The sequence below is a fragment of the Diabrotica virgifera genome, chromosome 7 (assembly GCF_917563875.1).
Source record: "Diabrotica virgifera virgifera chromosome 7, PGI_DIABVI_V3a".
Lineage (NCBI taxonomy): Eukaryota > Metazoa > Arthropoda > Insecta > Coleoptera > Chrysomelidae > Diabrotica > Diabrotica virgifera.
The window spans coordinates 93308865-93521285 of record NC_065449.1 but is presented as its reverse complement, the minus strand read 5'-3'; the positions used below and the strand labels follow the sequence as shown (position 1 = coordinate 93521285).

At 33.0% G+C, this 212421-nt stretch overlaps 2 protein-coding genes across 3 annotated transcripts; one reads left to right on the top strand and one right to left on the bottom strand.

Moving 5' to 3' along the window:
* Positions 1 to 790: 790 nt before the first annotated feature.
* LOC114340166 (transcription elongation factor SPT6) lies at positions 791 to 169339 on the top strand. Of its 2 annotated transcripts, XM_050655711.1 has the most exons (28): positions 791 to 1033; positions 25886 to 25964; positions 26021 to 26107; positions 33434 to 33540; positions 33597 to 33704; positions 40184 to 40207; positions 44561 to 44868; positions 48635 to 48850; positions 69314 to 69542; positions 70988 to 71274; positions 74044 to 74186; positions 78830 to 78959; positions 80607 to 80786; positions 87519 to 87684; positions 87741 to 87917; positions 95916 to 96131; positions 116494 to 116844; positions 120154 to 120449; positions 124557 to 124768; positions 126405 to 126572; positions 126731 to 126931; positions 129823 to 129991; positions 130771 to 131072; positions 141783 to 141997; positions 143342 to 143579; positions 145155 to 145288; positions 153940 to 154450; positions 165983 to 169339. In XM_050655711.1, exons 1-28 carry the CDS (start codon positions 992 to 994, stop codon positions 166180 to 166182), a joined length of 5496 nt encoding a protein of 1831 aa, XP_050511668.1. In that variant the 5' UTR covers positions 791 to 991; the 3' UTR covers positions 166183 to 169339. The 2 variants fall into 2 exon arrangements, with proteins under 2 accessions (XP_050511668.1, XP_050511669.1); XM_050655712.1 differs by lacking the exon at positions 40184 to 40207.
* Positions 169340 to 185284: 15945 nt separating this feature from the next.
* Positions 185285 to 185872, bottom strand: LOC114340169 (zinc finger protein 492-like). The gene has a single exon (XM_028290890.2). It carries the CDS (start codon positions 185870 to 185872, stop codon positions 185285 to 185287), a length of 588 nt encoding a protein of 195 aa, XP_028146691.1.
* Between the last annotated feature and the right edge of the window lie 26549 nt (positions 185873 to 212421).

The window sequence follows — 212421 nt, the reverse complement described above, 5'->3', positions numbered from 1 at the left end:
TAGATAGTAGCTTTACTAATTGATATTGCAAGTTGAAATCCATTAACTTATTAACAATAAAAGATGGGAAGAAGTATTTTTGCAAAACTGGCAAACTTGGCTTTTATTTCTGCTACAGATATATCCACACCTAGTTTGGCTAATTCTGCCTTTATTTCTTCCAAAACTTTAATTCCTGCGTTCCTAGAGAGGGTGCTTTGGCACATACAAACATTGATCATTGATTCGATTTGTAAAACTCTATTAATGTTTCAATCTGCCTTTGGCTCCACATGTTGAAAGTTGAAATCACTATTATTATTATGTACCTATAAACAAAACAAAAGTACCTAATATACAATACAACCTCACTTTTTAATATTGTGTCAATTTCAGTACAAGAAATTAGAACATGTTTTAATTTTTAGTACTAAATCGGCGCGCGCATCTAATTTGTAGATACAATATTTTTAGTACTAATTTCAGTACTAAATTTAGCATAGTGGCAAGCGGACCTTATGCATACAAATCCCATTTAACTTTAACAAGAATTCAAATTTAACTTCCGGTCTCCAGTTACGTCATGAATGCGCGAACTCGGGCGTACTTGCGCTACGGGAAAATACTGTCTTTATTTATAGTATCATGGTTTCAATGTAAATTACAGTCCACCGACACCGCTGCCGGTGTCGTGTCGCTGTCGTGTCGGCTAATGTGAAAACGCCCTATGTAGTGGAATAAACCTTTTTTTGTTCTGTGATGGAACCATGGAATAAAAAATCTCATGATGTCACTGTCACCTTTGGTTGTCACTGTCACTTGTCAATTGTCAACCTGGAAAACGACTTGTCGAAGTCGCATAGTTTTTATAAGTTTAAATAAACTAAATTAAATATAAATACTTCGAGAATGCAATAATTATTATTCTTTAACTAGACCCACAGCTTATTAATTAGCAGAAGTAGTAGCAGACTTATACTAACTAGCATAAGGAGAAACATATTAACATAACATGGCAGACTTCATAGATTCTGAAGCAGAAGAAAGTAGTGAGGTAATGTGCAATTCTTTTATCGATGATAATTTTCTTATTGTAAATAATAGTAGATTAAATCTGCACGTATAGCAGGCTTTTACATTAATCTTCTTCATTACTCCATGTCGTATGCTTCCTTGTTAATGTTTACTATATTTAGATCTATTCCTCAGTATTGTTCAATCTAATTGTAGATTATCATAGCTTTTTATTATTTACTGTTATGCTCTCGTTTGCGTTTATCCTAATACCATTGCAGTTTTTGTGCTTGTGATTGTATACTGCAGAATATTCATTCTTCAATACAGTTTCTAAATTTATTCATCCTCCACCCCTTAACTATATATCCTATATGTTTCTCAATACCTCTTTTATCCTACTTCGTTGCTAGTTTATGATAGAAAGCATAGAAAACCACAAACTTTGATATGTCTTGTATTGGCTCATCTGCACATAGTTTTACCAAAGAATATATAGCTCCTAGAATAAGCTTTTATATGAAACAGATGGTCACGTTTATAAGCAGGCTTGTTGACGAGGGATGTTGCGGCCGCAGTGTGGGTGGTGGTAGTCCATAGTCGCTGTCAGCTCTATGCACCTCCATGGCACCTACTCAGTTGGAACGCAAAATCCTATGCTAAAACGTTACAGGGCCGCACCTTTCTATCAGAGTATGTATTCGATGGTTTTACTTGTAAACTTTATGATTGTACCAGCAAAGATTCAGAGAATCCACAACTACAGATGCGATCCACATAATTACACAAACAATTCAATTGTTTATTTCAGAAACCCGTCAAGTGCAAAGATATTTAAATGTCAGTTGACGGGTTTCTGAAATAAACTATTCAATTGAGAAATGCCATGAACACAACATACAACTCCACACCCTTTTCGTAGATTTCAGACAAGCCTCAGTCTGTATTGGAAGATATACATTATTTATTGAAATGAAAAATCAAGATATACAGTAGAACCCTGATTATCCGTGTGCGGATTATCCGGGCTGTGGATTATCCGTTGTATGATTTTGTATTACTTAAATTGCATTTTTGAGGTTTTATCAAAATAGCGTCACTGTAAACCACTAGACGGAAACTCTATATGCGGAGAGGGAGACTCATAATGAAAGATTTATTTGTTTTGTTATCTTTTTATATTAGGTATATATGTATGGATATACGTACATATGTATTATAATAAGAAATACATGTTCGGATTATCCGTGCTTTTCAATTATCTGTGCCAATGTCCGGTCCCGGGGAGCACGGATAATCGGGGTTCTACTGTACTGGCAAAGCTAATCATATTAACAAAAATGAATATGGATGGATCTCGAGCTAAAGTAACAACAGAAGAAGGTAGCACAAAATCAATTGCAATAGAAACAGGAGTGTGACAAGGTGATTCCCTGTCAACCACACTATTCAACATAGCAGTAGAAGCAACAGTAAAGGCCAGCGAAATTAAAGAAACTATAGTCCACTTCTTCTTACAAATAGTAGCATATGCAGATGACATGGTTCTTATTGGAAGACACAAGAAAATATTGAAAGAAGCAGTAACAACCCTGACATCCTGACAAACCTGAAAAGAGGTCTAAAAATTAATTAAGGAAAAACAAAATATCTGCTCTAGAAGAGAAGATAATATGACAAGAGATATCAAGATAGAAAACTACACTTTTGAAAGAGTTCAACAATTTAAATAATTGGGTGTAATAATTGTAAATGCCAAAAATAAGAGAAGTGAAGTAGTAATGGAATGGAGCAAATACTAACAGGCAACAAAACATACTGGAGATATCATAGGCTAATAAAGGACAAGAGCTTATCCAGAAATAGAAAACTGAAAATATACAGAGTTGCAATCAGACCAGTAGTTACATACGCAGCTGAGACAATGTGCCTCACAGAAAAAGAAGAAATATTAAAAATATTTGAAAGCAAAGTCCTCAGACAGATTATGGGCCCGATAAGAATAGCAATGAAAAGAAGAATGAACCATGAACTAAGAGACATAATGAAGGGAGAAGATATAGTTAAATTTATTAAAGCGCAGAGACTGAGTTGGCTGGAACACATAGAGAGAAGGAAAAACAACCGACTACTGATTAAGAAGATCATCAGATGGAAGCCAACAAATGACACATGCCCTTTCTGATCACACCGATTCAATTTTTTTGTAACAAGCCTGTTTTATTTTTATCTCCAACTCTTGGCCTTGAGTGTTTCTATTTTGTCCATTACAGTGAAACCTTGATTATCTGTCTCTCCATTAACCGTCACCTCTGTTAACCGTTAGGGCACATCAGACGTTGTATTGACTACATAAGCAAAAATTTTAATGTAAAAAAATAAAAAAAGTTAATTTGATTTGTGATGAGGACACAAACAGCTATCGATGGCTGACAGATAAAAAAATCGTTGAAATGGCAATAAAGGCGGACCAAACAGATTCAGAAGCTGACACAGACTTGGAATTTGACTGTAGATATGTTGATGAAGCTATGACAAATATTTGCGTAAATAATCTAAAGAAGCTGCATCGCACATGCAATAATTCATCGAGTGGTATTCTTAACAAGAAGAAGCCAATAAAGTAGGTTGCATGATCTTATGCCGATTAAGAAATTCAGCTGTCACAAAATATGAAGCAACAGTAAAACAAACAAAGATTTCAGAATATTTTAAATTGGTTCGATTGTAACACAAATCCCTCTTATATTGTCAAACAAAACATACAAATGAAATTTGAGAGTTGTACTATGAATTTTTAATTTTTTTAATGTTCTGTTAACCGTCTTTTCGATTATCTGTCATACCCTTGGTCCGGTGCCCTGACAGATAATCGAGGTTCTACTGTATATGAATTTAGGGTTTTTTCGTTTAAAAAAATATCTTCCTGGTAATTCTGTAATCATTTTTATTTTAACTCTTTATAATATTTCTCTTCTTCATGCAGGCATTATAATATTGTCTAGCTCTAATGTGTGTCCCACCTTGACTTTACAGTACACAAACATACGGCAATGCAAACAATAAATTTTCTCTCTCTCTCAATCCTTATGGGAGTTTTTAGCGCGGCGATGCTGATTTTCTTCAAAAGGAGTAGAGCATCATGTACCTAGTACTAATCTGTTGGCATCCAATGTAAGCCAAATTGTTTAACAAATTTTACCATGTAGTTAAAACATACATCTTGACCAGTGTTTGGCATTGTGGCTATTTAGCAAGGACAGAGAGTAAGTAATCGTAACCACACTTTTCAATTTTTAACATTCAAAATTTCACCCTTTTCAATTTTACTAAGTGAGATTACTTACTTTTAGGTTCACTGATGATGGACTGATAAGTCCGAAAACGTTTTGAACGTAATCCGTTGGATTTTTAAAAGTTTTTAGAATTTTTATTAAATATACCAACTACACTAGGGAGTTTTACTTCATGTTAATTTTATTCTTCAAAAGAATTTTCAATCGAACGTTACCAGGGTCCTAAAAATGTAAGGCCCTAAAAATGTTAAATTAAAACTAACTCGTTACAGTCAATAGCATTGTAGTAAAACAATTTTTTTCATTGTGTTTTTTGAGTGATAGTCATTTTCGAAAAGTAATCAGCAATTTTATAATCGGAGATATATGTAATATTTAACTTTTTTTGGTTAAGTATGTTAGAACATCCAACATTAAAAGTGGATGTTGTTCTATGGTTGTTAATTTATGTATTGACAGTATAGACAGTTCTATAAAAAGTAATGTCAAGCAAAATATAAAATAGATTGTCAGTCAAGTTTAAAGTTTTATATTGTCCTACAGTTGAGAATAAATAAATAAATTATAATTGTTGATGGTCAGTTCACCTAAATTAAATTATAACAAATAATATCCAATAAGCTTATAATTATTACTGATAACATTGTATTGAGTAACTCATTGCTTATTTGGAAAATTTGGATCCTAATTGCACTTTATTGTTATTCTTAACGACTGATTTCCAACCTGAAATTAATGTCATTTTAATGTGTTTACACCCTCATAATTTAGTATAAATTCTAAACTTGAAATTAATTTTAGTTATTTCATTTGATTCGTTGCAGTTCATATTGACTGTAGTTATTATTGTGGTATTTTTGTGTTATATAACAATAATTGCATTTATTAATGAAGAACAGTACTCTGAAACATCCCGAGGGGATAAGTATTTATTCGCTTAAATACATTATTATATAAATGTTTTATACAAAATTATTTTTTAATTTATTCACATAAAGGTATTTTTTGAAAAAAAATGTTTTAGAACCCCTGACAGCCACAAAATATCAATAATATTAATTCCCAAGTTATTTACATACAGTTATACTATAGAAAAAAGTATATTTGCTTAAAACTTGTTTCTGCTAAAATTTGGCATCAATGTTGGTCATAAGAACCTGTACTGTAAAGTCAAGGTGGGACACACTTTAGTAAAGTCAATGGGCTATATACATCCTAAAGAGAATTTGCAGTAAACTTAATTCCTATTACAATATTCAAACATTTAAATGTACAGTAGAACCCCGATTATCCGTGCTCCTCGGGATCGGAAGTGGCACGGATAATTGAAAAGCACGGATAAACCGAACATGTATCTCTTATGTATAATATGTACCTACCGTAAAAAGATAACAGAAAAAATAAATCTTTCATTATGAGTTTCTCTTTCGTCATATAGAATTTCCGTCAAGTGATTTATAATGATGCTATTTTGATAAAACCTCAAAAATGCAATTTGAGTAATAGAACATCATAGCACGGATAATCCTCAGCATGGATAATCTGCACCCGGATAATCGGGGTTCTACTGTATACTGTAATATTTATTTATTTATTTATTTACGGGATTACCCCCATTACAACACATACAGTATAAAATCAATCTCTGTAATATCTACTAAACTAGAGTAAAATAAATCTTAATTACATACTTATTAAACAAAAACGAAATATTAATAGTTATCCATTACACATATTACATCTATTACACAAATCAGTTCAAATAAACAAAAAGTACCTGTCAAGCTCTTTTAATCCGATTCTTAAAACCAGCCAAGGAGACACCAAACATTTCCAAGTTATTCTCGTTTATAATTTTTAGTGTTCGCTCAATGGGCGAATGCATACCATAGTTTGTCCGATGAAAAGGTATATAAAACAAATCAACATGTCTGAGACTTCTGGAGGGAACATATAAATTAATAGATTGGAGAAGTTCAGAACAACAAATTAAACCATTTATTAATTTAAACACAAATACCAAATCAGAGTTATCTCGTCGAGTTTTTAATAAATTCAGGTTGAGTGTTTTTAAAATATAGGTATAATCATGATTAGTAATGCGTATGTTTAATTTGTATGCACAATATCTCAAAAATTTATTCTGCAATCTCTCCAACGTAGTAGAATGAGCTTGGTATTGTGGAGACCATACAATAGATGCATATTCCACTTTAGATACAACCAAAGCATAATATACCGTTCTTAAAGCCCCTACAGATAGTCTCAGACAGTTGCGAATGATAAAGCCCAAAGATTTTGATGCATTTTTTCGCCTTTATTTTGTCTGTCTTTTAATTCTTTCCAAGCTTTACTGAACATATCCCTTTGCATATTTGTTTGATCACTATTTATTTTGATTGTTGAGTTCTGTAGTCTTTTCTTACTCCTTAAAATGTCCTTAACAACACCATTATTGGAAAAAATAGCTCTAAGTGGACAAGACTTACCACCCGTGTTCTTTCCTACTCGAACAACCTTCACTAAATCCTCCAACGCTTCATCTTTTCCCATTTGTTTCATAATTTCCTCGACTTTGGCTTTGTCTTGTTTTATCCTATCTTCAATATTCTCAGAATTCAATTCGGGAACATTGAATAACATAATATTGTTAGATTTTACAATTCTATCATTTATTTCTATGAACATTTCCTCAAATGGCAAACCTGGCGCATTGGAGTTGCATTTCAGTTCATCAATAGTCTTCCTTAGATCACAAATCTGATTATCCTTTTCGTGTAAGGATTTTTCATTGGCACACTTAAGTTTCTCTACCTCAACCTTTAGATCTTCAACCATAGACTTCAAAATTGGTACTAACAGTAAACCTTGCTCACAGTCCTCACAAAGATATTTTAATTTCCTAGTATCTGCTGCCAATTGAAGACATCTTACTTCTGTAGCTGTTATACTGGCACAATTAATATGTATAGCCCTCTTACATCCATCACACTTGAAAGAAGTCTTATCCTCTGCAGCATCTTTCTTGCATAACAAGCATTTGCCCATATTTGAATATTCAACAAAATGTCAAAAATAAACCCTTTAATAAAGATAGTAAGTCACTTCACTGGTATATGGTAATTACTTATCTATCACTATCAATTTGTCCTAATTGCTTCAAGTTTTTGTTTAAAAAAGAAAAACTAAAGGTACAAACTTTGCATTGCAATTATTGCAATTTACAGACAAACAAATTGTTTTTCCAAAAAAGAAAGATGATCTTCAAATTCCTTGTACTATCAGCTTATTTGATATAACTTTAATAATTAATTGTTGATATTTACTTGTAAAACAACAGTTTTTTAGGAGCAATTGCTAATTACATCCATCGAGGTTGATTTCTAATTTTAAACTATTTGATCTTATATAGTTATAATATACTAATTTTTTAGTACATTATTTTTCTTAGTATTGAATAATTTTTATGATAAATATAATCCTTACATTTGAATAATTTATTTCAAGATTCTCTATACTATATAAATATAAAGAGGTTCAAAATTGTGGAATACATTCATTTTTTCGAGAATAGGCCACTTTGGAAAAAAATCCTGAGACAGGTCGACTTTTATTTTTAAATTACGATGTTTTGTCATAATAGTGACATCATCCACTTAAGTGCAATGACGTAATCAATGATTTTTTTAAATAAAAATAGGGGTCGTGTGGTACCTTATTTGAAAGGTTATTCAATTCTCTATTCAGTAATATAAACATTAACATCATTATTTATACAGGGTGGCCAAAAAAATAATTTTTGGATTAAATTAATTGACACAAAAAGAAGACTGTATGTAATTTATTTAACTCAAAATATATTTTACTGCTATCAGAAAATACAGTACAACCTGCAACATCCGGACCTGTCATATCCGGACCTCCCCATATCCGGAATGTATGAATGACAAAACGTTTCCGAGACTATAAAAGAAGTGGTCTTGATATCATGCCTCTTGGCAGTTTGAACATTTAATTTAAGCGATAAGCAATGTTTATTTTTCAAATAAACATTTTTTTTTCTGTTTTCTGACAGCAGTGAAATGTATTTTGAGTTAAATAAATTACATACATTCTTCTTTTTGTGTCAATTAATTTATTTCAAATATAATTATATTACTGAATTGCGAATTAAATTACCTTTCAAATGAGCTACCACACAACCCCTATTCCTATTTAACACTTTGGGTGCGGATGCAGTGAGTTAAGACTTATACTCTGAATTAAAATTAATTTTCATCTTAGAAGTTCATATATTCAATGGCATACATGCGAGCCGTCCGCACATTGGTGGATGCACCATATGGCTCACATGTATGCCATCTGCACGTAAAGTGTTAAAAAAATCATTGATTACGTCATCACACCCAAATAGATGACATCATCACACCCAAATGGATGATGTCAGCATTATGGTTATATAGTTCAAAGAATCATAATTTAAAAAGAAAAATCGACTTGTCTCGGAATTTTTCTCTAAAGTGGCTTATTCTCAAAAAAAAAAAATGAATTTATTCCATAATTTTGAACCTCTCTGTATAGTAGTGAACAAACTTAGTAAATCCAGAAAAAGAAGAGGATGTTATTTATGAAGTGATGGATCGACAAAATAGGACATCTAATATTATTGTCTTTAACATAAATGAATCGAATAAACCGATTCAAGCAGATTGTACTAAAGAAGACAGTAAAACAATAACAAACATTTTGAAGGACTTCCCAGTGGACTCAAATAATTTAAGATTGTTTAGGTTGGGTAAGTTTGACAACAAAAAAACTCGTCCCCTCAAAGTTATCCTCCAATCAAGTGAAGATGCCCTAAAGGTCCTAAAAAATAAAGCATCAATAAACATTCCTGGAATCAAGATTTTTGCTGATCAAACCAAAAGACAAAGAGATTATTATTTTACTGTAAAGAATCAACTTGATGAATTGATTAGAGCAGGTGACTCAACAAAAACTATTAAATATATTAACAATAGGCCTACCATTGTCCCTAAATTTATAAATAATAAACCAAATACTGTTAGCAATTCAACTTCAATTGATGAAAAAAAACTAAATGCAGACTCTAATTTACTTTTTAATACCGATATTATATATTTAAATGCACAAAGCGTTTTAAAAAATATCGATTAAATAAGAACAAGCATTGCAAATTATAACCCAAAATTAATTTTGTTAAGTGAAGCAAGAACCACGCAAGATATATATGATAAAGAGATCATGATAGAAAATTATAAATGTATTAGATGTGATTTAAATAGTAGGTACACTGGTGATGTATTGTTATATATTCAGAATAATTATGAATTTTCTTATGTTAAGTCATTTGTCTTATATGGTAATTACTGGTGTAGATTTATAAGGATAAATTTAATTTCTTTAACTTGGATTGTTGGATGTCTTTACCACTCGCCACAAGTTCAGATGCGAAATTTTTTTGAAGATTTTGAAGAAATATGCGATAGTGTATTGTCTAGGAATAATAAGTGTGTATTAGTAGGTGATTTTAATCTTGATTTTCTTAGTGATAGTTTTTATACTATAAAGTTTAAAAATCTAGTTTCAATATATGGCTTAAATCAGCTTGTAACAAAACCAACTCGCATTACCGAAACCAGGAAAACATTAGTCGACTTTGTTTTAACAAACCAAAATAATATTTCAGTAAATGTGCATGATTGTCCAAAAGTAACTGACCATTCTATTATTTCTCTCAATTTATTTAATACAACAGCTACTGACAGTATCATAAAAAAATATAGAAATATAAATGAAAACAATTTAAACACTATTAAAACTAACTTAATGATGTTTAATTGGAACTTAAATACAACAAATATTGACACTATCTTTCATGAAATTATAACTAATTGCGAAAAAGAAATTAATAATAATGCGCCTATTCAATCGTGTAAATATAAATCCAATATACCATGGTTTGATAATGAGGTGTTTAATCAAATTAGAATTCGTGATAAAACATATAAGGAGTTCAAAAATTGCCGGGAAAATGAGAAACAAAATAAATGGTCATTGTTTAAAACTCATAGAAACCATGTCGTTAATTTATTAAAAGCTAAAAAAGATAAGTATTATCTGGAGAAAATTGATAGGTTTAAAAATAATCCAAACAAAATGTGGAAAACATTAAAAAATTTAATTAATGTTAAAAACTTTGATATTCCTATGTTTTGATATAGATGCGGAGCATAATGTATTAAGCGATCGTTTGGAGATTGCAGAAAATTTTAACAAATATTTTGTCAGGAGTATAACAAATATTGTCGAAAATATTGATTCTATAGATTCCTGGACCAATACCAATAATAATTTATATTTAAATTTGAGTGAATTTAAACCACTGTCAATGTTAGATTTACGTAAAATATTTTATAGTATGGACAACAAGTTCTCCATACATGAAATATTAAATTCAAGGATGGTGAGGGAAATTTTTGAATCAATTTGTCACGTTATACTGAATTTTATAAACACTTCTCTAATGACAGGTAGATTTCCTACACTTTTGAAAGTGAGTACAATTGTTCCTATTCAGAAGATTTTGAATACAAATAAAGCTAGTGAATTTAGGCCCATTAACACATTACCCCCAATTGAAAAAATATTAGAGATAGCAGTTTATGACCAACTACTAGAACACGTGGGAAAAAATTCAATTTTAATTCGACAGAAACATTCATGTGAGTCAGCTTTACAGTTGACTCTCTGTAAACTTAAAAACGATATTGATAAAAACCGATACGTAGTAGGTGTTTTTCTTGATTTTAAAAGAGCCTTTGAAACCATTGATCGCCAAATACTCCTAACAAAACTACAAAATTATGTAGTTTTAGTGATAGGAAGCAGATCGTACGTTTTGATGGGGCATTATCCTCTGAACATTATATCAATGTTGGGGTACCACAAGGCAGCGTATTTATGTATATATATATATATTAATGTGATATTCAAAGATCGGTGTGCTCAAAGCACTTGATTAGATAATTAACTAATTAATTAAATTTAATTTTAATGATGCACTTATGATTTAATCACACTATTTAATGCTCTAATCTCAGGGTTTTATATTCTCGTGCTTCAATATCTCCTTTGCTTTACATATGATAAATAAGGTCAAAGATTAACGGAATAAAACACATATATGGTACAAAAGCATCTATTGAAATAAATTCACCCTCAAAATATCCTCTAAAAATAATATCTCCTATTCTGATTATTGAAATAACCCTACCACTATCTAAAGTACTTATTGAAATTTGCGTTATGAATAATTCTACAAAAAAATAAAACTGTCTCTCGGATGATGAGTTGTCCAAATCCTTGTCTCTGGTCGCCTACAATTTACTCTTAGCAGCCCCCTATGTAGTCAGCAATCTCGCAACAAATTATTGCAAGCCTATTGTCATTAATGACCCCCTACAGATGCACGTATCTTTCAAAAAACAATGCTAGCCTTTTCTCCTCTCGATAAACTGAATCTATTTCTCGTTCCGGCATGCAACGGTGACTCTTGGAATATAAGTAGAACAATATAACTTACAATGCTTTACGTGATGAGCTTCCGTCAGGACACTTATTTCAACAAACTCACAACTATTCACTTATCTGCCTTACTACTTCAGGAGACTCTTAGAGATCACCACTAGTCGACTTAACGATCATTTAACAACTGACTCTTCTTCCACCCTCTAACATTTCGCTAAACTCCCATTCTTCATACCTAGCCCCTCCTTTTTCCTTCTTCACCAATCCGAGTTCCTCAATTTTATCCCCATCTACCTTTCAGATAACAAACACCAATTTTCCCTACCATTAGAAATTTCCTAAAACTAATTACATGCCAATCGGTTTTTTTTTCCTTTCTTAATATCTAAACAAAGATTACATTCATTTAAATTTCTAAATACAATTATTCCCTCGCCGCAAAAGTCCATTTGGGAAACCCGGTCTCATTGTCCAAACACATAACCACTTTCTTATCATACTAACTGTACAAAGAAAATACTTAATCCCTATTTAAATTTTGTTTACCTACGGCCATCCAAAGATAATTGACTTTCATTTCTTCGAAATGAATTTTGGTATATTTTTATTATATGTTTTAACTTTTCTAAAATATTAAGATCGAAACCATATTAATTCAAATTTTACATATCTTAACAACTCCCCGCCATTTGATTTGCCGAAAAAATTCTGTTATTTATTTAAATGACACAAGTTTTTTTTTAGGATCAAATTATTCCATTATGTTACCAAACTCTACTCATGATACTTATAAATGTCGTGAATGTTAAAAATACCCCGTATCTTGCCTGTCTCTATATGCGCTAATTCATAACTATTTACCCCATTTTCCGTATTGACCCTATATGGACCTTCAAATACCGGCATCAATTTAGCACAAATGCCATTTTGTAAATTGGACACCCTCAGTGCCCTCACTAAAACTTTATCCCCTTTCTGGAATGTAACCGGCCTTCTTCTTCGGGTCCTCTCTTGCCTTTGGAGATATTTCTCTCCACTTCGTCTCAATCTTCGTTGAACCACCTCGATCACTTCTTCGTATTGTCTGGGGGCGGTGTCTTCCCACGGTCTCGTAGGCATTGTTCCTTTCATTACATATAAAGGCGTCTCCTTGGTAACCGTATTTGGTGCACAGTTCAAATACGTCTCTATTTCAAACACTTTTCTGTCCCAATGTCGATGATGTTCTTCCGCAGCAATTCTTAGAAATTTTGTGACTTCTTGTATAAAACGCTCTGATGGGTTGCTCTGTGGATGTCGGATGCTTACAAATTTTGTATTTATGCCTCTCTCTCTTAATTCCCCTTTAAAACGGTCATTCCTAAAGTATGTCGCATTGTCCAACAAAATATTGTCTGGTCTTCCCACTGTTTCGATAAAATCGTCTATCTTCCGAAGTATTTCAGCTCCTTTCGTGGTTCTACATGGGTACAGTTTTAAATACTTTGAGAAAACATCCACCATAACTAATATGTGTTTATTCCTCTGTGTTGTTGTTATTAAATCGCTCAACATATCAATGGCGACAATATCCAGTTTCTTCCGAGCTATGACGTTTTTTGTGATGTTTTCGTTTTTGAAATTCTTACTTTTACACTTTTGGCATGTCTCGCAATTTCGAGTCATCTCTTTGGCTATTGTATAGTCCTGTCGACAAATGTAGTTCTCCCTGAACATAAGCCACACCTTCCTGCTTCCAATGTGTCCGTTGTCACAGTGTAATTTTGCTAAAACTTCTTTTGCCATCTGTTCCGTGATTACATATAGTTCTTTACCATCGACCCTCTTAAAATATAAGTTATCTTCTTGTTCGGCCCTTTGCTTTTCTCTTTCATCCAGTTGTTCCTGATTTTCCCTGATCTGAGCCAAAGAAAATAAGCCTGCTTCTTCTCTCATTATGTTCATGCCAACGTGGAGAGTTTTGTGGTCCTCTTTGCGGAATTGTTCATCTCTCGTCAACGCATCAGCCAAGATATTGTCAGTTCCTTTGATATATTTAAATTCAAAATCATACTCTTGAAGTAAAAGAATGCCCCTATGAATTCTATTATTTACCAGCCTATTTTTCATTATATGTACCAAAGCTGCATGGTCTGTTTCAACGGTGAATTTTGCCCCTAGTAGGTAAAACCGTAATTTATTTACACAAAATAACACACTGGCGAACTCTAATTCAGTAACGCTGTACTTTCTCTCATATGTTTTGGTTACACGGGAGACAAAACAGATTGGCACCTCTACATCGTCTTGGATCTGTGATAACACCCCTGCGAATTTTGTTATGGAAGCATCGGTCCGGAGAATGAAAGGTTGATCATATCTTGGGTGGTGTACTCTTACAGCTGTGGAGAAAGCTCCTTTTAAATTTTTGAAAGCCATTTCTTGTTCCGTTCCCCATTTCCACCTAACATTTTTCTTAAGTAATGCTATCAACGGTATTTCTTTTGTGCTGATGTCTGGTATTAGTTTTTTGAAATAGTTTACCATTCCCAAAAATCCCCGCAATGTTTTTAAATTGGTTGGCCTAGCGTAGTTATTTATAATTTCGATTCTATCTTCTGCAAGACTAATCCCTTTTGTGTCTAATTTGAATCCTAAATACAGTATTTCCTTTTGGAAAAACTGACACTTTTGAATATTTAATTTCAATCCCGCTTGATCCAGTTCTTCTAGCACAGTGTGAATATGTCGTAGATGGCTTGTTATATCCGGTGAGAAAATTAATAAATCATCTATGTAATGTACAACAAATTCTTCATGCCTATTTAAGATTGTGTTCAATGCGCGAACCAAAGCAGCGCATGCACTCTGTAGGCCAAATGGTACCACCCTAAATCGGTATACCACTCCGTCGATCGAAAAAGCGGTATAATTTCGACATTTCTCTGCCAAAGGTATTAACCAAAAACTATGTTTCAAATCGATTTTGGAAAAAATGTGTGACCCTGTGATTCGTCCAAATATGGCTTCGATGTTCAAAGGCGCTTCGTATTGCGCGATTGTGTGTGAATTAATGTTTCTTGCATCTAAACATAATCGCAAATCACCACTCGATTTTTTAACGCATACTATCGGGTTGATATATGGAGAGTCACATCTTTCTATCACCTTGTCTTCGATCATTTTTTTAATTTCCTGTCCGACGCTTTGCCTGTATTTATACGGGATTGGATATGTCTTGGATTTAAAATTTTCTAAGTTTTTAACTTTAAAAGAATGTTCATAATTTTTAGCCACTCGGCTTTCTTCATTAATCAAATCTCCATAATTTTCTAGAATCTTCTCTACTTCCTTTTCCATGTTTTCTCCACATTTTAATTTTCTTTCATCCTCATTTTGTTCGCATGTGTTCACTGTCCATAATATTTCTTCATAAAATTCTGGATTCTCGTCCATTATTGCCATTTCTTCTCTGTCCTCATCCTTTATTTCTTCTTCTGTTTTTTTTTATCTTCAATTTCCATTTGGTATCCCGAGCACCATGTTTCTACTGCTTTCATTTCTCTTATGAGAACTTCCTTTTCTTCCTGCTTCCTTTCTGTTTTATCGTCGATTGCCGACAATTCTTCCGTATCTTCGATTTCCTGTCTTTCTCTTGTATCCACCGTGTTTTCCTTCTTTCTTTTTGAACTCTTCTTCTTTTTCTTCCTTCTTTTTTTTTCTGGTTGATTTTTTTCTTGTACTTTCGGTTTTTCCTCTACAGTCATATTGATTTCTTTATGTTTTTCCTGTTCATTTATCTTTTCAACAATTATTTTCCTCTCTATTTCCGTTTCTTCTTCTATGTTGTCTGGTTCTGCTCTGATTTCCAGTTTATTCTCCGAAAAATTTATGGTGATGTGTTTTTCACTCAATTCATCAATTCCCGCTATCATATCATGGTTTAAATCTTCGATCACCACACATTGCATAATATAGTATTTGTCTCCCACTCTGATCCGCACTCCCAAACCTTCATTTACTGTCGTCAATTTTTTGTTGTTTGCACCCACTAAAACAACCCTAGGAATTTTGTACACAAATCTGTCCAAATTTAATTCTTTTACTAGTTTCTTATTGATTAACGATATCTCCGATCCAGAATCAATCAAAATTTTAATCGCTTTATGTTTTATAAATGCATCTAAGAATATTAAATTGGAATTAGAACTTTGTCTTTCATTTCCCGCCAACTGTATAAACTCTCTCGGATGACAAAATATACCGGAGAGTTGTTTATGTTTGTTCAGTGGATGCTTTATTGAAAATCCTGTCTGGATTCATTGCATATATCTTCTTCCTCGTTTTCTATTGTTACATGATTCATCTCCCTTCTATTTTGTCGTTGGAAATTCTGATTGTTTCTACCGTCCCTTTGTTCGTTCGTATTCCTAGTCGGAGGATTTTGTGCATCTCTGTTTCTGTTGTGATTTTCATATGTTCTATTTTTTGCGTGATTCCTGTTATCATAATTTTGTTGTCTATTGTAATTTTGGTATTCTCTCGGCCTATCTTCGTTTGTTGATTGGGCATGTCGGTTTCTCTGGTCATAATTTGATTGATACCTTCTTGCCGGTCCATTATATTGTTCATGTTGTCTTCTGTTTCGCATTTCTCTTCGTTTTGCTTCCCTTACTTGAAGGAATTGGCACAAACTATCAATATCTTGATAGTTTCTCAAAATCACGTGGTCCTCCAGCGTTTCTTCGAAATGTCTGCTTATCATTTCTACCAGTTGTTCGGTAGAGTATTTGTAGTCTAGATATTTGGAATTGTTATATATCTGCAAAGCATATCTTTCCTCCGATATTCCCATTTTCTCGTGATATCTTCCATTCTGTAGCTCTTGGTTGATTTCCCTCTGTTTAACTTTCCCCCAGAAATAGTTGAGAAATTTATTTTCGAAATCTGTCCAATTTTCAAACTCATCTTCTTTACTTTCATACCATAACGCTGCTCCTTCTTTCAGATGGTTTCTAATTGTTTCTTTGCAGTCGTCAAAATATCTAATATGTTGCAATTTGGTTCTCAAATTTTTAACAAATGGTACTGGGTGTGTTTTTCTAATATCCCCGCCAAATTTTATTTTCGCGTCGCTTGTACCATGGATAATCATTTCCCTTCTTTCTCCACAATTCTGTTGATTCTTGAGTTCCGCAATTTGTTTTTCGTTTTGCTTAAATTTTTCTTCTATTTCTCGCCTGTCTTCTTGTATTGCATTTTCAAATTTGCTTTCTAACTGTTCTAATTCCATCTTCTGCACATTCTTAATATCCTTCATTTTAGTTTCTATTTCTTCTCGTTGCATCTCCAGTTTCCTTTCTGTTTCTTCTCTAACTTTTTCTAAACAGGCTTTCATTTCATTTTCATATTTTTCCAAACGCTTTTTCAATTTGCCATCATTCTCTTCCAATTTCTGTTCTATTCTCTGTGATATTTCTCTTTGTGTTTCTTCCATGGCTCGTTTTGATTCCTGTTGATTTTCTTGCATTGTCCTTTTTGTTTCCTGTTGATTTCTATCCATTTGTTGTGACTGGAGTTGCATCAGTTGCAATAGTTTCTCTATTCCTGTTAATTCCTGTTCTTTTCTCTCCATAATCGTTGTATCTCCTTCATTATCCAATCCTTCTTCAACAATTTTTTCCTCTTCTCTGTTTTCTTGCATTTTGCTTTGCCTCCTTGTGGTCGACATGTTGTTTCTTTTCGTTACTGTTTTCTTTGTCCCCGCCAAATGTGAAATTTTACAACACTCTATAAGTTGCAGAACACGACAAATATTTCTCCCCAAATTTAATAAATTTTCGCCACAAATATCAAATATGCAATCAGTAAATTTCAAAATAAATATCAAATGTACGATTGGTAAAAAAAAATCAAATAATTCAATGGCAGTAAATATCCAATACCTACGATCAATCCATAAATCAAAATTATTTTTACACCTGGAAAAATTGTCAAATTATCTCTGGATCACCTGTAGTTATTCCTTATCTCTTTCCCTACCATCAAATGCAAAGCTGCGATATTTTTAAGCCACCACGTTCTGGGCTCCAGTTAATGTGATATTCAAAGATCGGTGTGCTCAAAGCACTTGATTAGATAATTAACTAATTAATTAAATTTAATTTTAATGATGCACTTATGATTTAATCACACTATTTAATGCTCTAATCTCAGGGTTTTATATTCTCGTGCTTCAATATCTCCTTTGCTTTACATATGATAAATAAGGTCAAAGATTAACGGAATAAAACACATATATGGTACAAAAGCATCTATTGAAATAAATTCACCCTCAAAATATCCTCTAAAAATAATATCTCCTATTCTGATTATTGAAATAACCCTACCACTATCTAAAGTACTTATTGAAATTTGCGTTATGAATAATTCTACAAAAAAAATAAAACTGTCTCTCGGATGATGAGTTGTCCAAATTCTTGTCTCTGGTCGCCTACAATTTACTCTTAGCAGCCCCCTATGTAGTCAGCAATCTCGCAACAAATTATTGCAAGCCTATTGTCATTAATGACCCCCTACAGATGCACGTATCTTTCAAAAAACAATGCTAGCCTTTTCTCCTCTCGATAAACTGAATCTATTTCTCGTTCCGGCATGCAACGGTGACTCTTGGAATATAAGTAGAACAATATAACTTACAATGCTTTACGTGATGAGCTTCCGTCAGGACACTTATTTCAACAAACTCACAACTATTCACTTATCTGCCTTACTACTTCAGGAGACTCTTAGAGATCACCACTAGTCGACTTAACGATCATTTAACAACTGACTCTTCGTCCACCCTCTAACATTTCGCTAAACTCCCATTCTTCATACCTAGCCCCTCCTTTTTCCTTCTTCACCAATCCGAGTTCCTCAATTTTATCCCCATCTACCTTTCAGATAACAAACACCAATTTTCCCTACCATTAGAAATTTCCTAAAACTAATTACATGCCAATCGGTTTTTTTTTCCTTTCTTAATATCTAAACAAAGATTACATTCATTTAAATTTCTAAATACAATTATTCCCTCGCCGCAAAAGTCCATTTGGGAAACCCGGTCTCATTGTCCAAACACATAACCACTTTCTTATCATACTAACTGTACAAAGAAAATACTTAATCCCTATTTAAATTTTGTTTACCTACGGCCATCCAAAGATAATTGACTTTCATTTCTTCGAAATGAATTTTGGTATATTTTTATTATATGTTTTAACTTTTCTAAAATATTAAGATCGAAACCATATTAATTCAAATTTTACATATCTTAACAATATATATATATATATATATATATATATATATATATATATATATATATATATATATATATATATATATTTAAAAACATAAGATGTAGATCTTTGAAACACACTCAGTGAACCAAAGATCCAAGGTTATTGGTTTAACGACCACTCGTACGAAATCAAATAGATGAAATAGAGAATGTGGAAAAATCCCCTTACGAACAATTCACACATCCACCATTTCGGGCTGGGAAAAATTTTTCGAATAGAATCAAAGATCCAAACACCAGTTCTTAGAAATGTGTTTCGCCCTCTTCAACCTCTCTGGGCTCGTCGGTAAAGACAAGAGGTTGAATATCTTTAGACACATTCTAATCAAAAAACAACATTCGAGACCTAGACATAGAAGGTGCGTAAGTCTACGGCAAATCCGACAATGACAGTCTCAAGTTTTAATTCCCTAATTACTTAAAGTAAGTAAAATATATGTTTAAAAACATAAGATGTAGATCTTTGAAACACACTCAGTGAACCAAAGATCCAAGGTTATTGGTTTAACGACCACTCATACGAAATCAAATAGATGAAATAGAGAATGTGGAAAAATCCCCTTACGAACAATTCACACATCCACCATTTCGGGCTGGGAAAAATTTTTCGAATAGAATCAAAGATCCAAACACCAGTTCTTAGAAATGTGTTTCGCCCTCTTCAACCTCTCTGGGCTCGTCGGTAAAGACAAGAGGTTGAATATCTTTAGACACATTCTAATCAAAAAACAACATTCGAGACCTAGACATAGAAGGTGCGTAAGTCTACGGCAAATCCGACAATGACAGTCTCAAGTTTTAATTCCCTAATTACTTAAAGTAAGTAAAATATATGTTTAAAAACATAAGATGTAGATCTTTGAAACACACTCAGTGAACCAAAGATCCAAGGTTATTGGTTTAACGACCACTCATACGAAATCAAATAGATGAAATAGAGAATGTGGAAAAATCCCCTTACGAACAATTCACACATCCACCATTTCGGGCTGGGAAAAATTTTTCGAATAGAATCAAAGATCCAAACACCAGTTCTTAGAAATGTGTTTCGCCCTCTTCAACCTCTCTGGGCTCGTCGGTAAAGACAAGAGGTTGAATATCTTTAGACACATTCTAATCAAAAAACAACATTCGAGACCTAGACATAGAAGGTGCGTAAGTCTACGGCAAATCCGACAATGACAGTCTCAAGTTTTAATTCCCTAATTACTTAAAGTAAGTAAAATATATGTTTAAAAACATAAGATGTAGATCTTTGAAACACACTCAGTGAACCAAAGATCCAAGGTTATTGGTTTAACGACCACTCGTACGAAATCAAATAGATGAAATAGAGAATGTGGAAAAATCCCCTTACGAACAATTCACACATCCACCATTTCGGGCTGGGAAAAATTTTTCGAATAGAATCAAAGATCCAAACACCAGTTCTTAGAAATGTGTTTCGCCCTCTTCAACCTCTCTGGGCTCGTCGGTAAAGACAAGAGGTTGAATATCTTTAGACACATTCTAATCAAAAAACAACATTCGAGACCTAGACATAGAAGGTGCGTAAGTCTACGATTTGATTCTATTCAAAAAATTTTTCCCAGCCCGAAATGGTGGATGTGTGAATTGTTCGTAAGGGGATTTTTCCACATTCTCTATTTCATCTATTTGATTTCGTACGAGTGGTCGTTAAACCAATAACCTTGGATCTTTGGTTCACTGAGTGTGTTTCAAAGATCTACATCTTATGTTTTTAAACATATATTTTACTTACTTTAAGTAATTAGGGAATTAAAACTTGAGACTGTCATTGTCGGATTTGCCGTAGACTTACGCACCTTCTATGTCTAGGTCTCGAATGTTGTTTTTTGATTAGAATGTGTCTAAAGATATTCAACCTCTTGTCTTTACCGACGAGCCCAGAGAGGTTGAAGAGGGCGAAACACATTTCTAAGAACTGGTGTTTGGATCTTTGATTCTATTCGAAAAATTTTTCCCAGCCCGAAATGGTGGATGTGTGAATTGTTCGTAAGGGGATTTTTCCACATTCTCTATTTCATCTATTTGATTTCGTACGAGTGGTCGTTAAACCAATAACCTTGGATCTTTGGTTCACTGAGTGTGTTTCAAAGATCTACATCTTATGTTTTTAAACATATATTTTACTTACTTTAAGTAATTAGGGAATTAAAACTTGAGACTGTCATTGTCGGATTTGCCGTAGACTTACGCACCTTCTATGTCTAGGTCTCGAATGTTGTTTTTTGATTAGAATGTGTCTAAAGATATTCAACCTCTTGTCTTTACCGACGAGCCCAGAGAGGTTGAAGAGGGCGAAACACATTTCTAAGAACTGGTGTTTGGATCTTTGATTCTATTCGAAAAATTTTTCCCAGCCCGAAATGGTGGATGTGTGAATTGTTCGTAAGGGGATTTTTCCACATTCTCTATTTCATCTATTTGATTTCGTACGAGTGGTCGTTAAACCAATAACCTTGGATCTTTGGTTCACTGAGTGTGTTTCAAAGATCTACATCTTATGTTTTTAAACATATATTTTACTTACTTTAAGTAATTAGGGAATTAAAACTTGAGACTGTCATTGTCGGATTTGCCGTAGACTTACGCACCTTCTATGTCTAGGTCTCGAATGTTGTTTTTTGATTAGAATGTGTCTAAAGATATTCAACCTCTTGTCTTTACCGACGAGCCCAGAGAGGTTGAAGAGGGCGAAACACATTTCTAAGAACTGGTGTTTGGATCTTTGATTCTATTCGAAAAATTTTTCCCAGCCCGAAATGGTGGATGTGTGAATTGTTCGTAAGGGGATTTTTCCACATTCTCTATTTCATCTATTATATATATATATATATATATATATATATATATATATATATATATATATATATATATATATATATATATATAAATATATTGGGCCTCTCTTATTTATATTGTATCTAAATGACATAGACCTATATGTAGAAAGTGAATTTATTAATCTTTTTGCGGATGATACTTTTGTAGCTTGTAGTGATACTAACCTTGAAGTAGCGATTCAAAAAATGAATAATACAATAAAAAGATGGCTAAATATTTGGCATCAAATAAATTAAAATTAAATATTTCCAAAACTAAAGCAATGATCTTTACAACAAAACACAAATATAGCCAATTAAATACCGATAACATTCTGCTACAAGTAAAAAATGAAAAGATTGGTATTGTAAGATGTGTTAAATATTTGGGGTTTCAAATTGATAGTTGTTTGAATTTTGATCATCATTTTGATTATATTGTCCGGAAAATAACGAAAAAACTATATTTTTTTAGCCGAATATCACAAAATATATCGACTCAAGCTAAAATTACAGTTTTTAATTCAATTATTCAGCCACATTTTGAGTACTGCGCAACTATATTGTATATGTTTAATTTAAATAAACTCAATCAACTACAAAAACTACAAAATCGTGGCATGAGAATTATATTGAAAAGAAATCGACTTACACCTGTATCATATATGCTACAGGTTTTAAGTTGGTTCACAATTGAAGAGAAACTGTACTATTATACAATGATTTTGGTTTATAAAATACTTAATAATGTAGCTCCAGATTACTTTAAGCAGTTTATCGTGTACAATAAAAATGTGCATGATTATTCTACAAGAAATGTGGGGAATATTTACATAGCAAAAACAAATTATAGAATGACGATGACCTCATTAGTATTCAGGGGTTTTAATGAGTTTAACGCTCTACCGGGTGAATTAAAAAATACGATGTCACTAAAATCTTTTAAAACCAAACTTAACCTGTATATTAGAAACAAGTGATGTAATACTTTATTACGTTAATTTTATGGGTGGGTATTGTATGGAATTATATGTTGTAAAATTTATTTAAAGTTTGTTTCAATTTCATTTGATGTTGCTTAGTTATATTCGATTTTGTAAATTATTTGTAATATCTATTCTCTACATTGATTGTATATTAGGGTAACCTATTTAAATGAATAAATATCTATCTATCTAGAACTAGTATGCACTGTACACTAATTCTCTATTTTACTTTTATTTTTAATTATAATTAGTGAACATGTTGCCTGATATGATACAGTGGAGTCCCGGTAATCCGAAATAATTGGGACCGAACCCATTTCGGATTACCGAATTTTTCGGATTAAACAGATTTTCTTAAAACACTCGTTTAACAAAAAAATAACACAAATAATATCGTCGCCTTAGTACTATAACTTGATAACTCCAAAATTGACGTTTTTGAGATAACTAGTTCACAAGATGTATTTTATTTGCCTTCATATTGTGTAAAATCTTGACAACTCGCTCCAAACGGGTTAAGTATTTATTTATGATTGACGGAAGTTGATAAAACTCAAATGCCCCTAATATTCGTTGCCAAAACTTGAGAAGAATAGTTGTCAAGTTATTGTTTAATCGAAATAATCATGAATACTACATAAACTGAATGCTACAACTAGCTAACTCTAGTTATCTAGTTGTAGCACGTGTTTTTATGAAACCATTGAGCTTACCACGTAATTGCTATCTGTTTATTCGGTTCATGTTAATGTAAAAATTCGAGAATTGTTAGCAGATCTGGCAACCCTCATGGCAGAGGGCTGATTTTCACCAAAATAATGCTTAAAATATTAGTTAAAAGTTCACTTAGATGCAACTTGGCACTACATGCGACATTGCCAAATGTTAACATTATGACAGTGCTAAAAGTTGATAACTTTAATTTTTCATGTTATTTTCGATATTGGAAAACAAATTTGCACCGTATTCCTAAATAGATCAGTAGCCAAAAAGTTAAGCTGCAGAGTGAATTCCGTAGTTACCAACATCATGGTAGCAGCACAAATATCTTTAAAATCTTTAAACCCGTTTATCTCAGAACTACTAAGTTGGAGTTATCAAGTTATATTATTAAGGCGACGATATGCCTATCATTAAATAGTCTTTTCGTTTTGAACGCAATAAGAGCCTATGATAATAGGAAGGAAGTGATGAACCCTTTAATAGAAGAAACCATTCATCTGAGATGTATGATAAAACACCCTTTTTTAAGATTAAGCTTCAAAAGAAACTCCTGGAAAAAATTTGGCCAAGCCTTACTTATGAAGAAATGCAAGATCTAGAGGCTGAAGAAACCAATTTGTTAAGGGACCTTGTGCAAAATATTCCTGACTGTAAAGGGGCGAATAGCAATACATGAGGAATATGATGATCAGCAAATCATTGAAATGGTTACAGAAGAACCTTCAAAACCCTCTGATGAAAGTCATGGAAAAGAAGATGTCAACACAGCACAGCGTGTAACCCACACAGACGCTGCGGCTGCAATTATTGATCTAGCGCTACGCTACATAGAGCAACACCCCTCCGCCAGGCCAGTAGATACCATGGCGTCGAGGTATAGGAATTCTTCATTAAAGAAAGGAAATTTAACTGATTTTTTCAAAAAAATAGCAAAATTTGAAAGGTTTATTACAGTTAACTAGTTGAAGTAATATTTTACTGTCATTTTTAGATATGATTCTTGGAGTACCTAACTGCATATTTATTTTCACCATATTTATTGCCAAATTCTGTTTCAGATTAAGTGGATTTTCGGATTACCGAAGTTCGGATTAGCGGGACTCTACTGTATATGTTTTTCAAATTTTTGTATATTACAGTTATTTTGTATATTAGTTTTATATGTTATTTATGTGGTTATCACGAATTCATTGAGTTTGGGAATATTTTGATAGTCACTATCAAAAAACATACAACATAAAAATCCCACAATTCATTAATAGCTGTAGCAGACGTATTTTTTTAAAAGAATAATCATTAACCCTCAATCGGACGTGCCAAATAAAATTATATTGTACTGTTTCGGAATTTATTTCCAAAATTGCCCATTCACGAAAAAATGAATTTATTCCAACCTTTACATGCTCACTGTATATTATTTCATGTAGCTAATATGTCATCCCTGTCCGTACCTATTGTCGTATTGTTTGTTATACGCTGCGAGCTCGTACGTAGAAGGGATATTTACAAATTCGCGAGCGCCAGTAGTGACAAGTCTGTAAACGATTACTGGAAATTTGACATAAATGTCAAAGTGATTAATTTAAAATTAAAATTAAAAACATTAATTATAAAAAGTATTAGTTTGTCAAAGCTGTGTTATATATTTTTACCTTAAATATACAATACGTTTTAAATACTGAATTTAAGTTTTTTTAATGTTCCGTAATATCTAATTATAAATTAATATATTAATCTTACCGCCATCTATACGATAATTGTGAAAGTATCCGAAGTAAGAAATTCATATTTTATCAATAGAACGTCAATATGATTAGCAAAATCTTTAAAAAATCGATTATAATTTAATTACTTTTTTGCGTTGTAAATATTAAGCGATAACAGTTAAATAATAAATTTAAAAATTACCAGTGAAAGTTGATTAGTAATCCGCCAGGAGCGACACCAGCGAAGCTCACAGCGTATAGCAATTCAATTTAAGCTATTCCCTAAATATTCTTTGGCATGTGGCATGTTATATTTTTGTACTTTCTACAATAAGTTATGAACTTTTATAAAATTGCATGACAAGCATTATATTATCAATAAAATTATTCAAGTTTATCCATATACCAGAACAGCAAAATGATAATACTCTTAAAAAAATATATTTTTATAAATTTCTAGGAGGAGGAATTAGATCATAGGGATCGTAAAAAAGCCCAAAAAGCCAAAGTTGTAGATAGTTCAGATGAAGATGATGAAGGTACTAATCATGTCACCGTAATAATGTACTTGGTTTTATAATATTTTAATTTTTAGATGATGACGAAAGACTGAGAGAGGAATTAAAGGATTTGATTGATGATAATCCTATTGAAGAAAGTGATGCTGAGTCTGATGCTTCAGGTAACAAATATATACAATATTATAACAGATCTATGTAAAAAAGTAATAGTTAATTGAGCAAGGCAACTATAAGGGAATTGAAAGTCAATCAAAAAATAGGTCAAGATAGGTTAATTTGAATCAAATAGAAACAACTTCCACCAAAAAGGGAGTTCAAGGAGAACAGGAAGCATTTGACCATTGTGCTGCTCTATGTATATACACCATATCCTATTATACAGACATAGAAGAGAAACCTAGTTATTATTTTTCAGTACATATATCTAATTTTTTCCTTTTTGTAGTATACTTTGGCTTTAGGCTATAGACTTGTAAATATTATAACATAACCCAAAAGAGGGTGACATTTATATAACATGAAAAGGGAATAGAATTTTGACAAGATGTTGAATGTCATATAAGGGGATGTTACACAATGAAGAACATGGCCTCAGTAGCTCAGAATCGGAAGAGATGCGGGAAGGATTCTTAAGGGATGTTGTTAGTATACTCTTATTAGCTTGGAAATGAAAAAACATAGAAAAATTAAAATAAGGATGTCAAATTAAAAAATAAAATATTGGGCGCCACTGGTTACCTTAAGGGAACCAAAAATTATACAAAAAATAGAAATAAAGGAAAGATAGATAAATCAAAATAAAACAAAGAAAAACATAGTCAAATAAAAAATATATAAAATACTTTAAATTTACAGCAAATATGGCGTGACTTACCTTGTCCACTCTATACTATGCTCAGCTAATTCTTTACTGTTCTTACGATTCAAGAGAGAAGGAAAAGAGAAATAATAAGACGGTAATTAGCAAATAAAACATTATTTATTAAAACAAAAAATGAATTTACGAATCTGTGATCTCATGGTGTTACAAATTGAGATCGAGATTACCAAACAAAAAAAAAATGAAAGAAAAGTTCTACATAACAAAAAATTATACCTTGTGTCACAATCATTGTCCTGGTTCTTTCTTGGTAGTTGTTGAGTCCAAGGCGCGATTTCACTTCACTTTAAAGTCACTTTATAAATGATTGATACAGCAACAGTACATAATTGATGAAACCATAGTTCATAGAAAAATTCAACATTCTGCATTCTCAAAAACAAATTAGTTCTACTCGAACAAAAATATTAAAAGTGATTTGTTTTATAGTTCATTAAACGGAATCAAAAAATATTAGAATGGAAGCAAACTTCATGCTTTAACTAGGGTGTTGAATCTAGTAACACAAAACGAAAACTTCTTCTGCATAATTCCTGGATCTGACTGCATGTAAAAAAATGATACCAAAAGTGGTAAACAAATATCGACAATAGCCTAACAACAGCTAAAATTGCCGGAGTTCACGTCTCTGTCCGCCATGTGTCGCCGGGCTGAGTTCTATCAGCCGACCGAAGAACTTATAACTACATTTTACTTCACTGGAAATTAACTGGAACTTCACTTCATGACGAGTATAACAGAACTGAACTTGAAGACGGACCTAACAGAACTAAACTTGAAGACGGCTCAGATGGAACTGCCTCTACCGATCTCCACAAACTCTAACCAAAACGCCCTGTCCAAAATCATCACATGATATTTGCCATCGACAATCCAACGACCAATTTACAGATTCAAAACACTCAATCAATTAAATCTTTGCCAATCCATCCAATGGCACTACAGCCCAAATCGAGCCTTGGCCTCCTTCAATAAGCTTCTCCAATCATTTCGATTTACCGCTGTTCTTTTCCATGAACGCGTTCCCAGGAAGTTCCTGGCATCCTCATCGACTTCGTCTTCCCATCTCTTTTTAGGTCTTCCAACCGGTCTTCTTCCCTGCATTCTTGCATTCAGCAATTTTCTGGGGATTCTATTCTCATGCATGCGGACCACGTGCCCTGCCCACCGTAATCTCTGTAGTTTAGTGTGTTGTGCTAGAGTTGGTTCGCTATATTGCTCGTATATTTCTCTATTATACCTAATTCGCCAGTTGTTATTTTCCCTTATTGGGCCCAGTATCCTACGTAATACTTTTCTTTCAAACACATCTAATGCATTGGCAGATTTCTGTGTCACCACCCATGTTTCGCAGCCATAACTTACTATGGGCCTGATTATTGTTTTATATACCCGGAGTTTTGTTTTCCGGTGTACGTCTCGCGATTTGAATATGTGGCCCATCGCGAAATATGCTTTATTTGCCAGCACAAGCCTTCTATTTATTTCCGGTTCTTCTTCACTGCTTGCAACCAGATCCATTCCTAGGTACGTGAATCTATTCACATGTTCTATATCGTCAATAAAGTGTTGTTGCGCCGGTCTATTTGATCTGGTTTGTATGAGTAGTTTTGTTTTATTTGTGTTTATTGCTAGCCCTACTGCTTCTGCACTCTGTTTCAACTCAACGTAGGTTTCTTCCGCTGCATTCATTGTTCTGCTCATTATGTTTATATCATCCGCGTATGCTGCTAATTGGGTAGATTTGTTTGTAAGTATGTTATTTCCGCTTACCGTCAACCGTCTAATTACATATTCAAGAACAAGATTAAAAAGCGTTGGAGCCAGTCCGTCGCCTTGTTTCAGTCCTTGCGTTATCGTAAACGCATCAGTGATCTGTCCTTGAATACATACTTGTGCTTCTGTTTCTGTCATTGTCATTTGCACTAGTCGTATTAATTTTGATGGTATGCCAAATTCTTAAAATATATTAGGTAGAATTGTTCTATCTATTGAATCATAGGCTTGTTTAAAATCTACAAAGAGATTGTAAACGTCCATGTCATATTCCCATGCTTTGGCTAGTATTTGTTTAACTGTAAATAGTTGGTCAATGGTAGATCTATTTTGCCTAAACCCTGCTTGATATTCCCCTATGATTTTTTCCGTGAGAGGTTGGAAGTCTTCGATTAAGGATGTTTGTGAATATTTTGTATCCCGAACAAAGTAAAGAGATGCCTCTATAATTCTGACACAACAGTTTGTCTCCTTTTTTATGAATAGGGCAGATTATACTTTTCTTCCATTGTTGGGGGATTTCTTCTTCTATCCATATCTCTCGTATTAGCTGATACATCTGTTGTGTCAAATTCCTTCCTCCTTGCTTGAGTAGTTCTGCCGGTATTTTATCTATTCCCGGTGCTTTATGGCTTTTTTGTATGTGGATTGCCGTTTGGACCTCCTCTAGCGTTGGGGGTCTAGTTAATTCATTTTCTTCTCCATCTTCCCCCAGCTCTTGTTGTTGTACCTCCTGCCGTGCCTGCTGCTGTCTCTGTTGTTGTAATGGTGGTTGTGCCCCTTTGTTTAATACTTCCTTAAAATACGTCATCCAGGTTATCTTAATTTCGTCCATATCGCTAATGATTTCACCCTTCTTATTTTTGCAGAGGCTAGTCTTCGGTTTGTATCCCTGTCTTAAATGTTTAATAAGTTGGTATGCACTACGTGTTTCGTTTTCCTTAAACTCCCTCTCTATGTTTAGTATCCGTTGGTTTTCGTACTTTCTCTTTTTCTGCCTGCACAGTTTATCTGCTCTTCGTCTTTTGTTCTCAAATTCTGTTTTTCTCTCTCTAGTACGTCTGAGTATGTAATTCTTATGTGCTTCATTTCTTTCCTGTATAGCTTGTTTGCATTCTTCATCGAACCATGTTTCTTCTCTCCGTTGTGTCTTTGTTCCTATGACTTCTTTCGCTGTGTTTAGTATGATACTGCTTATGGTGTTCCATTGATTTTCTATTGTGGAGTCTGCTCTGTTTTCTTCTAGTAATTTTTCATCCACTGTTCTCTCAAATCTTTCTTGTACCTCAGGGACTTTTAGGTTATCTAAGTTTAGTTTTTCTTGTTTTGGATATTTTTCCTTTACCTGTCGACTGATTTTGCATCTAAAATCTTTGCCAATAAGAAGTTACAATTTACGCTTCAAGTTGAACCCTCTGGCGTATACCAAAAAACGCTCATCCAATCAATTAAAAGAATACATTCTTCCCATGGAAAGTGTCATATCAGCTGCATTCACAACTCAGGCCTGTTCCCATCAAAAACGCTTAAGTCAGCTCTAAGAACACTTGTTGGATTACATAAACACACTCAGAGCCTATGGAATTTATTATATCAACATTCTAGCTGTAACATAAATAAAACCCCGACTTTAAGACTACTTACCAAAGAATTATGACAAAAATCCCTTTGTCGGTTGTTAGATAAATTAAAAAAATAGAGATACGAACACGCATGAGAATCTAGGAAATCAGAATTTATCGATTCAATACCGTGAAAAACAAACTACGTCATACCTACACACTCCAAAGCGATATACCTGCGTGACTCAACAATATTTGAAAACAAATATGAATTCAACGATTCTAACATATAGGGTGTACCGAAAGTGTTACAAATGTAAACTAGATCGAAATTTCAAATAACTTTGGTACCGTTACAATATGAGGCAAAATAGTAACATTGGTACTTTAACCCTTTCCATGCAAATGACGTAGAAAGGCGTTGATTGCTTCTTAAGTCACAGGCGCATGACGTCTTCGACGCCATCAGCACGGGCACATAAATTACTGTAGCATATTGTCAGCATCAAGGTATGTCAACTTGGTATCTGTAATTTTGAGGGAGTGCACCATGAAGATAATATGGGAAGGTATAAACCAAAGAACAATGTTAAAACAAAAGTTATTATGGAATTAATTAACAAATTAGAACCATTGCATGACAAGAAAAACAAAGATAATTGAGGACAATGAACCTTTATACTCAATTATCTTTTTAGAGAACATTTATACTCCCCAGTCCTAATGTATGGATCTGAGGCATGGGTGATTTCTAATACAGATGAAAACCGACTCTTAATATTTCAAGAAAAAAATATTCAGAAAAATAAATCATAAACGTTATAAAAAAATTCTCAATAAATGATAATGGAATTTGGAATTATCGGGTATAATATCACAAGAGAGTGAGAATAAAAAAAAAATAATGCGACAGTTTTTCGAAAATTTGTTGTCTGGCAATAGACACGAGAGCCCGCAGGGATCGAGTGGCTATTGTCCAATGACAACAAATTTGAGTAAAAATGAAGCATTATTTTCTTATTTATTCTTACTGTCGTGTGATATTCGTAAGATTATTTTTTAATACGTATATTATGGATATTTTCTTAAATGTGACAGTTGTCAAAACTAGGAAACTGGTTGCCATTTTTGCCAATTTTGGGGCTCATCTCCATACATGAATAGAGCTTTTATATCTCAAAAAAAATACTACGAACTATGTTTAAAGTATCACCAACTACATCATGTAAACCACTATTTATAAAAGCCTAACATCTTGACTCTTCCTAGCCTATATATTTTACAACTAATAATGTATATAAAAAAACATGAGCAAACATTCCTTAGGAACGCTGATCTACATTCACATAACACACGCCTCAAGGATAACATACACCAGCCTTTTTCCCGCCTGGGAGTGGCACAGCATACCTACATTGGGATCAAATGTTTTAATAAGTTCAGTGACATGTCGGTGACACATAAGATGCATCTTGGCACTATTAAAAGCTTTGAACAAAATCTAAAAACATTTCTAGTTAGCTATGCCTTTTACAGTATTGAAGAATTTTTAATCTGTTTCTTGTAATGTATTTTTTTTTGTAAATTTTAATGTACTAATTTTTTAATGTGTTTACATTTGTATAACATATAATATTTTTTTTGACTAGTCAGATAAATTTGTGTAATGTTGTATACATTGTATAAATTTCTAGGCGAACAAATTCTATCTATCTATCTATCTATCTATCTATCTATCTATCTATCTATTAAACAGAAACAATCTACAGTAGATAATTCTCAGTATAATTTTAATCTGATTGGACAGAATTAAACACGTGATCAAATATCTTACTATAGGATTGGAAGTTAAAATCATCAAAAAATAATCTATATAATTTTGACCTAGTCAAGAAAAAAATAGCTGAAATACTTTTTGTCTTTGATAATGTTTAGGCCCAGAGCTTTGTTGTTCTTTTCTATAGTTTCTGTTAATTGTCAACTTCTTCCAGTCTGTTATTCCATTTTCTTTTAGGTTGTCTACTACCCCCTCTCTCCATCACTTTCGTGATCTTCCTCTCTTTGTTTTATAATCTGGTACTCTCCATGATATTTTCTTGACCACTCTGTCATCGTTCATTCTTTCTATATGGTCCAGCCACTGCAACCTTTTTGATTTTATTACGCTATCTATTTGTGGTTATTTGTAAATATAAACTTTCTCATTTGTCCTTATATACCCTTTCTCTGTTCTCTTCCCTCCTAATATTCTTCTGAGTGTTTTCCTTTCCCATCTTCTTACTGTTTCTTTTGTTGTTTGGTTGAGTATCCCTGTCTCACATCCGTATGTTGCTGTTGGTCTTATTATAATCTTGTAAATCCTGAATTTCGTATTCCATGGAAGCTGTTTTGATCTTAGTAAATAATTCATAGCTCCCGCAGATCGATTGGCTTTATTTAATCTGGCATCAATTTCTTTCATTTCTTCACACGTTTGTTATCCTTGCTCCTAGATATACAAATTCGTCTATTTCCTCAAACTTAAACTCTCCTAATTGTGTGTTTACATTGAACTTTGTCCCATCTCCCCTTTCTCTTCATACTTTCATAACCTTGCTTTTATTTGTTTCAGTTCTGTTATCTCTTTCAGTATCTTTTCACTCATCGCTACAATTGCCACATCATCTGCATATTCCACTAATTGATGACTCTTGTACAATATGTACCCATTTCTATTTAAGTTGATATTCCTAATGATTTTTTCTAGTATCATGTTAAATATTAGCGTTGATAGCGGGTCTCCTTGCCTAAGTCCTGATCTGACTGCAAAATCTTCTGAGGTTCCCTCTTTTACTCTTACGTTGCAGGTCGTATGCTTTAATGTCATCGTCACTAGTTTCTTTAGCCTCGTAGGTATTTCAAATTCTTCCATAACTTTCGCAATTTTTTCTCTCTTGACAGAATCATACGCCTTTTTAAAATCTATACCCTCAGTACCTCTTTCATTATGAATATCTGATCGGTTGTTCCTTTGCCTTTCCTAAATCCTGCTGAATGTCAAGCAAAACATAGGATGTTTGAAAAGACTGTAGATCAGAAGATCTACACTGTAAAACTGTACTAAAAACAAAAAAATAAACACGAAGAAGAATGTCAAGTCAGTAGAGAAATTGTTTCTCTTGGGCTGAAAAAGGCGAGAAGGAGAACAACACAATTTTGACCTATATAATTTACTTATGTTGTCTTGTTAATAGTGTACAAACTATTTTTGTATCATTTTTATATTGCAGGAAGGGAAAAACGTAAGAAATCTGACGACGAGGATTTGGATGATCGACTGGAAGATGAAGATTATGATTTGCTTGAAGAAAATTTGGGTGTTAAAGTTGAAAGAAGGGTATGTAATCGTAAAGGACTAGATAATATAATATAAAAATATGTTTTTGTAAACAGAAATTCAAGCGACTGCGGCGTTTTGAAGATGAAGAAAGTGAAGGAGAAGAAGAACATGATCCTGAACAAGATAGGGAACAAATTGCTATGGATATATTTTCAGATGATGTAAGTGAAATTCTTGTCTCAGTTAAAACTACTAAGTTTTCTGTTGTTACATACAGGGTACAACAATAATATTTATTGCTATTATAAGAGAATCTTATAAGTCTAGACTTAGTCAATATGATGTAGAAAGAGAAATAAATTTGACCTTCTCTTTCGCACAAATTTGGGTACTACTGGTTCTCAAATGGTTTATAGAATGTGCATCAAAATGTAAATCTGAATAGAAGAGTAATTGCGACTAGGTTGTTTAATAACTTTTGTTTGATAAGATATGACACTATCAGATCTTCTTCTTTTTTTTATTTTTCTAAAGAGGGTACTAGTGTTTAATGAATACATGTAAAGACATTTCATTTAGATCAACAGGAGACCCAGCTCCTAATGTAACATTATTTGGAATTTTGGGTAAATATATTTTGATTGAATATGAACTGGGAACCAAATAATACCAAACAAATTGATTGTGGTATCAAAAGAAACATTACTATATTTAATTCTTCAGTACAAAGGACACCGCACACATCTTATTGAAAATATAAATTTACACGATCATATTGGGTCTCGAAATTACAATCATTTGTGAAGTACCTAAAACTGCCATTTATAAATACTATTTTTGCACGATTGATCATTTTTGACTGTTTACCGTGACAGATTTTACGTCAGTAGGTGACATTTACTAGCAACTCGACGGTAAGTAATCCAACTCGACGGTAAGTACTCCAACTCGACGGTAAGTAATTCACTTACCGTCGAGTTAAAAAATCTCTTAATTTTAATTTATTTTTTGAAAGAATGAAGAAAACTAACGAATTATTTATTAATATTGAAACTTATGGTACAATTTGTTAAATTATTTAATGAAATCCCACTTGTTTGGGCTGTGGTTTCACTTCTAACAGAAACTCCTGCAGAATCGCATACATTAGTAGTATTACTAGTATTGCACAATATTTTTTCGGCAAAATCTATTTTATTTTGAAGAGAATCTTCTACATAGCTTTCTGCCACTGTCGATGAACGCCAACCTCCATGACGCTTTAATCCGAGGACATCAACACCTTTATTAGCCAAAAGCGTTGCTGATGTCCTCCTGAACGAATGGCCAGTATAGTTCTCGGGATTAGGCAAATTTAAGAATTTGGCAATTTGAGAAGGCCAGCCATCGATTGTCCCTTTCCCTATTACTTGAGCACAACATTTTCCTTTGGCGTATCTTAAGAACAAATGATTTGATTTTACTTGTAATGGACGAAGTTTTATATACTTTTGCAGAATTTCTAAATATGGAATTTTATCGTCTGGTTTATTAACGACTGTAAAAGTACGCTGGATGTTCGTTTTTGTATTGGGTACTTTTACAATCATTAAACCATCGGTTTGTTGGATGTCATTCATAGTAATATTATATAATTCTTCTCTTCTACAGGCACCAGATATTCCCAATATCATTGCGACCTACAAATTATGAAAAAATCTTCATTAGAGTATTTCTTTTACCTAAACTAGCTTATATTACCTTGTGAGCTAGAAATTCTTCATCCGGTGCTTCCATCAGAAATTTTTCAAATTGCTCCCGTGTAAAAATTCTCGCTTTCTTAGGCCTATAGCCAACATTTTTTCTCTTCAAATACGCGATCAAAGTTGAAAACTTGGAAATATCAATGCCATCATAAAGAAAAACGGTGGATTTAATCATTGAATATTCTGCCCAGAGGCTTCCAGGAGCTTTCAACTGCATATGTCTTTGAACGAAATATGCCAATAGAGTCTTCTTCGATTCTTAAATTCTTGCCTTCGCACCATTTTTTAAAACTTTGGTAGGTATTTTGATAACGGATTTTGGATTTTTCGGGAATAATTGCGGAACACCCTTCTTCCCAAGCCCGTTCAATTTCTTCAAATTCACTTTCGCTCATATTTTAATTTATAATAATCAAAATTGTACTTAAAATTATTGACAACTAAATAAAAACTCAATTCTCCATTGTTGTTATGCACCCTAGTTACTACCTAACAACCAAAGTATCTATCTTGATAAAATGAATGAAACTAGTCAATATGACGAAAATGTTTAATTTTATAATTTATAATGGTATCAATCGTGCAAAAAACGTTATAAGCATGTCGAACGTTAAGGGTAACCGATCTCAGACAATAATTGGAGTCGTCGCTCCGCTTCTCCTCCAAACAATTGTCTTCGATCGGTATAAAACCCTTACCGTTCTCCATACTTAATATACTATAACATATTAGTCTAGTGGCTATTGAAAAGAACTTACCCAGTGTGAGCTAAGCGGATTAGAGGAACTACAGTCAGAAAATGAAAGATTACCCATGCGTCATCGATGATATGCATACGAATCAAATCAAAAATTTCTAGTCTAAACTAAGTTAATATGTACTAAAAATAAACGGATGTGACTACTACCCCATCGTACGACTTCTCGCTACGTAAGAATTTACCAAACAATTTTTGTGATGTTATTCTTGTTCTGATAATATATATTTATTGGTGATAAATGTTACTATTACTACCGTGATTAATTATTTGATATACACTGTGGTACAGAAAAATCGATATACTAAAAATTTGGTCATTTTTTATGTTTCGAATTTCCTAAACCTGTTGTCCGATTTAAGTGATTTTTTACCACGTTATAGCCTTATTCGTTGACAATATCTCTGTAATAATATTGCTGCTAGACAGTCAAACTATCATTGTATACCGGGTGTACGAATCAAACTGTGTTTTTTTTCTCAAAGTTCGCATCACCCTGTGGACTATTCTGGCATTTATAAAATACTGAAATTAAAACCCAACTATAGCCTCAGGTTTTCTTAACATTTTGTCTTTCGATTCATTCGCTTATGTTGGATAATAAAAAAGTTAGGTACTTTAACAACTGGCCATGTTCGTCATCAGTACAGGGTGTTTCTAAAATATTTGCACAAAACTTTAAGGAGTTATTGTACATAAGAAAATAATGACAATTTGCTTTATAATCATATGTCCGCAAACGCTTCGTTTCCGAGATACGGGATGTTCAATTTTTTTTACAAACTGATGATTTACTTATTGCTTTAAAACCAGTTGAGATGTGCAAATCAAATTTGGTGGGTTTTAAGAAGTAGTTATTGCACATTTTTTGACATACAATTAAGAATTTAATATTCACCAGTGGCGCGCAAACGGGTATTATGACCGATAATATTACCCGTACGCACGCCAATGGTGAATATAAAATTCTTAATTGTATGTCAAAAAATGTGCAATAACCACGTTTTAAAACCCACCGAATTTGATCTGCATATCTCAACTGGTTTTAAAGCAATAAATAAATCGTCAGTTTGTAAAAAAGAAATTGAACATCCCGTATCTCGAAACGAAGCGTTTGCGAACATATGATTATAAAACAAATTGTCATTATTTTCTCATGTAAAATGATCCCTTAAAGTTTGTCGCACTTATTTAGAAACACCCTGTACTTATGACGAACATGGCCAGTTGTTAAAGTACCTAATTTTTTTATTATTCAACATAAGCGAATGAATCGAAATACAAAATGTTAAGAAAACCTGAGGCTATAGTTGGGTTTTAATTTCAGTTTGTTATAAGTGCTAAAATAGTCCACAGGGTGATGCGAACTTTGAGAAAAAAACACAGTTTGATTCGTACACCCGGTATACAATGACAGTTTAACTGTCTAGCAACAATATTATTGCATCGATATTGTCAATGGATAAGGCTATACGCTGTGACCTCGTACGTAGAGGGGATATTTACAAATTCGCGAGCGCCAGTAGTGACAAGTCTGTAAACCTTTACCGGAAATTTGACATAAATGTCAAAGTGATTAATTTTAAATTAAAAACATTAATTATAAAAAATATTAGTTGGTCAAAGCTGGTGTATATATTTTTACCTTAAATATACTTACGTTTTAAATACTGAATTTAAGTTTTTTTAATGTTCCGTAATATGTAATTATAAATTAATCTATTATTCTTAGCGCCATCTACACGATAATTGTGAAAGTATCCGAAGTAAGAAATTCATATTTTATCAATAGAACGTCAAAATGATTAGCAAAATCTTAAAAAAACCAATTACAATTTAATTACTTTTTTTGCGTTGTAAATATTAAGCGATAACAATTAAATAATAAATTTAAAAATTACCGGTGAAAGTTGAATTAGTAGTCCGCTAGGAGCGACGCCAGCGAAGCTCAGAGCGTATAACGTGGTAAAAAAATCACTTAAATCGGACAACAGGTTTAGGAAATTCAGAACATCAAAAATTACCAAATTTTTAGTGGATCGATTTTTTTGCACCGCAGTGTAGATTAATAATACAAAAATAATGAGTAAGCAAATATAGTATGCATTCTGAATTTCTCCATTTTAAAGTTGTCAGTGGACGTAAATAGTAACAGGAATTTAAAAAATGTCGTTTACGTCAGCTGCATTAAATGATTTAAAATGAAAGTAAACTTAACGAATTCAGATCATTTTCCAGACATTATCTGCAAATAAATATACATTGCTAAAAAAATATTAATCTGTAATTTCACACACTATGATTGAAAAGTCAGAGTAATATGTACACGTTTGGCGAACTCATAGGCAGAAGTTACCATATTGATAGGTGATAACTTACAAATTTTATTGACGTATTTTAATTAAATACATACTTAAGAAACCAAAAATACAATATAATATCAAAATAGCTCTTAAAAGAACTGAGTTTATTCAAGTAAATACGACTGATTATTAAAATTTATAGACTCTACCTAACCTAACCCAGTTTCACTGTCAAAGTGACAGAAATCGAATCTCTTAGATTATAGTTGACCAGTACGATTACTCGAATAGTAGTTTATACTACAATCATTATCTCTACTCATGTTGAATGTTTTTATAAGAATAACATTAGAAGTACAGAAATAGTCAAGTGTGAGTTTAAATGTTCTACTAAATTAATTTAACTACGTTGAACAATTGTATCGCCGTCTCACTCTGTCAATTATAAATGTGTAACTGCGTATGTCTTGGATAACGTTTTTTGCTTAGTAGACAACACTTAATAATCTATCTCACTCGTTTGTTATTTATAGAAAAAGACAGCAAATCCAAAATATGTGCTTGATATGATCGTTCATTTTTCCGACTGTATGTACCTTTGTACGACTGGCCAAATTATACCTACTTTATTATCTATAAGATAATCCCTCAGAACGATTTATGGATTACAGAATTACAAAATATGTTTTCTCTCTTTGACATACATACATTCCCATTTGATTTTAGATTTATTTATATCAATTTACGCCGTTTATTATTTAAAATTCAGAGTTGGCGCAATGATATGAAATTATTGTAATTTCCAGACCAATCTATTTATGTAAATTTTATTTCATTTGAGTGACTTAATCTGTAATTTCATACACTGTGATTGAAAAGTCAGAGTAATATGTACACGTTTGGCGAACTCATAGACAGAAGTTAACCATATTGACAGGTGATTACTTACAAATTTTATTGACGTATTTTAATTAAATAAATACTTACCAAACCAAAAATACAATATAATATCTATCAAAATAGCTCTTAAAAGAACTGAGTTTATTCAAGTAAATACGACTGATTATTAAAATTTATAGACTCTACCTAACCTAACCTAGTATCACTGTCAAAGTGATAGAAATCGAATCTCTTAGATTATAGTTGACCAGTACGATTACTCGAATAGTAGTTTATACTACAATCATTATCTCTACTCATGTTGAATGTTTTTATAAGAATGACATTAGAAGCACACAAATAGTCAAGTATGAGTTTAAATGTTCTACTACTACTAAATTAATGTAACTACGTTGAACAATTGTATCGCCCTCTCACTCTGTCAATTATAAATATGTAGCCTCGTATGTCTCGGATAACGTTTTTTGCTTAGTAGATATGTAGATAACACTTAATAATATATCTCTCTCGTTTGTTATTTATAGAAAAAGATAGCAAATCCAAAATATGTGCTTGATATGATCGTTAATTTTTCCGACTGTATATACTTTTGTACGACTGGCCAAATTATACCTACTTCATTATCTATAAGATAATCCCTCAGAAGGATTTATGGATTACATAATTACAAAATCTTTTTTCTCTCTTTAATTTCATTCTCATTTAGATTTATTTATATAAAATTCAGAGTTAGCGCAATGATATGAAATTATTGTAATTTCCAGACCAATCTATTCATGTAAATTTTATTTCATTTGAGTGACATTATATTTTCCATAAGAAGTGTGCGGTGTCATTTATAGTTATTTTTATGTATGTATACAAGGCGTATTTTAATCTCTATTGTTAGTACTTTTTAACATGATATTTAAATATAGGTAAAATATGCCTGTTCATACAAAAAATATTTTGAGTTTAATATTAGTTAAGTAATATATTACTTTGTGCAAACAAAGGATAGAGATGACCAACAAAAAAAGGTAATTTTGATATTATTGATGTATGCAATGTGTAAGGAACTATTAATATAACATGATTCGTGGTTAAATATGTTTCTGTTTCTTTCTGTTTGCATGTTTATATACTTCTTCTTCTTTCTCATAATCCTTAGTGCCCTTCAGGGTGTCAGATATGTTTATGTACATTATATTAAATATTTAAACAGCATGACTTATTATCCTAGCTTACTCAAATCAAATGATCGACAGGCTATCTCTACGTCCGCTACCGCATTGCACTTGATCGGGTTCGCCGCAGTTGCAGACAGAGGCGGCTTTACCTATTGTGCAGGGTGTGCGGTGCACACGGGCGCCGGGATGTTGGGGGCGCCGAGCGCCAAAGAGCGGTTCCTTTACTTTGTTTCAACAGGAAAAATATACTTTAAAACGATTAATGGAAAATTACATTTCCACTTAACGATTTGTAGACTGACGCCCTTCAGACTGTCCGTACAACGGGCGGGCGGCAATCTTTTGATTCGTTTGAAGACGTACCGACAATGATTCCGAAATCGGTTGTGGAACCTATAAAGGTCAACTTGCTTGGGACTTGCCGAGCATTTTCAAAGGCGTTTGTACACGTGTTGCGGGGTAATTTTGCAAAATAAGCTTTGACGGAATGGATTAAATAGTATTATTTAAGTTAACATGTAAATATAAAGCAAAGCGGCGTTTCTTTTGATTAAAATTATTTAAAAAAAAAACTTTCTTTTATTACTACCACAATTATTGCGACTTTCAGCGGAGTCAGAGCTCCTCAAAAAGTATCTATATCCATATGTCAATTTCTTTTCAGTTGTACAAGAAATTTATGTTTTTTCTTTCTGCGTCAATAGCACGCTGGCAAATACTTGCTAAAGAAGTGCCAGTTAAGTAAAACCACTCTCAAATACTCGATGGGAGAGCAGGGTTGAAGCAGTAAAAGCTGTCCGTTTTAATCTGAGAAAAGTGTATGATGCCTTGTTTAGCATATTCCGATAACACCAAAGACGCAGAGTCAAGAAATATGGAAAATTCAATATTGGTAAAAATTAAATCAGTTAAATTCATTTGCTCTTTGCTTATTTGGTTTCAAATTTTAAGCAAGATAAATATAGATAGCAAGGCTCTTCAAAAGTCAGATGTCGTATTGTCCGAAGCCGTAAAAATGACTGATCATGCAAAAATAAGTTTGTCTGAATTACGCAATGAGTATGCTTTTGAGGAGTTCATTAATACTGCGAAAACTGTAGCAGAAGTCGAGGCAATAGCAGAATTTTTCACACCTGCCCGCCCTCGTGCTCGTAGAAAATTTTTTAATTATGAGGCGGAAGATGAACCAGTAAGTGATGCGAAAATACATTTTCAAGTAAACTTTTAGTATTACCTATTAGATACCGCAATTACTAAGTTACGGACGCTTCGAACTTTTAAAGCAAAATAATGACACTTTTCCGTTCCTTCAAAAATTAAAACACTGGAATGATTTAGAGTTAGATACAAAAAGAGTATCTTGTTCTAATTTAGACAATAAATTGTGTCATGTTGGCTCTTAAGACGTAGATAGGTTTGAGATCTTTAATGAAATATAATTATTACCAATGTTTATGGATGATTCTACTACACCTTTGGATGTTTTAAATTACTTGTATACAAATAAATTACTTTCAGTGTTCCCAAATTTGTTCACTAGTCTTAGAATTTACCTCACATTGCCAGTGACAGAGCGCACAGTGAAAGATCATTTCCTATGTACTCTATGTACTAGTACTAGGTAGGTACCTATTCGACTATTCCATTTTGACTGTGCGTCTACCAAAGGGCGCCAGGGCATCGACTGCACACGGGCGCTACATGGGCTAGAGCCGCCTCTGGTTGCAGACTAAACAGTTCCAGACCACGGTGTAAAAACTCCGAATGCGATGTACCTACCATTATAAAACAACGGTCGCGAATGTCTTCTTCTTCCATTCTTCATACTTCCAATTTGTTCCGGAAATTTTTCTGATGCCATCTACCCATCTCATCTGTGGTCTTTCTCTTGGTCTTCTACCTTTGTAGGATCCGCAATATTGTATTGTGGCGTTTCAACGTTAGTCTTGTTGCCTAGTAGTGTTGCCTGCGAAGCTCCATTTGAGTTTGGCAGTTGTTGTTGTGATTTCTTTGACTTTTTTTGATCTTACCTAGTCGTTCTTCTTTCTGAGAAAAAGAATTGTAAGTTTTTTTCATTTTCACCTTTTAAGATCGTAGGCGCAAAATTTCGGACCAATGCGTTTTAAATGCATTAATTTTTTTTAATCATAAAAAAATTAATAAATATTTTTAAAAAATCTAAACGCAGAATGAAATATTACATTATTACCGAGAGCCGGAAGTCCCTTAGAATAAACAAAAAGTGTCTTTTGAATAAGATATTTGAAATTAAAAATCACACTCAATTTTCTCTTCTTTTTCATCCCTGTAACTTATTAAAATAAACATTATAGAAGTTTTCAGGGACTTTATGCTCTCGGTAATAATGTAATCTTTCATTCTGCGTTTAAATTTTTAAAAAATACTTATTAGTTTTCTCAGGATTCGAAAAAAATGAATGCATTTAAAAAGCATTGTACCTAAATTTTGCTCCTACGGTCTTAATAATAATGCTGCCAGCCAACTCACATATTGGAAAACCCTTTTAACAGACTCACATTTCTAATCAATAATACTTTTTTCTTTTTTCATTTTAATAACGTATGGTCCTAAAGTTATGGGAAAAATTTCAAAAGCATATAACTCTGACCACAATAATCTTATATTTTTATTAAATTATTCAACAATTTAACTTAACTATCCTTATTATAAATCAAAATTCAAATGTCAGACAAGGGACCATTATTTTCGATTTGCCTAATAATTCCCCTGACATGTTGCATCATCCTTTGGACGACCTCGGCGTCAATTTCTCTAATTTTTGTATATATGCGGCGTCTTAACTGTTCCTGATTTTGTGCTTCCCATCCGTTATTATAGACTTTCCGACTTAATATTGCCCAGAACTCTTCAATTGGACGAGCCTGAGGTAGGTTGGGGGGATTGTCTGCTTTCGGTACAAAGGTAATGTTGTTAGTTTCGTACCAGTCCCTTGTGATCCTCGCGTAATGACATGAAGCAAGATCTGGCCAAAAGACTATTTGATCATTTGCATGATGTGTGTTCACAAACTGAAGCAATTTAGAGAGACATCTTTGAATATAAATATTTGCGTTTAAAGCTTCGCCTCGAACAACACCAATGTAGGGCTGTGAGATAAAGCCAGCCTCAGAAATTGCACACCATACCAAAATTTTGTCCTCAAATTTTTTCTTACTTTTGAATTTTATTTCATCAGGTACATTTTCGTAATCGTTCGTGTAAAACCCATCGTTACCCTTCATCTCAGAGTTGGACAAAGTAAAATATTTTTCATCGTCCATCACGATCAACTTGTTGATGAAATGCACTCGCCTTAACGCGCGGCAACATCTCGGAATTCTCTCTAATTGATCCTCTGTGTATTTTGGAGCTTTCCTTCTTTTCCGGTAGATAATATTGTTACTCGATAGGGTCCTGTATACTGTAGTCTTTCCAACATGAAATCTTCTGGCCAGTTTTCGCTGTGAGACCTCAATTTTGTTCTTAGCTGCTTCAATCAGTCTTGCCTCTCTTATATGGTTCAAAATCCGCGGTCGGCCACTTTTACGCAAGTTAACACATGGTATCCCTTCTTCACATTCTCTGATTGTGCGATAAATTGTCGATTTGCTTATGTTTTGATCTCGATAAATATTAACAATATCTCGTTTCGACATTCGCCCAACCATATTATAAACACCTCGACGAATATCAATTTTATAAGACATTTTGCAGAGCACAAACCAAAATATTCTGCTTTGTTTATTAAATGTCAATAACTAATGACATTTCAATTCCATGGCTTTCTTTGTTAAATGCATTTTGCTTCTCAATCAGACCAGGTGAAATTTTTCCCAAAACTTTAGGACCATACGTTACTCTGTACCTACTCACATTTCAAAGCTAATTGACTAAAACGTATCCGATCGTGTCTATATCGTGTATAATCGTATACTCCTTTGGGATAACATAAATATACCTTTATTCGGTGAAGAAAATTAAATTCTTCTTGTAACAACTCTCATGTAGTAGATTAGAAATAATCAACCTTGATCGTATTGATGGCTGATCAAAATAGTTTATTTGTGATGCACCAAAATCACTCTCTCAAGTGATCAAAAGGTATAATTTGCATGATATTTGACTTGGTTGTCGTGTATTTACTGTACTTGTAAACAATATTCTATTACGTATTGTATCTAGGACGATGAAAGACGATCAGAACGAAGTCACAGACCTGCCGTCGAACAAGAAACTTATGGTGTAGGCGAGGAAGAAGAGGAAGGGGAGTACTCGGATGCCGATGATTTTATAGTTGACGATGACGGTAGACCGATAGCTGAAAAGAAGAAGAAGAAAAAACCAATATTTACTGATGCCGCTCTCCAAGAGGCTCAAGAAACCTTCGGTGTCGATTTTGATTATGATGAATTTAGTAAATACGATGAAGATGATTACGAAGATGAAGAGGAGGAGGATGACGAATACGAGGAAGATGATGTAGAGAAAAGGTAAGTTCTTGTTTGTATTAACTGTTTAACATGCGAAGTTTAGGAAATTTTAATTGAATTTGAAAATTGAGTGGTAATAAGTTAGTGATTGTAATCAAACAAAGAAGAATTCTATGGACCAAGAGCTAGCAATGTCGGAAAAAAATTATTTTAAGACGGCTGATTCTTTCATATATTGTTCCCTATGCTTCCTCGAACACCGTACCGGCCATCTGGCTACTGATACAGGTTGCGTTCATTACTGCGCAGCACACTTGTACAGGTAAACATATCGAATTTAAAATTATTTTAAGACGAAAAATTTTTTTGTTATTACTTTTTAAACATTATTAGAAATATGAACTGTAATTGCCAGACATTTCTGTGGTTTAAAAAGTAATGACAAAACAAATTTTCGTCCTAAAATAATTTAAATTCAATATACAGGGTGATTGATGAGTGTGATAAAGCTCAGTAGATCCGCTATAGTAGTAGATAGCAATAAAAGTTAATAATAAAAATTGTGGCCAACTTTCAGCTTCACATTACGAAATTAGTTAGATTGTTACAGGTTGTTCGATAACATAGTGGCAGACCAAACTTGTGTTTTTTTTTAATGGAACACCCTATATTTTATTTTATATTCGAAATCCTCTTATCATCCCCAGTTTGTTATGTTATATAGGGCTTTTACAAAGTTATAACCAATTTTTTATGAAAATCGTAACAAGTTCAGCTCCCTTTATAAATAAAAAAAGCACAACAGCGATGGTTTATTGGTGCCATATTTTTTTGTTGATTGTGAAAATTTTTAAGAATTGTTGATATTGCTAATTTTCCTTATATCGAATACAGGGTGAGTCAAAACGCAAGTATGTACATTCTTTTCTCAGAAATTTTAAATGGAACACCCTGTATTTTATATTACTATCGAAAAACACATTACCGTACTTTAATGTTTGTATAATATTCCTTATGCCTAAATTTGTCAGTGTTCGAGATATTTTCATTTTTCAGAGCAAGTTATTAATTAAGGTGTTCTATTTAAAATTACTGTGAAAATAATGTACTTGCGTTTTGACTCACCCTGTATTCGATATAAAGAAAATTAGCAATATCAACCATTTTTATAAATTTTGACAATCGACAAAAAATATGGCATCAATAAACCATTGCTGTTGTGCGTATTTTTATTTATACAGGGAGCTGAACTTGTTACGATTTTCATAAAAAATTGGTTATAACTTTGTAAATACCCTGTATAACATAACAAACCTTTATATTTTTGTGATGGGGAAGTTAAGAAGATTTCGAATATAAAATAAAATATGGGGTGTTCCATTTAAAAAAACAAAAGTTTGGTCTGCCACTATGTTATCGAACACCCTGTAACATTCTAACTAATTTTGTAATGTGAAGCGCAAAGTTAGCTACAATTTTTGTTATTAACTTTTATTGCTATCTATTACTATAGCGGATCTACTAAGCTTTGGGGACATCCATAAACTACGTCGTTGAGAAGAGGGAGGAGGGGGGCTTACTTATTTCGACGAAATACGACAGGGGGTGGGGGGTATGAGTGCACATTCGACGTCGTTTAATATATTCATCATCATCTTGGGGCTACAGCCCTTAGAGGGCCTCGCCCTTCTCAAGCTTTCTACGCCATTCTGTTCTGACCCTTGCTTGCATTTTCCAATTGCCGACTCCGATCTTCTCGGCATCTTGTGTTACTCCGTCCATCCACCTCAGCTTTGGTCTACCCCATCTTCTCATTCCCACGGGTTGCGCTGTTAGAATCTTTTTTATCATGTTCGATTCAGGGGCCCGGGCTACATGTCCTGCCCACTGCAGGCGGTTTCGCTTAATTATAGTGATGATATATTTTCCACCAAACATATGCTTGTAGATATTCTGCAGTTCAAAGTTATATCTACGCCTCCATATTCCGTTCTCACAGACCGCTCCGAATATCTTACGTAGCACCTTTCTTTCAAAAATCGATAGAGCGGATTCATCTGTTTTAGTTAGCGTCCATGCCTCTGATCCATATGTGAGAACGGGGACTATCAATGTTCTATACAGCCTTATACGAGTTTTTTGAGACAGACGTTTGTTAGCTAAGTACTTTGATAGACTATGATAACACCTGTTTGCAATTATTATTCGTCTTTTTATTTCCCCTGATGTGTTATTATTGGGGTTAACCGATGTCCCTAGATATATGAACTCTTTGACCGCTTCGAAGTTTTGGTCATTGATGATTAGATCTGCGTCAACATTTCCAGCTCTTGTGTTTGTGTTAGTCGCCATGAATTTGGTTTTATTTCGATTTATATGTAACCCCATTCGTTCTGCTGCTGTTGCTACTAGCTCGTCGTTTAATATATTGGTATATTTAAATTTGTCGCTATTGCCTCTATAAATATAATTTTTACTAGCTTTTACCAGCATTAATGTATCAGATATTCATATAAAAACGTATAGTTTTTGAAATGAAATTGAAAATAAAACAGAACGTTTACGAATAAATACACCTTTGTTAAAATTAAAAAGAATTCTCTTATAGATACTTTTATCGCATACATTTCGTTTTTATATGTCACAGCCTTAAATAATATTAGGTAGCACTTTTGTACAGGACAACAAACAATAAGACATTGTTCTTTGGGTTTAAACAAGCGCTTCTATATATACAGAACAACGTCTGGAAGCAAACAATATTAAATTGTTAGTTCATTTATGTGCTGCCTACTATGTGTGAAAAATAGTTCTGAAAGAATGAATGGAAATAAAATATTGTTGTATTTAGTTAGTAAGTCGTATTTATACTTATAAAAGATTTATACGCAAAATCTTGATCCAATGCTATTTAAATGCATTCATTTTTTTTTCGAATACTCAGAAAATTAATAAAAATTTTTGAAAAATTTAAACACAGATTGAGAGATTACATTATTTCCGAGGGCCAAAAGTTTCTGAAAACATATATAATGTTTATTTTAATAAGTTACAGGGATAAAAAAAAAAGAATATTTAGTCTGATTTTTAAGTTCAAAAATTTCATTCAAAAGAAACCTTTTGTTTATTCTAAGGGACTTTCAGCCCTCGGTAATAATGTAATCTTTCATTCTGCGTTTATATTTTTCAAATATATTTATTAGTTTTCTCAGGATTCGAAAAAAGAATGCATTTAAATAGTATTGGACCAAGATTTTGCGCCTACCCCCTTAATTGATCTTGTTATGATACATTCGCAAATAAAGTTTCAAGGTTGATTAAAAAAACAGAAATAACATTGAATTTTTTTAAATCACTGAAAGGGGGTCGTGAACTGCAATGACGACGTCGGCATGGGGGGGGGGGGGGTCGTCTGTAAACGACGAATTACGACGGACGGAGGGGGGAGGGTATTAAAAAGTCCAAATTTTTTACGACGTAGTTTATGGATGCTCCCTTTTTCACACTAATCAATCACCCTGATTTTGTGTTTACATGTACAGGTGTGCTGCGCAGTAATGAACGCAACCTGTATCAGCAGCCAGATGGCCGGTACGGTGTTCGAGGAAGCATAGGGAACAATATGTGAAAGAATCAGCCGTCTTAAAATGATTTCTTGAAAACGTTGCTAGCTCTTAGACTTTAGACCATTCTATTTTGGGCTGCTTAGATACATAAATAGTAGAAACTTACGCCAAACAAAAAAATATCAATAAAACACTTATTAAAAACGCATTAAAAATTCAATAATTAAAATTGATATAAATTATTAATTTTCGTACCTTAGGAAACGGCCTAAAAAGACTTCAAAGAAAAAACCGACGAAGAAATCCATTTTTGAAGTGTATGAACCTAGTGAACTTAAAAGAGGGTTCTTTACCGATCTCGATAATGAAATCCGAAACACTGATATTCCCGAAAGAATGCAACTTCGTGATGTTCCAATCACCGCTGTTCCGGATGACTCAACTGAACTTGATGATGAAGCAGAATGGATTTACAGGTAAGATTACATTCATATACAGTGCTAGTCAAAAGTCCGTACCCCACTCGTATCTTTTGAACGGTTATACCTATAATAGTGAAATTTGGAGGAAGGAAATAAACGGACGTAAGCTTCTTAACTAGTCATGTCAGGTGACGTAATAGTGACAGATGACTTTAAAGCGCCACTGTGACAGATAATTTTAAATGGGACCTTATGGCAAGTGATACCTCTTTTGAAAGGTATTGAAAATACCTATTCGGTCATACTAATTTTGTTTGAGTTTAAGCTAATTTTGATGAATAAATGAAATAAATATAAAATTGTAGTTTCGCATTTAATTAATAAAAATTCAAAATTCTGCCTATGATTACTTGTCAAAAAGGTTGACGTTGACGTAAAAACTACTAAAGAATTGAAAACCGTCAACTTTTTTGACAAAAAAACCGTAGGCGGACATTTGAATTTTTATTAATTAAATGCGAAACTATAATATTATATTTATTTAATTTATTCACCAAAATCAAAATCAACTTAAACCCAAAAAAGTTAGTATGACTGAATAGGTATTTTGAATACCGTTCAAACGAGGTATCACTTGCCATAAGGGCCCATTTAAAATTATCGGTCACAGTGGCTCTGTAACGTCATCTGTCACTATTACGTCACCTGTCATGACTAGTTAGGAGCTTACGTCCGTTTATTTCCTCCCTCCAAATTTCACTATTATAGGAATAACCGTTAAAAAGATACGAGGGGAGGTACGGACTTTTGACTAGCACTGTATATATCATTCAATACTAATACGCCAGTCAATGAGATCAAAAACAGGATATTACCTCCGAATTCTATCCTACTGCATGGATTTTAATGAAATTTTGGTAATAGCCTCTACTCATCTCCTAACTTAAAGTCTACCCTATGCCGATGTGCGCTGTTATCTTGGGGGTGGTTCCCACCCCTCCTCGGGGGTGGGAAGTTTTTTGGTCAAAATAACCACGGAAGTGGCTAGAGAACCTAATTCTAAGCAAAAACGGTTGTATAATTTTTTTTTTGAAAACTCGAATACTTTTTGAGTTATTTGTGGTTGAAAATTTGCCATTTTCATTGAAAAATGACACCTTTTCGGACGGTTTTTTGGGAATACCTTAAAAATTACACATCTAAAGAAAAAACTATATTCCGTTGGTGTGTTGACGAAATCAATTAACTTAAATTAATTAAAATAAATGTAAAAACAACGAACAGTAATATTTATTTATTTTTGGGTAAACAAGCCTGCTTCGTTTATATCTCGTAAGAGGGTGGTTATTGTTTGGCCCAGCGAGGGTTGTGCATCGACTCGTTGTGGATCGACTGGCTGAAAACACATGTCTGTGGTTTTAAGTTAAAGACTAATTTATTGACATAAAGAGGCTGGAATAGAAGCGTCTTCGAATGCATTTCAAAAGTGATTTATTAAGGTCTGATAAGGTAACTTTTTATTGGGAGGAATTTGTTTTCCAGAAAAAACATTAATTTTATACAATCTGGTTTTGTATTTTAGGAACGAAACACATGTGAATTTTAAATGACCCATATTATTTTCGTTTAGAAAAGAAAGTTAATATTTAAAATTAGCAATTAAAAAAATATTAAATGAAGCCTATCGCTATAACAAATGTTCCGTTGGTGTGTTGACGGAATCAATTAACTTAAATTAAAATAAGTGTAAAAACAACAAACAGTAATATATTTATTTATTTTGGGTAAACAAGCGTGCTTCGTTTATATCTCGTAAGGGTTTGTTATTTTTGCGAGGGTGTGAATGAACTGCCCCGGGTGCCAGCTGTGACTATACTGATCGAGACCACAAAACTATTATGTCATCATGTATGCGGTTCTACAATATGGCTAGAAAAGGTGATAAATTACTAAATCTGGCGTTTTAAAAGCTTTTTTCAAGTTGACATAAAGAGCGTGGCCAATCTGTCAATTTGTGTTTCCCAGAAAAAAAAAACATTAATTTTATACAATCTGGTTTTGTATTTTAGGAACGAAACACATGTGAATTTTAAATTACCCATATTATTCTCGTTTAGAAAAGAAAGTTCATATTTAAAATTAGCAATTAAAAAAATAATAAATGAAGCGTATCACTATAATTATAAGGTGGAGTGGGGCAAGTTCGGACTGGTTTTTGTTAAGTTTGACTTTAATATTTTTTTTGTAAATTATATTTCAAATATTTAACATTTTCTTGGTATCAACGTGAAGTAACATTAATACTCTATAATTTGCATTTCCGAAAACACCAATTTACATTGGAAATTATAACTTTTATAAATAATTAGAAAAGACAGTAACTATTCCTAGCTATTTAAAACTCACTGAAAGCTATCTTCATATGTTATGGGACAAAATCGGAATTACTAATCCGTCATTTATAAATTGCTTTTTGCCAGATTAAAATAAGTTGTGTAGTTTAAAAGTTATACATTTAGATATAGAGAATGGTTTTTCGCATGGCATTTATGCGACTGCCCTCATTTCTCTCAATGCTTCTTCAAATGCTTCTGCTGAGTACGCTCTTCGATTCGTTTTTCTAACATAATTTCTAACCATTTTGGATTTAAAAAAAGTAATAAATAAATAATTTGAGCAAAAAAACCATAAAATATACAAAAAAAATGTTTTAAATTAACTGAAAAAAGCACAACTCCGGTCTTACCCCGCCACATGCTATGAACTTGCCCCGTGCAGTAATATTTGCGGGGCAAGACCAGAGTTGTGCTTTTTCCAGTAAATTTCAAATAATCTAAAGGATTTATTTATTTAACGTAAACTTTAAGGAATGTTCTTAATATCTACCAAAAATAAATGCACAAGACGCAAAATTTGCTGTAAAATACCGGCACTTTGTTAGACAGCTCTAGGTTAGATATGTACTGCACACGACGAGCCGTTAAATACCGCTATGAATTCCACGATTTTATTGGTTAGAACTACCCACGTGATATCTGTGTTCGTATTGGTCAGAGTGACAATCAGCTGTTAGACATCATTATGTGATGGAATTTTTATTTTGAAGTAAATAAATATTTATTACTGATAATTTGTATAAGCAAATTTATTGTACTGCACTGCACCTACAGTGACTCACAGCCTCAATTCTGAAATGATACAGTCGCTACTCAATAAAACTGTAGCTTGTGTCAGTGACTCAATATTAGAAAAAAATTACATACTGAAAGTAAGTTACTAACTATAAGTCCTCTAAAATAGCATAAGCTATGTTTTGGGTTTCAGATATACCATACTTAAATAACAATAATCCTTTAATTATTTTGTGTATGATTTTGATATCAGCTAAAATTAATAAAGAAAACAAAACTCCTTGTTGCTTATTTCTTTGGCTGATAGATTTATTTCTTGCAGTTCAGCTATGTCGATTATTATTTTGTAATATCCGTCTAATTGTTTCAGGATTACATCTTTTTCCAAACTGTCTTTCCACTTCATCTCTCAATTTTGGTGCACTTTTTTGGGATTATTTGTTATTTCTCTGACAATACATCTTATTGTTCGTCCGCTATAACTTTTCCCATGCGTCACGATTCATTTTCAAGCAAATTAAGTCAAAACATTAAGTGAAACGAATGTCGATGTGTATATACATTTTGTATACTGTATACTATTACTACACACATCGGCGTACGTTTCACTTTATGTTTTGACTTAATTTGTTTGAAAATGAATCGTGACACATGGGAAAAGTTGTAGCGGACGAACTATAGCTATTAGGACTTTGGAGACGGTTGCTCTGAAAAGTTCGTTTGATGTACATCCGTACAGCGTATAGCATCTCCCTATGCTTCATTTTCCTTGAATCTTTCCCTGCATAATGAGTTGGAGCAAATTGTTTTGGCTCATACATGGCAACATCCGTACAGCGTATAGCATCTCCCTATGCTTCATTTTCCTTGAATCTTTCCCTGCATAATGAGTTGGAGCAAATTGTTTTGGCTCATACATGGCAACATTTTTCATACGAATTTCTAGTTACATACAACCTATCTTTTCATGTCGTAAGGCCAAACCCAGTTATACCAGGAAATTGTCTCAGGCCATAGCATTATTCTCTACATATAAAAACTTAAGAAAGTGTGTCCTTTTAGGTGACACAACAGATCGAACACAACAAGCCATGTGTATCTTTTTCGGTACACAGTGTTGAGGATAGTGTGTATCTAAAAGAATACACTGGCGCTGGGAGTGTTAATTATTGCATATTTGAAACCCAAAACATAGCTTATGCTATTTTAGAAGACTCATACTAACTTACCTACTTTCAGTATGTAAGTTTTTTCTAATAAATATTGAGCCACTGACACAAGCTAGCTTTATTGAGTAGCGAATGCATCATTTAAGCTGTGAGCCCCTGTATATGTTTATCAATCGTGTCCTAGCTACACATTAAAATTGTTTCGTTGATCATTCCCTGCATTGCTTTCTTCAGCGTGCACACTGATTTTTGTACAGCAGCTTTTGTAGCCAATAGTTACTCTTGTTTGTTTTCTAGATTTTTCCTAATCAGGACTTGATTTCTTTTTGGTTAGTTACTGTCTCCCTTCTACAATAGAGAGAGGGTTTGGGGCTTATTATTCGTTAAAGTGTTGGAATGCTTGTGGGTTTTGATATATGTACATACTACCACAACTCTCAATATAAAATTTGATCAAACTAAACTGATAGTGTGACCACTAGATTTTTATAATTTGAACAAACTGCAGTTGTGGCGTCACTTCCTGAGTTTGCTCGAACTGTTTGATAAAAATTATTTGATAGTGAAACCACGACTTTAAGGATTTAAGTAACATCAATTTAATTTGCAATAAAAAAGATCATGAAGATTTGACGATGCTTGTAAATACATACACCCGATTTAGATAATTTAAGTGACAGAAATTTTTAGATTGTCTTGTCAAATATACCTACATGCAACAAAAAATTTAATCAAAATTTGCATAAAAAAAAATTGAAGTGTTTTAAAAGTTTCAATATGTAAAAACATTGAACCACAGAAACGGTTTTTCTCCACAAAGAAACAAAAATCGTAGCAACATATTAATAAGTGATACATACGTTTAAAAATCCAAATGTAAATGAAATATGAAATTTCAGACATTTTAAAAGGACACAAGACACAACATGCCTTATATTTCACAAAATGCCGAAGAAAATCATAATTATATAATATAACATATAATTTCCCCTAAATAACTTTTCCCCATATCCAGTATATTTACTTTTATGTAAATTATCTGTTTTTAATTTTCATGCATTTATAATTTAATTTATAAGATCTATTCTAGTGCTGCTGTGTTTGTATTGAACAACTGAAATAAATTAAAATAATATTATTACTATACAATAATTGTTTATATTTTTTATGAGATAAAAGAAATATTTTATGAGACTAGGTACAGTCTAGAAAGCAGACTAGTAGATACGAATAAATAGTGTTTTTTTAATCAATACTGTTTTTTAATATTGATTTTCTACCACACTTTTATTTCTATCACAAAAATTGTCAATTGTAAGATAAACAAGAAATATTTATCCGTTATCCTCGGTCAGCAGACTTGTTTTCTTGAAACGACACTTTGCATACAATATTGGTATTTAAATATCCCGCTCTGTCATTCTTAATCATTTGACCAATACGAACACAGATATCACGTGGGTAGTTCTAACCAATAAAATCTTGGAATTCATAGCGGTTATTAACGCTTCGTCTGCACACGTACTCACATTTTATAAATGGTAAAACAATGGAAGAATTACTTCTGAGTAAGAGACATCTATGTCAATCAGTTCATACTAATCCAGAAAAGATTTCTACTCCTTAACTTTACAGTTGAATGTATTTTATGATATTTTTAGAGCAATGGACATCCTAAGACAAGAATCTACAGGTCGAGCAAGTCTTGTAAATTTCACGATTGCGAGCCACGTTTCACGCAACCGTGTTTGCGTACTTGTGTTTCGAGTTGCGTGGTCGTGCGGAGTTATATTTACCAATTCGCGCAATCGTACTTGAGACGTTAAACTTTTGTTTTATTTTTTTTTGTTTTGTTTGTTTTTGTTGTTGCGAATATATCGCAGAAAGTTTTTAGATGAAGTAATTGTATGATAAAGATAACACAGAAAATACAAGAGGGCAGCATACTTTGCAAAACAATTGTTACAATTTGAAATCAACAATTTGTTAAGTTGTCTTGCAGGTAAAAAAAGTGACTTTTTAAAAAAATTATATCTTGGAAACTAAAAATTATTTTTATTTATAATTGAAACATGTAAAAGTATAGTACTCTCAAAAAAATTTCAGCCAAAAATATTCATTTTTGTAGAGTTGACTGCAATTTTTCCACAACAGCCCTTTTTTGCAGTGAGCAGCATAACAAGTCCAGTCTCATCTGAAATCAAAGTTTCTTGTAGTTTATACCTCTGGCTAGTGAATGAACAAAGGATTTTTTATTAGATGAGGTCATTTTTGTTTTATAAAAAAAACTACTTTGAAAATGAGAAAAATTGGGGTCAAAAATGTGTTTAAACTTATGTAAAATCTTCAAATTTCATTTTTTTTAATTCCTTCGTTCATATTCTAGCCAGAGGTATAAACTACAAGAAACTTTTTGATTTCAGATGAGACTAGTTATTCTGCCAACACAAAAAAACTTAAACTCTACAAAAATGAATATTTTTGGCTGAAACTTTTTTTGAGACTACCTTAAGTACTATACTTTTACATGTTCCAATTATAAATAAAAATAAATTTTAGTTTTCGAGATATAATTTTTTTAAAAAGTCACTTTTTTTACCCACAAGACCTATGTAACCCCTTAAAAAAATGTTTGGAAGAATATGTTTGATGGCCAAGATGCATACATATATTTAGAAGGAAAGTTCCTGATTTCTGTAGTATAATACATAATACCGAAGAGGAAGTAGCCCTAAGCGCCGGACTCCACTTGCGATTTGTAGTTGTGAAGATTGAACACATTCTTTCAAATAGAAGTCAATCCATGATTATTTAGTCACAAATGGATTGACTTGATTTGAAACAATGTGTTCAATCTTCCTGATTACAAATCGCAAGTGGAGTGCGGCGGTAATAACACCAAACTATTCCATATAGGTCCATAGAAGGTACACAGACATTGAAAAATTCCTGGAATATCCCCGAAAACATGTTCCCTGAACATCCCAGGAAAATCCTGTGTCAGCATTTTAAACATTACCTGAATGTCTTATTGGAACATTCTATGAATGTCCACGAATGTTCTCTGGACATTCAAAATATATTTTGTAGACATTCCCTGGATATACCAGAAATACAGTGATGAGCGCTCTAATAACCGGCAAAATAGCACAAAAGATGTATTAAGTAGTGAGATAAAAAGACATGAAACTAGTTGAGCTGGGAAATTTAGCGATATTAACTTATACATTTAGATTGTATTGATTGTGTACCACCTTCAGACGTATCAGACGAGTTTGGAAACTACCACTGTCACAGTGACAGTTTTAGTTGACATACTCCTCCGATATGTGTAAAGGTGGGATCAATATAACGTAAATTTAAAGGTTAATTTCGCTAAATTTCCCAGCTCGACTAGTTTCATTTCTTTTTATCTCACAACTAAATATGTTGCCCATATTTTGCCGGTTATTAGGGCACTTATCACTGTACATCCTTGCTGATGTGACAATACCTCCTATCTGTTTTTTCATGAGTTTTGTATGAGAGATGGAAAAACATGTTTTAAGGTCACCTCCTGTGTTCATATGTAAGTTTTGACTTGTTTTGTAGTTCATAGATAGTTTAATTTACTACAAAACAAGTCAAAAAATATCATATGAAAACAGGAGGTGACCCTAAGACAAGTTTTTAGTCTCTCTTACAAAACTCATGAAAAAACAGATAGGATATATTATTACATCACTGACGATATGTGGCCATACCAAATAATACATCCTTGATAAATATAAACATTTTTATTGAACAAAATCTTTTCATACATTTTTTTAATGCAATTTACTGATATTCCTAAATATTTCAAAAAAATGTGTCACATTTGCTTTGTAAACCTTTCTTTTGCCTTTCGTAGCCACATATTCCGTTTCCTTCCTGGTTTTTTGTAGACCACTTCTCTCAGCTGATTCTAAAAAAAATTAAATAAATGGTAATTCTTCTATCCTTTACAATTAACAATCAGAAGAAATATTATTTACAGATAATGATATGCATAATAATAATAGGTTTGTTCTAGCATCAGTTTGAAACCATCAGCGAATAGTGGACCAGCGCGAGTAGAGGGGATCGCACTGGTGACTGTATTATGTTCTTTTACTGACCAACTGTTTGCTGATGGTTTTTGACTAGTTTGACTGTTTGCTAGAACAAACCTAATAATATAAATATTTTGTATTTTGACAATGACATCTGATGTGGAAGTCAAAACATTAATAAAATTATTTTTTCAAGTTAACTTTCACATGTGCGTCTTAAAATTGTACTTTTAATACTTATATCATAAATAACTATTAAAACTATCTTAAGAGGAAACAGTATCGATCAACAGGTAGCGAAAATGTGTTCCAAGATTGCGGCTGTAATTTTGAATATTTTTCAAGATATTTGGCACACATATTCGTAATATAATAAAGAATGGTGGTACAGAGCCCAATTTGAAAAATATATTATTATGTGGAAATTACTCTGTAATTAAATACAATATAAAAAAAAACGAGCTTGTACCGCCATTAAGAAGAACAAAAAAATACACTTTCTTCAAATACAACTTTTTTGTCCGATTTTGTGTTATTTTGGAACTACTAAAATTTTTTAGAGAGAGAGAGACATACTTTATTGATACAATGTACCAAAAGGCCATCAACCGAAGTCTTTCAGCCAATTTACACAATTAATATACATTATTACAATATATGTTTTTTGTTAATATTAATACAATACAATAATTAAAAAAAAAAAACATTTGTATGTGGCGGTAATCACAATATCACTGACAATTAGTTACAATACAGATGATGACTTGAATAAAGTTGTTTATTGTCTTGATGTGTAGCAGATTTCTTCAAAAAGAGTTCTTCCTGGACATCTACGGGCACTGTCCTCTGGTATCTTCACAATGTGGGGCTCAATCAAATTTTTGTTACTGTCATTAATAAAGAGATAATTAAACAGCTTATTGAGTCTCTCATTAATAGGTTCAATTCCAGTTTCCTCGTACAGCATTCTGTTGGATGGATTGTGAAGTGGATTATCAGGATGACGCATTCTAGTAATTTGTCGAAGGCTAGTTGTTTCAGCCATTTTATATTATTTTTGGCAGGGCCTTTAGAATTATAGAAAATTGCAGAACCATACTCCAGCATGGGCCTGCAAATCATTTTATAAATATTGGCTGCTGTTTCAATCGTAATTCCCTCATTCTTGTATGTTAAACTTCTGAAGTGTTTTGCTCTAGTTATAATTTTCCTTTTTATAACTGCTGTGTGGTGGTTGAACGTCAATTTGTTATCTATTTCTATTCCCAAATACTTAACAGTTTGGGAGGGTTTAATAATATTGTCGCATATGTTTATAGTTGGTGAGTGATCTTGGATTCTATGGTTAAATATTATTAGTTTTGTTTTAGAAGGATTTATTGTTAATCTCCATTTATTCATCCAAGATATTGTGTCATCCACCTGCCTCTGCAATAAGTCCATTGTCTTTATTAAATTTTTTCCATATGATATCACTGCAGTGTCATCAGCAAATTGTAGCAAATTAGTGTTGGTTAGTCTATTGTCGCATATGTCACTGCAATAGAGATTATACAATAGAGGGGAGTAAAATTTTTTATTTCATTAGTAGTTCCAAAATTACACAAAATCTAGGCATCGGATAAAAAAGTTTATTTGAAGAAAGTGTATTTTTTTGTTCTTCTTAATGGCGGTACACGCTCGTTTTTTAAATATTGTATAATTACAGAGTAATTTCCACATATTAATATATTTTTCAAATTGGGCTCTGTACCGCCATTCTTTATTATTTTACGAATACGTGTGCCAAATGCCTCAAAAAAATATTCAAAATTACAGTGACAATCTTGGAACACGTTTTGGCTACCTGTTTATCGCTACTGTATTACCTTAAAACATTGTAATTTGCTAAACCAGTATATTTTACTCTACTACTACTCTACTAGCTACCTCATTTTCCACTGTTTCTAAAGACTTGTTTACATGGGTAGAGTTTTGAGGAGAGTAGAGTAGTGGTAGTACTCTACCAAAAATGGCTTGATACCATTCACATGAGGAGAGTACAAGTATAGTACTGATGCTAGTATAGTGAAACCGATTTTTGTATTTTTAAACACTCTTGATTATAAGTGCACCTTAAATTCTTAATTTTTTGCTTAAGCTCGTTTACTCCAAAGCCCCCTTTGCCATTCTTTCGACGATTTCATCCTCCGCAGCTTGCTGCAAACTTTTATTTCTGTAGTATACACTACCTAAATTCCATAAACACTGGTATTCGCCGTATTATATTCTTTTTCTCATGATCATCTTTCAGTGCGTCACAGTTTTTCGATTTCTCTCTAACGCATTAAATTGTATGTGACAGAAAAAAAGGCACGTCTGGGAATACTTCGGTAATTATTCTAGTTCGGTGATTATTCTAGTTGTCGATAGATGGCGCCATAATCAAAAAATAATTATTTATTAAATAAAATAATAATATTATCAATATAATCTGTACAATTTATAAGACTATACAAATGAAAGAAAATACCATTTTATAAATGCAATAGACACAATTGATTTGGTTTTATTCCAAATTGAAAATAAAATTTGACAACTGTCAGATTTAACTAAAATGTCACGTTAGAATAAATGTCATAAATGTGTATTATCACGGACTTACCTTTTTTTCTATAATTTGTGACGCACTGAAAAATGTTCATGAAAAGGAGAATAGCTCTACAAGTTTTAAAGTTTCATCTTCGGTGAACTTCATTTTCACTATTTACACAAAACACAATTCCATCCAGAATGACAGCGCCCCCATGTACTCTCCTACCTACTCTATTCTGCCATAATTGAGCGTGTTCCATGGGTAGAGTGTGCAGCCGAGTAGACATTTTGGCAGTAGTGGTGGTCATAGAGTAGTTACTTTGCAATAGGTTGCTAGTCACTCTACTTTAACTCCAACTATACACTCTACCAGCTATTCTACTGTGCTGAGCATTTTTACAGGTAGAGTTACTCTACTCTATCAAGTACTTGCATCATTACTCTACCTGTGTAAACAAGTCTTAAATCTACTGAATGAAAATCTACTTAATCTTAATCTACTCTTAATGAAAAATGTCTAAAATCATTTACCCACCTAGTATTATTGTAGAATTTAAGACAGTCCAGTGCCTTATAAATAATTTCAATATGAATATTTTTTCCTTTAATTCTCCTTTGATACCACTCCATTTTAGATTTTGGGGAACTTATTTCATTGTGTTTATAGCCCATATTTATTGAAGGAACCCAATCTGGAGATTGTTATTATCGATTAAGTCGGCTGGTTTTCCTATAAGATTAAAATGTTAACATCTTCAAAAATCGTTACTGTTGTAATTGTAACTTACCAGATATAAAATGATTACAGCAGACAGGACAGGAAAATTTTCATTTCGCTAGTAAAACCTGTACATTGTATTGCATTTAATAACCATTGTTGTCTCTCAGATACCTTATTTAGTTCAGTTTAAAAGTGAACTTTATCTTGACTTTATCACAATTACTTTGCATTTCACACTTCAAAACACAACACCAATGAAGCATATTATCTTTCTAAATTAATACTTCCAGAGAAAATGTTAAATTAATCTTTGTACAACACAAAATTACAAAGAAATACAACTAAAATTATCTAAAACTCATTAAGAACAGATAGAATAAGATTTATCTTTTACACCAAGTAGCCATATTGACATATTGATTTAATTTTGACAGCATGTTGGAACGGATTTAAATTTGGTAAATATAACTCCGCACGACCACGCAACTCGAAACACAAGTACGCAAACACGGTTGCGTGAAGCGTGGCTCGCAATCGTGAAATTTACGAGACTTGCTCGACCTGTAGATTCTTGTCATCCTAAGTCTTGACGTCACAAAATTGGGAGGAGGTTATATTTGGCTCCAAACAATTTTGTTTATAATGTTAAACACTCATAAGGAATTTTTAATTTATTGTTTACGTGGTTTGTGTGACAAAATAAGACTTTTCATTTAGGTATTTAGTTAAAGAAACGTGCCAATTAAGAGATTTTTATTCGTTTTGGCCCAGGTGAGTTAATTTAATGCAATGATTAGAACGTAAACAGTGTTGAGGTTATGTTTATTTTCAATCACTAAGGAATAAAAACCACTTTTAACTATTTATAATGGGAAATAAGCCATAATATTATTAAAAAATGATTTTTATTAACGTTTCGACGCCCAAATCGGGTGCCGTTGTCAAAATACAAAATACTGTATTTTGTATTTTGACAACGGCACCCGATTTGGGCGTCGAAACGTTAATAAAAATCATTTTTTAATAATATTATGGCTTATTTCCCATTATAAATAGTTAAAATTGTAAAAATGCCACAAGAAAATAGCTTCAGAATAACAATAAAAACCACCTGAGCAAAAATGAATAAAAATCTCTTAATTAGCACGTTTCTTTAACGAAATACGTAAATGAAGTCTTATTTTGACACACAAAGCACATAAATAAAAAATTCCTTATGACCATTTATATTTACAATCAAAATTTTTTGGAGCCAATATAAGCTCCTCCCAATTTTGTGACATTTGTGACGTCAGACTTAGGCTGTCCATTACGAACTTGCCCCGTTTACGATCTCACCCCACTTCACCTTATAAAACATTTTTGTAGCTTATGAAATATCAGAGAGATTAGTTTCTTTATAAATCTTCTAGTTATATGTAATACAAAAAGAGATATGGTAGGTGCAAAGAGATTTTTTTGTGCGTGCTCAAATCGGTGTATTCAACTTAAATAGCAGAGAAATAGTCGATTTTAGTGGGATAATGCTACGAATATCTTTTGTAGTGATTGAAAAGACCTTTAAAATGAGCACTGTTAAATGTCAATTACATTCGAACTAAGCGAGATATGGTGGAAAAAAATTAATGACTAATGTACTTTAAGAACAAATAATAAGTATATTAACCCCTCATCCACCAGAATTTAAATGCACCGTTTTTTATTGAAGTTATACTTCTTTACGGGCGTAATGACGGTGAAATTTTATATGGGAAAACCTAGCGACCGGGCGCATGCGCATTATAACTTTGTTCTGATTGGATGTTCAAATGACATGACAAAAATTATCCAATATGGCAGCTGTGGCACAGCTGTGGGACTGTGTTTGGTTATAATGTATGCTTGTTGCGTTTTAAAATTTGTAGGAAGAGAAACAACAAACAAAAAGTTAGTTAATGGTTATACTGCCTTTTTAAATAGTTTTCATATTATATTTTTGGACTTATTTACATAGAAGAGATGATTGTTGCATGCCAATGTGAAAGCTCATCAAACTGTGCATAGTATGAGTGCCGCAGATCTCGCTTATTCAAAGCTAAAGAATCTTTCACTGGTAAGTGTTTTATAAATAGTTGATCAAATTTTGTTATGATATTTGAACATAGCCACTTTGCACGACGCAAGTGATTGCGAAATTTATTAGTCGTTATACGGGCTCCGATACCTACCTTGAACCTACCAAAATACATATAAGTAGTATGTAATACTTTTTTTTACATAATTTGATTACCATCAAAATTTCTATCAATATTCACATAATATATTGTCTTCTTACCCTATGTTTTGTTGTATTTTTTCAATTCTAAATCATTTCAATTCAAAATCAAAATAATTTGATTTACATAAGTTAAAAATGTCAAAAGGTTAATCTGTTTAGTTAGACGATCTTCGCACATAATGACAAGCTGTCTCTGTGGCGCAGTTTTAATGCGAGTGAATCCCAATACAACGCAAATACCAGCCGCGTGGTAAGTTGGTTCGAATCCCAATAGAAACTTTCATTTTTTTATTTTTTTTATACATTTTATGATTGTAAGTATATTTATTATATAATTTTATTTTCATAAAATACGTATTTAGTTAAAAAATTTTCCGACAATTAATGTTCAGAAATCATTTGTGGCATTTTTAATGTGTTTGTGTGTGTTTTATTTTTTTATTATTTTAATTTTTGGCACTGTTTTAATAAAAATGTTTGAGAAGTATTAAGTATAAATTAATTTAATATTTAAATAAAATATAAATAAAAAGTATATTAATTTCGTTTATAATCATATAATCATATAATAGAAGTATAACTTCTTACGTGCGTACAAAGTACACACACATTCTTTTTTTTATATAGTGTTATTTCTATGTTCACAAAGCTGGACTGGTTTAAAATAAATGGTTTTTGAAAAAAATAAGATCAAATTATAGAGTGCATTTTTAAATTTTCTTAAAAATCTTCATTTTTCTCCATGTAACTCGAAAATGATGATGAGATACAGTAATGAAAGAAAATACAAAATTATTGTCTGAAAAAACCCCACATTTTTGCACTCTATCTTTTTTTCGTATCTCTTATCATTTTCGAGTTACATTTACAGTTACAGTTGAACCCGCTTATTAGAATACCGGTTAGAGGAATATCCCAGGTTAAGGAATAGATATTTGAGCTCCTGAGATGTTTCTAAGGCCGTCAATGATCGGTTATTAGAATATCCCAGTTATAGGAATGCGTTTAATTGGTACGAAGGCTATTCCCATAAGCGGGTTCGACTGTAGTTACAAAAAAGTAAGATTTTTACGAAAATTTTAAAATGCACTCTATTATTTGATCTTATTTTTTTCAAAAACCATTCATTTTAAACCTGTGCAACTTTTTGAACATAGAAATAACACTATACTAAAAGGTATTGTGGAAGGAAAACGATGCATTTAAATTCTGGTGGATGAGGGGTTAAACTGAGGGGTTATACTTCTCATTTTGCCTTCAAACACATTAGTCATAATTTTTTTTGTGACATATATTGCTTAGTTTGAATGTAATAGACATTTAACAGTGCTTGTTTTAAGATCTTTTCAAGCACTATAAAAGGTATTCGCAGCATTATACCCCTAAAATCAACCATTCTGTTATTTTAAGTTGAATACACCGATTTGAGCACGGACAAAAAAAATCGCATTTCACCTACCATATCTCTTTTTGTATTATAACTAGAAGATTTATGAAGATACAAATCTCTCTATTTCAAAAGCTACAAAAATGTTTTATATACTTTTTTTCGTTAGATGTATAATTTTTAGTGTATTCTCAAAAAACCGGCCGAAAATTTATCATTTTTCAATGAAAATGGCAAATTTTCAACCACGAATAACTCAAAAAGTATTAAGTTTAAAAAATTATAGAACAGTTTTTGCTTAGAATTAGCAACTCTAGCCACTTCCGTGATTATTTTGACCAAAAATCTTCCCACCCCCGAGAAAGGGTGGGAACAAGCCCCAAGATAAAAGCGCCATAGGATATAGGTTTCTTGAGTTATTCCCTAATTACATTGAAAATATCAAGTAAATTGATGCAGTAGGATGGAATTGGGAGCCAAATACCCTCATTACCCTCACTGACTGCACTATAAAGTGTCCGGTTTATAGCGTCTTGCGCCTTCCGGTTCTGTCTTTGTTTATCTCTAAATCTTGCTTGATCACAATGAAAGCCTAATAGTTTTGATATCAATCTGTTTAGTAGGAATAAAACTCATCTTTCTAGTGGGAATCAAACTCACATCATTCAGCAACACAGGTGGATGTAATCACCAGTGAATAACTTTTCTGAAACCGACATAAGATAGGTGCAATTATGGCTATACTTTATTTCACGCTAAGAATGGAACGTTTGGCTTATGCAGATCAGTGTTGCCAAAAATATCAGGCATGTGTTGCTACTAGAATGTCGATATATTGTCCTTTTCATGAGCATTTTTCAGTGCGTAACAAATGATAGGAAAAAGGGTAAGTCCGTGATAATACACATTTATGACATTTATTCGAACATGACATTTTAGTTAAATCTGACAGTTGTCACATTTTATTTTCAATTTGGAATAAAAACAAATCAAATGTGTTTCTTGCATTTATAAAATGGTATTTTCTTTGATTTGTATATAAATTATACAGATTATATTTGTAATATTATTATCTAATTAAAAAAAAATATTTTTTTATTATGGCGCCATCTATCGACAACTAGAATAAATGTTGTAAATGTCTGTAATCACGGACGTGCCTTTTTTTCTGTCACATACAATTTAATGCGTTAGAAAGAAATCGAAAAACTGTGACGCACTGAAAGATGATCATGAGAAAAAGAATACCATTCATTATTGATGCGATAGAAGCGGCATTGAAGCTAGGACAAATAATCCCCGGACAAAAAATTCCCACAAAAATTCCCGGGCAAATAATCCTCACAAATTTTTTTGGACAAAATATTCCCTCAAAGTATCCCGGACAAAAGATCCCCAAGAAATATTTGCTGCCGAATAGTTCTCTAAAAGTTTTCCCGAAATTTTACCAAATTTTAAATTCCAATTCTATGCTGAACTTCAAAATTTAATGGCAGAAGAGTGTGAGTTTTTTCAAAAATCGTGGAAGATATGGGGAATGAGCTAAGGACCCGTTCTCATGACAGTCACATATCGCACGCTTTGATAACGCGCGATTACAACTACATACATACATTTTACTTGAGACCGTTTACATGCCAACGCGCGTTTTAATGACCTAAAACGCGCGTTAGCATGTGAACGGTCTTCAGTAAAATGTATGTAGTTGTAATCGTGCGTTATCAAAATGCGCGTTAGGGTCGATTCTCACTATACCTCCCGTTTACTTTCCATAACCATTCCATACACCTCCCATTAAAATTCTATTCTCACTATACGTTCCGTTTACTTCCCATACCCGTTCCATACACCTTCCATTAATTTAACCACCATTCTCACTAGACGTCGCGTTTACTTTCCCCATTTAATACTCCACACATTTTTTACCGGTTTGGTAACCTTTTACCCTAAATTTTTGATTCGAATACACGTGTTTTTTCCGGCTTGATGAAATATGTGGTCTGAAGAAAATTTAATAATAGAAATGTAAAATATACATGCGGACCAATGTAAAAAAAGGTTATTTCACATTTGTTTTCTTACCGGCGCGCCGCGGCGTGAGAAATACAAAATAAGATTTACTATTTTATTTGGGCATAAGCCACAATCCGAGTTTGAAATCAAGTTTATTTGACGTTTCGACTTTCACTTCGGAAATCGTTTTCAATATAAAAAACATTCATAAATTAAAAATTTAACTTTGTTTCTGGTGAAGCAACGCAGTTGGAACGAGCAGATAATATATTATAATTGTGTCACCGGAAAGCGAAAAAGGTAACGCACAACTTGGAAGAACCTATGGATTTCTATCTTCGTTTCTGGTGAAGCAACGCAGTTGCAACAAGCAGATATATTATAATTGTGTCACCGGGAAGCAAAAAAGGTAGAAGCAACGGAAGGTAGAAGCAAAGGTAGAAAGGTGCTTGTGGTGAAGCAACGGAGTTTGAACAAGCAGATATATTATAATTGTGTCACCGGAAAGAGAAAAAGGTAACGCACAACTTGGAAGAGCCTATAGTTTTCTAACTTCGCTTGTGGTGAAGCAACGGAGTTTGAACAAGCAGATATATTATAATTGTGTCACCGGAAAGAGAAAAAGGTAACGCACAACTTGGAAGAGCCTATAGTTTTCTAACTCCACTTGTGGTGAAGCAACGGAGTTGGAACAAGCAAATATATTATAATTGGGTCACCGGAAAGCGAAAAAGGTAACGCACAACTTGGAAAAAGCTATAGTTTTCTAACTTCGCTTCTGCTGAAGCAACGCAGTTGCAACAAGCAGATATATTATAATTGTGTCACCGGGAAGCAAAAAAGGTAACGCACAAATTGGAAGAACCTATAGTTTTCTAACTTCGTTTCTGGTGAAGCAATGGAGTTGGAACAAGCAGACATATTATAATTGTGTCACCGGAAAGCGAAGAAGGTAGTCCCTGAAATGTTCAGGACTATATATATCCCAGGATGTATAAACGAATGGACACTAAATAGAACAAAAAAGAATGGAACAACCACATAGCAGAATAGAGAGACACGTGTGGTCAAAATAGCAAGAAATAAATCACCAATCGATAGAAGTATCGGCCGAACAAGCAAAAAATGGAGTGACATATTCCGTAGAGGTTATCAATCCGCCGATGAACCAGCGGAATTGCTTCTTAAGAAGATGTTGGATGAAGAAAATATTTTAATTCCTTGGCAACAGCCGCCCAAAATATTGCCGTCTTTAAATGTATTATCACTGTATTTTTTATTTTCAAAATTAAAAAGTCATGTCAGACAAGTTCTATAAATTTTTTATTGTCCAAATTTTTCTGACCATGTATTCCTCCTATCCATAACCGCTATGTATTCCCCCAATCCATGCTCTACCCGACAAGTCACACCTTGTCGTAGAAAAAAATACGTGACTGAACCGCGAGGTAATAGCAATATTCACATTATCCATAGGGTATCCGAAACGTCGCCGAAAAATACGTGGCCGATATTGAACGCAAAGCTTCGGGATTGGTAGGTAAACGTAACGGAAAGTGGGCATATACTATATGATTTGTATTTAATAATATTTTATGGAAACGGAATGCCATGCGTATGGAAAGTAAACGGGAGGTATAGTGAGAATCGACCCTTAAGCGCCTGTCATGAGAAAGGGGTCTTAGCTCATTCCCCATATCTTTCACGATTTTTGAAAAAACTCACATTCTTTTGTCATGTAAAATTTGAAATTTTCAGCATGGACTTGGAATTCGAAATTTGGTAAAATTTCGGGAAAACTTTTAGAGATTTATTCGGCAGCAAATATTTCTTGGGGATTTTTTGTCCGGGACTTTTTGTGGGGATTTTATGTCAAAAAAATTTGTGGGGATTATTTGTCCGGGATTTTTTGTGGGGATTTTTTATGGAGATTTTTGGTCCAGGGATAATTTGTGAGGATTTTTTGTACGGGATTATTTGTCCGGACCCCGCGGCATTGGCGCGCTTCTATAGTCCATAAGAAATATGTAACCCTATATACGCAACGTTCCATTCTTAACGTGGAAAGCTCTATAAATATTTTCTGCTGCATACTTTTTGTCTTTAGTTTAAGTTATAAATATATCTGCTACAATTGCAAACTTTAAAACTCCACCCAATGGCACTACAGCCCAAACCAAGCCTTGGCCTCCTGCAGCAAGCTACTCCAATCATTTCGATTTACTGCTGTTTTCCATAAACGCGTTTTTAGGAGGTTTTTGGCATCCTCATCTACTTCGTCTTCCCATCTCTTTTTCGGTGTTCCGACAGGTCTTTTTCCTTGCATTCTTACATTTAGCAATTTTCTGGGGATTATATTCTCATGCACGCGGACCACGTGCCCTGTCCACCGTAATCTCTGCAGTTAGTGTCATTAACTATTTTTAATGGGAAATAAGCCACTATTTTACTAAAAAAATAATTTTATTAACGTTTCATTAATTTTATTATTAATAATATTAATTATTTAAAAAAAGAATGTGTGTGTACTTTTTACGAACGTAAGAAGTTACACTTCTATTATATAATTTCAACGAAATAAATATACTTAACAGTTTATTTGTATTTTATTTAAATATTAAACTAACTATCTTTCCTACCACTTTCAAAAAAATTTTATTAAAACAATACCAAAAATTAAAAAAAGAAGAATATGAATCGTGCGGGATCTCGATCTCTGGTCCAATGCTCTACCAACCAAGCTATCAAGCCCCATGACTTATTTGCGCTGATACATACATAAGTTGAAAAATTAGCAACGAACTACATACTGTCTGTGTGCGCATGCGCACAGAATTATAAAATTTCACTCTCGATCATAAATGAGTATAACTTATTTCCCATTAAAAATAGTTGATTACAAAAATGCCACAAGAAAATAGCTTCAGAACAACATGCAGTTAGTATATTATGCTAGAGTTGGTTCACTATATTGTTCGTGTATTTCTTTATTACACCTAATTCGCCAGTTATTTTCACTTACTGGACCCAGTATCCTACGTAATATTTTTCTTTCATACACGTCTAATGTATTGGCAAATTTCTGTCACAAGCCATGTTTCACAACCATAACTTAATATGAGAATGATTATTGTTTTATAGACCCGGAGTTTTGTTTTCCAGTGTATGTAAATATTTAAAATGTTTTGGTTTTAGGCAAGCGTTTTGTAACAGAACTGTTTCCAATGTGGATTCTCATTTATCATCAGAGGCAAGAGAGAAATTAAAGAAGACTCATCATGCCATCGGAAAAATCAGAAAAGCATTAGATTTTATAAGAAATCAACAATTAGAAGTACCGTTTATTGCTTTTTATAGAAAGGAGTATGTTCAACCGGAACTTAATATTAACGATTTGTGGAAAGTATATAAATACGATGCAAAGGTGAGTAATAATATTTTTGTATCCATTTAGGAATAAACCACAAAGTTTTTGAAATACTCATTCTTCATTCGATTCTACTTCTAGATCGGAATCCGTTTTTTTAATCTATTATACATACTTTATTTTGGATTAATCCTATTTATGTGTATGTAATTATTGACATACATGATTCTCACGTTGACAATTTCCCCTTTCTTACTTTTAGCCTTGTATCATGTGTTTTACTATGTCCTGTTATTGATCTGTTTAGCACATGTTGCTATGACCTGATATCTTGTTGCTCTATTTGACACAATCTTTTTCCTTGCTCAAAAATTATAGCTAAATTAAGTACAGAGAACTGAGAGATAACATTTTTTGCTAAATTTTGTATAATTTTTCACCTACGCGAGTGTCCATTCCATGAAAAATGGGTCTAAATAAATCAGAAGCTCCGAAAAAAAAATTAACTTAATATGTGCTGAAATTGGGTAAAGTAATTACGTCCTTTGACAAAACCTTTTGTTTTAATTTCCCTCAATGTTCTTCTAGGTGTTACTATTAAAGAGTTTTCACTTGATGGTCTTCATAATAGCGTAAGCAATAATTGCTACTAAGTGAAGCAGATCCATTATATCGTTTGAAAGTACAGTAGAGCGTCGATAATCCGAACCCTAGTAATCCGAAAGATCGCTAATCCGAACGCAAAAAAAATTATAAAATTAAAAAATATGATCGCGGACCGAATTTTTGGATTTAATATGACAATATGGCCAAAATATGACCGGGGATTTTTGTTTTGTTTATGCAGAAATACATACAATATATTTGTTTATTATGCAGGTGTTTTATTCCTTGTAACTAAAACGTATGTACATATGTACATGTACTATGTTTATGACCATTGTATGTATTTGGAACATATGTTCGATAATCCGAACAATTTGATAATCCGAACTACCCCTGTACCAATTAGTTCGGATTATCGACGCTCTACTGTACATTTTTATTTTCCATTTCTGTCTTATATTCAATCCATCTCCTTATGCAAGCAAAATCAATACAAATTAAATCTAAATAGCGAAAAATCATCTGTAGCGTCCATATCCTGGATTTTCTGTGATCGATAGTAGTATAAAAGCTGGTCTATTTGTCCTACCCGCCCATTCCTGTATTATAAAGTTTTATAACTTCTGGGTTTGTGGTTGTGATATTTTTTTTGTAACTTTATCCCACTTTCGACTTCGTTTTTTCTGCCCTTGCTTATTAAATTGGATACCTTTACAACTGGTTTATTATCTTACCAGTGACATAATACAACTGCCCCCTCATTAACTACACACATTAGGATACACAAATAGTATAAGACGGTATAAATGAAAACACTAGGACACATATTTGTTTGCATGTCCTAAAACTGACATGATTTGTTTAGATTTAGTATCGTAATATAAATTTTATTGCAGTGGTGCCAATTGAAAACACGCAAAGAAAACCTCTTGAAGCTTTTTGAAAAAATGAGGTCATATCAAACTGACCACATAATGAAAGATCCAGATGCACCAATTCCAGACAACCTTCGTATTATGACTGAGTCCGACATTGAGCGATTGAAAAATGTTCAAACCGCCGAAGAGTTAAATGACGTTCACAATCATTTCATTTTATATTATGCTGCAGATTTGCCAGCCATGCATGCCGCGTGGAGAGTCAAAGAAAGAGAAAGGAGAAGACAGGAAAGAAAGGAGGCTAGGTAAGAAATTAGGCACATTATTAATAAAATGTTTCGTAATAAAATAGTTTAAACTATAATAATTTCTATTATTTTAATACAGAGTGAGTTTTATGTATGGAAACCCTCAATTATCTTTTGGTGGGTAGGGGTTTTCTAATGCGGCCGATATTATAGTGATAATTACATTGTTGTCAGATCTTCCGTTTTTCTGAAAATCTACACTCAGGTGTAAAAAAATCGATCCACTGAAAATTTGGTCATTTTTGATGTCTCGAATTTCCTAAACCTGTGGTCCGATTTAAGTGATTTTTTTACCATGTTATAGCCTTATTCATTAACAATATCGCTGTAATAATATTGTTGTTAGACAGATAAACTGTCATTGTATACCGGGTGTACGAACCAAACTGTGTTTTTTTTTCAAAGTTCGTACCACCCTGTGGACTATTCTAGCATTTATAAAATACTGAAATTAAGAGGAAACAGTAGCGATCAACAGGTAGCAAAAACGCGTTCCAAGATTGCGGCTGTAATTTTGAATATTTTTTCGAGATATTTGGCAAACGTATTCGTAATATAATAAAGAATGGCGGTACAGAGCCCAATTTAAAAAATACCGGGTGTCCACTTATATTTTCCCCCATTTTAACTACCTATAACTTCTAAACGGCTCAAGATAGAAACATGCGGTTTTCGCTGAAATGTTTTATTTTAGTAAAAGTTTTGTATGCATCGATTGAGTTTTTTTATATCGCTTTTAATTACGAAAATAAAAATGGCGGATTTTTGAAAAAAACTTTGTTTACTTTTTTTTAATGGAACACCCAGTATATTTTTCTGTAAATTGAAAGAACGATCATTCACCTATCCAGCGATATAAAGTTTTTTAAAATCGGTTGTCAAATCACTGAGTAATTAATTTTTAAAATGAGAGGTGCAACGTGGATATCACATACCTAAATAACATAGCTAAGCAAATTGATATTATGTTATGTGTTTCCACATTGCAGCTCTCATTTTAAAAATTAATTGCTCAGTTATTTGACAATCGATTTTAAAAAAATTTATATCGCTGGATAGGTAAATGACCATTATTTCAAGTTACAAAAAAATATACTGGGTGTTTTAATAAACAAGTCAGTAACGTTTTTTTTTTCAAAAATCCGCCATTTTTTATTTAAAAGCGATATTAAAAATGGCCATTTACCCAAAAACTTGAAAAAACGGTCATTTACCTATCTAGCGATATAAAAATTTTCAAAGTCGGTTGTCAAATGACTGAGCAATTAATTTTTAAATTGAGAGATGCAATGTGGAAATCACATAACATAATATCAATTTGCTTAGTTAGAGAGTTGCACCTCTCATTTTAAAAATTAATTACTCAGTCATTTGACAACCGATTTTGAAAAACTTTATATCGCTGGATAGGTGAATGGCCTTTCTTTCAATTTACAAAAAAAATATACTGGGTGTTCCATTAAAAAAAAAAGTCAACAACGTTTTTTTCAAAAATCCGCCATTTTTTTTTCGTATTTGAAAACGATATAAAAAATTAAATCCATTCAGACAAAACTTTTACTAAAATAAAATATTTCAGCGAAAACCGCATATTTCTATCTTGAGCCGTTTAGAAGTTATATGCAGTTAAAATGGGGGAAAATATAAGTGGACACCCGGTATATTAATACAGTGGAACCTCGATAAGTCGGATTAATCGGAACCGCGGCCGATCCGGGTTATCGAAATTCCGGGTTAGCCAGAGAATATGATAAAAATTAGTAAAATATACATAAATAATAAACAAATACACATTATAATTGCAAAAACTTGAAATACATATGCACAGTACATCTAAATTAAGTACAGTTGTATACAGTATTGTTTATTTCTTGGTAAAAACTCAGTCAAAATGAAAAAATGTTTGTTTTGTCTGATGAAAATCTGTCCGGCTTAGCCGGACTTCCGGGTTATCGGGGGCCGACTTATCGAGGTTCCACTGTATGTGGAAATTACTCTGTATTTAAATACAATATTAAAAAAACGAGCCTGTACCGCCATTAAGAAGAACAAAAAAATACACTTTCTTCAAATAAAATTTTTTATCCGATGCCTAGATTTTGTGTCATTTTGGAACTACTAAAATTTTTTATTTCATTAGTAGTTCATTCAAAAGATAAGTTTTCATTAGCATTTTTCAGTGCGTCACAGTTTTTCGATTTCTCTCTAACGCATTAAATTGTATGTGACAGAAAAAAAGGTACGTCGCTGATTACATTTCGTCGGTGACATTTATAACATTTAATCTAGTTGTCAATAGATGGCGCTAATAATATAATATTAAATAATATTATATTATTCTATACTAAAAAAATTTAATCTGTACAATTTATAAGACTATACAAATCAAAGAAAATACCATTTTATAAATGCAATAAAAGCAATTGATTTGTTTTTATGGCAAATTGCAAATAAAATGTGACAACTGTCAGATTTAAATAAAATGTTATGTTAGAATAAATGTCATAAATGTGTATTTATCACGGACTAACCTTTTTTTCTATCATTTGTGACGCACTGAAAAATGCTCATGAAAAGAACCATATCATAATACTCAATGTATAATTGAATGCTGTTTGTTAGTGTAATTCAATGCTGTTTGTTAGTATAATTCAATGCTGTTTGTTAAGTTTGGAAATTTGATAAAGTTTAACTTTTTTATAGAGTTATAGTATATGTTTAATTCTATTTTTTTTTCTGAGAAATAATAAACTGCCTGAATTTTAGACTTAAGCTCATCGCTGAAAGTGAAGAAGGTGCTGAAATTCCTGAAGAGCCTGAGGAAATTGACGATGATGAACCAGAAGCTGAAACCTTAAAATACGCCAATAGATCAGGCAGCTATGCACTATGTAATAAAGGAGGTTTGGGTAAGTTCATAATGATTTATTGTATACAGAATGTCATAAAAAGATTGGTCATAAATTATACCACGATTTTTAGGGATGAAGTTAAGTCAATTTGGATTAACTTATCTATACGCAAAAGTGCACCCAAAAAAAGTTGCAGGGTGTTAAGTTAAAAATAGAACAGAATCTTTTAATATTGCTTCAAAAAGCGTGTATTTTGGTTTTTTTATTTAAATTTAACATTTAAATTTTAAACTATTGATGATATTTCTAGAATAAAAAATCCTCCTAAAACTTTATATACTCGCATTAGAATTCGAAATATTTTTACGTAAAATACAGGGTGTTAGTAAATAAGTATGAAAAATTTTAAGGGCTAATTCTACATGAAAAATTAATACCAGTTTGTTCTATAAACATATGCCCGCAAATGCTTAGTTTCGGAGATACGGGGTGTTGAAATTTTTATTTCAAACTGCCAATTTATTTATTGCTCTAAGACCAGTTGAGCTATGAAAATGAAATTTGGTGAGTTTTAGGAGGTAGTTATTACAAATTTTTTGACATACAATTTAGAATTTTGTATTCATCATTGGCGCGCCTACAGGCAATGGTCTGAATTTTTTTAAAGAAAAAAATAGTACGCCACTGAGATATTTCGAATTAAAAATTATTTTTAAATTTCACGTCTAATTTGTGATAAAAAACCTTTCTTGCCTTTTTTTCATATAATGCACCTTTTTTATGCAGAAAAATAAAACATCTTGGCGCGTATTTTTCATTTCTTAATACATCATTAAGAACTATCCAATATAATAATACTAAACTAGAACAATAACAGAAAATATTACTAATAAGATTTCAACTAGGTGCAAAGTTGCAAGAAATGTTTAAAATGATCTCCTTTACAGATAACGGAAGAATTTTATATTCATCATTGGCGCGCGTATGGGTAATGGTCTGAATTTTTTGAAGAAATAAATAGTACGCCACTGAGATATGTCAAACTAAAAATTATTTTTGAATTCCTCGTTCAATTTACGACAAAAATCTCTTTCCTTTTTTTCATACGAGGCGCCGTTGTTTTTATACAAAAAAATAAAACATCTTAACGCTTACCAAGTATTTGAGGTAGTTTCCATATGCATAGAAACTTAGTTCAAATACTTTGTACACGTTAAGATGTTTCATTTTTTTGCATAAAAACGGCGCCGCATATGAAAAAACTGCAAGAAAGATTTTTTGTCGTCAATTAAACGAGGAATTCAAAAATTATTTTTAGTTTGACATATCTCAGTGGTGTACTATATTTTCTTAAAAAAATTCAGACCATTACCCGTACGCGCGCCAATGATGAATATAAAATTCTTCTGTTACCTGTAACGGAGATAATTTCAAACATTTCTTGCAGCTTTGCACCTAGTTGAAATGGTATTAGTGCATCATATGAAAGTGCATCAAAAACGGTGCATCATATGAAAAAAGGCAAGAAAGGTTTTTTATCATAAATTAGACGTGGAATTTAAAAATAATTTCTAATTCGAAATATCTCAGTGGCGTACTATTTTTTTCTTTAAAATAATTCAGACCATTGCCCGTAGGCGCGCCAATGATGAATACAAAATTTTTAATTGTATGTCATAAAATTCGTAATAACTACCTCCTAAAACTCACCAAATTTCATTTTCATGGCTCAACTGGTCTTAGAGCAATAAAAAAATTGGCAGTTTGAAATAAAAATTTCAACACCCCGTATCTCCGAAACTAAGCATTTGCGGACATATGTTTATAGAGCAAACTGGCATTAATTTTTCATGTAGAATTAGCCCTTAAAATTTTTCATACTTATTTACTAACACCCTGTATACTTACCTACATAATAATTAATAATAATCTATTTTTTTAAAATAGTCCAACAACTTAGTTCTATTACACAAAATTATAATAAATTAATTATAAACAAACACTATTTCCCTATGGATCAACACTAACGAATTCCAATATCTTAGAAAATAATACACTACTGCACTGAACAGATATCGATATAGATAACAGAACAGATAAGAGAATCGGGCTATTTCACTTAGAAAATACCGACGGAGGTTTGTCAAAATGACAGTGACTATTTATGTTGTCTTATCAGTTATTAGTTATAATATTTTCGATTTCTTGTTATAGATAATTAATTTTAGTAGTTCCAATGTGACGCAAAATCTATTTTTCGTCGAAGTAAATCAGGAAAAACATGTCTCTATGCAGAATTTAATTATGGTGAATTTTTATGTGGGTGTTTTTGGTGTAACCTTAAAATCTTCGGAGTTATAGAGCAATAATTGAATAAAACACGATTTCCGAGCACTAATTTGTTTATAAGAACAATAGCACATTATCTGCGGACTTTGCATACCTAAATTATTAATACAGTAGACTCGCGATTATCCGAGGTAATTGGGACCGTGACTACCTCGGATACCGAAAAAACTCGGTTAACACAGAGATTGGTTATACTGATAGAAAAATATGTACATTAGTAACGATTAATGTGTTTAATAACTAAAAACTAATATAAAAGTAGTATAAAAGATAAAAAAATTTACCTTATAAATGTTACTGTTTAAAAAAGTCTTTGATTGATTTTTGTTTCAATTTCATTCCTCTTTTTGAGGCGGCGATGTTGCGCCAACGTTGAAAATGAAGGACGTCTAAAGGTGTCGATTCTTCTTGTTGCTCGACGTATGCGAGAGCTGCTTCAAGGGACTTCAATCCATCGGAATGAGAAATCTTCTGTGTTATCTCATCTGTATGTCTTGAGTTTTGTTGTCTATGTTAAATAATTTTTTCCACTACTTCTGAATAGTGGACACTTTTACGTCGTCCCAAGCCGATGCAATCCAATAGCAAACATCTTTTACCGTGATCTTCTTCAATGCCTCAATTACAGTCAGCCCTCCATCCAGCTCAGTTAGCAGTACCTGAAGAAGCCTCCGCCGATAATTCCTCTTCATTGTTTCTATAACGCCTTGGTCTAGGGGTTGGATGAGAGATGTCACATTGGGTGGAAGAAACACAGCTCGTATGTCACCACTAACCAATTCACTCGCGTCTGGGTGGGATCATGCGTTGTCCAACAACAACACAGCTTTCCGGGGCAGATTTTTGTTTATTAAGTAGGCATCAATGACAGGCACGAAGTCATTAAAAAACCAGTCTTTAAAAGTGTTACAGTCCATCCATGCATTGCGTTGGTTTCTATAGATTGTAGGTAAGCAATTTATTTGGACATTTTTGAACGCCCTTGGATTTCTGGATTTTCCAATTAAAAGAGGTTTTAATTTTAATGAACCAGAAGCATTGTTGCAAATCATAATTGTAACTCTATCTTTGCTTTTTTTGTAACCTGGTGCAGTTCCTTCATTTTTAGCAGCTAGTGTTTTCGATGGAAGCATTTTAAAGTTAAAGGCCTGTCTCATCACAGTTAAATATTTGGTCTGAAGTTAGTCCATCTTTAAGGATAATGTTTTGTAATTTTAAGTAAAATGTTCCAATTTCAGTTGAGTCAGCAGAAAGTTTTTCGCCGCAAATGTTCAATTGTCGGATGCCATATTTCTTCTTCCATGAGTCAATCCATCCTTCACTAGCACAAAAGTCTTCTCCTCCATCCATAAACTTCTTCTGGAATTCAATGGCTTTTGCTTGGAGTATTGGACCACTTATCGGGCTGCCCAATCCTCTCATTTGTGAAAACCACAAGAACAACGCCTCAGAAGTTTGTTCATGGTCCCCTTTCTTCATGGTCTTCCGGGCCAATCCACTACCACCACTCACACTTCGGTTGACCCACTGTTCGATTTCAGTCCGCGTACGCTTCCAATCTCCAACAGTTACTTCTCCGACACCTAAATCTAAAGCAACCTTCTTTATTGATTCACCTTTGTCCAACCTCTTAATTGCATTCACTTTTGTTTCCAAAGATACAACTACTCTCTTCCGCTTTCCACTCATATTGCACACAAAGATGCTTTCTTACACTCACAAAAATCAACTAAAAAATTAATTATGAATCGGATAAAAACTCGGATAAATACACAAAACAGTACATAAAAGGAAACATTTTACCGTACAGTAACTTTATTTGACGATCTTAACAGCAAACAAATCGGTAATTAAATTCACACTGATCAACATAAAAAGGAACAGGAAGTTGTTGACAAAACACGACACAAAAATTTCTGAGAATACCGACTCTACATCAGCTCGACCTACAGCATACCTACAAACAATTCTCTTCTTGTCAATACTCCACAATTTTCATATTTTCAATGAATTGCCCATAAAACAGATGCCGTAATAACTTGTGACCATCGAACCTTTTTTTATTACTCGGTATTGTGATTCACCAAGTACGGCTTTAAAAGTAAAACCGAGGCAAAATTTTGCCTCGGTTAATCGAGGGGCTCGGATAACCAAGACTCGGATAATCGCGAGTCTACTGTATATACAATCATAAGATTCGATTTCAGCAATACAATTGCTGGTAAATAACTTTTCCTTGTATTTTGCTAATTTGTCCAGAGTATTCAGAAATAGCGCTAAATTGAGTCCTTTTAAAGCGTGCGCGACAATGTGCGTTGGGTGCATTGTTTTTAATAAGAACCTTTTTTTAGGTCCTCTAGCGAAGAAATTTGGTTTAACGCCTGAAGAATTTGCCGAAAACCTGAGAGATAATTATCAGAGGCACGAAGTAGATCAAGAACATATAGAACCTGTAGAAGTCGCTAAAGAATTCGTATCGCCGTAAGTAGACTTTTTCAATTAGTCCATTGAATTATGGTTTTTGCTTCAAATTTTAAAGAACCGCTTGGATTGACATGAAATTTTGCATACACATAGGTAACATATCGAAGAAGAAAAGTGGTATACAACTTTTGTTCTAAAGCATTTTTTCACGAAGTTAATACTTTTCGAGTTATTTGCGAGTAAATATGTTTATTTTTCAACAAAAGTAACTCAAAAAGTAAGTATTTTATTGAAAAAATCATTCTCAGTAAAAATATAGCTTATAAATAAGTGAAAAAAAAATGGTGTATGTATGAACTCTCTAGACCTAGTAGCAACAAAGTTGTAGCTAATGAAAATAGGTTCACATTGGTCAAAGCGAATATTTCAACGTGAAATAACCAAAGAATAATGTACTTTGTGGGGAAAACTCAATATAACTTTTTTAAAGTGTTCAAAAAAATCTTTAATTTTGTTTTTTAAAAAAGTTTGTAACATCAAAAGTAAGCAAGATACGCTCAAAATAAAGTTGGTCCTTTTTTTTGGTCAAAAAAACTCGGAAAAATCACCCCCTATTTGGCATCTTAAATCAAATTAATCGTTATCGTTTTACGGTATCAAAGTTATTTTACTTATGTATATGAATATTATGATCTGTAAGTTTCATCGGTTCAATGGGCTTATTTTTGAAAAAAAGTGGTTTTAAAGTAAATTTTTTTTTAATTTTTAATTTTGAAAAAATGCTTTTTTTCAAAATAACTTAAAATTTATTAGTGATACCAAAAATGACAAAGAGTAAAAAAACGTAGGTTTTGCTTTTTTAATTTTTTGTTTTTCTGTAAGGCAAAGGTTGAAATATGGCTGTTCTAAATTTGCATACACTCGCGATTAGTGACTAGTTCAAGCCCTTTCAACTACAGCCCCTTCAAAAATAAGCACTTTGAACCGGTCAAACTTACAGTAAACAATACATACACGAGTAAATCAACTTCTGAAGTGGTAACGATTAATTTCATTTGGGGTGCTAATTAGGGGGTGATTTTCACGATTTTTTTACCAAAAAAAGGGAACAACTTTATTTTGAGCGTAACTTTCTTAATTTTAATGCTAGAAACTTTTTTAAAAATCAAAAATAAAGCTTTTTAAACGTCTTAAAAAAAGTTGTGATGAGTTTTTCCCAAAAAGTACTTAATTTTTTGGTTATTTCACGTTGAAATATTCGATTGGGAATTTGACAAATATAAACATTTTTCATTAGTTACAACTCTTCTTTTACTGGGTCTAGGGATCTCATACATACATTTTTTTCACTTTTTTATGGGCTATATTTTTGCTAAAAATGTTTTTTCGATAAAATACTTACTTTTTGAGTTATTTGCAAAAAACCGTCTTTGTTTAAAAATGAACATATTTACTCGCAAATAACTCAAAAAGTATTAGTCAGCTTATCCATTTCCGGACTTATTTTGAATGTTAATTTTTCACAGCCATGGCAAAAGCACACTTCGGCACAATATTACTTTTCTTCTTTGACATGTTACCTATGCCTATGCCAAATTCATGTCAATCTAAGCGGTTCTTTAAAATTTATAGGTTTTGTAATGTTTTACCGTTATCGAACGAACTAAATATAATTATTATTTTTTTATTGTATTTATTTTATAGGAAATTTCCTACAGTGGAAGAAGTGTTGCAAGCTACTAAACACATGGTAGCTTTACAAATAGCAAGAGAACCATTAGTAAGGAAATGCGTAAGAGAAATTTTCTTTGAACGAGCTAGATTAAACGTTTATCCAACCAAAAAGGGTGTGAAAGTTATAGATGAAGCTCATAATTGCTATAGGTACAATAATTTAATATATGTATACGATCCGACAAGCGAGAACTGGCGGCTGACCTTCTCGTATTGTGTATTTCTAGCTGTGTATTTTCGCTCAAGGTCACGCGCCAGCTCTGGCTTGTCGGATTGTACGTATTATATTTTTTTTACGACCGTTTAATAATATGCTCATTATTCACTATTTTTGAATAGATAATAACACTCATTACTCACAGGCTGCAGTTACTCACGGGTTGAAGTTAGATTCAAGTGGTGCATGGCACTTTTAATATACTTATTATTAGCAAATAAAATTACTTAAACTTTATCTAATAAAACAATCATTGTAATTTATATCAATTATTAACTTCGAAAAATGTTTAAAGGATTTTCAACTGTAATAATGGATCAGTATATTTTTTACGTTTAAATTTCAATATTTGACATTTTAAGATTGACGTTATTAAAAGGTAAACAAACAATATGTACTAATTCCGTAATAGTTATTTTCCTAACAAGTGCAGAAAGTCATACTTTTCCGCACGCGACTTTGCCGAACGACGCGAAGAGAGTTCGGCAAGCAGTCGAGTGCGGAAAAGAGACTTTCTGCAAGCGTTAGGAACAATATTTTTTCTACGAGTCTTTAAAAAATGACCAAATCTTAATCAATTAATTTAATTAATATGAAAATACATACACAAATTAATTCTTTGACAAGGTTGTCAAAACCAAAGTTTCAGCATAATTGGTTATCATGACGACGATCTTGGTTTCCATGACGAGGATTCAAAACCACTGTTATTGTCTACTGATTTGACTTTCGAATATTATGTCAAAATTATTTTATTTCATCGAATTCTCGCGTTAATTTAATTAGAACATGAACACAATAAGATATATTTGAAATAAATTAGTAAATAATGTCTAAATATTAGTTTATTGCATGTATTATAATTACTTTAAGGCCATATTAACATATCTAAATTAACACGTGTGCGGAAAAATAAAACGCGGGCGGAAAAGTAAAACGCGTACGGAAAAGTAAAACGCGTGCGGAAAAGTAACACGCGTGCGGAAAAGTAAAACTTTCTAAACTAAAATGCGTGCGCGAAAGTAGACATTTTTGCACGCTCGTAGAAAAAAGAGTTTACGGATATGAAATTTATATCGATGAATTGTGTTTCACTTACTGTTGATTGTACAACAGATTTATTGGAAGCAAACGTTCTTTTTCATGTAATTTCCATAGAATGTCTTATTTTTAAAAGCCACCGCCATTATATACCATGACACTAATGACATTTTTATGATTCTAACAGTGTTGCCATAGTTATATAAAATATGTTTTCTTATGAAGAATAAAATCTTTCGATTTTAAATAATGTTAGTAGTTGATAATTATATCCTTCTACTAATCAGAATAAAAAAGGGTCGTAGAAAAAGTGTAGTATTGTACTCGCATGTAATATCATTACATGCTCGTTGAATAATATCCTATTTTTTGTAATTTAACCTTTTCGCAATCGGTAGTGGTCGGAATTGATCTTGTGAATACTTTTTTTTCACCTTTGGTTACCAAAAAAGTAAACTAGAGCAAATCTCTATCATATCAACAACAACTCCACAAATCTCTCTTGATAAATTGATGATTTCTAGTCGCTGCATGAAATAGAAAATTCTTCTTCGTCTTCATGTGCCTCGTTCTTTAAGGATATTGACCACAAACCATACATACGCATAGACGTTTCACGACCATGTTCATCTTTTGGATCGAATTAACGCCATCTCTTGATTGGAATGGGAACTAAATTGACAAATTTTAGTTCGTAGGAATTTCAAATTATAAATTTTGCGGGATTTTTGATGAAATTTCGCAGGAATTAAAACAACAGAAAGACAATTCAATGTTTTACTGAAAACTTCAAATATTCCAATTTGTTTTCAAAATGCTAAACACTACTGCCATGTGTCACGTGAAAGCACTGATGTAATATTGAGTTGAATGAAAATTTTTGAAAGAATCTTGTAGGATGATTGTTTAGATAAATAACATAATCTTTTACAAACTTCCAAAAATATATAGGCCCGAAATGTTGATGACACACTTGTCTATTGGAGTAAACTGTTTCAGGATCTATTATATTGTTTTTTAAATGTGGAGAAACACAACACGGGATGATCAATATAAACTAAAAATTCTACTCATAAAAACGGAGAGGAGGTTAATACAATTGATTAAAATTGTGATTAAATCTAATTAAAAACGTAATACCACTATAATAAAATAATTAAGCCACAAACTGTAAAATAAAAAGTAAATAACAAATTAATTTAATTGTCAACTGTCAGTTGTTAAATATGACAAGAGAATTGACTGTCAGCGACATCTCTGGATTGGAATGGTAACTAATTTGCTGTCTTGACCTTGACAATTTACGTGAAACGTCTATGAGTATGTATGGTTTGTGATATTGACGATCACCATGGCCCATTTTACTCTGTCTGGAGTGGTTCTGAAGAGTTATATTGTTGTTTTTCCACTCCATTACTTTAAATTTTTCAACCAGGACGTGCGTCGTCTCCTCGGTCCTCTTTTTCCTTTCACTTTCCCTTTTATACCCAATCGCATCAACTCATATTTTTCATTCCTTAGTATATGACCAAAGTAGCTCATTTTTCTTTCCTTCGTAGTGTTGAGTATTTCTTTTTTCATCTTTCTTAATGTTTCCGTGTTCGTTACGTGTTGTGTCCATGATATTTTCCACATTCTTCGATAACACCACATGTAAAAGCTGGAAAGTCTTTTCAGTTGCGTCCGTAATTGTCCAGGCTTCAACGCCATATAAATGAACAGAGAATACGTAACATCTCAATACTCTAGTTCTAATTTCTATTCCCAGTTTTCCATTCCATAATACTGATTTCATTTTATGAAAAGCGCTTCTGGTCATCTCAATGCGTCGTTTTATTTCAAGGCTGCGGTCCCATTGTTCATTTAGCTCACATACCAAATAATTTTATCTGGGTACTTTCTCTAAGGCTTTTCCTTTAACGTAGATTGTTTCGTCTTCAATCTTGTTCTTACTGACAATCATGATTTGTGTTTTTTTTGTGTTCAGAACCAATCCACACATCTCGCCACAATGCTTAGTGCCATCAACCAAAATTTGCTGTCCGCAAGGAGTATTGTATCGTCTGCATATCCAAAATTATTCACTAATATAGTGCTCCGTGAGTGCACAAATGAGGGGGTCCTTAGAAGAATGGGGAAGAACCGAGAAGTACTAACCACCATCAAATCTGAAAAGTTAGAATACTTTGGACACGTCATGCGAAATGAATCCAGATATGCCCTCCTACAAGTCATCCTGCAAGGAAAAATATTTGGAAAGCGAGGTCCAGGAAGAAGATCATCCTGGTTAAACAACCTCAGAATCTAGTTCAACACAACATCTGTGCAGCTTTTCCGCGATGCTGCAGATAAAGTGAAGATTGCCATGATGATCGCGAACATTTGTCACGGATAGGCACATCAAGAAGAAATAGTGCTCCGTGTTATCAGTTATTGATGTGCCTTCATTGATGTCGTTTAGTGCCTCTTTAAACATCTCTTCTGAGCACATTTTAAAAACTAGAGAAGATAGTACACATACACATCCTTGTCATCCTTTTTAGAATTTCTTTAGATTTTTGTTGGTCTACTCGAACTATGTATGGCTTTCTGATATCGGTATGAATTTGTCTTCTTATTTTTCCTGCTTCCTTAATAGGCTCGCGCCTAATCTATCTTCGGATGCCTCCTCATCAGATATCCAGGTTGTCACTACATCTCTTTCTTGGCCTTCCTATACTCCTTCGGCCGTTTGGTGATCTATCTCGTGCTATCTTTATGAATTTGTAATGATTCTAATAATAAAATAGAAAATAATTGTCTTTAATTGTAGTTTACCTTCAGAAATAATGCCGGTGTTTTAAGATGAATAAGTTTTTAGGTTTTTCCTTTTAAAATTATAAATTGTAATGTAAACGGACAATAAATGTGCGTTTACATTAATCAGTCAACCGCATTCGATTACCGACTAGATTACTGTTAGTAGCATCCACTGACCGAGCTGATTAAACGTGCCTTGAAAGGCTATAGCGGGATAAGATGGTCAAAAATGCCCTCGCACCGATCAGCCCCGCTACTTGTGGGTCTGGATCCCGCGTATGAAAAAAAAGTTGATTAATAGCAAGCTGAAAATTTGTTAATAGCTTAAGGGTGTCTAGTCGGACAAACTTTGATATATGGGAACACTGGACAGGGGAAGTTTTATATGTAGAACAGGTTAAAAATTTGGAACGGTCAGACCACGAAAACGGCACATGTATTTTGTCCGACAGAACAGACTTAAACTCTCCGAGCAGAGATTAAACTCTCATGCAAAAATCAGACTGTTATTTATCACCAAATGGGCGTTTTAATGAGTGGAACATGTAGAATATGTCAAATGACAGGAATTATGACAGGTAATTAAAGCTGCCCCTGTTACAGTGTTCCCATATATCAAAGTTTATCCGACTAGACACCCTTAAGCTATTAACAAATTTTCAGCTTGCTATTAATCAACTTTTTTTTCATACGCGGGATCCAGACCTATTGTGTTTTCAATAAAGGATATAAAGTTATGCCCTCATGCAAATTTTGAACTTCCCAGAAGTCCTAGAACCTCTTGAATCGAGAAAAGAAGAATTTTTAGGTGTTATGTTTTTTTGAGCGCAATTTTACTTTAAAAAATCTGAAAAAATTCAAGAAGATGTATCTTTTGAATAGAAAACAGCCTGATTTTCAAAAAAAATTTAGGTTATGATATGATTTGGCCAACTTTTAAATAGTATTTTTTCGTGTATTTTTTGTCGTTCTTTTGAATGGCAGAGGCAGAATTTTTAATATCTGGGCGGAAAGAACGAAAAAATCGAAAAAACTGTTTTTTGGTTGTCTCGAGATGCATCTCGGGACAGCTAATTTTAGGATTTAGTATCCTGACTACAACTGAAAAAAAAAAAAAAATTAAAGTGCGAATTTTGTCATAAAATTTGGTATGTGGAGTTATAATAATATTTGGAACAACTTTTCCAAATAACTTTTTTCGTAATCTCTAACGCGAAGCAAATCTTAGACAAGGAAAGAGAGAGGACGAGTAATCCTATGACCAAAAGTGAAGCCAAACCGTCACCAGAGATTTTGATCATCGACGTATCTCTGGGGTATTTTATGCATTGAGTATTTAAAATGAAAACATGAAATGTATTTAAAATGAAGAATTTGTGTATGGTAAATGTTTTATTAAGTTGCTCATATTACGTACATATGTTTCAATACATACATATGTTCTTATTACGAATTTTAGATGAGGATTTACTTTATTTTTCATGAAATTTTAACCTTCAACGAACACCCACCACTGGCAACCCATTGTTATATTTGACGTGACCGCCATGTTTTTGGTGACAAACAAACCAAAAACTGGCTTCACTTTTGGAACATGTGTATTAAATGAGTGTTACCCGTCCTCTCTCTTTCCTTGTCTAAAGGCGGGTTCTCATTAGTCAACCTCATTGATCAATATCCTTGATTCTATGCTATAGAAATGAAATAGATTTATATGAACATCGATTCAGCGATATTGTTCTATCATATGGAATTTCAATAAAAGTGAAAAGCCTTCCTACTTTGATGGATCAAGGGAACTGATTCTATCAGATAGAACAGTGCTTGACAGTGAGAACTAGCGTTCAGTTGCGTTGGCTTGTATTTTGTGGTGTTAAATAGTAGCATATGAGGTTAAATTCTTTGTGAAAACGATAAATGTATAATATTGTGAAAAATGTCAAATTTTAAATGAAAATATAACCATATCTGCAAGTTTCTAGAATTATATCGGAGAGAGGAGTGCATATGGAATATTAAGAGTGAACAATATAAACTGACTATAAACGATATTAAAAATAAAATTAAAAGTATCCGGACAACCTACAAAGTCGAAACGAATAAAATATTAAAACCAAATAAAAGTGATACAGGAACAGATGATCTGTATAAACCCAAACCGTTTTGGTTCGACCAAGCTGATGCATTTTTAAGAGGTGTTTCCGTTGCAAAAGACAGTTAGATATTTTCTTCTTTTCCTATTTTTAAATTCGTTTTTTAAATATTCACACACAATTCGAACGCCACCATGCACAATTTTCTTCTTTGCGCAATTCTTCATGCACAATTTTTAAAATTAGCACTTTGTAGACCGAATTCAATATCCTTGAAATAGTGTGAATTTGAATTCTATGTTCAGTTGCATAGAATCAGCGCTATTGATCAATGAGGTTGACTAATGAGAACCCGCCTTAAGAAGCAAATCGCGTTACCGTCCAAATCATATTATCATAACCTAAATTTTTTTTGAAAATTTCAAAATTTTTTCCTGGGCTCATTTTCAATATAGAAATCTGAAATCTGTTTTGTAATCAATCTCTTGATTTTTTTCAGATTTTTTAAAGCAAAATTGCGCTAAAAAAAAAATAAAACCTAAAAATTCTTCTTTTCTCGATTCAAGAGGTTCTGGGACCTCTGGGAAGCTAAAAATTTGCATGAAGGCATAATTTTATATCCTTTATCGAAAACACAAGTAGCAGGGTTGATCGGTGCGGGGGCATTTTTGACCATCTTTAGCCTTTGAAATTATACTTTTGTGTCTTCATTTACATTTCCTTACTTTTTAGTATGAAGTATGTAAAAAATAAACCAGTAAGAGATCTTGCAGGCGACCAATTTTTAAAATTATGTTTAGCCGAAGAGGAGAACCTCCTTACTATTACCATCAATGACCATATTCAAGGAAACACTACTAACAATTACATTGATGAAGTCAAACAATTATATATAAAGGTGAAGTAACCTTAACTAAATTATGTTCTGTATTTGATTTTCGTTGTTAATTTTAGGATGAATTCAGCAAACACGTTCAGGATTGGAATGCGCTAAGAATGGAATCGGTAGAAAGGGCTTTAACGAAAAGTGTCTTACCAGATTTAAGATCTGAATTAAAACGAACGTTGCTCACAGAGGCTAAAGAATTCGTATTAAAAGCTTGCTGTAGAAAATTATATAATTGGATAAAGGTAAGTTCCCATTAGTTTTTTACCATAGATAAATACCTATAAAGTGTGTTTCTTTAGAGGGATAGAACTTTGAAATGGAATAAAACAAAGGTGATTTTGCAAATTGACATGAAATTGACTTTATTCGAAAGATAAGCTTTTGACATTATAATTTAAATATGACATCTGGCGTATGGCCTCCATGGCTGGCTCTGACGTAGTTTAATCTGGAGGTCTAATTTTCGATGACTTTTTCCAACATTTGGGGCCGTATATTGGCAATAACGGATGGTGATGGTGATGTAGAGCAATAGTGGCAATTCTTTAAAAATGCAGTTATCGAACCATGTAGCAGAGAACTCACAACAACCAAATGCAAGAAAGGAAATTGGATGACAGAAGAGATCTTGTAAATGATGGAGGACAGAAGACAAAAGAATATCAACATAACTCAGTATCAACAGCTTCATAATCAAATAAGAAGGAATATAAGAGAAGCTAAAGAGACTTTGCTGGAAAATGCGAAAAAATAGAAGACTTACAAAACAAATACGATAACTTCAATCTCCATAAGAAAGTTAAAGAATTAGCTGGGTTAGCAAAACAAAAAACCTCAAGCATACTATTGGGTAAACAAGGAAACATTTTAATGGAGACGCAACAGAAATTAAGAAGATGGAAGGAATATATAGAGGAATTATTTCATGACCACAGACAGGAAAACATATTATATGAAGATAATCAGAGTAAAGACGAGGGACCCGAAATAAGAAAGTCAGAAGTTATGCATGCAGTAAAGTCCATGAAAAATAATAAAGCTGCTGGTCCAGATGAAATACCAAGTGAATTGCTAAAACTGGTCAATGAAAAAGATATAGATCTTTTAGTTTAACTATTTAACACAATCTATTCCACAGGAATCATTCCATGTGAAATGCTGACATCAACATTTATTTGTTTACCAAAGAAAGTAAATGCTAAAGAATGTAGTGATTATCGAACGATCAGTCTAATGTCACATATATACCTTAAAAACTCTGCTAAAAATCATCCCTAATAGATTCCCAGTTTGGATTTCGGAATGGAGTGGGCACAAGAGAGGCACTATTTTCTTTTAATGTGCTGACCCAAAGATATATTAACCGAGATCTTTATGTATGCTTTATAGACTATAACAAAGCATTCGATAAGGTAAAACATGTCCGACTTATAGAAGTACTTAAAAACAAGAATCTGGATATAAGGGATGTAACATTGATATCAAAGTTATACTACAGCCAACGATCAAATGTGAAAATTGGAAGAGGAGTGTCAGAAGAAATGGAGATAAGGAGAGGGGTCAGACAAGGTTGCATACTGTCGCCGTTATTGTTTAATGCTTATTCTGAAGAAATCATACAAGAAGCTTTGGTAAACGAGACAGTCGGCATAAAAGTGAATGGAAGTTTAATTAGTAACATTAGGAATGCACGATAACATAACAACAGGACGATACAGTCATAATAGCCGACAACTTAGAAGACTTAGAAAGAATAATAAACAATATATTAAGATATAGTGTAGAATACGGACTCTAACATGAAAAAAACCAAATTTATGAAAATTAGCAAGAACAACAATACAAACGAAATATTAACGGTAGGCATCCAGCAGATTGATAGAGTAAAAAAATATACTTACTTGGGAACGGTAATCACAGAAAATATCGAATGTACTGCAGAAATAAGAGTGAGAATTGAAAAAGCACGTGCCAACTTCGTGAAAATGAAAAAGATTTTATGCAGCAAAGATTTGACATTGCCCTCAGAATAAGACTAATTAAATGTTATGTACACAGTGTGCTTCACTATGGAGGCAAATCATGGACATTAAATCGACTTGACGCGTTTGAAATTTGGACATTTAGAAGAGTGTTAAGGATTTCATGGGTAGATAGAGTCACTAATATAGAAGTGTTAAGGAGAATAGCCAGAGACAGGGAAATCGAAAACACAATAAAAGAAAGAAAATTGCAATATCTCGGACATGTGATTAGAGGCGAAAGATATAACATCTTGAGACTAATTTAAGGAAAAATAGAGGGTAGGAGAAACGTAGGAAGGAGACGCGTTTCCTGGTTGAAGAACCTGAGCGAATGGTTTGGTTGCAGCTCAAGGCAACTGCTCAGAGCAGCTGCCTCGAAGGTCAAGATAGCCATGATGATTGCCAACCTTTGTCGCGGAGATGACACTTAGAGAAGAAGATCGGCAATAACGCGGCCAATGTTGTCTTCCAAGTGGTCATTCATTTCATGCTTATCGGCATAGATTAGCGACTTCACATATCCCCACAGAAAATATTCTAACGGTGTTACATCGTACGATCTTGGAAACCAATTCACGGGTCCGAAACGTGAAATTATGCGGTTACCAAACGTTTCTTTCAATAAATCAATTATGGCACGTGTTGTGTGACATGACGGCTGCGCCGTTTTGCTGAAATCACAGCTCCTGTACATCATGGTTGTTCAATCGAGGAATGAAAAAGTCAGTAATCATGGCTCCATAGCTGTCACCATTGACTGTAACGTTCTGGTCAGCATAGTTTTTGAAGAAGTACGGATGTACTTACAACAACATACACTTGAGGATTATCTTCACTCCAAATACGGAGTGAAGTTTTGTTTATTGACGTAGCCATTTAATCAAAAGTGAGCTTTATCGCTAAACAAAATTCGCTTATGAAAATCGGGATCAACGGCAATATCATTTTGGGCCCATTCACCGAATCTATGCCTTGCTAGGTGATCCTGTAGCTTCAATTCTTGCATGAGTTGAATTTTGTAAGCTCGCAAAAAAATATTTTCACCCTATTCGAGAACGGAGCCAAGGAAGTTGGTCTTAAGGTCAACGAGGACGAGACCAAGTACATGGTGGTTACGAAGAACCCAAGACCAAGGGTTAGACAAAACGTAACAATTAATGAATACAACTTTGAAGTCGTCAAAGAATTTTAAGTACCTGGGAGCGATCATAGCATCTGAAAATAAATATGAAAAGGACGTGGCAGCCAGGATCGTTGCAGGAAACAGGGCTCATATTACTCATTAATGAACCTACTTAAATCAAAAATACTCTCAAGACCAGCAAAAATAAGAATATATAAGACAATAATTCGTCCCACAATAACGTATGGAAGCGAAACATGAACTCTGAATCAGCGGGAAACGACAAAATTACTGGTATTTGAAAGAAAGATACTGCGGACTATCTATGGGCCTTGCAGAGAAGAGACAACAGGAGAATGGAGAAGAAGACACAATGATGAACTCCAGACAATATATGGAGATGAAAACATAGTACGCTACATTAAAGCAAACTGAATACGATGGGCGGGTCACGTGCTAAGATCAAGTGACGAAAGACTTCTGAACGCCACATTCTGGGAAAGGCCCGATGGAAAAAGGTCAGTTGGTCGCCCAAGAAAGAGATGGAAGGACGCAGTAGCCAGTGATCTACGCAAAATGGGAGTACAGCAATGGGAAATAGCTGCTCAGGACCGACAACAATGGAGGGAAATAGTAAACGCGGCCAAGACTCACATGGAGGTGTAGAGCCAAATGATGATGATGATGCAAACCAAGATCTTTCCGCAAAATCTTCCATAAAATGGATGGACACATACCCAACTGCTGTGCACGATGGCGGGATCTTCTTCTATGCTACGCTCCACAGCAGCAAAAACTTCTTCTGTCCGCACTGTGTGACGACTCTGTGGATGCGTATTATCATTTAGAGTAAACGTGGTGCGAAAACGTTCCATGGTTAACCGATTTAATTGCTCTGGTGGACAATTATGCAGACCATAAAAAGGACGTAGTGCACGATACGTATTTCGAACAGAACCATGATTTTCAAAATAAATTTGCATAATTTGGAAGCGTTGTTCAGGCGTCAGTCTATTCATGTTGAAATGTTAAACCAAACTAAATATAAATCACTTGACAGCTGTCAGAGTGGCCGCCAGTTAAAAAAGTGTTGCCAACTTATATTTTTATACCTCCAAAAAACATCCTTTAAATCATACTATACCCTGTTTTTAAACTAGGACGAGTAAACTCAAAAGACAGATCCACACCCGGTAATGCCACTAGAAAGATCATCACATTCATCTTCTTTTTTGGCTGATGATGTCAGTCCTCGATGATAATCCATAAATATTATATTATACTAATGTGTCGCTAAAGACTTCTAAAACAACAGTTTTTTATATAAATGCAGACTAAAAATCTATAAATTAAAGGAATAACGCAGAAAACATAAAAAATCGCCGATATAATTTAATGAATCTACGAATTGTAAATGCCAATAGCGTCATAATTTTATAAGTGTCAGTAGTGTCAAAATTTCATAATTTAGTGGAGTAAACTTGACTAATTGTACCTAATTGGCGGTTAGACCAATTACAAACAAGCATTACGGCGCGGTAAATTACTCCTCCTAGTTTAAAAAAGAGGTTTGGATAATCATCGTTACATGTTTTCATTGTTTTCGATTGTCCGTCACATCGTGTAATATGTTTTTAAGTTTTGTCCAGTCTGCATGTATGTCTTCCATTTCTTCTAGCTTAAAGGTTCTCAATTTGTACCTAACCAAGATGTGGAGACGTTTCACACTGTTTCCTAATGATATTATTATAAGCTTTTTTCCAATCATTTGATTACACACAGATGACACACACATTACAGATCCCACATTTTTATTAATAAAATTTCTTGTAATCATAGTTTTATTTGTGATTCAATGATTTTATTCAAAGGTTAATGATGTTATTGTTTAATGATATTATTAATGTTGTATGTATCGTTTTGAGATTAACGTACCCCCTTCCAATTAGTGCCGATTGGTATGCCCCTTCTACTCTTATGACTACGTGAATCTGTTTTCACTTTCTTTCTCTCTTGGCTACCATTTTATAGTCAATCTCAGATATATTGCGTAAACCCTCCAATGAAATGCCAGTTAAAAATACTATCTTATTATAATCAAGTAAACTAAATCAGAATAGATATATGTCCGTAACAGTCTATCAACCCCTGGTCGGAAGTTCCAGTATTTCCTCTTCTGGAATGGAGGAAAGTTCCAGTTGTTTCATTCTTTTTAGACTTGGAGCTGAGCACTTCGTGATAATGTGTTCCATATGATATGTCCACCTTTTCACCACAGGACGTCCATGTGTCTTCATCCACCAGTCTCATTTTACTCATGTGATATCTACAGTGGATATGTCCTGTTGTCTTCTGTCTAGATTCAGCTTTTCCTTCCCCTCCTTTTGTTAGGGCTAAGGAACTTCTTGTGGTTTAGACCTAGTAATTTATTCCAGGTTCTGTTGATTTCATGGTTTATCCATTTAGTAATGACCTCTTCATAAACCCTTTGGCCCAACATGGGAGTTGGTCCTACATAGGCTTTTGTTGCTCCGAGTATAGCTTGCTGATCTGATTGCTCATTGCCTGCTGTTCCTTCATGCCCTGGCATCCAAACAAGTTCAATCTTATTGTTATTCGCCAGCTACTTAATGGATTGATGGCATTAGTAAAGCATTTTTGAGTTTTCCTGAATCTGACGTTATATTTATTGTCCAAGACCATTTTTGTCGATGTCTGGTCACTTGCGTCTGCCATGACCAATAAAGAAGTGGCTCTGATAATTTTGAGATTACCTTTAAGGTCACCTTCTTTGAAATGGTACTCCTCATGTAGTGTGTCTATTTCATGACTTATTCCTTAATTACCACAGGAAGGCGATCCAAACCAAGGAGGATCTCCATGGCAGCTGTCGGTGTTGTTCATAGGTCACCTACTTTGATCTCCTTTCATCCATCAGACAAGATTCGTAGAGGATGCCAGGTCTACTTACAGGTCTGCTTATAGATCCAGGTGTTCGCTTTGGGGTTCAATCTCTGCGTTTTGCTAACCACCTGGCTACATGACGATAGTTTTTTATGGCTCCATTGGTCGTTTTGGATGGGTGACCTCCCTGAATGTCAATTTTTGTCAATCACCGTTGAATGTGAAAAAATCGTTTCATTTAGTCTAATACTTGGAATCTTGAAATTACTTCGTTTAGTAAATGGAATGATGGTGTATGTGTGTGGTTGGGATATTGACTGCGAAACAATGGAACGATGTTAGTTTTATTCGAATTTATATTCATCCCTTCTTTCTGACATCACTCATTTATTAAGTTAACTGCTTTTTGCATTTCTTCCCATAGTATAGAGTCATGCTTTCCTGTCTCTGACGCTGAGCTCGCTGCCTGTCTTTAGTCCATTTAGGCGAGCAGCAGCAACCCCTAAAATTACGTTATACCGACCACGAAAATCAACTTTAAGGTGAATGACCAATTTTGGTGATTCTTTATGTTTTCGAGGTCGCTGAATCTGAATATGAGTTTATTTTGATCTAGAATTGGTGGAACATGTTCAAAAATCAAATTTTATGCAAAAATGCGAAAAATCAATTTTGACGATTTTTCAACTTTACCTAGCTGTAGCTTTGGTCGCTGTAAATATTTCCTTTTGAAAATTTTACTGCATTATCTCTGAAGCATTTAGATAACAATGAGATTTGTACAAAATTTTTAAACAAATTAAAAGAGGAGTTGTTAATTTTTAAACATTTTGTCGTCAGATTTTGTTAGTTTCATGTTTACTTAAAAAAGTTGAGTGACAAACTTTTTAGTTTATAATTTTAACTAACACAGTAATAAAGCATAATTCATGAAGTTTTCTGGAAAATTTTAAGAAAAAAAATGCAATAGCGGTATACCCCAAAATTCGCTTATTTCTCGAGATACTGACCACGTTGAATGGCTAATTTTGATCATACTTTATGTTTTTAGTGGTGCTGAAAACGAAAATTAGGTTCATTTTAAATTTTACGTGGGGAACATTGTCAAAATAGCAATTTTATCCTAAAAATAAAAAAAAATTTAATCACGTTTTTTTGCGTTTAACTCCCTACAACTCTTCCATTTTAATATTTTTTTCCAAAATTTTTACAGTATATATTTGTTACCTTTTTGAAGACAATGGGACCTGTTTCAATCTTTCGGTCTTATTATAATAAAAGTTATGAATTGTTTAAAGTAAAAGGTGCAAATTCCTGAGTTGCAAAGTTTAATCGCAAGAGTTGAGTGACAAAATTTGAAATTTAGCTTTTTAGTCAAGTTTATGTTAAAATATAGAGTACAAATAACAAAATGTTTTATAGAAAAAAAATGGTGCAACTTTTAATTTGAAGAAAAACGTGATTTCATTTTTTGTTATTTTTAGGGTAAAATTGCGATTTTGACAATGTGTCCCCCATCTAAAAATCAAAATAAACCTCATTTTCGTTTTCAGCACCATTAAAAACATAAGTCACCCAACTTTTTTAAGTAATCATGAAACTAACGAAATCTGACGACAAATTGTTTAAAACTCTCTTTTAATTTATTTAAACATCTTGGACAAATCTCATTGTTATCTAAATTCTTCAAAGATGACAGTAAAATTTTTAAAAGAAAACATTTACAGTGACCAATGATATAGCAAGGTAAATATGAAAAATCATCAAAATTGATTTTTTGCATTTTTGTATAAAATTTGATTTTTGAATATGTTCCATCAATTCTAGATAAAAATAAACTTCATATTCGGATTCAGCGACCCCAAAAAACATAAAAAATGACCATAATTTGCAATTCACGTATCATGGTCGCTTTTTCGATTTTCTAAGCCTCAAATTAGAGGTGTGCCGCTCGCCTAATTATAATTATTTTGCCAACCACTCTATTTATGAGGGAGTTTGTCAGAGTTATAGGCAGCATTATCAAAGACTCCCTCTATGTCTATAAAGACTGATGTGGCTATCTACTTTAATTCCTTAGCCCTCTCTATACTTTTTACAAGTTGATATAGAGCTGATAGTGTTAATTTGCCTTTTGACACGAATTTACTTAATTATTACCTTTTAAGATAGAACTGTTCGGTTTTTAGATTGCTCCATACGCAATAACTTTTCCCGATGAAGACGAAGATGATTGGGATACATCCAAAGGTGTTAGAACTATGGGTGTAGCATACGTACCAGAGCACACAGTATCAGCTTTTACCTGTATTTCAGCACCAGACGGAGATATAACTGATTATCTCAGATTACCAAATATTCTAAAAAGAAAAAATAGCTTTCGAACTGAAGAAAAACTTATGAAGGTATGTAAATTAAATTGGTTTAAACACAATAGAGAAAGAAACGTTTTTTTAACCCTCGTAAGGCGGTGCTTAGATTCTTACGTAAACAACGGTGCGGGGTGCATGTGCACCCCATCTGTATATCCATTTTTTTTATATGTGAACGTCGGGGAAATTAATTTGAAAGATAATTAGGACTTATTTATTATAGTACGAAACATAATTTTACAAAAAATTACTCATTTCTTAAAAAGAATTATTATAGTCGCAAGACAAACACATGAAATTTTTCACAGAATGAGCAACCAAAAGTTTTTACACACAATACAGTTATGCCGGGACTTTCGGTCTTTTTTCTCTGACATAAGTAACACCGACCTTGTCTTGTAGCTCTGTTAGCTCCAGGTGGAACATCAGAAACGTCCAATTCAGAATACGAAATTTTCATCATATGCACCCAAAAGTCATTTTTTTTTTAAAATCACGTAAACGCAAAGAGTTTTAAATGCTGTAATGGGTGGAATACGTTTAGAATTGAATTTAATACGAATAAAAAAATGGACAAAAATAAAAAAATATATTAAAAAAGATAGGTGAGAAAAACGAGGTCTGGGGTGCAGCTGCACCCCGCCTTGCCTTACGAGGGTTAAGATAAGTCTTTACAATATTTTTTCTACGGCCGTTTAAAAACATGCTTAATGTTCACTATTTTTGAATAGATAATAACACCCATTACTTTACCCATGAGCAATAGTTCATGACTCACGAGTCATTACTCACTGTTTTAATTTTTCAACTGATGCATGCCTAGTGACATTGTGACAGCTATTAAGGTCGAAACATACTGTCATTAAGTTACATGTTCTATTACGTTGCAATCTTTAAATTGAATTATCTTACAGAAATATACCAAAATTTTATACGAATAATCCTCACGGTCGAGACACACTATTGTAACAATATTATACGCCTCCTAATAGTAGGCAACTAATTATTCAGCCGCGTACTCTTTGTGAACGACTTTAATTGTTTTTGTAAATTTTAATTTTAATCGAAAGTAGACGATAATTATTGTTCATTTTTTATAATAATAATATTAAGTGGTGATAATTATTTATTTAATTAATTATAAGTTCATTTCACAATTGTTCAAATATAACAATAAATATTTGTAAAGAAAATGCTAACAATGTACTTAGTATAAAGATTTTACTACTTATAACTCAAAAGATGTTGGTGTAACTTACGTCACTTATAATATGTAATAAACAAATGATAACTAAAGTGATTTTTTGTTAATAGTTCGACTAGTAAATCAAAAAAACAATAAAAACATATTTGAATTTAATAAATAATCATTTCGTTGTGAATCGAAACAAGAGCCGTCTTATTTTAGTTAGTTCAGAGAGCGCAAAAGCACTCTAACTAGTTTCAACTCTTGTTAGAGTTTCGTCAGAGAGTGCATATTTGATTCTCTCTGAACCACTAAAATTCTGGCCGCCAGCCTCAATCCACAAACGAAAGATCACAATGACATGGATGCCGGGGCGGCATCTACCAAAGACGAACGAAAGTTTTACTTTTAATATTAACAATATTAACCTTTAACTACCCGCGCATCAAGTTATGACATAACTACACGCGTGGCGTACTTTATACGCCACAAGAAAATACACAATAACAGCGGATTTGTTTATTTTTTTTTTAAATACACTTAGTTGTTTGTTATAAACCTTATTCGGCATCAGTGAATACTTGGAGTTCCTTCTCAGTAAGCCAATTAGGATTTATAACTGGAATCATGGAATAACTGAATTCCATGATAAATAAAATTGCTAATAATTTTTTTTTTAAATATGATATCTCACGGGAGAAACGTATTGTTTATAAAGAAAAATATATTTTGTGCCATAATAACTAAAAAACAATTGAAATATGTACTTATATTACTACTTATATTAATATAATCGTGGCGTATATTGTCCCCCACCGGAAACAACAAATAATAAACTGTAAATTACGATCTTCCCAGAACGCCGATTATAACGAAACTAAAACCAAATTGTAAAGCACATTCCAGTGATAGGTTAGATACATAAACAAGGTCAAAAATTAAATTTTTAAATATATTTGTAGTAGAATTCTTATATATGGCGTACAAAATACGCCAGCGCGTGTAGTTAAAGGTTAAAAATAAAACTATTAACAAACTATTAATATTAAAAAGAAAGTTTTACTTTTAATATTAACAATATTAAAAATAAAACTTTATTAGAACTAATCTTCTGGTTACACCATTTGTGGCTTCTAAAATTTCCAAGCCAACGAATTGCCGGAGCAAAGAAGGCCGGGAGAGATCTATCAGGTTGCATCTCACTACCCGCCTGTCCAGCACGGTAAGAATTCCAACAAAGATTAACCAGATTATTAATTATTAGACCAATCAAGTTAGTAAAAAATAAGCCGTTTTTCGACATAATTGAAAAGACGAGGTTTGACAGTTGAAATGTGTAGTATGAGATATTACAAAAGGGCTACCATCTTGGGATTCATCAATTTTTTAGTGGAACAATTTTTAAATAAACAATCAAAACGTCAAACTTAGTTTTGTGCTCATAACTTAAAAACTTGTTTATTTAGAGATTTGACGTTCACAGGTAACTTTTTTAGAATAAAAAGATACATCGAATGAGATACTCTAAATGAAAATCGGTTAATAAACAAAAAAGTTATTGCAAAACAGACGACAAAATCATTGTTTTTTAATATTGTTAATAACAATTTTATTGTTTATTAGAATATGTTTAAATATACCTAAACTTGAGGGTATTATGGTGCTTGAATGGTGTGCAAAAAATGGTCCAGATCTGTTTAATAGTTTTCGCAAAATTGAATTTGTTTATAAATTTTTTTGAAAAACGAGCTAATTTCTGAGGCTGGTCCAGTTAATATAGCTGAATGTATCTCAATAATCCGGAGCTCATTTTCTTCGTTAAGATGTATACTAACAGCCTATGAAAAAAAAAGTAAAAAGAATTACATATACGTACACAAAATTATTTGTTAATAAATAGCAGTTTTTAAGCATAAACAATTACAATAATTTCGTAGAAATTAGATCAAATTAAATGGCAATAAAAAATACGGAAAGCTGGTTAAAATACACAACTTGTAAAAAAAAATTTAGGTCGTACGACCCTTGGGGTCTGAGATAGCCCCTTTTTTTTGAAAAAATCACTGTTACGTTAATTAACAACACTAAGATCTGAAATTAACCAATATTTTATAAGAAAAGTCAAAGTTTTTAACAAAGTTTTTAGCAAGAAAAAATGTTAAAAATTGTTTAAACAGCAGTGTTATAAACAAAAAGTATTTTGCGTTCCGACTAAAGTAAAAAATAGCGGGCGCAGTCGACTGACTGAATAGTGGGCGCGGTTGGCGATCGGCAGCAACTCCTAAAATTACGTTATACCGACCACAAAAATCAACTTTAAAGTGAATAACAAATTTTCGTCATTCCTTATGTTTTCGAGGTCTCCGAATCCGAATATGGAGTTTATTTTTTTCTAGAATTAGTGGAACATGTTCAAAAATCAAATTTTATGCCAAAATGCGATAAATCAATTTTGATGATTTTTCAATTTTAACTCACTGTATTTTTGGTCGCTGTAAATATTTCCTTTTGAAAATTTTACTGTGCTATCTTTGAAGCATTTAGGTAACAATGAGATTTGTCCAAAGTGATTAAACACATTAAAAGAGAAGTTGTTAATTTTTAAACATTTTGTCGTCAGATTTCGTTAGTTTCATGCTTACTTAAAAAAGTTGAGTGACAAACTTTTAAGTTTATAATTTTAACTAACACAGAAATAAAATATAATTCATGAAGAAGTTTTCCAAAAAAATTTAATTTAAAATATGCAGTAGGAAAAATGTTATGTGACTTTATAGACGAGCGGCACACTGGCACACACCAAAAAAGCTTATTTCTCGAGATACTGATACTAATTTTGGTAATACTTTATAAATCATCTTGGAGGAGATTACTAACTCAGTGAGCTTTATTAGTGGACTGTTTAGCATAGGGTGAATTTAAAATAGAATAAAAAAAATAACAGTAAAAAAACCAGACCTTAAAGTAAATTGTAATAAAAATATTTCCTACCTTGTCATTTCTCGTTGCACAAGCTGGAGCAGGCCTGCTATTTTTCGTACTGCTATTGCTGAGTAGTATAAAGTATAAATCACTCGCGAGGACTATATTGAGTTTCTATACACTTTTCGGAATGATTGTAAGTGACTGTTAACCAAGAGAGTTGGTTGGCGAATTGTCTTTTTAAAATGAGGCGAGTAGGCAGGTAATTACATACAAAAAACTTTAAGGTTTTTACTTGAAAATAATGATAAAAATTAATACATACTCACTGAATTAGGTATTGGCCTACTCGTATATACGGGGTGTCCCATAATATTGAAAAGAAAATGAATTAAAATATTCTTTACAAAAACAAGAAAATTAAAAATTGTTATTCCTACTTATGTGGACGAACCACAACCGCCCACCACAATACGCAGTATTGTTACGGCTCAAAAGGCAAAGGACATAATTTTACTATAGAGCGTTTATATATACCACTATTAGTTTTCACTGTGGCCACTCTAACTATACCATCAGATCCAGGATGAACCTCAATTATACGGCCCAAAGGCCATTGTAGCGGGGGAATATTATTTTGGCGGATTACCACTAAGGTACCTAGTTGGACGTTTGGAGACGGAGAATTCCATTTAGCCCTTTGATGAAGAGTTTGGAGGTACTCCTTAGACCACCGTTCCCAAATCTGTTGGTGCAACTTATTTAATAATTGCCAACGATTCAACCGATTGTGCGGAACATCGAGCAACGTTTCTTCGGGCGGAGCACTCAAAGGCTCCATGGTCAAAAAATGTCCTGGAGTTAACGCACTAAGATCGTTTGGGTCTGAACTTAACGGGCATATTGGCCTCGAATTCATGATGGCCTCAATTTGAGAAAAAATAGTATATAACTCTTCAAAAGTTAGTACTTGTTCTCCAATTGTGCGAATTAAATGACCCTTTACCGTCTTAATATTAGATTCCCATAAACCTCCAAAGTGTGGAGAAGAAGGGGGAATGAGATGCCATTGAATAGATTCATGAGAAGCAGCTTGTGATGCCAATCTGTTAAGTTCTGCTCTGGCTCCAACAAAGTTAGTGCCATTGTCACTATAAACATGTTGACATCGGCCTCTACGACTGACAAATCGCTTAAACGCAGCTAAAAACGCGTCAGTGGATAAATCAGATACGAGCTCTAAATGAAGAGCTTTTGTTGAGAAACAAATAAAAAGCGACAAATACGCTTTAAGAGTTTGAGACTTTCGAAGTTTGGAAGCTCTTATAGGAAAAGGGCCCGCAAAATCAACTCCAACATTACTGAAAGGTTTTAGTTGAGATATTCGAGCTAGCGGTAGATTTCCCATTAACGGAACTGGGGACAAAGGATTCACCTTAAAACATTTAACACATTTAGACAGTACTCTACGAATGGCTCGTTTGGAAGATATAATCCAAAAACGCTGAGAAATTAGGTATTGAACAGTTTGAAGCCCGGCGTGTAGATATTGCAGATGAGTAGATTCAATAATCATATCAGTTAATTTACAACTGTTAGGAAGTAATGCCGGAAATTTGCGATCATACGAAATGGGCGCATTAGCTAGGCGACTACCTACACGTAGAATTCCCTTTGCATCGATAAAAGGTGAAAGCTTTCTTAAATTTTTTGGAAGCAGCTGTTTATCTTGGATAAAATTTATTAAAGTATTAAAAAAGATCTGCTGTGTTCGTTTAACAAAAACCAGTAAGGAGTTATGTTGCTCCAATAAACTTAAACAACCTATTTCCAGATTACCATATCGGTTTTTGGTTACATAATGGAAAAAACGAATAATGTAACACAAACATCGAACACACCTATTTAAAGACGAATGACGATCCAATAAAATATCTAAAAAATTATTGGGAATTTCAGCAATCAATGCGACAGTCCGCACTTCCAAATTTACATTAGTAGACTCCTTTGAATTAAGTTCAAAGAACGTTAGCGGATCAGATTGTAAGAAGGTTGGCCCCGCCCACCATTTGGAACAGTTAATTAACTCAGAGGGTAAGCAACCCCTTGAACCAATGTCAGCAGGATTTTCTTCAGAAGGAACATAGTGCCAACATGAAGAAGTTACTCGTTCCTGCACATAAGCTACTCTATTGCTCACAAAAGTTTTCCACTGATGAGGGGAAGATTGTAACCAACGTAATGTAACAGCAGAATCAGAATAACAGTATATTTCCTTGATTTCTACTTTATCTTTAATAACAGAAGAAACAAAGGAGACTAGTCGAGCCACTAAAACCGCAGCAGACAATTCTAATCTGGGAATAGTAAGTCCCTTATTAATGGGTGCGACCTTAGATTTAGCTATAACAAAAGAAACAAAAGGTTGGCCTGAAGGTGATAAGCATCGAAAGTACAAGACAGCGCAGTAACCTTTCTCGCTAGCGTCACCAAAACAGTGAACTTCTAAGCGTAAAATATCGTCAATTAATAAACGACGAGGTAAATTTAATTTACTCAAATATGCTACATCATCAATGTATTTTTTCCACAAACGGATAATTTCTTTTGATGGAGCATCATCCCAACCAATCTTTTGAGTCCATATTCTTTGAATAAGGTGTTTAATTAGAAATGTTATTGGAGATAAAAATCCAAGAGGATCAAATATTTTTGCTAAATTGGACAAAAGATGACGTTTTGTACAAGAAGAGTCTAAAACTTGAACTTTAAAAGCAAATGTATCCGAAGAAGCGTCCCATTCCAACCCTAATACTTTAAGTGTTTTGGACGAAATATCATCATTAAATGTAAGAGGTTTTATTGCTAAATCTGATACAGCTAATCCTTTCAATAAATCGGGTACATTACTGGACCATTTTTTCAACTCAAAACCTCCTTTGGCAAGTAAGGCAATAAGTTCGTCTCTTAGTGCTAAGGCATTTTCGAAACTAGGACAGGAAGAAATGATATCATCAACGTAGGTTCCAGTTTTAAGTGCCTCGGCTGCTAGAGGAAACGAATCCCCGTCATCATTAGCCAACTGATGTAGACATCTAATAGCAAGATAAGGAGAACAAGAGAGACCATAAACAACTCTGTTGATACGAAGATCTCGAACAGGTTCAGAATTATTAGAACGCCAAAGTACTCTTTGATAATCTGTTTGAGTAGGATTAATTAAAATTTGCCTATACATTTTAGAAATATCGGCCGTAATTACATAACCATGCAATCGAAAATTAATCAAAATTGTACAGATGTCAGTCTGAAGCTTAGGACCAGTGAATAATTTGTCATTGAGTGAGGGTTGATTTGGAAGATGCCCGGAACCATTAAAAACGACCCTTAATTTACTTGTTAGACTTTCAGGTCTTAAAACACAATGATGCGATAAATAGTAAACATAAGGTGAATCGAAGTTATTCAATGGGACAGGTTCCATGTGACCGAGCTCAACAAATTCCTTCATAAAGGTGCGGTATTGGTCATAAAGTTCAGGAGATTTTTGAAGCCTTCTTTCTAATGAATAAAACCTACTAAGAGCAAGTGATCTAATATTAGGAAAGACAGGATTTTCTTCCTTAAAAGGTAGATCTACTACAAAGCGTCCTGATTGTTCACGCTTATAAGTATTCATAAACATATTTTCCACTTTAGCATCATCAGGAGCTAAGCAAAAAACTTCAGGGACTGCTTCTAATTCCCAGAATTTCTTTATTTGCTGATCCAAAGAAACCGTATCTTCAACTTGGCAAAATAAAGAAGTAAGAGTAGGTGCCTTTGAAATATTTACTTTTCCCATAAGCACATAGCCAAATATAGTATTAATTGCATCAGGTTGATCTTGATTGCCGTAAATACGTCCATCCAAAAGAATTGTAGAGAATACATCAGCTCCTAAAAGAATGTCGATGGATCCTCTACGAAAGAAGTTATCATCTGCTAACTTTAAATTAGCAATATGGGGCCAAGTATTAACTTCTAAATTACATAAAGGCTGATCCTCACATATTTTTGTCAAGACTAACGCATCGGTTGTCAAAATAGGAGAAGATTTACGTACTGGTTTAAAAGAAATGGTAACCCCACCTAAATTAGTGGTCGACTGCATAGAACCTAATCCTTGGATGTTAGCTGAAGTTTTCATGGGACGTAAACCTAAACGCCTAAGGGTCTTTTGACAGATGAAGGACGTCATGCTTCCCGAATCTAACAGACACCTAACAGGTTGGTAGTTACCGTGACAATCAAGCACCTCAATACATGCAGTGGAAAGCAAAGTACTTTTATCAGCGGAAGAAAAACACACAGAAACGGATGATCCAGTCGTTGAATTTAAAGTGGATGCCGCCGAATCTTGAACATTCTCTTCTTTCTTAGAAGAGGAGAAGCAAAGGAGTGTATGATGTTTTTTATGGCACGAGTGACAAGTCCATGTAGATTTGCATAGGCTAGAACGATGTGATCCAAGACAGTTAATACACATCTTGTTCTTTTTTATTAATTGAAATCGATCTACAGGAGATTTTGCCAAAAAAACGGAGCATTTATAAATGGCATGGGTATCATTAGTTTTACAGATAGAACATTTTGGTTCAGGTTCTGTTTGAGCAAGCAATGATGTAGATTTGGAAGAATTAGGTTTTTTAGAAAAGTTAGATTTTGGTTTAGTGTGAAAATCAATATTATCTAAAGCGAGACAACTTTGATTTAAAAAATCAATCAGTTTTTTATAGCTTGGGATGGTTGAATTATTATGAAAAAGCTCAAAACGTGTTACTAAAGAAACAGTTAATCGTTTTAAAATCATTTGAACAAGTATAAAATCCCAATGTACTGTGGGTAGTCCTAGCTTATTTAGAGATGCCACATTTTTCGAAAATGTATCTAACAACTTGCGTAGTTCTTTTGGATCTTCTGAAGTCAGTTGTGGTGAACTTTCAAGGTTATTCCATAAATTGGCAGCGATTACCCTAACATTATTAAATCTTTCACAAAGCAGATCATAGGCAATTGGATAATTGTTTGCTGTGATGTCAATATGATCCACAGCATCGCGCGCTGCACCCTTTAAACACGATAGTAACAAATTAAATTTGTCAATTGGTTGTAAGTAAGTAAGAGTATGAACGCGAGCATCAAACTGATCTATAAAACTTCTAAATTCAGTTATTTTTCCACTGAAAGATGGCAATTCCGGTTTCGGTAAATTAAAATAATTTATAGGTAAAGGATTTTGAGACTGTGAAGTTGATGTAGTTTGCTGACTTGATGTTGAAGATTTTCTAAAGGCTTGCACGTATGTTAATTTAATTTTATAATATAATTTGTCAAAATTACTACGGCAATCATCTTCGACTTTAAATAGCGCGTCCTCATTATCTTGCTCAGAAACTAACATAATTATTTTATTATGAAGATCATAAAAATTGTCACGAATTTTTTCCAATCCTTCATACATAACTTCCAAAACCGGGTAAAAATTCTTATCGTCAGCAGCTACCTTTAAAGCAACAGCATGAATTTCAGTCATTTGTTGCACTTCAACTTGTCTTAAAGATTGATATTTTTTAATTTTATCTGCCATTTTGTAAATTTAAATGTAGAATTAATAAATTTAGAAAAATATGAAATTAGCGTTAGGAAATAAAATAGGTTCACCACACGAAAATTAATAAAATACAACCGAACTTTGTGCTAATAAAATAGAAAACTATGTCCTCTGCTATTTGAATATTTATAGACAAAAAATAATTATAAAACATAAACCCTTTAAATAAAAATTACTGTGTAAAATAAACACACAGTTTCATCTATAATAGAGTCAACCTGTATAATAATTATTATAACAAAATTTGTCTATTGGCCGACGTTGACAATTTAATAATAATTACTTTTACATTAATGTGTTCCTTTTTTACTTAAAAAACAACATTAACTGAGGTATAGGTACCACTAACGATCGGCACAAACAAAAAACCAATGTACTAATTGATACGTGATTTTAATTTTGTAAAGAATATTTTATCGCCTTATGTTAAAGAATAACAAAAAATAAAGTCAAAGGAAATGCGGTTAAATAACCTGAATTTGATTCTGATCTTTGTAAATTAGCAAAGTATGACAATAAAATCAAACAATTCAGGTTTAAAAGAAACTTTCCCCGACTATATTACCCTCTTAGAAAAATGAAAAAATGCAAGAAAAAAATATAGAAAATGGATCTATCCGGCTCGAAGGACCAATAAATCATCTTGGAGGAGATTACTAACTCAGTGAGCTTTATTAGTGGACTGTTTAGCATAGGGTGAATTTAAAATAGAATAAAAAAAATAACAGTAAAAAAACCAGACCTTAAAGTAAATTGTAATAAAAATATTTCCTACCTTGTCATTTCTCGTTGCACAAGCTGGAGCAGGCCTGCTATTTTTCGTACTGCTATTGCTGAGTAGTATAAAGTATAAATCACTCGCGAGGACTATATTGAGTTTCTATACACTTTTCGGAATGATTGTAAGTGACTGTTAACCAAGAGAGTTGGTTGGCGAATTGTCTTTTTAAAATGAGGCGAGTAGGCAGGTAATTACATACAAAAAACTTTAAGGTTTTTACTTGAAAATAATGATAAAAATTAATACATACTCACTGAATTAGGTATTGGCCTACTCGTATATACGGGGTGTCCCATAATATTGAAAAGAAAATGAATTAAAATATTCTTTACAAAAACAAGAAAATTAAAAATTGTTATTCCTACTTATGTGGACGAACCACTTTATATTTTTGATGGTGCTGAAAACGAAAATTGGGGTTGTTTTGAAAAAATGCCCCTTTTTTTTGAAAAAATCACTGTTACGTTAATTAACAACACTAAGATCTGAAATTAACCAATATTTTATAAGAAAAGTCAAAGTTTTTAACAAAGTTTTTAGCAAGAAAAAATGTTAAAAATTGTTAAAACGGTAGTGTTATAAACAAAAAGTATTTTGCGTTGCGACTAAAGTAAAAAAAAATAATGGGCGTAGCCGAATGAGAATAAATTCGCGGACTACCATTCGCTAGCGCTAGACCGTTGCAGCCCATTTTTAACATTGACAGTATACCGGATTTGAAGCTTAATATATATTTATATATTTTGGTAGAAACTTGCATTTTATGAATATTATTATCTTGCACATTTATTTAGTAAAATTATATTTTAAATAAATAAATTTAAAAAATGACAATAAAAAGGCCACTTAAAAAAGGTTTATACATCCCATTAGCTGCTTTGTTTTGGATAATTTTGCAATGAAAATAAGATAAACATTATTATTTTAATGTGGTACCATAGATAAAAAAAATAGTAAACTTGGAACAGTAGAACCCGATTGGTAGGTATAGGCCATTTTTTATTCTCTATTTTGAATCCGTGTGTAGTCCAGGCTGTATCGTCGACCCCGTTAGGTAAATTATTCCGATTCTTATTTTTTGCACAAACTTACTCAAAAAAAAAGAACCTTATAACAAATCCAAAGGGTACCAAGAGCTACCGCGGCCGGAAAATTGTTTAAACAATTTTTTCATTAGTTTTCTGTTAACTTATAAAAGTTGGGTGACAAACTGTTTAGTTTATAATTTTAATCAACGGAGCATTAAAACATAGGCCCTGAAGAAGTTTTCTGGAAAATTTCAAGTCAAAATATGCAACAGAAAAAAAGTTACGCGACCTTATAGACGAGTGGTACTCCCCAAAAAAAAAAACGCTCATTTCTCGAGATATCAACCACACAACCTAAAAATAAAAAAAAATGAAATCACGTTTTTCTTAAAATTAAAAGTTACACCACCTTTTTTCTATAAAACATTTTGTTCTCTGTACTCTAGATTTTAACATAAAATTAATTGAACAGCTAAATTTCAAATTTTGTCACTCAACTTTTGCGATTAAACTTTGCAATTCAAGAATCTGCACCTTTTACTTCAAACAATTTATAACTTTCTTTGTAGCAAGACAGAAATATTGAAGCAGGTCCCATTGTCTTCAGAATGGTGAGAAATATATACTATAAAAATTTCAGAAAAAAATATTACAATGGAACTGAGCTGTAGCAAGTTAAACGCAAAAAACGTGATTTTTATTTTTAGGGTAAAGTTGCGATTTTGATAATGTTTCCCCACGTAAAATTCAAAACAACCCTAATTTTCGTTTTCAGCACCATCAAAAATATAAAGTACCTATTACCAAAATTAGTATCAGTATCTCGAGAAATAAGCTTTTTTTGGGGTGTGCCAGTGTGCCGCTGGTCTATAAAGTCACATAACATTTTTCCTATTGCATATTTTAAATTAAATTTTTTTGGAAAACTTCTTCATGAATTATATTTTATTTCTGTGTTAGTTAAAATTATAAACTAAAAAGTTTGTCACTCAACTTTTTTAAGTAAGCATGAAACTAACGAAATCTGACGACAAAATGTTTAAAAATCAACAACTTCTCTTTTAATACGTTTATTCATTTTGGACAAATCTCATTGTTATCTAAATGCTTCAAAGATAACACAGTAAAATTTTCAAAAGGAAATATTTACAGCGACCAAAAAATACAGTGAGTTAAAATTGAAAAATCACCAAAATTGATTTATCGCATTTTGGCATAAAATTTGATTTTTGAACATGTTCCACTAATTCTAGAAAAAAATAAACTCCATATTCGGATTCGGAGACCTCGAAAACATAAGGAATGACGAAAATTTGTTATTCACTTTAAAGTTGATTTTTGTGGTCGGTATAACGTAATTTTAGGAGCTGCTGCCGGTCGCCAATCGCGCCCACTATTCAGTCAGTCGACTACGCCCGCTATTTTTTACTTTAGTCGGAACGCAAAATACTTTTTGTTTATAACACTACTGTTTAAACAATTTTTAACATTTTTTCTTGCTAAAAACTTTGTTAAAAACTTTGACTTTTCTTATAAAATATTGGTTAATTTCAGATCTTAGTGTTGTTAATTAACGTAACAGTGATTTTTTCAAAAAAAGGGGCTATCTCAGACCCCAAGGGTCGTACGACCTAAAATTTTTTTTTATAAGTTGTGTATTTTAACCAGCTTTCCGTATTTTTTATTGCCATTTAATTTGATCTAATTTCTACGAAATTATTGTAATTGTTTATAAGCTTAAAAACTGCTATTTATTAACAAATAATTTTGTGTACGTATATGTAATTTTTTTTTACTGTTTTTTTCATACGCTGTTAGTATACATCTTAACGAAGGAAATGAGCCCCGGATTATTGAGATACATTCAGCCATATTAACTGGACCAGCCTCAGAACTTAGCTCGTTTTTCAAAAAATTTTATAAACAAATTCAATTTTGCGAAAACTATTTAACAGATCTGGACCATTTTTTGCACACCATTCAAACACCATAATGCCCTCAATTTTAGTTATATTAAAACATATTCTAATGAACAATAAAATTGTTATTAACAATATTCAAAAACAGTGATTTTGTCTTCCGTTTTGCAATAACTTTTTTGTTTATTAACCGATTTTCATTTAGCGTATCTCATTCGATGTATCTTTTTTTTCTGAAAAAGTTATCTGTGGACGTCAAATTTCTAAATAAACAAGTTTTTAAGTTATGAGCAAAAAACTAAGTTTGACGTTTTGATTGTTTATTTAAAAAATGTTCCACTAAAAAATTGATGAATCCCAAGATGGTAGTCTTTTTGTAATATCTCATACTACACATTTCAACTGTCAAACCTCGTCTTTTCCGTTATGTCTAGAAAAAACCTAACTTGATTGGCCTATATGGTGTAACCAGAAGATTAGTTCTAATAAAGTTTTATTTTTAATATTGTTAATATTAAAAGTAAAACTTTCGTTCGTCTTTAGCAGATGCATCCATGTCATCGTGATCTTTCGTTTGCTGATCGAGGCTGGCGGCCAGAATTTTAGTGGTGCAGAGAGAATCAGATATGCGCTTTCTGAAGAAACTCTAACAAGAGTTGGTTCAGAGAGAATCAAATATGCGCTCTCTGAAGAAACTCTAACAAGAGTTGAAACTGGTTAGAGTGCTTTTGGCGCTCTCTGAACTAACTAAAATAATACGGCTCTTGTTTCGATTCACAACGAAATGATTATTTATTATTTTTATTAGTTTTACTCCTATTCTGAGTATTGAGAACTAATCTGTGTTGGAATTTTTACCATGCTGGGCAGGCGGGAAGTGAGATGCAACCTGATAGATCTCCCTCGGCCTTCTTTGCTCCGGCAATTCGTTGGCTTGCAAATTTTAGAAGCCACGAATTGTGTAACCAGAAGATTAGTTCTAATAAAGTTTTATTTTTAATATTGTTAATATTAAAAGTAAAACTTTTGTTATTTTAATTTAGTTTGGTTATGTTTATCAATAAACGAACAATGCATTTTAAAGTACAATAATTTTTCTACTAACGAAAAGAGAGGTCGTAGAAAAACTATAGTATTCTACTCGCATGTAAATGCCATTACTCACTCTGATGACTCACTCGCCTTCGGCTTGTGTAGCAAACTTCATCATCGTGAGTAATAGCCATCATTACATGCTCTTTGAATAATACAGTGCTAGTCAAAAGTCCGTACCCCCCTCGTATCTTTTGAACGGTTATACCTATAATAGTGAAATTTGGAGGAAGGAAATAAACGGCCGTAAGCTTCTTAACTAGTTATGACAGGTGAGGTAATAGTGACAGATGACGTTACAGAGCCACTGTGACCGATAATTTTAAATAGGACCTTATGGTAAGTGATACCTCGTTTGAAAGGTATTTAGAATACCTATTCAGTCATACTAATTTTTTTGAGTTTAGGTTGATTTTGATTTTGGTGAATAAATTAAATAAATATAATATTGTAGTTTCGAATTTAATTAATAAAAATTCAAATGTCCGCCTATGAATTTTTTGGCAAAAAAGTTGACGTTTTTTAATTCTCAAGTAGTTTTTACGTCAACGTCAACCTGTTTGACAAGTAATCATAGGCGGAATTTTGAATTTTTATTAATTAAATGCGAAACTACAATCTTATATTTATTTCATTTGTTCATCAAAATTAGCTTAAACTCAAACAAAATTAGTATGACTGAATAGGTATTTTCAATACCTTTCAAACGAGTTATCACTTGCCATAAGGTCCCATTTAAAATTATCGGTCACAGTGGCTCTGTAACGTCATCTGTCACTATTACGTCACCTGTCATGACTAGTTAAGAAGCTTACGTCCGTTTATTTTCTTCCTCCAAATTTCACTATTATAGGTATAACCGTTCAAAAGATACGAGGGGGGGTACGGACTTTTGACTAGCACTGTATACAATTACAGTAGAACCCCGATTATCCGTGCTATGATTTTCTATTACTCAAATTGCATTTTTGAGGTTTTATCAAAATAGCGTCATCGTAAATCACTCGACGGAAACTCTATACACCGAAAGAGAGACTCATAATGAAAGATTTATTTATTCTGTTATCTTTTTATGATAGGTACAGCTGGTTCCTAAAAAAACTGATACGACTCTTAGTAAGATTTGATTATTTTGAGCAGTGTATTTTATTGGTCTGACATTATATTATATTTATTATGACAGACTGTCAAAGTCAGTTAAAATAAACAAACAAACAACTGATTACATATAGACCAAGAGGCAGCGCTGAAAAATTTATTTGAATTTACTAAAGCTAGATTTTTCACAGTTGATTACTGTGAGTGTGTAGAGAAACATACTGCGATCGGTCAAGCGAAACGTAGAACAGGGGTTACTGAGAGGGTAACAAAGTTGCTTTCTTACGAAGGTAATTATTTCCATTTACTAAGGCTGAAAATTAGTACACACATTCTAAATTAAAGATAAATAAAAGTTATTATAGTCGGTCAGCTGTATGACGCGACAGAGCCGGTAGGTCGGCCCCAATAGTCGATTGAGGAAATGAAGCATTTTGGCTCGAAATTTTTTCGTCCAGCATGGATTTACTTGAAATTTTCACAGAAGGTAGGGAATAGTCCAAGGATCATTTTCTATATCATGCCGCTATCCTACGCTAAAACCTTGGGGGTGATTCCCACCCCATCTCGGGGGTGGGAATTTTCTATTACATTTTAACCATGTAATTCGATGGAAAATGTGATTCTAAGAAAAAAATGTTTTTTACATTTTCTTCGTAAAACTAATATTTTTCGAGTTATTCGCGCTTGAAAATAACAGTTTTTCGACGAAAAAATCGACTTTTTTAGAGGGTTTTTTGAGAATACCTCGAAAAATATGCATTTAATCAAAAAAACTGTAGATATCGAAATTGTATCTTTTAGTAACACAAACCAAATTCTTTTCCTATAATATCTTTAAGACCAATACAAACCGAGATACAGCAAAGTTTAGCTTTTTTCGTCAAATGCACAATTTGAAATATTCAAAGCCAAATAATGGGAAAAATTTGCATTTTTCGAGGAAACTTAAATAATCCTTTTTCAAGTAAACAATTAAACCTTTCAAAATAAAATAATAAAAAGTTTCTAGCATAAAAATTAAGCGACTTACAAAAAAATTTCGGTACCTGCTTTTCTCTACGAAAAAATCAGTGAAAACAACCCCCTAACTACCTTCCTAATTCAAAATTGGTCTTCACCTTTCTGTAGTTCCTTTTATATTTATATTATCAATACACTCAAGGAGTTTGACCTATTTAAATTGCCTAATTTTGGAAAAATTGGAGTTTAAAGAAAAATTGATTTGTTCTGAAGCTATTTTCTTGTGGCATTTTTACAATTTTAACTATTTATAATGGGAAATAAGCCACAATATTATTAAAAAATGATTTTTATTAACGTTTCAACGCCCAAATCGGGTGCCGTTGTCAAAATACAAAATACTACTAACATAAACAAAAATGTTGTTGCTTAGTAAAAAAATTCTTGTAATAATTTATTTATTTTGACTCATTTATATCGGCAATTCAGATACATATGATACATTTTAAAGTAGAAGACTTTAAAATGATATTGCCAATATTTATGAGTTGCGTTCCTGGGACGACTTTACTGAAAGATAGTTCATTCGATTACATGAAATCAACCCCAACTCAAGAATATCCGTCACAAAAAAATATGGATACCCATACTGAAAGAGGAAGTCAATAGAAAGAAAATACCACAATTAGTAAGTCAATAGTCGAGTTAGTACATATTTTATATTTTAGTATTACTTATATATCCATGTATTATTGATATTATTTATAATTTAAACAAAATTATAGTAAAGTCAGAATTTGGTATTAATTTTGAGAGTAAATTAAATGTAAGACCAAATACTTACGATGTCGGGATAGTATCACGAGGTTTTTCGTGGTTTTCCCTTGTGATTTACTATGAGATCTCTAGCGCGAGAATTTTAATGTCACCGTTGCATGTGGTTGTCTTTTTAAAGACAGATCACATGCTATGATTTTTTTGTGACGGATATTCTTGAGTTGGGGTTGATTTCATGTAATAGAATGAACTATCTTTCAGTAAAGTCGTCCCAGGAACGCAACTCATAAATATTGGCAATGTCATTTTAAAGTCTTCTACTTTAAAATGTATCATATGTATCTGAATTGCCGATATAAATGAGTCAAATTAAATAAATTATTAGAAGAATTTTTTTACTAAGCAACAACATTTTTGTTTATGTTAGTAGTATTTTGTATTTTGACAACGGCACCCGATTTGGGCATCGAAACGTTAATAAAAATCATTTTTTAATAATATTGTGGCTTATTTCCCATTATAAATAGTTAAAAATTGATTTTTTGCAATTTGGTATTTTTCACCTTTTACTTCAAAATATCTCCGAAAATACTGAAGATATGAAAAAAATTATAAACTACTAAATTGTAGCTTTTTTAATGACTAAAATTACCCTGTACATAGATTTTCATTACAGTGAATAGTTAGCCAGATATAGCTGTTTAAAACCTCTATTTACCAGTAAAGACCCCCTTATTCGAGCCCTCTAAACCCGCCCCAATTAAAAACTAAGGCATCTTACGGAATTTAATTTACACAGTCTTATAGCTCTTTAAAAATCCTACAAAATCATTTTTGCGGGTCTCATTACTGAGAGGGTATCAAAGTTGCTTTCCTACGAAGGTAATTAAATCCATTTACTGAGGCTGAAAATCAGTACACAGTGAGATATATTTTTCCAAAATTAGGCATTTTAAATAGGTCAAACTCCTTAAGTGTATTGATAATATAAATATAAAAGGAACTACAGAAAGGTGAAGACCAATTTTGAATTAGAAAGCTAGTTAGGGGGTTGTATTCACTGATTTTTTCATAGAGAAAAGCAGGTACCGACATTTTTTTGATTATAAGTCACTTAATTTTCATGCTAGAAACTTTTTATTATTTTTTAAAGGTCTAATTATATACTTAAAAAAATATTATTTAAGTTTTCCTCGAAAAATTCAAATTTTCCCCATTATTTGGCTTTGAATATTTCAAATTATGCATTTGACGAAAAAATCTAACCTTTAATATGCCGTACCTCGGTTTCTATTGGTCTTAAAGATATTATTGGAAAATAATTTGGTTTGTATTACTAAAATATACAATTTTGATATCTACAGTTTTTTTGATTAAATGCATTATTTTCCGAGGTATTCTCAAAAAACCCTCTAAAAAAGTCGATTTTTTCGTCGAAAGACTGTTATTTTCAAGCGCGAATAACTCGAAAAATATTAGTTTTACGAAGAAAATGTAAAAAACATTTTTTTCTTAGAATCACTCTTTCCATCGAATTATGATTAAAATGTAATAAAAAATTCCCACCTCCGCGATGGGGTGGCAACCACCCCCAAGGTTTTATCGTATGATAGCGGCATGATATAGAAAATGATCCTTGGAGTATTCCCTACCTTCTGTGAAAATTTCAAGTAAATCCATGCTGAACGAAAAAATTGCGAGCCAAAATGTTTCATTTCCTCAATCGACTATTGGGGCCGACCGACCGGCTCTGTCCCGTCATACAGCTGACCGACTATAATAACTTTTATTTATATTTAATTTAGAATGTGTGTACTGATTTTCAGCCTTAGTAAATGGAAATAATTACCTTCGTAGGAAAGCAACTTTGATACCCCCTCAGTAACCCCTGTTCTACGTTTCGCTTGACCGACCGCAGTATGTTTCTCTACACACTCACAGTAATCAACTGTGAAAAATCTAGCTTTAGTAAATTCAAATAGATTTTTCAGCGCTGCCTCTCCGTCTAATATGTTAATTCATAAATTGTAATTATTATTAAGGTCTAAATTTTTTTATTGTTTTGAATTTCTGCAGTTTATAAAGAGTATATAAATGATAGTTTTTACATAAAATAGAGTTGTTGTTATCATTTTTATTATTAAGGAATAAAACAAACGACAATCAACAATATGTATATTAAAGCAAGAATTGTAACCAAATTAAAAGATAACTGGGCACTATCAGAGGCAGCAAAACATTTTAACATAAGCAGAACCACAGTTTTTCTATTAGGTAATAAAAAATAGTGGAAACAAGAAACTCTCGAAAGAAAGCGAGGGTCTGGAAGACCAAAACTATACTAAATTTAGGTACATATGTAAAAATAAAAGTAATATTTTGTAATATCTCTATCAGCAGTGATAACAGCTTGTAGTCTTCGGTCCATCTGCGTGAAAGGAACTGTGAAATTGTCTTCTTCAGAGAGCTCTTCCCAAACCTTGCTTTCTTTCGAGAGTTTCTTGTTTTCTCCATCTTTTATTAATATTAGAAACAGTTGTTCTGTTTACGTTAAAATGCTTCTTTGCGGCAGATAGTGACCAACCATCTTCTAATTTCGTTACAATTCTTGCTTTTAGTTCTTTGCTAGCATGTGGAGCCATTTTTTGAGGTTGAACAGAATAAGTTATCGAACAAATTTTAAGATTTGGCAGTGACAGTATGTAAATAATAAGTATTTATCCTTCAAAATACACTGCTCAATTTTCTACAAAATACGCTTTAAGAGTCGTATCAGTTTTTTTGGAACCAGCTGTACATATATGTATGTGTATGCGTACATATGTATTATACATAAGAAATACATGTTCGGATTATCCGTGCTTTTCAATTTTATCCGTGCCACCTCCGGTCCTGAGGAGCACGGATAATCGGGGTTATACTGTATTACCTACTAAAAAAAATTCCATATTATTACATCGTAGTTACGTTTTTTAGGAAGCTGATCTTCAAGCACTGAAAAATTTCATATTCCTTAAAAAGCCTCATGTGATAGCAGTAGGGGGTGAGTCCAGAGAAGCCTTAATGATCGCTGATGATATCAGAGGAGTAATAAGTGAACTAATAGAATCCGACCAATTCCCACAGATTAGGGTTGAAATTATTGATAATGAATTAGCCAAAGTGTACGCAAATTCCATTAAAGGTTCAACTGATTTCAGAGATTATCCAGAGTTGTTAAGGCAAGCTATTTCATTAGCTCGAAGAATGCAAGATCCTTTGGTTGAATTTTCCCAATTATGTAATAGCGATGAGGAAATTTTGAGTCTGAGGTTTCATCCCTTGCAGGTTAGTATTTCATTTTTAGATAATTATTTATAAACAGATGCATAATAATTCCTTCATCAACTTAAATTATCTCCCAGGGGATACAGTGATTGTAGTCAATACAGGGTTCATTATCATTTACTTCTTTTCAGATTTTTTATCTGTTGCTGATAGAATACGGAATAGGGGAAGTTGTATAAAATTTTAAATTCGAAAAAAATGTTATAAATTACAACAGAACATAATTTAAAACACGTATCAAAGATAAAAAAGTAGTTTTTGTGTTCCGTTTTACCCCTAAAGACGATTCTAAGTTCAAATTATTGCAGCTAGCCCAAAACGCGTCGTGACGTCATATGGTTGTTTGTTTAAATTCTACACCAACAAAGTAAACAAAATTGTATATAATTTTAAATTAGACATTATAAACGTCAGTAGAAAATACGTTTGATCGTTTGAACTATTTTAATAACATAGGAAACTTGTATTTTTACAAAATGGCCCTAAACAACGCTTAAGTAGGAAAAATGAAAGAATACCCATGAACGAACATATAAAACACGCTGTATTTTTCTGTCACGGTGTCACACAAAAAATTGCACAGCGCAAGTACATGTAATAATTATTGTTACATGTACTTGCACTGGACAATTTTCTTTGTGACGCGATGACATTAAAATACAGCGTGTTTTATATGTTCGTTCGTGGGTATTCTTTCATTTTTCCGACTATATAGTGTTTTCTTTTATTTTCCATAGTAAACCTTTTGTCCTTTCCTTCAAAAACTTTATCAAACTCCAATCTCAACAAACTGGTATATATTATTACAATTATATGCGATAAGTGTCTTCAGAATATAAATTTTTCCCTTATTCCGCGATGATGAGCTGGCCAAATACCCAAGTAGGTGGAGGCCAATAAACTAAAGAAGAAGAAGAAGAATATGCCTAAATATATCCATAAATATAAATATAACCATAAAGTTCAACTATGTGACGTCACGGGTCGTTTGAAATATTTTAAATCACAGAAGGCTTTAAATTTGTACTTCTTAGTTATGAGTTTTTGAAGCGTGACATTTTGGAAATCCCATTTTTAAACTAAACTGAACATTATTATGTAATAAAAAAATGTGCAAGTTCCCTATTGCTCTTTATTCTATGATTCAGTGTCTGATACGACCCTCTTTACTTGATTCTACATCCGTCCTAAACATTTCTGTCAAAACTACGCGTTGATAACTTCTGTCTAAAGCCAGCCACTCATGGTACTGCGGTGTCATTCGACAAAATCGTCAATGATATCAATCCTGCAGTATTGCAGCAAACAAACCAGTCTCTCTGTGGTAAAATTGTAACGATTGCGTTGGATGCACGGTCACACACGATCAAAATTTTTGCCAATTAGTCAATTTCGGCAAAATTAAACGACGCCGCAATATCGTGAGTGGCCGGCTTAAGGCTGGGTTAAGCTAGGCCAGGGAATTAGCGCTTAAAAAATGTTTTTATTGTTCTAGTGAACAATATTGTTCACTAGAATCCTTAATGTTGTTGCTACAAATAAATTTCTTTATACTAACCTTTCGTTACAATTATTCAAATACCGCTTAATCTAATCTATTTTTAAACATCCTATCTGTCACAATTCCTACACAACTACATCAATATATCCTCTCATTACTCTCCAAGTCCAGCTATTTGTATGGGTCTTCATCTAGTTTCCAACCAACACTACACAACATTCATTCCATTAACATCAACATCAACCCTTTACTGATTTAATTTTCACATTTACACCTATCTTTCTCATCTTCTTACCTATCATCACTATCATTTGGTAGCTGGTTGTGGTCGGACTCCTGTGGCTCTCAGTTTCTCTCTCATTTCTTTCACCAATCTCAATCACTCTGCTGTCTGATATTTACAATTCCACAACTTGATTGCATCCAATTACTTTTCACAATCTAATTTTAACTGTTTAATATTAAAAAAAAAATTTCTTTTTATTTTTGAAACAACAACTTTTACTCAACACCTTCTTTCTTTATTTTCTCCATAAAGGTAATAACTTAGAAAAATCTTACTTAATTTTTTCATTGTCCTAGATATACACATATATGGACAGAATAATATTTTTAAACCTTTTTATAACAACTATAATTCCTAATCAGTGTTGAGTAACCCTCACATACCCCATAAACTTTAATATAGTACGAATTTCAGTTACATTAATTCATCCTCCATAACAATATTAAAATATTAGACATATAGAGCTCATTGTCTCATAATTTTACCATTAGCCATACCTTTGTTGCCTTTCTCATTTCATTCAGTTAGGTACCTACATTAATCATCTTCGTGCTGGATGTCAAATAACTGCATACTTTCAACCTAGACATTGCCTTCACCATGTTTAATAGTATAGGAAAAATATACCTATTTTCTCTGCCCTAAATGCATTAGATCATATGGGCAAATTATTCTTTTTCAACTATTAAAACAAGATAATATCTTCATTTTATTTAAAATACACCTCGTGTATGGTTGGTTGCCTATCTTTAGTAATACACTTATTAAACCCCACTGACAATTGGTTTTTTTTTTTAAATAACATTATTTTCACTCTGTATATCATTCTTGGTAGTTTAATAGTGAATACTTGTGATCCCAGCACATGATGTTTGTTGTTATTATCGTATTTTACTACAAATAAATTTTAAAACTATTGGTTAGTGTACCTAACTACATATCAGTTCACAAAACTTCGTGTGGGACCGTCTGTCTCGTGCTGTCATCAGTCAGAAATGCTTTCTTACCTGTCACCTGTAATTAGTTGGCTTTCACATTTCTCTTTGTGAAGACAGAGAAATCAACTCAACCACCCACATACACGTGGTATAGTCATATAATGCTGTGAGGTATATCTTGTTTAAATTTCACCCATCGCCAGGGTTTAATATATAACACGCCAATGTAAGACTTTTGGTCGGCGTTTTAAGGGTTTTAATCCATGTATTTTTGGTGGCTTAGCATGTAGAGCTTGTAAGTATAACCTAATTTTTTATCTTGGTCAACCTTTAAATTTTTTACTTTGTCTTCACTAATTTTGGTTGTACTTATTTTAGGCTTAGAACACTGATGATGCTCTCTTTAGAGCGAAAACGTTCTGTCTTTTAATGTAGCCCTTTATTGGGGTTTTAAATAAATATACCTTTTACACAGAAGATTTTCTTCAATTTTTGTAATTAATGGTATACAGCCAGTTACAGGAAAATTTTTCCTTATGGATTTTAAATTTCTTTAAAGATATATTTATATGTTTTGTTTGTAGGAACAAGTCCAGAAAGAAGAACTACTAGAAGCTCTCTGTTTAGAATTTGTCAACAGAACAAATGAAGTAGGTGTAGATATAAATCTTGCCGTTCAGCAGATTCATAAAAGTAGTTTAGTTCAATTCATATGCGGTCTAGGACCGCGTAAAGGTCAAGCGTTACTTAAAGTTCTGAAACAAACTAATCAGAGGCTTGAAAACAGAACCCAATTGGTTACATTTTGTCATATGGGTCCAAAAGTTTTTATTAATTGTTCTGGATTCATAAAGATTGATACCAATAGTTTAGGAGACAGGTAAGATTAGTTATTTCTAAATAATATCTAATATGGGTTTAGTAAACTCTTTCTTAAGGGGATGGGTACAAAGTTTCGGCTTCAATGCTATTTAAATGGGATTCATTTTTTTTTTCGAATCCTGAGAAAACTAATAAGTATTTTTGAAAAATTTAAACGCAGAATGAAAGATTACGTTATTACCGAGGGCCGAAAGTCACTGAAAAGTTCTATAATGTTTATTTTAATAAGTTACAGGGGTGAAGAACTAAGAGAAAATGTAGTGTGATTTTTAATTTCAAATATCTCATTCAAAAGAAACTTTTTAGTTATTCTAAGGGACTTTCGGCCCTCGATAATAATTTAGTCTTTCATTCTGCGTTTAAATTTTTTAAAAATAATTATTAGTTTTTTCAGGATTCAAAAAAAATGGACACTATGTCCGTGGTGATATTTTCCAAATCGAACATTCGCTATCTTTGTCATACAACGCACTGCGTCGAATAGAATATGGTGACAAGACAGTGACAATTTTAAATATTTGACATGTCATCGGGAATATTTTGAGTTGTTGATTAAATAATATTGATAGTGTATTTGATAAATAATTGATTTAAGACGTGACTTAAAAAAAGTTATTTAGTGTTTATTATTTATGGAAGATCCAAGCAGAGAATACACCAGGATATATTCTGTGATTCAAGTATTTTGTTGTTAAAGATGTTCTTGTAAGCGTTCCATAGTAACAATATATGTGTTATTAAAAAATCACTTTATTACTTTTCCTCTTTTCTCGATTGAGTATTAGTTTTTGTTGTACAGTATATAAATTATAGCCCAATCAGGGGACGCAAAATTTTACGAAAACCTCCAAAAAAATAAAGGAAGGATGAAAATTTGGGAATAGGTAGTTGAAATTGTCTATTATTATATAAGAAAAAGTTTACAATTCTACATCCCCTCCATTTTACAAAAATTGGAAAATACGGGGTGAAAAATTTTTTCTCGGGGGTGAAAAAATATGTGTTCAAAATAAGTCCGGAATTGGATAAAATGACTAATTCTAAGTAACTTTTGTTCTATACAGTTTTTTACTAAGTCAATACTTTTCGAGTTTTGCGAATTTGCGAGTGAATGTGTTCATTTTTAACTAAAAAAAATGGTTTTGGACGGTTTTTCGGAGATAACTCAAAAAGTAAGTATTTTAGCAAAAAAAATATTCTTAGTAAAAATATAGCGTATAAAAAATTGTATAAAATGTTGTATGCGTGAGGTCTGCAGATTCAGTAGAAGCAGAGTTGCAGCTAATGAAATGTAGGTTCTTCTTCGTCAAATTTAAAATCGAATATTTCAATGTGAAATAACCAAAAAACGGAGCAATTTTCGAGGAAAATTCATTACAACTTTTTTAAAGTGTTTAAAAAAAGGTTTATTTTTGTTAAAAAAAAACTTCTAACAATAAAAGTAAGTGAGTTACGCTCAAAATATTGTTGGTCCCTTTTATTTTTTGGTAAAGAAAAGGCGAAAATCACCCCTTAATTAGCTTCTCAAATAAGGTTTATTTTTGTTAAAAAAAAACTTCTAACAATAAAAGTAAGTGAGTTACGCTCAAAATATTGTTGGTCCCTTTTATTTTTTGGTAAAGAAAAGGCGAAAATCACCCCTTAATTAGCTTCTCAAATAAAATTAATCGTTACCGCTTTACAAGTTACTTTACTTATGTATTGTTTATATTATCTATAAGTTTCATTGGTTCAAAGTGCTCAGTTTTGATAAAAATTGGGTTTAAAATAATACATTTTTTTTTAATTTTGAAAAAAATCGTAATTGTTTTTGGAATTAACTTCAAAACAATTAGGAATACCAAAAATCTCAAAGAGTAATAAAATGTACGTTCTGCTTTTCTGAATATTTTTGATTTTTTGTTTTCTTGTTAGGCAAAAATTGGTTATGCTATGGCTGTTCAAAATTTGCCTAAACTTGTGATTAGTTACTCGTTCAAGCCATTTTAACTACAGCTTTTTCTAAACGAAGCACTTTGAACCGATGAAACTTACAGATCATATAAATAATACATAGACAAAGTAACCTGTGAAGTGGTAATGTTAAAATTCATATGTGATGCTAATAAGGGGGTAATTTTCGCGATTTTTTTACCAAAAAATAAAAGGGACCAACAATATTTTGAGCGTAATTCACTTACTTTTAATATTTCAAGTTTTTTTAAAAAAGTTAAAATTAATTTTCTTCTAAAAGTGCTCCGTTTTTGGGTTATTTCACATTGAAATATTCGATTTGGAATTTGACGAAGAAGAACCTACTTTTTATTAGCTGCAACTCTGCTTCTACTGGGTCGACAGACCTCATGTATACACCACGTTTTTCAATTTTTTATAGGCTATATTTTTGATAAGAATATTGTTTTCGCTAAAATACTTACTTTTGGAGTTATCTCCGAAAAGCCGTCCAAAAACATGTTTTATTTTGTTAAATATTAACATATTCACTCGCAAATAACTCGAAAAGTATTGACTTATTTTATCCAATTCCGGTCTTATTTTGAATGTATTTTTTTCATCTTCGAGAAGGGGGTATTCTACATCCCCTCCATTTTACAAAAATGAAGGGGATGTAGAATTGTAAATTTTTTCTTATATAATAATAGACATCTACCTATTTAATAATAGACATCTAATAATCAACTACCTATTCCCAAATTTTCATCCTTCCTCTATTTTTTTTAGGGTCAGATTGTTCTTTGATCGGGCTATTATTACAATCACTGAATACATAGTTAGTGAAAAAATTATAATATTAATTAACTGAATTAATAATGCAATTATACAAGTAACAGTTATCCAAGAACATTCAAAAGCCGTCTCTTTTTGCTGTGTAAAGACGGAAAAAGTAGGGATAGCCATAAAATATTTACGCCTACACTCTTAAACGGTTGTAAGCAGAAGTTGTACCGCATAAATTGTCTCTACAATGCAGATGTTTTTGTCTAATGTTTAAGGAAAAAAAAATTAGTTTACAAACTTAAAAGTATTTTTACACGTATATTACGACTACGTACACATATTATGTAGTCAATTTTTAAAATGCATTTATTTGATTAAAAAAGTCTTTTTTTCACAAATATACAGCTAGATTAGAACAAAAAGATATCCCCAGAAATGAATAACTCTTCTGAGCTTACAAACAAACACACCGGGAATGATCATAAAAGTTAAATCGCGGATTCCATATACTGAGCTAGAAAGTGTTAATTTTGAGCCAGTTGTCAAAAACGCCTCTCTGAAGCTCAAGAGAAGAGGATGAAGAAAGAGACAAAAATGGCTGCTAAAGCTGCAAAAATGGCAAAGTATTCCAATTTTATCTTTTTCATGGCATGACTTCAGGCCTTTTGTCTAATCGCCGTAATACTTCTTCATTTGTAACTCGGTCAACCCAACTTATTCTTAAAAAACCAAGGAATTCTAATGAGCAGACTAGTTCATATTTAGCGATGTTATAAAAGTATTCAGGACGGCGATGGCACACACACATCATCCTGATACTTACCTGATACCATTGATATATGGGGAATATACCTGAATAATATAAGGGGATAATAATAGTAAATATATAATTGTCGGATCAGCATACTTATGATGCTTCCGACCAACCATTACCAATGGAATTGTAACAGCTAGTTAGAGATAGCTGGAAAAATGGACTGCAATTGATCATCAGTTGTGATGCAAATTCACGGTTGAAGAGGACTTATCGATGGAGAAGGTCTTATCACCTCAAAAATGAGCAGTAATGGTATAACAGTATGTAGCCTATGCCTATAAAAATATAGGATAACTGTTCTGATTGCCAACTTAATATAAATAAAAAAAAAAAGGAATATGACTAACGTGACTGTGAAACTGATTTAAAAATCTAGACTTTTAAATATTAACATTTTGTATCCGTTTCTTATTTCGTAGTTATTGATATCTGTGTCTATTGTTAAGAGAGTCCATTTCTGTGTAGAGGAAGTATCCAGTGAATAGATATGCTTGTTTAGAAAGAGTTTACTGTAATCCTCGTTTTAAAGCTTTTCATATAAACTTGACTATTATTTTTTTTGTATTACAGTACTGAGGCATATGTTGAAATATTGGATGGCTCTCGAGTTCATCCCGAAACTTATGAATGGGCACGAAAAATGGCTGTGGATGCTTTAGAATATGACGATGATGAGGGAGCTAATCCGGCGGGAGCTTTAGAGGAAATTCTCGAGGCGCCAGAGAGGTTAAAAGATCTTGACTTGGATGCATTTGCGGAGGAATTGGAAAGACAAGGATTTGGTATGTTTTTTTTTTGTTATTTTTTTAGAATTACTGTTGTTAAAGCAGCAATAGCTAAGGCCCTTTATACCATTTCGAGCATGTTAAACGATATTCCATGGTACTAACATATAAGTGGGAATCCCAGGGTATACATTACGAATAGAACAAATATCATGCATGTAAACCTATTTCGATATGATGGTTGCAAGATGAACCTTCATTATTGTGCAAATATTACTTACAAAAAATACTGTAAGGACTTTACTGTTTCTAACCTTTGCTTTAATTCCGTTTCATTATTTCTTACTAACGCCAATCAAAGTTTTTCTGTTATCGGATCCAATGCTAATGATAATAAATAAGGACTATGTATTGAATCCTGATTTATTCATGTTTCACGTGAAGTGTAACACTCTTACACCTGTCATAACATTAGTTTTTATTCCATCATACATATCTCATGCCATACTTTCGAATACTCACCTGGAACTTACTTCTTATTGAGTGTTCACCATACAACCTCTTGAGTTATCGTATTCATATCATGCTTTTTCAAGTCATGAGTGAGAAACACCATATGCGCGTTTTCTCTCCGCTCCTTTATAGTGAAAATTGCATCCGTTGATCTGCTGAAAATTGCATCTGTTAAATCAAAACTGATTTTCTGATATTCTAGTTTTTTTAAGTTCCAGTTGTTCTAAGTGTCTTCCTTATTTTCATGGCGTGAGCAATTAGTTTAAGGCCCTCTGTTTCTGCTATTTGGCATTTGTGTTTTTAGTATAGAATGCACGTAAAAATGTTAACTTATATAATATTTTTTAAACTACGAGTATATGCTAGACCAGAGGTTCCCAAACTTTTTTTCTCATAGACACCTTGTCATGGTTTTCAGATCGACCCCCCTGCTATTCACTTTGAAGGATTTAAATTTTAATAGTAGTGAAGTACTTATAGTGTAAAAAAGTGAAAAAAAAAACAGACATTTTCACACATTTATTAATTAAATTTAAATCAAAATATACAGTAACTTTTACATAAAAAAAGCTAAGCAAAAAATAAATGCATTTAATGGGAGGGGTGAAATTGATGGTTTAATAATAAATTATCAACATTTGGCATTAACTTAGATCTAATCTCAAATCCCCTCGGTTAATGATGTCCAGTTTGTTTCTTTTTTTTTTTTTTTCGTTATGAGATTTATAACTTCGCTGAAACCCCCTTCTAACCGTTGACTCGCCCAGCGGTATAGAGAAATGAGTCCTTTGCAATTAATTAAACAAAAAACAATTTTAGACCGATGATATTAATTACTTTTATCAATTATATTTTTTTTACATTTTTTTGAAGTTTCTTGCTATTGACCCCATTTTCATTTCATAGAGTCCCAATTTTTATTTTCACCCACGTAGACCTTAGCAGGTTCTCATCGACCCCTGTTGGTCGATATAGATCACTTTCGGAATCACTGTGCTAGACATACAAAAGGAGGAAAACATCCATTTTGATCACTTATCACGTAGTTGATATCCTTTTAAATTGTATTGTAGAGCAAGAAAAAAAGTTATGCAACAACTGCTTTGACTTTTGAAGTCAAATAACATGCATAAAAATGGAATATCCCAATGTCTGTATAATGTATTATGTGTGTTTTTAGGTAACAAGAGTATAACATTGTATGACATTAGAGCAGAACTGAACTCGCGATATAAAGATTTGAGACAACCTTTTCGTTCTGCAAATCCTGAAGAACTATTCGATATGCTTACTAAAGAAACTCCCGAAACATTTTATATTGGAAAAATGGTTACATCTACCGTGTTTGGTAAGTCAAATTATCTAGTAATATAATTTTGATTATTTTCAAATACGTGTTAGTTTTGATTTTATCCCTGATCTTACTTCTGGTTATAGTTGAGAAGTTTATTACAATAAACAATAGTTTTGCAGTGTGTAATAATTATGTTCTGCATATTATTTTAGGCATTGCAAGGAGAAAACCAAAGTCAGACCAGCTCGATCAAGCTAATCCGGTCCGTAATGACGAAACTGGTTTGTGGCAGTGCCCCTTCTGTTTGAAAAATGATTTTCCTGAATTATCTGATGTATGGAATCATTTTGATGCAGGAGCATGTCCTGGTCAAGCTACTGGAGTTAAACTAAGACTGGATAATGGTATATTAGGTATGTACAACTACACAATGTTTCAATATATCATTGGGTAACATCTTTAAAAATTCAAACAAAAACTAATTGTCAAATTAGTAAAGAGACTTTATTAGTGCGAAGAATATTGGTTATAATAACAGCTCACTAATTTAAAATAATCTTTTTTTGAAAACGATTTTCAGAGTGGAAATCGAAATGTCAAATAACAATAATTATAAAATGTAATTTTCATTACAATCAATTGTGGCTTAATCCCATATAAACATAGTTGCTTTTATTTACTTAATCCGAAATCTGTCTAGATTTACTGAATAGACTTTATATAGATCATTTAAATATGAAATGGCAGGACTTTAGTTGTAGTATTATCTAGTGTCATTCATTTTGTTATTTTATTATCGTTAAGGTACTAGTACACTTTAGAAGATCAAAAATAATTATTTTTTCAAGAATTTTTTTCTCAGAAGCCTTATTGACAATGAACATAAAACTTTTTACATATTAATATCTAACTCTTAGAAAGTACAAAAAATATGTCTTTTTTCATTTATGTACGTACACTAATATTGTAGAGGGCGCAAAATTTGAGGCCTCGAAAAATGATGGCGGACAGTTAATCTCAGGATTGGGATATCTGAAACAAAAAAATCGTACTGCATTTGAAAAAGGAAGGTTTCTTACGTGACAATTTACCACAATTTGACCAAAAAATAAAAATAAATATTTTTTAACCATGAAAAACTGAAGAAAAACATTTTTTCACAAAATTTTTTCAAATCTTTTTTTGCGGAATTTTTCACTAACGGTGGTAAATTGTCACGTAAGAAATATTCCTTTTTCAAATGCCGTACGATTTTTTTGTTTTAGAGATCCCAATCCTGAGATAACTGTCCGCCATCGGAACTCCTTTTTTCCGATGCCTCGACTTTGGCGCCCTCTACAATATTAGTATACGTGCATAAATGAAAAAAGATATGTTTTTTGTATTCTCTAAGAGTTAGATATTAATATATGTAAACAGTTTTATGTTCATTTTTAATAAAGGTTCTGAGAAAAAAAATCTTGAAAAAATGCTTATTTTTGGTCTTCTAAAGTGTACTAGTACCTTAACCGTGGCCGGCTATACCCTAGATGAACAACACCTTTGTTATTTTAAATAGAACACCCCGAACACAGGGTTTTCACAAGTGACACGCCATTTCTTTAAATTTCAAATACAGTAAGTCAATAATTTTAAGTAAAACATCCTATATTTTATATATTTTATAATATTAATGAAAAAAGAAGTCAATTTTCATATAGTATTAGGATTCTCTATACCTAAAGTTTATACTTTTGGAAGTAATATTGTTGTTTAATGTTAAAGGTAAGATATTTATTGTTTTATTGTAGCAGGCCTTGTATGAAGAGGTCCTCTTCTTCTTCTTTTTATAGACATGACTCTGTTTTTTCAATTGTGCCTCCAGTAAGTTGTCGTTCGATCGTTTTTGTGATCCCCACTGATACAATCGGCTTTATGTGATCATTCCATTTTACTCTTGTTTCTTACTTAGTTATTAAGGTTCTCCATCTTACATCTCCGTCGTATATCTGTACTTCTAGCTCTGTCCCATAGCGTCTTACCATAGATTTTTCGAAGGGTTTTCATCTCCACTGTTTCGAGCAATCTTTTTGTTCTGTCAGGTCGTGTTTTTGCCGCGTATGCCATGATTGGTCTGATGACTGTTTTGTAAATTCTGCCTTTCATCTCTTTTCCGATATTTTTATGTCTTCATATTGTGTCATTCAGGCAACCTGTGGCTCTGTTTGCTCTATTCACTTCATCTTCCACTTCTGTTTCGAGCTTTCCGTAGCTAGATTGTGTGATGCCTAGATATTTAAACTCAATAAACTCCCGTCACTTGTTCTATTATCTGACATTTTTGGGGATATTAACATGTTAAATTTTCTGGCGCTTATACTAAATTGGTGCAACTACGTTGTAAATCATTGTCACTTTGAGAGATTAGTATTGCATCATCTGCATAGCAGATTATTTTGTTGTTTTCTCCCATTTGGTATCCTCTTTTAGTTCTTACTTTTTTATTATTTCATCCATGTTTAGGTTGAACAATAAAGGACTATAAGGGAATCCTCCTGTCTTATCCCTTTGACCGCTTCAATTGGGTCAGTTAGTTTATCTACTACTTTTACTTTTATTATGTTGTTCTGGTAGATGTTTTCGATCGTTTTAATTATTCCTAGAGGTAGCTCTCCTGACTTGAGTATAACAAATGAATAACGTCCTTTAAGGTCCACGAAACATAAATATGCCGGTTTGTTGTATTCTAATGATTTCTCGTGAACTTGCCCTATTATAAAAATAGCGTCGCTGCATGATCTTCCCGACCTACAACCTTGTTCTTCCGCTAATGTTATAATTTCATTCAGTTTGTTTGTTATTATTTTGGTGGTTCTTGTTTTGGATGTTAATTTTAATGTTGTGTTTAATAAGTTAATTCCTCTGTAATTCTCTGGGTCTGATTTGTCACCTTTTTAGAAGAGGGGTATTAGGATTCTTGATCTCATAATTTGAAGTTAAAAAATGGCGTATTAATAATTATTGTCAATACGCTAGAAATTCGAATTCAATATAAATTACTAAAAGAATGTTACCTACTCTTTGTGTGCAAAGGTTTTCAATACATTATGCTTCTAAACAGATATTAACTTGTGAACAGATTGTCTCTGTCATCTGTCAAAATTTTTGTAAAAAGGCGAATAACTAAATATGAACATTGAAATATTTCTAGTCTTGTTACCATACAGCTAAAACAGTCCTCTTCATTATTTGATGTATTCCCTATTTTATATTATTGTTAGTATGTTTTGATTGAATATTAAAATATACCTTTTGTGTTTTACAGGTTATATTTATATAAAAAATATAAGCGACAAACCAGTTGCTAATCCGGAAGAAAGAGTAGGCATAGGACAATTAATTCACTGTAGAATAATAAAAATTGACGTAGAGAAGTTTAGTGTTGATTGTACATCGAAATCTAGCGATCTTGCTGATAAAAATCATGAATGGAGGCAAGTATTTCAACAAAGTTTGTATTAAAAATGTATAAACATTTTCAATTTCTTTGCAACCTGAAAGTGCAGCAGCATTGTACTCTAGTTAAATCGGAGAGTGCAGGAAGAGTCTATACCGGTTTCGGGGATTTTTTCCACTCATCAGTAGTCCCATATCCTCTTCTCTAAATTCAACCAAGTACCTCGATCTGTGCCTTCCCAGGGTATTTTAGGGATGAGGGAATTTTAAATAATTTACGTCTCATCTGCTCAGCGTGGTAAAGTTCCAACGAGAAGGTTTCCTAAGTACTCCACAAAAGAGTAAGTGAATTAAAAATGTATAAACATTTTCAATTTCTTTGCAACCTGAAAATGCAGCAGCCTTATACTCTAGTTAAATCGGAGAGTGCAGGAAGAAGAGTTAACAAGAGTGCAAGAGTCTTTAACTAGAGTATAATGCTGCTGCATTTTCAGGTTGCAAAGAAATTGAAATGTTTATACATTTTTAATTCATTTACTCTTTTGTGGAGTACTTAGGAAATCTTCTCGTTGGAACTTTACCACGCTGAGCAGATGGGATGTGAATTATTTAAAATTCCCTCATCTTAATGTTCGTCTCGGCGCCCGTATGACTTTTAATTTTTGAAAGTCGCGGGGGTAATAACCAGAGAGTTTCCACCTGTTGTCAATCTAGTGATATGAGAACGATATTAATTGTCGTTTTCTTTACTACTGGATTGAGAACTTAGTAAGTTTGTATTATTTTGCAGTAGCTCATTATTTTTATAACATTCTAGACCTCAACGAGATCCTCATTATGATCAAGAACGTGAAGACAAAGACAATCGATTAGAAGCCGAGAAGAAGAAAGAGAAACAGCGTATGACGTACATCAAGAGGGTTATCGTTCATCCGGCGTTCCATAACATATCCTATGCCGAAGCCGAAAAATGTATGGTTAATATGGACCAGGGTGAAGTTATCATTAGGCCTTCGAGTAAGGGTGCGGATCATTTGACCATTACTTGGAAGGTTACGGATGGAATCTATCAACACATTGATATTAAGGAACAAGGGAAAGTTAACGCTTTTTCTTTAGGTAAGTATTCAATCTTCCTAGTATGTAGTAATCAGCACTGTAAAGAAGACTCGCGAAGGCAATAGACATAGTAGTAAAGATGCCGCGTCGTTTGTACACTTGGAAGTCACCAGCAGATACTAAAGATCCCTCAGATCATAACTTTTGATCAGTGACATAAAACTTAAACTTAAAAAAGTAAAACGCCAACAACCCTTTACTGTCTCCTATATAAGAAATTATAATAGGAACAACAAAAAAAATTGGAAGAAAAACAACGTCGAAGATCACTGGAATCAGATCCAAACCGTCACGCAAGAAAACACCAAACAGTATCAAAGAACAATCCGACCCAAAAAAAAATAAAGGAAGGATGAAAATTTGGGAATAGGTAGTTGAAATTGTCTATTATTATATAAGAAAAAGTTTACAATTCTACATCCCCTTCATTTTACAAAAATGGAGGGGAATGCCCCCTCTTGAAGGTAAAAAAATACATTCCAAATAAGACCGGAATTGGATAAAATGACTAATTCTAAACAACTTTTGTTCTATAGAGTTTTTCACTAAGTCAATACTTTTCGAGTTATTTGCGAGTGAATATGTTCATGTTTAACAAAGTAAAACATGTTTTTGAACGGTTTTTCGGAGATAACTCAAAAAGTAAGTATTTTATCGAAAACAATATTCGTAGCAAAAATATAGCTCATAAAAAATTTAAAAAAATGGTGTACACATGAGGTCTGTAGACCCAGTAGAAGCAGAGTTGCAGCTAATGAAAAGTAGGTTCTTCTTCGTCAAATTCCAAATCGAATATTTCAATGTGAAATAACCCAAATACGAAGCACTTTTCGGGGAAAATTCATTTTAACTTTTTTAAAGTGTTTAAAAAAAGGTTTATATTTGTTTAAAAAAAACTTGTAACATTAAAAGTAAGTGAGTTAGGCTCAAAATACTGTTGGTCTCTTTTATTTTTTTGTAAAAAAAATCACGAAAATCACCCCCTAATTAGCATCACAAATAAAATTTATCATTACCACTTCGCAAGTTACTTTGTCTACAGTTCACCAAGAATAGCTGAAAGTCTGAAATTCTAACTGCCTGCGCGAACAATGAAGTGAGAACGCACTCGGAAGGAAAAAGATAGCCTGTACGCGCGGGTGAACTTTAAAATATAGGTACAATCGGAGACACAAATATAGAAACGTAAAGTTTGAATAGTTTCTAATAGGTCCCGTACACAATTATTATTACTGTCATTACTTTTCTTCAGTATATTTTTTGTAGTATTTTTTTACAAAGTGAAATGTAATAAAATAGATCCAACAGAAACCGCTTGTGTTGCTGTAAATTATGGCATTATAAACCAAAAATTATATTTTTATATTGACTATTTTATTTATACTTTATATTACCATTATATTGACCAAAAGGTTTCGGAGAAAAAGGGCGTAAGCAGTAGGGTAATAAAGTAGTAATAAAATCGTTTATTGCAATACTAAATAGAAATTAGATGTTCGGTCCCGGTGAAGCATAAATATGGTGTCTTTGTATGGTCGGCGTTTAATTCCGTTGGAAAATTTACGCTAAGAAGAGCGGATAAGATACTAAGAAATTGGCAACACTGTTAAAATGACCATGATAATATTCTACTGAACAGTAGCGTAGATATCTAATTTTAAGTTACATAAAAGTTATTATTTTGCAAACATTTGATTTTAGGACAAGTGTAAATGGGATCGTCGCATGTCCCCAAATTATGTGGGCATATTATTATTATGTGGGTATATTATTATTATGTGGGTAATATTTTACAAAATAGTTTATAAAAATATAGTTTAAATAAAAAATATCGGCGTTATTAACTTCTGTGATATTTCTCGAAAGTGATAACACTAATCGACTCGACTGAACAGAACTTATTGTAAAATAATAATATCTACATATATAAAAACATTGTCAATAATAGTATATTATTCAACGAGCATGTAATGATGTCTATTACTCACGATGATGAAGTTTGCGACACGAGCCGAAGGCGAGTGTCGTAATTCCCCAGAGTGAGTAATAGCCATTACATGCGATAGAATACTATACTTTTTCTACGACCTTTTTTATTTTAATTATAAAAAAATATAATTATCAACTACTCGAGATTAAAATTATAATTTACAAATATACATTTTGTTTACCAGTACCCGGCTGAATAATTGGTTGCTTATTATTACCAATGCTGTCTATGTATTGGTTATAATTGGTTGTTTATTATTACCAATGCTGTCTAAATTATGTATTGTAAAAAACAGAACAACAAATAGTATATTCATGTTATATTCATTTCCGAAAAAATGTAAGTAAAGTACCAACTACTGTCATTGTAATAAATAGAAAATGGCTATTATCGGTGAACGTATTTTAAAAAGTTTTTTCTACAAACGTGTTAAAAATGCAATTTTTTTAAAATGTTTTTTAAAATTTAATTTAAACTCTATTACATTAAGTTGTGAAATAAAAAGGAATGAAACTAGTGGAGGTGGAAGATAAAAACTTTGTACCTTTTTGTCCTATCAAGAACTGTGTTTATACCCTGTTTTCAAAGATATATAAGCAAAACGAGAATACCTACAATTACAAGAGAAATAAAGGTTTCAACTAACACCTAATTCAAATGAAGTACTTACCAAAGAATATAGACGTGAGTAGAAGGGTACGGCCCTGAAACCTTTTAGCATAGAATTTTGCGTTCCAACTGAGTAGGTGCTATGGAGGTACATATATTTGACAACGTCCGTAATCACCGTCATCTCACCACCGCCCGCACTGCGGCCGCAACATCCCTCGTCAACAAGCCTGCTTATAAACGTGACCATCTGTTTCATATAAAACCTTCTTCTAGGGGCTATAATATTCTTTGTACTTAGTATCTACTCAGAGTCACTGTTATCACTTGTATCACTCGTATCATCTAAATTTATAGTTATTTTTTTGATTAATGTTGGTAAATATTTAAGATAGTCATTTTCCACTCCGATCACATGTTTGATTACATTTTTCCAGTTGGTTTCTGTGATTTTTGTGACTTCTCTTCTAATTAACTGGAGAACAGTAGAAGAAAATTTAGGAGCCACGTTTCTTCTCCTTATGTTTCCTTTAAATTGAGCCCATATTAACTCTATTGGGTTCAATGTACAATAATAAGGAGGAAGTCTAAGCACAGTATGCCCATTACTACGAGCACAGTTGTCTACAACATATTCCTTTTCGTACTGTCTGCTATGAACAACCTCCAACAATTGCTGTTTGGTATATGATGCCTCAAAATACAAATTTTCCTTAAATAAAAATTCCTGAATTTGTAATTTATTCCAACTATTATTTGGAATTCTTTTCATTAACCTTGAATGATATGATGCGTTATCCATGACAATCACACTATGTGGGGGTAATTTCGGAAGAAGAGATCTTTAAAACCATGATTCAAAAATTGAACTTTCCATATCGTCATGATAATCTAGAGACGCGTCTTTAATTTGTTTTGCCGATAATAATAATGCATCGTCGATCCATCCATTTTCTCCACCGCAGTGTAAAATTATAATCCTCTTTCCTTTATTGGGCGGTACTGAGTTGAAACACTTTTTGTTATTATTTGTCCAACTTTTTTTCACTGTGTCATGAGTATCGTACCAGGTCTCATCTAAATAAACAATATTTCTTTTCATTTTTCGATATTCAGTTATCTGTCTTATATAACTATTTCTTAAAAAAATTATTCTAGTACCTACTTTCCATTAGCGTCTGGCGCTTGTCTATTGTTTTGTACTTAAAATTATTCGCTTTAAGAAATAATCGAAGTGTTGTTGCTGAACATGAGAGAATGCCCTTTCGAACTAATTCACTTCGAAGGCTTTCAATAGTTGGAAAAATATTAGCCGCATACATTTGGTATATTGTTCTGGTTATAGGTTCAATTAAGTGCGGTTCTATTTTTCTGAATTTGCCACAATCCTTTCTCTTCTGTCTAGAAGAAGATGTTTCTCCTATAATCTTGTAGCAGGTTGCTTTGGGCACTTTGGTTAAAAAACATGTTTCTGCAATTGCCTCTGATTTAGACAACTCAGTACAAAGTCCTTCATAAACATTTTTCAGCAGACGTTTGGCATCATCAGAAAGGTATTGAAAATGTCGCTTACGTTTTACTACACACCTGTGTAAATCCTCCAATTGATTAGAGGGTTCCATTGTCTCTTCAGCTGTAGAACTATTTTCGCACCATGTACGCAACATTTTAAAAGCATTAAACGTATAAAAACGTAAAAAAGTATCACGTAAAAACAAAAAAAGTATAAAATGTAAAATTTTAAAATGATTTCCGTAGAAAAAACACTGATAAAGTCACGACCAAACTCACTTGCAGTTCACTATTTGAAATTTTAATTTAACTGAACGCTGTAGCAGTTCTGGTTTGACTAAAAATATTCTTGTTTCCCAAAAATCTGTTGGTCATATCCGCAATTTAAAAATAAAATATTATAAAAATTTGCCTACCTTGTCCCGTGCCTTCGGCACTGGACGGTCGAAATCTGATACCCTAGTTTATGACTCCGCAAGCCAGTCAAATACTGTTATAATCTTACCCCAAGCACCCTAAGTATGAATAAGTCTGCCGACAAAAGATAACGCATTATGATTTGTCATAACAACGATATCCGATGTTTTCATTGGCCGTTGGTCCACATGGACTGGTCAACAGTTCGATGAAAACTTCATCTGGTTGACTGCCCATATTTTAAAATATTATACCAGGCACGTCTGAATGTAAATATCGAGTGGAATCTTAAAATTTTGTACTGTTATAGGTCTGAGTCATTGATAATTTTACAGACCCCTGGTAGAGTACTTTTTTATTGCCTGATTTTATTACAGATACATATATTTTTACACAGTCTCACGGAAATACGAGGCTACCATACCAGTACCTTTTGTTAAAAGAGATATTTATAACCTTTCTCGTATCCATTTCCATAGCATTTGTCGTCATCGTTTTATTCAGTCCACACAAACTTTTCACTAATTTAAAATCAAAACTGACATTTTTTTCAGCGACATATTGCTTCATAGAAGCCCATACTAACTATGGGATTCAAATCCGGATAATATCTTGGGTAACCGTAAAACTGAATGTCCTTTATCCTCGAGTATTTTGTCAATTTCATAGGTTTTAAACAGAGGTTTGTGTAATTTTATAATGTCGTATAATTCAAATTTCAACATGTCATCTGTAAAGGAAATATTTCGCGTTGTCAGCCACTGCTGCATTTCTGCTTTTCTGGAAGACATAGTTGGACATTTCTCAGTTTGTACGTTGTGATACGGTGCATTATCAATCACTAAAACGCTGTTCGGGGGCAAATTTGGTATCAGTTTATCCTGAAGCCACTTTTTGTAATTGTCGTAGTTCATTGTATCATGATAATCTCCTGTTTTTATAGTAGGTTTGTAGCGCAGATAAGCGTTTTTAACAAAACCACTTTCACCTCCAGCATGCACTATCACAAGCATCTGTCCTTTAGATACTGGTTTTTGTATGCCCTTGTTTGAACTATCAGACCAGCTCTTTTGGTAGGTATGAGATGAATGGACGTATGTTTCATCCATGTATATAATTGGGCGATTTGCTTTCCTGTAACGTTTCATACTACGTAAGAAATTCAGTCTAAGATGTTGAATATTGGGCTTTTTCATTAATAATTTTCTATTAGTTCTGGTTTTTCGCCAACGAAATCCCATCTTTCTAATTACTGTTCGTAGGCTTTCTATGGAACCTGAGTAGTTGTACTCCTCTGCAAATGTTCTGTGTATACGTTTCACAGTTGGGACTTGTTTTTGTGTTATACAAAAATCCATTATATAACGTCGAAGACGCCCTATATCAAAATCGTCCAAGCACGTTTTTGAAGCGCTTTTTTTTCTCTTTTTGTTTGGAGTTACAAATGAGGAATATTCGCCATCTTCAATTAATTGCATTTCCCGAGCAATTTTTTGAACGCTGCTTAAACTAACACCTGTTGCCAATACCACACGTTCCTGCAATTTTTTCAAATCTCTACACGGTTCATTGTTTTTCGCTTCATTTATCATAAAATGAATCACGTTTGCTATCACTTCCCTTGTCTGATTATTTAAAACTTTTCCCTTCAGATTCGATTTAAACAAAATTTGCAAATTTTAAATTGATTCTCATTTGCGGTTCGTACTTACAAAAAATGTTTCGCAGACTGTACCGACTTGTTCACGTTACAAACGGTAGATATTAAGTGAACGCTCAGTGCGAGATCCGTCGGATGACGAATGCGCATCATGGGCGTGGTTATTTTCAGACTTTCAGCTATTCTTGGTGAACTGTATGTATTATTTATATGATCTGTAAGTTTTATCGGTTCAAAGTGCTTCTTTTTGAAAAAGATGTAGTTAAAATGGCTTGAGCGAGTAACTAATCACGAGTTTAGGCAAATTTGGAACAGCCCTAGCATAACCAATTTTTGTCTAACAAGAAAACAAAAAATCAAAAATTTTCAGAAAAGCAAAAGGTATTTTATTACCTTTTGAGATTTTTGGTATTACTAATAATTTTTAAGTTAATTCCATAAACAATTCCGATTTTTTTCAAAGTAAAAGAAAATGTTTTATTTTAAACCCCATTTTTTTTCAAAACTGAGCCCTTTAAACCAATGAAACTTATAGATAATATAGATAATACATAAATAAAGTAACTTGTGAAGCGGTAACGATTAATTTTATTTGAGAAGCTAATTAGGGGGTGATTTTCGCCATTTTTTTACCAAAAAATAAAAGGGACCAACAATTTTTTAGCGTAACTCACTTACTTTTAATATTAGAAGTTTTTTTAAAAACAAAAATAAACCTTTTTTTTAAACACTTTTAAAAGTAATGAATTTTCCCAGAAAAGTGCTCCGTTTTTTGGTTATTTCATATTGAAATATCCGATTTGGAATTTGACGAAGAAAAACCTACTTTTCATTAGCTGCCACTCTGCTTCTACTGCGTCTGCAGACCTCACGCATACACCATTTTTAATATATATTTATACAATATTTTTTTCGCTAAAATACTTATTTTTTGAGTTATTTCCGAAAAACCGTCCTTAAAACAAGGGTTTTTTTTTGTTAAAAATGAACATATTCACTAGCAAATAACTCGAGAAGTATTGACTTTGTAAAAAAACTCTATAGAACAAAAGTTGCTTAGAATTAGTCATTATATCCAATTCCGGGCTTATTTTGAACTTATTTTTTTTCATCCGAGAAAATTTTTTTCACCCCGTAGTTTCCAATTTTTGTAAAATGGAGGGGATGTAGAATTGTAAACCTTTTCTTATACAATAATAGACAATTTCAACTACCTATTCTCAAATTTTCATCCTTCCTTTATTTTTTTGGAGGCTTTCGTAAAAGTTTGTATTCCTTGATCGGAACACAGAAACAAGACGAAAACAGAAAAATAAAGTGAATAATGCAACAAAATCAATAAAGAAATCAGAATAAAAAACCTGGATGCCAAAGAAAAATGGCACAGCATGGTCTTGAAATAAAAGAACTGCAGAAAAATAATGACACTCTAGCGATAAACTTCCCCAGATAATTTAAATGTCATTGGACAATAATATTTCAATCAACTGTGGTAGTTATCGTCCACCCTAGCCTAGCTCGGATTCCCAAGGTGTGTGTTCGTCTTGTCCTAATCAAAAACATGAACTATGATTATACATGAACATATATATAGAAAGAGACTATAAGTTTTCAATCTAATGGCATATAAAACAACATAATGTTACTCTACATCCCACCAGACTGAAAACAATGGAAACCTTCTCTGGTTACAGCTCCGAGGCTTCTACAATTTGCAAGCCATAACGGATGCTGAGACTAAGGAAGATGAGGGAATTTTACAATTTATAATTCACGGAATCAGAATATGATTCCGTGAAACATGTAAATCAAAAATAAATAACCATTTTCAATTTCGTTGCAAAACGAAAATACAGCCGCACCATATTCTAGTCCCATCAGAGAGTGCAGCAAGCACCTCTACCGGTTTCGAAACTTATTAGTCTCTCATCAGGAGGCACAAATGCTGCTCTCTCTGATCCAACCAAAACAAACCCCGGCGTGCAGTCACGGATTGCAACGAACTAAATGGCATAGATGCCCTAGCGGCAACGGCTAGCAGAAGACTAAGTTTTCAATCTAATGGCATACAACATAATGTTACTCTACATCCCACCAGACTGAAAACAATGGGAACCTTCTCTGGTTACACCTCCGAGGCTTCTACAATTTGCAAGCCATAACGGATGCTGAGACTAAGGAAGATGAGAGAATTTTACAATTTATAATTCACGTCCCATCTGCTCAGCGCGGTAAAGTTCCAACGAGAATGAACATATGATGAACATATATATTCAAATTGTTGCCAAAACTAACAATTCTTTGATTATACTTATATCTTTTGGTATTGGTTCGATGGTAACTTCTTGATGTCGAATAGTACTGCTGGTTCTGCAACTGGCGCTGGGATCCTAGATGCTGTATTCCACCAGGCCTATGGATGTTGATCGTTGTAGTCTAGATGATATGGTCCTCATTGTTGTATCGCCGGCGATGGAGGATGCGTGAGGCTCCCGAAGGGACAAAGGTGATTTTTATCCCAAAAACTAGAAGATATAATGCGAATTAGACATTTTGAATTAGTGAAACCTTTCCTTGCCAAATAATCGTAAAAAGTAGCAAATGGCAAAAGAATAAAATAAAATTAATAGTGATGATTACTAGTTAAATTATTTGATTACCACGTGCATATAAATGTACGTTAAAAAGAAATATTTACAACTGACCATGCTTTTAGAAGATGGAGTTTAGGTATAGAAAAAATGATTATAAAATCTGTTAATGTAAAAATCTATTGAATACAATAAGATTCTTACCCCAAGAGATATGCTGTTGGAATTAAAATAGCTATTATCAGCCTGTATCGACCGTTAAATAAATAAATTTTGCCCTCTCTCCATTATTGTCACTCTCATTGACATGACAGCGCAACGTAGGAGATGACAGGCATGTTCCGTCTTAAAAGACAGATACCTAGAGAGTGAGTAAGATAATATGAAGTATGTTCAGTATGACTTAGATGTTAAATGAAAAGAGAGATAGGGAATAGAGGATAACAAAAGAGGACGCCAAACAAGTTTTTAACTGCGAAAACGGGTAAAACAAAATAGAAGATAATTATTAATGAAATATTAAAGAAGATGAATAAAACAATTATTTGGAAATAAAATAACAAAGATGTGACGTTTATGGGCTCCGTGCGTGACCATGGTGGGGATACACGAAACTATGCCAGCACCCGTAGCGGCGAAATATGACAACTTTGGCGAATAATGATTGAATAATATTTTTTTCAATAGATATTTCGCTTACCTTATCATTGCCGTTTTGATTTTTATTATTTATTTTTATATTTTCCTACTGACTTTCTTTCCTTCCTCGATCTGGTGGTATATTCCTATCGTCATCTATTTCCATTTTGTGTTAGACACACCCGACAAAAGTAATAGTTCAATAGACCCGCAGCTAATGTTAAAATCTGGTAATAATAATTCACACTGCCTAATTGCTTTCGATGTACACTTAATTAATATTAACACCGACAACTAAACTATAACGAAAAAGTGAAGAAAAACCCTTAAACTTGGTATTTTCTTCAGAGAACTTCCAAAAAATATCCGTTTTTTAATTTGACGTTTATTTGACACTCGAACTTATTGACTTATTGTTTGTATAATAAATTTTATCAAAAATGGTAAATAAAAATATTACATTAACGTCAAATATGTCATATGTGTATCATATGTTTAACGTCAAATTGTGTTCGTCAAAAATTTCAGGCGACTACGCTAGGTGTCACGTCAGTCATGCACGGAGCGAATAACGTTACAACACATTTAATATATGTACAAAGAGATGCAAGAAGTAACTGGACCATACAGGTCAACTGCAAGTAAATTTGACAAACACGGAAATATTATACGTCAATGAACGAAAAAGACAAACCGGAGAGGTGGAGGGAATATATTGAGGAACTATTTAATGACAAAAGAACAGAAATTCAAATAGAAAACATATCTACTGGACCAAACATAACCTGAAATTAAAAGGAAAGACCTATAAAATTAGCAAAGAATAGGAAAGAAACCGAACCAAATGAAATTCCCAGCGACATCATCAAATTATTCGATTGAATTAAATATAAGAAACAGGCACATACCAACAGAGTGGCTACTGCTAATATTTCAAGTGATACCGAAAAAATAAACGCTAATCATTTTAGCGATCATTGCATCATCGCATCAGTCTGATGAGCCACGTACTGAAATTTTTCTGTTTGTCAAGATTCCCCACTTCTCGAAGACTCTTTTTGTTTGGTCACTGATTGTTCACATTTTTCTTTGATCTATGAGGACAAATCCAAAACTTTAGAACTTTTGTAATTGATGCTATTTTACCGTTGGAATGATCGGTGTCAACTGTTTTCGTGAAATGTTCTTGCATTTCTCATAATTATAAAGTTGTGGTTTTAGTATAATAGTGCAACAACAGAATGCTAGATAATGTTCAATTCACACGTTTTTATATATTTTTTTTCTTTCAGGAAAATCATTATGGATTGGAAATGAAGAATTTGAAGATCTTGATGAAATAATAGCTAGGCACGTTACACCAATGGCGGCGCATGCTAGAGATTTACTGTATTTTAGGTATTACAAAGATTTCCAAGGTGGTCATAAAGATAAGGCTGAGGAATATCTAAAAGATGAAAAAAAGAAAAATGCTTCTAAAATTCATTATGTAGTTAGTGCTGCTAAGGTAAATTTATAATTTATAGATAGAATAACAGCAAATTTGTTAGTTACTGGCATGTATACCGGGTGTACCAATCAAACTGTTTTTTTTTTCTCAAAGTTCGCAACAGCCTTTGGAATATTCTAGTATTTATAAAATACTGAAATAAAACCCAACTGTAGCCTCAAGTTTTCTTAACATTTTGTATAACTTTTATTTTCATAACTTTCACTGTTTAAAGAATTGCCACGTAAAGAAACAAGATCTGTCCGTGTTATTAAAGAAATTCCTCCGCAAACCATTATAGACCCTCCATTAAATAAAGTCGTTTTGTATGTTACATATGGATTCACCTATAAACATAACGTTTTCCCAGTCTTCATTATTCCAGTTTACGTGTGCTCTGGCAAATTGCAGTCTAGCTCTGCGATGGTTTGCAGTTGGGCCTGTACTATCTTCGATTACGCAAGTCATGTGCTACAAGACGTCTCCTAACGGTATCAATGCTGGGTTGGATATGATGAACCGCACTAAGTTCCGTTAAAACATTCCTTGACGCGGTAAATCGTTGTCTTGCAGCGCATAATCTAATGAGGTTTACGTTGTCCGGGACGTCTGCTGTAGTCGTTCATTTCTCTAAAGCGTTGAACAATGCGGGAAATTGATGCATGTGAAACTCCTACCTCCGACCGATAGCATGGTAGTAAGTCTTTCGCTATGTAAGGTTACTGCTTGAACACACTCATCGCGGGTCAAATTCCTTGTAGTGAGTTCCATTTTCACTAAACAACAAAAGAAATTACGGACTTAATTGAAACTTTAAATAATTAATCTACTCATTTTCACAACAAACCAGACACTTTTTGACTGTTAACGATTTGACATTTATCAAATTGTTAATTTCTCATAGTCTACTTTAGGCTTGTTTATCAAACTAAGCAGAAAATGAGGATATATTATGAAAAACATGGCTAGTTGTTAAAGTAACTTACTTCTTTATTATCCAACATAAGCGAATGAATTAAAAACCAAAATGTTGAGTCAGAAAACCTGAGTCTATAGTTGGGTTTTAATTTCAGTATTTTATAGATGCTAGAATTTTCCACAGGCTGCGAACTTACGAACTTTGAGAAAAAAACACAGTTTGATTGTTACACCCGGTATACATGCCAGTAATTATCAAATTTGCTGAATGAAGCAGATGCAAAAAACTAAAGAGATATGATACTGAATTATTATTTTATTGTTATTGTTTTATGCATTCTGAAAGTAAAAAAAAAAGATAAAAAAGAGTGCCGCCATTTCTTGACATATTATTAAAATTCCTTTTGAATTTTCTCCTATAAAGAAATTTTTGTTTTATTTTAGAATATACCTGGTAAATTTCTTCTTTCGTATCTTCCACGCAACAAAGTTAGACACGAATATGTAACAGTTACTCCAGAAGGCTTTCGGTTTAGACAACAAATGTTTGATTCCGTTTCTTCGTTATTTAAATGGTTCAAAGAACATTTCCGGGAGCCTCCGCCAGGCGGTGCAACACCAGGTAGCACGCCAAGGATGGCTTCAAGCAGAACTGGATATGGAAGTGCCACACCCGCGTATAGTAAGTATATCCCACAATGATGTGACTTATATAAGAGTAGATGATTAAATTTCTCTTCAATTCGACAGGGACAAGGTGGGAAACTATGTAATGTAATGTCAATTTATACGTTTATATCGATAATGTCCACCTCTACTAGTTTCATCTCTTTTTACTTCACAATGTATTATGTTTTAAATTTTTTGCGTTATTTTGCCGGTTATTACAATGCTCATCACTGTATATAATTTAGCCAAGGTTCCACTTATGCACTTTGCTTTGGATTCTCTTTCTTTGTGGAACCGCATTCTCTTCGGATACCTGATTTTCTGTGGTGTTGGGCTACTTGACGTCTGTTTCTGTATGTCCTATTTTTGGCACCGTACCTACTGATTTAGATGGTCAATCAGTGTATGTTTTTCTCGATGTATATTCTGTATTCTGTTGTTGTTGAGGATATTATGGTGGTGCGGGGTTGCAACCACCGGTGATGGGGTTGATTAACTTCGACTCACTATGTACTTGAATATATTTATTAACTCACTACGTATGACAGTAACTAGTTGGTGTTGGATGGTTGTTACCTGGTCTGTACTCTAGCTAAGTCTGTTTCTGAATAATCTCTGATACCTTTTTCACGTATACATATCTATCCTATTTGTTTGTTATGTTTTCATATTTGTCTAATGTGACCGTGAATTACTAATAACAGTATTTTTGTCCACTTGCAATTTTCACTATGCGTGGCCTAGATTACATAAATCAATGCCACCTACTACCTACTTACGAAATCCAAACATTGCATGTAATATTTACTTTAAGACTTTTAAAAATTAAACCCATTAAATATTCTTATTTTTTTGGATGCTAATTTAAATCCTTTACAATATCTCTAGTCTTAAGACGTCTTGTTGTGACCTCGTGGAAGAATTTTCTGGTCCTGTACTTGGCCACTTCCCTGAAGTTTAGGGCTTTTTTCTGCACTGTGTAGTAGGCTTTTTCTATGCACATTCCTGTTATTTTGTTCCTTTTTAAGTCGATTTTTTCGTCACTGACCACTCTTCCTAGCTGAATTTTACAGTTTCTTCCTTTTCTGAATGTAAATTGGTATTCTTGGATCCTCTCCTATCTGTGTGTTTATAGAATCTCTTGTAGATGATTATTTCCAATATTTTTCCTTATATTTAGAGGCTCTGTCAAAAAGCATCAAATTGTAAGATGAGCGTTGGACTCGACTCAGTGTATCACCGTAGAAGGAAACTTTAAAGTTTTTGTTTTATGTATTAAGTGAAGTGTTAACAAAAAGCAGAAAAATAAGAATGAAGTTGCACTTTGAATATGTACAGGTACAAAAAACTAAAATCTACAACATAAATTAAACTAAAAATAAAATTATATTAAAAATTACTTTCTACCATTTCTGATATATTGATGACATTTATTTCGCGAAATAATTGAAATAAAACCTCCAAATTCATGACTCCGCTAAACGCTTACAGGGTCACACAGTGAGATATCTTACTGAAAATGTGGATCTGTCAGATAATCTCAATTATCTTATTTTGTTAGCTGTACTTAAGTTTTATTGTATTTCAGGTATGAATAATGAAGCTATTCAAAGAGTTGCTCAAAATTTGCCAAGTCATGTAGTTCAAGCGTTATCTGCTGCCACCAACCAAACTCCACATTATCCCCACACCCCTGGTTATGGAGGCAATTATATTAATACGGTAAGTTGAAAATAAAGTAGTGGTTAGTGGTAGTTACAGCACGTAACTCTGATGATCAGATTATCAAGAGGAAGCAAGACGTTGTTGCTTCAATCGTTATTTTTCTTCCTAAAGTATTATTATCGTTCCAAAGATTGAAAATCAAGAATATGTGTGTTTTTGACAATGTTTTTTTTTGTGAGGTGGGAATCTTCGCAAGACCGTCTGGGAAGGTGTCCCAGGTGTGTCGGTTTCGGTCCGTCCTATCTGTATCACGTTCCGCCTACCGACTAAACCCACCCCCTCTTTTCTCCAGTCGACGGGTCTGGAACCGCTCTTAGCGAGCATATCTGACCCGTCTACCTTACTCATAGCTCCCCTCCGGCACTCCTAGCGTGCATTCCACGGATTAGTTGGCCCCCGGGCCGACCCCCGCCCACGCCCCGCAGCGGTCAGCGAAGCGACCGTCTGGCACAACCCGTGCGCAGGTGGGGCGACCGGGATGCCCCCAATCCCGGATGGAAACAACCAGAAGATGTCAGTTGGCAGTTACGAGCAACTCCAGTCGTTCATACTTTCACCTGTGCACTCTTTCTCGTCCGCCCCTTCATACTTTCTCTCATTCATCTCCAATCATTCATACCTTCATCTATGCGCGCTTACTCATCCACCCATTCAATTCGGAAATTAAAATGGGACAGTTTGTGTAGGTCGGATGTAAAAGGTCCTTCCCCACTGACTCCCAGAAAACGATACAAGACATAACACAAAGGGAAAAACGAGAGTGAAAAAGGAGGAAAAAGAGAAGAAAAGAGCAGAGATACAGTGAGAGAAGATAAAAGAAAGAGAAAAGACATAAATAAAAAGGAAAGAAGCAAAGAAAGGACAGAGAAGAAAGAAAAGATAGAACACATAGACAGGAAAAACCGAAAAATAAAAAAATGTTCTAAAGAAATATAAACTTATATAAATAAAATTAAATAGGTAAATAGATAAAATAAATAACTAAAAATATGAAAAAGTAAAATAAGTAGGTAAAAATAGGCAGTCAGCGTGGTTTGGATGTAAAGGGTCCACCCTCCGCTGGCTGCCCGATCACAACACAAACACATTTAAAAAAAATAAATATAAAGCGGTCATCCCGCTTGCAGCCGCTTCTCTTTTTCTTCTTTGTGCTTTATTGTCTTTGTGACGAAGGCAATGATCAGCTCAAAGTCCCGTTTGCTGTCGATAGCTCTATCGATCAGCTCATGGGGCTCGCCTAGGAGAGATCCCAGGCCTAGCTGCAGTTCGGTACGCCCCGCGCGATACGCAGGGCATACGAACACGACATGCCGCGCGTCATCCACCACACCACACTCGGGACATAGATCGTCCCTAGTTTTTTTAATACGGTGGGTATATTGTCGAAACGATCCATGCCCCGTCAGAAACTGTGTAAAGTAGTAGTTGACGCGCCGATGCCGACATCCGTACCACCTCACTACATCCGGGATCAGGGATCTCGTCCAGCCGACCTTTCCGACTTCGGCTGCCCATCCCCTGTGCCACGTCTCAACTTCTAGCTCTCTCCAGTGGCCCTGAACCTATCGCCCCGTTGCCCCTTCGGTACATTTGGACTCTCCATGGCCAGGATGTGCACCGGTAGAGAACCAGCCACCACCTGTAAGGCAATGGTTGACACAGTCCTGTACACGCTGCACACTCTGATCAGGGGTTTCCTTTGAGCCCTCAGAAGCATGTCTTTATACTTTTTTATCTGGAAGACCTCATGCCACACTGGAGCCCGTATAATATTATGGATAGTATTGATTGTAACATCACTAGCCTCTTCTGGGATCCGGGCCCCCCTATATTTGGCATTAGTTTATTCAGCATTGAGGTCCTCTCCTCCGCCTTTCGACAATGCTAACCTAAATAGATGTTTATTGGAGGCTTTGATCAAGAACAAATAACGAGACTCGTCAATGATAGGGGTAAAAGCAGTACACAAAGAACTAAAAAATAATAAAAGCGCAGAAGAAAACGGAGTGACATTAGAAATATTGAAATAATGGGGAGTCAGAATTGAATGGAGAATCAATTGGAGAAGGTCGTAACGGTTTCTTTTCCCTAATTACCCGTCTCCAAGATAAGGCAATTGGCAAAAGAAAACCAGACAAAAAAACGTATTTACAGGCAAAATCTGCGGGCTAACAAATTAGAGGTAGCAATGATGTTCGCCAACATAGGCACCATAACAAATGTAAAATAGAGGTTAACTATCTCGGCCTCATCCTACTTAACAAATTATGTGGGATAAACATGAAAAATAGATGATCGTTAAGTCCACAGAAGCATTAATAGTATGTACAGTCTTTGCAGGAAAAAGATTGGGCCAACCAAAATTCCTTAGGTGGATGTACACGGAAATAGTGATACTAATCATCACTCACGTGACAGTGACCTTAGGAGTAGGACCAGTCTAACCATTATGTGAAACAATTGCTTTAAACATCTCCATGCTTTAAACATCAGCTTGCGTATGCATAACAGGTACAATGAGAACACGCCCAATGAAAACAAACCTCTTATATGGGATGACCAAAGAAGGCATCATTAGATCCAACTCTCGATACAACTCAAATGAAAGACATATGGGGGCCTACCCAAGGCGACATGCGAAAGAAGTATAACTTTGTGATTATATTGACTGCAATTCTAAGGAGAAATTAATGAAACAAGGACACCATTTCTAAGCCAAACAAGACTGCAGCAAAATAGGAGAAAAAACTTGGAAAGGAATGTATGGGCTCAGAACTAAATACTAAGAGAGACTAGGCCAAAGGTTAAGTATCAGTCAAGCTGAATCTCGACATTGGAAAATACATCCAGTTAGTATTCAAAAAACATGAGGGAGAAGAAATCGTCATGATATCCCATAATCAAAACGTAGAAACAGTGAAATCACATGTGTAGAGGGGTATGGTATTGCTTAAATAAAAAGGAAAATTTAGCTACCCTCATATGGACTGCGAAATATATCGCGAGAGTGGATGGAAACGAAATTGCTTACACAGTAGCCAAGAAAGCTACAAAAACACCCTTTAGGAGACAGGAACGTTTTGCGGAATTAGTAACGACTTAATACTCAAAGAAATTCAAAGTAAAGTAGATCGCAAAAGATCAAAACCGTGGGAATAATTATTACATGGAATGAAACAATCAAAAATACTTCTCCGGAACTATGCTCTGTGTTTAAACCAGGAGGAGTAATTCAAATTTACCGCGCGGTAATGCTTGTTTGCAATTGGTCGAACCTCAGGCAAGTTTACTCCACTGGTATGCCATTTTGACACTATTGACATTTATGAAAATTTGTCACTATTGTCATTTCATAGGTTAATTAAGTTATATCGGCGAATTTTTGTGTTTTCTGCGTTATTCCTTTAATTTTTAGATTGTTAGTCTGCTTTTATGTAAAAAAACAATTATTTTTAGAGAAAAGACTGTTTTGCTTTTATTTGATTCAGAGTTGGACCACCATCTCCAGATAGCTAATTCTGCCTCTCAGGCGTTATCAATGAAGCTATGCAGTCACAACTCTGAACCAAACACTAGCGTTGCCTTATTTAAGGGAACTTACCGTGACTTCAATAATTCACCTTTAAGACGCAAATCAGCGACATCTCTCGTAAATAGAGGAAAACGAAAAGTCCGATATACAAAGTTTACTACAATTAAACAATATTATAAATCTAAGACTTTTCGTTAAGAAACTGCTTTCTGGTTGCATCCGGTATCTCCGGCTTTATAAGCACGGAGACGATGAATATATAAGAAAACAGAAAGGACACGGTCACGTATCCACTTTCTTTTCGTCTAGGAAAAGGACCGAAAGACAGTTTATTTTTAGATCTCTTTAGTAACGTATTAGTATAATAATATTTATGGATTTCCGTCGAAGGCCGATATGATCAACAAAAAAAATATGTATTTGGTGTTTTTTCTATTGACTTTTTTGGGTGTGAATCTGTCTTTTTAGTTTACTCCTCCTAGTTTAAAAGCAAAGCATAGAAGCGAAAAAAGGACTAAGTATTACAGTTTCTGTAAGGTAAAGAGACCTACCTAATAGACTCTCCATACATATACTCTCAAACTGCTGCTTCCTAAGAAACTTCAGAGCATGATATCTGGGAGATCATGGAATAGAAGAAAAGCATTTATCTAACCGCTTAAAGCCACTAGAAAAGGTGGGTGTAATAGATATTTAGGTTGCAAAGTGACTTACCTAAAAATAGTAGCAGTGACGGTTGATTAGACCTTATAGTGTCTACAATGAAACTTAAGATGAATGCATAAACTGAACATCAGCGAAAATACCAGACTACTGTATGCCTAGGTTAGTTTAGAATACTGTTTACTTATAAAACAGAAGAGATACAGCATTTTATTAAATGTAGCTGTAATAGTCAATTAAATTATACCAGAAGAGATATTTTCACTATTAACCCATTAACGCCTACGGGTACCATATGGAGCCACCAAACTTCGTACCCATCGGAGCCTATTTACCATATTGTTAGGTAAAATTTCGCAGAGATTTGGCCTATTTGTAGTTCATGGTTACCCCTTCTTGAATGAACAACTCAAATTTAGCTTTATACTTATTTTCCAGTGTAATAACTTTTTCAATTTACTGTTTGTGCCAAAATATGGACATTCGTTTCGTGTAAGTGTTTTATTTATTACTTTTTGCACTAGGATCCTCGTTTTTGTTTTTAAAAGATTTTACACAAACTTCAATAAATAAATTGTACAGGTTTTCATAATATTTCATCTTTTGGTTTTTTCTTTATTACGCCAAAAATATGTGTGTTCCCAAATGGAACCGCTGGGCTGTTTGCTGGATATGTCGTTTTTACTGCTATTTTTTTAATTTCTTTATTTTTAGAGACATTTCTTTGAAAGAAGATATCGATATATCTTTCGAGAAAAACGAAAGTACTAACGATGTTTCTGCCATTTACATAAAATCTTCAGATAGTAACACTTTGACAGATGAAGATCTGACCGATGAAGATGACGCGGGTTTTATTCATAATCTAAATCCTAACCAGCTATCTTCAGGCCGGATGATACTAGAATCGGAGGCACTGTATTTTCGGATAATACTAATTATGTTCACACGATAGCAAAATAGAGATTTTTGCGAAGATAGGGGATTTGGTTCCTACAGTGTATGATTTTCCAGAGTCTGATTACTCAAAGTATGCTGGTTCAAGCCCTACAGAACTTTTTGAATTACACCAACTACACCTGTTAAAAGGTTTTCAAGACAGGAAAAAACATTGTTGTTCTGAGGTTATTTCGTTCACAATACAATAATAATAGGGGTGGCACTGATTTGATGAAGAGCAATGTAACTTGCAATCGAATTGGAATCCGTTCTAAAAAATGGTATATGCTCATTTTTACATCTAGTGGACACGAACATTCAAAATGTATGGAAGTTGTACAGAAAATCTGCTCGTTACATTAGCCACTTTGAATTTACACGGGCTATTATTCAAACGTATCTAATAAGATATAAAGACCCACCGAAATCATCAGGAAGAGTGTCCGCAGCTGCAGGAATTGACTCTTGAATTGGAGGTATTCGGTACAATGGATAAATCATTTTGTTTCTATATCAGAACACAAAAGAAGAAGAAACGAACGACTTAGATTTTTAAGCCGGGGGAAAATAATGTGCTGCAAATCTGGTGTGGTCCTTTGTACTGACTGTTTTCGCAATTTTCATATCAAATAACTATTAACAAACATCTATCGGGTTCGCGTCTAGTGGTCCCATATGGGAACAGTGTTTTTCTCCATTACTATTTCATTTACAAACAATTTTCATCTTACCTTTTGTACAGAACACTTGTTATATTTAAAGATTTTTAATAAAGACGAAGTAGTTTTCAATCCTAATAGTAAATTATTAATATTGAAAATATTAAAAATATTACTAAAAGATTTTTAAATTGAAAACTTATTGGTACACTTTCCTGGTGACACCTCCAAGACTTCTACAATTTGCAAGTCAAATGGATGCTGCAGTGAAGACGAGAGGAAAGGAATTCTACACTATGCAATTCACATCCCCGTCTGCCACTGGTAAAGTTCCAACGGAAAAATGCACCTAGTTACTCTACGGAGTAATACGACTATAAAATAAAAATGTATACCATTTTTATTCAGTTGCAATGCGAAGGCAAAACAATCTTACTTTTCAATTAGAATACGGAGTGCAGTCGAGTCCCTTGAATCGCGATTTTCGGCTCTTATTGGAGCCTTCATCGGAAAGAACGTAGGCACTGTTCTCCATATTTTAACTGATTCGCATCGAGAGGTTTTCCCACCCATTGCAACTGAAGTGATGATAGTAGGTGGCTAGCGCCATCTGGCATTGAAAGACGAAGTAGTTTTCAATCCTAATAGTAAATTATTAATATTGAAAATATTAAAAATATTACTAAAAGATTTTTAAATTGAAAACTTATTGGTATACTTTCCTGGTGACACCTCCAAGACTTCTACAATTTGCAAGTCAAATGGATGCTGCAGTGAAGACGAGAGGGAAGGAATTCTACACTATGCAATTCACATCCCCCGTCTACAGCTGGTAAAGTTCCAACGGAAAAATGCACCTAGTTACTCTACGGAGTAATACGACTATAAAATAAAAATGTATACCATTTTTATTCCACTGCAGCATCCATTTGACTTGCAAATTGTAGAAGTCTTGGAGGTGTCACCAGGAAAGTGTACCAATAAGTTTTCAATTTAAAAATCTTTTAGTAATATTTTTAATATTTTCAATATTAATAATGGACCATGATAGTCGTGACGTCAAAACGTCAAAAAAAGTTTTCCAAACACGTTATGTCTAGGTACACGCTAATACGCAAATAAAAAAGTTAAATTTCATCAAGCTAGTGACTATTTAGCGTCGGCAGTGACTGTATATTTTGATACACGCTATTTTGATATGTTTAGTGTTTGTTTGATAGAAAAATATTTGTTATGACGTTTAATTCTACCTAACATTTTTATTTGCGTACACGTTAGCGTATACCTAGACACAACGTGTTTGGAAAAAATTTGACGTTTTGACGTCACACTATCACGGTCCATTTACTATTAGGATTGAAAACTACTTCGTCTTTCAATGCCAGATGGCGCTAGCCACCTACTATCATCAGTTCAGTTGCAATGGGTGGGAAAACCTCTCGATGCGAATCAGTTAAAATATGGAAAACAGTGCCTACGTTCTTTCCGATGAAGGCTCCAATAAGAGCCGAAAATCGCGATTCAATGGACTGGACTGCACTCCGTATTCTAATTGAAAAGTAAGATTGTTTTGCCTTCGCATTGCAACTGAATAAAAGTGGTGTACATTTTTATTTTATAGTCGTATTACTCCGTAGAGTATCTAGGTGCATTTTTCCGTTGGAACTTTACCAGCTGCAGACGGGGGATGTGAATTGCATAGTGTAGAATTCCTTCCCTCTCGTCTTCACTGCAGCATCCATTTGACTTGCAAATTGTAGAAGTCTTGGAGGTGTCACCAGGAAAGTGTACCAATAAGTTTTCAATTTAAAAATCTTTTAGTAATATTTTTAATATTTTCAATATTAATAATTTACTATTAGGATTGAAAACTACTTCGTCTTTCAATGCCAGATGGCGCTAGCCACCTACTATCATCACTTCAGTTGCAATGGGTGGGAAAACCTCTCGATGCGAATCAGTTAAAATATGGAGAACAGTGCCTACGTTCTTTCCGATGAAGGCTCCAATAAGAACCGAAAATCGCGATTCAAGGGACTGGACTGCACTCCGTATTCTAATTGAAAAGTAAGATTGTTTTGCCTTCGCATTCAACTGAATAAAAATGGTATACATTTTTATTTTATTGTTTTTAATTAATTTTGTCGATAACAAAAATTTTTTATTCTCGGCGTTAATGGGTTAATATCATTTTTGAAGTTATACTTCTTTGGGCACGAGGGTGAATTTTTACATTCCCCGGCGCATGCGCACACGGACAGTATCGTATTAAATAGTCGCTACATCTTTTAAGTTATGTAGCGCAAATAAGGTGTGCGTGAAAGGAATATATTATTAGTGTTTTTAGTAAATATATTTATTATAATTTTTATATCTGTGGATTTGTCTTCCTCCTAATAAGTAGGTATTATTGTGAATGTTTATTTTCATTTAAAGTATCTGTCATCGAGATTGTAATTATGTCCGAGAAATGATCCACTGAATACAAAAGCCGTGGTAGCTGATCGGTAGAGCATTCGCCTAGGGATCGTGAGGTCCCCTGTTCAAATCCTGACAAAGTCATATCCTTTTTTTTTTATTATTTTATGTTATTTTTATTTTTATTATTGGTATTATTTTTGTTCTTTCTAAAATTAGTTTAATATTTAAATACAATACAAAAAACTGTTTAAAGTAGATAGGTATATTGATTTCGTTGAAATCATAATATAAAGTTAGATTATATTATAATAGAAGTATAACTTCTTACGTGGGTACAAAGTACACACACATTATTTTTTTACTATTATGTCATAATTTTAAATAAATGTAATTTGTCTGTCGAATATTTTCTTTATATATGTTTTTTATTTCAGCCTTACACTCCAAGTGGTCAAACTCCATACATGACTCCGTACGCTACACCCCATACGCAGCAAACTCCCCGCTATGGTCATCAAACACCTTCCCAACACATGGCGAGCTCAGCACCACAAGGTCTCAACAATCCCTTTTTACATCCTGGCGCGGTGACTCCCTCCCAACGAACTCCTATTTATCGCAACCATCCTGCACAATCTCCAGTAATGCTTCCTACAAGCCCTGTACCAAGTCCAGGTTCCCAGAGTTCATACAGTAGTCATTTAAGTCATAATCAGCGAAGTGGAAGTTATGCTGAATCCTTAAGATTCCAACCTCCCGAATCGCCGAGAAGCTCAGTGAGTAATAGAAGCTTTCAAACTGATAGATACGGCGGTGATAGGTATGGTAAAGGAGGAAGTCATAGATATGGTGGAAGCTCAAACGAAGATAGATATGGTAAGGGAGGAGGAGGAAATGAAAATACGGATTGGCAGAAAGCTGCAGAAGCATGGGCTCGATCTAGATGTAAGTACCAATAATTATGATAATATACTTCTTTATTCTGTATTTCTTAGCATATGTATGTGTAATGAATGAGTATGGATATTGATGATCTTCACATTGCTCTTTTGATTCTGATCTACTCTTAAAGATGTTTCTAGTAGTTCCTCCACTGTGCCAGTTCATCTGGTTAGTGATAGCCATCTACTTCCCTTTCCCTCCGGTTTCCATAAATCACTAACCTCTCCATATTGCCACCAGAGATATTACCAAAGACGATTAATATCCTTATAAGCATATGCCTTGGTTTGTTTGCCTTTTTGGCTAAGGTATTCGAAGCATTCTTATAGCACACCACATCTTAAATGGCTTGAAATCTTCTTCCATCTGATGTTTTAATTATTGTCAAGGTTTCTGAGTTTGAATGATATAGAGGGGTGGCCAAGCTCCTTGATAGTCCCAGCCATTTTTCAAAATTTGAAATTTTTCGCGAGCCGCAATTAAACAATTATTTAAAAAGTGTAAAAAAGGTATTAAATTTTTCTCTCAGTGTTTGGATTTCACGAATTTTAAAATGAAATAAAATAGTTCACATCGTTGTTTCAAATATGCAAATAATTCTACAAGTAGCCTTTACTATTTCAGGATACTTCGGTTCTTCATCATCCTTCCATCTTTTTCTGGGACGCCCATTTTCTGATCTTCTACTGTCTCTCAAAAAACTCTGTCTGTTTAACACTGTCTTCCTTTTGATCTTACCACATAACCTGCCCATCTTTTTATGTCTGACCATCCTAGATAACAATGTTTTGTCAGTTGTCAGTACCATACACAGTCACCAAATATTCACCTTTGGGGCGCCTTCTCCACTCTCCTGTCAATTCATCTCTTTGAGGCCCAAATATCATTCTAAGAATTTTCCATTCAAAAACCAGCAGCATATTTATTTCCCGCTGATGTAGAGTAGGCACATGTTTCACTTCCATATGTAACAATTGGGTGAATAATTGGCATGTACAGTCTTAATTTAGGTTATCTTTTTAGCAGCTTAGATCTTAATAATGATGATAGGGATTCCACACAGCTCTCCTAGCTGAGACCTCTCTTTTTCTATTGTCATCTGTGATTACCGCTCCTAGATATTTAAACTCTTTTACTAATTCGATCATCTCTCTGTCGCACTCCCTGTCGACAGGGATATGTTATTTCTCCTAAACTATTTACATTAGCACTGAAAGATGTTTTCAAAACAATGGAATGGACAAACATGGGAATAAACATAAATGGAAAGAAACTAAACCACCTAAGATATGCAGACGATGTAGTAGTAATAGCATCAAGTATTGAAGAACTACAAACCATGCTAACCGAACTAGCAAATGAATCCGAACAAATAGGTCTAAAAATGAATTTTGCCAAAACAAAAACAATGACAAACACACAAGATAAAAGAAACGTAGTACTAAACAACACCACAATAGAAGCGGTTAATGATTATATATATTTGGGACAGATAATAAAAATAAATAAGGAAAACCAAACAGCGGAGGTAAAAAGAAGGGTAAGATTAGCCTGGGTAGGATTTGGGAAATTAAAATGTGTCCTAAAGAATAAAAAAATAAAACAATACAATACTTAAAGCCATGGGTACATAATTCGCAAATATTTTACGGCTATCCCTACTTTTTCTGTCTTTACACGGCAAATTACGTGTAGTAAAATTCACACTGGTATGGATATGTAAACATTACTAGATTGTCATTCTACTTGAAAATGTCATCATTAACTTAAAGAGATGGCTTTTGAATGTTCTTGGATAACTGTTTTCTGTGTAATTGCAAATTATTAATTCAGTTAATAAATGTGATAATTTTTTCACTAACTATGTATTCAGTGATTGTAATAATTTATACGTACAACAAAAACTAATAGGTGCTCAATCGAGAAAGAGGAAAAGTGTTTAAAGTGATTTTTTAATAATATATTGTTACTATGGAACGCTTACTATTTTGAACATCTTTAACAACAAAATACTTGGATCACAGAATATATTATCCTGATGTATTATCTGCTTGAATCTTCCACAAATAATACACAATAAATAACTTTTTATTAAGTTCACTTTGATTTGATAAATCAATTATTTATCAAATACACTATGATTCAATATTATTTAATCAACAACTCAAAATATTCCCGATGCCATGTCAAATATTTAAAATTGTCACTGATTGTCAAAGTCTGACTGACAATATGCTGACAATATTCTATTCGACTGAGTGCGTTGCAAGACAAAGATAGATTTGGAAAATATATTACCACGGACATGGTGTCCATTTTTTTCGAATCCTGAAAAAACTAATAAATACTTTTAAAAAATTTAAACGCAGAATGAAAGAATAAATTATTACTGAGGACCGAAAGTCTCTTAGAATAAATAAAAAGTTTATTTTGAATGAGATATTTGAAATTAAAAATCACACTAAATTTTCTCTTAGTTTTTCACTTCTGTAACTTATTAAAATAAACATAGAAGTTCTCAGGGACTTTCGGCCCTCGCTAATAACGCAATCTTTCATTCTGCGTTTAAATTTTTCAAAAATACTTATTAGTTTGGGAGCGTTTAAGTATTACGTAACGCGATTTTTGAAGATTTTTAACCTCCCCCCCCCCCTACGTAACGCACTCTTATGGGAGTTTTACAATTGCGTAGCGCAATTTTTGAATAATTTTGACCCACCCCCTTCCAACCTACGTTACGTAATACTTGAACGGTCCCTTTTCTTAGGATTCGAAAAAAATGAATCCCCATTTGAATAGCATTGCAGCCGAAAATACGTACCCGTCCTCTTAAAAACAAGAGTGTTTGACCAGTGCATACTCTCAATTCTCACATACGCATGCCAAACATAGACTTTGACCAAAGCAAACATGGATAAAATAATGAAGACACAAAGAGCCATGGAGAGAGCAATGTTAGGAGTAAAATTAACAGACAAAAAGCAAAACAACTGGGCAAGAAATAAAACAAAAGTTAAAGACATAGGACAACATACAGCCAGGCTAAAATGGAGCTTCGCAGGTCATAACGCTAGACAAACGGACAATAGGTGGAATACCACGATACAACAATGGAGACCATGGACAGGAAAGAGAGCAAGAGGACCCCAGATGAGATGGGAGAACGACATTAAAAAGATAGGAGGAACGCACTGGAAACAGAAAGCACTAAACAGAAACGAATGGAAGAAACTGGGGGAAGCCTATGTTCAAAATTGGACCGATTAAAGGGCAAAAAGAATAAAGAAGACTAATTCGAAGTTGTGGTCATAAAATTATGTTCTGCCTTACTCTTGGTCTTGGATTTTTGTTACTATTGTAGCATGTATTTCGTCTTTTCTTAATTTATTCGAAGGCCCAGACTACCTGTTTCTTCCTCGAGTTGTGAAAACGCCTCTCTCACGTCTCTTGTAGAATGAGGGACTGCACCTAGATCATCAGCAAAAAAAGGTCAACAATAGTTTTGATCCTCGACTCGCGCAAATCCCCTGTCAGTTCAGATGATATTTTACTTATTACATATTACATATTCTAAGGCCAAATTGAATAGCAACGGTGTTAGACTTAGTGCTTTATATTTGTTGTCAGTAATTTAAGACATTTTGCAACACAAAAATTAAAAGTAATTCAGGTATATTTATTGAGAGCCACATATGGCTCGCGAGCCACAGTTTGGCCACTTCTGATACTAAAAGGAACTACAACGTTAACGGAGTTTTATTGTTTCATAATAATATGGAAAACGGACCTCCAAATATGAAAAAAAGGGGGAGTGCTACCATTTAAAGGGATGCGTTTGTGAGAAAAGGGTGAATTAGTCCCTAGGCACAGGGTGCATTAGGGTGAGTTCTATGCACTTTTGGTACAAACACGTTTACATAAAAGTTGTTCCAGGTTAAATTTACTATTGAAATATCACCTTTTAAAGTCAAAAATACTTTTTTTACAATAATATATTAAAAAAATGCAAAAAAACGAAAGAAAGCAATTTTGTTTTTTGTGCCACAACTTTTTTCCACGGAGTTATATTTATTTGTCGTATGACATAGATACAATAAGAACATATGATTTAAAAAAAGTATATAAAACGTTACATGAACTATCACAAACGAACATCTAATGTATTAATGTAATGTAAAACATTTTCGGTCGCATTCAGGAACTCATCGAAAACTCCAGGGTACCGCCTTCGGGGGCATTCCTCAATAATGTGACGGACGGTCTGCCGTTGCGCAATACAGTCACACTCAGGAGTAAGTTCCTTTCCCCATCTATGCAAGCTGTCAGCACATCTACCGGTACCTGTTCTTATTCTGTTCAGCGCCGTCCATGTATTGCGGGGCAGTTCAAAGCCTGGCAGTTTCTGATCGATACAGTCCATCTGGTGTGCTTCCCATGGTGAATCGCTTTCCCTTTGTCTTCTCCAAGCGTTGGTGAGGTCGAAATGTTCCTGATGTAAGGAGGTGGCCCTTAGTAATGGAGGATATCTGGAGCGCAGTCTGTTCATTTCGATATCAAGCTTATCATGGTGGACGGGTAGTTGATGGTTAGCCTCGATTTTTCGATATTCTGTGAGAAGAGAATGACTTCTTCTTAGTTTCGGCGGTGGAATGTGACTCAGAATGGGAAGCCAGTAGTTCGGTGTTGGTCGAATTGTACCTGAGATCATTCGCATTGTCTGGTTCAATTGGGTGTCAATAATCTTCGTGTGTTTGCTATTGAGCCATACCGGCGAAGCATATTCAGCCGCCGAGTATACGAGTCCGAGAGCGGATGATCTGAGTACGGAGGCTTTGGATTATATTATTTCGCGTCTTCAGTTTTTCTGCCGTTCTTTGTAGGTGTTCCTTAAAACTTAAAGTTCTGTCAAGAGTCACTCCAAGATATTTTGGTGTTGAGTTATGAGTGAGTAGTCTGTTTTCAAAGTGAACGGAGAGTTTTTTGTTGGCTTAGGCATTATTCAGATGGAAACAGCACACTTCAGTTTTCGTTGCATTTGGCCGTAGCCTCCATTTGCGTAAGTATTCACCCATAACAGCAAGGTCATTTGTCAGTATTGTTTCTATAATATCCATATTATTATGTCTTGCTGCAATGGCCCAATCGTCAGCGTACCCAAATTTTTGCGAAGTTGTCCTAGGTAGGTACGCGATGTATAAATTAAAGAGTAAGGGTGCCAAAACAGATCCCTGTGGCAGTCCATTGCTGAACTTCATTTGGACACTTTTTAAGTTGCCCATTGTGACGTGAAAAGGTCTGTCGGTGAGCATGCTATCAATGAGTTTGGTTACCTTTTGGCACGGGATGGCACGGATCAGTTTGCCGATTAGTCCTTGTCTCCCGACGGTGTCGTATGCAGCTGATAGGTCAATGAAAGCAACGGATGTTTTTTGCTTTCTTTGAAAACCTGCTTCAATATGTGTTGTTAGAGATAGAATCTGATCTGTACAGCTGCGGTTAGGTCTGAACCCTGCTTGCTCAATAGGTATCAACCCAAATATGTTGTTTCTAATTCTGTTGTGGATTAAGCGTTTCAACAGTTTATAAACACAGCTCAGCATTGCAATCGGTTGGTAGTTTTGTGGTAGATCATTTGCTTTTCCTGGTTTTAATATGGCTATAATCGAGGCCTTTTTTAGTGAATGGGATATTTCTCCTGATTTTAACATATCTGTGTAGAAATCAGCCAGCCATTTCCTAGCATATTTGCCACAATGGAGTAAAAATTCTGGATGTATTTTATCGAAGCCGGGTGCCTTTCCATAGTTAATTTCTGATATTGCTGAGGTAATTTCTTCTGGAGTAAGCTCGTCAGAGTATTCAGATGTAGGCGGGCATGCAGACTTTAGTATTTTTAGTTCTTGTTTTACTTTGCCCTCGAGTTTGCTACAATGTGAGAGGCCACTCTGTTGGGAACTATTGGTACTTTGTCTCTAGTTGAGTGTCTGCTACTACCAAGTTTTCTAAGTAAGGACCATGCTTTTCTGCTTAATTTACTAAAGTCTAGTTTTTCCACAGTTTCCATCCATTTTTGCCGTCTGGCTGCATCCAAACTGTGCAGCAGTTCGTCCGCAATTTCTCGGTCTTGGCTTTCGTTGTATTCTTGATACAATTACTGGGACATAATCTCTACGATATCCTCTGGGTATAGTTTTCTTCGCTGTAGAGATAACCGCGCCAACAAATCTCATATAGTTTGCACGTGTTGGAGTTATCCATCCCAGACATTTGTCCAATCTCGCAGTAAAAGTCGTCCAGTCTGCTTTTTTAAAGTTCCACCTAGGTCGAGGGAAAGATGTTATTATTGGTATTTTGATTCCAACTTCTATGTTGACTATGTGGAAAATCTGGGAGTACTGTACGTGAAGCCGCCAGGGGTTGATTGTTTGGAGACAAAGCATAGGTCTGGGTTGTATTCCCGCCTCCAGGCTGCAGATCTAAAAGTTCCCCTATCCTTAGCGCCAAAGACTAAATAAGTGCCAGCCCCTTCGCTAGAGGCTATCAAAGCCTCGCCGTTTTGATCACCTTGTCTATACTTCCAGAGTTCATGATGGCTGTTGAAATCTCCAACATACACTGAGGGGTGTGGGTGGGCGTGAATAACATGCGGAGGCCACTGGACTACCGGGGGTTTATAAATATAACGAACAGTATGAATGTTATTTATGTCTGATGTAGAACATATGTGTTCATTTTCTATTTTGTTTCGGACATAGGTTGCTACTCCATAAGTTGGATGGTAAGTTGCACCCAATAAATCATAGCCATGAATTCTTCCTCTAGCGAGAATTTGTTCCTCGTTTTCAACATGGGTTTCCTGAATTGCGACTACGTCGATATTATTTTCAATGAGTACCTTTTGAAAGTACTCACATTTACTTCTACTGATACCTTCTATATTTAAATGGCATCTTCGGACGCTTGCTCCGAGTCGTTTTGTTGCTTGGTCCTGAGAAGGTCCGTTTAAATTGTTGGTTGGAGGCATATCTTATTATTGTAATGTGTTCTTGCCAGGAGACATAGAGATTCTAGATTGTCTGGCTGCCTATTATGCTAGTTCATTTATCATTACCCAAGGTGCACATGTAGTATTCTACTACGGACGCGAACTAGCTTTACACCCCCCACGGAGTTATAGGCATTGCTTCACAGAATATATCCTTCCTTTTTAAAATGACGTTTGGTAGAAGTCTCTAGGATTTACGGTTTCCAAAATATGATTTTTCAAAGTTCGTCACAACATTTTTGGGTCATTTTCCCTATTATTTCGCAAACATTGTTCTGTAACTTTTTTCTACGTAGTTTTAGGTATATTCAATGGTACATTTTTTAATAGGAAGAGAAGTCAATTGCCTTTAAAATAGTCTATTATAGAAGGTCTTCTTCTTCTTTTTATATAGACATTACTCTGTCTGTTTTTCAATGTGCCTCCAGTAAGTTGTCATTCCATCGTTTTCGTGGTCTTCCCACTAATCGTCTTCCTATTGGGGAACCGTCTCTCGCCGTCCTTACTACTCTATTTGTTGTCATTCGGCTTATGTGGTCGTTCCATTCTACTCTTCTGCTTTTCACCCAGTTATTAATGTTGTCCACCTTGCATCTCCTTCGTATATCTGCACTTCTAGCTCTATCCCACAGCGTCGTACCATCGATTTTTCGCAATGTTTTCATCTCTGCTGTTTCTAGCATTCTTTTTGTCCTTTCTGTATCAGGTCGTGTTTCTGCCGCGTATGTCATTATTGGTCTGATGACTGTTTTGTAAATTCTGCCTTTCACTTCTTTCCGATGTTTTTATTTCTCCATATTGTTTCATTCAGGCAACCTGCGGCTCTGTTTGCTTTATTCACATGATCATCCACTTCTGTTTCGAGCTTTCCGTAACTGCATAGTGTGATGCCTAGATATTTAAACTCCATGACTTGTTCTATTATTTGACCCTCCAGCTCTAATTTACACCTTATTACATCTGCTGTTATAACCATGCATTTAGTCTTTTTTGGGGAAATTAACATGTTAAATTTTCTAGCGGTTATATGAAATTCGTGCAGCATACATTGTAAATCATCTTCACTTTGAGAGATTAGTATTGCGTCGTCTGCATAGCAGATTATTTTAAGTTGTTTTTCTCCCATATTTCGTCCATGATCAGGTTGAACAACAGAGGACTTAGGGAATCTCCCTGTCTTATCCCATTACCAGCTTCAATTGGGTCAGTTAGTTCTTCATCTACTTTTACTTTTATTGTGTTGTTCTGGTAAATATTTTCGATCGTTTTAATTATTACTAGAGGTATCTCTCTTGCGTACAATAAATGGATAACGTCCTTTAATTTTACCCTGTCAAATGCCTTCTTAAGGTCCACGAAACATAAGTATGCCGGTTTGTTGTATTCTAACGATTTTTCTTGAATCTGCCTCATTATAAATATAGCGTCGGTGCATGATCTTCCCGACCTAAAACCTTGTTGTTCTGCTAATGTTATAATTTCATTCAGTTTGTTATCACTTTGGTCGTTAATTTTATTGTTGTGTTTAATAAATTAATTCCTCTGTAATTCTCCGGGTCCGATTTTTCTCCCTTTTTGAAGAGACGTATTAGGATGCTTGATCTCCATTCTTGTGGTATTCTGTTTTGTTCTATTATTTTTTGGATTAGTTTTAATAATTGTTTGGTCAGGCCTTGTCCTCCATACTTTAGGAGTTCATTCGATATTCGGTCCTCTTCTGGTTATTTTCTATTTTTTAATTTCCTTAATGCTTCCGTTACCTCTGCTTCTTCAATATTTATTTCTTCGTTTGTTGTCACTCCAGGTGTTGGTGGTTCGTTATCGTTATCTTTAGCAAACAGAGATTGAAAATAGTCTGCCCAAGTTTCCTTCTGAATGTGTTTCGTTTTTATTAGTTCGTTCATCTCTTTTCTCTGTCCTCTGATCATTCTCCATATTTCCTTTTGTGTTCCGTAGAAGTCGTGTTCCATCTGTTTTGAGAAACTCTCCCAGTGTTCTCTTTTTATTTGTCTGACTAAAGTGTTTGTTTCGTTTCTAATTCTTTTATAGTGGTTGTATGCCTGTTGTGTTCTGTATTGTAAAAAGGCTTTCTTCTTTTCTTCACATTTTATCTTCACTTAACCATGGGGTTTTCTTTTTGATATATTGGTATTCGTTACTTTCCTCTCTCCAAGTAATTCTGTTGCTGCGTTAATTATGTTACTTTTGAGTTTTTCCCAGCTTTCCTCGATGTTATCATTTTCTAATATTTCATTATCAGCAATCTTCTCTGATATTCTTTTTCTATATAAGTACTCCGTGGATTCCGTACTTAGTCCTTCGACTTTGATTTTTGTTTGTGTTGGTGCCACTCTCTTAGGTGTGAAGCATTTCATGGTGATTCTAATTTTACATAATACTAGGCTGTGGTCACTACCAAATCTGCTATTATAGAAGGTGGTACGACTATTTTTAAGCAAGATATGGTTTTTCAAAGTTTTCATGTATACTTTTAACGATTTTTGATATTGTGTTTTACGATTATTTTTATATTTGTCATTATAAACTTTTTCTTCTACATTTAGGTATACACATTGCTGAATACAAAAGAAAGCTTATTTTCTTTACCCTAGGGCCACACAGGCGATAATTTACGGCACCGTAAGAGCAGTAAACCTGGCGAGGCATTGGTTGAGCAACCAATTGTAGATGAAATAGGAGTTAGTCAACCAATGCCTCGTCAGGTTTACTGCTCTTACGGCGCCGTAAATTATCGCCCATGTGGCCTTTCGCTTACTTTAAAATGGTGTATTGTAAAAAATATTAGGACTATTTTTAAACAAGATATGCTTATTCAAAATGTGACATATACAATATGCAATATGTCCCACTAAGTTGGAACCATATGGAAAACTTTTTTATTATTAATTTTAGGAAAAAAATTATTCTTCATAAAATGCTCTGCATAGCCTAAAATCTAAGATGCAGTCATCAGATATCAAATTTTATCAATAGTATACGAGGTATGGTAAAAAATATGAATTTGGCTCAAGAGAAAGAGTAAAGTACCTTTATATTTCACAATATGGAAAAGTGTTATTAAGAAAAGTTATTTGGAATTAAAAATTATGTTCTAATACGCAATTATATTCTTCTAATTGAAAAAAAAATCCAAATTTTTCTCAAATTACGGATACCCTTGGATGCCCTACAGCGCCAATCTATAAACACTTACAGGTTAAGATTATTAATAATTTTTATGTTAAAATTTCTTTGATACCGGTTTCCGGATTGGAAAGCCAAAAGTTGAAACAAATGTAAAATGCAATTATTCTCGGCGCAATCAATAGGGAACTTGCATCAAATTTTAAATTATAAAAAAATGCCATACATCACAACAGAACCTAATTTAAAATATAGGTATATCAAAGAAAAAAGTTGTTTTTGTCTTTCGTTTGGCCCCTAAAAACGATTAAAATCGAAAGAAAATTCAAATTATAGCAGCCAGTCCAAAATGCGCCCTCATTGGTCGTGACGTCATAAAGTTAAAAATATTTAAGTCTCGCGCCATTAATTCAGTACGTTTGATATTCGTCCAGTTGTTATAGTTATTTTATGGTGTATTTTAGTTTTATAAATCTGTAGACTGTAGATGGTTGCTGTGAATTGTATATTTCAGAATATTTGAGTGTTTTTGTTAAGATAATTTTTTTAAAATGATCGAAGAGGGTTTTTCTTAAGGGCAGTCTGATAACTTACCCATTACGAACATAAAACTTTATTATCATGAGTTCATGACTAGTTTATTTTAATTTTATAGTAAAAACAGTTCCAGAAAAATATTTTATAGGTAAATTTCAATCTTTAATGTACATCTACCAAAATATACTCGATTTATAAAAAAAAACTATTACGCAGACAACAGAGATTAAATACTTGCATTAAAACTATCTTCACATACATGAAGACTTTGAGAATGAACTAAAATGTCTAACGTCCTTATGAACATTCATGTAACCACTTTATCACACTCAGCTTCTTATCGACTGATAATCTAATAAATATTTTATTGGGGGTTTTAATGGTTGTACTTTTAAACAATGGTACTAAACAACACTAATAGTATTTACTTCCATAGTAAACACACACATAATTCAATACTATCTCTTCAAAAACTGTGTCAAACACCAATGTAGACAAAATGGTTTATAGTTTTATACGAGACATCAGATCTGTCATTACAGAATATAACTTGGTGACGTCACAAGTGTTCGCGCGTTCTTTCGATCGTTTGAAATGATTTATACACAAAAGATTTTAAATTTGTATTACTAAATTATTATAAGTTCTTGAGGCGTGAAATTTTAGAAATCTTATTTTTAAACGAAACTGAACCGTGTGACACGCCGTAGTTGTCTCGTTAGTATAGCCGCGTGAGCCTCATGGCCAAAGGGGCCGATTTTTTTTACTATTATGGAAATCAACGTCTTAATTTGGCATTTCTGTTCTAGCTACTCCGAGAAGTGATGGCCGTAATACTCCAAGATCTGTAGGTCAACGAACTCCTAGATACGACAACGACGCCGAACGTTCTAGAATGAAACACCTCAGCAAGAGCCCGAGGTCTGTTAGGTCTACTCCTCGAACCAATACATCTCCACATTCTATGTCCCTAGGTGATGCTACCCCTCTGTATGACGAAAGTATCTAAATTACTTTGTATTTGGTTATATAGTAGGGTAACAGTGATATTGTAAATGCTAAAATCAACAATACAGATTCGCGATATTAAGTCACAATGACGACCTCTCGTGTATTTCGGCTGAACTAGCATCGAGGGGCTTTTTAATGTCAAACGCTGAGCGTGCATGCATTTGAATCAGGTAGGTAATATTCCTTATTTATTTTTACATGTTTTAAATTAATTATTGGGTAATATAAAATGAATAACATGGAATTTTCACGTTTCAATAAAAGTTGGCGTCGACGTTGTATATAAAATTTGTAAAAAAAGTGTAACAATAAATACTGAATATTACCTACTTGTTTCAAATGCATGTTTCAACGTTTGACATTAAAAAATCCTCTCGAAGCTAGTTCATCTGAAATCCACTAGAGGTCGTTATTATGACTTTACAGCGAGAATAAACTTACGAAAATATTAAGAGTGTTACGCAAATATTACCTGATCATCAAAAATATATAACTGAAAATAATATTGATGTAATTAAATTATTTGTTAAATTATTGTTTAAATTTAGCGTGTAGATATTAAAAATATGTATAATTTTGAAATTGGTTAAGGGTTACATACACACTGTAGCTATCCATTCTACGTAATGGTCCTATTCTTGTGTCTATTTATTTCTTCTTTTTCTTATATAGGATTGATGCTGTGATTGATTTTCAATACTATTTCCCTCTATTGTTCTATATTTTTTATTACAAGTCATATATGCAATATGCAGTACTTTTTGTTGAAAATTTCTTACTATGTTCAACTACTACGTTTTTTGTTTTAGTTTCATTATTAAATGTTGAAGAAAATTGTGTAAAAACATATTCTTCTTTTTCATTTTTAATAAATAGTTAATGTTGAGTCCATTGTAAAATTTGTACTTTATTAAAATATTTTTTATTATTTTTAATAGATAAATATGAGGTGTAGCTATAAAGTAACCAGAATAATGTAAGATATTTATGTAAATTTTTTTCATAGTTATTATTGCCTCAATATACACTTCTCCATCATTTTAACCCTGCATGTGGATGGACACTTTCTATTGCAAATTAAATATTTTAAACTAAAAAATGGTTAATAAAAGAAATAAAAAAAAAATTAAAAAAATCGTTATCAGTGATGTCATTCCTGGTTTGTACAGAGTACGGTATCTTATACACACAATTTTATCATTGAAAAAACTTCGTTTGGTACTTCCTTGATAAGTCACTACAACTAGCTTCACTCTTTCCATGTTCTTAAAAGTCCTATATTATAGGACTAATCCAAAGACGATTATGTCCATAATAACTGAAGACCTAAGTGGAAGAAGCAGATATGTCAAATTTTCTAAAATTCTGAGTTTCCTAGTGAATGAAGGTGATACCTCTATCATATGAAACTTACACTGTACCACTAAATGTTATAGTCGGTTCGCTAAACTCAGACACAACTGGCACACACACACACACATGCTCGTATCAACCCCAGACCCGGGGGACATGTGTGTTCCAATGGAAAAGTGGGACCCACATGTCCGAAGATCAAACCGGTCACACCCCGTAATGGAGTGGTAAGTATCTGACCCCCCAAGCTATACCACCACCCCTCCCCATCGAAGGACATAACGAATGGGGAAGCGTTGAACTTAGCGTTACTTTAGATGCCCTGGGTAATGGGACATCCTCTGTATTACTTGATGTGGTTAAGCCACCTGATTTTAGGGGTAGCTAGAAGAGCTTTTCTCCCTATAACACAACTGGCTAGTGATTTTAGTAGGTAATTTTTTTGTTTTTGGCCAATTTTGCCAAAATTATTAATTATTTAGTAATTTTTAACTATTAAGTAATTATTTTTTGCCAATTTTACCAAATTGGCAAAATTACTTACTAAAATCACTAGCCAGTTGTGTCTGAGTTTAGCGAACCAACTATATTAAACTTTTTATAGGTACAGTGTAAGTTTCATATAATAGAGAAGTCACATATCACCTTCATTCACTATAGAAAGTGTGACATACCTCCTTCCTCCACTTAGGTCTTCAACTCAAAATGTGTTAAATATATACAACTATGTAATACCGAATGTTGATATTTCCATATAAGTGTCAACTGACCGTTTATGTTGATTACATTATTTCATATAGGCGTCAATATTATAGGCGACTTGGAAAAAAAATATCGAGTTTCAATTAACCTCACAGACAACTATTTCGTACTCTGAGATTAAGGAAAAAAATATTTAATTCATAGATCATGAATTATGAAAATCCAATATCCACAGCATTTGCATGACTGTAAAAATGTACATGACAAACGTACATTACAAGATACTGAAATATCTTGCATTAAAATGTTATGAAAACTTGCTATAAACTATGCTTTGTTTTTAAACCAGGAGCAGTAAACTAAAAAGACAGATTCACACCCAAGAAAGTCACTAAAAAAATCACCAAATACATCTTCTTTTTTGGTTGATCATATCGGCCTTCGACGGTAATCCATAAATATCAAATTATACTAATACGTCGCTAAAGAATTCTAAAAATAGCTGTTTTTGTATAAAAGCAGGCTAAAAATCTAAAAATTAAAGGAACAACGCAGTAAACACAAAAAATCGCTGATATAACTTAATTAACCTATGAAATGCCAATAGTGTCAAAATTTCATAAATGTCATTAGTGTTAAAATTTCATAACAGTGGAGTAAACTTGCCTGAGGTTGGACGCGGTAAATTTGAATTACTCCTCTTGATTTAAAAACAGAGTTTGACTTGATTCCTCCTCTTGATTTAACTCCTCTTGATTTAATAACAAGGAAAAAATTCAAGAAAGAAATTATGTTAACTTTAAGAACTAGTATTTTATTAGTCTATGCCACATATTTTTTATACTTTAGTTAGAGTTAAATGCGTATCGTCTACTTCCGAATTTTATTATTTTTTCCAAAGATTCAGGTAATAAGTAACACTGTTAAACATATTTGACATGACGATGTTATTAATGTCAAATGCTGCTTTTATACATCTTGTTTTTTATATTTTGGTAAATTTTCAATTGGAAATATAAATGAATATCACGTTTTGAAAAAAATAATTTTAATTAACATGTAGTTTAATTTTTTATTGGTAATATATTGTAGTACAGTAATTATTGCAATTTTCATTTAAAGTTTATTATCTTATTACTTCCGTCAGGGATGTATACTATCACCACTGCTGTTTAACATCTGAGGAAATCTTTCAAGAAGCAGTATGGAGAATATATCAATAACATAAGATACGCGGACGACACGGTGGTATTCGCTGACAGTTCTGAAGCCCTCCAATTCAATCCTATCACTATAATAGCATTCTTTTTCACATGCCATATCAGAATTATTCGACGTTGGAGATAACCATTACGAAGCCTCCATTTGATATATTCGGCTCGCTAAACTCAGACACAACTGGCTAGTGATTTTAGTAAGTAATTTTGCCAATTTGGTAAAATTGGCAAAAAAAATAATTATTAAATAGTTAATAATTACTAAATAGGTCGTAATTTTGCGAATTTTGGCAAAATTTTCCAAAAACAAAAAAATTACCTACTAAAATCACTAGCAAGTTGTCTGAGTTTAGCGAACCGACTATATCAAAGTCCATTCACAAAGGTTTTTGAAGTTATACTTCTTTAGGCGCGATTGGGAGTGAATGTAAATGTGCGCGAAGTCATCAAAATTGTTGGTACCATGCGCAGGGGTCTACCCCAAAATCCCTACAGGTTTGATAAGTTTCTTTTTAACATATAATTACATTTATTTCTTTTTTTTTTTTTGTTTATGGCCATCTGTTTTTTATTTTTTGTTACTAAACAAAAGTATTTTGTATTAAAAGTATTAAACAAAAGTCGGAATTTTTACTTATGCGAGGATTGTTGCATGTCGGGATTCTGGCGTGTCGGTGTTTTGGCCGTCGGGATTTTGACTGTCGGGATTTTGGGCGGCACCGCATGCGCAGATCATAGAGGTATATATTAACATAGAGCGAGCCTACCTTCCGCGCTTCCTGACGACAATATCTCAAGGCCTGGTTTGCGGCATCTCATTCTAACACATTGTATCGAGAAACTAAGATGACATTAAGTGTGAGTATAGTCACGGAAGGAGGGGACTACTGTCGCAGCTTTACTATGCGTAAGAGTGAAACATCACGAAACCAATAAAAAAGATCGTGTCGTCACTTTGCTCTGAATGACACTCTCTCTATGATAATATATAATTCTATGTCGCAGATACATTATACGTTGGCTCTGATTGGGTATTTCAATGGCATGTCAAAAATTATCCAATATGGCTTGTAGTAATCATTTTGTCCATAGGTTGGCTGTATTCTAAATTATATTCTGATGCATCAGTAATCGTGGACTTAGGTAGTGTGGGTGGTTGCAACTATAGTTTGATGAGTTCATCCAAAAGGTTACTTTGAAGTTCCAAATACGAATTACCGTTGAAATTTGCAGGTACTTAAAAGGACCTATTAAATTATCTCTAAAAATTTATTCTCAGTGAATGTGTGCTTCTCTGGCAACATGTGGATTTTCATTTTCCCAAATGTGACAATTTCTTCAGTTATAAACGCCTCTACGTGTGAAAGTGGCTCACTACTTGGAGAATATTGCTAAAGAAATTATTATTTGAATTTGTCGTATTCATAACAAATTGTACAAATTCCATTTGTCGCGGTGAAGATCTGTGGGTAGCAAATTCTGCAATGGAGTAAAATGGTAAAGTACATTTTATATCCCGTTAGCTGGTTTTCCCTTGAATGTGCTAGAATGAAACATAGCGGGGACCCTTTTGTTATGTCACGTAGACATCTGCTAGAAAAGACTGGTCTGAGTCGTTCTAGAAAAGACTGGTCAGTTTACCGCTACGATGGGGGAAATTGGCTTAACAGTAGTTTGCTCAAGAAAACTGTTTAAGTGTACGGTTTACCTCCAGTATGTTGTATGTCTCTTTAATTGGATTGGGTAAGAAAACGGCTTTAGACAAATTTCACACTTATGAGGTTTTTCTCCAGTGTGCACTTTCAAATGTTTTTTCAAATCATTTGCTTGGTAAAACCGCCTACAGCAAATTTCACACTTGTGAGGTTTTTCTCCAGTGTGCAGTCTCAAATGAATCTTCAAATTTCCCGATTCACTAAACTGCTTAAAACAAATTTCACACTTGGAGTTTCCCCAGTGTGCAATCTCATATATGCCATTTCAATTTATTTCTCTGAGTAAATTGTTTGAAACAAATATCACACGTAGAAAGATTTTCGTTGGTGTGTATTCTTATATGTTGTTTCAAATCAAATGATTGAGAAAACTGTTTGAAAAAAATGTCACACTCGTGAGGTTTTTCTCCCGTGTGAACAATCAAATGTCTTTTTAAGTCAGATGTGCGAGAAAACCTCTTGAAACAAATTTCACAATTGTAATGTCCCTATCTAGTCTGAACTTCTATATTTTTATTTACGGTTTTCCCCTCAGCGTAACTCATATAGTCTCCATTATGAGATGAATGTTCAAGAAAAGTCTCCATAATTTTCGTTTCATTCTCTTTCTGAGTAAAACCTAAATTACAAACAATTTTTTACAAGAGGAAAATAAATTCACACTCAAAATAATAGAAGTAAACGATTGGAAGAAGATTGTATTACTTGTACACACTAAAAAATAGTTCAAACTGCCAACAGGTGTACGTTCTCCAAAAACTCGAAAGTGTGTAAAATTATTTATTAAAATCACCTAAGTATTTTCAGCATTTTCTTCAGAGCTTCCTATAATGAACAATACTTTAAAGGGAATTTGTTTTTTATTACAATGATTAAAAACTTATGTCTTATATCTGAAATTACGAGATTAATGAGTTGAAAGAAGGGTATGATATTGTAAGATTTGTGAAAAGTCAAATATTGTCATGACTGAGACATGCCCAGAGATAAGAAGAAGCAACGACATCAAAGAAAATGTTACCATGGAAGCCGATAGGAAGATAAAAAAGGAAGGAATAAGATGATTGGATGACCTGAAAACCACGAATACAAAACAATGGAGGAGAAGGGCACAAGACAGATCTAAATGGAAGGATATCTTATTTTATTTCTAACATCCATTTCACACGAGTTATAATTATGCCACTAATAAAGTTATACAATTTAGCAGATTCAGTAAATTCCATTTAAAATTATTTTTTCATATTAATGTTTTAGTTCATAAACAGTCAGAACTACGATTTTTATTATACTAAAACAATTCTTCTTTGTAATTTTTCGGATCGACCTTGTTAATAAAATCATGGTTATACCTAAACGAGAGGACTAAGATACTCAATAATATTCAGTTCAGCGGGATGCTATTGTTCGGTTTCTTGACATTATATAAACAAGGGATCATCTCGTAAGACAGGTAGATTCCTTATTTAGGGAATTTTACGCCATGTACAATATTAACCCGCTGAACTGAATATTAATAACTCTCTTAGTTCTCTGGTTCAACTATACATAAGACAAAATTATTGAAAAAAATATTTATTTATATTGTAACAATAAATCAATTTAATAAATTTTCAAAGTGGCCTTCATTCACTTCAATACATTTTTGAATTCTACCAGAAAAATTTCTCCTAACCTTCAGAAATATGTTCGGTTGATTTCTAATACAATTTGCGGCATTCACTATTTGCTGCCATAATTCTTCTTGTGTATTGATTTCTTGAGCATACACAAGTGTCTTCATATGTCCCCAAAAATAAAAATCTCAAGAGATTAAAATCAGGACTCCGAGCAGGCCAATATTCCTCGTCCTATATATCTATGTATCTATTGTTCAAATAATTTCGCACCACCAAGGGAAAATGTGGTGTGTCGCCATCTTGCATCAACCACATATCTCTTTTTTGTTTTGATGCCAGCTGTTCCAGTTCATCAAAAAGGGTAGGTACTTTGAAAAAATTCCAGATACGAATTGCCGTTGAAATTTGCAGGTAATTTAAAAGGGCCTATTAAATTATCTCTAAAAATTTATTCTCAGTAAAAGTGTGCTTCTCTAACAACATGTGGATTTTCGTTATCCCAAATGTCACAATTTCTTCAGTTATAAACGCCTCTACGCGTAAAAGTGGCTTCATCAGTAAAAAGAATATTGCTAACGAAATTGTTATTTGAATTTGTCCTTTATCCATCCAACGGCACTACAGCCCAAATTGAGCCTTGGCCTCTTTCAGCAAGCTTCTCCAATCATTTTGATTTACTGCTGTTCTTTCCATAAACGCGTTTTTAGGAGGTTTTTGGCATCCTCATCTACTTCGTCTTCCCATCTCTTTTTTGGTTTTCCAACAGGTCTTTTTCCTTGAATTCTTACATTTAGCAACTCTCTGGGGATTCTATTCTCATGTATGTGGACCACGTGCCCCGCCCACCGTAACCTTTGCAGTTATAGTGTATTGAGCTAGAGTTGATTCGCTATATTCTTCGTGTATTTCTTTATTATACCTAATTCGCCAGTTGTTATTTTTACTTAATGGGCCCAGTCTCCTACGTAATATTTTTTTTTTAAACACGTCTCATCCATTGCCAGATTTCTGTGTCACAAACCATGTTTTACACCCATAACTTACTATGGGCCTGATTATTTTTTTATAGACCCGGAGTTTTGTTTTCCGGTGTAGGTCTCGCGATTTGAATATGTGGCACTAGGCTTTATTTGAAAGCATAAACCTTATATTTTTTCCGGTTCTTCTTCATTGTTTGCGATCAGGTCCATTCCTAGATACGTGAATCTTTTCACATGTTCTATATCGTCTATAAAGTGTTGTTATTGCGCCGGTCTATTTGATCTGGTTTGTATGAGTAGTTTTATTTTATCTGTATTTATTGCTAGCCCTACAGTTTCTGCACTACGTTTCAACTCGACGTAGGTTTCTTCCGCCGCATTTATTGTTCTGCTCATTATGTTTATATCATCTGCGTATGCTGCTAATTGGGTAGATTTGTTTGTAAGTATGTTATATCCGCTCACAGTTACCCGTCTAATTACATATTCAAGAACAAGATTAACAAGCTGAAAACGCGAGCATTATCATAACGAAAACTTTGTATATTTACGTATTTTAATTCATAATATGGAAAATTTCTATCATGCAAAGTAGTTTAGAATTAATAATTATGTTTTAATGTGCAATTATATCATTCTAATTTAAATGTTATGAACTATAAAGGTAGTTTACTCTTGATCGAAATTCATATTTTTTATATACCTCGTATAAAATTAATAAAATTTTATATATGATGGTTGCATCATAAATCTTAGAACATGAAGAGCTTTTTATGAAGAATAACTTTTCTTGCTTGCAACTTGAACAGGTAGACAGATATAAGTATTTAGGGGTAATCATAAGCCGGGATGGAAAATTAGAAGAGGAGATAAATGAACGAATTGGAAAGACTGGTAAGCTGTACAATATTATTAAGAGTAACTTTTTAAAAAAGAAAGAAATACCTAAGAATATAAAAACGGAAATAGTAAAAAAGATTGTGAAACCCACTCTAACCTGTGCCTGTGAATCTTGGGCATTAACAAAAAGGCAAAAGAATAGACTAATAAGCACAGAAACGAGATTTTTGAGAACAATAGAGGGGAAAACAAGGAAAGATAAAATTAGAAATCAAACCTTTAGAGAAAATCTGAAAATACACCCAGTTACAACAACAATCGAACAAGGACAACTTAGATGGCTCGGACATGTACTGAGAAGAGGAGAAGAGAAAATAGTAAGACAAATATCTGAAGCGAGAGATATGGGAAGAAAGAAGAGAGGAAGACCAAGAAAGACGTGGACAGAAGAAGTGAGGGAAGTGGCCGACAAAAGAGGAATAAAATGGGAGGAAACAAAAGCATTGGCCATGGATAGAAAGAAATGTGGAAGAAAACGGCGGAGAACCTAACTCCGTAATAACACACCGAAAGGTAGACGTGTTCTGGATTAAGTCAATTAAGTAAACTTTTCTTCGTCAAATTAAAAATAAAAGAGTTATAAATGAAAATGTTGTTGGTATCCATAATTTGAGAAAAATCTTCAAATATTTTTTCCATTAGAAGGATGTAATTGCACATATCAGACCATAATTTTTTATACCAAACAATATTATTTCATATACTGTCGGTTCGCTAAACTCAGACACAACTGACTAGTGATTTTAGTCAATAATTTTGCCAATTCGACAAAAAAAAATTTCTAAATAGTTAATAATTACTAAATTAGTAATTTTGCCAATTTCGGCAAAATTCTCAAAAAACAAAAAAATTACCTACTAAAATCACTAGCCAGTTGTGTCGAGTTTAGCGAACCGACTATAATAGGTATATTTTAATTTCATAGCAAATTTAATAGTCCATTTATCATAAAGGGGAGGCCGTATGCTGGTATAAACCTTTTTAAAACTGTTAATAAATTGTTGCTTTTAAAATATACTCAAATTGTATTTTTGAACATCTTATTTATTTTATATAATAATTGAATTCACTATCAAATGTCATTGATGTTTTATTAATACTTAATTTAAAACTTAGTTTGACATTCACGAAGTGTCAAACTCAAATGTAAATAACCTATGCTTTGCTTAACAAATCGAGATTTAAAAACTAGCCTAAAAATAGCAACGATTTCAGCTGGACGTGTAGTGTGTCGGTAGAAAATAAACCGATTGTGACGTCACATTTAAGAATTTGAGGTCGATTATCTCGAAGACGGTTAGAAATATCGAAATGCCGTTTTCAGATTTGGATTCAGAAGAAAAACTACATAAGAATCCATCAATAAATCTGATCTGAATATTGCAGGAGCGGCAACGCAATAACACACACACTTTTGCGAATTTATAAACGAAATGTTTTCGTTGAAAAGCGTTGGATCCGGAGCCAGTTCGTTGCCTTGTTTCAGTCCTTGCGTGATCATAAACACATCAGTGATCTGCCCTTGAATACATACATGTGTTTCTGTTCTTGCAATATATTAGGTAGAATTCGGCTGTCCCAAGTAGAAACACTGTAAGTGCCAATTCGAGAAATGTTCACCAGAGTAGAAAACGTAAAGGACTCAACTTTTCAAATTTCTATTTTGTTTGAAATAAAAGTGAACACACATTAATTTAGCAAAAAATACTCTTGTTTTTCAGTAAATATTTTTATGTCCGAATTTTATTTCCTGACTAGGTTTTGAACACATACAGTGTTTTTATTTGGGAAACCTGAAAATATAGTATTAAATATCCCACTTTTTAAAGACATTAAGTACCTACTACAAATGTTACTTTATTCAAGTTTCTTTAACAAATATATAACAAATTGCAACAATTTAATGGTCAGTGTCTGGGTCATGTAATTGCTGTCATGCAGGGTTATGGAAAAGCTTGTCCACTAGTGTCTCTAAGACTGACCAAGTACGCCAAAACGATCATCCGTTTTCAGGCATCAAAGAAATAAGTTTCTCTATTATTTCTGTATACATATAGTCCAGGGGTGGCCAAACTGCGGCTCGCGAGCCACATGCGGCTCTTTGAAGGATTACTTGTGGCTCTCGATTGTACCCGAGTTATTTTTCAATTTTGTATTAGATATGATTTAAAAAATTATTATCGTTCCATAATATGTGTTTCAAAATGTCTTTTAATTTACCGACAACAAACATGAAAGACTTTGTAACAAATTCCATTTCCATCCAAGATAAGAATAAGATCCAAGACACATCGAAAACTGTGCTAACGAACATTACATATGAGTGGCACAATGTAAAAGTCAGTAATCAACCGAATCCAGACCGATTTTTGTATAACTCTTGCTACAGATGTAATTTGTATTAGGTACACATTTTGCATTTAAGTCATTTTACTCGACTTAGAAAAAAATTTTTACCATATTATACTAATAGAAAAACTTAACGAGTAGGTATATAAAAAAGCCGGAAGGAATATTGACCAAACTCCAAAATAAATTTGAAGACTTAAAATATGCTTAATATATAGCTTTCCTGATGAGAACTAAGGAGTTCGAAATGGTCCATAGAAAGATGGTAATGATCTCTGAATCGAAAATAAAAATAATGCCTTTATCTACCTACGTTCTTACTCACGTATTGAGTACTAGGAGACAGATTTGTTGATCTTTGCCTCGGTGAATTGATGTGTTGTGGAGTGCAACCATATAGACTCCCCATGTCTCTCCATTCATCACCCTTTATTCCTTGCAAATTTTAGAAGGATGGGGAATAGGTATAAGAGAGAATCTGTTTCGGAACTAAGAAATCCAAAGATTTTATTATTTTTAAACATTTATTTGTTTGAAAATGGAGTCTTTTGGGTTTCGACAAGTTGTTAATAGATGTCGCTATAGCGTCTGATCGTTAATTAGATTTTATAATTGACAGAAATGGCAAAGATTTTTATTTTCTTTTCAGAGCATCATTACGGTAGCTTTCCTGATGAGAACTAAGGAGTTCGAAATGGTCCATAGAAAGATGGTAATGATCTCTGAATCGAAAATAAAAATAATGCCTTTATCTACCTACGTTCTTACTCACGTATTGAGTACTAGGAGACAGATTTGTTGATCTTTGCCTCGGTGAATTGATGTGTTGTGGAGTGCAACCATATAGACTCCCCACGTCTCTTCATCACCCTTTATTCCTTGCAAATTTTAGAAGGATGGGGAATAGGTATAAGAGAGAATCTGCTTCCGAACTAAGAAATCCAAAGATTTTATTATTTTTAAACATTTATTTGTTTGAAAATGGAGTCTTTTGGGTTTCGACAAGTTACTTAAAATATGTTAAATCGTCTCTTCATTTTTTTCCGAATTCATTTGAAATGAACATAGTTCATAAGGTGAATTTTTTATTATTACCAATATGTGACCCAAACAACCTCTGGAGAATTAAAATTAATAGAGACGCAAGAAGATCAAGCTCGAAAATAAAACTATAAGTCGACGCCGAATACCGAATTTTGGAAATTTGTACCAGAATCCAAGAAGGTACCCTAAAAAAGAATGCTTGTCGAATTATTTCCATATTAGGAACAACGTACTTGTGTGGACCATTTTATTCCATTTTATAATTCGTGAAATCCTAACACCGATCAATATTACCTAACCAGCATCTAAAAGAATTACTGAGAAGTCACATATTAATCACCAAATTCTAAAGAATTATCAAAAAAAGGAAAACAAAAATGTAATTAAGTTTAAATATTTCGTAATTGTATTTCGGTTTTCAGTAAGTAAAAGTTCTGTTAAAAAAATTGTAAATACCTTCTATACATAGATACTTTTTGAATAAGATTTTATTGCGGCTCGCGAAAAACTTCAACTTGTGAAAAGTGGCTCGGACTATTAAGAAGCTTGGCCACCCCTGATATAGTCTAAGAGCTAGTGAACCCTCCGACTAACGGTCGTCCTGTAAGGCTAGAAATTTTTCTAGTGATAATTCATAGCACACCAAGGCTAAAAACCATTACCTGGCAGGCATCAGCGGTGCACGTGTATCTACCAGGTAAATCGAAAAGTGCAAATTTAGGGGGTAAAATAAACTTGCTCCTATAAGGTTTAAATTTAAGTATGTGTTTGAGTAAGTCATTTAGAAGAAATGTGTACAATGACAGGCGATTCTGAAGAGCATAAGACCTTGCCAGGCGAGGGGAAAGATTAAGGGTTTTTCCTAAAATTATTCTTTTTGCATCGAACAAGTTTTTTTAGATTTTTGGAATCATTCCAAACAGAAAAGGTTTTAATGATTTTTCTCTTAAGTTAATAGTTTTTGTTATATAAGCGATTGAAAATTGCGAAATTGGCCAATTTTAACCCTAAATCGGACATTTATCTAAAAATTTCAAAGTTGCCAAGGTAGGTAGATATTCTTTAAACATTGATTGATGAAATCCCAAAGAGTTTTTTGCAATACAATATCGGAAACGCCTTTGTTTTTTAATTGCTAATCAAGCGAGCGCGACACTGTAGTATAAGTGAGGACGTTTGAGTTGACACAAATTCATTATCTCGAGAATGGACAAATTTCAAGAGAAATCCTCAGACAGGTCGATTTTTATTTTTAAATTAGGACTTTTTGGCATATATATATAATACTAGTGACGTCATCCATCTGAGCGTGATGACGTAATCGATGATTTTTTTAAATGAGAGTAGGGGTTGTGTGATAGCTCATTTGAAAGGTTATTTAATTCTCTATTCACTAAAATAAACATTAACATATTTACAAAAAAAATTTTTTTATTAAATTAACTTTGATTAAATTTGACAAATAGAAGAAACATTTTTTTGTACACCCTGTATAAATAATTATGTTAATGTTTATATTACTGAATAGAGAATTAAATAACCTTTCAAATGAGCTATCACACAATCCCTACTCTTATTTAAAAAATCATCGATTACGTCATCACGCCCAGATTAATGACGTCACTAGTATTATATATATGCCAAAAAGTCCTAATTCAAAAATGAAAATCGACCTGTCTGAGGATTTCTCTTGAAATTTGCCCATTCTCGAGATAATGAATTTATGCAAACTCAAACGTCCTCACTTATACTAAAGTGTCGCGCCCGCTTGATTAGCAATTAAAAAAACAAAGGGATTTTCGATATTTTATTGCAAAAAACTGTTCGGGACTTCATCAATCAATGTTTAAAGAATATCTACGTACCTTGGCAACATTGAAATTTTTAGATAAATGTCCGATTTAGGGTTAAAAATGGCCGATTTCGCAATTTTCAAAATTTTCAATCGCTTATATAACAAAAACTATTTTAAGAGAAAAATCACTAAAGACGTTTTCTGTTTGGAATGATTCAAAAAACCTAAAAAAAATTGTTCGATGCAAAAAGAATAATTTTAGGAAAAACCCCTAATCTTTCCCCTCGCCTGGCAAGGTCTTATGCTCTTCAGAATCATCTGTCATTGTACACATTTCTTCTAAATGACTTACTCAAACACATACTTAAATTTAAACCTTACAGGAGAAAGTTTATTTTACCCCCTAAATTTGCACTTTTCGATTCACCTGGTAGATAGGTACACGTGCACCGATGATGCCTGCCAGGTCATGGTTTTTAGCCTTGGTGTGCTATGAATTATCACTAGAAAAATTTCTAGCCTTACAAGACGGGGTCTAGTACTATTCGGCGCCGCCGGTTCGGCGCGGCCGGTTCGGCGCCGCCGATTCGGCTTCGGCCGGTTCGGCGCCGGCCGGTTCGGCGCCGGCCGATTCGGCGTCGGCTGTTTTGGCGCCAGATTATACCTACGTTACTTTTTTAGAAATTTAAGAGGCTCTTGATTTATATCTATACCACACTAAAAAAATATATTAAATGTTATTTTTTCCAACTTTTGTAAATGTAAGCTATTTAATTGCACATAATTAATTAAAAAATTAATATATTATATATATTATATATTATACAGTACAATTTTCAAAGGAGGAAGACCTAACCCTTCGGTCCAAACCTAACTTTCGGGTATTATTTTACATCTTCTAAAATTAAAATGTCGAAAATTGTTCTCCTGACTCTACATTTTTTGTTAAAGAAAATTTCAGACTATCATACATTAACAACTATTTTTTTTCTCTCTCACTTTGCCAAAGTATCTGTCGCCGAATCAGCCGGCGCCGAATCGGCGGGCGCCAAATCGGCGGGCGCCGAACCGGCAGGCGCCGAAACGCCGACGCCGAATCGCTGGCGCCGAATCGCCGGCGCCGAAACGGGCCATCCCCTACAAGACGACCGTTAGTCGGAGGGTTCACTATAGTTCTTAGACTAATATTTATACAAATTATATTAAATTCTCTATATAAACAAATTATATTATGCAGTTTTTAATTAAACATTTTCGTTTATTGTTATAACTTTGTATATATAATATTTATATTAAGGTTTAGTTTTACAGCTTGTAGTTTTTTTTTTATTAATTTGGGCTAGTTATCTTACTCAAAATTCAGCCGACTTACAAGTGAAAATCGACTAAATTCTGTAATTTTGCAATGTTTTTGCACTAGTTTTGCAGCATCTGCGTTTCTAATTATTGGTCAAGGTTTACCAAACATTATTTTGTAGATTTTTTTAAGAACAAAATGCATTTTGTAAAAACTATTTATATTTGTTAGTTTACGAATTATAACTTCACCAATTAAATTGTTTTTAATAAATTCTCGTCACTTCCGACGCAAAAGAAAGTTATAAATTCGAATTCAGCAGGTCAAAATATTATTCGATTTTTATTCATATTTGATAATTAATAGGTAACACCCAATTAAATTTTAAAAATATATTTTAAATAATTAATACAATAAATTTAAATATTTTATATACGACAAATTTCTACTGCACTTATCACAATAACCATCAAAAACTAACAAACAACTAAAAATTGCCTTGGGGATATCAATGGTCTTGGCGAATGTAAAATGTAAATCATGCGATTCCCACGGTAAATCACTGTAAATCCCAAAAACCAAATAAAAACACTGTATATCCCGTATTTACAGTGTTTATACTTGGGGATATGGATATGTGTTTTAAATTGGCGAAGTGAAGATGGAATGTGATATACTGTGTTTGATAGCAATGTTATTAAATTGTGGTTCTACTCATTTTATCTTTTTTTCTTTCTTGGTACATGGTAGATAACAACACCCTAAATCCAAAAATGCAATAAAAGTGATTTTGAAAAAAAAATGGATATACAGTGTTTCTACTTGGGGCAGCCGAATTGTTCTATCCATTGAATCATATTCTTGTTTAAAATCTACAAAGAGATTGTAAACGTCCATTTAATATTCCCATGCTTTGGCTAGTTGTTTAACTATAAATAGTTGGTCAATGGTAGATCTATTTTGCCTAAACCCTGCTTTATATTCTCCGATGATTTTTAGAGTGGTTGAAATCTTTAATTAATAAAGTTTGTGAGTATCAATAACTAACAAACAACTAAAAATTGCCTTGGGGATATCAATGGTCTTGGCGAATGTAAAATGTAAATCATGCGATTCCCACGGTAAATCACTGTAAATCCCAAAAACCAAATAAAAACACTGTATATCCCGTATTTACAGTGTTTATACTTGGGGATATGGATATAATGTGTTTTAAATTGGCGAAGTGAAGATGGAATGTGATATACTGTGTTTAATAGCAATGTTATTAAATTGTGGTTCTACTCATTTTATCTTTTTTTCTTTCTTGGTACATGGTAGATAACAACACCCTAAATCCAAAAATGCAATAAAAGTGATTTTGAAAAAATGGATATACAGTGTTTCTACTTGGGGCAGCCGAATTGTTCTATCCATTGAATCATATTCTTGTTTAAAATCTACAAAGAGATTGTAAACGTCCATTTAATATTCCCATGCTTTGGCTAGTTGTTTAACTATAAATAGTTGGTCAGTGGTAGATCTATTTTGCCTAAACCCTGCTTTATATTCTCCGATGATTTTTAGAGTGGTTGAAATCTTTAATTAATAAAGTTTGTGAGTATTTTGTATCCCGAACAAAGTAAAGAGATGCCTCTATAATTCTGACACAACAGTTTGACTTCTTTTTTATGAATAGGGCAGATTATATTTTTCTTCCATTGTTGGGAGATTTTTTCTTTTCTCCAAATTTGAATGTGTCCAATCCATAACTAATTGTACAAATTCCATTCGTCGGTGAAGATCGTGGGTAGCAAGTTCTGCACTGGACTAAAATGGTAACCTACATTTTATATCCAGTTGGCTGCTTTTCCCTTGAATGTGCTAGAATGAAACATAGCGGGGACCCTTTCATTATGTCATGTAGACATCTGCTTCTCGAGTCGTTCTAGAAAAGACTGCCCAGCAAACAAGTTTGAGCCCAGTTACGTGATGATTACGTTAAATTTACGGCAAATTTTAACGAATACGTAACTCGGTGATTTATGCCGGGGAAAAAACGTATTTCAATGCCAAATTATTCACCTATATATTAGTGCTTCCATTATACATGTTTGACATTAAATTATATAAAATCATAATGACGAATATAGTATACATGTTTTTTATAATAGGTGTGAATGTCGGTTACATTGCTAAGGTACGTTTATTTCACGTAATAATCACGAAACAGAAATAACTTCCTTTGGTTACATTTTGAGAAATATTTTGGAAAACAAAATTTTACAACGGTGTTGGTTAAATACGTATCGCTTGAATTTTACATACTGTATTTTATGGACGTCGAAAAATTGGATGTATTTCACGTAAAAGTAATGTAATAATACCAATATTTAAATAAAAAGTTTATGATTTCGCTTTTAAAATCATTTAGCATAACTATTTCAATCCAACCTTGATTTAAAGCTATTTTTGTTATTTTTTTCTTTAAAAATATTACAGGAGCTAAAATGATGTTGAGTCTAATTTTCAAATCGCGCGCGGTGATGACGTACTATCACGTGACCCACGGTAAGTGACTAACATAGTTGGTTAGAAAACTAAATTAATCGATTTATCGAATAATAGATTCTGGTATTGAAATAGATTTTTACTAAGACCAATTTATTAATAGTAGAAGAAATTTAAAAACAAAAAAAATACGTAAAATTAATTTAAAGTAAGTAGAATAGTTTAACTGTAATTTAAAAATAATCGATGATCGATCATAACCTCTAATATCAGAATCAGCTTCTCACAACAAAAAGTGAAACGTGAAGAAGCTTTATTTCCCTCGTTTTATTTTAGGCGTGTTTATTTATAATAATGTCTTTCGTAATATCGTTTACCTCACTGCTCGAGGGTTGAAGTGCCGATGATGCAATTAGAAAAAACAAGAAAGTGTCGAAGTGTCCTCGAAATAAAAAGTGACCTGTGTTGTGTTTTGTTTTGGCCAATTTTTTAATGTGACATGTGTCTTTAGGTCGGTACCATTTTTGGTTCATTATCTTGTATAATAATTATACAAGACAAATGTTTTAAAGTTTCTAAATTCTACTAAATAAATACATTGTTAATACTTTATATGCTTGTTTTATTTACATCATAATATGAGGATAATAATTACGTGATTCATAAGTTAATTAAGGTCGAATTATTTACGTGAACCGAGGACGTATCTTTCACGTGAATACTAATATATACATTCCCTAAAAGATACGTTAATCAACACGTATTTGCAACGTGAATTTCCCGAAACATTTTATTGCTATTTAAGGTAAATAACACGTCTATTGAAGACGAGTTATTCACGTAATTTAAAGACGTATTTACAATGTGACATTCCAAAACCAAATTTTCACGTGAAATTCACGTAAGCAATTTACGTATATTGGTGACAAATGTACCCAAAATTCACGTAATTAACACGTCGGTCTGTTTGCTGGATGGTTAGTTTACCGCTACGATGGGAGAGACTGGCATAACATTAGTTTGTTCAAGAAAACTGTTTAAGTGTACGGTTACCTCCAGTGTGTTGTATCATATGTCTTTTCAATTGGACTGGGTAAGAAAACTGCTTTAGACAAATTTCACACTTATGAGGTTTTTCTCCAGTATGCACTCTCAAATGTATTTTCAAACTACCTGCTTCACTAAACTGCTTAAAACAAATTTCACACTTGTGTGGTTTTTCTCCAGTGTGCACTTTCAAATGTTTTTTCAAATAATTTGCTTGGTAAAATCGCCTGCAACAAATTTCACAATTGTGAGGTTTTTCTCCAGTGTGTACTCTCAAATGTGTTTTTAAACTACTTGCTTGGGTAAACTGCTTAAAACAAATTCCACATTTGTAAGGTTTTACTCTAGTGTGCACTCTCAAATGGATTTTCAAACTACCTGCTTCACTAAACTGCTTAAAACAAATTTCACACTTGTGAGGTTTTCTCCGCAGTGTGCACTTTTAAATGTTTTTTCAAACCATTCGCTTGGTAAAACCGCCTACAGCAAATTTCACACTTGTGAGGTTTTTCTCCAGTGTGTATTCTCGAATGTGTTTTTAAACTACTTGCTTGGGTAAACTGCTTAAAACAAATTTCACACTTATGAGGTTTTACTCCAGGTGCACTCTCGAATGTTTTTTCAAAGTACCCGCTTCACTAAACTGCTTAAAACAAATTTCACACTTGTAAGGAGTTTCCCCAGTGTGCAATCTCATGTGCCGTTTCAATTTATTTCGTTGAGTAAACTGTTTAAAACAAATATCACACTTCGAAAGATTTTCTTCGGTGTGTATTCTTACATGTTGTTTCAAATCAAATGATTGAGAATATCGTTTGAAACAAATTTCACACTTGTGAGGTTTTTCTCCCGTGTGAACAATCAAATGTCTTTTTATGGCAGATGCGCGAGAATACTCGTTGAAACAAATTTGACACTTATTTTCTCCCTTGTGAACCATCAAGTGTCTTTTCAAGTCATATGTGCGAGAAAATTTCTTAAAACAAATTTCACACTTGTGAGGTTTTTGTCCCGTGTGAACCACCAAATGTCTTTTGAGGTTAGATGTGCGAGAAAACTTCTTAAAACAAATTTCACAATTGTAAGGTCCCTGAACTTCTATATTTTTATTAACGGTTTTCCCCGCAGCGTAACTCATATAGTCTCCATTATGAGATGAATGTTCAAAAAAAGTCTCCATAATTATCGTTTTGTTCTCCTCCTGAGTAAAACCTAAAATACAAACAATTTTTTACAAGAGAAAAATAAATTTACAACAAAATAATGGAAATAAAAGATTGGAAAAGTGACCAAACAAAAGGTAAGGCCGTGATAATACACATTTATAACATTTACACAGTATAGGAGGAATTCTCCTATTCGCGATGAAAAACGCCTCTGGTGGAATAAATTTAAACTACTATAAGTGGTATAAACAAACCAGAAAATTGTTGATTTGAATGGAATTTGGTCACTATTAAGAAATTTTTAGTAAATTTCAGCATTATGAGTACATTAAAATATTTTAAATCAAATCGGTATTGTTCTATTCCTCAGTTGAATGTTTGTTTATACTAGTTTATACCATTTATATCGGCCATTTTCTTGCATTCGACCTGCCCTCTATATTCCGTTTCAATCGCGAATACTGTGACATTTATTCTAACATGACATTTAAGTTAAATGTGACAGTTGTCAGAATCGTAATCAGCCAAATATGAAAAGGGTATTGCAGTATAACCCTTTTATTTGCAATTTGATATAAAAACAAATCAATTGTGTTTATTGCATTTATAAAATGGTATTTTCTTTGATTTGTATAGTCTTATAAATTGTACAGATTATAGTCGTATATATAATTCGTAAATCATTTTTTGTTCGATTATAGCGCCATCTATCAACAACTAGAATAAATGTTGGACGTACCTTTTTTCTGTCACTTCCAATTTAATGTGTTATAAAGAAATCGAAAAATTGTGACGCACTGAAAGATGCCTCAGAAAGAGAATAACAGGCGTATGTTATGAAAAAATTTGATTGTGTGTAAAATTATTTATTAAAATCAGCTAAATACTTTTCGAATTATTCGAATTTTCGATTTCGAATTGTCTCAGAAATATTTTGGCACTAAACAGCAACAATTGAAATATATCACACATCCGAAGATAAACAAATCTGACGGGGAATGCGTCTTACCCCAGCTATAATTTAATCTGTATTCGGAGTCTATATTCAGAGCATTAGACGAGATCCAAGGTAGAATCAAGATTAACGGAACCAGCATAGACAACATCAGGTACGCCGATGATACCGTCCTAATAGCAAGCAACGCACAAGAACTTCAAAATATAATAAATATGGTAGTTCGTCATAGTGAAATGTTTGGTTTACACTTTTGCAACGTTTCTAAAATTATAATTTTAGTGTTCTCAAAGACACCAATAAACGTACATTTGTACGCCAAGTGACAAATAATAGAGCAAAGTAACGTCCATCAAATATTTGGAAGCAAATGTCAATAGCCAGTGTAACCCAAAAAAAAAGAAATCCTATCAAGAATCGATCAAGCGATAAAAACACTCATGAACATGAAAACACTTTTTACAAGATCAGACCTTAGTATAGAGCTCAAAATCCGAATGATCAGATTATGTGTTTTCTGTCTTGCTATATGGCTGTGCCAGTTGGTCAATGGACTCTGAAACAGAAAAAAGAATAGATGCCTTTGAGATGTACCTATATATACAGATAGACGCTAAGAATAGGGAACTTGTATAAAATTTTAAATTCGAAAAAAATGTTATAAATCACAAAAGAACACAATTTAAAACATGTATCAAAGATAAAAAAGTTCTGTTTGGCTTTCGTTTGGCCCCTAAAGACGATTCAAAATTCAAATTATACGAGCCAGCCCAAAACGCATCGTGACGTCATCCGTTTATATGTTTACGTTCTTCCAACAAAGTAAACAGAATTTTAAATTAGACTATAAGGTCTATAAACGTCAGTAGAGAATACAGTTATGTGACGATACAAGTGTTTTTGATCGTTTGAACTATTCATAGAAAACTTGTACTTTTACAAAATGGTTTTATTTTCCGTAGTAAACCTTCTTTCCCTTCCTTCAATAACTATATCAAACTCCAATGTCAAAAAACTGGTATTATTACAATGACATATGATAAATGTTAATAGAATATAAATATTTTTCCTTTATTCCGCGACGAGGTATACCTAAGTAGGTGGAGGCCAATAAACTAAAGAAGAAGAAGAATATACCTAATTATAACCATAAACGGAACCAACTGTGTGACGTCACGGGTCGTTTGAACTATTTTAAAATACAGAAGACTTTAAATTTGTACTTCTAAGTTATTATGAGTTTTTGAAGCGTAAAATTTTGGAAATCGCATTTTTATACAAAACTGAACATTATTATGTAATAAAAAAAATGTGCAAGTTCCCTATTCCATGGGTACAAAGAGTTTCTAATAATGAGGTAGGTACTTCGGCACATGAACAAACAAAAATTATTAAGAATAGTCCATGTGTTGAGAGGGGAAAAATGTGAAATACTTCATATTATATTGGAAGATAAAGTACAGGGCAAAATATCAGTAGGAAGACGCCATAACTCGTGGCTGAAGGACCTGAGAAGATGGTTTGACCGCTCATCCACAGAAATTTTTCGTGCAGCAGTTTCCAAAGTTACAGTTGCCATTTGGATCGCCAGCCAACCTTCGAAAGGAGGGCGCAATAAGAAGAAGTACTTTCAACATGTTCTTCAGAGCTTCCTATAATGAACAATACTTTAAAGAGAATTTGTTTTTTACAATTACAATGATTAAAAACTCATGTCTAAACTGAAAATACGAGAATGAATAACCATTTTCAATTTTTTGATTTACATTTACTGTGTGGAGTATGAAGGGAACCATTCTCGTTGGAACTTTACCGCGCTGAGCAGATGGGACATGAATTGTAAATTGTAGAATTCCCTCATCTTCTTTAGTCTCAGCATCCGTATGGCTTGCAAATTGTAGAAGCCTCGGAGGTGTAACCAGAGAAGGTTCCCATTGTTTTCATTCTGGTGGGATGTAGAATAGCATTATGTTGTTTTATATGCCATTAGAGTGAAAACTTAGTCTTTTTGAAAATACGAGATTAATGAGTTGAAAAACGGGTATGATATTGTAAGTTTTGTGAAAAGTCAAATATTGTCATGGTTATGGGACATATCCAGAGACAAGAAGAAGCAAAGACATTAAAGAAAATGTTACAATGGAAGCCGATAGGAAGATAAACAAGGAAAGCCCAGAGATGATTGGATGACATTAAAACCATGAATATAAGGCAATGGAGGAGAAGGGTACCAGAGAGATCTAAATGGAAGGACATCTTATTTTATTGCTAACATCCATTTCACACGAGTTCATAACTATGTCACTAATAAAGTTATACAATTTAGTGGATTCGGTAAATTCCATTTAAAATGATTTCTTCATATTAATGTTTTCGTTCATAAAAAATCAGAACTATGATTTTTATTATAGTTCTAAAACAAGTCTTCTTGGTAAGTTGTCGGATCGAGCTTGTTAATAAAATCATGGTTATACTTAAACAAGAGAACTAAAAGATTAATTAATATTCAGTTCAGCAGGATGCTATTCGGATTGTGAAATTATATAAACAAGGGATTATTTCATAAAATAGGAAGATCCCTTGTTTAGGGAATTTTACGTCATGTACAATGATAATCCGCTGAGCTGAATATTAATGACTCTCTTAGTTCTCTGGTTCAACTATACATACTATAGAAAAGACGAAACTATAGAAAAAATATTTATTTATACTTAGACACTAAGTTATTACAGAAAATAGATCGATTAGATTATAGTCATATAAATAAAAACACAATGCGAAAGAGACAAAATTACAAGGTTCCTAGCAAGTTAAACTTCACAATGATTTAAAATAATTAAGTAAAAACCTATCTATACATAACATATTAGAATATACCTAAAATACACAAATGATACATTTCACAAACAAATATAATATCACAAAAAATTATAACGTGATAGTATGAAAAAATAGAGGATACGGCAACGGTGTTACAAGTGATGGTCGGATCCAATGCCAAAATCTACACAGACGCAGTTGTCCCGTTTAAAAATTGGTTAGGGTTCAATGACCGCAGCCACTAGTCGCGCGAATTTTGGTACCCTGTGGAAGCGATCGTCCTATCGCCTTACCGAAAGTGAGATGCTCCGACTGTTACTGCTGCTAAGGGGTGCTTAGGTATTACATACATTCGCTTAAAGAATATTTCGATTTAAATTTTTTGCAGAGATTTTTCCCTTTACTTATCTTTTATTTGACATTTTACAGAATTCAAATGGTATGGCATTTTGTATAAGACAAATTGATGACTTTATTAATACGATAATTAAAAAAACGAGAGCAGTTTAAAAATATTTGGGATAAAACTGAACATGGGGTTTGAACATGAAAGAAAAATAATGAAGATTGATAATTTCGGAGACAGAGAAAACGGAAAAAACAAAGAGACCTTTTGATAATATTCTACAACAAATGAATTCTAGCTTTCAAAATTTTAACGATTTAAAATTTGTAGAATTATACAGGGTGTCTGCGTAACTTGGAACCATATGGGAAACTTTTTTAATATCATTTTTACGAAAAAAGTCATTCTTTATAAAGTGCTCTGCATAGTCTAAAACCTAAGATGCAATCATCAGATATCAAATTTTGTCAACAGTATACGAGGTATATAAAAAATATGAATTTCGCTCAAGAGCAAACTACCTTTATACTTCAAAATATCAAAAAATTTTTATAAAAAGTTATTTGTAATTGAAAGCCATATTCAAATATGCAATAACAGCCTTCTACTTGAAAAAAAAATTTCTGAAATTTTCATAAGTTACCGATTCCGAACATCATTTTTATTTATTAGACATGTAATAACTCTTTTATTAATAATTTTAGGAAAAAAAGTTATTCTTCATAAAAATCTGTGCATGGTCTAAACCTCAAGATGCAACCATCAGCTATATAAGCTTGTTAATTTTATAAGAGGTGTGTCAAATAATATGAATTTAGAAAGAATTCATATTATTTGACACACCTCGTATAAAATTAACAAACTTGGATAACTGATGGTTGCATCTTGAGGTTTAGACCATGCACAGATTTTTATGAAGAATAACTTTTTTTCCTAAAATGATTAAGGTGAAACAGAAGCGATCAACAGGTAGCGAAAACGAGTTCCAAGTTTGCGGCTGTAATTTTGAATATATTTTCGGTATATTTGGCACACGTATTCGTAATATAATAAAGAATGGCGGTACAGAGCCCAATTTGAAAAATATATTAATATGTGGAAATTTGTAATTAAACACAATATTAAAAAAACGAGCCTGTACCGCCATTAAGAAGAACAAAAAATACACTTTCTTCAAATAAACTTTTTTATCCGATGCCTAGATTTTGTGTCATTTTGGAACTAATAATGAAATAAAAATTTTTAGTATTTTCAAAATGACACAAAATCAAGGCATCGGATAAAAAAGTTTATTTGAAGAAAGTGTATTTTTTGTTCTTCTTAATGGCGGTACAGGCTCGTTTATTTAATATTGTATTTAATTACAGAGTAATTTCCACATATTAATATATTTTTCAAATTGGGCTCTGTACCGCCATTCTTTATTATATTACGAATAAGTGTGCCAAATATCTCGAAAAAATATTCAAAATTACAGCCGCAATCTTGGAACGCGTTTTTGCTACCTGTTGATCGCTACTGTTTCCTCAAAAGAGTGATTACATGTCTAATAAATAAAAACGATGTTCGGAATCGGTAAATTAGGAAAATTTCAGAAATTTTTTTTTCAAGTAGAAGGCTGTTATTGCATATTTGAATATGGTTTTTAATTACAAATAACTTTTCATAATAAAATTTTTTGATATTTTGAAATATAAAGGTAGTTTGCTCTTGAACGAAATTCATATTTTTTGATATTCCTCGTATACTGTTGACAAAATTTGATATCTGATGATTGCATCTTAGGTTTTAGACTATGCAGAGCACTTTATAAAGAATGACTTTTTTTTCGTAAAATTGACATTAAAAAAGTTTCCCATATGGTTCCAAGTTACGCAGACACCCTGTATATAATCTTAATATTTCTAATTATAATTCATCAAAATTTCCCACAGAGGAATTTATGTCACTACGATTAAATAATGAAAATTTTTGATATCCCAGCTTTGCATTCTCAGTTAAGTGTCATTTATGAAACAACTAACATTAATGATAAAGAAATACCCAGAAATCTGGGATTTCTTTATAACTACTGGTTTAAACAAAACAAGTCACTGTGTGAAGTGGTCAAGTTGTGTGAATTAGTACTACTAACTATCCCAGCCACAAGTGCATCAGTTGAACGAAGTTTTGCAGTATTAAGATGCATTAAAAGTTTTAAATTAAGAGTTTAAAAGAAATTCAACAAGCGAAGACAGACTTTGAAAGTTAGCCCTATTATCCATTGAAAAAGACTGCATTCAACAATTATCAGAAGTTGATAAGAGAATAGACCTCGAGTATAAATAAGTGTCATTTTAGTGAAAGTTGTGTGTTGTGGAAAATGCGTCGGAGTATAAAATTTTTTTTAAATAGGATTCTTCTTTAGAGAACCAAGCCCGGCGCGAGGACTCAAGGCCCGAGCTAGCAATACAGATCAATGATAGGTCACTAGTCACTAGAAATAGCGGGAATAGAGTGCCTCACGTATTCACGCGTCACTGATTTAGTGTGTGAGTCCTTGTACCCAGGACTCTCACATAAGTACTTTGCTGATAGAGAGCCCCTGCGCGTCAGAGTGTTATCATTATCAGGTGGGAAGTGGCTCGACCCTCGACCCTTAAGAAAATATTTTTATATCCTTATTGAATCGATTCCCCTTCCGAAAAAGTCACCGCACGCCACTGACAGACATGTTAGGGTGCACTAATATCCAAGATGTCCAAAAATAGTTCGATTGAACCTAACTTACCTTAGTACAAATTTTGCACATAAAAAAAGTTATAGCCCCTTGAAGTTACAAAATAAAAATTAATTTTTTTCCAATTAATGGAAAACTATTAGAGATTTTTGATTGAAAATGGACATGTGGCATTCTTATGATAGGTGCATCTTAAAAAAAAATAAAAGTGAAATTTGTGCACCCCATAAAAATTGTATGGGGGTTTGGTTCCCTTAAATCCCCTCAAATATTTGTGTACGTTCTAATTAAATTATTATTGTGGTACTATTAGTTAAACAGAATGTTGTTAAACACTTTTTTGTCTCTTTGTAATTTTTCGATAAGTCAGTTTTTATAGACATTTGTAAAATCCAACACAAATTTTTTACATGGTAAGTAGGATTATAGAGACCTGGTAATAATATGAAAATTTATTGTGAATTTATATTTTATAGCCTTATCTTGAAACATATTAATATCTCGATAAAAAATCTTTCTCGAAAAAATGCTAAGAGGCAAAAAAGTTTCAAAAACATTGTGTTTAAGTAATGGTACCAAAACAATGATTTAATTGGAACGTACACAAACATTTGAGGCGTTTAAGGGAACATAACTCCATAAAAATTTTATGTAAACATATTAAAAAAGAAGCCGCATTTCAATAAAAAACTGGCTTATCGAAAAAATACTAAGAGGCAAAAAAAGTTTTAAAAACATTGTGTATAACTAATAGTACTGCAGTAATAATTTAATTGGAACCTATACAAAAGTTTGGGGGGGGGGGGTTTAAGGGAACAAAACCCCCATAAAATTTTTATGGGGTGTACAAATTTCACTGTTATTATTTTTTTGGGATGAAAGTACCATAAGAATACCACATGCCCATTTTCAATAAAAAATCTCTAATAGTTTTAGACATATTTGAAAAAATCGATTTTCATTTTGTAACTTCAAAGGGCTGTAACTTTTTTTGTGTCCACATTTGTATTAAGGTAAGTTAGGTTCAATCGAACTATTTTTGATCGCAGAATATGTGATTTAATTTATGACCTGCATTTTTGTTACAGCCTGTATATTAGGTACCTATTATACCCTGTATATTAGGTACTTATTACTATTAAAAGCTTAAGACTATTAAACGTATTACGTATTACTATTTAACTTATTATAAAACTTATTAACCTATTAAACTTATTACCAACAAATTATTACTATTAAAAATGATTTTAACATTCAACAAATACAAAATTCATGCAAAACTCCAATGACCAATGTCAATATTTATAGTTCTACAATTATTGTTCACTTTGGCGCTGCAATCTTATTTTCTGTTGCAAAGAACTTCGACCTTCCCAAGTATATTACGCCAGTCAGTTCTATCCATTGCTAACTGTTGCCAGTTTATTGCACATATTTTTCTACGATTCTCATCTACACCATCCTTCCATCTGAGTTTTGGCCTACCCCTATTTCTACTTCCCACAGGTTGTGACATAAGGATTCCTCTAGGAGGGTTGTTCTTCTGTGATCTTGCTAAATGTCCTGCCTATATAGTCTTCCTATTTTTATAAGAGGTACTACATCTTTAACACCAAATATAATATTATATCTGTGGTATATTCGGTTGATTTCTAATAAAATTTGCGGCATTCTCTATTTGTTGCCATACTTCTTCGATACTAATTTCTTGAGCATACACAAAAGTCATCATAATATGCTCCCAAAAATAAAAATCTCAATGAATTAAAATCAGGCTCTGAGCAGGCCAAGGAAACTTACTTCCTCGTCCTATATACATATCTATGAGGAAACTGATTGTTCAAATAATTTCGCACCACCGCACCAAGGGAAAATGTGGTGGGTCACCATCTTGCATCAACCACATATCTCTTTTTTGTTTTGATGCCAGCTGTTCCAGTTCATCAAAAAGGGTACTTTGAAGAAATTCCAAATACGAATTTCCGTTGAAATTTGCAGGTAATTCAAAGGGGCCTATTAAATTATCTCTAAAAATTTATTCTTAGTGAAAGTGTGCTATGCTTCTCTAACATGTGAATTTTCGTTATCCCAAATGTGACAATCTCTGGAGTTATAAACGCCTCTACGTGTGAAAGTGGCTTCTTCAGTGAAAAAAATATTGCTAACGAAATTTTTATTATTTGAATTTGTCCTATTTATAATAAATTGTACAAATTCCATCCGTCGGTGAAGATCTGTGGGTAGCAAGTTCTGCACAGAAGTAAAATGGTAAGGTACATTTTATATCCCGTTAGTTGGTTTTCCCTTGAATGTGCTAGAATGAAACATAGCGGGGACTCTTTCATTATGTCACGTAGACATCTGCTTGTCGAGTCGTTCTAGAAAACACTGGTCAGTTTACCGCTAGGATTGGGGAAACTGGAGTAACATTATTTTGTTCAAGAAAAATGTTTAATTGTACGGTTTACCTCCAGTGTGCTGTATCAGATGTCTTTTTAATTGGACTGGGTAAGAAAACGGCTTTAGACAAATTTCACACTTATGAGGTTTTTCGCCAGAGTGCACTCTCAAATGTGTTTTCAAAGTACCCGCTTCACTAAACTGCTTAAAACAAATTTCACACTTGTAAGGTTTTACTCCAGTGTGCACTCTCAAATGTGTTTTCAAATTTCCCACTTGACCAAACTGCTTAAAACAAATTTCACACTTGTGAGGTTTTACTCCAGAGTGCATTCTCAAATGTGTTTTCAAATTTCCCGCTTGACTAAACTGCTTAAAACAAATTTCACACTTGTGAGGTTTTACTCCAGTGTGCACTCTCAAATGTTTTTTCAAAGTAGCCGCTTCACTAAACTGCTTAAAACAAATTTCACACTTGTAAGGTTTTACTCCAGTATGCAATATCAAATGGCTTTTCAAAGTACCCGCTTCACTAAACTGCTTAAAACAAATTTCACACTTGTAAGGTTTTTCTCCAGTGTGCACTCTCAAATGTTTTTTCAAAGTACCCGCTTCACTAAACTGCCTAAAACAAATTTCACACTTGTAAGGTTTTTCTCCAGTGTGCACTCTCATATGTGTTTTCAAATTTCCCGCTTTACTAAACTGCTTAAAACAAATTTCACACTTGTGAGGTTTTTCTCCAGTGTGCTTATTCAAATGTTTTTTCAAATCATGTGCTTGGTAAAATCGCCTACAGCAAATTTCACACTTGTGAGGTTTTTCTCCAGTGTGTAAACTCAAATGTTTTTTTAAACTACTTGCTTGGGTAAACCGCTTAAAACAAATTTCACACTTGTGAGATTTCTCTCCAGTGTGAACTTTCATGTGTTGCTCCAAATTACATGCCTGGGAACATGGCTTAAAACAAATTTCACACTTGTAAGGAGTTTCCCCTGTGTGCAATTCCATATGCCGTTTCCATTTATATCTCTGAGTAAACTGTTTAAAACAAATTTCACACTTAAAAAGATTTTCTTTGGTGTGTATTCTTATATGTTGTTTCAAATCATATGATCGAGAAAACTGTTTGAAACAAATGTCACATTTGCGAGGTTTTTCTCCCGTGTGAACAATCAAATGTCTTTTCAAGTCAGATGATTGAGAAAACTGTTTGAAACAAATTTCACACTTGTGAGGTTTTTCTCCAGTGTGCACTCTCAAATGAATCTTCAAATTTCGCGTTTGAGTAAACTGTTTAAAACAAATCTCACACTTGTGAGGTTTTTCTCCAGTGTGCACTCTCAAATGTGATTTTAAACTACTTGCTTGGGTAAACTGCTTAAAACAAATTTCACACTTGTGAGGTTTTTCTCCAGTGTGCACTCTCAAATGAATCTTCAAATTTCGCGTTTGAGTAAACTGTTTAAAACAAATCTCACACTTGTGAGGTTTTTCTCCAGTGTGTAATCTCATATGCCGTTTCAATTGATTTCTCTGAGTAAATTGTTTAAAACAAATATCACACTTAGAAAGATTTTCTTTGGTGTGTATTCTTATATGTTGTTTCAAAACAAATGATCGAGAAAACTCTTTGAAACAAATTTCACACTTGTGAGGTTTTTCTCTCTTGTGAACCATCAAATGTCTTTTCAAATGAGATGAGCGAGAAAACCTCTTGAAACAAATTTCACAATTGTAATGTTCCTGTTTATTCTGAACTTCTATATTTTTATTTACGGTTTTTGCCTTAGCGTAATTCATACAGTCTCCTTTATGAGATGAATGTTCAAAAAAAGTCTCCATAATTTTCGTTTCATTCTCTTCCTGAGTAGAACCTAAAATAAAAACAATTTTTTACAAGAGGAAAATAAATTCACACACAAAATAATAGAAATAGGCTATTGATATTGATTATGTATTTTAGCAAGGAGCTACAACGTTAACGGGGTTTTATTGTTTCATATAGTCAATGGACCTTTAGATATGAAAAAACCTCGGAGTGCTAGGCACTCCCTGTGCCTAGGGGAATTAGGGTTAGTTCTATGCACTTTTGGTGGAAACACGTCTACAGGAAAATTGTTCCTGGTTAAATTTACTATCGGAGTATCAAATTTTAAAGTCAAAAATATTTTTTTTACAAAAATATATTCAAAAGAAAAGCAAGAAAAAACACGAAAGATAGCAATTTTGTTTTTTGCCCCATAACTTTTTTCCACGGAAATATAGGTATAGGGATTGCTTTACAGAAAAACTTCCATCCCTTGAAAAAGAACGACAAAAGACACCTCTTTGTGTCACATATTTGCCTACAAAGCCAAGTTATTCGCTATACATTCGTCAATAACGGAGAAACCGTGATATGAAAGGAAACGGCGATTGCATTTTATTTCACTTCGACCACCACCGATATTCTACACGACGTGTTTCGAGCTCATGTCAAGCTCTCGTCAGGAACATCTAGGTGGATGGTCGAGGTGTAAGAAAATGCATTTGGCCTTTCTGGTAATAATAAAATAACCAGACTTCAGTACACTTGGTACGACATCTATATGAATTAAACGAAAAGATTTCTCTGGTATACAGAAGAAGAAGAAATCTTTTCCGTAGCGGACGCGAAAATGTAAATTTCAAAGTCTCCATAAAAGACGATTTTATGTATATGTATAAATGACACTGTTAAGTAGTAGGGTTGATAGATGTACTCACGCACTTAAATGTTAATATTGATAAATAAATAAATTATGAATTTTTAAACTTGGAAAAGCTATCTAGAAAAGATTGGCAAAAAATGGATCTAGAAAAAATTTTTCTTTTGTAAATGTGTCAAAAACTACCAGGAACACGAATACCGAAAAATAATTTCAAAATTTTTAATCCCGGTGATGTTATTAAAAAAACAAGTTCTAAACAAATTACACCAATTTTCAAACGCCATTTTGAAGGGGTGTTTAATTAAAATTTTAATTTGTCAATACATTTATCGAAAATATACATAAAAGCAAAAAAAATGAGATCTTAAAAACTTGTATACTCTATCGGCAACAACCGCGTTTTTGCAATTGAAAAAATGGTAATTTTTTATAAACAAATTAAATATCTCATAAACTACTCAATATTTATCAACCAATTTTTTTGACAATTTATAGTGATAGCGCAACTTTTTGTGCAAAACAAAATATTTTATAGTGCTTGTTTATATTGCAATTAATATTTTTTTGGAAGTTTGTTTTTTAGTTTTGATTTAAGTACAATTATTTAAATAAATTAGGGGTCAAATTTAATTTAGTAAGTCTCATGTAAAAGACTGGGTCTTCATCTTTGCAGGAAAAAATTGTAAAATCCTTAATATAAACAAGAATTGCCGCAGCAGTTAAAAAAGTAAGTTTTGTGCAAAAATTACAAATTTTTAATTATTTAAACAATGATCCCCTCATATGAATCATATACTTTCTTGAAAATATCTTTTGTTTTGACCTAAACTTTAATAAAAAATTTATTCCAACCTGTACGGAATTACATTTTGGTTTTATTTTATTTTATTGGGCTATTTGTCGTTCATCGTCTTTTATGGAGACTTTGAAATTTACATTTTCGCGTCCGCTACGGAAAAGCTTTTCGTTTAATTCATCTAGATGTCGTACCAAGTGTACTGAAGTCTGGTTATTTTATTATTACCAGAAAGGCCAAATGCATTTTCTTACACCTCGACCATCCACCTAGATGTTCCTGACGAGAGCTTGACATGAGCTCGAAACACGTCGTGTAGAATATCGGTGGTGGTCGAAGTGAAATAAAATGCAATCGCCGTTTCCTTTCATATACATACATACATAATATATATATATATATATATATATATATATATATATATATATATATATATATATGTATATATTGTTATGATCTGCTTCTTATTAATTATATATTAATTATTATTTATTTGATTAATTATTTAATTGTCGCAAATCATACATAAAAATGAATAAAAAATCTCAGGGTGCCTTTTTATACTATTAAAAAAAATCTAAATTATCTCACGTTATACTTATCTTCTCTCGTGGGTTCAGTATCTCTTAGTTGATCCTAATCGGGATAAAATAGGGAAAAGAAATAAAGCAAAATATTAAAATAAACGTACAGAATTGTCTTTTATTTATTAAAATCAATACTCTAAAATCTATCAAATCTAAAACCTGTGGACACAGATGTCCGAATGAAATTTTTACCACTTAAATATTATTATATAAAAAAAAAAAACAATTTATCGGTTTGTTCCCGATGACTTTGGTAAAACAAACTAAACAAAACAAATTTATGTATTCGCAAGATTACCTATATTTACTATTTACTTTTTGAAATATTGGAATTTTAATTGATATGCTTTTTACTCAAAAATTTAGTTTCCGAACATAAAAATCTCTTTCACATAAATTGACTGACCTTTTGCTTCACTCACTCTGATGTCTTCTCGTGACCCAAAACAGCTCTCCCTCGTTGACTATGTTAAAGGCTACTCATCAAAGCCCTCTCCGTTCTCCAGCTTCAAAACTATCAGCATACCAGCACCAATTCTCCAACAAGCCGGGCCTCTTTTGACACGTACTCGATTCAAACAAAACTCCAAAAATTCTCTGCTCTCCTTCTCACAATAATACAGAATCAAAGAGGTATTTCGTCTCAATTTGATCTGTCTCTCGTTCCACTTTTCACCACTATTCTCCACTATCAAACAACCACTGGTATTTGCTAACTACTTATCCACCAAAACGTCGACCGCTCCTCAGCGCTGCCAAATAACATACTGACTTCTTTTTCAAACTCTCTCAATCATCCAATCCACTTTTCCCCTTCCACATTGCCAAGAATCAAAAACATCGACTTTTCCATTCGACAAACAACAGTCATTTTCAAAATTATTCCGACCATCCTTAATTACTTTCAGGGAAACTCTACAATATTTACTCGGGTTGAAACAAATATTAAAATTCCAAACTTTCTCTTAAACCACTTTTCTCGAAAATGATAATTACATCCAGTTGTGGATTCTATAGTTTCCGTAGTAAACACACTTTCTCCATTTTAAAGCTAAATACATCGTCCTTTTCACTTTAATTATTCACAAAAGTCTTTAATGGTTCATCGGAAAACTCATTAAAAGAGAAATCCACTTACATCCAAACTAAATTCTAATAAATATTGACAGCTCAATATACAGGGTGTATCAAATTTATGTGCCCGCGTTATTTAAAAAAAAATTTTATTTAATTTTTATTTTGCCTTTGATTGATAAAATTGAAAACACAATAATATATATATATATATATATATATTTGTACAAATATTTTCGACCGTACTGTGTTAAATAGTGATTTTTTGAATTGACGAAATATTGAGACCTAGAACAAATAGAGTTTTATTTCATCTGACCGAATTGCCGTTATTCAAAAAATCACTATATATATATATATATATATATATATATATATATATATATATATATATATATATATATATATAATAAAAATTTTTATAATAAAAATTTTATTGGGGAATGCAGTTTATTCTATCAAAATTTTTACGTTTACATATTACTTTTAAGAAATTTTCATGTTTTTATATAAGTTGTATAATTATTAATTTGTAACCACGAGCAGTAAGTTAAGTTTTGTTTTGAGTTTTATCTAAATTTAAACATTTTTATTTGTAGATAGTCTTGATAAAGAAAATAAAATTTTCGAAAGCTCGACTAATAAGTTCAAAGTGTTTCACTGAATAGCCCAAATATTTATTGACTGCATTCCCCAATAAAATTTTTATTACATTCCAACAGTCATTACATATTAACAATCATATATATATATATATATATATATATATATATATATATATATATATATATATATATATATATATATATATATATATATATATATATATATATAGGGTGAGGCAGATAACTGGCCTATTAGAAATATCTCGAGAACTAAAGGCAACAGAATCATGAAAATTGGAATAAAGGGGTTTTGAAGGATGATCTATTAAATGAAAATATTTTCATATCTTTGCAACTTCCGGTTATACCGGAAGTTGCATATAACTTCGTTTTTTTAAATGGGACACCCTGTATAATTTTACATTTTTGGATTCTCTTCGATGTTTTCTTTCTTAAAATATCAGGTTTGGTAATATTATACAGGGTATTTTAAAAGATAATTACGTTTTTTTATTAATTTCGTAGCAACATTCACACCCTGTAGAATTGTAGTAGTTTGACATCTAAAACTCTACTTACGTTCAAATGATTTTTAATATAGTCTACTATTGTTAAGAATCATTAGTATAGCTAAATTTTAAATTTTAGTATACAGGGTTGGTCCAAACTCGGATTGAGTATTTTCTGAGGTTTCTTAAATGCAACACCCTGTATTTTTGTATTGTAGTGAAATGATATTTTATAGTACTTTTTTATTTCTTAAGCATTCCCTATACCTAACTGCTTTAATTTGTGAGTTATTGGTGATTCAAGCTAAACATTAATTGTACCAAAAAATACGTAAAATTTTATTAGGTTGGCCGTGAAAATACTCAATCCCAAATAATTTTTCAGAAATAAATACATATTAATCCAGACTGATCCTTAAAATGACCAATAATGGTTTAGCTATCAAAATACCTACGTAGTTAAGATTGTTGGTGCGATTAACAATTAAGCACAAATTAAAGCAGTTAGGTATAGGGAATGCTTAAGAAATAAAAAAGTACCATAAAATATCATTTCATTACAATACTAAAATACAGGGTGTTCCATTTCAGAAAACTCAGAAAATACTCATTCCGAGTTTCGACCAACCCTGTATACTAAAATTAAAAATTTAGCTATACTAATGATTCTTAACAATAGTAGAGTTTATTAAAAATCATTTGAACGTAACTAGAGTTTTAGATGTCAAACTACTACAATTCTACAGGGTGTGAATTTTGCTACGAAATTAGTAAAAAAACGTAATTATCTTTTAAAATACCCTGTATAATATTACAAAACCTCATATTATAAGAAAGAAGACATCGAAGAGAATCCAGAAATGTAAAAATATACAGGGTGTCCCATTTAAAAAAACGAAGTTATAAGCAACTTCCGGTATAACCGGAAGTTGCAAAGAGATGAAAATATTTTCATTTAATAGATCATCCTTTAAAACCCCTTTATTCCAATTTTCATGATTCTGTTGCCTTTAGTTCTCGAGATATTTCTAAGAGGCCCTTTATTTGCCTCACCCTGTATATATATATATATATATATATATATATATATATATGTTTTGTACAAATATTTTCGACCGTACTGTGTTAAATAGTAATGTTTGAATAACGGCGATTCGGTCAGTTGAAAGAAAACTCATTAGAAACATTAATTTTTTATTTAATTTTGTGTTACTAAATGAGTTGCTACTGAAAGAAACTACTGCTACTGCTTTATTAAAAGAAAAATTTAACAAGACTGGTAAATGATCTGTTATGTCATAATTAATTATATTTGGACTTACCTTTACAAAGTTTTCTTTCAATCGTGTTTTGAGGAATACATGATCAAGACGTGTCTGAGATTCTGGCCTTGTTACGTCCTCATATAATGAAAAAAAGCCATCAGAATTAAGGATAGAAATAAATTCACTGACTATGTGATCTGTGTCATTTAGAATATTTAAGTTTATATCTCCTAAAAACAACTCGATATCTTTTGAATTTTTTTGAGAAAGATATTGATTCAAGTCTGATGAACTACATTTGAGCTGAGTGAGCGATAACATATTAAAAACAAAAGTTGTGTTTTCAAAAGTTAGTGTTAAGCTTGTTATACTTATTTTAGATGTAACTTGTTTTGTTTGTATGTATAAGTGGATTTAAATTGCATTTAGTATATTATATGTACTAAGATACCATCAAAGCTATTGAAATCTCCATCATCACAATAAATATTAAAACCTGGAATGTTACACTGAGAAGTTGAGTAATAGTTACATTGACTAGATGAGACAATAAAATCCCGTTAACGTTGTAGTTCCTTTTAACTCTCTTATTTTGAACATAATCAATAGCCTAAAATAAACGATTGGAAAAAGACTGTATGACTAGTACACACTAAAATATAGTTCAAACTGCTAACAGGTATATGTTGGTATATATAACTGCTAACAGGTATATGTAAAAAAACTTGATAGTGTGTAAAATTATTTATTAAAATCAACTAAGTACTTTCAGCATATCACATGCCACCTTCATAGCTTCCTATAAAGAACAATACTTTAAAGAGAATTTATTTTTACAAATACGATGATTAAAACTTATGTATTATGAAGTTTTCCTCCAACACCAAATTGTTCTATATGGTTCACATAAGGTTCAGAAAAAAGTCACACCATTTTAAGCATCGGGTTTGGGGGAAGAGGGGGAGAAATCGGTAAATTCGTAGTTTTTTACGTTTTTCGTCAATATTTCTAAAACTATGCGGTTTAGCATGAACAACCTTCTATACAAAAATGTTCTACATTAAATTTGAAACAAAAAAGGCCCTATGCATATTCCTTCTAAAATGAACGGTTCCTTTTAAAATTGGTCCAAAAAAGGCCTAACCCAGACATTAAAAGTAAAAGTTTTCCCCCAACACCAAATTGTTCTATATGGTCCAGATATTGTTCAGTAAAAAGTTACACCATTTTGTGCGTCCGGTTTGGGGGGAAGATGGGGAGAAATCGGTAAATTAGTAGTTTTTATATGTTCTTCGTCAATATTTCTAAAAATATGCTTTAGCGTAAACAATGTTCTATACAAAAATGTTCTACATCAAATTTCAAACAAAAGAGGTCCTATACATAATTGTTATAAAATCAACGATTCCAGAGTTACGGAGGGTGAAAAGAGGAGGTTTTCGATACTTTTTATATTTTTTGGGCAATTTATAATATTTTTACTGATTGAAAGAAATTTTCTTTAACAGGATTTGCTATTTCAGTGGCCGATGGTATGTTAGTGATAAGCCGTTAAAGAAACGTCGACCGCACCACCCAAAATCATCATCAATTGCCCAAAAAATTCAAAAAGTATCGAAAACCTCCACATTTTACCCTCCGTAACTCTGGAACCGTTGATTTTATAACAATTATTGATATATAGGACCATTTTTGTTTTAAATTTTATGTAGAACGTTTTTGTATAGAACATTGTTTACGCTTAAACATAGTTTTAGAAATATTGACGAAAAACGTAAAGAAACTACTATACCGACTTCTTTCCCAGCTTCCCCCAAACCGGACACTCAAAATGGTGTAACTTTTTACTGAACAATATGTGGATCATATAGAACAATTTGGTGTTAGAGGAAAACTTTTACTTTGGATGTCTGGGTTAGGCCTTTTTTTGGACCAATTATACTATACTACCTCCGTAACTTTGGAACCATTCATTTTAGAAGGATTGTGTATGTATAGTGCCTTTTTTATTTGAAATTTAATGTAAACATTTTTGTATAGAAGATTGTTCATGCTAAACCTCATAGTTTTACAAATATTACCCTCTCTCCCCCCCAAACCCGACGCTCAAAAAGGTGTGACTTTTTTCTGAACATTACATGGACCATATAGAATAATTTGGTGTTGGAGGATAACTTTCACGTTGGATGTCTGGGTTATGTCATTTTTTGAATCAATTCTATCATATGTACTATGGGCAATTCCACGAACATACGCCTGTTTTGGATTACTTCGACAACGAATATTTTACTGTGCAACATAAGAAGTACGAAAGTAAATGGCGCTCATAACTATTCCAATAAACAACAATGTAATTTGCAATTTACTTTCGTTCTTCTTATTTTGCACAGTAAATTGTTCGTTGTAGAAGTAATCCAAAACAGGCGTATGTTCGTGGAATAGGGTATAATATATGAAGGATAGACACATTCAATAGTACCTATTTATAGTTGTCTATTGCGATATTATTTTCATTATCAGGTGTTCTCTAGTGGATCATGTACTTCGTTTTTGTTTCGTTTATTTTAAGCCCCCCTTTTTGTGCTTCAGGATCAATTTTCTTGAATGCTTCCATTAGTAGTGACTTGCTCCTCCGACATCATGTGCATATGCAGTCATTTGTACCGTTTTGGTATTTATATGGCCGCGGCCGGTCCGACGTTCTACACTTTCGGCAAAGAATTAAGGATTTGCATGAAATTTTATTATGTTATAGTTTACTTCAAAAAACTAAGACTTGATTTTTAAAAAATTGTTTTACCGTGCCGTTTAATTACTATTAAGGGTCAAAGTCAAATTTTAACATGGGCTCTTATGGGAATTTTTAAAAAGTTAATAACTTTTGACCCAAATTTACGATTTTTAATTATTTGTGCTTAAATTAAAGGTTTTTTTGTAAGGAATAACATTAAAAAATGAGGACTGTTTACCGTACGATTTATTTTTAATTTATTTATTATAAATAATTCCGTAATTTATTCCGTAATTTATTATAATTTATTTTTATAAAGTATTCAATACTGAAACATATGATTTGAGTATTCTGCTATAAATGCATTGTTACCAACTTTCGCTTGCATATAAGTTTCCCCCCCTTTCCTCTGAGAGCCATACCCCGCAACAAAGGTGTAGAACGTCGTTAAACACTGCAACGTCAATTTTATGAGGCTGATATATTTTGTCTCTTTTCACATTATCAAAAGCTTGTTTAAAGTCAATCATCATCATTCTCTTTGCGTTATCCCTATGCGGGGTCGGCATCCCTAATTGCATTTCTCCACGCAATTCTATCTTGGGTCATAGCAATGTCCCCTTTACCAACATGTCCTGCCATATCGTCTCCCCCCAGGTCTTCTTTGGTCTTCCTCTCCTACTCGTTCCAGGAATCTGCACTTCAGCTATTCTTCGTATTGGGTGATTAACGTCTCGACGTTGAACATGACCAAACCATCTTAAACTATGCTCTCTCATTTTGGCATCAATTGGTGCCACACCTAGCCTTCCCCTAATATACTCATTTCTAATTTTATCCTTCTTTGTAACTTCACTCATCCATCTAAGCATTCTCATTTCCGCCACATGCATTCGTTGTTCCTCTTTCTTTTTCACTGCTCAACATTCAGTTCCGTACATCATAGCCGGTCTTATGGCTGTTTTATAGAATTTTCCCTTCAGCTTCATTGGAATTTTTCTGTCACACAACACACCACTCGCTTCTTTCACATTTTTGAACTGTCAATATTTTTATTTTATCATCTATTGTTTAAAAACAATACAGTTGATAAGATATCCTCAGTTGCGGTATTAATAATAAAGATTTTTTATTCAGTCAATGGTGTGAGCCCTGTCAGTTAAATAGTAACGTGTGGCCTAACTTTTATACTCATACCTATTGTGGCAAATGTATCATATTTTTCAAAATTTTGGAATGCATTATAAATCGTAGAACAATTTTAACTTTTGATTTTAATACAGATTTTAATTCTCTACAAGTATTCTCTCATGACTTTTGATGTAAAATAATTATTGAAGCAGGAATTCAACAATTTAGAATTTTACATTGAGTTTCCTATGGCTCTTTTTACGATTCACCACCCGGTATAAGATAAAATGTGTACTATTTGTCTTATTATTTCATAATAACACACATATATACACAATAACACACATTCAATGATCGAAAATCATTTAAAAATATGGGAATGTGTACTCATGTGACGTAAAGTCAAAAATATAAGTCTTTCCACCACCGTCGGTCAAGGCAACCGTAATAAAGTCTAATAACCGTGTACATATCCATACCAGTGTGAATTTTACTCAGAGACATGTTAACCGTAGACAAGGCATACTGAGCAAAAAAGCGTAACGCGTGGGCAGTCGATCGGTGGTCTATCTAACTCTTTTTACTAAGCGATACCTCTCATATGACGGACAACGATGGCTAGACCACTCAAAATAAATATTGACCAATGGCGTCCTTGATATCGGCGTTACACCTCGATGCACAGAGCGGCCCATAGCTAGCCTAATCTACAGGTTATTATATCTATGATTTTACTACACGTAATTTGCCGTGTAAAGACAGAAAAAGTAGGGATAGCCGTAAAATATTTTGCGAATTATGTACCGATGGCATTAAGCATTACCTTACGGTAGGATACGTTTTGCATAGGCGTAACCAGGATGATCCTAAGGGGGGGGTTACAACTACTGGAAGGTCTCTGAGGGGTATGGTGTTAAGCGTATACAGCTCAAAGTCCACCCCAATGGGAGGGGGGTTATAACCCCCCAAAATCCCCGGGTTACGCCTATGACGTTTTGCGATCTCCCTAAACTTTTTAGGTATTCTTATTGTCGACAGTCAGGTTATATTTTTACAATTTTGACTAATGTACTGGTGACGTTTTATATATTGTCAATAATTTGCTTCTTACTTTAATTTTTCTGTTAACATTAAGGGCCGGTTGTTCGAACGCTAATCAACATTGATCACTATCAAATACTTAATTACTGTCACAACTGTCAATGTCAACTTTGGTTGGGTTGCCGCAAACATAATTATTGATGACAATTATGAAATTAGTTAATCAATTATGTTAATAATTGTTATGTTAATTGAATAACTAATCTCATAATTATAATCAATTATGTTTTCAGCAACCCAACCAAAGTTGACATTGACAGGTGTGACAGTAATTAAATATTTGATAGTGATCATTGTTGATTAGCGTTCGAACAACCGGCCGCCTAGGTATATTATGGTATAGTTAGACCCAAACCCAGACATCCAAAGTGAAAGTTATCCTCTAACACCAAATTGTTCTATATGGTCCACATCATGTTCAGAAAAAAGTCACACCATTTTGAGCGTCGGGTTTGGGGGGGGGAGAGGGGGGAGAAATCTGCAAATTCGTAGTTTTTTACGTTTTTCGTCAATATTTCTAGAACTAAGCGGTTTAGCATGAACAACCCTCTACACAAAATTGTTCTACATTAAATTTGAAATAAAAAAAAGGCCCGATGCATAACCCTTCTAAAATGAACGGTTCCAAAGTTACGGAGGTAGTATAGTATAATTGGTCCAAAAAAAGGCCTAACCCAGACATCCAAATTATAAGTTTTCCTTTAACACCAAACTGTTCTATATGGTCCACATATTGTTCAGTAAAAAGTTACACCATTTTGAGCGTCCGGTTTGGGGGGGAGATGGGGGAGAAGTCGGTAAATTAGTAGTTTTTTACGTTTTTCGTCAATATTTCTAAAACTATATTTTAGCGTAAAGAATGTTCTATAGAAAAATGTTCTACATAAAATTTAAAACAAAAAAGGTTCTATACATAATTGTTATAAAATCAACGGTTCCAGAGTTACGGAGGGTGAAAAGTGGAGGTTTTCGATACTTTTTATAATTACCGATTTCTCCCTCCTCTCCTCCCCAAAACCGACCACGCTCAAAATGGTGTGACTTTTTTCTGAACATTATGTGGACCATATAGAACAATCTGGTGTTGGAGGATAACTTTCACTTTGGATGTCTGGGTTTTTGGTATATCATAAATATTGCCCAAAAAATAAAAAAAGTATCGAAAACCTCGACTTTTCACCCTCCGTAACTCTCGAACCGTTGATTTTATAACAATTATGTATCGAACATTTTTTGTTTTAAATTTCATGTAGAACATTTTTGTATATAACATCGTTTACGCTAAAGCATAGTTTTAGAAATATTGACAAAAAATTTAAATAAAAAATATGAAAAAAAATTTTTAAGAAACGCTTTTTTTTAGTTACGAGTGACTAATACGAGTAATTAAACATATGTATTATAAAAAAATCAACCAAAAGGCAAAAAATAAAAAAATTGAAAAAATCTAACACATTCGTCAAAGAAAAGCGTGGCGCGTCTTCATCGAATAAACGGTTTTCGCTCCACGCTTTTCTTTAACAAATGTGTTACGATTTTTTCAATTTTTTTTATTTTTTGCTTTTTAGTGGATTTTTTTATAATATACTTAATTTTAGTCACTCGTAACTAAAGAAAAGCGTTTCTTAAAATTTTTTTTTTCATATTTTTTAGTCTTACACTTTTCAAACAATAAAATATATCGCTATTGTTTATCACAATATGTATAAAACATATGATGTACTAACATGAAAAGTAGTCGGAATCGGCAAAAAATTTGAAACTTTATTGTTTATTTATGAAGCATAACGTAAACAACTAACGTAAAAAGTGAAATTATGTATAGTTCATATCATTAGCTATAATCCGTAAATGTTTCAAGTTTTTACATTGTAAAAAACAAGAGAATTTAAGCATTTTCCATTAAAAGCGTTTTTTTTATTTAAACAATTAATAAACATAAAAACCATTTTTTTTATTGACTTTTCGTGTTTTGTTCCCACGAATGCATATGTCTGCAAATCATTCAATTGTATTGGAGAAAAGGCAGTCAAATTAACGTCTAAAGATTTGACGCAAACTATTGAACTAAATAAAAGCGTTTAAAAAACAACTAATTTACCGGCTTCTCTCCCATCTCCCTCCCAAACCGGACGCTCAAAATGCTGTAACTTTTTACTGAACAATATGTGGACCATATAGAACATTTTGGTGTTGGAGGAAAACTTTTACTTTGGATGTTTGGGTTAGGCCTTTTTTTGGACCAGTTATACTATACTCCTCGGTAACTTTGGAACCATTAATTTTAGAAAGATTATGCATAGGGCCTTTTTTATTGCAAATTTAATGTAGAACAATTTTGTATAGAGGGTTGTTCATGCTAAACCGCATAGTTCTAGAAATATTGGCGAAAAACTTAAAAAACTACGAATTTACCGATTTCTCCCCTCTCATGTGATTTTTTTCTGGACATTGTGTGGCCCATATAGAACAATTTGGTGTTGAAGGATAACTTCACTTTGGATGTCTGGGTTATGCCATCTTTTGGATCAACTAACTATACTATACTAGTGTATATTAGTTTTAATTTTGTATTTTCTTTTATATTAATAATATAATATGTGTTGGAAAATATAGAAATTCATGTGGAGTTTTTTAAAGGTGTATTGACAAAATTATGTAGTTTACTACTACCTAACAAACTAGTGTTGAGTTTCAAAAACCCATTCATGATATCACTAAAAGCGTGTAATTGAAAATTAATAATAAAAGAAGCAATTTTCAACATATTATTTAATTTAAAATTATTTCATTAATAACAATTCAACTAACTTTATATTTCGTCATATGTGAAATTTACAACTCTTCTCTTTTCCTCCATTTCACTGTACATATACAAATAGCATACAAAACTTAACAAACCTAATTCACAAATAACTAACTACTAAATAAAATAACTAAAACAGTAAAAAACTGAATAAAACCAACTTGGCAAACAAACAATGATGACAAATAATTGAAAAAGTAAGGTAATGTCATCTTATTCTTAATTTTATTTATCAAAAATAGTTCAAACGTACCCGAATTAAAACCTAGGAAAAAATTTCCTAGATAAGCAGTTCTTTTAGTTGTGAAATGCTATTGTTCCTAGATATTGACTTAGGAAGTTTCTTTCAATAAGAATTATTTAATAAGGCAACTGTTTAGGTATCGTTGGTGAAATTGGGCATTAGTGTTCACCCACGCAGCCTGCTGTATATCAATGTTTAATTTCTCTGCTTCTTGGTCAAGTTCTTTAATTGTTTTCAAGCTGACGTTCAGTTCTATTCTATTTTCTAGGTCATGTACGAAGCCTATCCAATCCGTGGTCCTGTTTGTTTGATAATGTTGGGTTCTCTTCTTTTATAATTATTCTATCGCTTAATGTCATTACAATTGAGGAGTGATCTGATACTATGTCTAATCCCTCTTCTATTTTAATATAATTTTGTGAGATTTTTCTAGCAATATAGAAATCTAATAAGTCTGGTATTCCATCCATATCTGTAGGCCCGTACGTTGACTTGCCAGTCGAATAGAAGTATAAGTATTGTATAAAAAAGGAGATAGCAAAGAATGCCCAAACTATAGAGGAATAACACTTGGAAGCACAGTAGGGAAACTGTATGCTAGTATACTAGAAAACAGGCTAAGAGAAAAACTAGAAAACACCTTTGAGGAGAGCCAGAGTGGTTTCAGAAAAGAAAGAGGGACAAACGATCAGATTTTCATAATAAGACAAATAATAGAAAAAGCTCTTAAAACAGAAAAATAAGTACATGCATGTTTCATAGATATATAGAAAAAGCTTTCGACATAATTAAAAGAGAAGATATTTGGAAAATACTTCTCTAGTAGTCTAAAAAGTTGAGAAAGAGAAAAAGTGAACAAGATCTAGTAGGATCCATCCAGAGTTTATACGAAAAAACGAAAAGCTATGTAAGGACAAGAAATGAAAAATAAAAGGTATTCGACAGCAACATTAGATTAAAACAGGGTTGTGTCCTCAGCCCACTACTCTTTAACCTAGTACTAGATGACGTAATAAAATAATGCAAACACAAATGGAGAAAATATAATGTAGGATATTGGAAGTTGATAATGATACAAATAACAGAACTATGCTACGCAGACGACCTGGTGATCATTGGAGAGTCAGAAAAACAATTACAAGAAAACATAAAGATATTGTATGAAGAGCTAAAAATCAAAAACATGAAAATAAACAAAGAAAAATAAAAACAATGATAAGTGGAAGACAAAAAGGAAACCATGACATAGAAGTAGATGGCAAGAAACTTGAACAGGTAGACAGATATAAGTATTTGGGGGTAATCATAAGCCGGGATAGAAAATTGGAAGATGAGATAAATGAAAGAATTGCAAAGACTGGTAAGCTATACAATATTATTCAGAGTAACTTTTTAAAAAAGAAAGAAATACCTAAGAATATAAAAACGGAAATAGTAAAAAAGATTGTGAAACCCACTCTAACCTATGCCTGTGAATCTTGGGTATTAACAAAAAAGCAAAAGAATAGACTAATCAGCACAGAAATGAGATTTTTGAGAACAATAGAGGGAAAAACAAGCAAAGATAAAATTAGAAATCAAACCTTTAGAGAAAATCTGAAAATACACCCAGTTACAACAATCGAACAAGGACAACTTAGAGGCTCGGACATGTACTGAGAAGAGAAGAAAAAATAGCAAGACAGATAGATGAAGCGAGAGATATGCGAAGAAAGAAGAGAGGAATACCAAGAAAGACGTGGACAGAAGAAATAAGGAAAGAGGCCGACAAAAGTGGAATA

Coding starts and splice junctions, on each gene's coding strand:
- LOC114340169 (XM_028290890.2), bottom strand. CDS start 185,872: ATGGAGACTTTTTTTGAACATTCATCTCATAATGGAGACTATATGAGT.
- LOC114340166 (XM_050655711.1), top strand. CDS start 992: ATGGCAGACTTCATAGATTCTGAAGCAGAAGAAAGTAGTGAG. Junction 80,787..87,518: donor GAAGCTCATAATTGCTATAG/GTACAATAATTT, acceptor CTTACTTTTTAG/TATGAAGTATGTAAAAAATA. Junction 126,573..126,730: donor GGTTACATCTACCGTGTTTG/GTAAGTCAAATT, acceptor ATATTATTTTAG/GCATTGCAAGGAGAAAACCA.